The sequence below is a fragment of the Macaca fascicularis genome, chromosome 13 (assembly GCF_037993035.2).
Source record: "Macaca fascicularis isolate 582-1 chromosome 13, T2T-MFA8v1.1".
Taxonomy (NCBI): domain Eukaryota; kingdom Metazoa; phylum Chordata; class Mammalia; order Primates; family Cercopithecidae; genus Macaca; species Macaca fascicularis.
In genome coordinates, this window is record NC_088387.1 from 1,157,471 (window position 1) to 1,397,276 (window position 239,806).

The 239,806-nt window shown below is 51.4% G+C and overlaps 7 protein-coding genes and 3 long non-coding RNA genes across 14 annotated transcripts in view; 3 read left to right on the forward strand and 7 right to left on the reverse strand.

The window, feature by feature from the left end:
- Nucleotides 1–1,284, forward strand: part of LOC141408295 (uncharacterized) — a 1,672-nt gene extending 388 nt beyond the window's left edge. Inside the window, exon 2 of the long non-coding RNA XR_012421861.1 lies at nt 1–1,284. This exon is cut by the window's left edge and continues 44 nt beyond it. This is a non-coding gene — a long non-coding RNA (uncharacterized lncRNA).
- A 47,956-nt stretch (nt 1,285–49,240) lies between these two features.
- Nucleotides 49,241–52,904, reverse strand: ADRA2B (adrenoceptor alpha 2B). Its single transcript, XM_005595601.5, has one exon. It carries the CDS (start codon nt 52,485–52,487, stop codon nt 51,150–51,152), a length of 1,338 nt encoding a protein of 445 aa, XP_005595658.3. The 5' UTR covers nt 52,488–52,904; the 3' UTR covers nt 49,241–51,149.
- A 6,135-nt stretch (nt 52,905–59,039) lies between these two features.
- Nucleotides 59,040–75,119, reverse strand: ASTL (astacin like metalloendopeptidase). 2 transcript variants are annotated; one of them, XM_045368832.2, is made up of 9 exons: nt 74,999–75,119; nt 74,214–74,339; nt 72,060–72,121; nt 70,692–70,785; nt 70,146–70,263; nt 69,295–69,476; nt 66,848–66,929; nt 66,528–66,682; nt 59,040–60,449 (listed from the first exon to the last, which is right to left on the reverse strand). In XM_045368832.2, exons 1-9 carry the CDS (start codon nt 75,051–75,053, stop codon nt 60,028–60,030), a joined length of 1,296 nt encoding a protein of 431 aa, XP_045224767.2. In that variant the 5' UTR covers nt 75,054–75,119; the 3' UTR covers nt 59,040–60,027. The 2 variants fall into 2 exon arrangements, with proteins under 2 accessions (XP_045224767.2, XP_065382658.1); XM_065526586.2 differs by lacking the exon at nt 74,999–75,119 and having other exon boundaries at nt 74,214–74,513.
- A 7,004-nt stretch (nt 75,120–82,123) lies between these two features.
- On the reverse strand, nt 82,124–84,385 carry DUSP2 (dual specificity phosphatase 2). The gene is made up of 4 exons (XM_005574979.5): nt 83,914–84,385; nt 83,706–83,830; nt 83,105–83,324; nt 82,124–82,988 (listed from the first exon to the last, which is right to left on the reverse strand). The coding sequence occupies exons 1-4, from the start codon at nt 84,299–84,301 to the stop codon at nt 82,774–82,776; spliced, it is 948 nt and encodes a 315-aa protein (XP_005575036.2). The 5' UTR covers nt 84,302–84,385; the 3' UTR covers nt 82,124–82,773.
- Nucleotides 84,386–84,568: 183 nt separating this feature from the next.
- On the forward strand, nt 84,569–87,262 carry LOC135966751 (uncharacterized). Its single transcript, XR_010580291.2, has 2 exons — nt 84,569–85,005; nt 85,670–87,262. It is a non-coding gene; the product is annotated as an uncharacterized lncRNA (long non-coding RNA).
- Nucleotides 87,263–111,401: 24,139 nt separating this feature from the next.
- Nucleotides 111,402–117,255, reverse strand: LOC141408297 (uncharacterized). The gene is made up of 2 exons (XR_012421867.1): nt 115,799–117,255; nt 111,402–111,736 (listed from the first exon to the last, which is right to left on the reverse strand). It is a non-coding gene; the product is annotated as an uncharacterized lncRNA (long non-coding RNA).
- A 3,948-nt stretch (nt 117,256–121,203) lies between these two features.
- STARD7 (StAR related lipid transfer domain containing 7) lies at nt 121,204–143,373 on the reverse strand. 2 transcript variants are annotated; one of them, XM_065526591.2, is made up of 9 exons: nt 142,694–143,373; nt 131,491–131,588; nt 129,902–130,110; nt 129,519–129,568; nt 127,796–127,906; nt 127,632–127,714; nt 126,923–127,022; nt 124,353–124,437; nt 121,204–123,245 (listed from the first exon to the last, which is right to left on the reverse strand). In XM_065526591.2, exons 3-9 carry the CDS (start codon nt 130,095–130,097, stop codon nt 123,061–123,063), a joined length of 810 nt encoding a protein of 269 aa, XP_065382663.1. In that variant the 5' UTR covers nt 130,098–130,110; nt 131,491–131,588; nt 142,694–143,373; the 3' UTR covers nt 121,204–123,060. The 2 variants fall into 2 exon arrangements, with proteins under 2 accessions (XP_065382663.1, XP_005575037.2); XM_005574980.4 differs by lacking the exon at nt 131,491–131,588.
- Nucleotides 143,374–179,144: 35,771 nt separating this feature from the next.
- TMEM127 (transmembrane protein 127) lies at nt 179,145–193,175 on the reverse strand. 2 transcript variants are annotated; one of them, XM_015433212.4, is made up of 4 exons: nt 193,031–193,175; nt 192,296–192,670; nt 182,299–182,463; nt 179,145–181,585 (listed from the first exon to the last, which is right to left on the reverse strand). In XM_015433212.4, the coding sequence occupies exons 2-4, from the start codon at nt 192,537–192,539 to the stop codon at nt 181,278–181,280; spliced, it is 717 nt and encodes a 238-aa protein (XP_015288698.1). In that variant the 5' UTR covers nt 192,540–192,670; nt 193,031–193,175; the 3' UTR covers nt 179,145–181,277. The 2 variants fall into 2 exon arrangements, with proteins under 2 accessions (XP_015288698.1, XP_073867079.1); XM_074010978.1 differs by lacking the exon at nt 193,031–193,175 and having other exon boundaries at nt 192,296–192,687.
- A 152-nt stretch (nt 193,176–193,327) lies between these two features.
- Nucleotides 193,328–198,802, forward strand: CIAO1 (cytosolic iron-sulfur assembly component 1). Its single transcript, XM_005574982.5, has 7 exons — nt 193,328–193,651; nt 194,464–194,612; nt 194,768–194,879; nt 194,982–195,070; nt 195,608–195,809; nt 196,395–196,482; nt 198,178–198,802. The coding sequence occupies exons 1-7, from the start codon at nt 193,513–193,515 to the stop codon at nt 198,416–198,418; spliced, it is 1,020 nt and encodes a 339-aa protein (XP_005575039.1). The 5' UTR covers nt 193,328–193,512; the 3' UTR covers nt 198,419–198,802.
- A 3,217-nt stretch (nt 198,803–202,019) lies between these two features.
- Nucleotides 202,020–232,646, reverse strand: SNRNP200 (small nuclear ribonucleoprotein U5 subunit 200). Of its 2 annotated transcripts, XM_005574983.5 has the most exons (45): nt 232,493–232,646; nt 231,808–231,971; nt 229,914–230,085; nt 227,926–228,118; nt 227,398–227,453; nt 226,024–226,122; nt 225,514–225,666; nt 225,302–225,401; nt 224,978–225,114; nt 224,330–224,413; nt 224,056–224,229; nt 223,626–223,763; nt 223,231–223,386; nt 222,177–222,347; nt 220,107–220,300; nt 219,765–219,888; nt 218,553–218,702; nt 218,194–218,304; nt 217,476–217,607; nt 217,120–217,308; nt 216,595–216,792; nt 216,016–216,168; nt 215,827–215,907; nt 215,453–215,536; nt 214,665–214,771; nt 214,240–214,358; nt 213,812–213,966; nt 213,535–213,724; nt 213,163–213,336; nt 212,034–212,194; nt 211,223–211,450; nt 210,682–210,873; nt 210,405–210,583; nt 210,071–210,222; nt 208,398–208,506; nt 206,418–206,526; nt 205,779–205,968; nt 205,517–205,681; nt 205,205–205,326; nt 204,779–204,922; nt 204,512–204,688; nt 204,056–204,216; nt 203,879–203,960; nt 202,544–202,636; nt 202,020–202,442 (listed from the first exon to the last, which is right to left on the reverse strand). In XM_005574983.5, the coding sequence occupies exons 1-45, from the start codon at nt 232,535–232,537 to the stop codon at nt 202,299–202,301; spliced, it is 6,411 nt and encodes a 2,136-aa protein (XP_005575040.1). In that variant the 5' UTR covers nt 232,538–232,646; the 3' UTR covers nt 202,020–202,298. The 2 variants fall into 2 exon arrangements, 1 of the variants encoding a protein (XP_005575040.1); XR_012421863.1 differs by lacking the exons at nt 202,020–202,442; nt 202,544–202,636; nt 203,879–203,960; ... (3 more) ...; nt 205,205–205,326; nt 205,517–205,681 and having other exon boundaries at nt 211,079–211,450; nt 232,493–232,630.
- Nucleotides 232,647–239,806: the final 7,160 nt, after the last annotated feature.

The following is a 239,806-nucleotide window of genomic DNA, read 5'->3' on the forward strand; positions in this document are numbered from 1 at the left end:
ACAACTGCAAACAAGGAGGTGTGGGTTTCCAGGATCGAAGCCAGGAGGAAGCTCAAAGAGCATCCAGCCCCCATGCTGTAAAAGGGATTCAAGACCCAGAAACAGAAGGTGATTAGCCTCGCCGCAGGACACAGGGCAGACAGCACTCAAGCCCAGCTCTGCTCGCTCTGCTGGGAGCACTTGCCAGGCCACTGTGGATCTGGGCCTCGTCCTCAGCTCGGGGTGGCTGCAGGAGCATGCTGAGGAATGAACCCATGCCAGAGCACTGAAGATGTCCCCACCGTCCCTGCCGCAGGCTCTCCACCCAGGTCTCTTCATCTCAAAGGGGTTGTCACAGAGGCCCAGGGCTGTGGCCTGGAGGAACACACTCCATCTTCCTTGACATCTAGCCCATGTATCACTCTGATGGTAGAAAGACGGGTTCCAGAGCCTGCTCAAGTCACAGTGTGCAGAGCAGCGAAGGAGCCTGCTTGGCACAAGGCAGGGGCACCTCTCAAAGCCTCATGCGCTGCCTGGTGCCCTTCACACCCCAAGGCCTTCCAGGATGCTTTGAATTTGGTCTTCTCAGCCCTGCCGCTGCCCCACTTGTGGGAAGAAAGATGGACTGGGAGGTGAGAGGCACTGCCCACCTGACCACCCACCACCCGTTGCCTCTGCCTTTTGAAATCACTTTCATGGGCAGAGAGGCGGGAATGCTGATCGCACCGTGTGGGAGGGACTTGGAGGGTGGGGAGGTGACTCACAGGACAGTGGGAGATAGGAAGCAGCTCCAGGGCCTCCCTGATAGTGGAAGGGAAGGGTGCTGGTGACTCAGGGACAGCTGGGGAGGGGTGCGTGGGGAGGGAGACAGCTGGGGAGGGGTGCGTGGGGAGGGAGCTCGTTCCCCCTGACTCTGTGCCCTGCATGCCTGGGGAGTGACCTCCTGCGGTGGACCCAGCTCTTGCCCCTGTGGGGCCGTCTTCGCCCTCAGCTTGCTTCCCAGCAGTAGCCAGGCACCCAGTAGCTGCATGCTGAGTGAATGCCAATCTCGCCCGCTGCCGCCCAGCTGTGCAGACCTTCAGCAGACTGAGTGCTCCTCTGCCCTCACATCCAGGCCTGTAGATGGAAGCAGAGCCCGACTCTGAGAGCCGATTGCCCATCCTGCAGCTGTGAACGTCGCAGCTTCCAGCAGGTTCTTGCTGCAGACTTGCTGAGAGGACTGAGTGCTGTGGCAGGCCACCCCAGCCTGCTGGGCACCCCTCCGAGATGGCCCCCACAAATAGTAAATAAATGCCCTACTCCCAGGCCCGCTTGCTTCCAGTGCTCCTTTCACCCCTGCCCTGCACTGAGCCCCCTGACTATGGCTCCCTGATTCATTCTCACCAACACCCGGTGTCCCCAGAACGCTACACACTGGGCCCTGGTGGGGCACAAGGGAAACAGCACATCTCAGACTGGGGGTTTTCAAACCCAAAGAGAGTCTCCCACCTGGAAAGAGGCAAAAGAGAGGCAGACTCACAGGGTTGAACTGCGTCTCCTGTGCCCGTAACACTCAGCCCATCCCCTACCACCTCCTCCCAGGCCACCTTCACTGACACCAAGCCCATCCATCACCAGAGTCTCCCCAGAGCCCAACTACTGTCATCCCCAGCCCTGCCTCAGCCAAGCCACTGCCCCCTTCACTTTCTGTCCAGGAGACCCAGTCAGCCAGTCAGCTCTGTCCTGGATGGAAATGCAGCCACAGGGAGGAGAGCAGGGGCTCAGTTTTCTTCCCCTCCTCATCCACCCATCCATCCATTGGTTCATCCATCTGTCCATCTATCCACCTATCCGTCCATCCATCCATCCATCCATCCATTCATCTATCCACCCATCTGTCCATCTACCATCCATCTATTCATCTATCCATTCACTCATCTGTCTGTCCATCTATCCATCCATCCATCTATCCACCAATCCATCCATTCATCTGTCTATCCATCCATGCATCCATCCACCCATTTATTCATTCCTCCATCTATTCATTCATCTGTCCATCCACCTATCTGTCTATCCATCCATCCATTGATCCATTCATTCACTCATCTGCTTGTCCATCTGTCCATCCATTCATCCATCCATCCATCTACCATCCATCCATTCATCCATCCATGTATTCATATGTCTATCCATCTATGCATCCATCCATCTATCTTTCTATCTATTCCTTCATCCATTCATTAATCTGTCCATCCAACTATCCACCTACCATCCATTCATTCATCCATCCATCCATTCATCTGTCTACCCATCTATGCATCTACCCAACTATCTGTCCATTCCTCCATCCATTCATTCATCTGTCCATCCATCTATCCATCTACCATTCATCGATCGTTCATTCATCTATCTGTCCATTTATCCATCCAAACATCTGTGCATCCATACATCCACCCATCTATCCTTCCATCCATCCATCCATCCATCCATCCATCTGTTCATCCATCCATCCATCCATCTGTTCATCCATCCATCCATTCATCTGTTCATCCATCCACACGTCCATCCATCTAATCTCAGAATACTTAATGATGTCACCCTGTGCACATGGGTCTCCTGGAACATCAGCTCTAAAGGGGGAAGGATTACTGCTGCATTTGTTCCCTGTGGTATCCTAGTGCCTAGAAGTTGGTACAAAGTCAGTGTTGAATACATATTTCTTGAATGTCAAATGACTGAATGAATGAATAGATTCTTCACCTGGAGAAGGGGAGTAGAGCCCACCAGCACTCATCTTCAACTCTGGATGATGCAGGCCGAATCTCAGGCCATCCAGAGGTACAGCCCCAAGTCCAGGTAAGGCCATGACTTGTCGAAGGCCACCTGGCCAGGTAAGAGCAGGGCCAGGTGCCCGGCCCAGGGATTCTTCGCCCAGATTAGTGTTTTCCCCCATTAACTACTAAGAGCTTTCTCTGCTGGCAGTCCCTGGGAGCAGAGCAGAAGCCTAGAGCCCGGGGTGGAGCCAGTGGCCAGAGTCAGGAGCCGAGACTGGGAGCCTCTGAGGAGCAAGAACCTGCCTGAGCAGGGTTTGGATATTCCCAGCAGGACGAAGAGTGTGCGCTGGCTGGCAAAGCTGTCCCAGCTGCCCAGAGGAACAGCAAGTGCTCTGCTGGCTTTGCAATCCCAGCCCCAGGGCAGGATGAACAGGCTCTGGCCTGGAATGCACCAGCTGGGCAGCTCTCCAAGCCCAGCCAAGCCCCTAGGCCTTTATACCCCTTCACCTGTAGCTCTGGGGGCCCCAGGAGCCAATGCTCACTTCAACCCCAGCCAACATGGCCTGGGATCCAGTCGGGTCTAGGCTCTGACCTCAGCTCTGCCGCTGGCTGGCTGTGTGGCCTTGGAAAGCTCTCTTTTCCTCTCTGCCTCAGGCAAGCTCAGCTCGTCAGCCTCACTCACGACCTCGGAGAAATGCATGTTCTTGGGCCTGTCACTAGAGATTCTGCTTCAACATGTCTGCAGAGAACTCAGAAATAAGCAGTTTACAAATGCTGCCACTCAAGCATCTGGGGAAACAGGCTGAATGAGGGCAGAGGGCCCCACGGCTGAAGCCACCGCATGGCATCTGGCTCTGGGCCACCTGAACACTGCCCAGCCTCGGTCCTCTTACTTGCTCAATGAGGATGCCCAGGGAATCCTGTGGGTGTTGGGGGGGCCTGTGGGAGACGGTGTGGTGACAGCACTTGGCCATACCGTACAGGACCCCAAAGGGTACGGGGCTCAGGTGTGTTGGGATCCGTTTCTGCTGTGAGTAACAGCACCTGAATACCATGGAAATTGATTTCTTTCTCCTGTCTGTCTGTGGGAAGCCCAGAGCACTCACTGGCTATGCCCTGCAAGGGAAGGGGTCTCAGAGGTGGAGGGAGCCCCCACCCCACAGCCCCAGCCTCCCAGGCAGCCTAGGGTGGGAGCAGGTGCGTGCAGAAGTCCTGCTTTCTCCCTCTGCCTGCACTTTTCAGCTGTGTGTGGAGCCTTGCTGGGCCTCAGTTGCCTCGTCTGTGAAGTGGGTGTAGTGACAGTGTCCGCTCTAGGAGGTGGTCACTTTGAGGATTCGACGAGGTCATCTGTGCAGCGTGTCTGCTCAGGGCCTGCATGTGGCACTCCACAGGGCACAAGGCCAGCTCTGCTCCTCCAGGCTGCTGCAAAGTGCTGCTGGTGCAGGGGCCTCTCCCTGGGGACTGAGGAAAGGCCAGAATCCATGAGGCTGTTGCTCTGGTCCTGCTGCCCGTGTCGCTGATCCATCCTCAGCCTGAACCTCAGGGGCTGCAGCTCAGACACAGCTCTGCTGCTGCCTCCTAGGACCAGAGTGAGGACTCGAAGGGGAGGTGCTGGGAGCAACCACGGACATCAGTGCCTCCTTCTCAACCAGACGCCCTGGGCCCTGAGCCCTAATGGTTCTCCCTCCCACTGTGGCCTAAGTGTCTTGGCATTCAAGGCTCTGGCAGTTACGGGGATTACATCTCAACATTAGATTTGGAGGGACCATCCAAACGATATCACACAGTAAGACATGACGGGTGTTTATACACTTTTTTGGACAATTTGTTTAATGACAGCCAAAAGCACCTTAACAAATACAAAGGCTCAGCACTATCTGGGGAGTCTTTCCAGCCTCATTTTCCACCACTGCCCTTTTGATGCCTCTCTGGGTGAAACATGTGTTGCTTTCTCTTTGCTTTGGCTGCTAACTGCCAGGCCCCTCTAGTCTCCTTGAATTGGTGAACTCCTAGTCATCCTTCAAAGCCCAACTCAAATGCCCCCACCTCGGCAAAGGCTTCTGAGCTCCTCTAGGCAGACTCAAAGCCCTGTCTTGCTGCCTTCAAATGTCTTCACTGTGGAATTTCTCACATCATTCGCCAGCCACTTGTCTGCTGGCCACTCCACTGCACTGTGAGTCCTTGAGTGCTTCAGCCTTTCTCTGTGATCTGTTATCCCCTAGCATTGCACCTGGTATGCTGCAGCGCTGGTCAGTGCTGCATATTGCATTACTGAAAACACTGCTTCGTCCAGGCCTCCTGGAACCTCGGCTCTCCTGATGTTCTTGCCCAGCTGGGCAGGAAGGTGGTGCATCTCTCATGTCCCAGGGGAACGAGCTCTCAGCAAGCGCACGGTATGGGAATAGGCTCCTGCTGCACCACACTGCCCCTGCTCTCTTCAACCCAGGTGGGATCCCTGACCCAGAAGGGAAAAAGGACACCCAAGGTCGCCAGGCTGCTTGGAGCAGAGTGGGGCCTCCAGAATTGGGTAGGGAACACTGGGTGTGTTTCAGAGCTGGCTTGACAGCTGTCCAAATTGACACAACAGTGCAGGAGGCAGGCGCTGTGGGAGTGGAGAGAGCTGTCAGGTGCTGAACAATGCCACCTGCCAGGCACTGAGGAACACAGGAGATGGGGGAATGGGGGGAGAGGGAGGGGAGCTTGGCACCGGGAATAGGTCTGGGACGCCTCCCCCAAGAACCCTCCCCCTACAAGCCCATGTCCCTCAGCCTCAGGAACCAGAGGGGCCCTGGGTGAGGGGGAAGGAGCGAGAGAGCTGAGTCAGAGCTCCCCCTGGGCAAAGGTGTGGACTGCTGGCTCAGGGTCCACCAGGGCTCCTTTGAGAAGCAAACAACGACCCGGACTTAGAGGACTTTGGAGACTACGATGGTGCTTTGTCTGTCTGCAGGGCTGGGACCGGTGCCAGGAGTGTCATGCATTGCTGGGGAGCTGGGCCAGCCTCCTGGGCTCCCACCATGCTCCTCTGACAGCAGACAGCAGGATCAAGTAACCACTGTGTCCCCTGAGCCTTCCTGGAGCCCCACGGAGCTGGGATCCAGGTGCCGAGATGCCCTGGCCGCAGCACACACGCTGAGAAGTCGGGGAAGCCTCCTAGGAAGGCAAGCTGCAGGCCAGAACTTGCCTTCCTAAGACCTGAGCTCCCGGGCAGGGTGTGCAGGGGAAAAAAGGCCACAGGCTGCAGCCAGGAGTTGCTTTGTTTTTCTTTATTATTGGAGTTTAAAGATTTTTTTAATTGTCCCAGAACATCTCTGTTTGTTAGAAAAAAAAAACCCGGAAGTATTACAGGCAGTTCTAATATGTCTCTTAACCACCTAACCCTCCCACAAAACACACTCCTGTTTCTAGAGGTAACGGCTTCAGCTAGTACTGTTTAATAAAAATAATACATGTCACCCTCCCAAAAAAAATACACTTCAAGCCATACCAGATGTCTAAGATAAAATGTTTCCCTTCCCCCAACAATCATGAACAATTTCTCGGGTACTCCTCCGGATCTTTTAAAATTCATAATCCTATTCAGGAATAATAGGTCCTGCTCTGCATCCCCCCCACCTCCTGGGTTCCTGTGACGCTCTGGCTTCTCCTTGCAAACCCAGAGAGACCCCGCCAGGGCCCCGCACTTTCTTCACCCTTTTCCCTGGGGGTGGACGCCTGTGGTCGTTCCTGTTTGTTTCCCAGGCAGCACAGGAGAAGCGCGCATACCCTCAGTGCTGGGTGCATATAGGGTGTCCGCCCCCAAGGTCGCCGCTCAGCAGGTCCTGGGCAGCCTCTGCAGGGACTTGGTCTCCACCAGCTGGGGGGTTGGACTGGATCTAGTCCATTCGCACCTCCCCAAGGACGGAAAGAGGGCACACCCCTCCCACTGTGCCTGTCCTAGCAGATGACGGACCCAGAATGTGGGAGCGCCAGCTGGGTTTGCTCTGGGCCAAACACCCCTGGACACCCCAGTTCCTCTGCCCTCATCTCTCTTTACTTCTTCTTTCCCTCCCAATACCACAAGTCCCCACGCCATGGCAGAGACAGGGGCCTGCATGGCCAGCAAGCCAAGCGAAGGGGATTGGGGCGTCATCCCCACCCCCAACAGAGGAGGGAGGACATCCCCAGCCAGCTTTGCGGCTCCCCCGTTTCTCCCTCTCCCGCTGCTGCTACTGGTTCAAAAGATAAAATAAAAACCCTCTGCATCAACAAATAAAATAAAATCACAATAAAACATTTAATATTCCTGGGATGTAGGTCTTTCTAAACAGGAGCAGCTGCTGCCAGAGCTGAGTTTGGCAGAAGCAGCACTGGGCTTTTTTTTCTACTAGGAGTTTCTTTTTTTTTTCTTTTTTCCCCAAAGAGGCACGTCTAGTTAAAACACATTCCTCATGGGAGCTCCGTGTGCTTTCCTGGTCATCAAAGCCGCCGTTTGTTAGTGTGTCCTTTGCCCGTTAGCTTGTTTGTTTGTGACGATTGCTGGAGTTTCTTTTTTGAGATGGAGTTTCATGCTGTTGCCCAGGCCTGAGTGCAGTGGCACTATCTCACCTCACTGCAACCTCCACCTCCGCGGTTCTGGCAATTCTGCTGACTCAGCCTCCCAAGTAGCTGGGATTACAGGCGCCCGCCACCACACCCAGCTAATTTTTTGTTTTTAGTGCACATGGGGTCGGATTACTGGGATTTCTGAGTGACAGGATGTTGTAGCAGAGGTGGTGAGTGCGGGGAAGGGCAGTATCCACAAAGTCAGGGGAGCTGCCTAGCAACTGGAAGCCAAAGGGGTCAACCCACCAGCCCCCCTGGAGTCAGCTTCCTGCAACTCAGAACCTGGTTGAATACGGCAGCCACTCTATCGGCTAAACATGCGGATGCGTTGAAGACGTTTGCAGACATCTTTTCTTCTATTGCGCCTTTTCTCAGGAACTTTTAGAAGCATTCCGTCAAAACTACAGACTAGAACATGAGTCACCCTCTGTGTGATGCCCAGTCCCGTCACTGGGCAGTTTCCTGAAAGCTGCTACTGTCCCCATCTGAGTTCCACATGCAGTGCCAAGGCTGGGCTGGGGGCACGGGGAAGAGCTGGCCCAGTGAACGGAGCACAACCCAAGACAGCCCAGTGAGGGGTCCCCAGCGAGAGAAAGAGCACAGGGGTGCGTTCAAGATTCAGGTTCCCAAGACCCCTACAACACAGACTGTACCCAGTGTTGGCATGTGGTAAGTGGTCTGTTGCGCAGGTTGGCCACTGCTAAACTAAAGAAAAAGTGGCAGCTGCCAGAGGCTGGCCTTGAACCAGGTTCAAGCTACCCACTCTTTAGCCAGCACTCTGCACTCTGTTATGTTGCCATTATGGAATGAAAGTATAGCCTGAATATTGCCCCAGTCCTGGACCCTGAGAGCTCAGTGCCACTGGCTGCCCGGAGCCCCTCTCTGTCTGTCTCTCCTTGGCCTGGAGTACAGCGGGGCCACAGGTGGTTTCCAAAGCCTTTCCTTAGGGCCTTCTCCTGACTGATCCTGCTTCCTGGGCTCAGGGGACATCTCCTGGAGTTCCAGCCACACGACTGAAGATCCAGCCAGCCTCATGGAAGGGGTTGTGTGGTCTCTTTCCCACGTCCCTTTCTTCTCTCTGTCCCTCTGCCCCTCCCCATGCCTGTGAGAGCTCCAGAGTCACCTTCCTCCATCGCAGAGCAATTGAGCTCCAGGCCAACAACCCTAAGATGGGCAAAGCCAGCCCATCTTTGGCTCCGCCAAATCCTCCAGCTCCCAGCCACCCACCCGCTTGCAGACACAGATACGCCTTCATCCCACAGGTGCCCTGCGCATACTCCTAGGGGTGTTCAAACTCCTGCCCCTGTGCCACTCTATGAAGAAGGGCCGGCTTCCATCCATGGGACTCAAATGGATGAATCCTTCTGCTTTTGAGGCACAGATCAACCAGGAGAGCCACAGCTGCGACAGGAAGAAAGGGGCGTATCACGCTCTGGTTTTCCTGAGTCATGAGCCTGGAGCTCCCGCTGGCAGTGGCATGGGCTTACCTGGGCTTTTGGGGGAATGAGGGGGCAATTCAAACTCCTCTCCTGAGGGAGAGGAAACAGGGCTCAGGAGGAAGATGCTGAGTGTCTGTCCATGCCCCTCAGCCAGGCCTGAATCACTGCTTTCTCCCCACGGACAAGGGAGCTGTGGAAACAGATCCAGCCACGCCAGGGTGCGAGGCCACCGCCATCTGGCCGGGGCTGTTCCTTAGCTCACACCCCTTTGTGGGTCCCAGGGTGGCCTCCATCCAGGGATGAGGGGAAACGGACTCTATAGGGAAGGTACAGCCAGTCTCCACTCCCTGGCCACCCTAGCCTGGCTGTCTGGAGGACTGTTGGAAGAAGAATTCGGATATGGCCTCGGCTCAGTAGGAACAAACGCAGCGTGACGGGCACAGACGTGGTCAGATGGGGCCAAGGATTTGTCAGACCAGCCTAGATGCCTGTGAGATCCCGGCCTGGCACATGTTCATTGCTTCTCTGATCAGACAGCAAGGGCCACAAATGCAGCCACACACCCTCCGAGGCCACTCTGAGAGACCAGACCGGCTCTGGCGGCTCCAGAGGTGAGCCCCATTCCCAGAGGAGCAGCTGCAGCTCAGGGGAAGGGGTGATGCTCCCTCAGGGAACAGCGTCATGACTCTAGACAGTCAGTACTGGCAGCTGTCAGAGCTGTCATTCCCTGAGCGTACCTCTTAATGAAGGCCCATTAAGTCTCCTCTTATGACTGCATAATTATTGCCACAAGGAGGCTTTGTTCTCTTTATTTCGGAAATAAACCAGTTTTACATCCCTAAGGCAAGAGAGGTGCGCACCAGCTGGGGGCTCGCACTGGAGAACACAAAACAGCAGGGCGGGGGCTCCACTGGGTTGGGGCTGTGGTGTCTCCAGGCTACTGCGGACACCGCCCAGAGCCCAGGGAGCAGCAGCTGTTGTTTCTGCAGCAGAGTGGAGGGGCCGGGTCAGTTCCAGCCCTCCTGTGAGCTGTGGGAAGTTGCCACAGGGCCCACCGGCCCTCCTCACTTCTCCTGTAGCTCCCAGCAACTGTCATCACGAACCACCTGCGCCCTGACCACGCCTTAGAGGCTGGGCAGTGCTGGGGCCCTTATTTCCCTTGACCTTGAGAAAACAGAGGATGCTGGGTGGCCTGGCCAGGGTCCCTTGGGTGTCAGAGGAGGATTAACAGGAAGAAGAGGTTGAGCATGTCCTATGTCCCAGGCACATGTGCTCTAAGTCTTCACATACACGACCTCGCCTGCTCACTACCACAGGCTGCAGAGGAAGAGCTGAGCTCCCATGTTAAGGTGAGGCTCAGAGGCATCAGGTGAAGTGTCCAGTTCACCAGCTTCTATGTGACCAGCCGGGCTTTCAGCCCAGATATTTCCACCTCTCCAGCTTCCCATCCTCAAGAATGGGGCTGGGCCAGACCTGGACTCTGAGGGCATTCAGGGACACTGTGCCTCGCCAGCCCGCTGAAGTGCTCAGAATGCGTGTCCTGACCCCACTGCGTGCCAGGAACTGTGCATTGGGAAGTGGGTGGACATGAGAGACAAGACATGCTCCTTCCCCAAGAGGAGTCTGCAGGCAGCAAGAGAAACCCTTAGGTATGCTTGAAACAGCCGTCCACCACTGGGAGCATGAGCTGCATCCTGCCTTGGGGGGCTGCTTTGCTGGGAGTGTGCTGGGCGGAGAAGAAGGGAAGGGCGTGCCGGCAGAGGTGGCACCCGGCCAAAGGCTCAAAGGTGCAGAGGTGAGAGGCATTTGGGAGCTGGTGAAGGCACTGGGGGAGGCCTCCTGTTGGGGAGGAATGAGAGGCAGGGGCCCCGTACTTTCCCTTGGGGACTTGAGTGGGGCTGGCTCTGCACCCCCACCCCTGCCCAGGGAGGGCTCCACTGTCCTAGGCTGCCCAGAGAAGCAGTGGGTTCTGTCAGGAAGGGGAGGCTCCTTTACCCCGTTCATGAGGCAGCCGGGGGAGGGGGAGGAATGCAGGGGCATCCCACAGAGTGGCCCTGGGCCACGGACCTGCCCTCTCTGCCCCATTTCCTCACCTGTGACATGGGGACCCACACACTCCAGCCTCTAATCTGCTTCTAAGAACGTCGTGAGAGCCAGTGATGGTCAGAGGACTGCTGATTGTAAAGCAAAAGCTCCAATAGGCTGTGAGTGAACTGGCCTGGGACACCAGAGCTGAAGGGCCCTGGGCCATCTGAGTGCCCAGCGTTCATTTAACAGCAGAAGAAACAGACCCAAGGAGGTGACAGAATGTGTCCAAGATGAGCCGATGAGTTCGGGCAAAGACAGAGCCCGCCTTCTCTCCTGGACCATGCTAGCTCCAGACTGGCAACCCTTTTCTCAGCTCTGCCTGCTTCATCCCAAAACATTTCTCCTCAGCCTGCATGCTGAATGGGATCACAGCATTAGAATGGTTTCTTGGAGGTGGTTACGATGCATGCCCTTCTTGGGGAGACTTTAACTGGGCATCAGTCACTCACACTTTAGTATGAATTAGTTTTATCAGCAGTTATTTAGCATTGGTGGTATGAGGATTTTAAAGAAAAGAGCAGAGAGAGGAATATTTGTGGACCTAGGAAGGACAAGCTTGAATGCACCCAAGACAGCTGCTACAGTATAAAGAGGAGATCTGGTTTCCAGTCCAGTTTCTAGAATGTATTCACTCTGAGCCCCAGAGCCTATCTCTATAAAATGGCAGCCATCAAGTACTTCCAGGCTGACATTCTGGTTTTCTCCACCATAGGAGAGCATCCCCAGAAGTGGGACCAGGCTCAGGACAGGAAGGCCAGGCCTCTGGGTTCTTCATCTCATGGGCCAAGCCCTGTCGCAGATCTCCACAAAGCCAAGGCTCCAGCAGGAGTCAGTCACAGAGGAGAACACTGCCTCCTTGGCAGTGCAGGAGGTGGGCTGAGCCCCAGCCAACCCCATCTTCAGCTCCCAGCAGCCTCTGCCAAGCAGGAGGTCCTGACTCTCCCGTGACAAACATAAATATCTGCTCCATCCATCCTGCAGAGCTCTGTCCTGTCCGTTCTCTTCTCTTTGGTAACAGTACTTCACTAAAGTGCAGGATAATTAACATCTAGTGAAGGACACAAATCCTAAGCTATGGCTTGATATATTTCTACACCTGCATATACTTGTAGCCATCACTCACATCCAGACAATAAAAGGAACTTGCAATGGTGTAATTGTGTTGATCTCTCTGCCCGTTGCACTAGTGTTTATATATAATTTACTTCCACATGCTTATTATTTTGCTTTAAATGGCCAAAAGCGTTTTCTAAAGTAAAAAACAAAAGATAATCTCTTATATTTTCCATGTATTTACAATTCCTGGTCCTTTCTATTTATTTTGTGTAGTCCAGGCTTCCATCTGAGATTCTCTCCCTTTGGCCTGAGAAATTCCTTTAGTACTATTTATAGTGTCACAATGAATGCCTTAAGCTTTCGTTTGTCTAAAAATGCCTTGATTTGGCCTTTATTTTTGAGTGACATTTTTACTGGATATAGACTTCTAAGCTCACAGAATTTTTTCCTTGAGACCCTTCAAAGTGGTTCTTCAATTGTCTTCTAGCTGCCTTTGTTTCTAGTGAGAAATCAGCTACGATTCTTATTGTGTTTCCCCTAAATGTCATCTGATTGTATTTTCTGGATGATTTTAGGATCTTTTAACCTTTGTTTTCTAGCTTGATGATGGTATCTCTAGGTGTAGCCTTTCTTGTATTTATACAGTTTAGGGTTATTTTTATTCTTGGATCTGTGCGTTGACATCTTTCATGAGTTTTGTGAAGATATGTTCAGTCATTCTCTCTTCAAATATTCTCATTCAAGCCCCATTCCCATTCTCCTCTCCTTCTGAGACTCCAGTTATATGTATAACATGCCATTTAACATATTGTTTCATAGATTTTGAGGGTCTGTTACAAGGGTTGACAAATTGTTTTCTAGAGGGCAAGACTTAATATTTCAGGCTTTGCAGGCCATATGGTCTCTGTCACAACTACTCAGCTATTCTCTAAACAACGTCTGGTATGTCTGGGTTCCTATAAAACTTTATTTACAATAGCAGGCAGCAGGTCAGATTTGGTCCATGGGCCCACAGTTTGCTGACCCTTCCTCTGCTCTGTTGTTGTTGGTTTCTTCCTGTGCTTCAACTTGGAGAACTTAATTTGGCCTGCCTTTGAGTTATTGATCCTTTCTTCTGCTTGTATCCAATCTGTCATCAGCCCTATTAAGTGAATACTTCATTTTAGTTTCTGTATTTTTCAGATCTAGAGTTTGCATTTGCTTATTGTTAATAGACATTTTTTTTAAGTTTAACTTGTTTATAGATTTTATTTTTTGGAGCTGTTTTAGGTTCACGGCAAAATTGAGCAGAAAGTACAGAGTTTCCACACATCCCACACATACACAATTTGCCCTACTATCAACATGGACCACCAGAGTGGTACTTTTCTTACAATTAAGTCACATTCATATCACTGTCAACCAAAGTCAATATTTAACATTAAGGTTCACTCTTGGTGTTTTGCTTTCTATGGGTTTTGATGGAAGTACAATAACATGTAGCCCCCGTTGTAGTGTCATGCAGAGTAGTTTCACTGCCCTAAAAATCTGGGATACTCCATCTGTTCATCTCTCCCTCCCTCCTAACCTCTGTCAACCCCTGAACTCTTTACTGTCTCCACAGTTTTGTCTTTTCCAGAAGATTGCACAGTTGAAATCGTACAGTACATAGCCTTTTCAGACTGGCTTCTTTCATTGAATAATAGGCATTTAAGTTTCCTTCTTGTCTTTGCATGGCTTAAAAGCTCATGTGCTTTCTTTTTAGTGCTAAAGAGACTTTAGCACTAAAGTCTTTTAGTGCTGAATTGTTTTCTTTTTAGTGCTAAATAATATTGTTTGGTGGTGGCTCACACCTGTAATCCCAGCACTTTGGGATGCCGAGGCAGGTGGATTGTTTGAGGCCAGGAGTTGGAGACCAGACTGGCCAACATAATGACACCTTGCCTCTACTAAAAATACAAAAATTAGCCAGGTGTAATGGGGTACATCTGTAATCTCAGCTACTCAGGAGGCTGAGACACGGGAATCACTTGAACCCGGGAGTGGAGGTTGCAGTGGGCAGACAATGCACCACTGCACTCCAGCCTGGGCAACAGAGGAAGACTCTGTCAAATAAAAAAAAAAAAAAAAGCCCTGGAGATTTTTCCCAGTGATTTCTTGTAGTAGTTTCATAGTTAGAGGTTTTGGATTTAAGTCTTTAATCACTTTTGATTTTATATATGGCAAGAGATAGAGGTCTAGGATCTAGTTTCATTCTTCTGCCTATGGATACCTAGTTTTTTCAGCACCGTATATTGAAGAGACTGTCTTTTCCCCAGTGTATGTTCTTGGCACCTTTGTTGAAAATGAGTTCACTGTAGGTGTGTGGATTTGTTTCTGGGTTCTCTATTCTGTTTCATTGGTCTATGTATCTGTTATTATGCCAGTACCATGCTGTTTTAGTTACTATAGCTCTGTAGTATAATTTGAAGTCAAGTAATGTGATTCCTCAAGTTTTGTTCTTTTTGCTTAGGAAAGCTTTGACTATATTGGGTCTTTTAAGGTTCCGTATAAATTTTAGGGTTGTTTTTTCTATTTATGTGAAGAATGTCATTGGTATTTTGATGGTGACTGCATTGAATCTGTAGATTGCTTTGAGTATTATGGACATTTTAATGATATTGATTCTTCCAATCCATGAACCATTCCATTTTTTTATGTCCTCTTCAATTTTATTTTATTTATTTTATTTTATTTTTTTGAGACAGAGCCTCACTCTGTAACCTAGGCCAGAGTGAAGTGGTGAGATCTAGGCTCACTGCAACCTCTGCCTCCCAGGCTCAAGCGATTCTCCCACCTCAGCCTCCCAAGTAGCTGGGATTACAGGCACGCACCACCACGCCCAGCTAATTTTTGTATTTTTGGTAGAGACAGGGTTTTGTCATGTTGCCCAGGCTGGTCTCCGAACTCCTGGGCTCAAGTGATTCACCCACCTTGGCCTCCCAAAGTGCTAGGATTACTGGCATGAGCCACCATACCCAGCCTAGAATTTTTTTTTTTTTTTCAGATTTTCTACATAGACAAACATGTCATCTGCAAACAGAGAGTATAGTTTTTCTTCCTTTCCAATTGGCATACCTTTTATTTATCTTTCTTGTATTATCACATTAGCTAAGACTTTTGTACAATGTTGAAAAAGAGTGGTGAGAGGAGACATCCTTGCTTTGTTCCTGATCTTAGCAGGAAAGCTGTTTCTCACTGTTAAGCGCAATGTTAGCTGTAGGATTTTTGCAGATATTCTTTATCAAGTTGAGGAAGTTCCCCTCTAGTACTAGTTTACTGAGATTTTTTTTTATCATGTGTGTTGTATTTTGTCAAACGTGGTTTCTGCTCTATTGATATAATCATGTGATTTTTCTTCTTTAGCCTGTTGGTGTGATGATTTATATATCTAAATAAGTTTTTAATATTAAGCCAGCTTTGCATACCTGGGATAAATCCCTCTTGGTCTTGGTGTATAGTTCTTTGTTTACATTGTTAGATTCTATTTGCTAATATTTTGTTGACAAATTTTGCATCTATGTTCATGAGAGATATCGGTCCCATAGTTTTCTTTTCTTATAATGGCTTTGTGTGATTTGGTATTAGGGTAATGCTGGCCTTATAGGATGAGTTAGAAAGTATTCTCTCTGCTTCTATTTTCTGAAAGAGACTGTAGAATACTGATATAATTTCTTCCTTGAATGTTTGGTAGAATTCACCAGTGAACCTATCTGGGCTTCATACTTTCTGTTTTTGAAAGGTTATTCATTATTGATTTTTTTCTTTCCACCTTTTATATTAGGTTCAAGGGGTACATGTGAAGGTTTATTATTACATGGGTAAATTGCTTGTCATGGGAGTTTGGTGTACAGAACATTTTGTCACCCAGGCAGAGCCAATAGATAGTTTTTCAATCTTCACCCTCCTCCCAGCCTCCACCCTTAAGTATCCCCCGGATGTCTGTTGTTCCCTTCTTTGTATCCATGTGTACTCAGTGTTTAGCTCCCATTGATAAGTGAGAACATGCAGTATTTGGTTTTCTGTTCCTGTGTTAATTCACTTGGGATGATGGCCTCCAGCTCTATCCATGTTGCTGCAAAGAACATTGATTGCATTCTTTTTTATGGCTCTGTGGTGTTCCATAGTGTATATATAGTCTATCATTGATGGGCATCTAGGTTGAATCCATGTCTTTGCTATTGTGAATAGTTCTGCAATGAACATATGCCTGCATGTGTCTTTATGGTAGAATCGTTTATATCCCTTCAGGTATACACCCAGGAATGGAATTGCTGGGTTGAATGGTAGTTCTGTTTTAAGTTCTTTGATAAATCTCCAGACTACTTTCCACAGTGGCTGAACTAATTTATGATCTGACCAGCAGTGTATAAGCATTCTCTTTTCTTCACAACCTCTACGGCATCTGTTATTTTTTGGCTTTTTAATAATAGCCATTCTGACTAGTGTGAGATGGTATCTCATTGTGGTTTTGATTTGATTATCGATATTGAGCATTTTTCCTATGCTTGTTGCCTGTGCAGATGTCTTTTGAGAAGTGTCTGTTCATGTTCTTTGCCCATTTTTTAATGGGGTTGTTTGTTTTTTGCTTATTGGTTTAAGTTCATTATAGATTCAAGACATTAGATTTTTGTTAGATGCATAAGTTGTAAACATTTTCTTTCATTCTATAGGTTGTCTGTTTACCCTGTTGGTAGTTTCTTCTGCTTTGCAGAATCTCTTAGTTGGTGTATTTACACCATTTGCATTCAAAATTATTATTGACATAGTTAGAGTAATATCTACCATACCTGTTACTGTTTTTCTATTTGTTGCTTTGTTGTTTGTTCCTCTATTTTGTCTCCCACTCTTTTTCTGCCTTTTGTGGTTTTAATTCAGCATTTTATATGACCAAAAAATAAATAGTCAGCATATTTCTGCTATAGTCTGAATATGTTCCCCCAAAATTCATATGTTGAAATGTAACCACCAATATGATAAGAAGTGAGGCCCTTAGGAGGTGATTAAGTCATGAGGGTGGAGCCCTCATTAATGGATTAGTGCTTTAATGAAAGAGGTGAGAGGGGGCTGTTCATCTTTTCCACCACAGGAGGACACAGCAGGAAGGTGCCACCTTGGAAGCAGAGAGTGAGCCCTTATCAGACACCAAACCTGCTCTTGCTTTGATCTTGGACTTCCCAGCCTCCAGAACTATGAAAAATAAATTTCTCTTATTTATAAATTATGCAGTCTGAGGTATTTTGCTATAGTAGCCCAAGCACACTAAGACAATTTCTTTTTTGTAAAAAAAAAAAAAAATACTTTTCTTCTTATTTTTTTCACTTGTTTTAGTGTTTTCCCTAGATTCACAATATATGTCTACAACTAACGCAAGTCCGTTTTCAAATACCATATACTACTTCATGGGTTATACCGGGCACCTTGTAATAACAAAATAATCCCAATTCCTGCCTCCTATCTCTTATATCACTACTGTCATTCATTTCACTTATACATAAGCATACTTAAGTATATGTTTCTGTGGATATCTATATATACACATATATGATTAAATAATTGAATATATTGTTGCTATTATTATTTTGAACAAACTGTTACCTGTTAGATCAATTCAGAATAAAAAAATAACACTTTCTATTTTATTTTCACTCATTCCTTCTTCAGTGCTCTCTTTCTTTATATAGATCCAAGTTTCTGACTTACATGTTTTTCTTTCTCTTTGAAGAACTTCTTTCAATATTTCTTACAAGGCACGTGTACTGACAATAAATTTCCTCAATTTTTGTTTGTCTGAGAAAGTCTGTATTTCTTCTTCCCAGAGAGTTGCGGATGGAGCCCCTGCATTGCAGGGTGAGGCCAGACCAGAGCAAGGCAGAGGATGCCGTGTTCCTTCTCACCAACACATGCCCCTCTCAAGCTGCCAACTGGGTGGCTGCACAACCAGAGTTCCAAATACAAGCATGTTTTCTGGGAGGGGCCACAAGGCAGACAGCCCCCTACCTGAGGCAGCTGCCCAGGCCTTAAGCCCAGGAGTCCTGGCTTGGGCTATTACTGACCATCCCTGCGATCTTGGGCAAGAGGTCTCACTGCAGGGGAGGAGGTGCTGAACTAACACCCTTGTGCATAACTCAGGTGGCCCAGGCGGGCCTGCATCTCCAGGCCTCTCCAAGCAAAAGGTAAGAGTGTCAGCTTGTGCGGCTCCCATGACCCACACAAGGTCTTACCTTAGGGCCTTGCCATGAGCAGGCGGTCCTGCGAGTGCCACACTTCTTCCAAGGCCTGAGGTCTGGAGAGCCTGGGTACTCAGTCGTTGCTGATGACTTCATAAAGCTATCAGATCCATCCAGCCGCGGTAATAGCTCTTCTCTCAAGGATGTCCTTCTAGCCTGCAAAATGCAAAGGCTCCAAGCCTGTGTCCTGACCAGGCCGGGCTCCAGCCTTGGACTCATACTCACCCTAGCCCACAGCTACTCTGCAAAGGGACAAAATGGAGCGAGGGCCAAGATACCTGCCTGTCCCCCGGGACCTCTTTGCTTGGCCAGCTGAGGTCATCAGGTCATCGGCTGGAAGGCCAGCTCTCCTCTCCACCTCCCATTCTGGTAGCACTGCACAGTCTACAAAGGAAGCTTCTCCGCTCCCGGGAGTGTAACTGGCCTCATTACTTCCTTAGACAGGAGGGAAGCTGCTTGCCCAAGGCCGCACCACTCATGAGGAATAGACAGGGACAGGGACTCACATCTCCTGTCTCTCGGTGCCCAGTGTAGCTTACACAGCTGCCCTCCCTCCCACCCCACACATGGGCAGTTCTCAGGCTGCCTTAGGTGGCCAGGAAGCCCACCTGCCTCTTCCCCTAGGCCTGGCAGGGCCACCGCATCCTGGGGTCAACGCCCAATGAATTTGGCAGGCACTGTGCAGTGACACTTTAATCAGGAGGCTGATGAGATGGAGGCTGCCATAGCTTTAGCAGTGGCCCTTTCCTTAGTCCTACAGACCCTCCCTGCTCCAGCTCAGCCCAAGGCAGAGCCTGGTCGGTCAGCCATTGGCCTCCAGCCTGGCAGTGTCGGGAGGAGGGGAAGTCAGGCCTGGCGCCGGGGCTGGCCAGCAAGGGGCCAAGGACCGCAGAGCTGCTCACGTCCGCACATATCTAAGCATCCACATCCCGTGACCTGCTTCCAAGGGCCAAGGCCCCCGCCCCTCCACTGGAGACAGCCGCCTTCTGTGCTCAGCCAGAGGTGGCCCAAAAATTCTGGCTGGCTTAGCCTCATGCCCCGACCTCAGCAGAGAGGCATGCAGAAGGCCACGTCTGCCAAGCCCTCCCAGGCCCTGCCCTGCCCCAGGCGTGCACAGTCAGAGGCCGTGCACGTTCAAATCCTGACCCCCATATGGGCTCCTGCCACCCCCAATCCCTGCAGGACCCTAAGGGGAGAGGCTCACCCTCCCTCTCCAGCCTCAGAGCCATACCCCACTTCCTGCCTCTTCCTTCCTTAGTGCCTGAGTTAGGCGCATGCCTGTCACCACCCACACTGAGCTGCAGGCCCCATGAGGGGCCACTCACATGATTTATGTTCATTTTCTCTTCATCTCCATTCCCATGGATGTCCTTGAATGCACACGCATCCTCGAAACTGTCTAGTGGCCCAAACCGGGGATAAGGGATGAGCGTGAGTTCTATCCCGGCAGTCACAAAGAACTCCAGAAGGCATCGCTCCCAGAAGCCAGGGGATTTGGTGCTCATGGCCGTCGTATCTAGATTCCAGGACAGGAAGCCGCCCTGATACCCAGAGATGCTGCAGCAGGTGCAGGCGCTGTTGGGATATTGCTCACCAAGTCCCAGCCACGGAGTAAGGGAGAAATGCCCTCCGCCCCTGGGTTGTCTGCGCTGTTTCTGAGTCCAGCTCTGGCTTGAACGCATGAATCACACGTCACGTCCCTGACCACGTACCCTGTAGCCACCCTCGAGCAGCCACCTCTCCTGAGAGAGCAGGACGCCCCCTGGGTTCCACTCCATCATCCCACCCTTGCTTCTTGCTTGTGAGAGTTCTCGCCGTGTGTGTGTCTGCCTTTGTTCCGTGCTGTGGGTTTTGTAGACCACCCTGGACGCCCTCCAGCTGGGTTTGATGGATCCTCTCAGCAAGCCTCATGCTTTGCACTGTCCTGGTGGTGACCTTTCCACCAGCGTGAACACGCCAGGGGGCATCCACCATGTCTGAACAAACAAATGAACAAATGAACAGACCACGGTGTGAGCCTGAGAAATGGTGGGGCAGCCTCTGGCCAGCAGGCCCTTCCCAGCGGTCTTGGAGAGTGGGCACCTCCTCCAGGCCCAGGGCCTCCCTCCCTGACAGCCAGGGCCACCTGCACTGCTTTGGCTAATCCGGCAAACCCTAAGGGAGGCCCAGAGGCAGAGCAACCACCAGAGCGGCCTGCCCTGAGGACCTCCCTCTGGTTTGCCGCTGCCTGCAACCAGCCAGGGGTTGCTGGACTGGAGGAGGCGAGGAGGAAAGCAAGCCCAGAGGTACAGTCAGCAGGGGCTTCACGTGGGCCTTGGGGTGTAGGTGGGGTTTAGATGACGGACGTGTGGAGTGGAGGAGAAAGGGGAGAAGCTTCTAGTCACAGGCAACTGTGTGCCCAGGCCCAGCACAGGGGAAGCTCAAGCCACCAGGGAGTGGCCCTGAGTCTGTTTTTGGAGGGTCCAGATGTGGGGAGAGGAGGTGCAGGTGCTGAGGCTGCAAAGGCAGGAAGACCCCTGGGGGCAGTGCCAGGCCCCCAGCTAGGCTGGGCAACCCAGACTCTCCTTTCGGTATGAGGCCAAGTTTCACCCCTGAGCAGCCGGGAAGAGAGTGCAGCCAGGCACTCTCTCAGGAGAGGAGGCGTTGCTGACTGGCAGCAATGCAGGCCTGGGCTGCAGAGGGAAGGCTGGGACTGAGGGGTGGGAGTGGGGGTGGTGATAGCAGAAGCCCCAGAAGAGGGTCTTACTGCCCATGGAGAGAACCAAGTGGATGTGGGAAAGCAACCAAAGAGAGACCCTGGGAACCCGTCATGCAAGGGGCACAAGGTGGGGGAGACCCTGGGAACCCGTCATGCAAGGGGCACAAGGTGGGGGAGACCCTGGGAACCCGTTATGCAAGGGGCACAAGGTGGGGGAGACCCTGGGAACCCGTCATGCAAGGGGCAGAAGGTGGGGGAGACCCTGGGAACCCGTCATGCAAGGGGCAGAAGGTGGGAAAGATGGAGATGTGGTCAGGAGGCCAAAGGAAGAGGCAGGGACGCCCAGTGAAGAGGGGTTCCTGGGAGCAGAAGGCGCAGTGTCTCTGTGGGGGTGCTGAGGGGCCCTCGGGTTTGGAGATTGGAGGTGTCTGTGGGCAGCGGGGGTGGCTGATGCTGCAGACAGGACACACACAGCCACACGCCTCTCTCTGTCAGGATGGACGGGGCAGAGGAAAGGGAAGGGCTCTGTTTGCCTGCCTGGATCAAAGAGGCCAGGTCTGCTTGAGATGAGGAGCAAGGCATCAGAAAGGCAGAGAGGCAGGAGGGACCGAGGACAGTTCACGGGAAGCCCAAGGGCCAGGGCCAGAGGATGGAGGGACGGGCCATTCAGGTGCTGGGCTGCTGGATAGCTGGGCCCTCCCTGCTTTCTCCTCACCCAGCTCCACCTCTGGGGATCCAGGCTTTCCACAGCTGCAGCTGCATAAAGACACCACCCCTCAGGCTTTATGTCCCTGCAAGTAGGTGGGGGGCACAGGCAGAAGGCACCTGGGGGAAGGCGCAAGATCAGGCCTGGGACAGGCTGCAGGGCTCCAGGCCTGAGCTCCAGAGTCGCTGCCCCAGGATGCGCAGAACCCAGCGCGAGCTCAGATCCTGTGGTCGGTCTGTTCCTTCATTCGCCCACTGACTCATTCACTCTTCATTTCCCAGCTCAGCCCGCCCCGTGCACTGGGCTCTATGCTGGGATGGGGCCCTTGAGGAGCCACACTCTGGTGGACACATAGGCCTGTAACCAAATCCTGGCCACACAGGTTGATGATGCTGCAGGAACCCAGGGTGGCTCAGGGCGGAGCAGACAGACCATCCACCAGCGGACAACAAGGGTCTGGAATCTCTGGTGAGCTATGCTCTTGCAATGCCCAAAAATGAAATTTAGAAAACAATTTTATTTACAAACAGCATCAGATAATAAAATATTTAGGAATAAATGTCATAAGAAAAGTGAAAAACTTAAACCCTGACAACCATAAAACACTGTTGAAAGAAATTCAAGAAGATCTAAATAAATGAAAAGATACCCTGTGTTAATCAATTAGAAGACTTAATATTATGAAGATGAAAATACTCCCCAAATTGATCTACAGATTTAATGTAATCCCTATCAAAATTCATCTAGCTTCTTCCAAAAAAATGACAAGCTGATCACAAAGTTCACACAGAAATCTAAGGAACCCAAAGCAGCCAAAATAATATTGAAGAAAATCAAAGTTGGAGGATTTCCAATTTTAAAATTTACTGCTAACCTACATTGATTAAGACTGTGGCACTGACATAAGGATACACATTCCAATCAATGGAACAGAATTGAGAATCTAGGAATCAACTCTTGCATTTATGGTCAAATTGATTTTCAGCAAAGGTGCCAAGACAGTTCAATGAAGGGAAGACTAGTCTTTTCAAGAAATGGTATGGGGTCACTGGATATCCACATGCAAAAGAATGAATTTGGTTCCCTGCCTCACACCATATATAAAACTCAAAATGAACCACAGATTTAAATATAGGAGCTAAAACTATAAAACTCTTACAAGAAAGCATAAACGTAAATCTTCATGATATTGGATTAGGCAATGGTTTCTTCACTATGACATTAAAAGCACAAACAACCAAAAAATTAGATGAAATGGACTTCAAAATTAAAACTTTTGTGCTTCAAAGAAAGTGAAATGACAACCCACTGTATGTGAGAAAATATTTGCAAATCGTATATCTGATAAGGGACAGAGATATAAGATCTGGGATTTATCAGATAAGGGACAGCTCTGATAAGGTACTAGAATGTATGAAGCACTCTTACAATTCAATAACAAAAAGACAAATGGTCCAATTTAAAAATGGGCAAAGTATCTGAAAAGACATTTCTACAAAGAAGATACACAAATGGCCAGTAAGCACTTAAAAAGATATTAGAAATAATTAGTCATCAGGGAAATGCAAATCAAAACCATGATGTGGTACAACTTCACATCCACTAGAATAGCTACAATAAAAAAAGACAGACAAGCCAGGCACTATGGTGTGTGCCTGTAATCCAAGCTACTTGGGAGGCCGAGGCGAGAGGATCGCTTAAGCCCAGGAGTTCAAGTCCAGCCTGGGCAACATAGTGAGACCCCATCTCTAATAATAAAAAATGAAAGACAATAACAAGTGTTGATGAAGATGTGGAGAAATTAGAACCCTCACACGCCACTGGTGGAAATTATAAAATGGCGTGGCAACTTGTAAAACAGTCTGGCAGCTCCTCAGAATGTTAAACATACAGTTCCCACAGGAACCAGCGCTTCCGTTTCTAGGTCCATACCCAAAAGAAATGAAAACACATGTCCCCACTGGAACTGGTATACAGATGTTTATAGCAGCATCATCCCATAAGAGCCCCAAAGTAGAAACAACCCAAATGTCCATCAGCTGATGAATGGACAAATAAAATAAATGTCTAGCCATACCACGGAATATCATTCGGCAATAAAACGGAAACGAAGTACCGATGTGCGCTCCAGCGTGACGGGCCCGGAAAACGTTCTGCTCGGTGAAAGGAGTCAGCCACAAAAGCCCGCATGTGGTCTCACTCCATTTTTAAGGAACATCCAGAGTAAATCGCTCTGCAGAGGCAGCGTGAAGATTCGTGGTTGTCCAGGGCTGGGATGGGGGTGCAGTGGAGGCGGGGGGAGGTGGTGGCTAAAGAGTATGGGGTTTGCCTGTTTAAGTGATGGAAATGGGTTCATATTGATTGTGGTGATGGCACACTCCGCGAATATACTAAAAGCCATCGAAGTGTGTGCTTTAAATGGATGATTACATGGTAAGTGGATTATATCTGAATAAAAATGTTTATTTAAAAATCCTCTTTGGAGAGGCATTTGCAGCTCTGCCCTCTTTTCCAGGGCAAAAGCTTCAAGGAGAGGAAGGATCACCAGCCCCGGGACCAGAGCCCAGCAGTACCGCAGACCTGCTGGGTTACCTTAGCCAGGTCTCCACCCCTCTCTGACCTCAGTCTCATCTCTGATCGTTTCTGAGGGCCTTTGGGCTCTTTGAGCTGGCAGCCCCAGTTCTAGCAGTCTGGACTGAGGAGCCGTCCTCACGAAGGACAAAGCTCTATGCTCAAAAGACATTCAGCGCAGCTTTTTCTGTAATGGTGAAAAACCAGAAGCCACCTGAGTTTCTGACAACAAGAGGAGAGTTACATAAATCAGGAGCTGCAGCTGTGCCATTCTAAGCAGGGCCTGCAGACCCGGTGAGGCGGGGAAGTGCTGCTGCTGGGAGGTTTGCTGAAGGCAGGACAGAAACCCGGTGGCCGGGACAGCCTGGGGCTGGCGGGATGGTGGCAGTGGTGGGCCTGGGAGCATGTGGTCCTCTTCTACTCAGAAGCCCGTCACTGTCGCCTTCATGGTGTCTGTGTGCCTGTAGGCTGGAAGTGGATCCCCGATGTATCCATGTGTACAGGCTGCCTGCAGGCTGCAGCAGCCCCAGGGACAGGCAGACTTGGAGCAAGGAAGCCATTCCTCAGGCGGCCTCTGAAATGGCCCAATGGGCAGAGATACCCTGGGGCAGCTGCCGTGGACCCCAGTGAGGTCCAGCAGGGAGTCCTGCCAGTACAGCCTGTAGAGCGTCCTCGCCCAGCTGGAATGGGGATGCCGTGGATTAGAACGCCCCAGGAGGAACAGGGGCTCCCTCTGGAGGGAGTCACTGCCCCATCCCAGAGGCAAACGCCTCCTAAACAAAGATCACTGTTTGTGACCCTTCTCCACCTTGTCCCTCCACAATGGCACCCCTACACCAGCACTACCTGTGATCCAGAGCATGTTCGAGGGGGTGAGCAAGAACCATGAGAGGGAAATGTGGCCTCATGGTCCAGCCGGGGCTCCCCCTCCCAGACTTACCGGGGCACTGGCAGTGGCCTCGAGCGGCAGGCTGGGTCCTCTTCCCAAGCCATGCCAGGCTTGGCCCCATGCCCAGCTCCCCTCCAGTCCTTTCACAGGCCCAGGTCACAGCTGAGTCGGAACCCTGGGTCCAGGGGTACAAGCTTTCCACACCTGGGCCAGGTGCTACGTCCCTTCCTTCCTCCGCCCCTGCCTCCTGTGAGTGGCTCACTACAAGCCTTCAGGTGTCTTGCTCCCACCCCGTACTGCACAGGGACAAAGGAAGGAGCCCACACACTCGTGACCCCCTGCACCTGGGAGGAAGAAAAGAGGGAGGGTGGAGGACGAGCAGGAGAGAGAGCCGAGCAGGGCTGCTGTCCCCACCGCCCCCAGGCTGGCTTGTGTCCAGCACTGGCCAGGAGAGTCCCTTGCTGTCTGGCGGCCTCTGTTCTCATTCGGCTGTCCTCAGCTGCATCTGGTCAGCAGCTAGCTGCAGCGTGGCAGGTGGAGAACCGCGACGGGCCCTGGTGTGGATTCCAGGCCTCACCTGAGTCCTGCTTGGTGCCATTTGCCTTGACAACAGCTGGCATTGAGTCTCCGAGACAGAAAAACAGGCAGAAAAGGGAACTGTGGCAGAAGGTGCCCCGAGAGAGGGGCTGTGGTGGGGCAGGGGCTGGAGTGTGCTCTGGGCCAGGGAACCTGCTCCTGAGAGTCTGGGAGAGTCTTTTCCATTTTCCAACGCGGTTTCACGTTCAGGGCCTCAGTCCGCCTCACAGCACCAGCCCCGGCCTGAGACCAGCAGGCCCAGCCTTGCTAACAAATGAAAGAGCCACTTACGGGTCCTGTTTTGTGCCGGGCTTTGCAGCTTTGCACTGGCTGCAGGTGGGACCCAGTCCAGGGACAGACAGACAGATAGACAGATAACTGAGAATGGTGCCACAAGGGAAGTGCTCCAGCTGGCGTGTCCCCAGGCCGCAAGTCCCAGGCCCAGGAGGAGCGTGGAAGCTGGGGGCTCAGAAAGGCTTCATACAGCAGTGAGCCTAGAAGGAGGCCCAGAATGGAGCCGGCTGGGAAGAAAAGGCCAGGACAGGGAAGAGACATGCAAAGGCCTAGAAACTGCAAAATAGCTTTAAGTACTGAGGGCTTACTGAGGGCCAGGTGCTTGATGGTCTGTCTTTCCCATCATTCTTCAACGTAGACATTATTATCTCATTCCACAGACAAGAAAAGTGGTCTCGTGTTACACCGCTTGCTCAGTTACTCCTAAGATTTTTGTGAGTCAGAGTAAGCGAACTGCTAGAACAAAGAATCCCAGATCTCCACAGCTGAGCACAAGTTGATTTTCTTGCTCATGTCGCAGTCTAGGGTGAATCCAAGTGGTGACTCAGGGACCCAGGCTCTCTTTATTCTCTAGTGCTACCATCTTTAGCTTGCGGCCTGCATGCTTGCAACAAAAGGGAAACTGAGTAAAGGATCCTGCTTGGGAGACTTTCATGGGCCAAGTGGATGTGGGCGCGTGTCTCTCTTCCCTCCCTTTCCATTGGCCCGACTCACGCCTAGATCAAGGGGGCTGGGAAATGTGGTCTCAGGATGGTCGGGAAGAGGGGGACACCAGGAAGAGGGAGACACCAAGGATGTCAGGGGACTCTGGATGGCCCATCCCTGAGCAGCTGATCTTGGGCCTGTGTCCTTAGCCAGAGGCTACTGCCCTTCATGCACCAGGGAGGAACTGGACACCCTGGGGAATGGCAAGTAACTGGGGTGGCGCCTGGACTTTGTCCTGTGGGCAGCCAGGAGCCACCAACACAGGCTTTCAGGAGGGAAGTGCCCTGGGCAAGCCTGGGTTGCAGAGAGATAAGACTGCCGAGGAGAGAGCGTCAGGGAGGCGGGGGCGAGGTGACCAGGCCTGCAGGTCATGTGAGCAGCCCAGAGTCCTTGAGGACTCCAGGCTGAGTCTCTGGACCCCTGCTCCAGCACTCATCCTCCTTCTTCCCAGCCCATCATGAAATCCTGGCTGCCCGAGCCTCGGCCATGCCTTCCCAACAGGGGCAATAGGCAGGACACCCAGCCCCACCCCAGAGTGCAGCTGAGGGGAAGGCCGCCCTGACTGCAAGAGGCAGCAGGAGGGCGGACGTGAGGCTGTAATTCTATTGCCAGCGTCTGGGAGCCAGCAGGGGCAGAGGGACCGATAACCACATTTGGTTCGTTGCAGGCGCCGGGGACATCACTCAGGCCCGGCGAGGAGCCAGTCACCCAGACTGCATGTGCCCTGCAGGGAAACCGTCTCCCAGCATCCTCGTTAGGGTAGGGGCTTGAACAGGAGACTGAGGGCAGACCTCGGCAGGGCCATTTCAGAGGCTGGGAGGCTGGCAGCTTCTGAGAACCACTGCCAGGAGCTGGTCCCTGACTCTAAACCGCTTCTCCTGGAGCCCTGTGTCGGGCGCACAGGGCAGTGTGAAAGGAGCCAGGTGGTGGGGTGGTGCCCGCCCCAGGGGGAAGCTTGGTGAGGCAGGCAGGAAATCGGGCCCTGGATCTTGGCTTCCTTCGCTGGAGCGGAAAGGTGTTTCCTGTTGTATGGGAACACCTGGTGTGCAGGTACACGCTGGCTCCTGTAAACCGCCTCTCACCCATTCCCACTCAGTGCTGCCTGGTAACAATCCCTCTCCCTCCTCAGTCCCCTCCAGGTTCTTCCAGGCTTTGCAAAAGGAGATGGATGAGGCCCCTGTGGGATTTCCCCAGTGCCCAACCCTGACGGCAGCTGCTTCCTTGTCCTCGTCCTCCCTTCCATCACAGGCCTCCTGCAACAACCACCCCACCTCCTAGTGCTGGCCCCCAGGACACGCCTGTTCTCAGGCTTGGCTTGCACTACCCCACCTCGTCTCATGACCCTTGTGAGCCCTGTGCTCTCCCCAGTCCATGGAGGATGGCTGGCTCCCCAGAGAGGGGAGGGAGCTTGCCTGAGGTCACACAGCAACAGGGGGTAGAGTCAGTCCATGAACTCACAGGGGTGTCCTGCAGGAATTGCTACCACTTCCCTCCTGCCCTGGCCTCTCCTCTCTATCTTCAGACCTTCACCCTTCCCTCCCACGGGAGGATCCCTGGAGCTGAGGACATTATAACCATACCCCGCATACGCACTTCCTCCCCAGTGCCCCAGGAATGGTGGGAAACCGATGCCCGCTTTTACTGACAGAAGCAGCCAGAAAGGATTCCCAAAGGGCAAGAGGGAAGCTGGCAGCAGGGAGGCTCACCTGCAGGTCAGCCCTGGAGACACTCTGTGGCGGCCTGGGGAAGGTGTCAGCTGGGACAGGCTTAGAAGACAGGAGAGGAGGGAAAGGCTAAGGAGGCTCATGGTATTTAGTCTCCTAGTTAAGGATCTTTACTCACTCAGCCATGTAATCCAATGAGGTATCAGCTTCAAGCCGGTGGCTAGGTGAAAATTGTTGATATTCTAATTCCTTCACAAACAGCTTCTGCAGGTGCCCAAAGCTGTTGCTTCATCTCCTCCATATTTGGGCCTTGCCCCGCCTGTCTCGCTGACAGGGTGCCAACTGTGGGCAGAGGTCTGGGGCAGCCCCCTGACAGGAATAACTCCTGTAGCACTAGCCTTTCTAGGGGCAGCACAGGGGAGGAGAGGGACCCTTTGGAGTCAGAGGTCTGGGTCTGCATGTCCAGCCTCTCATTTAAGGGCTGTGTGCCCCTGGGCAAGTGGCTTCGCCTTTCGGGGATTCAGTTTCCTCTTGTGTAAATGGGCTAGTGTAGCCAAACTCGCAGGGTGGTTCTGAGGATCCCACGTGGGCAGTTCCCACCACACCCGGCACTCAGCAACCGGGAGCTCCCACTATGACAGAGTCCCAGCCACCTTGGGACAGTTCTTCTGTCCATTGTCCCATAGACTTTAAGTCAGTTTCTGGAAAACTGAACTCCTTGTCTTAGTCTTCACTCCAGATCCTCCACTTAACTTCCACATTTCTGACTTGAGAATGACATTCCCCTATGCTGAGGCTAAAAGCTATGAAATAATCTTGAACTTTGTCTCTTGGCCTAAGTGGCCACCATGCTTTGATTAAGTCCCTCACTCAAATTTGCTTTCACCCCTTCACCCTTCACTCCATATTCAGACCAGGGTCAGGATCAAAGGCTGCCCATGCCCATTCTGTATGAGCTACAAGGTGTGGGCTAGGGGTGGGGATACAGAGTGGGGGCCCTGCCCTCCGGGAGCTTCCAATCAAATGCAGGAGGACAACTTGCCCAATCTTCACCACAACAGAGGCGAGGGGCCAACAGCGCTGCCAACCAAGAGAGAAAGGCAAGGCCATAGGGAGGAGGGGGCCTTTGGATGGTACTGTGCAGAAGGAGGGAAAAGGCATTCCAGGCTCGGGAACCCTGACTGTTCATTTGATGATATTTAAGTGCCTGTTATGTGCGGGAGGAGACTTACGCCCAGTAACTAGGACAGAAGACTCTGTTCTCAGAGGGCTTACGAATTCAAACACGATTAGAATTATAGAGAAAATAAAACAAGGTCATGTGGCAGAGAGTGACAATGGGAGGCCTCTCTAAGGAGACATTTCCAGAAGATCTCAGTGATAGAAAGGAGCCACGTGAGACTGAAGGGAGGAACATTCCAGGCAAAGGGAACAGCAAGGGCAAAAAAGACACGCCTGGTTTCTTCAGGAGAAAAAAAAATACAATTTGCAATACAAATGATGTGGTATTGGCATATAGACACATAGACTAGTGAAGTAGAATTGAAAGTCCAGAAATAAACGCTGTATGTCTGTAGTCCACTGATTTTCAACAAGAGCAGCCTGAACATTCAATGAGAAAATAATAGTCTTTTTGATAAATGGTACTGGGAAAACTGGATATCCACATGATAAATAATGAAAATGAACCCCAACCTCACACCATCTACAAGAATTAACTCAAAATGGATCCAATATCTTACGTTTAGTAAGTGCTTAAACTATAAAACCCTTGGAAGAAAATATAGGGGTAAATATTCATGACCTTGGATTTGGTGATGAATTCTCAGCTATGACACCAAAAGTATAAACAACAAAATAAAAAAATAGGTAATTAGAATTCATCAAAACTAAAAACTTGTTCCTCAAAGAATACCATCAAGAAAGTCAAAAGACAACCTACAGAATGGGAGAAAGTATTTGAAAATCAAATACTTACATACCTGATAAGGATCTAGTATCCAGAATATGTAAAGAATTCTTTCAACTCAATAACAAAAAGACAAAGAACCCAGCTGAAAAACTGGGCAAAGGATCTGAATAGGCATTTCTCCAAAGACAACATACGAATGGCCAAACAGCACAGGAAAGATGCTGAACAGCATTGTTTGCTAGGGAAATGCAAATGAGAATCACGATGAGATACGACTTCACACTCACTAGACGATCAGAATTTTTAAAAGCAAACAATAAAAAGTGATACTACAGAGGTGGAGGAATTGGAGCCCTCACACATTGTTGTTGGGAACGGAGACTGGTGCAGCTGCTTTGGAAAACACTGGCGGTTCCTCAAAAAGTTCAACATAGAATTAAAAGTTCAACATAGAATTATTGTAGGGGGCCAGGCGCGGTGGCTCATGCCTGTAATCCCAACACTTCGGGAGGTCAAGGCAGGCGGATCACCTGAGGTCAGGAGTTCGAGACCAGCCTGGCCAACATGGTGAAACCCTGTCTCCATTAAAAATATAAACATTAGCCGGGTGTGGTGGCGGGTGCCTGTAACCCCAGCACTTTTGGAGGCTGAGGCGGGTGGATCACCTGAGGTCAGGAGTTCAAGACCAACCTGGCCAACATGGTGAAACCCCATCTCCATTAAAAATATAAAAATTAGCCGGGTGTGGTGGTGAGTGCCTGCAATCCCAGCCACTCAGGAGGCTGAGACAGGAGAGTCACTTGAATCCTGGGGGCAGAGGTTGCAGTGATCTGAGATTGCACCACTGCACTCCAGCCTGGCCAACAGAGCAAAACTCTGTCTCAAAAAGAAAAAAAAAAAAAATTATCGTAGGACCCAGCATTTCCACTCCTAGGTACACACCCAAGAGAATTGAAAACAAGGACACTAATGTTCATAACAGTCCTAGTCACCACAGTTGGATGCAAGCCAAATGTCCCTCGTGTGCTGAACAGATAAACAAAATGTGCTCTGTCCACATTTCGTTGCAAAAAGGAATGAAGTACTGATACCTGCTGCAACGTGGATGAACCTGGAGAAAATATGCTAAGTGAAAAAAGCCAGACACAAAAGGCCACAAATCATGCCATTTCATACATATGAAATATGCAGACTAGGCAAATCCATAGAGACAGAAAATAGATTAATGGTTGCCAGGAGCTGTTGCAAGGCAGAAATGAGAAGTAATGCTTAATGGGAATGAGGTTTTCTTTTACGGTGATGAAAATATTCTGGACTGAGATACGGGTGATGGTTGTACAACATTGTGGATTTACTAAATGCCATTGAATTGTACATTTTTAATGGTTAATTTCACGCATTGGTAATTTTACCTCAAAATAAAAATACATTTTCTACTTCAGGAGGCCAAGAGGGGACAGATTGCTTGAGCCCAGAGTTCAAGACCAGCCTAGGAGACCTGGTGAAACCCCATCGGTACAAAAGATACAAAAATTAGCCAGGCATTGTGCTGCACACCCTTAGTCCCAGCTACTTGGGAGGCTGAGGAGGTGGGAGGATCCCTTGAACTCGGGAGGCAGAGGCTGCAGTGAGCCATGATCGCACCACTGCACTCCAGCCTGGGCAAGAGAGTGAGACCCTGTCTCAAAAAAAAAAAAAAAAAGAAATTCTGACAAAGTACTAATTTTCAGAATACATAAAGAATTTCTATAAGCCAGTAAGAAAAAGACCAAATAAAACAATTTTTAATGGGTTAAAGTGTTGAATAGGCACTTCATCAAAGAGGATATCCAAATAGCCAATAAGCAGATGAAAATATGCTCAACATAACTAGCCACCAGGAAAATGCAAATTAAAACCCATTAGGATAGGATGGCAATTATTTAAAAAGAAAGAAAATAAAATAACAAGTATTGGTGAGGAGGTGGAGAAATTGAAACCCTTTTGTTCTGTTGGTGGAAATGTGAAATGGTGCAGCCACTAGGAAAAACAGTATTGCAGTTCCTTTTTTTTTTTTTTTTTTTGAGACGGAGTCTTGCTCTGTCACCCAGGCTGGAGTGCAGTGGCCGGATCTCAGCTCACTGCAAGCTCCGCCTCCCGGGTTCACGCCATTCTCCTGCCTCAGCCTCCCGAGTAGCTGGGACTACAGGCGCCCGCCACCTCGCCCGGCTAAGTTTTTGTATTTTTAGTAGAGACAGGGTTTCACTGTGTTAGCCAGGATGGTCTCGATCTCCTGACCTCGTGATCCGCCCGTCTCGGCCTCCCAAAGTGCTGGGATTACAGGCTTGAGCCACCGCGCCCGGCCCCTTTTTTTTTTTTTTTTTAAGACAGCATCTCATTCTGTTGCCCAGGCTGGAGTGCAGTGGTGTGATCTCAGCTCACTGCAACCTCTGCCTCCTGGGTTCAAGCGATTCTCCTGCCTCAGCCCCCCGAGTAGCTGGGATTACAGGCACCCGCCACTATGCCTGGCTAATTTTTGTATTTTTAGTAGAGATGGGGTTTAGCCATGTTGGCCAGGCTGTTCTCAAACTCCTGACCTCAGGTGATCCACCTGCCTCAGCCTCCCAAAGTGCTGGGATTACAGGCGTGAGCCACTGCACCCAGCTGAAAGCAAGATCTTGAAGAGATATTTGTACACCCATGTTCACAGAAGCAGGATTCACAACAGCCAAAAGGTAGAAACGACTCAAGTGTCCATGTACAGGCAAACAGAAGCACCAAATGTTTGTACATTTGGTGTTTGTTTGTACATACAATGGAAGATGATTCGGCCTTAAAAAGGAAGAAAATTCTGACGTAGGCTAGAACACAGATGAAACCCGAAGGCATTAGGCTAAGTGAAAGAAGCCAGTCATCAAAAGACAAACACTGCACGATTCCACTTACATAAGGTAGCTGCAGCACAATCACAGAGACGGGAGTAGAACGGTGGGTGCCGGGGGTTTGCGGGAGGGGAAGTGGGGAGCTGCAGTTTTACATGATGAAAAGATTTCTAGGGATGGATGGGGGTGATGACTGCCCAAATTGTGAGTGCGTTTAATACCACTGAACTGCGCACTTAAAGATGGTTAAGGTGGTACATTTTGTTATGTGTATCTGACCACAACTAAGAAAACTGCGGAAGAAAACACTCCCTTCTTTTCCAAAGAAAGTACCACAAGGAGATACTACACACTCGCCAGAATGACCAAAAGCAAGAAGACCAATAACACCAAATGCTGGCGAGGAGGTGGAGCAACCGGAACTCTCCAACGCTGGAGGTGGACGTGTTCATTGTCAGGTTCACTTTGGAAGATTGTTTGAATACCCACAAAAGCGAAATACTTGCTTATCGTATGACCTGGTAACTCCACTTCTAGATATTTACCCGAAAGAAAGGAATGCTTCTGTGCACCAAAAGACCCATGTATGAATATTCCTGTTGGCTTTACTTATAGTTGCCCCAAACTGGAAACAATCCAATGTTCAGCAAAAGGGAATGGATCGACAGTGACACATCCATACACTGGCATACTACTCAGCAACGAACAGGAAGGAACGCACGCTGAAACAACCCGGAGATCAACAGTGACACATCCATACACTGGCATACTACTCAGCAGTGAACAGGAAGGAATGCACGCTGAAACAACCCAGATGACTTTCCTAGACATTATATTAAGCAAAGGGAGCCAGACACAAGAGACTGTTTTGATTACATTTATATGAAAGTTCTAGAACACGCAAAATTAATCCATGCAGTGGAAATCAGGATGGTGCTCCTTCTGGGTGGTGTCGACGGAGAAGGGGCACGGGGGACCTGCTGGGGTGAAGAAAGCACCCTGCCACTTGTTCGGGGTGCCACATGCGTCTGTAAACTGTCTCTGAGCTGTACCGGGAAGGCTGTGCCCTTCGCTGTCTACTCTGGGTTATCATTTGTAAAGGTCTCCCGGAGTGCAGGGTAAAGAGGGGTTTGTAGAGGTCTCAGTCAGAAATGGGGGCCCTGAAAAATTGGCACATTCATCAGCAAGCATCCCCTCGCCCCCAAACCTGGCTGGTCAGGCCTGAACCCCAGGAGCAGACCCAGTGTGGACCCCAAGCAAGAAGAGGTCTCTGGGAGTGTTTTTTGTCCCACCACTGTGGCCTAGATGGCAAGGCCCAGGCCCAGAGAGGAGCAGGGACTCGCCCCACAGTGCAGGATGGCAAGGCCCAGGCCCACAGAGGAGCAGGGACTCGCCCCACAGTGCAGGATGGCAAGGCCCAGGCCCACAGAGGAGCAGGGACTCGCCCCACAGGGCAGGGCAGCAAAGCGGGGCAGAAGCCAGGTCCCTGCCTCCCAGCCCAGGGTTCACTCCCAGCAACAGGCTGTTCTCACAAAGATGCTCTGACGAAGGTGACAGTGTATCTTTTGAAAGTCCTAAAAGCTTCTTTCCCGGTAGGGCAGAGGAAGGCAGGAGAGGGTCACTCTGAGACCAGATGGGGTGGACAAGGCATTTCCACCCCTCCTTGGCAGAGCGAGGAAGGAACAGGGTGGTAAGACCAGCAGTAGCAAGCTCTGAGGTGTCCAAAGAAATTAGGGCCCTGATGGGGCCACCCTCTACCCAGGATCCAATGGGTTCCGGCTCAAATTGAGACGAGTCTGGGAAACTTGGACAATAAGCTACTTCCCTCAGAGAAAGCTGAAAGGCCTGCAGGAGGGGGGTCCAGAACTGGCGGATGCTGGGCAGAGCAGGCCAGGCCTGGACCCGGGCTCCCTATAATCCCAGTGTGGCAGTGAGCCCGATTAGCCCCAAGACCTGCAGCTTCTAGGTGAGGGACGGGGCTCACTTCCGAGGCCCCCACCATTGCCAGGCCCTCCCTCTGGGTTGAGAGCGAGGTGGCAGCCACCCTCCGCCTAAAGATCCCATCAGCCTCAGGGACTGCCACCAAGCCTTCAGGGCTCTCTGGAGCAAGGGGGATGGAGAAGGGAGGGTGGGGAGAGGGTGAGAGGACCTGGAGTTTGTGGTCCCCAGCTCCCTGATATCCTTTACCCTGGTCTGGAAGAGGCTCTGTCGATGAATCCTGGCTGTTAAAAATAACCCACCTCTCCATCATCCCGACAGCCGCGCTCCGGGACAGTGTGTTCCAAGGCCAGGCTGCTCTCCAGGGACAGGAGCTGTGGGGCAGGAAGGGCTGTGGATTCTCCAGGCCAGCCCAGGCTGGGAGAGAGGCCCACAGTCCTGCATCTCAGTCCAGGCATCCCAGTCACATGTGAGTCCACCTGCCTCCCAAGACCCTGGGGTCAGGTCCAGTGACAAGGGCCTCTGGGTTCCAGGGGTGCTGCAGTGACCCCAGAGGCTCATGTTGCTATAGGATCTGCGGGCCTCTCCCGGTGACCTGGAACTCGCTTCCCCCTTACACAGAATTCGTCAAAGAGGACACTGCCACGTGGCTTCCTCCTCTGATTCTCAAAAATGCCTCTGGCTGGGACCACAGGGGGCTTGACAGGAATCAAGGAGACGGAGGGACTCGGGTGTGTGTGAAATCCATGTCCTTGTCCCGCAGATGCTGTCACCTCTCTGCTGCCATCCTCTCTACGTAGCACTCAGGGCTGAGAGCCCAGGCTCTGGAGGTTCAAATCCTGACACAGTCCTCACTATAGCGAGACTTGAGAAAGTTACTTAACCTCTCTGTGCCCTGAGTGCCTCACTGATAAAACAGATAACTGTGGCTCTAACCTTGTAGGGTTGCTGTGAAGCTAGATGAGTTTCCAGTGTTCCTAAATGCAGTGCCTGACACACAGTAAGAAAGAATAAGGAGGAGGAGGAGAAGCAGGAGGAGGAAGCGGAGGGGGACGGGGAGGGGGGAGGTGGAGTGAAGGGGGAGGGAAGGAAAATGGGGAGGGGGAGAGGCAGAAGGAAGAGAACGGGGAGGAGGAGGGGGAGGAGGAGAAATGGGAGGAGGACGGAGGAGTAGGAGGAAGGGGAAGAGGAGAGGGAGGATGAGGGGGAGGGGGAGGAAGAGAAAGGGGACGGGGAGGGGGAGGGGGCGAAGGAGAAAGGGGAAGGGGAGGGGGAGGAAGAAGTCGTCCATCCAGCATCCTGGTTAAGAGCATTGACTGTGGAGTGGAATTTCACATCCCACTTCCTCTACTGACCAGCTGTGTGGCCTTGAGCCAGTTGCTTGACCTTTCTGGTCTCTGATTTCCTGGGCTCTAAAATGGAATGATGACTCCTCCTGGAGCCATTGCACAGCCTCTGTGTGGGTGCCCTTAGGTTGGGGCTAAGCAGAAGTCGGCTCTGGACAAGTGTGTGAGGCCCCAATCAGGACAGCAGGAGAGCTGGAGCCCCAGAGACTGTTGAGCTGAAGGCCCGGTGGGGTGGGGGTGAGGGCAGCTCCCTTGGCCATGCTTCTGCAGAAGCAGTTAGGCCTTCCTGGCCACACACACCACAGAGGCTGGAAGCTCTTGGGCGTGGGCTCACCTCTCCCCAGGCTGGGGAGCCCGAGGGGCTCCCTGAGGCTCCTGCGGAGCAGACCCACCCAAGGCAGCAGGCCCCGCCTGTCCCCACCAGCCACCTTCCCGCAACCCCACTGCACGCAGGGGTGCGGGCAGAAGGAGCGGGGGAGAGCGAGAAGGGACCGAGGGAAACCCAGAGGAGGCTCAGGGTCCAGGAAGAAGGAAGGAGAGAGGAGAGAGTGCGGGAAAGGGAGCGGAGAGAGACCCAGGAAGACAAAGGGAGACAGAGAAGACCATTTGGAAACGCTGGAGTGACCTCTCTAGAAGACTCAAATGGGAGGGAGGAGGACCCGCTGGGGAACCCCAAGGAGGGCTGTGAGGGACAGTGATGGAGCTTGGGGAGCTGGAGACAGCCTGACTCCCCTGCAAACAGGGCTTTTATCTAAGGATGGGTAAGATGTTGTTATGACAACAGATGTAGCATTTAGGGTAATTACTGGTGAATAAGCGAGAGAAGAGGTGACAGCTCTGGTGGGTGCTACAGCCCAAAAACGGGGTCTCAGAGGCAGCCCTAGCCCCCATTCACCCCTGCTTCATCCCAGACCCTTCCCTCCACCTGAGCCTAGCCAGGACCTTCCTAATCCCTGAGGCCAGGCCACCCCAGGGCAGACCTTCTGAGCCATAGCCAAGGGCCCAGGTCCCGCCTCCCCACCCATCCTGCCTAGGGCTGACAGCAGACCCAGGCCCTGTGCACGGACACTGCCTCTGTGACAAGCATCTCAACCTAACTCTCCTCAGGACCCTGAGAGTGAGGTGCAGCAGGAACCTCATTTTACAGAAGATAAGAGTCAGAGAAGTTGAGTAACTTCTCTGAGGTCACACAGCAACTAAACGGCTCTACACGGTCCCACCCCAGATGATTTCCAGGGCCAAGAACTGCTCCTGGGCAGATCTAGAGACAGGCTATTCTTACAAACCTCATCCCCTGACACCTCCTGGAAAACGCTGGAGACAGCATTTGTGGATGAGAAGAAAAGGAGACAGAAAGTGTTCTCTGCACCTGGCTCTCTACAGACTCTACACTACTGTGGCCCTTGACATGATTATTTCTATTGCAACCCACTGGACACTTCCAGTATTTGGGAAACACTGCAGAGTTACTGTGGGACCTGGGCTCTATTTGGTGGAATCTCTTAAGTCTGGGGGACCCTGAAGGCCAAGGCTCGCACCCAGCCCCTCCAGCCTAGGGGAGCTCCAGCCACGAAGCCTGCGGCATCCACAGCTGCCCTTTCTCCTCTGTCCTCTGGGCCACAGGCCTCACACCCACAGAACCTCCTGGACATCCACCCCAGGACTGCCAGGTCCACGGGACGGAGGCACATCCCAGCCCTGGAGAGCTCGGAGGGCAGGGAGAGAGAGTGGCCTGGCCCGGGCAGCCAAGAGCTCAGACGCAGCCTCTGCAGGGGGCCTGCTTGTCCGGATCCCAGGCTCTGGGAGGATGAAGCCCTGACCTTTCACATGCCTCAGGTCTCCTGCCCCAAGCCCAGGTCTCTGCCTGGCTGGCATCACTGGGATGAGAGAGGGCTTTCTTCACGGCCTCCAGGGTCATCGCGAGGGAGCTTCCTCAAGGACGGGACCCAGACCCCAGCACCTCCCTGAAATAGCATCCTGGACCTGGAAAGGCAGGCCAGGGGCGAGGGGTGACCCAGCTGGGATAGAAGAGAACCCACAGGCTGGGGCTTCCAGGGGCTCCAAGCTGACTGCCCCTGAGGAGTGGGGCTGTTGAGTGGGAAGGGATGTGTGTGTGTGTGTGTGTGTGTGTGTGTGTGTGAGAGAGAGAGAGAGAGAGAGAGAGAGAGAGAGAGAGAGAGAGAGAGAGAGAGAGAGAGAGAGAGAGAACTAATGTGATGGAACTGCAGTCCGTGAGGCCATTTTTTTTTTTTTTTTTTTTGAGACAGAGTCTTGCTCTGTCCCCCAGGCTGGAGTGCACTGGTGTGATCTTGGCTCACTGCAACCTCTGCCTCCCAGGTTCAAGCGATTCTCCTGGCTCAGCCTCCTGAGTACCTGGGACTACAGGCTCATGCCACCACACTCAGCTAATTTTTGTGGGTTTTTTTGTTTTTCGAGATGGGGTTTCACTCTTGTTGCCCAGGCTGGAGTGCAATGGCGTGATCTCAGCTCACTGCAACCTCCGCCTCCTGGGTTCAAGCAATTCTCCTGCCTCAGCCTCCCTAGTAGCTGGGATTATAGGTGCCCGCCACCATGTCCAGCTAATTTTTTGTATTTTTAGTAGAGATGGGGTCTCACTGTATTGGCCAGGCTGGTCTCGAACTCCTAACCTCAGGTGATCTCCCTGCCTCCGCCTCCCAAAGTGCTGGGATTACAGGTGTGAGCCATCACACCCAGCCAAGCTGAGGATTTGGAGCCCTTCTAGAGAATTCTTTGACAGAAGATTTGATTTAAACAAAGACAAGGGGAGGAATTGAGAAGAGGGAGTGCAGGGGGCCAAGGCCCTGCAGGACAGCCCTTCATGCAAGCCGCCCCCCTGTGTTGGACTCCCTTGCATGCCCCCGGAAGCAGGTCTGTCCCTGCAGCTGTGGATGGCCCTAGATTGACAGAGGCTGAACATCCTCAAAGAGCTCGCAGTCAGCTGTGATCAGAGGGGCACAGGTAAACCCAACAGGCACTCAGTGGAGTGAGCGGCCTCTCGGCCCTGCACTGAGGCTCCAGGGCAGCGGGTGAACCGCGACCTCGGGCAGTCAGGGTTCACCCCAATGGAGGGAGGTGCAGGGAAAGGGGGTGCACTGGCCACAGGTGGCCCCAGCCCAGGCCTGGGGAGCTGGTGTGCCCAGGGGAGGCGAGGGGCCTGGGCAGAGTGAGAGCAGCCTGCATCTTCTGTGGCTCCACCTAGGCCAGAGTGTGGACACGAGGGGCTGTGTCCGAGCCACCCCGGTGAGGTCTGCAGCCAGGACGGGAAAGGGGCTCCCCACTGGCCATGAAAGGCAGAGGGCTTGGGGCGCCCACACGTTTACCCTTCAGTGGTATCTGGAAGCCTGGCAGGTGGGCCGAGATGGGTGCCACGTGAACCCGATGGCTGCGGGACAGCTAGGGCCCGCCTGCCCCCGGCCCTCCCATCCACACCCGGAGGCCTGTTCTCACCACCGCAGGCCACCCCTTCCCTCCTGCCCCTGCTCCTCACAGGAGTGTGGGCTGAGGCCCCACGCAGACGGCTGTGCCCTGGGTGTGTGGAGACCTGGGCTCCAGAGTGGTTCCACGCATTATCAGACACAGGAGCTGGGATACATCTCTCAACCGCCTGGGCCAGGTTTCTTCGTTTGCAGAATGGAAGGGTTAAAAATCAAATTCAGGCCGGGCGCGGTGGCTCAAGCCTGTAATCCCAGCACTTTGGGAGGCCGAGACGGGCGGATCACGAGGTCAGGAGATCGAAACCATCCTGGCTAACACGGTGAAACCCCGTCTCTATTAAGAAATACAAAAAACTAGCCGGGCGAGGTGGCGGGCGCCTGTAGTCCCAGCTACTCGGGAGGCTGAGGCCGGAGAATGGCGTGAACCCGGGAGGCGGAGCTTGCAGTGAGCTGAGATCCGGCCACTGCACTCCAGCCTGGGCGACAGAGCGAGACTCCGTCTCAAAAAAAAAAAAAAAATCAAATTCAAAGCACCAGGTTGTTCTCTTCCTCCAAACAGCCTCCTGGAAACCTGGTTCCTTTTGCCTGAGCTCACGGGACCCTCTCTCCCACCCTCCACTGCCTGGGATTCTAAGACACTCTCAGGACACAGGGGTGCCAGGTGTGCAGCAGGGCTCCGGAAGACCAGTGCCCTTCCCGGACCCAGGGGGCAACAGCCTGAGACTTCAGGCCAGAGAGAAGAAAACAAGTTTGTTGGACACCTTCAGCTGTGACTGCTGTCTCCTCCCCTTTTCCTCCTCCCTGTCTTGTCCCCCTCCTCCTCTTCCCCCTCCATCTCTGGCTCCCCTTCTTCCTCCTCTCCCCCTTCCTCCTCCTCCTCCTCCTTTTCCTTCCCTTCCTCCTCTCCCCCTCCTCCCCCCTTCTCCTCTCCCCCTCTTTCCCCCTCCTCCCCTCCTCCTTACCCCTCCTCCCCTCCCTCTTCCCCCTCCTCCTTCTTCCTCCCCCTCCTCTCCCCAACTTCCCCGGCTCCTCTGCACTCGAGGCCAGCTCCTGACACTCATCACTCTTCTCCACTTCCTGGAGACAGGAGCCTCTGACATCCCAGCTTATTTTAGTCAGCTGCCTCCTGGAGCCTGGCTGCTGGCCTGGGGCCTCACTGCCCTATCCCTTGCCCCTGAGGGGGCAGCCTGGGGCCAGAAGTCACCTCAGAACATGCGTGAGCCCACACCCAAGCCACAATCTGGATGGCATGCCCCCCACTCCCCTTCTCCTGCCTGTGACGCTGGCCTCCAGCCCTCTAGCCCTCTGCAGGGCGCCACCCTCCCACAGACCCTCCTCCCTACTCTCCACCAAGGCCCACCCACTCGGGTGCCTGCTGATCCTTGCCTTCCCCAAGGGTCACTCACGCCATCCCTCAGTGCTCTGTGCCCTTGGCACTGGTGGCTTGACCCCATCTCATAGCTAGGGTGCAAGGTGGTGTTGGCTCTCTGTGGCCTTTGAGCCTGGCACAGAGCTTAGCACACTGGAGACTAGTGTCAAGGTAGATTTGACACAGGGCGCTGTAAATTGTGTATCCTGGACCAGCGGTCCATCCTGTGACTGCAGCTGAGGTGGGTGCAGTGGCAAAGGGCACGTGCCCACCTCCAAGGTCTCCAGCAGTTCCCTTCCAGCCCCAAACTTGCCACCCCCACTCAGCAACACCAACCCTGTGCTGTAAGGGCACTCAGCCCGGCCGCCCTCCGCAAGGGCCACTTAACAAACAACCAGCATCTGTTGTTGTTCAAGCCTGTCTCTAGAGGCTTCAACTATTCCTCCCTCTCTGGGAGGAGATCTCATAAATATAGTTTTCTCCATCTCACCCCTTTTCCAGGGATATTTTAGCACCCCTGAGAGACTGGTGTCCAGGGCCGCTGACAAGCCAGGCCAGCCCTTCCGTTTTCACTGTTTGCTGGGCATTGTCACACATGGTTCTGGGATACACAGGGAATGAGACACAAATATCTTGACACACATGGATGGGGGCTCCCTGTGTTGTCAGGATGGAAACTGCAGGGTTGGCCCCTTTGCTGTGGAGCACTGTGCTGGTAGAGGGAATTCAACTGCGTGGGCTCAGGTGGTACTTGAACCATCCTTGCCTTGCTTTCCACACTCCTGAGAGAATAGGAGCTCCAAGTGCCCCTGCATCCCTTCATCGCCCTTCCCGCCCATCTCCAGCCTAAGTCAAGGTGTGCTGGCTCAAGAAGCTCCCATCCTCGCCAACACCTACCCTTCTCTCTGCTCACTGGCTATGTTTCTGATGCAGGCTTCTCCGAATACTGGGGTCCTCCTGGGTGCTGACATTTGACTCCTGGATGCCCCTACTGCAGCAGCAGCACGGGAATCCTAGAGGTCTCTGGGGATGGCCCTCTTTATTGCCCTGGATGACACCCCTCACACCGGGGTGGGCAGCCCTTTCCCCTACACCCACCAAGGACAAGGCTGGGGTTCTCCACAGATCCCAGGGACAAACGGTTTCATCTTTCACACCAGCGATTGTTTGCTGCCTGAGACTCCCTGCAACTTTGTCTTAGTCATGGAGAGAGCTCTGGGGCCCATTACTGATGTCTGGAATGGGCACAGCAAGAAGGGCATAAACGCTCACATGTGGCACATTTGACACAGCTGCCTGAGAATGTTCCCCTACTAGCTCCACACTGGAGAGGGCCTGCCAAAGCTCTCCATGGGAGAGTCCTGGAGCCCACAGACACATGGGGTGAGAGCAGGAAGGACACGGGGCAGACACCACCCTCCTTCCATTGAGCCTCTCAGCAGGAGTCAGAGGACAACTGGGGCAGGGAGCTCTGCCCGCTCACTTTGAAGAGAACCTGAGGGTCCAGAGGATTAAATGTATTGGGTCTGCCATTTGCAGGTGCCTGTCTGTACCCTCGCACTCTATAGGAACACCTTACATGTCATCTCTACCTCTCAACACGCTCCCCAATCTTAAAATAGTTGATTTATCCCATTTTATTTATTTATTTTAATTATTTTCCCCCCTTTTTTTTTCTTTTTGATACAGGGTCTTGCTCCATTGCCAGGCTGGAGTGCAGTGGTGCAAGCACAGCTCATTATGGCCTCAAACTCCTGGGCTCAAGCGATCCTCCCACCTCAGCCTCCCAATGGCTGGGACCCCAGGTGCACGGCACCACACCTGGCTAATTTAAAAAAAAATTTGTAGGCCGGGCGCGGTGGCTCAAGCCTGTAATCCCAGCACTTTGGGAGGCCGAGACGGGCGGATCACGAGGTCAGGACATCGAGACCATCCTGGCAAACATGGTGAAACCCCGTCTCTACTAAAAAATACAAAAAAACTAGCCGGGCGAGGTGGCGGGCGCCTGTAGTCCCAGCTACTCCGGAGGCTGAGGCAGGAGAATGGCGTAAACCCGGGAGGCGGAGCTTGCAGTGAGCTGAGATCCGGCCACTGCACTCCAGCCTGGGCGACAGAGCCAGACTCCATCTCAAAAAAAAAAAAAAAAATTTGTAGAGATGGGATTTCACTATGTTGCCCAGGCTGGTTTCCAACTCCTGGGCTCAAGGGATCCTCCTGCCTCGGCCTCCCAAAGTGCTGAGGTTTCAGGCATGAGCCACCATACCTGGCCCATTTTAAATGTGAGCAAGTCAAGGCTCAGAGAGGTTTAGCGGTCTGTCTGAGACCATATATCTGGTAAGGAGTAGAGTCAGCTGTGACTCCAAAGCCAGTGCTCTTTCCATGCTGCTCCAGGAATGGCCCCTCCCATGCCCTCTCTCTGCCTATCCCCTCTCTGTCGGGCCCTGTCTGAGCCTCTGTTCTCTGGGTCTGGCCCCTGCCACCACCTCTCCAGATGCCCTGGTGCGTCCCGGGTGCTGTGGGGACAGTTCTTCTGCCTCTAGCTCAGCCAAGACCAGGATGGAGTTTTCCGACAGAATTTCTCTCGGAAACTATGGAGAAAACAAAACAACAAAACGGAAAAAGAAAACCCCAAATCAGAGACACTCCGAGAGCCCAGGGTCCCCAGCCTTAGATAACCAAGGCTGCCCCAGTTTGCTGGGAAAACTCACTTCCCCAACAAATATTTCCTGGGCACCTGCCGCAGGCCAGGTTCTGCCGGAAGGTGAGGAGCACAGGTACAGACGAGGCAGCCAAGTCCCTGCCCTCTCGGGCTGTCCTCTCAGAGGAAGCCCCTGGGCACAGACCCAGCCCTGCTGGGGTGAAAGCAGGTCTCTGGTTAGGAGCCGCATCTTCTCGTGCACCATCCTGAACCGTGGCCCCGTGGAAGCCTGATTTCCCAGAGCCCACCTCCCCACTTGCCCCTCCCAGAGGACCTCACCCACGGCCTCCTCTGTTGCCCCCAACTCCAGCGCCCCTCCCAGCCTTACTGTAGACACCATGTCCAGCCCAGGCAGATGGCCACTCCCCTCTCCCACCCGCTTCCACCTGCCCTGGGGAATGTCTTTCAAGATGACCCTTCTGGGGCTCAGCCACCTAGATTTCCCTGGGACACAGGTGAGGGGTGTGACTTGAGCCCGGATGGGGTTGGGGGATGGAGGCTCCGTGGGTGCAGGCAGGAGGGCAGAGGAGGAAACCTGGTGAGCAGTGAGGTGAGCCGCTTCCTGAACAATCAACAAGTAGAAAGGTTGGCGGCGGGGGGGGGGGGGGGGGCAGGGGGCAGGATGCCTCGGTTTCCCCTCATCTCTCCAGGGGAAGCGCCCAGGACATCATTAGAACCATGCTCCTCTCTGACCCCCTCACTTGACAAGGAGGCATCTGAAACCCAGAGAGGTGAGCAGACTTGCCCGGGGCCACCCAGCATTTTGGTGGTCCTCCTAGGATCACGCTCTGAGCCTCTGGACCCCGAAACAGCTGAGGAATCCCTCAAAGAGCTGCCAGCTAGGTGCCCACCCAAATCCAGTTGCCAGGCTGGCAGGGGCAGAGGGGCCACAGGCTGAGGGGATTTGCAGCTGGAACAGCTGCATCAAAGCTGAACCTGACGAACAGGGACCAGTGGAGCCTGCTGCTGTGGCTGCTCCACCAGTCCTTCCCGCACCGGGAGGAGGAAGGCTGCGTTTAACCCTCGGCTCCCCGACTGGGGAATCCAAGCGGCGGGCCCAGGTAGCCTCTCACCCTCCCTTTGTGGCTGTGACTGGGCTGGGCTGAGCTGCGACACCAAGACACCTGGGTCCCCCACACCACAGCCCAGCCCTCTTCCCTCTTGAAGCAGCTCCAGTCCCCACGGGTGGGGAGCAAATTCCATCTGAGTCCCAGCTGCTCTGAGATTGGTGGGGTCCACCCCGCAGCTCCAGAAGGGGCCTGCCCTCTCCCCGGGGAAATCAAAGGTCAAGACCCTCCGCAACTCCCCCGCCTGCCCTGCCGGAGAGCGGGGGGCCCCATGGGCTGCCGCAAGGACAGAAATAGCCCTGACTTTCCAGGGAGGGAGGTTCTTTTCTGGTCTCCAGTCTGTTCCGGTCCCCTCGCAGGCACCAGTGCTCCATGGAGCCCGTAAGCTCAGGAAGAGCCAGGACCAACCCCCTGGGCAAGGCAGGGGTCAGGGGATTAGCAGGAGGCAACAGGAGGTTCGGAGGAGGGGGAGGTGCTGAGGACCTGGAAGTGGGAAGGGCCAGGATAGGGTAAGGGAAGAAGGGAGGAGAAGGGAGAGTGGAGGAAGGTGGGAACGTAGAATCCCAGGGGGTAGCGGGTGGGCGGTAAAGGGGCACCTCGTCTCTGAAATCACTGCGGATCAATCGTTGGCCTCAAGGCCACGCCAAGGGCAGGAGCCTTTGGCCAGGGTCAGTCCAGGGTGTGAGAAGATCAGAGCAGACAAGCCCGGGGGAGGGTGCGAGCTGACATCCAGGCCCTTCCAGCACTGGCCTTCTGACAACAGCCTTCCCCAAGCCCAGATGGAAGCGCGGACGGATGCAGGAGCACGAAGAATCCCAGAATCTAAAATTAGCCCAGAGCTCCCCGCCTCCCCTGCTGACAGTGAGCAGAGCCTGGGAGGGTGGTAGTCTTGTACCCCCTGCCAGGGCTCCTGCTCTCGTGGAAGGGCCAGCCAGCAGGGAGAGCTGCCGAGTGTGGCTGGGGTCAGCAGGAGAGGCTCCCAAGCTCACACAGGGCAGGGGCTCTGCTGGACTGGGAAAGACCCAGAGCTTGAGCTCTGGTGCAGGAGGCAGGGCTGGGGAAGAGGCAGAGGTTGGTGCTGGAGGCAGGGCTGTTGAGGAGGCAGAGTGAGGCCAGTGAGTGACACCACTGAAATGAGATTGGGTACGTTTATGTCCTGGTTCTGGATGACCTCAGCCGATTGCCTCTGCCTCAATTTCCTTGCCTGTGAAACAGGCATAGTAATCACATCAATTTCAGATGATGGGTGTCCGGCCCTGGACCCTAATATCTCAGGACTGTCATGATTCCTTTCACCACGGCACATCTCAGAGGGCCCCAAACCGATCCGTTACTCCAGAACCGTTTAACTTTGTGCTGAGGTACAAAGGTGAGGAAACCACCACCGCCATCCTGCCCACGAGCCTGACACTAAGAACAACTGATTAACTCCCGGAACCTTCATGTCTGGACCTCCCAGGGAGCTGGGCAGGGAGTGGCAGTGGGGGGAAGGCAGAGATGGAGCCCTAAGCGGGGAACCCTGGGGACCACAGGAGCAATCCTGCCTGGGCAGACGAGGACACCAAGGCCCAGAGGGGGACCGAGTCCTGCCTAAGGACAGCCCAACAGGTGGTGGCAGGGACAGGACATGACTCCTGCGTTCCCCACCTCTCCCTGCCCTGCCACCCACAGCAACCAGGATCTGGGAGCAGAAAGCCCTACCAGTGCCAGGGAAGCCAAATGCTTCCCAGGTCCGACTGCAGACAGGCCGATGCCTCCTCCCCAGCCAGCGGCAAACCCATTTGCAGGTGGGAGCTGGGCAAGGTCTCACACCCCTTGCCAGTGGCCCCCCACACACAGGGTGGCCATGCAGAGGATGGGGAGAGGGTCCAGGACCTGATGAACCCACAAGCCTCCTCCACCTTGAGTACTGGTGACAGATCAACCGGGCTCTCCTGCCACAGGTCCCTTCTTTAACAAGGGTCAGGAGTCCCTTCAGCCACAGTGCTCCAAAGAGGAGCTCTCAGCAGCCCCAAAGTTCTCAGCAGCCATCCCAAGGTAAAGCTGCCTCTTAAGGCCCTCTCAAGGGTATCCTTGCCATGTAAGGACCCAGGTTCTCAGACAGGAAGTGCGGCTGTGGAATATTCCTCATCCTGCTCTGCCCAGCTCCTCTTACACTGCGTTCTGCAGCAGCAACGTCTTAAGAAAGGGGTGTCTGGAAGGATGATGTGACCGGCTGAGACAGCTCCCATCCACCTGGTGAACTGCCAGGCCTAAGCGCCCCTGCGGACCTCGCACCCGTCCCCCACGCCTGCCACCCTCACCACCAGGTGACTTGCCAGGATTATTCCTGGAGGCAGAGGGCTGCACCTACCCCACTCCCACCTCTGCTGCTCTCAGCCAGTCTCTTCAACCCGTAGCCCTCAGATGGACTCAGGGCGAAATCAAAAGCAGGTCCTACTCACAGAGAGCTGCAGGAATGGAGCGTGAGAGAGAAGGCCTGATAGGAAGCCAGGTCCTGGGCCCAGTTGCACCCCATTAGCTGAGGGGCCTGGGCAGGTGCCTGAGACTCCGCCCCCCAGTTCCTCATCTGAGAACTGAAAGAGATAGCAAAATGGGGACCAGCCAAGCACAGGTCCTGCCACACAGCTGACTGTCAGCAGATGTTTCCTGAATGTGGGCCTGCTATTCCTTGAGTTCGGATGCAATCCCTTCAGTGTGAAAGTGTGGCATGATAGGCAACCTGGGTCTAGATCTAGATCCAGCTCAGCCAGCTGTGTCTGTGTGATGCCCCCTGAGGTAAGTCATCTCCTCTCTCTGGGCCCCAGTCTCTTCCTTCATACAGTTCAGGGGTTGGACTGAGCTGTCAGGAATGGAAAATCTAGGACACACCTGCCATCAATTACATAGTCTGTGGCAGTGGCAGACATGAACAATCAATCACAGCATAGTCACCTGCTGAATCCACCACGTGCAGTTTCAGGATCTTCAGATACCCAGCGCCACCGAATGAGAGCCGGCCGAAGAGATGGAATCACGATTCTTCATCACCTGAATTTCACAGTTTTGTGATTTCAGGACCTAGAGAGGTCTCTTTAAGTCTCAATTTCGTTTTTTGTAAAATGATCACTCTCAGCAGGGTTGTGAGGATTAACGAGATAATGTATTCAAAATGGGCTTGCAAACACTCCTGTTCCAGGAGGGTATATCTTTCTACCACCACTTCCAAAGTCTGGGCGGGGTTCTCTACTCCCAGGCTCAAGGGCCTGCCCCTTGCAGACGCTTAAGCACCGGGGGACAATGTGGTCCAACAGAAAGAGGCTGGGCCTGGATGACCTCGAGCAGGTCACTACAGCTTTCTCGGCCTGTATTTTGCTAGTATAAAATGGGCTGATACTTACCTTACAGTCAGGCATAAGGATTAAATGAGGTCATCAGACAAAGAAGAGCCCGGATCAGTAAAAGGGAGTCAATGAACCATCCTTATCTACGCATATCAGGCCTCTGGGCATCAGCAGTGGGTACTTCGGCAGGTGTGGGGAGCTGAGAGCAGGGCAGGGCATGTCTTTCTTGTTAAGTCCTCAGTGAAGCCCATGTCCCCATGTCCGTCAGTGATGGTGGGTACACTGGAGGTCTTGCTGGTTGTCCCTAGCGGAAGCATGGCCCATGCCAGTACGGAGGTGGTGAGAGTGAAGATTCTGGGCCAATGTGGAAGTAAAGGGATGGCCTCACACTGAGGACCCTGGGGCTTCACGTCTCCTCCTTCCTCCCTCCCCTCCCTGGGCTGGCCACTGGTGTTGGCCCTGCCCATGGCCTCCTGCTGCCAGCCTGCCCTCTGCCCCCCTGCCCGTGGGACCAGGCCCACTTGGTTCAGCCCCGGGACTGCCCACTCTATGGCGACTAAGTAGGGCAGGAAGGCGGTGGCACCAGACCACCTGGGGCTAGCTTGGGGCCGTTTTCAAACGCAGTCACAATTCCACCAGTCACATCCTTTACACATGCCCTTCCCCCACCAAAACACCCTCCCGTCTCGCCTCTTGGTGTACTCCTGCTCTTCCTCCAAGACCCAACCCAAAGGCCACCTCCTCCAGGAAGCTCTCCCTTCTCCTCCCTCCCGGGAGTCAGTCTCAGGCTCCTCCAGCCACCCTCACCCATTGGCTTGTGATGATGAGTAAGGATGCTTCGTGGACAAAGGCGGGTAGGAAGGGCAGGGGCTTGGGGGGACCAGCCAGCCACATCTCAGGGAGGAGAGGACTACTGGCCCTGGGAGGGAGCCCCAGCTCATTGGGCCAACACCCAGAGTCTGCTGTGCCAGCCGCTGAGGAATAACTGCTCCAGGCAGCCCTTGGGCAATAAGGACACCACTTACTTATTACAAAATATCCTTTATTGATAAAATAGCTCAGAGTTTAAAAAAAAAAAAAAAGCAAAACAAAAAAACACCTGCATGTCGCAATAAGAGGTCACGGGGGTCCCATGGGAGCGCACACAAGTCTGGCCAGCAGAGGGTCACAGTCAGTCCCTCCCCTGGCCCAGCTCCCCACCACATCCCGGGGCGATGCTCTGGCCTCATAACAACCCACCGAGGACCGAGCTGGGCGGCCTCCCGCACCCCAGGAAGGACTCTTTTTGGTCCCCTCCATTCTCTCTACACCCAGAAAACTCCCTCGGTGCCCTTCCAAATCTGGCAGGTCCATCTGGCCCGTTGCCCCCACATCTGCCAAGCTAAGATGCCTGCTGGCCCAGCATTGAAGCCAGGCCCTCCCCAAGGGAAGGCTGGGAAACCTCCTTTCCACACTTCCAACTGTCCTGGGTGCCGGGTTTGGGGTGAGACTGAGAACCAGGAAGCGGGGGTCCTCAGTGCACAGCCCCATCAGAGTGGGGGGAGCAGCGTGGCTGTCTGAGGCCGTCCACAAACACCCCCCTGGCGGAATCAGTTGTGGTTCACAAGGACTCATTTGGGGCTTGGAGACCTGGCTGGTCACTCCAGTGGGAGACTCCCCTAGGGGCCCACCAGGCTCTCATGCCAGCACCCCACCTGGGGGCTCTGCCACCTGTCACAGGCTCTCATCTTAGACTGTTCCCAAGGCATGGATATTGTGGGCTGTCCTGGGGAAATTGCCTCCTTGCTGACAAAGGACTTCTCCCCACTGGGGAGGCCCAAGCCGCTAAAAACCCTCTTGGTGCTGCAGGTGAAATGTCGAAACGCTGTCATGTAGCATAATAACTCAGACCTTTGCAGCTCCAAGAACACATTCTCAAAGAGATCTTTAACTTGAAATAGTGATTCTGTCTACCACTCCCTGCTTCCAGTTTGGGGTAGGAACTCACACACCCCAGGGACAGAACAAAAGTCTACAGGAAGACAGGTGGCGGTAAACACAGAGGAAAGGGATTTTTATATCACCGGATAATCACATTTTTGGTTCTCTAGTGCGCTCCCCCACGGAGCTCAAAGCTTTCTGCAAAGCCTTTCATCTCCCTGCAGCAAGTAGGCGGCGAGCTATTGTCGCCCCGATTTTTGCAGGGGGTGAATGCCAGTGATCGGGGATCTCCCGTCGAGGCAGAGACCAGGCCTCCAAGACCGCCCCAGCGAGGCATCCACGTGGCCACCCACCTGCCGGAGGGGTGCTGGGTAAGGAAGCCGATCCATGGTTCTGGCCTTTAAAGGAACCACAGATCCAAAAACAGGTGAAGGGGGAAAGGAGGGCCCGGAGACGGTGCCACCCCATAAGCCCCCATCCCAGCGCCTGCCAGGGACCGCGAGTGCCTAGCGTGGGCAATCAGTCTTCGTTTCTTCCTCCTCCTCAGTAGCAAGCCCCCCTGGGAAAGTGGAAGGCTGGCTGCGTGCTCTTTGTGGGTGGGGGGAGATGAAAAAGAAACAAACACCACAAGCAAGTGACCTGCCAGGAACACAGGGTCCTCAAGAAAGGGAAGCCCAGACAGTGGCCTGGAGAGCTCGGAGCTCTGGGAAGGAAGTGCTCTCTCTTCTCCTGTCTGGGCTATGTTCCGGAGGATGTGAACCACCTCCATCAGCCTGTGCTCAGGGAGAGGGTGGAAAAGGGGTCCCCCACAGCTAAGATGGCAAGGGGAGGCTTCACTGGGACCCTTGCTAACAGCCCCCCCGCCCATCCCTCCCAAGGGGTTCCTAAGACAAGGCCTGAAGGATCTGGGCAGGGAGCAGAAAGCCCAGGGGAGGCAGCCACACACAGCAGGGCAAGAAGCAGGGTGGCCCCGGCACCACCGCACCAACCCCACAGGGGCAGCACAGGCGGGCTCACCAGGCCGTCTGGGTCCATGGGCGGCACAGGATCCTCCGGAATGCACGGCGGAAGTCCTGGTTGAAAATGGTGTAAATGACAGGGTTCAGCGAACTGTTGCAGTAGCCGATCCAGAAGAAGAACTGGAAGAGGCCATGGGGCACCTTGCAGTGCTTCGGGCAAATGGCGCCCAGGCTGTAGCTGAAGAAGAAGGGGAACCAGCAGAGCACAAAAACGCCAATGACCACGGCCAGCACGAAGGTGAAGCGCTTCTCCCGGGTCAGCTGTGCCCGTCGACGCCACCACTGCGCACCTATAGCACCCACGCCCCTGCCCAGGAGCACCTGGCCACGTAGGGTGGCCAGCACCCGGGAGCCCTGTGGCTGCTGCAGCGGGGGGCTGCAAGCTGAGGCCGCAGACACTGGCCCTTCCTGGGGTTCACACTCTTCCTCCTCCTCCTCTTCAGCTTCATCCTCTGGAGATGCCCCACAAACACCTTCCTTCTGGCCCTGGCCTGAGTCGGGAAGGGCAGCCCAACTGGGTGGCAAGGCCCGGGTCACAGTATCTTCAGAGGTCTCCCCCTCCTCCTTCTCCCCAGTGGACTTCGAGTGTCCATTGACCTCTCTGGCAGAAGCCAGAGAAGCCAGGGCTGGCAGCTTGGCTGAGGCCAAAGCCCCAGCACGGTTGGGTCGGGGCTGCTTGGACTCACCCTGCCCAGGCCCCCCCTTGGCCCTGGGACCTCTGCGGTTGCTGCGTTTGGCGATCAGGTAGATGCGCAGGTAGACAAGGATCATGATGAGGCAAGGAGCAAAGAACGATCCGATGCTGGAGGCCAGGATGTACCAGGCCTCCTGGTTGAGCTTGCACTGGGGGCGCCCGCGCGGCTGGGGGCCCTGGTCACCCTTGTAGATGAGGGGCGGCAGCGAGATGACGGCGGCGATGAGCCACACGGTGAGGATGATGCACTTGATGCGGCGCGGGGTGCGCTTGGAGTTGTACTCCAGCGCGCGGCTCACGGCCCAGTAGCGGTCCAGGCTGATGGCGCACAGGTGCACGATGGACGAGGTGCAGAAGAGCACGTCCAGCGCCAGGTACACCTCGCACCACGTGCGCCAGAAGTACCAGTAGCCGAGGAGCTCGTTAGCCAGCGAGAAAGGGATGATGAGCGTGGCCACCAGGATGTCGGCGGCGGCCAGCGACACCAGGAACAGGTTCTGAGGGGCGCGCAGCGAGCGGCTGGTCAACACAGCCAGGATGACCAGCGCGTTGCCGAAGATGGTGAAGAGGATGAGGAAGGTGATGACCGCCGCGATGGCCGCCGTGGCCTGCACGGAGTAGGGGTCCTGGTGGTCCATGGCTGGGCGGGACGTGGGCAGAGGGAGCGCTGCCCGCCCGGTGCACCCCGTGGACGACAGCGCTGCCCGGTTTGGCTAGACGAGAGCGGCGCCCCTCCAGAGGCGCCGAGGGCGCTGGAGCCCCATGGCCTGGACGAGCGGGGCCTAGGAGGTCTGGAACACCCGGGACCGGCCGCCGCCCTCCTACATCCTCCTCCACCGGCGCCCGGGGTCCCTGCCGTCTGCCCCCGAGAAGTTTTCCAAGTTGTCCCGCCGCCGTCCCCGTCCCACGCGAGACCGGAGAAAATCGCGCCCTCCCGCCACGCGGATGCCGGACGCGCTGGACTGGGGCGCGGGCCAGGCTGGGCCGGTTCTCGGAGGAGGTGCGGAGGAGGCGCGGAGGACCCTGCACCCGCTCAGCTCGCGGGCTCTCGCCCCAGCCGCGCCTGCAGGGGAGCGGGGAGCGGGGCGCGCGGCTGGGAGGGCGGAGACTGGAGGCGGGCGCGGGCGCGGGAGGGAGGCGGGGCTGCGGGCGGACCGAGGTGGGCAGAAGGTGCGCTTCGCGGGAGGCGTGAGCCCCGGACCCCCGGACCCCCAGCGCCCGGACCCCGCCCCGCGCCTCTGCCTCCCTCCCTCCCGGCGGCCGCACCACGGGAGAGCGGAGGGGCCGGGCGGCTGGGGTCTCCGGCCCCCGGGCAGGACGCGTGCAGCTCTGGAGGGGTCGGTGGGAGCCGGGAACCGGGAGGCGGAGCTGGCGCGCGGGCCGGTACCGGGACGTGACCCTCCCCCGGGGGAGTCGGGCTGGGCCGGGCGCAGGTGCGCGCTGCTCTCCCTTCCGCCGCCCGGGAGCCAGCAGGGAGGGCGGGGCGGGCGTGGGGCTGGGGGCCGGGTCGTAACACACTGCAGCCCCGCCCGGCCCGGCCGCGGAGACACCCCGCGGAGAGGTGGGGGAGCCGGGAGCCGGCCCGACCTTTCCCGGGCGCTTCCCCTCGCGGACCGGCTCCGTCGGGCCAGCGAGCGCCCCCTGCTGCCGCCCGCGAGCCCAGCCCGGGTCCCGGAGCCACCGCTCGCAGCCTGGGACTTAGGACTTCGGCGTCTTGTGTCTGTGCAGCTGCCTCAGTTTCCTCCATTAAGGGCAAAGGAGGTAAGAGGGAAACTGGCTTGGACTCGAATCACAGCATCAACTGCGACTCAGCCAAGGGTTTGTACCGGGCACGGGGCGAGCTGCCGCCCCTTGACTGATGCGAAGGGAAGGTCCCTTCCTGGGAATAAAGCAAGGAGACCCTGCGGCGGCGGAGCAAAGGGTGGGGCCTTTGTCACACAACTCCAAGAAAAAGCAGGTCTCAGGGGCAGCTGTGAAGGGAGGAGTGAAGGGAGGAGTGTCCCTCCGCTTCTGTAGTGACCCCGGAGGAAGGGGTTGACCCTCCCTCCCTGCTGCGGTCCTGCCTGGCTCGCAGCATATACATATACACTGAAGCTCTTCTGGGGGTGACAGTGGAAAGAGGGTTGGGGTAAAAAAACTTCACACTAAGGCCCCCCACTTGCCTTCAAAGAGCTATGAGCAACTGCTTTCCCTCAGGGCCCCCCCTCACTCTCCCTGCCACCCGCCAACAGCACCAGCCTGGGCAGCCCTGAGGGCATTCCCCCCCCCCCCCCCCCGTTCTGGAGCCCCTAATGTCATAAGCCCCGCCTTGAGCGAGGCCTCTTATTCACAGCCCAACTCTGCAAGGCATCCTCTGTGTAAATAAGCGCCAATCCACCTCTGACAGTGGGGCTCCCCGCAGGCCCCATCCAACCTGCTGGACCTCCTCTCCTCCCTGTCCCCTCCATGGGAGCAGAGCACGGGGCCTCTCAGTGCCCATGGACAATGTCTAGCGCCTCCTCAGGCTCAGGTGGGAGGTGCCCTTCTCAGGTACCCAGACCAGCACCCCAGCCACAGGGGGGTGCTGGGAGTAGGTGCCTCCTTGATCCTCCCATCCCTGTCATTCTGCCAGACTCCCCAGCTCCAGTGAGGTGCAAGTGCCCACAGCCCCTGGTGTGGATGCTGCCAGGGCTGGGTTCGGACAGGGCAGTCAGCCTCCTCCCCACCCCCAACCCCAGGCTTCAGCTGGAAACCGACCACTCTGCTAGACAGTTTCCTGGATGAGTCTTTCCTACCCTCTGGGCTGGGCAGGGCCTGGGCGCCGCCTGGGCATACATCACCAGTGATGGAGAGATGCCAGTAGCCCCTTCCCTGAGGAAGGACAGAGGGTGGCCATGAGAGCCTGGGAGCAGCTACTTAGGCAAGTGCCTGCCCGTCCCGGGGCTCCCAAGGCCTGCACAGTCTGGGCCTGCCAGAGGCCCACGTGGGCATTGGGAGGAACGGCCTTTCTGCCATCTCCAACCACACGTGGGTTGGGGGCCAGTGAGCAGCTCCCCAGACTCTGCAGCCAGCGTCAGCCTTTGTCTTCTGACCCATCTTCCTTCAAGGGGTGCTGCAGGAGCTGAGACTGGGTTGCCCGTGTGCCCTCCCCACCCTGCAAGTCCCCACTGAGGACGCTCACCTGGGCCTTCCTAGAAGTGACAACTTTGGGTCTACTGAGTGTCAAGCCTTGCTAGGCATCTTTCGTTGGGCTAGTTGGGCACGAGGCCAGGTGGGGACAGCCAGGGACAGAGTCTACAGCTGGCAGACCTGGGAGATATGTGCCCTCTGGGCAGCAGGAGCTGCTTTGGCATCCATACCGCTGCCCCAGGCTGTCGCCTTCTACTGCAGCCGTCTCCTCCCAGCTGCATCCCAGTACGGACAAGGGCAGTGTGGGTGCGCTGGCTCTCCAGGGCCGTGCGGGCCATGACATAACACAGCTCCTGCTCCTCTCTGAGGCTCACCGTCTTCCCCCCCCACACACACACCTTCAGGTCTTGCCTGCTCCAACCAGCCCCATGAGGCTGCCAGGTGCAGGAATTGGAGCCTACTAGCCATAGCAAGGCTTCCTTCAGCTCTTCCCAAACTAGACCTGACCTTGCGCCAACATCCTGTTCCACAGGGATAGGCATAGTTCAGTCCCGGACCAGCAACAGCCAGCAGCAGGAGCAGCTGGAGCATTCCCCGATGCATAGCAGGGGAGTGGGCAGGCAGGGCACAACGTGGATCCCAGCCCTCCATCCATGCCCTGCCAGGCCAGTGTTGGACTCTGGAAGTGCCCTGGGTCTCCACTCTCCAGACCTTCCCTGAGGCTGTTTGCTATGATGGAGATACCCTGTCACCCTTCCTTCTGTGCTTGGTGGGCTCCTACTCACACTTTAAGGCCCACTCACCAGTCACCACGCTCTCAGGCAGAGGAGGACCTCCATTTTCCAGGTTCCTTGATCCCAGGCGGCACCACTTCCACACTCAGCACACTGTACCCAGATGGTGTCTGATGGGTTTGTTACATCACCCCTGCCCAGCACAGTGGACATCCCTTCTCTGTCCCCGGTACCTGGCACAAGGTCATTGGCCATGAGGGACAGTGGCAGCAGGCAACAGTGCACACATAACATGAGCATTCTAAGACAGCCCAAATGAGGGTGCCCTGGAGGGATGTCCTTGGGAAGAGGGGCCATGGGGAAAGGACCTAGCTGTGGAAGCGATCCACCTTTTCCAAAGAAGGGCAAGATGGTTGTCCCATCGCTGGCTGTGAGACCTTAGTTGGAAGCCATGGAGCCACTTCTCCAGGCCTGAGAGGTGAGATAGTGCCACCAGATCTCCTGGGCTGGGGCTCCAGCAGCTCACAACGGTGCCTTCCCTCCCCTAAGGGCCCACTGGGACAGACCCCCATGGGCCACACACCTCACCTTTCTCCAGACGCCCCTCCCACCCCCCGCCAACCAGCCTTTCAGTCCGTGGGACTCATCCCCAGACCATCCTGTATGCCCCAACCTCCCCACTTCCCAGATCCTTGGGTCACGTCCTCTAGGACAGAAGTCAGTTGTCCTATCTGCATAAAGATCTTGACAAAACCCCAGCTCTGGTCAAACCTAAATCATCTACCCACTGCCTGCCTTTGACCAAGCAGCTGCTCTTTCCGGAGCAAAACACTCTGCATCGACTGGCCTTGCTCTAAATTCGTGACCACAAATCTCCAAACTTCCCTAGTTCGTTCACTTTCCCACTTGTTAAAATTGGCATCCCTCCCTCCCTCCCTCTCCAACCTCCCAGCCGCTCCTCCGCCCCCCAGGCTGTGACTCCGCCTGGTACTTAGGGGGAAACGGAAGTCCAGGCAGGAACTCACCCCTCTCCTGACGCCCGCCTGCATCTGACCTCAAACTCTCTTTGCTGATTGACGGGCAAGTCCTCAGCCTGTGCCCTGGAGCCCAACCCCTCTCATCTCACCCCAGGGTTCCCCTGCTTCAGTTATCCCCCCTTATGGTCACTGCCTCTATTCTACAAAGCCAGCCCCACCCCTTAGAAGCCCCCCGCCCAGCCCTGTCCCCTTTCTGCTGCCTCTCATAGCCTCCTCACCTTCTCCTTAACCCCCGCAGGGCATCTGCAGACCCTCCACCAGGGTCTTCTGTGGGTGCCCTACTGCACATCACCAAGCACCAGGCTTGTTCTGCCCTCTTTCTCGGCAGCACTTGGCATAGCAGCCCTTACCCCGGAACACTCACAGTGATCGCCTTGAAAACCACTCTGCAGCCTTTTCTTCTCCCAAACTCTGAAATCAGAGGTTCTTGCTAAGAGTGATTCTCTCTCCCCCTCTAAAGGACGTTGGGCAATGTCTGGAATACAGGGAGGGGGGCCGCTACTGGCATCTGTAAGTAGGAGCCAAAGATGCTGTCAAACGTCCTGCAAGGTTCAGGACCGCCCCCACCACAAAGAATTACCAGGTACAAAATGCTGAAACACTAAAATTAAGAAATGCTGCTCTAAATGCAGCACCCTAGCTCGGTCTGGGGATCCTTCCTCTTCTACACCCATGACTCCCCTCCAGATGCGACAGCACTTCCCCAGGCACCTCCTGACCCGCTCTCCCTGCTGAACTCCAGGTTCCTTCAGCTCACCTACTTGCTGACCCCTTTGGACACCTCAGACCTGACATACCCATTTGCCCCAGCCCTGCCTTGCTTGCCCCAAGGTCCTCAGTGCTGGATTCTCAGTGAACGGTGCAGCTCCCCACCCAGAGCCTGTGCCCTCGCCCCACACATGCAATCACAAGTGGGGCCACTGTGACCCCTAAACACTCCAAAAGGACCTGCTCCTGTCCATCGCTGTAGCCCCTCTCCCTTACACAACCGCAGTGGCCTCCCAGCTGTTCTGCTTCCAGCCCATTCTCCAGAATGCATCAAGGACTTTTAAAACCTGAAGTCAGATGTGGCACCATCTTCCTTCAAACCTTCCAGGGGCTGCCGCCTGTTGCTTGTGGACTTGGCTGTGGCCCCCTCCCTGTGTCAGTTACACAGACCCGACACACCTTGCTTTTCCCTGCCTCAGGGCCTTTGCACTGGCTACTCAGTTCCTGAATTTTCACAGGCAGCCTCCTGCCATTTAGGGCTAGACTGAAATGTCACATCCTCAGAGGGGCCCTTCCTAACCAGCAGCCTAATGGGGTGCTCCCCTCTGCCATCATTTGCCAATGCCAGATGTTTTCTGGTTTGCTGACTTATTCTCCAACCCTCCCCACCCTGAATAAGCTCCATGAGAAGAGGAACCCACCTTGCTCACTGCTATTCCCAGCAGAACAGAGACTGCCTAGTATGTTGGATGAGTGAACAAATTGAGCCTATACAGCTACATGGTCGGTGACTGAGGAGGTGAACAGGTCACAGACCCCTGGGAGGGGATGGCTAGCCACCTGGGCTTGGTTAACACCCCGGGGCCCTGTACCCTTCCCACCACTCAGGCTGGGGCTCAAAGGACAACTTTGTCCCCGCCCTCCCCTTAAGCCACCAGGCTCAGACAAGTGGCATCTTTAAGAGAACCCAGGATCAGAGACCAAGAGCCAAATCCTAATCCTGGTGATGGATGACCCGAGAGCCAGAAGCCTCCCCGGGCATGAAGCACAGCACCTCCTTCCACCCAGCAGCAGAGGCCGAGGGAGTGTCAGCCTCTGTCCTTGATAAATGGGGCACTGCATGTACTGCCTCTGTCCTAGGGCTGCCTCAAGGTCTCTGCCTGGGAGCCTCCCAGCAGGGCTGTCCCCTACTCCTAGGGGCATGGCCAGAGTCCCTATCCACTCTACACTCACACAGACCCCACTCCCCCAGCCAGGAACAAGAGGAGGAACAGCACCTCCCTGCAGTCCTTCCCTTGTGCTAATGCCCAGGACTGGGCCGCTGTTCAGTCTCAGGATTCGTGACTCACGACTGAAACCCAAGGCCGACTGAAGGTAGAGGCCACAGTGTCCCCAGTGCAGCCCCAGCATTGACCCTCCAGAAGGCTGGCAAACAGCAACCTCTCCCCAGAGCTTGGGAACTCCAAGCTTCAGCCCTGCACTGCTGCTTCTTGGCCAGGACCCCTGGAGCACTCACTGAAGTCTTTGTCTTCCCTGGAAGGTGGGAGAGCCACCTGGGGCCCCAGAGGGCAAGGGGCGTTAAAGGCACACAAGAGGCAGGAAGGTCAGCACAGCACACTCCACTTTATTATCTCCCTGAACATGTGGGCCTCCTACCCGCTTCCACCCCAAGCAGGCCTTCCTTGACCCTCTGAAAGGCCACCAAAACAGTACCCTTGGGGACTGAGGGGCCTCTGGCCCAGGCCCACTCACTGGCACCCTGGATGCTTTCTTCATGCCTGGGACAAACCTCACGGGGAAAGCCAGGAGCTGGGGCAGAGGAGAAGTGGGGCCTGCCTGGAGGAGGCCAGGCCAGGTAACCCCAGCCCTTTCTCCTTCCTAGGCTGCGCCCGGCTGAGCTCCAGGGAATAGCGGTCTGGGGTAGAGACAACCGAGTTCTCTGTTCAGAGGCCAGCTGGGGTTCCCATTGTGCAATCGGAGGGGGGGGCCCACGTCTTTCTCTTCTCCCCGATGGTGGCAGCCCTTGGCCCAGCACCTTCCTGCTCTGCAGGGCATTGAGTTGGGCTCTCAAAGCCTCCTGGAGAGAAGGGCTGGAGGCCACACCACCGCAGAACGTCCCCCATACTTGGGCATGTTGGGTGGGATGGGAGGCTGTTCCCAGGGTCCCAGCCACAGGGTTACCCCGAGGGAGAGGTAGGGACACCATTAGTCTATGCTGGGGGGCAGGGCCTCAGGCACAGGAGGGATTCCAGGGTTCTACATGACTGGAACCTACTTCTTCCCCACCCCTTCCAGGACCCGTCCCTGGAGAATGTCACCTCCCATTCCCAGCATCTTCCAGGGCTGGGGCAAAAGTCAAGAGCAGGCAGAGCCAGGCCTGCCTTCCCCTATGGCAGAGCTAGAAGAACCCCTGGCCCTAGGAGCCCTTAGGGGAACACGGTGAAGAGAGACGGGAAGAGGCCGGGCCCTCTGAGATGGGGTGGTAGGTTGGGGCTGGAAGATAGCGTGTGGCCCAGGGGAGCCAAGAGGTAGACGACTCAGCTCCACTGGGCAGAGGACGCCCTCCCTACCTGGGGAAAGAAGCCACAGGCTTAATCTTTGGACCTCCCCTTGAAATGATTTCCAGGTACACAGCCCCCTGGCAGAGCTGGGCTTCCCTGGACAGAGACTGGCTGGATTCCCGCTTCTGAAGATGGGGCTGTGGGCTCAGTGGATGCTCCAGCCAGCCAGGACTGCTCCTGAGCAATACCGGGGGCACCTGCTCCAGGCCTTGACCTCGGGGAGGAAGCCAGGGTCTGAGGCTGCCTTGCCGAGGCCTCCGCACTGAGCTTTTTCAGGACAGGGGACTCCCACCCACGTGGGCTCTCCCCAGGCCCCACGGGAACGGGCTGGCCTCCCGCACTGGAACCACTGGGGTCGGGGCTCCTGGATTCCGCTGACAGTGCCTCCAGAAGCTGCTGCAGGGATGGGGAGGCCAGAGCGGGGCTCCTGCCAGTGCTGTGGGCTTGAGACCCTGCAACAGGACAGACAGGAGGTACAGCCTCAGAACTGGAGGATGACATGTGGCCCGGCTGGGCGGAGCCAGAGCTGGCTTTAGCGTGAATCACAGGGACGAGGAGCCTGGCTCACCGGAGTGGTGCCCACCCATGCCACCGCCTAATGCCTCTAATACTGGATTCCCACACTACCAGAGACCAGGACAATGAAGCCATCCCATCTCTTCCCTGCCTAGCCCCCGAAGTCACCATCAGAACGTCAGGCCACTCAGGCTTCTACCACTGCCTCATTCACACCCTAGACTGCCGGGACAGTTAAGTCGCCTGAACCAACACCAAAGCGCCTGCCTTCTGGACCCTTCACCCAGGCTGCTCTGCCCACGGCCATACCCCACCACTTGCCCCGAACCCAACACCTGCCCTAGAACTGTTCCTGCACTTAATGGCCACATCCAAACCCTACACTGTGCCAGGAGGTAGCCTGGGGCTTCCTTCTGCACTGTCATGCCAGACTACGACTGTACCCCACCTCTTTGTGGGCACTCTTCCTCATTTAAGCCCATGCTCCCTGGCTGGCCCCAGCCCCTCAGCACTGCCTCCCATCCCAGTTCCTCCTGCACACGCAGCAAGGGCTTCACCAGGAGCCTCTTCCCTCAGCTGACCCTGACCAAATCCTCATTGTCACGCTTCAGCTGGCGACTCTTCTACCAGGTCCTGTCAGCCTCACAGCCCACACCTCCCTCTGGATCTGGTCAACACCAGGAGCTCCCACCGCTGCAGCCCGTTCCTGGGGGCCACCTTCCACAGTGCCCCCTCCACCTGTGCACACTGAGGTAGCGCAGCTCTGCGGACACTCCGCAGGCCCAGCATCTTCCTACAGCAGCCCTCCGCACTTCAGATCACTCCCACCTATACAGGCTTCACAGCCCCCATGGCCGTCGGCCCCTCGGAGGCAGCCTCAACCCCCTTTCCCCGCCATCAGACCTGCCACCACACCCAGTCCTAGAGCGCTGGCATCCCCCCCTCTACTCTTCAGTCAGCAGAGGCACATCTTCTCCTTTATTTCCATCCCCCTCTCCCTACCTCTGGTGGCCTCACCTCTGTGTAACAGAGGCCCCCGCATCCGTACGTCAAGATCCTCCTGCAGACTTGGGTCTATTCCTGTCTTCTTCCTTCCCGCTAGATCCAAGGAAGTACCTCAGCTCCCATCACAGGCAGCCTTTTTCCAAACATTCTGGGTGTCCTTTCTCCCCGCCGTATCCACCCCTCTCTTCCGGCAGGTCATGGTTCCAGCATCCGAATGCACCTCATGCTCACCATCCTGATAGACCCATCCCTTGACCACAGGCCTTTCCACCACCTCCCAATTCCCTAGTCATGGTAGTCGAACCTCTAGAAAAATTACATACAAGGCTAGGCACAGTGGCTCACATCTAATCCCAGTACTTTGGGAGGCTGAGGGAGGTGGATCACTAGAGGTCGGGAGTTCAAGACCAGCCTGACCAACATGGTAAAACCTTGTCTCTACTAAAAATATAAAACGTAGCCAGCATGGTGGTGCTCACCTGTAATCCTAGCTACTCGGGAGGCTGAGGCACGCAAGATTCCATCTCAACAAAAGAAATTACACACAAATTTCTTATTACATCTATTCTTTAGGGGTTTTTAGAAGATACTTAGTGCAGTAAAAAAAGTATAGGGGAGGCCGGGCACAGTGGCTCAAGCCTGTAATCCCAGCACTTTGGGAGGCCGAGATGGGTGGATCACAAGGTCAGGAGTTCGAGACCAGGCTGGCCAACACGGTGAAACCCCATCTCTACTAAAAAATACAAAAAACTAGCTGGACAAGGTGGCGCGCGCCTGTAGTCCCAGCTACTGGGGAGGCTGAGGCAGGAGGATGTCGTGAACCTGGGAGGCGGAGCTTGCAGTGAGTTGAGATCCGGCCACTGCACTCCAGCCTGGGCGAGAGAGCGAGACTGTCTCAAAAAAAAAAAAAGTATAGGGGAAAGAATGGTGCTGAGCAACTGACTAGTTACATGAAGAATGAAGTCAGACCCCTTCCTTACACCCTGTTCAAGGGTTCACTCCAAATGGGTCATATACCTAAATGTAAAACCTGAAACTAAGACTTACATGAAAACAGGAGCAAATCTCCATGACCTTGGGTTAGGCAAAGGCATCATAGACACCAAAAAGGAATGACAAAATGGGTCAGTTGAACTTTCCACATTTCAGATGTTGGTGTTCAAAGGACATCATCAAAAAGTGGGGAAAACAAGAAACATAGGATGTGATGAAATATTTAAGGGCAACATCTGATGAGGGACATGTGTCTAGATATATAAAGAACTCTTACAACTCAGAAGAGACAACCCAACTGAAGAAAAACAGGATATGAACATTCTCCCAAGATACAGATGACCAAAATGCACATTAAAAGATGTTCAACATTAGTCGCTAGGGAAATGCAACTCAAAACTACAATGAGATACTACTTCATACTCAGTAGGATGGTTCTAATCAGAATGATAGATAACAAATGTCAGCAAGGATGGGAGAAATCGGAACCCTTGTATACCGCTGGTGGGAATAAAAATGGTGCATTCAATTGAGAATATCTTAGCAGTTAAACATGGAGTTATCATAGGACCTAGCAATTCTATTTCTAGCTGTATACTCAAATGACATGTTGACACAAAATCTTGTGCATAAATGTCCATAGTAGCTCTATTCATAATAGCCGCAAAGTAAAAACGCAAGTGTCCCTCAACTGGTGAATATGGCATATCTATCCAACGGAATGTTATTCAGCGATGTTATTGATACATACTACAACAGGGATGAACCTTGAAAACATTAAGAAGCCAGACACAAGAGAATGTGCTATGGTTCCACTTATGCGAAATGTCTAGGATCAGCAAATCCAGAGAGGCAAAGTAGGTTAGCGATTACCTGGGGCTGGGGGCAGAAGCAGGTAGTGAGGGGAGGGAAAGGGCATTTGCATGCAAGATGACCTAGGAGTAGAATCTGGGTCCGGGGTTATGTACACTTCAGTCTTCCTGGATGTCAAGTTCTTTTCCAAAGTGGTTACAGCCACTCATATTCCTGTCAATAGGGTCTAGCATTTTCATTCCTCACTCTATATCCTTACCAGTATTTGGTATCATTGGCCTTTAAAGTGTCCAGTTTAGTGGCTATAGAATGGTATGGTAGTCTTCATTCGCATTTCCTCAATTACTGAGGTTGAGTATCTTTAGTGTGTTTCCCATTTGGTCTCAGATGTCTGCTAAGTCTCTTCCTGTTTTTCTGTTTGATGGGTTTTTTTTGGAGACAGTCTGGCTCTGTTACCCAGACTGGAGTGCAATGGCACGATCTTGGCTCACTGCCACCTCTGCCTCCCGGTTCAAGTAGTTATTCTGCCTCGGCTTCCCTGAGTAGGTGGGACCACAGGTGCACACCACTATCCCCCACTAGTTTTTTCCAGAGATGGTGTCTTACTATGTTGTCCAGGCTGGTCTTGAACTCCTAAGCTCAAGCGATCCACCCACCTCAGCCTCCCAAAGTGTTGAGATTACAGGCATGAGCCATCATGCTCAGCTGGTTTGTTCTTGTATTAATGTGTGTGTGTGTGTATACACAGCACTTTGAGAGGCTGAGGCAGGGGGATCACCTGAGGTCAGGAGCTCAAGACCAGCCTAGCAAACATGGTGAAACCCCGTCTCTACTAAAAATACAAAATCAGCCAGTCATGGTGGCACCTGCCTGTAATCCCAGCTACAAGGGAGGCTGAGGCAGGAGAACCACTTGAACCCAGGAGGCAGAGGTTGCAGTGAGCCAAGATGGCACCATTGCACTCCAGCCTGGGCAAAAAGAAACTGTCTCAAAAAAAAAAAAAAAAAAAAAAAATCTTCACTTGTAACCTGTATTTTCACTTTCTTTTTGGTGCCTTTGGACAAAGTTATAATTAATGTAGTTGAATATATGAATCTTTCTAGTTTTACAGTTAGTGCTGTATCTCATTTAAGCAATCCTTCCCTATCCCAAGGTCATGAAGAGATCTTACTATATATTTTCCTAGACGTGTTAAAGTTTATTTTTTTTTTTTTTTTTTTTTTTTTTTTTTTTTTTTTTGAGACGGAGTCTCACGCTGTTGCCCAGGCTGGAGTGCAGTGGCGCGATCTCGGCTCACTGCAAGCTCCGCCTCCTGGGTTCACGCCATTCTCCTGCCTCCGCCTCCTGAGTAGCTGGGACTACAGGCGCCCGCCACCGCGCCCGGCTAATTTTTTGTATTTTTAGTAGAGACGGGGTTTCACTGTGGTCTCGATCTCCTGACCTTGTGATCCGCCCGCCTCGGCCTCCCAAAGTGCTGGGATTACAGGCTTGAGCCACCGCGCCCGGCCGTGTTAAAGTTTATTACATGTGTCTTTCATGCATCCAGAGTTATTTGCGCATGAGTTAGGAATTTTTAAATAGATGTTAAATGGCTCTAAGACAAGTAACTTAACTGTCCTTCGCTAGTGACCATCAGTGGCCCTTTACCAAAGCTCTGCTTCTGAATGGGATCCGTTTCTGAATTTGGTTCCAGTGGGCAATTGTCTAGCCTTGCCCCAGTGCTGTGCCTTTACATAAAGACGTTTCATGAACTACATGACTGATATCTGCTAGGGCAAGTTTTCTAGTTTTTCCTTCAGGGATGTCTCGGCTATTACTGACCTTCCGTATTTTCATATAAAAACTTTATAATCACCCCATCAATTGGGAGGCCAAGGCAGGCAGATCACTTGCGGTCAGGAGTTTGAGACCAGCCTGGCCAACGTGGTGAAACCCTGTCTCTACTAAAAATACAAAAATTAGCTGGGCGTGGTGGTGGGCACCCGTAAGCCCAGCTACTCAGAAGACTGAGGCACAAAAATCACTTGAACCTCGGAGGCAGAGGCTGCAGTGAGCCGAGATTGTACCACTGCACTCCAGCCTGGGTGACAGAGTGAGACTCCAACTTTTAAAAAAAAAAGAAAAGAGGCCGGGCGCGGTGGCTCAAGCCTGTAATCCCTGCACTTTGGGAGGCCGAGACGGGCGGATCACGAGATCAGGAGATGGAGACCATCCTGGCTAACATGGTGAAACCCCGTCTCTACTAAAAAATACAAAAAACTAGCCGGGCGAGGTGGCAGGCGCCTGTAGTCCCAGCTACTCGGGAGGCTGAGGCAGAATGGCGTAAACCCGGGAGGCGGAGCTTGCAGTGAGCTGAGATCCAGCCACTGCAATCCAGCCTGGGCGACAGAGCAAGACTGTCTCAAGAAAAAAAAAAGAAAAGAAAAGAAAAAATATGTGTCACTCTCTCAAGATCAACATTGATATTTTGAGTGGGAATTTATGGATTAATTTGGGAAGACTGAATTTTTATAACTTTGCCTTCCTTTCAATAACGGGTGTATTTCTCTGTATTTAAGTATTATTTAATGATTTTAATAAAGGTTCATTTTCCCTCAAATGTTTGATACAGCTGTCAGATTTATTCCTTGGGACCTTTATGATTGCTATTATAATGGTGTGTTTACTAACAATTGTGTTTTGACTGAGTGTACAGAAATATAATTTTTATATTAACTGTATTTACCTTTTCTAATTCTTATTAGTTCTAATAAATTGTTTATAGATTGTTGCTTTCAATACAGGTAATCATCTATTATAAGCGATTTTTTTGCTTCCTTTCCAATCTTTGGACCTTTAGTTTCATTGGCTCTACCTCAGTGCCCAGGCCCTCCACTGCCACACAATGTGGGGGAGATGGGACAATAGTGGGAAAACTTCTCTTGGTCCCTGTTTTAATGTTTTACCCTGAACTTTTGCTCTAGGTTTTTGGTAGATGTTTATTATCTAGGCTAAGGGAGTGAGCCCTATTCCTCTTTGGTCAGAGCTGAGTCATAGTGAGTGTTAACTTTCCTCAAGCGCTGGTTCTGCATCCTGTGGTAATCCCCCGTGCTCTCACCCTGCTGTCCCTGCGACCTCATCTCCCTCCGTGTCACCCTCCCTGACACCATTAGAGCACAGGTGCCTTCTCCAGGCTCCAGTCACCTTCCTGCCACGCCACTCACCTCTCCCACGGGGCCTGGGGCCACTTGGGCTGCAGCCGTAGAGTTTGAGGACCCGCGTGATGTCCGAGGCACTCAGGTTCCATCGCTGGCCGATGTGGACGCTGGGAGCCCAAAGCGGTGTGATGGTGGGCAGCCCGCGCCGGCTGAAGGCGAGCCTGGAACCCAGTGGGAGACCCCTGAGTCCGGATCAGGGAGAAGCTGGGGCAGCAGAGGGAGAAGGGGGCAGGGTCCTCACCTCCCATAGTGTATCACAGAGGGAGACCTGAGTCTGGATCAGGGAGAAGCTGGGGCAGCAAAGGGAGAAGGGGCAGGGTCCTCACCTCCCATAGTGCATCACAGAGGAGTAGTCATAGGGCGTCAGCATGTTGCTGCTCCGAGACTTGATGAAGTTGATTTCAAAGCCTAAAAATACAAAAACAATACAACTTACTGACATATAAAGAGGGAGGGCAAGAAAGGGCGGAGGGCGGGCAACGGCTGGGAGGGTCTTCTGGGAGCTCATAACTTACCCAAGCTGAGGGACTGAGCCCGCAGCCACCATTCTCCCCAGCCCCAGGAGGAACCCCAACCTGTACTAGTTGAGTTGGAGGCACAGGGACCCCATGGCTAGCCAATCATCACCTCGTAGCAGTTCTCTCCACCCATCCTTCCTCCTTGCATATTCGCCCTGCACGGGGCTCGTCTCTGCATAACCCACAGCTGCCACGGGTCACACACTGCTCAGGGTCTAGATGCCCCTCCCACCCCAGATGCAATGTCTATTCCTTGACCCAGCTTTGAAAAACTGCCACGCTGACATTGGCAAGTGGTGACCCCCAGTCCTCACACACAGGCCCACCTTCTTCCTGCGTCAGGCCACAACACCTCCCCAGACTTGCAGCCCCTCTCCCCCTCGCTCAGGTCCCCCAGGCCTGGGAGGGGCAAGGTTCCCTCCTGCCTTCAGAGGCAGCCCTTCTATCTTTGCCCCCCTGATTCCCTCAAACCCAGCCAGCCGCCCATACACCCCACCTCGGTACAGCAGCTTCCTCTCCACGGAGCAGACCAGCACCTTCATATCCCAGCACCTGCCTAACAGTTGCCCCTTGAGCTCTTTTTCTTGCTTTTAAAAACTCATTAAACATTTTAAATAAGTAGTATATTCATTTGGTTCAAAAGTCAACTATTGAGATATAGTAAAAGTCTCCAATTCCATCCCCTGCTTCCCGTGTTCCCACTCCCCACCCCACAACAGTTAATTACTGCTATTAATGTGTCTGCCCTAGTAGAGTTTCTGTGCATATTAACCTAATGAGAACATATTAACCTAAATGAAAACGAACAAGTTCTCATTTTTTCCACTGGGGAAGCGCTGTTTTAACCTGTTTTATCATTAGGAATAATTAGTGCTATTTTCCAACTCAGTTTCTGCTTTTACCCTTTTTTTAGTTTCCTCCTGCTTTCATTTAATTTGGGTTGACATGCTCAATTTGTTCTATTTACTGATATGTAAGTCTACACATTTTCTCTGAGCATTGCATTAGCTGTGAACCACTGGGTTTTGTATAGTCTTTCATGATTTTTGTTTTAGAATTGCTGTACTTTAACTCCAGAGCTAAAAAAGTTTTGTTTTCTTTCAATTTCTAAACAGGAGAAGCTTTTTGGTTTTGGTGTATTGGTTTCTACTTCATATCATGATCAGAATGTTTATATTAGTTTACTTTCAGAGTTGCAGGTTTCCATGGCATTTCATGGTATATCATGAAATTATCAGGGTAAACTTTCACAACTGTTCCACGAGCATCGGGAAGGATCAGTCTGTTTTCAGAATACAGAGTCACTTGTCACCCCTCCTCACTACCTCCTCAGCCTGGTCTGATTCAATGTCCATCCTCTCCCTTTGTGAGGTGCTACTCACGTGCCCCAGACACCCCTTTCTCTGTGACTCATGTTTGCTGGGAGCCACTGAGAAAGCAGTGTTTGGGGCTGGGGAAGGTCCCTGGGCCCAGGCAGCTTCCCTGGCTGCCTCACCTGGGTAACATGACAGCAGTGAAAGGTCTTGGGCTGGACGCCCTCCACCTGCAAGAGGCCTTCTTCCCACTCCACTCTCTAAGCCCGATTCCCACCCACATCTCCTCTGCCCCTCCCTCGGGGGGGTCTTCCTGCCTCCTCAACGGAGAAACCCCACCATCACCAGGATCTGATCCCTGGCACCACACAGCTACTGCTGCCAGCACAGGAACCACAGCCCACCTGCCTCTAGCCTCCATTCTCCCACAGCCATACTCTGCATTTCTTCTACCTGCTCACTGGCACATGTCCCAGTCCCACAGCGCTGCCCTCAGCCTGTGACCCAGCACTTGGCTTGTACAGCCTGCTACCTTGGGGTTCCGCTTTGGCTCATCTCCCCAAGCTGGCACACAGCCCCAGCCCACGCTGGTGGTGCCTGGTGCGTAAGACCGCTGCTAGAGTACTCAACAAGCAGGCATCATGGGTACTGCCTGCCCCATCCCCAGGGAGAGGACAGTGTCAGCGATGAAAAGCGAGACAGAGCAGGTGGTGGCACCCTAACTCAGGCACAACTGCAGGTGGGCGGAGGAAGGCCTGGGGCCCAGAGCAGCAGCTGGACCATCTCCAGGTCCCAGAGAAGCGAGACCCCCACCTTCCCCACAGGAAGCAGGCAGGTGGTGGGGAGGATGGACAGCCTCATCCGTGGGAACCAGGCAACTTGGGCCCAAGCCCTGCTGTCTCCTCCCCGGCACCAGCCTGACCTGCGTGTGGCCTGGCTTACCTGGGAGGATCTCGTTCCAGTTGACACGGATATAGCGGTCCCGGTCGGCCCGCGCGTGCTCGTGCCAGAAGCCCAGAACGTGCATGAGCTCGTGCAGGACGATGCCGCGGCCCTTCTGCAGACAGGTGGGTGCCAGGGAGACCACCTGCATCCCTCCGCTGCGCCCCACACTCGAGAAGCACCTGCAGGGCGATGAGAGCAAACAGGGTGAGCGCCAGCCCAGATCCCCCCCAGACACACAGACCTGGGCTCTCCCTCCCCCCACACCACAAGACAGACAAACAGCTAACAGGCAGGCCCCACTCTGGGCGCTAGTCTCAAGTTCGCCGTTCTCCAAGCCCCTTCACTGCCTGGACTTCTGTGAAATGGGCATACCGGACCCCCATCACCAGCCTGGGCCACAGGGAGGCAGCAGGAACTGATATGAACGCAGAGGACAGAAGCAGCTCACTAAGTGAACGCACCCTCCGGGTCAGCCCTGGGCCGAGGCTTTCACACACATTGCCTCAGGCCCTTGACAAGCTAGGAAGCAGGTGTCGCCACCACTCCCGCCCCAGAGGGTGCAGAAGAGGCTCAGAAGTCAGGGAACTTGCCAGGACTCAATGACTCATGCACTGTCTGCCCCACAAAACCTCCCCTCAGCACCCCGTGGAGTCCCCCGGGAGAGGAGGGCTTTGTAAATGAGGGTCTAGCACCGTTCCCATCCCTTTTCCACCTTCCGCCCTGGAGGTCCAGCTCGCATTGGGCAGACCCCTCAGGGTGGGCAGGGAGACTGAGCCCTGGGGGATGGGCCCAGACATAAATGTTAGACAATAGACAGGTTGATTCCGGGCTGAACGCCCAGCACTTACCCATACATGGGGATGATGGAAATGAAATCTTTCTGGCCCTGGTAGGCGACAAACCTGACGCACGTGGAACGTTCAAACTCCGCGAGAGCCTCCAGGATGACCTGGCGGCTGGGCTCATCTGAAAGACACCACCCGGCTGAGCCCCCAGAGCCCTGGTGCTCTTTGAGCTCTACATGGGGATCTGGGAGCAGAGCTCTGAACTCTCTCCCAAAATAGCATCAAGAAAGGGCAGCCTAGTGGTGCCAGGAGGAAGCTGGGCACCAGACAGACCCTGGCTGTGTGGCCTTGGGTAGGTCACTGTCCTCCACACCGCATGGTCTCAAGGGGAACCAGATCCCGCTAGACACACCTTCCCATCAGCCCTCCCAGGATTTTGACCCTCCCGACTCAGGAGACCTTCAGGAACAGAAGGGCTTCTGCGGACGGGTTCTTGGGGTGGGGAGGTGGAGGGGAGGTGGTGGTGTAAGAGGAGAAAGGAAGAGAGGAGCACCTCTGCCGCATTTGGAAGGGGCTGAGGAAGGGAGGGAGCCTGCCGCGCTCACTCACCGTACTTGCTGGAGAGCAGGAAGGGGACCTCCACCACACCGCCACCACCCGTGGGCCACTTGCTGCTGGTTGCTGACAGCAGTCGGAAGGGACTCTGAGGAGAGAGCAGCAGTTCAACCGCTGGGGACAGAGGCCACCCAAGCTTTGTGCCCCAAGGGTACCACACCCCGGGGCACCAGAACCCCAAAGATGTGGGAGTCAGGACCTGTGTGCATGGGAATGGGGGACCATTAGGGACGGGACAGAGGCGTGGAAGGCAAGGGGACAGCTACATGAACCTTGATGCACAAGACAGTCCCTTGGCCTATGACGAAAGAATTTCAGTCTCAAGCAAACAAGAGATTAGTCCCTGAGGATGTTGGCTAGGAGGCCCAGCACCCCAGGGTGACCTGGATCAGAAGGGCTTGGGCCGGCAGCCCCACCCCAGCATGTGGGCAGTGCCCCTTCCAGAGGCGAACAGCCACCAGGCTTCCCTGAACGTGGGATGGTCATGGGGACAGAGCCTATTTGGAGTGAAAGCGAGGCAGCACCCTGGCCTCGGCCGCTCTTCCACTCTCCAGCAACCAGAGCCCTTCAGAGCCCAGGCCCCACAGCACCCCGTGTGCCTGCGCCATCAGCTGGAGGCATTTGATTCTGCTCCTGGTGGTCACATGCCACCTCCCCGAGCACTCACTGGATAACCCAGAGGGGTCTGCCCTGCCCCCGGGGTCCCCTGGGAGCCTTGGGCCAGCCTCTGGCTCTCCTGCCCAGCCAGAGGCTGTGCCATCCGTGGTGGCCTCCAACAAGACAGTCTTGCCTTCCCCTGGGTCACTGTCCTATTCAGGAGCCTTCTGCCATTCCCAGTCGCCTAAAACACAGCGCTGTTGTCCTGGGCACAGTGTTCCCTTTTCTGCTAGCAGGGCACCCCCAATCCCCAGCAGCCCCTCCCTTCAGATGCAGCCGCTCGACCACAGCCAAGATGGTCAGGCTCCACATCACTCCTTGTTCCACCATCCCCAGGTCGCCACTGCCACCAGGCCCTTTATCCCCCACAGGCCACTCTGCCAACCCCTGCTCATGTCTTCTTTTATCTGAGCACCTCCCCTGGGCAGGATACCAAGCTGCGTCAAGTGTTCAAAACCTTCTCCTTCAGGAAGCCCTCTCAGGCCAACTGTGCCAGCACTTCAGATACCAGCCTCCCTTAGCATTCAGGCTGGCTTATTCGTACTTCCTAACAGAAGAGTCGCTCTGACCTTGACAAACAGAGGCAGCTACCACTCTGTGTATGTCCCTCCCACATCAGGCCCCACGTCACCCAGGGTGGGCTCCGAGGGCCTGTCACCAGCTGTGGGCTGATCCGCACCCACACACATCAGAGTGTGCACTCACCGGCCGGACGATGTCCCCCTCGATGAGGAAGCTGCTTTCTGGGGTTTCTTCCGGGATGAGCCCTGGGAAGGGAGGGAAGGACGTGTTGGCCCATGTCCCCCAGCACACTGACTCGAGGGACAGGCCAAGCAAGTCCCTCCTTAAGTCTATTCTTGTGTCTTTCCTAGTGGATCGTTACTATTATAACTTCTTAAATGGCCTGATAAAAGTATAGGTCACTGGCTCTCCGAGCCTGGGTGTTTAGCTAAGTCATTAGTTGATGTTTGAGAATGTCAGCCACCCTGGCAGGACTGTCTGCAGGCGTGAGGGGCTGGGGGGCAAAGACGAAGGAGTCTGAGGCTCAGGGTCTGTCCCTCCCCTGACTGTGGAGTTAGAGGTTCCCTGAGCACTGAGGGAAAGTCGCACAGTCCCTGAATGTGAGAGGCTTTTCGGCTGGACCGCATCCTTCCCCTGCTCAAACACAGCCCACGACCTATCCGGTCCCAAGCCCGGGTCCCTGCAGTCAGGAAGCAGCGGCCTCTTCCAGCCTGAGCCGCACTCCTCAGAACAGGCCCTGGGCTCTCCCGCCCACCTCATCCCCCATCTATTCCTCACCCATCTGTTATACTCAGGCCCCTTGAGGTGGCAAATTCAAATTTGTTCCACCGTCAAAGGTAGGCAAGTACCAGCTCTCGCAAACCCCTCACCCCTCTTAGCCCCTCTGCTTCTCGTCTCTCCCACAAGTGACTCATGGAGTAAGGAAAGCAGGAGAGAAGGCAGGGAAGAATCCAGGCGCAGCCTCAGCTGGATTCCATGGGCGCTCCGGACCACAAATGGCACCTCTGACTTGCACAGCCTTGAGGCAGGGGCCAGACTCCTGGGCCTTAGGAGTCACTGTGGGCCACCTCGGGCAGATGAGGGAGTAGCCCCCGGCACCTCTGGCTGAGGCAACTCCTTTTGGCTGGGGGCCAGTCTTGGGAGGCAGATACAGCTGTACGGCATTAGCCATATTCACAGCGGCAGGTGCTTCTCAGGAAAGCATCAGGTGAGGCACGGACAGCCATTCTGAGATAGCCTCACTGTAGGTGATAGGATAGTTGGGGTCACCAGCATTTGGGAGTTTTCTCCATTGGTTCCAGTTACCTCCAGACCACTCACGGTGATCCAGGGGTGGGGCGGTGCCTGGAGCTCAAGGCTTAGTTGGTGCTGGGCCCCTAAGTCAGCTCTCGGAGGAAGAAGGGGGCAGATCACACAGTGGCTACCACATCTAGTAGGATCTCACCCACCCTTAGGGCAACACTGGCCCCTGCTCCCTGGTGCTTCAGCCCTCATTGCTCCAACATCTGAACTCCAATCTCCATCTCGACTGGCTTTGTTCAGGCTATTTATACACCCTCATTCCTCAGGTGACATCCCCAGACAGCAAGACCCTGAGCCTCAGACTTCCTAATCACACCTGCAGACAGTCCTGCACAGGGTGGCTGACGTTCTCAAACATCAACTCACCGCTTAGCTCCACACCCAGGCTCACAACGATCTATACTTTTATCAGGCCATTTAAGAACTTAGTGTTTCTTATAAAAGTAGCAATCCACTAGGAAAGATACAAAAAGAAAAAGTAGACTTAAGCAATTGCCCATAGAATTTCCACCCGTTCACACCTGTAGTCCCAGCTGCTCGGGAGGCAGAGGCAGCAGGATCACTTAAGACCAGGAGTTCAAGACCAGCCTGGGCAACACAGCAATACTACTCCATCTCTTAAAAACCACGGCTGGGCGCGGTGGCTCACGCCTGTAATTCCAGCACTTTGGGAGGCTGAGGCGGGCAGATCATGAGGTCAGGAGATCGAGACTATCCTGGCTAACACGGTGAAACCCCATCTCCACTTAAAAGAAATAAAAATACAAAAATTTAGCCAGGCATGGTGGTGGGTGCCTGTAGTCCCAGCTACTTGGGAGGCTGAGGCAGGAGAATGGCGTGAACCGAGATTGTACCACTGCACTCCAGCTTGGGCGACAGAGTGAGACTGTCCAAAAAAACCACCACCAACAACAAAAAACACAGCCTAGAGTAAGCTGGTCCATTTCCTCCCAGGCTTTGCATTTCTGAGTGTTCAGTGTGGTTTTCCCACTACATAATGTCATGCCCCTCCAGGCCCTGGGAAGATGCCCTCACCTTGGTTAATTGCAGGAATGTCCTTGTCCCAGGAGGCCTGGGTTCCCTCAGGGGTGAGGCCATCTGGGAAGCTGGTACCACAGGCTCCTGGGCAGCTGGAGGCCAGGGGCGCTCCTAGGATCATACCTGGTCCAGACAGACAGGGGCATACACAAATGCTTGGAGCACCCACCAGTGAGACCGGACAGCAGGACATGGGTTGAGTGTGGGGGATCAGGCTGTAAGACTCAGTCCCTAGGAAGAGTAGGCTCCAGCACAAAGCCAAAGAGCCTTTCCAGCCTCCCTGCTCAACCCCAACTAGCGCCAAGGTCTAGATGACCTCCGGGAAGGAGCTCCCCTAGGGGGACCAAAAGGGCACGTGCCCCACCTATGAGGTAGAGGAGGAACAGGAAGGAAGGAGGCAGGACAGACCTCAGGTTCTGACGCCCGTGGCAAGGGCAGGGCCAGCCTCAGACCTTTCTCTATGACTCTTTCTCAGCCCAGGCTCTTGGACAATGGGCTCAGCCTGGAGTGGGGACTTACAGCCTACCCCCACCCCAAGATAAGTACGCCTGGGGCACAACACCTGCCATCTTCTGCCAGGCAGGCCCTCTGCTTCCAGGGCCTTCAGGAGGCCTCCCCTTGGCCCCCAAGAGCTGACTTCTAGAACAACCCTGGAAAGTTCTGTGCTCTGAGCCACTGAGCTCAGCTACAATCCCTGAAGGTTCCAGCCACAACCTTCTGGCCTCTCCCCAGCTTTACTCCAGACTGGCGCCAGCAGCGGGAGGGACAGGCAGCCAGCTTACCTGGCAAGGAGAGCAGACCCAGCACCCAAGGCCAGAGACCCCCTACACCCTCCATGGTAGAGTCCTGCTGCCCCTTCAGCAAACAAGACTAAGCCCCAGCAGGACGGAGCAGCCTAACTACAGAACCAGCACTACCACCACCACCTCTTAAATAGCAGCTGCTCCAGCTCCCATCTTACTCCCACCAACCACCTCCACCTACAGCCCCGCCCCAACCAGCTCTACCTGCAGCCCCGCCCCAACCACCTCCACCTGCAGCCCCCGCCCCAACCAGCTCCACCTTCAGCCCCGCCCCAACCACCTCCACCTTCAGCCCCGCCCCAACCACCTCCACCTACAGCCCCGCCCCTACCAGCTCCACCTACAGCCCCGCCCCAACCAGCTATACCTGCAGCCCCGCCCCAACCAGCTCCACCTGCAGCCCCGTCCCAACCACCTTCATCTGCAGCCCCGCCCCAACCAGCTCCACCTTCAGCCCCGCCCCAACCACCTCCACCTACAGCCCCGCCCCAACCAGCTCCACCTGCAGCCCCGCCCCAACCAGCTCAACCTGCAGTCCCGCCCCAACCAGCTCAACCTGCAGTCCCGCCCCAACCAGCTCCACCTGCAGCCCCGTCCCAACCACCTTCATCTGCAGCCCCGCCCCAACCAGCTCCACCTTCAGCCCCGCCCCAACCACCTCCACCTACAGCCCCGCCCCAACCAGCTCCACCTACAGCCCCGCCCCAACCAGCTCCACCTGCAGCCCCGTCCCAACCACCTTCATCTGCAGCCCCGCCCCAACCAGCTCAACCTGCAGTCCCGCCCCAACCAGCTCCACCTGCAGCCCCGCCCCAACCACCTTCATCTGCAGCCCCGCCCCAACCAGCTCCACCTTCAGCCCCGCCCCAACCACCTCCACCTACAGCCCCGCCCCAACCAGCTCCACCTTCAGCCCCGCCCCAACCACCTCCACCTGCAGCCCCCGCCCCAACCAGCTCCACCTTCAGCCCCGCCCCAACCACCTCCACCTACAGCCCCGCCCCAACCAGCTCCACCTGCAGCCCCGTCCCAACCACCTTCATCTGCAGCCCCGCCCCAACCAGCTCCACCTTCAGCCCCGCCCCAACCACCTCCACCTACAGCCCCGCCCCAACCAGCTCCACCTACAGCCCCGCCCCAACCAGCTCCACCTACAGCCCCGCCCCAACCTGCTATACCTGCAGCCCCGCCCCAACCACCTCCACCTGCAGCCCCCGCCCCAACCAGCTCCACCTGCAGCCCCGCCCCAACCACCTTCATCTGCAGCCCCGCCCCAACCAGCTCCACCTTCAGCCCCGCCCCAACCACCTTCATCTGCAGCCCCGCCCCAACCAGCTCCACCTTCAGCCCCGCCCCAACCACCTCCACCTGCAGCCCCCGCCCCAACCAGCTCCACCTTCAGCCCCGCCCCAACCACCTCCACCTACAGCCCCGCCCCAACCAGCTCCACCTTCAGCCCCGCCCCAACCACCTCCACCTACAGCCCCGCCCCAACCAGCTCCACCTACAGCCCCGCCCCAACCTGCTATACCTGCAGCCCCGCCCCAACCAGCTCCACCTGCAGCCCCGTCCCAACCACCTTCATCTGCAGCCCTGCCCCAACCAGCTCCACCTTCAGCCCCGCCCCAACCAGCTCCACCTACAGCCCCGCCCCAACCAGCTCCACCTGCAGCCCCGCCCCAACCACCTCCACCTGCAGCCCCGCCCCAACCAGCTCCACCTTCAGCCCCGCCCCAACCTCCTCCACCTACAGCCCCGCCCCAACCAGCTCCACCTGCAGCCCCGCCCCAACCAGCTCCACCTGCAGCCCCGCCCCAACCAGCTCCACCTTCAGCCCCGCCCCAACCACCTCCACCTGCAGCCCCGCCCCAACCAGCTCCACCTGCAGCCCCGCCCCAACCAGCTCCACCTGCAGCCCCGCCCCAACCAGCTCCACCTTCAGCCCCGCCCCTACCACCTCCACCTACAGCCCCGCCCCAACCAGCTCCACCTACAGCCCCGCCCCAACCACCTCCACCTACAGCCCCGCCGCTACCAGCTCCATCTGCAGCCCCGCCCCAACCAGCTCCACCTACAGCCCCGCCCCAACCACCTCCACCTGCGGCCCCGCCCCAACCAGCTGCACCTACGGCCCCGCCCCAACCACCTCCACCTACGGCCCCGCCCCAACCACCTCCACCTACGGCCCCGCCCCAACCAGCTCCACCTGCAGCCCCGCCCCAACCAGCTCCACCTACAGCCCCGCCCCAACCAGCTCCACCTGCAGCCCCCGCCCCAACCACCTCCACCTGCGGCCCCGCCCCAACCACCTCCACCTGCGGCCCCGCGGCAACCAGCTCCACCTGCGGCCCCGCCGCAACCAGCTCCACCTACGGCCCCGCCCCAACCAGCTCCACCTGCAGCCCCGCCCCAACCAGCTCCACCTGCGGCCCCGCCCCAACCAGCTCCACCTACAGCCCCGCCCCAACCAGCTCCACCTGCAGCCCCCGCCCCAACCACCTCCACCTGCGGCCCCGCCCCAACCACCTCCACCTGCGGCCCCGCCCCAACCAGCTCCACCTACGGCCCCGCCCCAACCAGCTCCACCTACGGCCCCGCCCCAACCACCTCCACCTGCGGCCCCGCCCCAACCAGCTCCACCTGCGGCCCCGCCGCAACCAGCTCCACCTGCGGCCCCGCCCCAACCAGGTCTGCTGGCAGCCCCTCCCGTGCCTACCCGTGGTTCCCACCCCAGCCCGGTCCCCTTCCCGGCTGCAGTGTGTGAAAGACACGCGGGACCCGCTTGGAGCGTGGCTCTGCTGAGGTGCCTTCCCGCCACCAGGGGGCAGAGAGACATCGCAGAAAGTTGCTCCAGGCCCAGCGGAGGCCCCAGCCCCGGTGTAGACCTATCCTCCAGCGAGGGAGACCCCCTTTCCTGCCCCGGCCTGTGCTGAGACACGAGGAAAGCTGTCTGAGACCCTGGGGGCACCCCCTGTGTATCTCTGGAAGGAGGTAAAGGTCACTGCACTTTCACAAGCTTTTTAGTACATATGGGAAAGTTCACTATCACAAGCACAGGGCTCCAGGAAATCTCACAAACCGAACAGTGTGCAACCAGCACCCCAGAAAGCCTGCCATGTGGGAAAGGTGAAACCCCCAGATGCCCAGAGCCTCGCAGGGAGTCCACCCCCCTAATCCCACAGCCGCTGGCATGATCAGTCAGTGTCTATTCCCATTTCACAGATTTGGAAATTTAAACTCCTTACCTATATCCCCCCTCCTCCGTACACCTGAGCCCCAGAGCCAGGTCACTCAGGGCCCCACCTGGACTGAAATTCCGGAGGCGGGGCTTGTCAGCACTGGGCAGCATTTGGGGACACGCCCACAGTCACCTGCGGCCAGCGAAGGGAAGCGACAGAGCCAAGAAGACGAGCTATTGTCCACAAGCACCTTTCAGCATTCCTGCTCTGCCTGGAATCCAGAGCTTCTCCAAAGTCAGGAATCAGAATCCCAGGGAGACCGTGATGGAAGCAGATGCCCTGCTGCCAGGGCAAGGTATTGACAGATGTCAGGATACACACCATGGATATGCTACTTAGCTTGTTGTGGTCATCATTTCACAAGGTATGCGTATGTCAAAATATCACGTTGTACACTTAAACATTTACTACTTTTATTTGCCAATTATGCCTCAGTAAAGCTAGAAAAAAATAAGTAAAATAAAGAATAGGACTATCAAAAAACAAATGCATGAGGCTGACCACTTAAGTTGAGTGTTCAGGCAGGCGCAGTGGCTCATGCCTATAATCCCAGCACTTTGGGAGGCCAAGGCAGGTATCACGATGTCAGGAATTCAAGACCAGTCTGGCCAACATGGTGATACCACATTTCTGCTAAAAAAAATACAAAAATTAGCTGGGCACGGTGGTGGGCACCTGTAATCCCAGCTACTCCGGAAGCTGAGGCAGGTGAATCGCTTGAACCCGGAGGCGGAGTTTGCAGTGAGCCGAAATCGCACCACTGCACTCTAGCCCCGGGCACAGAGTGAGACTCCATCTCAAAAAAAAAGATGAGTGTTCAGTAAAAAAAAATTAAAGTAGGCCAGGCGCAGTGGCTCATGCCTGTAATCCCAGCATTTTGAGAGGCCGAGGCGGGCGGATGACTTGAGGTCAGGAGTCTGAGACCAGCCTGGCCAACACGGTGAAACCCCATCTCTACTAAAAATACAAAAATTAGTCGGAAATCCCTTGAACCCGGGAGGCGGAGGTTGTAGTGAGCCGAGATTGTGCCACTTCACTCCAGCCTGGGCAACAGAGTGAGATTCTGTCCCCCCCAAAAAAAAAAAATAAATAAATTAAAATAATGACAAGAAATAATCACCCTGCTTGGGGACAGAAACAGAGTCTTTATGAGGACATGCAGTTGATCTGAGGGTATTTTGCTGAGTGAAACAAGCCAGTCACAAAAAGACAAATCCTGCATGATTCCACCTCCAAGAGGTATCTAGAGTAGCCCAACGCACAGAGACAGAAAGTGGAACAGAGCTTACCAGGGGCTGGGAACTGGGGAGGGGGGTTATCATTTAATAGGTATAGCATTTCAGGTTCGGAAGATGAAAAAGCTCTGGATATCTGTTGCACAACGATGTGAATATACTTGATAATGGTAAAGATGATCAATTTTATGTTGTGTTCTTTACCACAATTAGAAGTTTAAAAACTTAATAGGAAAGAAGGAAAGGAGGGAAAAAGAGAAAGAGAAGGGCAGTTTGCTAGATGACAAGCTATAAAGAGCACGGGGAAGGCAGAAGGGGAATGGGGCTGGGTACTGGGTAGGGTGGGATGAGGTAGGGCCGAGGGTGGGGTGGGCAGAGGCCTCAGCCACCAATGCAGCTTCGTGTGAGATGAGGCTGTGTGGTGTGAAGTCCCCTATGACTTAGAGCCCCAGATGTCCCCGCCCACCCAAGCTGGGCATGGGGGTACAAGTGGGTCCCAACAGATGCCCATTCAGGTCCTAAAGAAGGCAGAATAGCAACCCCAGCTCTGCCCAGTTCACACTGAAGTGGCTCGCCCCACCCCTCAGACAGCAGAGGGAACAAGGATCACCCTTCATTCGGCCCCACAGAGCAAGCGCCCACCTGTGCCAGGCTCCAGGCAAAAGGCTGAGCAGACCCCATGCCCAGCCGTGTTGAGTGTTCATCCTGGTCCAGATGCACACCTCGTACCTGCACACTGAAACTTCGGATCAACCTCACTCCTAGGGCCGTAGTTACCTAACATTTTCTGAGCGCCTACTACGGGCGGGCACTATATGGATTAACTTGTGTAAGTCTACATCCTGAGAGGTGGGGGCTAACAATGAAACTCCATTTTACAGACAAGAAAACTGTATACAGCAAGGTTAAGCAAAACCAGCCCCCACACTGTCAAACTGTGCGGCCCCCCTCCCAGGTACACCCTCCCAGGCATTCAGAATGCCGTAAGACAGCAGTTCCCAACCTTTGTGGCACTAGGGGTTCGTTTTTGTTTGTTCCTCTGTGCAAGATGGAGTTTCACTCTTGGCACCCAGGCTGGGGTGCAATGGTGTGATCTAGGCTCACTGCAACCTCCGCCTCCCAGGTTCCAGCAATTCTCCTGCCTCAGACTCCTGAGTAGCTGGGATTACAGGCACCTGCCACCAAGCCTGGCTAATTTTTGTATTTTTAGTAGAGACGGGGTTTTGCCATGTTGGCCAGGCTGGTCTCGAACTCCTGACCTCAGGTGATCCACCCATCTCGGCCTCCCGAAGTGCTGGGATTACAGGCATGAGCCACCGTGCCTGGCCCAGGATGGTGAGGGGGATGGTTTCTAGGTGATTCAAGTGCATTACACTTACTGTGCACTTTATTTCTACTATTACACTGTAATCTATCATGAAATAATTATACAACTCACCATAATGTAGAATCAGTGGGAGCCCAGAGCTTGTTTTCTTGCAACTGAAGAAAACATCTGGGAGTGATGGGAGACAGTTGACAGATCATCAGGCATTAGAGTTTCATAAGGAGCATACATCTCATATCCCTCCAATGCAGTTCACAACAGGGTTCGAGCTCCTATGAGAATCTAATGCCGCCACTGATCTGATAGGAGGCGGAGCTCAGGCAGTAATGCTAGCAATGGGGTATACGGGGAGCAGCTGTGATACTGATGAAGCTGCTCACCTCCTGCTGTGCAGCCCAGTTCCTAACAGACCACAGACAGTTGGTGCAGAGGCAACCCTTGGCTGGATGACACTCCCAATGGCCGAATGTCCCGGTGAGCCTGAAGTAGGACTGGCTCCCGCACAACCATCCCCAAAGGCCTCAGCAGCCCTGCTCACAGGCAGATCACAGCACCCCCTTCTGGCAGCCTCGACAGGTACCCCTAGGCTTCTGGCATGGGCGCAGCCCTTGTCTCAGGTCTCCACTGAACCTTAGTCCTATGCTGGGCCCGTAACTGGAAGTTCGACCAAGATGTGCCAGTTGGGTGGGTGTGCAGAACAATGAATCCCATCCCTGGTGACAGGTCCTCTGTACCAGACATGGGGCCACATGCCTTTGGGGGACACGAAGGAGCTCTGGAACAGGGGACACCGTGAGCCCCAGCCCTGGGATGTAGGAGAAGAGTAGGGAGGCCGTGCGGGCCTGCTGTGAGGAAGCAGAGACCCACACGGCCTGGGGAGTGCCTCTCGCGTGGGCGTGCACACACGCTCCCACAGGAACGCCACACACAACATGCACGTGTGCACAGGCCAAGACCACCCACCCCGACAGGACCACACCCTCAGGCACACACTTGCATCCTTCCATGTTCCGAAAAGGAAGTGGGGTCTGATCGGGGCAGCACTGGGCCCGGCTCCGAATCACAGACGGGACCCCAGCCTCCCAGAAACAACCCTGTTCAGCTCTGGAGAGAGGTCCCTGTCTGGGAAGACGCCAGCGCAGGGAGAACTGAGGGCAAGAGAGCAGCCTTTGTGAGAAGGGTCAGACCTGCCCCTTCCGGCCACCGGCCCCTCTGCCCCTTCACTTCCAAAACCCTGAGGGCACAAGGAAATGTGAGGTCCAAGCAGGCTCCCAGGCATCAGATGAGACCAGACACTGGGTTGTTGTTTTTTAAACAAAACAATATTTTATTGACACATCCTGAATGATCTGTATAAATATAAAGTGCTAAATTTCCAATCCCTGCCCACAGGGCTAGGAGGAAGCGGGGGAGGGAGTGTTAAATGTCAGCTGAGCACAAATAACTTTCCAGCGCCAGCACAGGCGTGAAAGGCTCACAGACTGACACACACAGCACGACACACCCATCACTTCCCAAGTCCCCAGCTTCCCCAGGAACATAGGGCTTGGGCTCCAGGCCCTGGGCGGACCAACCAACGGACAGGGATCCTGGTTGTCACAGCTTGTTCCTTGGAGCTCTTAGGCTGCCAAGGGCTTCAACATGATGGTGGACCAGGGAGAGTCCACAGTATAGAGTCCAGTTGATTTCCGCCAGAGGATGGGATGGGAAAGAGCAGACACACCCTCGGTTCCCGACCCCGAATGAGGGCCAGCCTCAGTCCCCCGGCAGAAGAGCACCAGGTCAGAAAGGCCAGCATGCCGGCATTGCTAGAGCCCCCCACGGGGCTTCTCAAATTGTAAGGAGGTAGCAGCCCTCCCAGAGGTGAGGGGACTGTGCCGGCCCAGAGAGGAGCCCACCCGTCCAGTCAGCTCCTGCCTGCACAGTTAGGGGGGCAGGCAGAGGGGCACCACCTCAGTGACACAGCACCTGGGTCTCAAACTGCAGCAGCTGCCCCATGAAACTGAAGTTGGGGGAGATGATCCCCCGACGCTGCTTAACGAAGTCAAAGGCCTCGTCCAGCCGCACACGGCGACTCTGCATGAGGTAGGCCAGGCAGATGGTGGCGGAGCGCGAGATGCCGGCCTGGCAGTGCACCAGCACCCGGCCCCCGCTGTTTTTCACCCAGTCTGCAAGGGAGACGGGGGAGTGGTGTCAGACGGCGTGTGCACAGCCCAGGAGACAGGTGCCCCCAGCCCTCTCCTCTGGAGCCCCTCGGGACCTCTGGGCAGAGGCGCCCCCTTACCAATGAAGCCTATGGCCTCCTGGAACCAGGCGCTGATCTCCACCATCTGGTTGTCCTCCACAGGGATACTCTTGTAGCGGAAAAGGCCCTCAAAGTGGTTGGGGCAGCTGGCGGACACGTTGAGGACGGCGGTGATGCCACACGCCTGCAGCCCCTGCAGGTCTGACGAATGACTGCAGCTGCCCAGGAACAGGTAGGGCAAGATCTCCACAGGGCCACCCTGGAGGGGGCAGACGGACGGTGAGGCCTTCGCAGCCCAGCCCCGGAGGGCTGGAGCAGCAGCGGGTGGAGACCCCATGGGCTGGCCGAGACAAGAGGAGTCCTCAGCCAGTCCTCCTGACCTGAGACAGGACTCAGGAATGTGCGGGGGACACACCGGGACACACGTGCCCCTCACACTCCCAACATACACATGCAAACGTACACAGACCCACACAGGCACGTGCGAGCAGCCGTGGCCCCACCGCCCCCAACACACACACGTATACAGGTGTGTACATGGGCAAACTGCTCGCATCCCCAAATGGCAGGCTCTTTCTCTAGAGACGCCCAGTCTGCGGTGGGGAGGGAGGGAGGGTCCGGGGCGGGGGGCAGTACTCACCTGGTCGTAGATGGGAGCCCTCGGGTCGGAGCAGCTGGTTTTGCTCCCTGCCGGCGGCGGCAGCGCAGGGGCGGGGGCCTCAGAGCACAGATCGGGACAGCAGCCCTGGAAGCCGTCGAAGCCTCCTGCAAGGAGGGGAAGGGCACGGTCATCAGGGAAAGCCGGGCTGGAGGCGGGTGGGGCGGGCCAAGGGCGGCCGGCGGCTCACCTCGCAGGAAGAACACGGCGGTGGGCCCCGCGCGGGTCTCGTGCAGCAGCGCGGCCAGCAGCACGTGGGCCGGGCCGTCGGGCCGCAGCTCCGCCACCGAGGCACTGCCCTCGTCCAGCACCACGGCCCGCGCCAGCTCCCCGCGGCCCAGGCGCGTCCTCAGCGCGCGGTCGGGTAACAGACAGGCGAGAACCGCCGCAGGGGGGCCCCGCGCACGGCGCCGGAGCAGCGCGTTCCAAGGCACCGGGCGCGCGGCGCGCACGTGGCGGCGGCAGAAGGCCAGGAAGGGCCGGCAGTCCAGCAGCAGCGTGCGTTCCGCCTCCCGCGGCTCCCGCAGCAGCGTGCCCAGCGCCGCGCACTCCAGCTCGCGCGCCGCCTCCAGCCCCATGGCCGCCGGTGCCTCTTCTTCCTTCCGCTCGTTACCGCGTCCCGGGCTCTCGTGGCGGTGGCGCTGCCCGAGCGGTCGACTCCTGGCGCCCTCCGCTGCGGTCCGGGTTAAATACCCCTGGGCCGGCCTCCGGGACACCATACAAGGGCAGAGCAGGAAGGCGCTGGCGCCCGCCCCCGCCCCTCACGTGGGGCGCAGGCTGGGCTGACCCGGGGACTCCGGAGGCGGGGGGGAGGTTGGCGGGGAAGGCAGGGCGCGGGGATGAACACACGGAGAGGAGGCGGGGACCAGCGACTACGGGAAGGGAAGGTGTTATCCGGAGTCGGAGGGACCAGCACCCCTCCCTTCTTTGCGCCCACCCTTTGATCTGTCCCAAGCGACTCAGTCCTGGGGAACCCAGCTTCACAGATGCAAGTCCCCCCCTTAGGGCCAGCGATGTCCCTTGGAGTACCCCACCCGCCAACCCCACGTTTCCTCTGCCTTTTCCCTTTCCCTCCCAGAATTTTCCTCTTAGAAATTTGTCACCGCAAACATTGACAAATGCCCGCTGCCACGGGTGAGTTCTACACTGGATGATGGGGAGGTCCCTGCTGAGATGTCCTATTGCTCATATATTTGGAGACCTTGGGCCAGAGGGACTTTCTCTCTCCCCCTCCCCACCCCCCATTGCCTGGATGAGACCAGCACTCAGCGTCTTGCAGTAGGTTGGTGGCCAAGCTAGGCCCGAACACAGTCCCCGAGACCCAGGCCCCTGGACTTGGGCCGAAGGAAATGAGGGGGTCCTGGGGCCTTTCGTGGGGAAAGTAGGGGTCTGAGACCGGCTTCCAGTTAAGAGTGGGGCAAAGCTTCTTCCTCCTGGGCGCAGGGAAAGCCCCCAGGCCCCGGAGAGAAGCACTTCCCGCTGTCACAAGCCCGCCCTGGAGGGAAGTCCGCTGACGCTCCTAGCCCTCCCCAGGCCTGCGGGGATTTCAGGACCTTGGCAAGGGGAAGAGGGAGAAGCAGAACAGAACTGGCCTCCCCCATCCTAGGCCTCCCTGTCCAGCCCCCCTGGGCAGCAAAGTCCAGGGCTAGCACTGCACCCGGAGGACTGGGGGCCTGGGTGTCCCCTCCATCCTGCCCTCCCCCAGCCCTGCTGCCGGATGTGGTGAGGCCCAGGTGTGCGTGGGGTGTCTGAGCCACAAGAATTGTTGGCAGTGAACTCCCAAACTCAAGCAGAGAAGTTCAGGTGGGTGGAGACAGTGTTACTGAACTGGAGCTGCCCTCGCCCTGCCCCCAGCTGCGTGGGATTTCAGAACCCACCCTCCAAGCCCCCAGTCTCCTGAGGCCCTCCTCCACCTCCTCTGAAAGATCCTTCCGGTTCTCCGGCAGACCCCTGTGTCCACGCCATCTTGAAGAGTGACAGCTAGGACCTGCGTGGAGCCCCCAGCCCTTCTGGACTCGTCTGCTCTGAGCTCCTCACAGCAGTGTGCTGTGTGCCTGGCTGTGTGCACGGGACCGTGGTACCTGTGCAGTTCCACTACGTGTGAGAAGGACCTGGAGCTTGTGTGTGCTGGGGTCAGAGCAGATGCAGAGGAGAAAACCCCAAGGACTCCAAAGGTCCCTGGGGCCACGTCACCGTCTCAGTGTCTCCATCTGTAAGGGGGAGCACATCGTGGCGCAGGGGCCCTTCCACACTGGTTCCAAGGCTCTAAGGCTACCCCACCGTCTGCGCAATTGGCTGAGGCCCTGCCCTCCCTGGCAAGCCAGTCTGGAGGCTGAGGCGGCAAAGTCCACAACAGAGCCGGGGAGTCTGGGCCACAGATCCCAGAGGCTGATAGGAGCCCTTATCATTGGCATCGGCCTCCAAATGACTTAATGCTGATTCCAGGGGCAAATTACAGAGCGTGCAGGACAATCAGGTCCAGTCTTGCTTCTGGGCTGGGAGCCACAGCCTTCCAGCTCCGTGAGAGGACCCCAGCCAGGTGGGATCCCTGATTCAGAAGTGAACTCAGCTCAGCCGTGTAAGGGGCTCCAGACCCCAACTCCTATGCTGAGCTGGGCCTCTTCCCCTCCTGGAGAACCCGGTATACCTTGCCGGGGAGTTCCGCGTGTGGGGAGAGCATTGCTGAAGGTTTGCTCTGATAGAGCAGTCCCTGGGACCTGGCACTCCTGGCCACGACCAGTGGTCTCTTTTTCTTTTTAAGTGACAGGATCTTGTTATGTTGCCTACACTGGCCTCAAACTTCTGAGCTCAAATGATCCTCCTGCCTCAGCCTCCAGAGTAGCTGGGACTATAGGCACCTGCCACCACCCAGCTCAGGACTGGTGATGGCTGCCTAACGTGGCTGCACCTGTGTCACCCCCTTGAGGCCATTTGCCTTGGGGCTGTCCCCTTTTCAGCTCTGGAACGTGGACTCACGGAGGCCCAGCTTAGCCATGAAGGAGGGCCTTCCTTTGCCTTCTTTCCCTACTCCCAAACTGGGGAAAGCCCCACCCCCAATTACTGGGTGAAAGCCCAGGGCTGGGGTAAGAAGAGGGGGAGAGACTCACAAACCCATGTCCCTCTCCCACTTTTGCTCTGACAAAAGCCCCCCAAGCCTTGGGTGCTGCCGCTGGCGATCATGTGCAGGACGCCTGCTCCTCTCCACCACCCCCTCAGAGTCTCCCCAACCACCGTTCGCCAGAGCCCAGCCTTGGGAGCCACAGCAGAGAGGAGGCAGGGCATTGGGTGTAAGGGTGAGGACGCGGTGAGGAGGGGTCTCTGCTAGGCTGGATGCCCCGCAGCCTGAAGGCTCTGGAAGCAGGACCCGGTCCTCGCCACCGGATGGAAAGGGGCTGACCCAGGTTGGGGGTCCCTGCTCAGAGCTCTCTCTGTTTTTGTTTTTCTCGGCCTGGCTCTTACAGAGCAGACACTGTCAAGTAAGTTTGGACTCAGCACTTTTTTTAAAATTGAAAACCTGTGAGACTCACAGGAACAAATGATGATTCTGCGTGTTATTCTTTTTATAACCATCTATTTTGACGGCTGTTTAAGCGTCACTGGCTCCTGCCTTTGGGATTCCAGGTCTTTCCTGGCCCCAGCAGCACATCCACCCACCTCCCCGCACGGCGAGTCTGCCTTCCACAGCTGCCTCACTCAGCATCACACTGATGCTGCAGAGCCTTCCTTCCTCCTCCCAGCCCCCACCCCCAAGCAGATGCCCCGCACCGGGCGGGAGGTGAGTGGCTTGGCTACAGGCTTGGCTACAGTGCTTGGGCCAGTTTAGGGATGAAGGTGAGAGTGAGGGGCCACCCCAAGCTCCGCCTGAGGGGTGAGTCAGGGATGACGCCGGGTTTCCTGTGCCAGGCCTCTGACGAACACGCCGATGCGGCGGCCACCCCCACAGCCTCCTGCCAGGTGCGGATTCATACCCCACGCGCCAGGCTCCAGGAACAGCCCCTGTGTGAGGAAGGCGTGTCCAGCACAGTGCAGGGTGGGGGCGGGGGGTTCACCTGGGGCACCCAGCCCTTAGCAAGTCCTCCTCCTGGCCAAGATGAGCAGGAAGCCTGCAGCCGAAAGGACTGATGTCTGTTCCCCACTCTGTCATGCGTCATGTCGCATGCGTGTGTGTGAGCAGGACCACCCGGGAGCAGGGCTGCCGGGGAAGCTCTCCTGGACACGCGGAGGCCCCCTCAGGGGAACCGTCGCTCAGGCTAAATGCATGGGGGCCCGCGACACGCCCCAGCCCTGGCCTTGCCTCTCACCCGGGTGCCACCCTGAGCTTCAGGTACCCTGGCGTGCAGCCCCCAGCAGGCGTTCGGGTACTCAGACACTTCGAGGCTGCATCCAGACCAGCACTGAGGAGTCCCCAGCCATGTGCGGAGGACATTCTGCCTTTTTCAAGCCAATCCGTCCTTCTGAGTACATCAAGAAGAAAGTCTCCACGTGGGGCTGGCATGGCTCTAACCCCTAATACCTGCCTTTCCTCATTTTAACCAAGAGGCTTAGTGCTCCTTTCTGCATTTATCACTGACTCAATCCTGCACTCAGAAATACATTTCAAGAACCTATTATGGGCCAGGCGTGGTGGCTCAAGCCTGTAATCCTGGCATTTTGAGAGGCCAAGATGGGCGGATCACGAGGTCAGGAGATCCAGACCATCCTGGCTAACCCGGTGAAACCCCGTCTCTACTAAAAAATACAAAAAACTAGCCGAGAGAGGTGGCGGCGCCTGTAGTCCCAGCTACTCGGGAGGCTGAGGCAGGAGAATGGCGTGAACCCGGGAGGCGGAGCTTGCAGTGAGCTGAGATCCGGCCACTACACTCCAGCCTGGGCGACAGAGCGAGACTCCGTCTCAAAAAAAAAAAGAACCTATTATGTACCAGGTACTGTTCTACGTGCTGGGGATATAGCAGTAAATCCCAAAGCACTGCCCTCAAGGCACTGACCTCGTTGCTTCAACAATATATACTTTTGTGATTTTGTTGTGTTCATGATAAATGATACTAATTATCCACCTAGAGTAATGACATCTTTTCCTTTTAAAGTAAATTTTAGTTTTGTAAAAACTGAGTTCACTTAAGGAAAACTGTTGGGAACAGATGGTACCCAAACATCTTAAAAAGTGAGATGCACGGCCGGGCGTGGTGGCTCACGCCTATAATCCCTGCACTTTGGGAGGCCGAGGCGGGCGGATCACCTGAGGTCAGGAGTTCAAGACCAGCCTGGCCAACATGATGAAACCCCGTCTCTACTGAAAATACAGAGAATTAGTCAGGCATGGTGGCGCATGCCTGTAATCCCAGCTACTCAGGAGACCGAGGCAGGAGAATCACTTGAACCCGGGAGGTGGAGGCTGCAGTGAGCCGAGATCACGCCACTGCATTCCAGCCTGGGCAACAGAGCAAAACTCCGTCTCAAAAAAAAAAAAAAAAGAGGCCGGGTGCGGTGGCTCAAGCCTGTAATCCCAGCACTTTGGGAGGCCGAGACGGGTGGATCACGAGGTCAGGAGATCGAGACCATCCTGGCTAACACGGTGAAACCCCGTCTCTACTAAAAAATACAAAAAAAAACTAGCCGGGCGAGGTGGCGGGCGCCTGTAGTCCCAGCTACTGGGGAGGCTGAGGCAGGAGAATGGCGGGAACCCGGGAGGCGGAGCTTGCAGTGAGCTGAGATCCGGCCACTGCACTCCAGCCTGGGCGGCAGAGCGAGACTCCGCCTCAAAAAAAAAAAAAAAAAGAAAAGAAAAGAAAAGAAAGAAAAAAGAAAAACGTGCGGTGCAGGGAGGAGATGCCAGAATCAGGCCGCGTTGTCCGAGAAAGGATCCTATGGCCCCTTCCAGCTTCGGAAGGTGCAGTACTGTGGAATCTGATTCCCCCTTCTGCCATGGTTTCCCATAAAGAGAGGAGGCCGGCCGGGCACGGTGGCTCAAGCCTGTAATCCCTGCACTTTGGGAGGCCGAGACGGGTGGATCACGAGGTCAGGAGATCGAGACCATCCTGGCTAACACGGTGAAACCCCGTCTCTACTAAAAAATACAAAAAACTAGTCGGGCGTGGTGGCGGGCGCCTGTAGTCCCAGCTACTCTGGAGGCTGAGGCAGGAGAATGGCGTAAACCCGGGAGGCGGAGCTTGCAGTGAGCTGAGATCCGGCCACTGCACTCCAGCCTGGGCGACAGAGCGAGACTCTGTCTCAAAAAAAAAAAAAAAAAAGAGAGGAGGCCACAGCTTGAGGAAGGGACTCTGGGAGAACTCATTGCCAAGGCCCCACTTGCCTGTGGGCCTGTCCAGCAAAGCAACTGTGTGTGTGTGTGTTCCCAGATGGACCTGGGTCTAGGGGTGGAAGGAACCCCTCTCTGGGCTTTTCCCTGGGCACCCACCCCTGGCACACCTGTAGCGCCCAACCCATGGGGTTCCCGGTAGTGAAACTGATTCCCGCCCCGCTAGCCAGAGGCGCTGTGGCTTAGGCCCGGGTTATCCAAGGAGGGAAGAGGAGGTTGTGGCCGTTGGTAAGAGTTGGGCAAGAAATGAAGGAGTCTCAAAATGTGACCGCACTTGAGAGAGGGGACTGAGAAGCAGGACTAGCTGGATTTCCCAGGCCGACTAAGAATCCCTAAGCCTAGCTGGGAAGGTGACAGCAGCTTCCACCTTTAAACACGGGGCTTGCAACTTAGCTCACACCCGGCCGATCAGATAGTCAAGAGCGCTCACTAAAATGCTGATTAGGCAAAAACAGGAGGTAAAGACGTAGCCAATCATCCGATGCCTGAGAGCACAGCGGGAGGGACAATGATCGGGATATAAACCCAGGCATTCCAGCCGGCAGCGGCTCCCCTCTTTGGGTCCCCTCCCTTCGTATGGGAGCTCTGTTTTCACTCTATTAAATCTTGCAACTGCAAAAAAAAAAAAAAGAAAATGACCTCACTGTGGGCACAGGGCAAGTGGCTTTGTGACAAGAGGCCTCCTGGGACTCCCCTGTGACCACAGCTGGGTGCACTGTTGGAGGGGGACTGACAAAGGGACCTCCTTCCCACCTCACCAGCACTGCTGACACCTTAACTACCATCGAAGACCAGGCCAAGCGCTCTGCCACCCCCCAAAACCAGCAATCCCAGCACAGCAGCAGCAGCAGCGGCGGGGGCAGCTCTGGGCATCAGTTAGCTGTGGGGGCTCTGAGGCCACTTGCCTTGGTCAGACACAAGCGGGCTGCTTCCCTACGGTGTGGTATTGGTCTCGTCCTTCATTAAAAAGAGCGATCACTGGCACTGTGTTTGGTGCCTTGGGAGCGTCACTGCGTCTAGCCTCACACCCTGGAGAGCTGCCTCATTACCCTGCTCTGCAAATAGGGAAACCGAGGCCCAAAGGTGTTAGGGGGCAGAACCAAGGCCACACAGTCCCTATGCAAATGAAGAACTGGGATTGGAACCTGGGCTTAACCACTAGGCTGCCCTGCCCCTGGCCAGGGTCCATGTGGGTCCGCCTATGTGGTGTCCCCAGCACACACCCTCCCGCCTGGGTCTCTTGCTTCATGGGACAACCACAACAACTGACACCATTGTGTGCTTGCCACGTGCCCTGACTTATCCCAAGAGCTTAACAGAAATTATCTCATTTAAACCTCAAAGAGCCCCACAGGTGGGAGGGATCGGCACTCCAAATACAAATGGGGGAGCCACGGCTCAGAGAGGCTGAGGAGTTTGCCCGAGCTCTCAGAGCCAAGGCTGAAATTCACAATTTTGTGTCACCTCCTGACTGTCTCCAGAATCCAGGTCCCCATCCTCCAGGCCCCTCCCATCTGCCTCCCACTCTTGCCCACAGCCCTCCTTTCTCTCAGCTGCCATCCTGGAGGACCTTCAGGGCATTAGTGCCACCTCCCCAGCTCTGCTGCAAACCCCTTGAGGATGCACAGTACCCAGGGCACTGCCCCTCTGAGTCCACTGGGAAGCTCAGTGCCCAGCCCTGAGTGGGCCTTGATGCATCTCTGCAGGCATGAGGACTTGCCCCCGTGCCCCCAGGTAGCCCTCGACAGGAAGCTGACACAGGAAGCTGAAATCCACAATGTGGGATGAAGTCATTGTCAGGCTAGGCCTTCATCCCTCACCGTGCCTCAAGCTCCAGGGAAAAAGAGAGGTCCTCAGGTGCCCAGAGCGGACACCCCAGGCATGTCAGTCAAAGAGCCCACCATGAGGCTGGGCATGGCAGCTCATGCCTGTAATCCTAGCACTTTGGGAAGCCCAGACGGGCAGATCACTTGAGGCCAGGAGTTCCAGACCCACCTGGCCAATATGGTGAAACCCCGTCTCTACTAAAAACACAAAAATTAGGCTGAAGTGGTGGCACATGCCCGTAGTCTCAGCTACTCAGGAGGCCGAAGCACGAGAATCACTTGAGCCTGGGAAGCAGGGGTTGCAGTGAGCTGAGATTGCACGACTACACTCCAGCCTGGGCAACAGAGTGAGACTCTGAGACTCTGTCCACTGTGACAGCCCACCGAATGTCTTAGGTTCAAGGACAAGCTCTACCACACACAGCTCTGTGGCTCTGGGCACACCGTGAGCTTCAGTCTTCCTGCAGGTCCCGGCACTCATTCACTCACCAAGTGTTACCGAGTGCCAGGCTGGCTGCTTTCAGGGTGCTAGGGATGCAGCCGTGAACGAGACACACAAGGTTCCTGCCCTCTGGGGCTGGCCTTCCAATGCAAGGCCAGAGATGGGTGGAGTAAGGAAACGAATGAGACCACAGCGGACACTGGGAGATGTTATCAATGACGCTGCAGAGGGGCGTGAGACGGAGCAGGGGCGAGGGCAGCAGGGAGGGTTCTCGAAGGAGACGGCCTTCCACGGCAACTTCAGGAATGACAAGGAGCCTGCCAGGGCTGGGGCAGGGAAGATCGGCAGGAGGCAGAAGTTCTGGCAGGGACAGAGGCCTTGCAGCAGGAGCTCTGCTGGAGCCCGGGGCCCTGGTCAGGGTCTGATTTCATTAAAAGGACAATGAGAACCGTTGGAAGGTCCTGACTCAGGGTGGGCTGGGGAGGGAACCTGTGAGTGGAGAGTGGACTGTGGTGCAGGAGTGGCCGTGGGGAAAGGTCAGGAGTTGATGCAGTGATTCAGGGGACGGGGGCTGACTTGACCCTGGGTGGCAATAAAAATGAGGGAAGCTCCAGGACAGCAGGGGCAGGGCTGGCAGGAATCGTGGGCAGATGGGATGGGGTGGCAATGAGAAAGAGAGGGGCGGGGGTGGCTCCCAGGTCTGCGCTGAGCAGAGGGCAAACAGGTTCCTGAGGAAGGATGAGGTTCCCTCCTCTCCCCCGTCACCCCAGGCCCTGCCACGGCTCCTCCTCCATGAGACGGGGCCCGGGAGCAGCCGAAGGAGACCAGCTGCTGCCCAGTTTTATAATCTGGAAGAGGGGCATCTGTTCGGCATAGGGTGAAGGCCAGAGAAGGGAGGTTGGCCCCGCCACAGCCAGAGAGAGCTGGGGAGGTGCAGCAGGCAGGGGCGAGCGAGGGGCACGGGGAGCTGAGGCTCAGGTTTACAGCACAGATGGCTGGGGTGACGCTGGACAGGAAGAGACTGATCAGGGAGGATCAGGGCCCAAATCCGATGATACCTCCTGGAGAGATAATGACCGCGCCTGGAAAAGCTGAGGCCATCACTGCTCATGGAGCGTCCAGACACCCAGAGAGGGCCATGTGTGCGCACACACATACATGTGTTATGTGCACACAGACTCATACGCACACACCCTGCACTTACAAAGTCACTCACACAGCTGTCCTCCTGCGCGCGGTGCTGCACAGCCAAGCCTAAACATCCTCTCCGTTACCCACGGACACCCAGACACGCCCACGGTGATGTGGCTTCCCTGGCCCCGGGACAGCCCACAGAGCCCTCCCTGATGAGTCCTGCCATGGACCCAGTGGCCCCAGGAACAAGCCCCCAGATCCATGGGGGGCCCACCCCTGGCTCGCATGCCCCAGCTGCACAGTCCATGAACCTGCACTCCTGACCACCAGCCCTGAGACCCACCGCCACCCCCCAGCTCCCTGCCCACATTTCACATGGATACAGCCCTGCCTGATACAAGCCCTGAGTCCTTTTCTCAGACAGCGCAGGTGAGTGGCCCCTTCCTTACTTGACCAGCACCACCCGGAAGGAAGCAGGTTCCTGGACTGCAAGGGCCATTCAAGCAGGGCCATTTCTGGGGCCCTGGCCTCAGCCCTCTCCTCACACATAAACACGGGATGACCACACACCTGCCACACACACACACACAACACACACATACACACCCCAGAACACACACACCACACATTTGTGACTATGAATGAATCTCTCATTGAGTGCTGCAACCCAGAAGAGGTCACCGCCGATGTCCCCTGCTTCCTTCAGGGGTGTAGCTGCTGCCCCGAGAGGTATGTGGCCCTATCCCCAGCTCGACTCACCCACAGCGGGGCCTGGGCAGGAAGTGCCTGCCTCAGTTTCCCCAGGGGCAGGACTCAGGTTTAGTCTGAGAGAGGAAAGGCCCTGGAGCCGTGGCTCCCAGTGGCCACCAAGGGCCTCTCAGGCGGGGCCTGGCAAAGGCAGTAGTGACCTAGGTCCAGCTTCCTAGAGCCTGCAGGGCTCAGGCACACCTAGTGCTTTGCCAGCACGGGGCTGGCCGGCTGTGGCTGTGAGATCACCCAGGAGCAGGGCCGAGTGAGGGCCCCAGGGGACAGCCCCAAAGACAGCAGCCACTGAGCCAGAGCCCCCAAGCCAGGAGGCTCCTCTCTGCTGGCCTGGGTGCTGAGGGCAAGGGAGAGGCACGAGGGACACAGGATGGCCCGCAGGGTGTGCTGCCCTTACCCAGACCCTGTGGGAGGACCCCGGAGAAGGGCAGGAGGGTGGTGCCCAGGGAGGCACCCTGTGTGCCAGCAGGGAAGGCCTGCAGCTGGCGGGCCACCTGCCCTCCTCGCTTCTCTCTCCTGTCTCTCTACCTACCCACTGTCACTTTGTTCTCTTCCTCCTCACCCATCTCTCTCCTCCTCCCCAGCCCCTCACTGCTCCCCATCTTCAGGCCACCCCCCTACCCTCAGTAAATATCCCGCTCAGCCAGAGGAGGCCAAGGGAGGGGAGCTGAGCAGTGGCTGAGGCAGGGATGCTGGTCCTGGCCCACCCTTGCCTGGATGCCCTGGCAAGCCTCTCCCAGGACTCCTGCCCCTCGTGTGGACTTAAAGGACTGAGGCCCCTGATGCCAGTGCCTGGCCCAAGATGAACCAATACAGAGCCTGCCTCTCCCTGCTCAGACCCCGTAGTGGTGACAGCCAATCCCCACTCACGGGCCTGGCGTAGATCACTCGCCACGACCCCCATTCACACTGCAACCCCAACTTCCACACCCCACTCTTGCTGTTCTCTGCCCCTGGATTGCTGGAGCCGCCTCCTCTGTGGAACCTTCTGTGTCCCAGCCCAGTCCTCCTGACTTCTCGTCCATTCCGGGCTCAAGCACGGCTGCCTCTTCAGCCTGCGACGCACTCCTGGAGGCCAGAGGAGGTGCTCCGGGACTGCTCCTGAGCGCCAGGTCTGCAGACAGGCCTGCACGTGCCCAGCCTTGCCCTGGCCAGGCCTGCTGGACCAGAGAAACCCACAGGATAAAGGCCCAAGGTCACAATGTAGGGGAGCTTCCCACGCCCTCCAGGGAAGGTGCCCAGAGCCAAAGTCTTCTCCCTCTGGGGACTGAAGTCCCTCCTTGAGGCGGGAGAACAGCCACATCACCTCAACACAGGTCGCTCACCAGGTACAACAGGATTGTTGGTGGCTTCTGCATGCACCAGGATTTCACCTGCCTCCACCCTTCTCCGCCCACCAGACCTCTCTGCTCAGCCTCAGATCCCAGCCCAGAATGTCTAGTTGCTAATGGCCCCAGTCAGTGAGCTCCCAGAAGCTGCTCCATCCTCCCCAGATCCTGGAGGCCAGAGTAGCCGGGGGCCTGGCTCCAACTGGCCGGGCTCAAGATCCAGAGGGTTTGCTCGGCTCCATTCTAGCAGCACCAGGCACCTGGATGTTGTCTCATTCTGGCTAAAAATAAGATCTACTTGGCAATGTTTTCCAATAACTTCCCATTATTGTGAACCTACCATGAGCTCGCGACATTAAATCACACTTCTCATCAGTTTCACATCATTTCGCGAGACAGGAATTAGTTGCTATTTCCATTTGGTAGATGAGGAATTTTTTCCCCAATGTCAAGGCAGAACTGGGACTCCAGCCCATCATTTCCTCATTAAGACCCCTGGGCTCTGTGCATCGGTCCTGCCTCTCGATGGCGGTGAGGTCCTCCAAGGAAGAGGAGGCCTGACATGCCCCTGCCCACGCTGCCGCCCATGCCCCTGGCACCATCTGATCTTGGTTGGAGCCCAGCAGTCCCCCACCCCCACCCAATGGGAACAGAACAGAAATGCGTCTGTGCCCAGGACCCAGGGCATGGGACCTCCCATGTGGCTACAGATTAGATGTGGGTGAGAACCCCAGATGGGTTTGCCATCTTCCAGGGGCTGGAGAACCCCTCCACCTTGGCCGAGAGGTGAGCCCACTTCAAACACACTTTTCCCTTTTTCTTATTCTCCAGAATTTGTTTGGAATGATGGCAAAAAATATGAGAAGAAGAAACACGCACTGCTTTTTAAACCGGAGAAGGAGAGGCGTGGTTAACTCCACGCTGCAAAGGGATCAGAGACCCGGCATGTCATGTGCCCACACCAGGGCCCACGCTGGGTGACTCCAAGCGGTGTGACAAATTGGTTTGGGGGCCAATGTGAGGTTGCGGCAGAGGTTTCCCAAACCAACCAGCCGGTTTCAGAATCAACCAGGCCCTGTTGTCTCCTAACCAGACTATGACAACAGCCACCCCCCAGGTCCTGGCACCTCTGCCTCTCCCAGCCCTGTCTGCCCATCCCTCCCACACAGCCCAAGTCTTCTTCCCTGAGGGAAATCTCACTGAGTCCCGGCTCCCTGGAGTTGCCTCGGGGATGCATCCACACCCTTCGGTAGGGAGTCAAGGCCCCATCCTTTCTTCCCCTTACCTGGTTCATGTTCTTCAGCAAAGCCCAGCTCAGTTCTTCCCACCGGCCCCCGGCCCCCAAACCACCTTGCTCACTGCAGCCACTCTGTGTGCAGTGCCCTCCTCATGGACTCAGAACGCCCTCGTGCCCGCCTCCCAGGGGCCAGCACCAGTGCTGCCTCCTCCGTGAAGCTTCCCCATCACCCTGGCGGAGCGGGTGGCTCCCTCTCGGGTGGCCTGCAGCATCGTGAAGCCCTCAGGGACTTGCTGTCATGCAGCTGCCTCCACGCACACTCCACCCACTTGGATGTCTCCCTCCGTCCTCACCCCAGGGATTGTCGTCAGCCCTTCTTTACAGATATGGAAACCGAGGCCTGGAGAGGGAAAGTGAGTCACTCTGGGTGAATCCCAAGCAAGAGGCTGGAGGGGCAGAAGACGTGTCCTGTACAGGCTGCCCAGAGCCGCGCTGCCTTCCCCTCCTCAGCAGAGCCTGCCTGTCCCCAGGTCAGCCACGATCCCCCCAGGAAGGCCCCCATATCCGAACACGGGGGTGGCCCCTGCCAGAGCCACACTGGGCGAGTACGGCTGTGGACAGAACCAATGCACAGCCACGGTTCCCACAGGGCAGGAGGAACAGGTCACAGAAGAACCACTGGGCTCATCCTCAGTCATCTCCCACCTCCCCAAGGAGCCCCTGGGGACTGGGGACAGGTCGGTAGCAGAGGAAGGAGGAGGGGCTTACAGACTTCTTGGCCCTGGCACGGAGTAGAAAATGGGTGAGCACGTGGCCACATGGGTTGGGAACCATGGGTCAGGCAGCATCCGGCAGCCCAGAAGCCCTGAGCTGAAGCCAAGTGCGGCTCTCCCTGCACCCCTCCCTGGGTGGAGGAAGTCCCCTGCTGGGTCCAGGGCTGGGACGGTGACAGGCCCCAGCGGGGAGGAGGCCCCACAGTCCCAGTCAGTCAAAGGAAATTGAAACTGCTAACACGCCAGCAGCAGGGCGCACATGCCTTCCCTCATGGCGTGCGAGGAGGGGGAGCCCCTCTGTGTGGGCGGCGGCAGTGCTGAATCATGTCACTCTGCCCCCGCTGCTTCGCTGGGGAAGGGGTCCGGGCAGCGCCACCTCACCCTACTGTTGTGGGAACTGAGTGAGCCACCATCCGGGAAGGTATTTTGGAAGCTGTGAAGGGTCTGCCATATGTAAATAATTAAAATAATGTAGGAACAACAGACTCATGAGTGCAGGCAAGTGGGCTGGCCTCCCAGGACAGGGGGAGCCCCCACCTATAGGGAGACCCCAGAAGAAGCCTTTGTTCTGCCCCGTGGCCCCTCCCCAGGCATAGGGCTCTTCCTGGCCCCTCTGCCCACGTGTAAGCTCCTCTCACAGCCGAGGACAAAGCCTTCCCCAGGACCCTCCTCTGGTACCTCTCAGCCTCCTGGCCCTTGACTCCCCAACTTTGGATCCTGTGGGGCAAGAGAGGGCAGTCAGGGAGGGTAGAGGCCCCGCGGTTGTCAATTCAGGGGCAGCGTCCCAGACAGCGACCCCCTGCCCCACCTAGCTGGGCCCCTTCCTTGGGCATCTCCGGGCTGCTTATGCTAAGAGAACCTTTCTTTTCCTGATCAGCGGCCCTTTCTGTAGGCTCGGTGATCGGCTCCCAGCAGGTGCTGGGACGGAAGAAATCCATGCTGGTGTGCGGCGGCCACTGCTCCCGAGAGGATCGCCTCGGGGCCTGCTGCCCAGCAGTGCTCGGGCAAGGCTTGCTGAGTGGCTCAGGGCACGGGGGATCCAGGAGTCCAAGGTGGACCCAGGGGGCCTGGCCGCCTGCACAGCCCCTTCTTGTCCTAGCTGGGCAGGAGGCCCTCAAACCCTGGCCAGTGAGGTCCAGAGAGGCTGCACTAGGACGGCCCAGTCACGTCAGGGGCAAGAAGAGTCGTGAGAGAGCCAGCAGCTAGGTCACGAGAGGGGGCTGGTCACTGTTTTTGGCCCCAGCCCCTTCTTGCCCCTTCAATAAACTTCTCCTCCACCCTGGAATTTCCCCAGAAGGATCACACACAGAGGGGCGCTGCCCAGAACCAAGACCTCCGTGAGATTCAACATGTGTTTGTGGGGCAGCCTTTATGTGCCAGGCACCGCTCTGGGCTCTGGGAATGCAGTGGCTTTGCTGGTTACTCTCTGTCCCCTTCCTCTTCCCCTTCCCCTTCCCAGACCCGTTCTCCTCCCTGCTACTCTCTGTCCCCTTCCCCTTCCCCTTCCCAGACCGGTTCTCCTCCCTGCTACTCTCTGTCCCCTTCCCCTTCCCCTTCCCAGACCCGTTCTCCTCCCTGCTACTCTCTGTCCCCTTCCCCTTCCCCTTCCCCTTCCCAGACCCGTTCTCCTCCCTGCTCTGGGCCCACAGGCTGCCACGCGTGGACAGTCAGGTGGGTCTGTTGCTCTCTGCTTCCTGACTCCTCAGCCAGAAGGCACCAGGAGGCGAAGCGGGGAAGAGTCTTGGGGACTTCCACCCCTGCTCCCCCTCTGTCCTGACACCAAGGTGTGGGCTGGGCTGGGTCCCTCTGGGACTCCCGCTCCCATAACTTGGCCCCTCTGCACAGCCCTAGCTGTCCCAGGCTCTGATAACGTCTTCCCTCTTCTTGTTCCCCCAGCCCAAAAAAGAGGAATGGCCTTGGGACATAGTGCAAAAATGACTACAACATTTTGACGCTCTTCTGTCAAGAGTTGGAGTCCAATTCTCCACAACACATTGAGGCGAGTCACAGGACAGCCCAGCCTGTGGCACAGGTGCTCTCTCACGCCTCCTGCCCAGACGCCCACGGTTGCTGGCACTGTGTGTTTGCCCTCGCTGCAAATATGCCCGATTTGTTCAACTGCAGTTGTGTTCCTCGTGGTTTTTGGCTGGAGGGGGTTGACAGACCCCACCTCCATTCTGGTTCCAGCCTCGCCCCTCCTCCTGTAGCATCCGGAATGAACTAAGTTTCTAAATTGCTCTGCTGGAAACCTCTCAGTGGCACCCAGGTATGTCGGCAGCAGTTCAATTTGGCTGACAGGACAGTGGCCCGGGTTTAAGTGGGGACTAGGAGCTCAGGCTGGTATGCAGGCTCTCTTCCCCAGAGCTCCCAGGCATATAAAAACTATAAAAACCCTAGAAGAAAACCCAGGAGATACCATTCTGGACACAAGCCCTGGCAGAGGCTCCAAAAGCAATTGTAACAAACCAAAAATTGACAAATGGGACCTAATTAAACTAAACAGCTTCTGCACAGAAAAAGAAACTATCAACAGAGTAAACAGACAACTTACAGAACAAGAGAAAATATTTGCAAACTATGCATCCAACAAAGTTTTAATATCCAGAATCTATAAGGAACTTAACAAGCACAAAACAACCCCAGTTTAAAAAATGGGTAAAGGGCTGGGTGCAATGGCTCATGCCTGTAATCCCAGCACTTTTGGAGGCCAAGGCAGGCAGGTCACTTGAGGACGGGAGTTCAAGAGACCAGCCTGGCCAACATGTGAAACCCTGTCTCAACTAAAAATACAAAAATTAGCCAGGTATGGTGGCTCGCGCCTGTAGCCCCAGCTAGCTACTTGCGAGGGTGAGGCAGGAGAATCACTTCAACCCAGGAGGCAGAGGTTGCAGTGAGCCGAGACCTCACCACTGCACTCTAGCCTGGGTGACAGAGCAAGACTCTGTCTCAGAAAAATAAAAATAAAAATAAAAATAATAAAAATGGGCAAAGGCCATGAACAGACACTTCTCAAAAGAAGACATGCATGTGGCCAACAAGCATATTAGTAAAATGGTCAGTATCACTAATTATTAGAGAAAGGCAAATCAAAACCACAATGAGATAACAATTCACACCAGTCAGAATGGCTACTATTAAAAAGGCAAAAAATAACAGATTCTGAAGAGGTTGCAGAGAAAAGAGAACACTTCTGTGCTGCCAGTGGGAATGTGAATTAGTTCAGCCACTGTAGAAAGCAGTTTGGAGATTTCTCCAAGAACTTAAAGCGGAACTATCATTTGACCCAGCAATTCGTTACTGGGTACGCACCCAAAGGAACATAAGTCATTCTACCACAAAGACACATGCACGCAAATGCTCACTGCAGCACTATGCACGATAGCAAGGAGGAGGAATCAACCTAAATGCTCATCAGCGGTGGACTGGATAAAGAAAATGTGGTGCAAATATACCACGGAAGACTACACAGCCATAAAAAAGGAGATCATGGGCCGGGCGCGGTGGCTCACGCCTGTAATCCCAGCACTTTGGGAGGCCGAGACGGGCGGATCACGAGGTCAGGAGATCGAGACCATCCTGGCTAACACGGTGAAACCCCGTCTCTACTAAAAAATACAAAAAACTAGCCGGGCGAGGTAGTGGCGCCTGTAGTCCCAGCTACTCGGGAGGCTGAGGCAGGAGAATGGCGTAAACCCGGGAGGCGGAGCTTGCAGTGAGCTGAGATCCGGCCACTGCACTCCAGCCTGGGCGACAGCGCGAGACTCCGTCTCGGGAAAAAAAAAAAAAAAAAAGTTGGAGAGAAAAAAAACAAAATAAACTTAAAAATTTTTTTAAGTTTCTGTATGCTCAAACTCACCTCAAACAAAAGTAAAGGGTGAGTGACAAAGATGGAGGAAATATTTAGAAACAGGCTGGGCATGGTGGCTCACGCCTGTAATCCCAGTACTTTGGGAGGCCAAGATGGGTGGCTTGCCTGAGGTCAGGAGTTCGAGAACAGCCTGACCAATGTGGCGAAACCCCGTCTCTTCTTAAAAATACAAAAATTAGCCAGACGTGGTGGCGCGTGCCTGTAATCCCAGTTATTTGGGAGGTTGAGGCAGGAGAATTGCTTGAACCCAGGAGGCAGAGGTTGCAGTGAGTCGAGACTGAGCCATTGCACTCCAGCCTGGGCAACAAAAGCAAACCTCCATCTCAAAAAACAAAAAGAAAGAAAATATTTGAAAGCAAGTGACAGGCAAAATATCATTCATTCATTCAGTCATTCATCCAACAGTTAATTGGAGGGTGCCTATTAGGCACCAGGTGTTGTCTCAAGTGCTGGAAATCTTCACATAGACAAGTGACAAAACCCCTGCCCTCTTGGTTCTCACATTCTAATGGGGTGGGGAGGACAAGCAACAAAGAAATAAACACATCGTACGTCAGATGGTGGTTATGGAGAAAAGCCCAGCAGGAAAAGAGGACAGAGAATGTGAAGAAAGTGAGTAAAGATGCAAGGCGTCCAAAAACAAATAAGAAAAAGTCAAACAACACAACAGGAAAAGGGGCAAAGAATAGCAACACAGAATTCACCGACCAAGAAACGCAAATCTCCAGTAATCCACAAAAGCCATGCTCTACCCACTAAAACAAGGCAGCGCGATGATCCACCCGTCAGGCTGGCAAACATTCAAGAACTGGGGAGGGTGGAGAATGAGTGAACTTGTGCCTTTCTGGTGGGAGTGTAAGTTGCTAACATTTTTTTAAAGAAAGCAATTTGACAGAACCTATCCAAATGTTTAAAGCACATGCTCTTCAACCCTGCAACCTCTCTTCTGGGTAAAGAAACTTGTCCAAAGATTTTCGAGGCAGCATTGTCTGTATCGGGAGGAAAAATGGAATACAAAATTTTTACTCTTCTATCAAGTATCTGTAAAAACAAATGATGAGGTAAATCTACACACGCTGATCCAGAACAAGCTCCTAGATAAAGTGAAGAAAAGTGAGTTGCCAAATAAGTTCGTGTAGTATGATCCCATTTCAATAAAAACAAAAAAGAGAAAGCTCTACATTCTTGTTTGTTTTTTGGTTTGTTTCATTTCAGTTTTGTTTTTGTTTTTTTTTCTTTTTTAGGCAACTCTGTCACCCAGGCTAGAGTGCAGTGGTTGATCACAGCCCACTGCAGCCTCAACCTCCCATACAAAAGCCATCCTCCCACCTCAACCTCCTGGGTAACTGGGACCACAGGCGTACGTGACCACACCCGGCTAATTTTTTATATTTTTGGTAGAGATGGGGTTTCACCGTGTTGCCCAGGCTGGTCTCCTGGGCTCAAGCAATCTGTCTCGGCCTCCCAAAGTGCTGGGATTGCAGGCATGAGCCACCGCACCTGGCCTACGTTCTACATGAACATAAATGTGTATGAAAAGCTCTAAGAGAAAAAGTCCGATTACAAATCAAGGAAAAAGCGTTGAACCACCAGAAGGAGATGGTGACTCAGTAAGCCTCAGGGCACCCCTCAATTGGGGCTGCTGGGGAAGCGGGGGGACAAGGCTGCCACTACGCGGGATTTGACTGTGGTCTGGACTGTGAAGGAGAACCCCAAGGCTGGCTGAAGGTGTGGGGGAGCCATGGACCTGACAAGGAAGGAGAACGATGGGCCAGCACGGAGGCTGCGGACTTCAGAGAGGAGGGGTCTCAGGAAAAGCCCTGAGCAGGCCAAGAGGGGTGGGCTCAGGCTAGGGGGGCACAAAGGCCCCGGTGACATTGATCACACCACTCAGGCTGGGGATTCCCTCTGCACCCTGTGCTGGCCGATCTGCCCGGAATGGCTTCACCCACCCCTCCCCTGCCCATCCTTGAGGCCCCTCAGGCCTCACTTCCTCCAGGAAGGCTTCCCAGATCCCCAGGCTGAATCAAGGGCTTCTCCCAGAGCCTCCCAGAACCTGGGCTCGCCTCTGGCCTTCACAGGCCTCATCAAGGCACCCACCCAACACTGGTGCCTCCCTGAAGCCAGGGAGTGGGCCTTGGCGGGCTCACGTTCCCTGCACCTGGCTCAGGCCTGGCCCGCAGTGTTGGCTGACGGACAGCCGGTGAGCTGTTTGCCCTGTGTCTCCATTGGTGGCCTTGGGTAGGTACCAGGCCTCCCTGGGGGAGCTGGGAGCCCTTATTACGGTTTAATCCCCATCTCTCTGAAAGGCAATATCCTGTCCTCCTCTTGCCCACCATCCCAGTGCAGGGGCCAGATTCTGCCCTGGCCAAGGGCCAGGCCGAACGGGGGAGGCCTGTCTCGGAGCAGGATGTAAGGGCGCCCACGCAGCCCAGGATCTTTTTCCGTGGCTCAGAACTCGCTGTACCAGGTGGCCGCCTCTGCTGGGTGTCACCTTGCTTCTCACAGCCCCCTCTCTGCTCACATCCTGTTTCCACCCCTCCAACACTGCTGGGCCCCCGCGCCCCTGGTCTCCGCCCCCAGCTGCTGGGTTTTCACATGGCCTTTCCTGGGTTGTTCTAGGGGCACAGGCCTCTTATTTTTAGCTCCTTGGGGGCTGAAGGAATTTACATCTGAGTCTGCTCTCCTGAAGACACAGAGGGTTTCAGATGTGTCTAATGTGGTCTCCTGGGCAGCCTCAGCCTAGGCCAGCACCAATGCAGAGGGGAAGGAGTGAGACGGCCAGCCCAGCATCCGGAAGCTCCAAGCCCGCTTCACCACCGGCACACCGTGTGGCCTCAGGCAGGGCCCACAAGCCAGCTGAGCCCCACTTTCCTCAGCTACCAAGTGGGAACCCTGGGGAGGTGACCCCACCGGTGTGAGCCAGGAATAAGGATGCCCATGGGACGGGCAGGGAGGCCCTGGAGATGCCCATGTCAGGGGAAGGAGCCCTCACTCTGGGCAGGAGCCTCATCTACCACATCACCCTGCACACATTTATCACACATTTGTTATTCTCCCTAATTATCCCAGAAATTCCTCCACACTAGGAAATTTGGAACACACAGAAAAGATGGGAGAAGACAGTAATGCGTTGCCCATAACCCATCACAGTTCCTATGTGGAGTTGCCCCTCCCTGAGCCCTTTGCAATGCACTCAGAATGAAAGGCAGGAGAGGAGGTTCCTTACTGAAAACAAAAGCATACTGTTAGCCAATAGGGCCTGGCAGGGAGCCCCAGGCAGTGTCCACCGGCCCTCCTCAGGCAGCATCACGGGACCCAAGCCCCTCTCCCCCTCCCTTCCTCCTTCCTGGCTCATCCCAGCAGCCGCTCCCTGGTGGCAGCGCTCCCAGAGCCCTGCAGTTTCTCCCCTCCCGAGGTGGGTGCCGGGTGGGCTGCAAGGCCAGGCCTGCCCCCAGGGGACGGCAGCAGACATCCTGCGGTGAATATGACTGGTGGTCACTGGTCCCAATCTCCTCCCTACCAGACGCAGAGTCTTGTCCTACTCAGACCTCTCACACTTGGCAGAGCCATGTGACTTACTCCAGCCAATGAAACACCACCTCCAGACTCCGCAATAAAAAGCCCTGTGTGATTTTCCCACTTGCTCATCCTCTGCCATGCTGACGGAGAAGATCTCGAGTTCTCCAGGCACCGCAGCTGCATGACAGCCAGTCGGCCACATCCGAAGGGCTCTGCCTACTTTTCGACTGTTGACAACCCACTCCCTGTGGCCCTGTTCCACCACACCCCCAACTTCCATCCTAATTTTCAGTCTATTAAATGGTGGTGGCCACCCCACCACCACCTAGGTCCTCAGTGCCTCCTCAACCTTCAGACAGTTAGTGGTGTGTACGCTGTTCACTCCACTCCTGTGGACCCTATTTATAATTTCATAAATAAAATAAACTATTATGAAATTATATTTTGGCATATACAAGGAATTTTTACAAATTAAGAAGAAAATCAGGGGAACTATAGGAAAAATATCAACATAAAAATGGTTATAGTCGACCGGACGCAGTGGCTTATGCTTGTAATCCCAGCACTTTGGGAGGCCAAGGCGGGTAGAACACCAGAGGTCAGGAGTTCGAGACCAGCCTGGCCAACATGGTAAAACCCCATCTCTACCAAAAATACAAAAAATAAAAACAAAAAATTAACTGGGCATGGTGGCAGGTCCCTGTAGTCCCTCCCAGCTACTCTGGAGGCTGAGGCAGGAGATCTGCTTGAACCCGGGAGGCGGAGGTTGCAGTGAGCCAAGATGGGGCCACTGCACTCCAGCCTGGGCAACGGAGTGATACTCCGTCTCTAAGAGAAAAAAAAAAAAAAAGGATTATAGTTATAATAGGCAATTCATGTAAGGGAAATCCCAATGGTTAACAAGTATGACAAGAAATGTTTAACTCCCTAGTAATTACAGAAATCAAAATTATAACTGAGATATCCCTTGTATACCATCCAGATTGGAAAAACTAAATAAAAATAAAAAATAAAAGTCAGATAATATTGATCAAGCATGGCGCTCACTCCTGTATTCACAGCACTTTGGGAGGCCAAGGCAGGTGGATCACGTGAGGCCAGGAGTTCAAGACTAGCCTGGCCGACATGGCAAAACCATCTCTTTTAAGAATATGAAAATCAGCTGAGAGTGGTGGCACATGTCTTTAATCCTGTTACTTGGGAGGCTGAGGCAGGAGAATTGCTTGAGCCAGGGAGGCGGAGGTTGCAGTGAGACAAGATCGTGCCACTGCACTCCAGCCTGGGTGACAGAACAAGACTCTATCTAAAAAATTTAAAAAAGTCATGTAGGGAAAGCAACATGACACTATTGAGTAAAAAAAGAGTATACTGGCTACCCCCATATTAGCAAATCTTTCTGTCTTTTTACTCTTAAAAAACAAAAAAAACAAAAACACATTTCCTATAAGGTATATGGAATAAGGCGAGGGAGAAAAAAAATAGGGGAGTGAGACTCCCATTCTGCCTCGTACGAAATAAGAAATAATGTTGGAAACATCCTAAATGTTATCCAAGACCCTTACCTCACACCATATATAAAAATTAACTAACTGGAACAGATCAAAGACCTAAATGTAAAATCTGAAATTATACAATGTATAGAAGAAAAACAGGAGAAAATATTTATATCTTGAACTGGACGAAGTTTTCTTAGAACACAAAAAAGCACAGGCCGGGCGCAGTGGCTCATACCTGTAATCCCAGCACTTTGGGAGGCCGAGGTGGGCAGATCATGAGGTCAGGAGATCGAGACCATCCTGGCCAACATGGTGAAACCCTGTCTCTACTAAAAATATAAAAATTAACTGGGTGTAGTGGCATGTGCCTGTAATCCCAGCTACTCAGGAGGCTGAGGTACGAGAATTGTTTGAACCCAGGAGGTGGAGGTTGCAGTCAGCTGAGATTGTACCACTGCACTCCAGCCTGGCAACAGAGTGAGACTCCATCTCAAAAAAAAACAAAAAACAAAACAACAACAACAAAAAACATCACACACACACAAAACATGAACAATTGATAAGCTGAACTTCATCAAAATTAAAACCTTTTACTCTTTGAAAGATATCATAAAAAAACAAAAGGCCTGCTGGATGCAGTGACTCACACCTATAATCCCAGCACTTTGGGAAACGAAGGCAGCAGATCATGAGGTCAGAAGACCAGACTGGCCAACAGAGTGAAACCCCATCTCTACAAAAAATACAAAAATTAGCCAGGCATGGTGGCGCACGCCTGTAGTCCCAGCTACTCGGGAGGCTGAGGCAGGACAATGTCTTGAACCCAGAAGGTGGAGGTTGTGTTGATTGAAGATCATGCCATTGCACTCCAGCCTGGGCAATGGATCGAGACTCCATCTCAAAAACAAAACAAAACAACAAAAAAAGGCAAGCCAAGACAGGGAAGAAAATATTACCAATACATATATCATACAAAGGACACATATCTACACATCTAAAATATATAAATACATGATTCAACAATAAAAGGACAAATAATCTGATTTTTAACTGAGTGAAGGTTTTCAATAACCATTCCCTCAAAGAAGATATGCAAATGGCCAATAAGCACATGAAAAGATGCTCAACATCATTAGTCATTAGAGAAATGCAATTCAAAACCACAATGAGATAATATTTCACACACACAGGGATGGGTAGAATAAAGAACAAGTGTTGTTGAGGATGTGGAGAAGGTGAAACCCTCATAAATTGCTGGTGTGAATGTCAAATGGTGCAGCTGCTTTGGAAAATAGTTTGGTGATTCCTCAAAAAGTTAAACATCCAGGCCGGGCGCGGTGGCTCACGCCTGTAATCCCAGCACTTTGGGAGGCTGAGACGGGTGGATCACGAGGTCAGGAGATCGAGACCATCCTGGCTGACACGGTGAAACCCCGCCTCTACTAAAAAATACAAAAATCTAGCTGGGCGAGGTGGCGGTGCCTGTAGTCCCAGCTACTCCGGAGGCTGAGGCAGGAGAATGGCGTGAACCCGGGAGGCGGAGCTTGCAGTGAGCTGAGATCCGGCCACTGCACTCCAGCCTGGGCGACAGAGCGAGACTCCGTCTCAAAAAAAAAAAAAAAAGTTAAACATCCAGTAACCATGTTACAGGTAGTCAGACAGGCATGAGCCAGGCAGAGAGGACTCTCCCCCAACCCAGTAGGAATGTCGGGTGGTGGTTCGGCAGTTAGTGCATTGCCTCTCTAACAGTGATAAATTGGCAGCTGGCCCCAGCGAGAGCCCATTTCCTGACGGTCCACACCTACTGCACTAATGTATTAATTAAAAGCAGGTGCCAGGGAGAAGCAACTTCCAAGACATATGCATTAAGAGACAAAATGATGGACCTCCTGGGGGCCCCCCACCAGAAAAGGGAAGAAAGCCTCAGATGGGCACGCGCACAGCTTCCTAAACACACTGCACGTGCTCACTTCCCAAGGGTAAGGAGGGCACTGCGCATGTGGGAAGCCACCTGTGGGAAGAATCATGGGAAAGGGGCACAAGGCACCAGAAGTGGGCGAGCCTATAAAGTCCTCGGATCAAGGTTAAACATCACACTTGTTCTTTGAGTTGCCGGCTTGGGCCTCTTCGAAGCTTACTTTACTTTCTTTCCTGTTCTAAAGCCTTTTAAAATAAACTTCCATTCCTGCTCTGAAAATTTGCCTTGATCTCTTTTTTTGACCTCAGTCGAATTATTTCTTCCGGGGAGGCAAGAACTGAGGTTGCTGCAGACCCATACGGATTCGCCGGTAACTCTGATACCTTCCACCAGTAATAACCATATGACCCAGCAATCCCACTCCTACTTATACCCAAGAGAATTATAAACATATGTCTTTACAAAAGTGTGTACATGAGTGTTCATCAACGGCATTATTCATAATAGCCACAAAGTGGAAAACGACCCAAATGCCCAGCAATGAATGAATGGACAAAATATGGTAATCTACACAGTAGAATATTGTTCGGCCCAGTGGCTCTCGCCTATGATACCATACACACACACACACACACACACACACACACACACACACAGAGAACCCTGGGAGAGTGAGACCCCATCTCAAACATACACACACACACACACACACAGAACCCTGGGAGACAGAGTGACTTCATCACACACACACACACACACACACACACCCAAACCTGGGAGAGTGAGACGCCATCTCAAACATACACACACACACAAACACACACACACAGAGAACCCTGGGAGACAGAGTGACTTCATCACACACACACACATTCACACACACACACCCAAACCTGGGAGAGTGAGACGCCATCTCAAACATACACACACACACAAACACACACACACAGAGAACCCTGGGAGAGTGAGACCCCATCTCATACACACACACACACACACAGAACCCTGGGAGACAGAGTGACTTCATCACACACACACACATATACACACACACACCCAAACCTGGGAGAGTGAGACGCCATCTCAAACATACACACACACACACACACACAGAGAACCCTGGGAGAGTGAGACCCCATCTCATACACACACACACACACACAGAACCCTGGGAGACAGAGTGACTTCATCACACACACACACACACACACACACACACAGAACCCTGGGAGACAGAGTGACTTCATCACACACACACACACACACACACACACCCAAACCTGGGAGAGTGAGACGCCATCTCAAACATACACACACACACACACACACAGAGAACCCTGGGAGACAGAGTGACTTCATCACACACACACACATATACACACACACACACAAACCTGGGAGAGTGAGACGCCATCTCAAACATACACACACACACACACACACACACACAGAGAACCCTGGGAGAGTGAGACCCCATCTCATACACACACACAGAACCCTGGGAGACAGAGTGACTTCATCACACACACACACACACACACACACACAGAGAACCCTGGGAGACAGAGTGAGACTCCATCTCACTCACACACACACAACCATGGGAGAGTGAGACTCCATCTCAAAAACAAAAAAAAGAAACACACACACACACAACCACAACAAGCTAAACAAATGAAAAACCAAGTACCGGCTCTAGGAAAACAACAAGTAGTGCTAGAAAATAGTGTAGTGTCTTGCCTGTGATAATTCCATGCTCATAATACTGTAAATGCTAATTAACGCTGTAACTAAGTCAGTATAATGAAGAACTCTGGGAGAAAGAAGGGATAAGGGGGTGGGGAGGGGAAGGCAGAGCTAAGTCATTGCGAGGGGCGGGGTGGGGAGAAAGGGTCTTCATATAATGCCTAAAATGAAAAAGCAAGGAGGGGCGGTATAAGCACATTATTTAGAGACCTGGAGGTAAATATCAGTATAAAATGCTGGGAGAGGTGAAACAGGCTGTCCCAGGGAGGGGAAATGGTGGGAGGAGTTTTCATAACAAACTTTAAGAACGATTTGATTTTTTTTTTTTTTTTGAGATGGAGTCTCACTCTGTTGCCCAGGCAGAGGGAGTGCAATGGTGCCATCTTGGCTCACTGCAACCTCCGCCTCCCTGGTTCAAGCCTCCGGAGTAGCTGGGGTTACAGGTGCCCACCACCACGCCCAGCTAATTTTTTCTAGTTTTAGTAGAGACGGGTTTCACCGTGTTGACCAGGCTGGTCTCGAACTCCTGACCTCAAGTGATCCACCTGCCCCAGCCTTCCAAAGTGCTGCAATTACAGGCATAAGCCATAGTGCCCGGCCATGACTTTTCAAACTACGCGCACAAATATTTGGATAAAAATGCAAGGAAGGAGAAAAAATGGTTTTTTTAGTTTTTTGGGTTTTTTTTTGAGATGGAGTCTTGCTCTGTTGCCCAGGCTGGAGTGCAATGGTGCGATCTCGGCTCACTACAATCTCTGCCTCCCAGGTTCAAGCGATTCTCGTGCCTCAGCCTCCCAAGTAGCTGGGATTACAGACGTGCACCACCACGCCCAGCTTATTTTTGTATTTTTAGTAGAGAATACTAAGGAGTGCTGAGATGACAGGTGTGAGCCAATGTGCCCAGCCAGAAAAAATGTTACGTACAAATACAAGTGGAGAAAAATACACTGATGCTCTGTAATTTTTCTTTATATTTTTATGTGTAAAAGACATGCATAAGTTAAGCCAGGTGCAGTGGCTCATGCCTGTAATCCCAAGCACTTTGGGAGGCTGAGGTGGGTGGATCACCTGAGGTCAGGAGTTCAAGACCAGTCTGGCCAACATGGTGAAATGTCTGTACTAAAAATACAAAAATTAGCCGGGCCTGGTGGCGTGCACCTGCAGTCCCAGCTACTGGCGGGGGGCTGAGGCATGAGAGTTGCTTGAGTCTGGTAGGTGAAGGTTGCAGTGAGCCGAGATTGTGCCACTGCACTCCAGCCTGGGCGATGGAGTGAAAGTCCGTCTCAAAAAAAAAAAAAGAAAGAAATGCATAAGTGCATTACCTTTTAATCTCTTAATTCATACTGTAGAAAACAAAAGCATATGAAGGCAAGATCCAAAGGAGTATCCAGAACATTCTGGGCGATGAACCAGCAGGCCGCTGGTGTAACTACGTTCGAGACGGTTGGTCTCAGGAACAGAGTCACGGCTCACCCAGTCCTGCTCTGTCCCTGCTACACAGGACCGAGGCTTTGCCGGTTCTCGATGCCGGGCCGTGCAATTCTGTCCAGGCCGGGTCACCTCCCCAGCTGCTTTATAATTCCTTCGAAAGTCCTAAGGCCTTCAGTAAGTCCTTGCTGATTATCACCTCATCACACCTTCTTTCCTAGGCACAGAAATACAGGAAGCAATCATGAGTTGTCATAAGAAGTGGAGGAGTCATAACAGGAGCATTGGAACATGAGGCAGCTGGGTCCTCCGAGTGGCCTGGCAGTCCTGGCTCATTCTGGAGTGACCAACCCACCTTCCTAGGCGGAACACTGGACTGGCCTCCAGGAGCAGGAGGGCGACGAGGGAAAAGGCAGCTCATCCAAGCTGCTGTCTAGTTATGTCCATCTGTCCATCTGTCTCCTCGGCAAACACATTCTTAGTCATCACCCGGAGCCTGTGACTCTCCCAGTTGTCCAAAGGGACAAACCCCTGGCCTCCTCTTCCCACCGGTGCACTGCTACACACACCCGCACCGGCAGTGCCCGTCTGACCCGCTTCCTCCCTTTCATTCATAGGACTTGATGCAAACCAAGGCTCTGAGGGGATGATGGTGCCCATCTGGACCCACACTGAACTGTCAGTTGTCAGGAGCTGTAAAATCCTTCCAGCAGCCACCGGCAGGCTGACTCCTCGTGGGTGGCACAGCCCTGCCCCCTGCTGCTCACCACAGAAGCTGCAGGATAGAGCACCCTGGATGGGCTGGGAGTCTTTCAGGACTCCACTGGGACAGCGGCCTCCAGACACTGATTTTGAAAATTCATCTCTTAAATTGAGTTATCTGCAGATCTCCCCTTGCTCTAGATTGAATTGTATCCCTCTAAAATTCATGTGCTGAAGGCCTAATCCCCAGTATCTTGGAATGTGACCGTATTTGAAGACAGAGCTTTACAGATACAGTTAAGACCAAGTCATAATGAAGGAGTGTGGTCCCTAATGCAATGTGACTGGTGCCCTTATTAAAAGGAATTGTGGGCAAGATGTGCATGCAGGGAACACAAAGGCAGGGACTGCGGTGACGCAGCTCACACGCCAGCAACCACGAGAAGCTAGGACAGAGTCCTAGAACCTTCTCCCTCACTGCCCTCAGAAGGGGCCAGCCCTGCTCACACCTTGCTCTAGGACTTCCAGCCTCCAAAAATGTGAGACAATAAATTTCTGTTGTTTAAGCCACTCAGTTTCTGGTACTTTGTTACAGCACCTCATTATGACCAAACAAATACACTCCTCGTCCGGGGTGTTCTTAGGGTAGTTGGGAGTGGTTTTAAGACTTTACAGCATGTGTATGATCAATTCTAAAGATTTCTCCAAAAACTTTGTCAAGAAATTACACAGTGAAATGGAAAATGCACTGGATCCCAGAAGACCAATGTTTTAGACCAGGGAAGAGCTGTGTGACTTGGAATAAATGCTGGGCTCTGAGCATCACTGATAAATGAAAGATCTGTACGTGATGCCCTCTAAAGTGCCTTTCAGCATTAAACTACATTTGTTTAAATATTGCGTTCAATCCTGCATAGGGAAACGCAAACTGAAATATACACACACACCTTGAACAGTCCCAAGTCCCCAAAAGCACAGAACATTTTAAGAGAAAAAAAAAAAAAAGGGCCAGGCGCGGTGGCTCACACCTGTAATCCCAGCACTTTGGGAGGCTGAGGCAGGCGGATCACCTGAGGTCAGGAGTTCGAGACCAGCCTGGACAACATGGTGAAACCCCATCTCTACCAAAAATATAAACATGAGCTGGGCGTGGTGGCGGGCGCCTGTAATCCCAGCTACTCAGGAGGCCGAGGCAGGCGCATCGCTTGAACCTAGGAGTCAGAACTTGCAGTGAGCCAAGATCATGCCATTGCACTCCAGCCTAGGCGACAGAGCCAGACTCCCTCTCAAAAAACAAAACGAAACACCAGGCTGCCCAGGAGCTTGCTGACGAGCTCAGAAGGTGGCAGTGAGACAAACAGAGCCAAGCGAATGCCCACCTGCCTGCGTGATCACTCGACACCCTGTGAGTGGGCTTCCCGTGTGTTTTGCTTTCAGCGGAGATGACCCTGGTCAGGCTAGCGAGGCCTGACTCATCCTGCTGGCATGTATTTCTTGGAACGCTAAATGTGTCTTTCTCTTGGGAGGCTTGTTAGACACTGAGTTCAACCAACTCTGGTCTCTGACATGGTGGAGTTTCCCAGCCCACAGAACGGAGGTGCAGCTCCTGGGACACAGAAATGCACACAGCTGACCACGCTGGAGTCACCTGGGAACACCCCAACCTGCACCCACATAGTTCCCACTTCTGTATCTTCTTTTTTTTTTGAGATGGAGTCTCACTCTGTCGCCCAGGCTGGAGTGCAGTGACGTGATCTCGGCTCACTGTAACCTCCGCCTCCCGGGTTCAAGCGATTCTCCTGCCTCAGTCTCCCCAGTAGCTGGGACTACAGGTGTGCACCACCAAGCCCAGCTAATTTTTGTATTTTTGGTAGGGACAGGGTTTCACCATGTTGGCCAGGCTTGTTTTGAACTGCTGACCTCAGGTGATCCACCTGCCTCGGCCTTCCAAAGTGCTGGGATTACAGGTGTGAGCACCACGCCTGGCCCACTTCTATATCTCCTGATGGAAAGGGAAGATTGAACACATCGGAACAAAAGGAAACTGGATACCAAAATAGTACTTTCTTCCTCTCCCATCACCTAAACTTTCCAAATGAATCCTGACCTCCAGATGTAGAACCACAGCCCAAGCAACTACAATCACGTGCATATGGGAATGGGAAGTATGCCAGATACTTGTGTTAACCTAGACAACACTTGTGTTCCAAGAGGGAAGCAAGTTAGCCAAGAAAAATATCAGACACAAGATGTTTAGAAAGTAGAAACAGAAAGATATAATGAAAAAAGAAAAAAAAAACCAAAACACACAAATAAGGGCAGGGACAGAAAGTGGATCTAGAAATGAAGCAAAAATACAAGTGCAGCAAGGCGCGGTGGTTCACGCCTGTAATCCCAGCACTTTGGGAGGCCAAGGGGGGCAGATCACGAGGTCAGGAGATCAAGACCATCCTGGCTAACATGGTGAAACCCCGTCTCTACTAAAAATACAAAAATTAGCCGGGTGTGGTGGCACACACCTGTATTCCCAGCTACTTGGGAGGCTGAGGCAGGAGAATCGCTTGAACCCGGGAGGCGGAGGTTGCAGTGCGCCGAGATTGCACCATTGCACTTCCAGCCTGGCAACAGAGCGAGACTGTCTCAAAAAAAAAAAAAAAAAAAAAAAGGCCGGGCGCGGTGGCTCACGCCTGTAATCCCAGCACTTTGGGAGGCCGAGGCGGGCGGATCACAAGGTCAGGAGATCGAGACCACGGTGAAACCCCGTCTCTACTAAAAAAAAATACAAAAAATTAGCCGGGCGCGGTGGCGGGCGCCTGTAGTCCCAGCTACTCAGGAGGCTGAGGCAGGAGAATGGCGTAAACCCAGGAGGCGGAGCTTGCACGTCTGAGAGTCCTATTCTGGACACTGAGGCCAAGCAGATTTCTTCAGAGGGTCCTCAACAAGAACTAAATGTCTAAATTCCTGAGGAGGCCGGGCGCGGTGGCTCAAGCCTGTAATCCCAGCACTTTGGGAGGCCGAGGCGGGCGGATCACAAGGTCAGGAGATCGAGACCACAGTGAAACCCCGTCTCTACTAAAAATACAAAAAATTAGCCCGGCGCGGTGGCGGGCGCCTGTGGTCCCAGCTACTCAGGAGGCTGAGGCAGGAGAATGGCAGGAACCTGGGAGGCGGAGCTTGCAGTGAGCCGAGATCGCGCCACTGCACTCCAGCCTGGGCAACAGCGTGAAACTCCGTCTCAAAAAAAAAAATAAATAAATAAAAAATAAATTCCTAAGAGGCACCACTGATTGGAGATGGGCAAAGATTATTAGGGTTTTCAAAAAGGGGATGAATTACAGACCAATTGGCTTGATGTTGATGCCACGTAAATTCTACATCTACTGAGTTCTAGACTAGTGAAAGTTCTAAAACATCTACTGGCAATTTTTTCCTTTTTAACTGAACTGTTTGGTCCTTTGAAGTGATTCATTTAAAGTTATTTTCATCTGTAATTTGGCTAAGACTCCCAGCTGTCCTCCATTTCCATTCTCCCTATCTTGTCCAGCAAATCACCTCTGAATTTTAACTGGGCACATACCTGCTTAAAATCGAGACTATTTCCCAGCAGCTGGTGTTCTTTCAAAGTGTGGCCATTGGCTATAGGTAGAAATTGAAAGTGTCTTCAAAGGCAGAGGCCATCCTCTTCTCCCCTTGTTCCTTCCCACTGGTGGAACAGACATGATGGCTGGAGGTGAAGCCAGGCCCGCTGGGGCACTGGGAACACAGACACGGTCCCTTCCCCAGGGATGCCTACGTCCCAGGGAACAGAATGGGGTCTAGCCCTGGGCTCTGCATTTTAGGAAGGGCATTGACAAACTCTAGTAATTTCCAGAAACGTAATCAGGAGACCATGAAAATGTACTGAATGCTATGTCTCAGACACCAGTCTAAGTACTTTCCATGTATTATGTAATCTTCACAGTAACCACACAAGGTAGGTACTCATTCTCCTTTTACAGATGAGGAAAAAGGTTCATTAACTTGTCCAAAGTCACACAGCCTTTGACTCTAGCTAGAGTCCTTATTTTGAACCGCTTCACCAGTGCTTCTCAAACGTTACTGCACATTAGGATCCCTGAAAACTTAAAAAAAAAACAGGATGCTTGGGTCCCACCCTCAGATTCTGATGGAACTGTAATTCCACCTTGGTGGAAGCCATATGGAGAAGATAGCAGGAGCCTGGGACCAGGAGGACTGCAGAGCTGTCTATCGTAACAGTCCTGGACTGGCTACACTCACAAGAGTGTTTCAGCCGCATGGTAGCCTCTATTCCTTGAGGCTGAACATAATCCTAAACTCCCATACACAGCAGAATTTTAAGATATGACAAAATGCATTTACTGAAAAACATCTACACATTATACTTTTGCTTTTTTTTTTTTGAGATGGAGTTTCGCTCTTGTTGGCAGGCTGGATGGAGTGCAATGGTGCAATCTCAGCTCCCCACAACCTCCACCCCCCAAGTTCAGGCAATTCTACTGCCTCAGCCTCCCAAGCAGCTGGGACTACTGGCATGCCCCCCCCACGCCTGGCTACATTTTGTATTTTTAATAGAGATAGGGTTTTGCTATGTTGGCCAGGCTGGTCTCAAACTCCTGACCTCAGGTGATCTGCCCGCCTTGGCCTCCCAAAATGCTGGGATTACCACCGCGCCCGGCCCACATATTCAAACACTCAGCCTACCTTTTTTAGGTATGGTTAGGCCAGGTGTGGTGGTTAACGCCTGTAATCTCAGCACTTTGGGAGGCTAAGGCAGGTGGATCATGAGTTCAGGAGTTCAAGACCAGCGTGACCAAGATAATAAAACCCTGTCTCTACTAAAAATACAAAAATCAGCTGGGCGTGGTGGTGGGTGCCTGTAATCCCAGCTACTCGGGAGGCCAAGGCAGAGAATTGCTTGAACCCAGGAGGCAGAGGATGCAGTGAGCTGAGATCCAGCCATTGCACGCCAGCCTGGGAGACAGAGCGAGACTCCGTGTCAAAAAAAAAAAAAAAGAGTGGGTAATACAGTTAAGTCATTTATAAATTGTCTGTTTAAAAATGTTTTAGTGTATTTGTGGGCCACAGTCAACGCTGAGGTTATTAAAGCAGCCGTGACAGTGGACAGCCTGGGGGCTCTATCTGAATGATGCCGTATCAAGTACCCGCTGAGGCCTGTAGGGATAGTACATTTGCATTAAGATGACTTTCATCCACACGTTACTGCTTGATTTTTAAAAGGTTTTCAAGTTTATTCATTAGAAATCATAGTTCTCAGATTTTATTGCTATTTTCACTTTGAGAAGACTTCCGTCCTATCATGGTGGGTTCAGAGACTGGTAACCTTGAAATTAAATACCTTTAGAAAACGTTATTTCAAGAGGCCCCTGCCCCCATCCGTTCATTACACAGTGTGGTGCTGGGAGTGGTGTATATTCTGAAGTTCTCCAGAAAAAAATGATTCCAGATACTCACAGAAACAGAACTCAAACAATTAGTGAAAGAGATAAAGTTCAAGCAACTGGCTATTATATTAGATGGAACTAGAGGGTAAGAAGTGTAAACCACATACAATTTAACACAGAAAGCAAGCCTAGGCCAGGCACAGTGGCTCACGCCTATAATTCCAGTGCTTTGGGAGGCCAAGGTGGGAAGATCGCTTGAGGCCAGGAGTTCTGAGACCAGCCTGGGCAACATGGTGAAAGCCCACCTATACAATAAATAAATAATCCAGGTGTGGTGGCTTGCACCTGTAGTCCCAGCAGAGGCAGAAGGATGGCCTGAGCCCAGGGAGTTCAAGGCTGCAGTAAGCTGCTACCGTGCCACTGCAATCCAGCCTGGGTGACACAGTTGGACTCTCTGAGAAAACAAAAAGCAAGCAAGCCAGACAGCCTAGGCCAGGCACAGTGGCTTATATCTGTAATTCCAATACTTTGGGAGATCTAGGCGGGAGGATCACTTGAGGTCAGGAGTCTGAGACCAGACTGGGCAACGCAGTGAGACCCCATCTCCACAAAAAATTAGATGGGAATGGTGGTGCATGCCTGTGGTTAGTCCCAGCTACTCGGGAGGCTGACGTGGGAGTTCACTTGAGTCCAGGAGTTCAAAGCTGCAGTGAGATCTGATGGCACCACAACACTCCAGCCTGGGCACCAGCGAGACTACCTCAAAAAATAAAATTTTTAAAAAGCAAGCTCATGGGACACATATTCTCAAGATTTCCTGAGGGCTGCGTCACCAGCCAAAAAATAAAAATAATTTTAAAAAATTAAAAACGAAGCAAGCTATGATCCAAGCTTCCAAACAAATCAACTACCCCCAGGGGTAAGAATCTGGCAGTATTTATAAACATTAAGCTTTAGGGGGAAAATAAAAAAGTTTTAAAAACGTAAGTTTTAAGCCACGCTGCCAGCTGTCTCTGGAGATGTTAGAGCTAGGTCTGTATCCTGGCTGTCACTTCCTGTGTGACCCTGAGCAAGAAAATTACTTAACCTCTCATGCCTTCTCCTCATTTTGTAGATGAGGCGCTAGCTACATACTCAGGGCTATAGAATTAGATGAAGGCATGAAGTGTGGTGCCTGGCACAGATGCTCAGTAATGGTGGCTATTATTGGCTAATCTCAAACTCAGCAGAAACCAACGGTACGACAACTTACATCAGTAGTAGCGGATCTAGGGAGACTGTTACCTCTCTAGCCTATTTTGTCTCCCTTTGATCACATTCAACATTTGACGCTTGTTCACGTACACAGAACACTCGCTCGCCCCTAGAGGTTTCAACGGTCCGGAGGGGCGGGGGGCAGAGGCCAAAGCTTCCCAAGTGCAGCCAAGCTTGAAGACCATTCCTCTACTTCCATTATATGAAGCACAGGTGAAGTTACAAAAGGCAGACTGTTCTAGATGAAAAGTGGCCAAAGAAAGCTGGGCACAGTGGCTCATGCCTGTAATCCTGGCAGTTTGGGAGGCCAAGACAGGTGGATCACTTGAGGTCAGGCATTTGAGACCAGCCTGGCCAACATGGTGAAACACTATCTCTATTAAAAATACAAAAATTAGCTGGGCGTGGGGGTGGGAGGTGGTACGCACCTATAATTCCAGCTACTTGGGAGGCTGAGGCAGAATTGCTTGAACCTGGGAGACAGAGGTTGCAGTGAGCTGAGATTGCATCAATGCACGCCAGCCTGGGTGACAGAGCAACACTCTGTCTCAAAAAAAAAAAAAAAAAAAAAAGTGGCCAAAGACAAATGAAACACATGATACTTAATTAATCTTGGGTTGGGGAGGCTATAAAAGTCATTTTGGAAATTTTAATATTATATTATCAGATATTGTGATATTGTTATTTATCTTGTGTGCTCACAGTATTGTGGCTACACAGAACATCTGTATTATAAAAAGCCTGCTCAACTATTTAGGGGTGAAATACCATGATGCTTACATCCTACTTTCAAATGATCGTGACACTGTATATAGTAACAGAAAGCACACACAGCAGATGTTAAACACCAGCAAAGGGTATACAAAATAGTTGCTTACTCTTTTAACTTTTACATATATACACACACACACACACACACATATATATATATTTTTTTAAATAAAAACCTCATACTAACACTCAGCCCACAGTCACCACGCTGTGAATTATGTGACGGCTAAGCCCACATTAGCTATTAAAGCATCACTACTTTCCTATTGTATGGTTCTCCTGTTCACAGAACACTCAGTGCTGCTGTCTCACAACATGTGTCTACACAAAACTACCCAATAAAAACTGCAAGGCCTATAGAAAAATGGGTTTAGGTGTTCAACACTCAAAATCTTTGTGACACATAAAAAGGTAGCAGTTTCATATATGTCAATGGTTAAGAAATAAAGCAGTCTACCTCGACCTGCACTTTGCAGGCAGAAACCCACTGCACAGCCCACCCAGCTCCCACACCTACCACCCTGTGTGAAGAGGAAGAGAACAGAAGACAAAGTGAGAGAAAAGACAGAGAAAATGAAAAAAGATGAGGTTGGGCGCGAGGTTCATGCCTATAATCCCAGCACTTCGGGAGGCTGAGGCAGGCGGATCACTTAAGGTCAGGAGTATGACACCAGCCTGGCTAACATGGTGAGAGCCCATCTCTACTAAAAATCCAAAAATTAGCCAGGCTTGGTGGCACACACCTGTAGTCCCAGATACCAGGGAGGCTGAGACAGGAGAACTGCTTGAACTCGGGAGGTAGAGGTTGCAGTGAGCCAAGGTCCCGTCACTGGACTCCAGCCTGGGCGAGTGAGACTCCTGTCTCAAAGAAGAAAAAAAAAAAAATTAGAGAGGTAAAATACAAATGAGGTTGAAAGAGGAGAATAAAGAACAGAGTGTGAGGCAGAGCCAGGATGGCCAATGGAAGGGCTTCGGCTGGCAACCATGGGATGAGGCGCGCGGTTCTCTGGAATCAAATGGGGGTACACCACACAGGGACGTGTGCCTCGTGTTCCTATGCAGCTCAGTTCAACTGCGGTGCTTCTGTGTTCGCCTAGTGCTTCCCACAGGCAAAATTACACGTAAGTTCACGTTACGCTCAGAGCATGCTAGCAGAACTGCCCCTCTGCCAAGGGCGCTGACTTGGCCCTCTCAACTCTAGACCGCAGGTCTGCTTCTGTCCCGATTTCTACCACCTGCGAAGCTCTAGCACTGCTCCCTCCAAAGTGATCCTTCTTTAAAGGGAAAGGATATGGATCAGTGTATCAAGCTAAGGAAGTAGATACAGGTGGTTTATTTTCAGTTGCCAAGTAGGTCACCTGGAAAGGGCTCATGGTCTAGGCAAACTGTGTCAGCCACTATCTACCAAGAATGAACAAGCCCTGCCACTTCCACCTCCCAAGTCTCAAGAGTAAAAATTCTTTTCGACTTTGTGATCAGAAAGAAGCAAGCCCAATATGCAAGATTTTTCCACCATTTGTCCAAAGACAAACACTTTTGTACCAATCTTTATGTATTATTTATTCACACATTTGATAAAAATGTCACAGTTAGGAGTGAAATCATTACAATGACATGAGTAACTGTACAGACCCCAAGTGCAGAATCAAATTGCCGTAAGTCAGAACATGGAGCAACCACAACTCCTTTGCACCTGTGCATGTGTGCACACACACGGATGGACACACACACACATTCTCTCTCTTATGCACACATCCATCCACATCCCAACAATTGCAGGTGCTAAGTTTGGACACAACCCAGGCACTCTGCCCTGGCTAGTCAGGTCCTGGGGAAAAGACAGAAGTAATGAATGAAAAGCAGCTGGAACTGCTCGATGCATTTCTCTTCTCTTCCAGCAATGAGCAGAGAAGGCAAGACACACACTGGGGCAGCCGCTTCCTTGGCACAAAAATGAACAGTCAACAAGAAGGTCAAGGAAGCGTTTAAGTTAGTCTCAGGTTTAAATCACTTTTCAACACCACAAAACAGTAGCAAGCAGGGGGGAAAAAAAAAAAAAAAAAAAAAAAACTCTGGCCATCAAGACTCCAGAAAAAAGGGAGGAAGGAGGATTTAAAACTTGATCCCTATTATCCTAACAAATTGCAGCATGACCATCAGCGAAACCAGCTCGGTAAAACTGACAGCATCGGACTGTGACCTTATCTGAACAGTGTAGTTCACTTTTATTTTGGCTCTGAAGAGAGAAAAACTTTTTAGAGGAACATAATGGTAACATAAACCAAATCTCCACTGTATTAGTATCTGTGGCAAGATTACATCTGTGCATTCATACAGCTTGTCTATAGATCTGAGAGCTCCAAGGGAGTGGCCCAGCCCCCATTCCTCCGCCTTTAGCCTTCTGAAAAGAACAAGTCAAACCTGAAATGTGAAAAATAATACCTGAATCAAATTCGTGTTTTCTATACAATGGGACTAAGGTAGAATCCTCAATTCCTCAACTGCTTCTGTTTGAAAAAAAAGTTAAAACATTTTTAAACTAAATTTAAATGTGATGTTTTGAGCATCAAAAAGCTACTATGTAAAAGGATTAGTCTCCCAGTGTTCTTGGTAAGTGGGGAAGGTTAGGAAGGAGGCAATGATCCAATGAATACAGAAGAACTGGCCAATTCAAAGGAAACTTGCTCTGGATAAGGTGAATCAATAGGTGCTATTGTGCAGGCAGGGAGGGAAATTTCTTGGTACAAATTTCATGTCCCTGGCCAGGTATGGCCCAGGAGTTCAAGACCAGCCTGGGAAACAGAGTGAAACTCCATCTCTACTTAAAACAAAAAAAAAATTAATAATAACTTCATGTCCCTAGAGATAAAAGCAAGGTGCGGACAAGGCACTTAACACAACCAAGTATCGTTCACACCTATTCACAACATGATTGTTACCAAGAGCACTCCCAGTGGCCCCTCATCTGAGAGACTCAACCGGCCAACTACACTTTCCAGGTGGACCTGCAGAACTGAAGGAAATCCAAAGCGCTGCACAATCGATGGTGGGATTTGGAATGTCAGCAGAGGAAACTACTCAGAGAAGCAAATGGAGGTCATCCCCTTCTGGCCTGAGGTTAGCAGTTTGTTCCAGATTAGCTCAATGAGACACCGAATTTCAAAAGAGTTGGCCTGAGAATATGACAACACTCCCACAAATGTAGCCTTCTTCTGTTTTGATAAGAGCAGTAAGGGCTCTGAATGAAATGGGGTATCAGTTATTGAATTTTCTTGCACTGAAGTTACAGCAGACGCCTTCTAATACATGTGGCATGTCCCCTTTCTGGAGCAGAGTGATAAAGGACTGAGACAGGGCTAGAAGCGCCTGTCCCTTCTTATCCCAAAGCCTGTCAGGCATACTCAATCTGAGCAGGGCCACAGCTGCCCTCGTTCTTTCGCTCAGAGGACTGGCTGGTGGCCTTGGCTTCACTACTCATTTCCAGAGGTTTAGCCGAGATGTAGTCCTTTACTTTAATCTCCATATTCTTGGCTTTCAGAGTGGCCATGTGCAGCTTCTCCAGGAAATCTGGCATGCCTGTCAGGAAACGAGAATCAGGTTAAGCTGACACACAAACCAACAGTAGGCTCGAAATTAGAAGATCCTATTTCTTTGATGGTAGGGAACTACTTCTTCCTTATAAAGATCACAACCTGATTGATAGCCTGTGAACAGCTGCCTCCCAGAATGTGTTCCCAAACCATGATCTTTGCTCCTTCTTTGAAAGGGGGTACTAATCAGCCCACTTACGTCCCAAAAAGGATCTTTTAATCTAAATATCACTCATCAGTGGCATGGCTGAAATACCTGCCAATTTTATTTAGATAAATGTCAAACAGAAATACCTAATCTTCTCTCTATTCTCCCCCTGAAGCATGTAAGGAGCTGCCTATAGAGAACCAGAAGAAAGAAAATCACAAGGATGCTTTCTCAGACAAGAAGGTGGAAAGGAAAGCTGCAGTTACAGCCATGATGTGTAACTTTGTTAAGACAAACGCCCCTTTCCCCAGGTGACTGCCTTATAATCACCATATTTTCTATGTCAGATCTTATGGCCTTCAACTATTGAAGAAGCAAATACAAATACGTCAATCTACACAGTCCATATTTAAGGCATTGAAGCAAATGTTTTTAAAGCTCTCCTCTGGATACAAGTTCCTTTCTGGGACGCTGTAATTCTCATCCCTTCAATCCCCACCTGGAGTCTCTGGTATCTTCATAGTAATTCAAGAAGGAACCAGAAAAGGGTTGGGCGCAGTGGCTCACGCCTGTAATCCCAGCACTTTGGGAGGCTCAGGTGGGTGGATCACTTGAGGTCAGGGGTTCGAGACCAGCTTGGCCAACATGATGAAACCCTCCCTCTACTAAAAATACAAAAATTAGCCAGGCGTGGTTGGGGCACCTGTAATCCCAGCTACTGAGGAGCCCGAGGCAGGAGAATCGCTTGAACCTGGGAGGTGGAGGTTGCAGTGACCCGAGATCATGCTGCTGCACTCCAGCCTAGGCGACAGTGAGAGAGACTGTCTCCGGGGAAAAATTAAAAAAAAAGGAACCAGAAGAGACATTTTATTTCCCCAATAGGAAATAGAGAAAAACAAAATGCTCAACCCAGCTTCCAGGCCCTGTATACTTGCCCTTACTTACCACTGGAAACCATCCAACTAACACAGTAGCGAGGAAACACCGTTTGGGGATTGTCACTGTATGTCAGTAAGTAGTCAAAGCCATTCTGGAAAAGAAAAACAGCAAAAATGAAGATCCCTGAATCACCCACCACGACCTCCATATCCAGTACCACAGAGTAACTGTGATCTGATTCTGGAGCAGGCGGTGTCATTTTCTTTTTTCACCCTGTGCAGTTAACACTGAAGGCCTGAGAGACTATCCACAGAAAGGCCTCCTTGCAATGTTGACCTTGGGCCAACTGGACTCCCACTCAACAGTCAGCTGATAAGGGTGGCTCCCTGTGGGTAGACTACGCTAACAACGTGGTTTATGCTGAACACAGGCTTTGCTTTTAGGGGTTTGGAATTCTGGTATGTGCTAAGCAGACAGCACTAAGTGACCAGCTCCCAAGAAAAACTTTGCGTGTTAGGCTGGCCATGGTGGCTCACGCCTATACTACCAGCACTCTGGGAGGCCGAGGCAGGCGGATCACCTGAGGTCAAGAGTTCAAGACAAGCCTGGCCAACATGGTGAAACCCCGTCTCTACCAAAAATACAAAAAGTAGCCCGCCACAGTGGTACACACCTGTAGTCCCAGCTACTCGGGAGGCTGAGGAACAAGAATTGCTTGAACCTGGGAGGCAGAGGTTGCAGTGAGCCAAGATCAAGCCACTGCACTCCAGCCTGGGCAACAGAGCGAGACTCTTGTCTCAAAAAAAAAAAAAAAAATTGGGTGTTGGCTGGGCATGGTGGCTCATGCCTTATCATTCCAGCACTTTGGGAGCCCAAGGCAGGCAGATTACTTGAGGGAGTTCGAGACCAGCCTGGCCAGCACAGTGAAATCCCATCTCTACTAAAAGTTAAAACAAATTAGCTGGGTGTGGTGGTACGCGCCTGTAACCCCAGTTCCTTGGGAGTCTGAGGCAGGAGAATCGTTTGAACCGGGAGGCAGAGGCTGCACTGAACACAGATGAGGTTGCAGTGAGCACAGATTGAGCCACTGCACTCCAGCCTGGGTGACACAGCAAGACCTTTTTTTTCTTTTTTTTTTTTTGAGATGGAGTTTCGCTCTTGTTGCCCAGGCTGGAGTGCAACGGCGCAATCTCGGCTCACCACAACCTCCACCTCCCGGGTTCAAGCGATTCTCCTGCCTCGGCCTCCCGAGTAGCTGAGATTACAGGCTGAGATAAAACAATTTGGGCCATGAGTTGATAACTGGAGCTGGAGACGGATACATAGGGTTCATTATACTCTTCTACTTCTGTATCTTTTGTATGTATTTCAAATTTTCCATGATAAAAACCCCCTACCTTGGCTCAAAGATCTAATTCCCATTTGGCAAATCCAAACGCAGCTACATGGTTTTTGAGTACCCTCAGTACATAGTCAATGCAATTTATACTTCTCCCTAACTTCTACCTTCCTTTCTAAGCATGTGAGTCTCTGAGTGCATACCTGGCTCATTTCTATCTTTGTTTTTGCTTGAATCATGTCTTCTAACCCCAGTGCCCTTCCTGCTTTCCTCTCTCTATCGCCTCCATTTTTTTTTTTTTTTACAAGGACCAACTCAAGTCCTTGAGTATAAATAAAACAACTTGATGAGAATAAGAAAACTACACTAAAGAACACAGTCTATATAGCTCTAAATCAAACACAAGCAATAGGGAGAAACAAAGCCATTATAAAGTGAAGTGGAACTAAAACCAGAAGCTACTAGCATCAATATCTATACTCTCAATGGAGATTTAGTTTAAAAAGATCAAAAATAAACACAAAACACATCATTAGGCTGAAATAAGTACTCTTTTCAAATAAAGTCACAGAATTTTTTTTTTTTTGAGACGGAGTCTCGCTCTGCTGCCCAGGCTGGAGTGCAGTGGCCGGATCTCAGCTCACTGCAAGCTCCACCTCCCGGGTTCACGCCATTCTCCTGCCTCAGCCTCCCGAGTAGCTGGGACTACAGGCGCCCGCCACCTCGCCCGGCTAGTTTTCTGTATTTTTTAGTAGAGACGGGGTTTCACCGTGTCAGCCAGGATGGTCTCGATCTCCTGACCTCGTGATCCGCCCGTCTCGGCGTCCCAAAGTGCTGGGATTACAGGCTTGAGCCACAGTGCCCGGCCAAAGTCACAGAATTATAAAGAAGGCACACAGCAGAATCCAACCTTCCCATTTCTCTGGCAAGGAAGCAGAAATCCAGAGAAGTTTCCATCCAGTGCTCTGCCCACTGTGGTGAAATGCTGACAGAAGGTACTCACTCTAGTTCCTGAAGAATGCTGCTGATACAGGCTAACGCGTCAGTGGTTATGATTATTTTAACTGTCTCTCAGATACGAGAGAACCAATGGATTGCCACTACCTTGTCCTTGGGGATCTTCCAGGTACATCACCTACATCGGGAGTTCCCAAAAAATGGTTCCCAGACCAGTAGCATCAGACTCCCCTGAGAACTGCTCCTGGGCCACACCCCCTCCTCCCTAGTTCAGATAAGACATCCCTTGAGAATATTCCACAGCCATGACATATTATTTCTGGGATGAGGTAAAACTCACCTCATCAAATGACTTGTGGGGACGGATAACCATTTGGGACTCATATGATCTGACCCTGACGAATTCTGGAGACTCTGGCACACTCGGATGCTCCACAGCACTGGTAAGGAGGAAAGGAGAAGCAAACTCTTAGTAATGTCTATATATAAAACAACAGGGGAGCTGAGTTAAGGGGAAGGCCTAAAAAGCTGGCTCTGATTTTTTTAAATACACAAAACAAAGGAGTCACTAAGACGAATAAATACAAACTAAGTTCTAAAAATGAAGTGAAGGCCAGACGTGGTGGCTCATGCCTATAATCCCAACACTGGGAGGCCAAGACAGGAAGATCACTTGAGGCCAGGAGTCCAAGACCAGCCTGGACCACACTGTGAAACCCTGTCTCTAAAATAAACAAATGAATTAATTAAAAATGAAGTGAGTTCCTTTGGTAATTTATGGCTCACTAGGCTGTGGGTCAAAAACAACAGCACTTCTTTTAATTACCAACATTAAAGAACCCAAAAACAGTTTAACTAAAAGCTTGTATCTCTCCATTCTTCCTAGACAGTCAGAGCCCCCTCATCTTCCAGCTGGATGGAAGGGGCACTGGCTGCAGGGAAGCCTGTGGGAGACTCATCAGGGCACTAAGAATATGCAAACTCAGGTACATAGGAATGAGGGCCACAGCTAAAGGAACTCGGCAAGAGTCACAGGCAGCCATACGTACCGCGACACCAACACCATCATGTTGTTTTCCTGATCCACACTATACCGCCGAACATACACATAATCCCGTGAGTACATTGGATACTAAAGAAATGGAGGGGCAGGATTAGTGTTCTGCATCACACATACCTGGACAGAAATAAAATCAGAAGTAAAAATACTCACAGGAAAATGGGTTACCCAGTGAAGAACCTCGGAACCACTAACCACGTCCCTCTCAATCACCTCCAGCTTGATCACCAGGGCATCCCATTTTTTTCTATACTCTGTGTCCAGCTGTAGAAAGAGAAAAGACCATGAAGACCCAAGAAGACCCAAAACAAAAATGCAGAAAGCTTTCCACATGCTTTGGTTTCTGATCCAGTAACCTTATTACAAGGAGAGGGTAATCTGACCTCACAGAGTGCCAGAGTGTGAGAGACACGGCTGTTTACTACAGATGATTCTTTCAAAATCACTTTATACAGGCTAATGTCATTACACTGAATGTGAATCTTAAAAAGATAAACCAAGGAAAAGTGTAACAAAATATTTTAACAGACACATCTGGGAAAAATAATATATAGTGATATGAATGTATAAGGGTAAGATAATTCTAAAAAGTTTTAAACAACAAAAAGTCCAAAAGTGGTAGTAGACACCTCACACACACAAAAATGCAAGTAGCACATTTTTTTAAACTTCTGGCATCACTAGTAACTGAAGAATTTCAAATTAAGACAGATATACCATATACATAAAACCAACAAAAATTCACTACAAATTAACAAGATCCAGGGCCTCAGGGAAAGTGCACTGGCATGTTAGAGTGAATGTTATAACCAACGAAGTAGTTATCGGAAGTCTGGCAAAACAAATGAAAATTCCAGAAAGAAAAAATTCTTTTAGAACTCTGGGCGATCCCACCTCCCTGCTTCATTTTTAAAAACATCTTCCCCTACAAGGAGGAAAGCAGTCTTTGAACAGATACTCTTCATCTTTATGAAATAAACATTGGGCCAGCACAGTGGCTCACACCTGTAACCCCAGCACTTTGGGAGGCCAAGGCAGGAGGATCACTTGGGCCCAGGAGCTCAAGCTCAGCCTAGGAGACAAAGGGAGACCCTGTCTCCAGGAAAAAAAAGTTTTTAATTAGCTAAGTGTGGTGGCGCATGCCTGTAGGCCTGGAAGCTGAGGCGGGAGGATCACTTAGGTCCAGGAAGCAAAGGCTGCAGCAAGACACGGTCACACCACTGCACTCCAGCCTGGGTGACACAGCAGGACCCCGTCTCAGGGAGAGGAAAGAAAGAAATTTCCACTGTGGAAATGTTCTTGATTTGAGGTTAAAGAGATGCGACAACTAAATATAATCCTGACTATATCTGTACTGAAGCGGAAAATGCTATAAAGGACATTACTGACTCAACTGATAAAACTGGAATACAAACAGAAGACTATGTGAAGTGTTGCATCAGTGTTAAATTTACTGATTTCAATAATGGTGTCATGGTTACTTAAGAAAATATGGCATATGGCTAGTTTTAGGAAACACACACTGGAAGAATTTACGAATAAAGGGCTATGATGTATGTAACTTACTCTCAAGTTGTTTGGGGGAAAAAATAATAAAGCCTCATAAAAATACATTAAAGTATTCATATCCATTCCTCTGTCTGATATTCCCAACAGTCCTGTGAGAGGGTAAAACTGATCTCATCCCCATGGGCCAGATAAAGAAAGTCTAAGTCAAATGTGTACCTAAACGCTATGCAATGTGGGATGACAGGTAGATAGGTAGATAGATGGATGTATTGAAGCCAATGTCACCTGAGTCAGATAAATTACTCATGTAGACAGTAGCAACTGATATGCCAGGAGGCTCCAAATCTGGAGAGAAAAATTAACTCACCTGAACATTGAAGAACTGCCGAGGTGTCACATCTGTGTAAGTTCCAAAAACTAGAATGACAAGAAAGAATAAGAGATGCTTGCCATACTCCAGTCACTTGCCTTGTTTCTATCACCTAGCGGCGTTTCAGTTCTAAAGTACTAAGAGATCTTAAAGGCAGGTTCAGAAACTACAAGTCATAGTGGGGCAACAAAGAAAGACAAGGGTGATCTAAGCAAAGACAACACTGAGACATCTGTCATCTGCGAGAAGAAAAACAATAAACAAAAAACCATGGCAAATTTTCTGAGAAACAACCAGAACAGTTTAGAGAAGTATGAAGAACAGAAGTCCCAGGCACCTGGGCAACTATGGAACCCAAAAGATAGCCAAACTGGGCTCACCTCGGTACTGGTAAAGGTGGGTGCCTGTAATTGGGCGCCGCCACAGCTTAAAGTGTTTCTTATCCATCACCATTTCCCAAGGTTGCTCTTTGCCCTCTGAATCTTCATTCCCTTCTGTTTGGGCTTTTGGTTCTGGAGGGTGGTGCTGGACTCCAGAGCTCTGAAACATATTTGACATTTCTTCTAACCGCTTCATCTCATTAATGGATCTGGAAAGGGGAAAAAGAGCCATGGTGAGGTGGTTAGTCAGCCCTGTGAAATGAAGTGTCCACAAAAAGGCCTGTGAAAGAAGGTTATACAGTAAACCACAGTATGTAGTATATAAACAAGACACAGTATAGTGAATAAAAACTGAGTTCCTGAGTTTGAATCTTAGTCCAATGCTCACTAACTAGATTATTTAACCAGTTCCTATTTCTAAATCTATAAAATGGAAATAGTAATAGTACCTATCTCGAGGTTGGCTATAAAGATTCCAAACAAAGTATCAAGTACTGCAGGGCACGGTGGCTCATGCCTGTAATACTCAGCACTTTGGGAGGCCGAGGAGGGTGAATCATGAGGTCAGGAGCTCGAAACCAGCCTGATCAACATGGTGAAACCCCATCTCTACTAAAAATATAAAAATTAGCCGGGCATGGTGGCGCACACCTGTAATCCCAGCTATTCAGGAGGTTAAGGCAGAAGAATTGCTTGACCCTGGGAAGCAGAGGTTGCAGTGAGCCGAGATCACACTACTGCAGTAAGCTGGGCGACAAAGTGAGACTCTATCTCAAAAAAAAAAAAAAACAATGGAAAAAAAGTAAGTGTCAAGTGCTTAATATCTATGGCCAGGCACACAGGCTCACTCCTGTAGTCCCAGCACTTTGGGAGGCCAAGGCAGAAGGATTGCTTGAGGCCAGGTTCAAGACTAGCCTGGGAAACACAGTGAGACCCTATCTCTCAGAAAAAATTTTAAAAATTAGGCAAGCATAGTGGCACGTGCCTGTACTCGAAGCTATAGGCTGAGGTGGGAAGATCACTTGAGCCCAGGAGTTTGAGGCTATAGTGAGCTACAATTCTGCCACTGTACTCCAGTCTGGGCGATACAGTAAGACTCTGTCTTTTTTTTTTTTTGCTTGATTTTTTGAGACAGAGTCTCACTCTGTGACCCAGGCTGGAGTACAGTGCCGCGATATGGGCTTACTGCAACCTCCACCTCCCGGGTTCAAGCGATTCTCCTGCCTCAGCCTCCCGAGTAGCTGGGATTACAGGCACGCGCTACCACACCCGGCTGATTGTTTGTATTTTTAGTAGAGATGGGGTTTCACTGTGTTAGCCAGGATGGTCTCAATCTTCTGACCTCATGATCCGCCCGCCTAGGCCTCCCAAAGTGCTAGGATTACAGGTGTGAACCACCGCGTCCAGCGACTCTGTCTCTTAAAAACTAAAATAGGCCAGGCGTGGTGGCTCACGCCTGTAATTCCAACACTTTGGGAAGTTGAGGCAGGCGATCATCGGAGGTCGGGAGTTTAAGACCAGCCTAACTAACATGGAGAAACCCTGTCTCTACTAAAAATACAAAATTAGCTGGGCATGGTGGCACATACCTGTAACCCCAGCTACTCAGGAGACTGAGGGAGGAGAATCACTTGAACACAGGAGGCGGAGGTTGCAGTGAGCCAAGATCGTGCCATTGCATTCTAGCCTGGATGACAAGAGCAAAACTCCATCTCAAAATAAAATAAAATTAAGTTAAAATAAAATAAAGCCAGGCATGGTGGCTCATGCCTGTAATCCCAGACTTTGGGAATCCGAGGTGGGTGGATCACCTGAGGTCAGGAGTTCGAGACCAGCCTGGTCAACATGGTGAAACTCCATCTCTACTAAAAATACAAAAATTAGCTGGGCATGGTGGTGGCTGCCTGTAATCCCAGCTACTCGGGAGGCTGAGGCAGGACAATCACTTGAACCCAGGAGGCTGAAGTTGCAGTGAGCCAAGATCGCACCACTGCATTCCAGCCTGGGCAACAGAGTGAGACTCCATCTCTAAAATAAATAAAAAATATAATAAAGTGTTATCTGGCACGTAAGTAGCCCTCAAATGTTAACTATGAAGGTTTATGGTTTTAAAATGTCAATTGATATCTTTTGTCCGTTTTTTATCAGGTTGTCTTATTATAAGTATATATATTTTTCCCCTTTGTTTTTAAATTGATATATTCACATACCATAAGATACATTCTTTTACAGTGTACAATTCTGTACTTGTAGTATATTCACAAGGTTGTACAACCATCACCCCTATCTAATTCCAGACACTTTTATCATCCCCAAAAGAAACCTCTATCCATCATTAGTCGCTTCCCTTTCCTGCCTCCTCCCAGTCCTAGACAGCCATGATCTACTTTCTGTCTCTATGGAGTTGTCAATTCTGGATATTTCAAGTAGATGGAATCATATGATATGTAACTTTTTGTGTCTGGCTTCTTTCACTTCGCATATTTTCAAGTTCAGCCATGCTATACTTTATTCCTTTTAATAGCTGAGTAATATTCCATTGTATGGATAGATCCCATTTTGTTTACCCATTCATCAAATAAAATTTGTTTCCACTTTCTGGCTATTATAATACTGCTGGCCGGATGCAGTGGCTCACGCCTATAATCCTAGCACTTCGGGAGGCCAAGGCAGGTGGATCACTCTGAGGTCAGGAGTTTGAGACCCAGCCTGGGTCTCAAAACCCTGTCTCTACTAAAAATACAAAAATTAGCCAGGTGTGATGGCGGGAGCCTGGAATCCAAGCTACTTGGGAGGCTGAGGCAGGAGAATCGTTTGAACCCAGGAGGCGGAGGTTGCAGTGAGCCAAGATTGTACCACTTCACTCCAGTCCAGGCAAAAAGGCAAAACTGTCAAAAACAAACAAACAAAAAAAAAGAATACTGCTATGGACATTTGTGTACAAATCTTCATATAGACATGTTTTCAATTCTCTTGGGTAGATTCCTAGGAGAAAATTTGCTGCGTCATGGTAATTATGTTTAACTTTTTAAGCAACTGCCAAACTGTTTTCCAAACAACTGCACTATTTTATATTCACATCAGCAATGTTTGAGGATTCCAACTGCTCCACACCCTTGGTTCCAATTGCCCCACTTGTTATTGTCCATCTTTCTTATTCCAGCCATCTTAGTGGGTGTGAAATGGTATCTCATTGCATCTTGACTGGTATTTCCCTAACCTTTTCACGTGCTTATACTATTCTTGATAGTATCCTTTGATGCATAAAAGTTTTTAATTTTGATGTTTTTCTCTTTGATTGCTTATGTTTTTGGTGATATAGCTAAGAGACCATTGCCTAATCCAAGGTCATAAGAACTTATGCCTATATTTTCTTCTAAGAGTTTTATAATTTCAGCTTACATTAGGTCTTTACCCCATTTTGAGTTAATGTTTGTGTATGATAATGACATAGGAGTCTAAACTCATTCTCTTGCATCTGCTTCTCCAGGTGACCCAGTGCCATTTGTCAAAAAGACTATTCCTTCCCCAGTGAACTGTCCTGGCGCCCTTGTTGAAAACTGACCAAAAATGTACAGGTTTATTTCTAGACCCTCAATTTTATTCTAACAATCTAGATGCCTATCCTTATGCCACTACCACAGTGTCATTACTGTAGCTTTGTAGTAAGTTTTGAAATTGGGAACAGTGAGTCCTCCATACTTTATTTTCTTTTTTCAAGACTGTTTTGGCTCTTCTGAGTTCTTTTCATTTCCATAAGAGTATCAGAATTGGCTTGCCAATTTCTGCAAAATTACCTAGGATTTGGATAAGGACTACACTGAATTTGTAGATCACTTTAAGTGGTATTGCCATCTTAGCAATATTAAGTGTTCTAATCCATGAACACAGGATGTCTTTCCATTTATTTATGTCTTTTTAAGTTTCTTCCAATGATGTTTTGTTGTTTTTAGTGTTACAGTTTTAGTCATACACTTTTGTTAAATTTATTCCTATGTACTTATTCCTTTTGACGCTACTGTAAATGAAATTGTTCTTAATTTTATTTTCAGATTGTTCACTGTTAGTGTACATAAATATGACTTCCGTGTATTGATTTTGCATCCTGCAAACTTGCTGAACTCATTTATCAGCTCTAATAGTTTTCTGTGGATTCCTTACTATTTTCTATATATGATCATCAGCTACAAACAGAGATAGTTTTATTTCTTCCTTTCCAATCTAAATGACTTTCATTTCCTTATGTTACCTGATTTCATTGGTTATGACCTCCAGTACAATGTTGAACAGAAGTGGTGAGAGCAGAATCCTCATCTTGTTCCTGATCTTAGGGGAAAAGCACTAAGTCTTTTGCCATTAACTACATTGTTAGCTATGTTTTTTGTAGATGCCTTTTATCAGCTGCAAGAAATTTCCTTCTATCCCCAGTCTGCTGAGTGTTTTCTTTTTTAATCACAAAAGGAGGTTGGAATTCGTCAAATACTTTTTGTGTTTATTCAAATGATCACGTAGTTTTTGTCCTTTTTTCTATTAATATGGTGTAATAAATTGATTTTTGTATGAAGAACCAGCCTTAGGTTCCTTACATATAAATCCTACTTTTCATGGCATATAATCCATTTCATATATTGCTGAGTTCAGTTTGTTAGTATTTTGTTCAGGACTAAGAAAAGTTGTGTGGTTTTGTTTGTTCTGAGCCCAGGCTAGAGTGCAGTGGCATAATCACAGCTCCCTACAGCCATAACTTCCCAAGCTCAGGTGATTCTCCCACGTCAGCTTCCCAAGTAGCTGGGATTACAGACAAGCACCACCATATGCAGCTAATTTGTTTTCTGTATTTTTAATAGAGATGGGGTTGCACCATGTTGCCCAGCTGGTGTTGAACTTCTGGGCTCAAGTGATCCACTAGCCTGGGCCTCCCAAAGTGCTGGGATTACAGGCGGGATTCACCGGCTGCAAAAAGTTTTAAAACATGAAAAACACCACCATATATTGTACTATCACTATGTATCATTCATGGGTATATACATATGTATAAAAACATAGGGAATTATATACAACAAATTGGGATAATGGTGACATCTTGGAGAAAAATAAGAATACAACTGGAAAAGGGTACAGATGAAGCCTAAGTATACTTGTAATGTCTTATTTCTTAAAATAGCTGTATTTGTAACACTCGTGTTATTATTTAAACTTTTTTTATATATCTGAAACATTTTATAATAATTTTTTAAAATTTGGCTTGTATTTTTCTCATAACCTCTTTTTTTTGAGACAAAGTCTCACTATGTTGCCTAAACTGGCCTCAAACTCCTGGGCTTAAGAGATTCTTTCACTTCAGCCTCCCAAGTAGCTGGGACAATAGGCGTGTGCTACCATACCCAGCTTCTCCATGCCCCCCACTTCACCCTACCCCCTGCAACCTTTAAAGAAAGGTTACAGATAAGAAACAAAAATTGCTGGCTGGCTGTCTGTCTTTACACTCTATTGCAATTCAAGACTGAAGAAGACCCAAATTACTGCTACACTGTCTGAAATGCCTTTTCACTCTTCAAGCTTCAAAAAACCACAAGGGTAACTGCTAGGCAGAGTTAACCATATATACTGATTTGTATTCCTTTACACAGGCATATTACACTATAATGGATCTACCTTTATATCTGCTTTCCTTACTAAACTATAAATTCCTTAATAGCCCAGAATCAGTCTTCTTCATATTTGTAGTTCCAGCTCCCAGCATGTCCTGGTAAACATTACATGTCCTGGTAAACATTACATGAATAAATTTAGTAAATTAAAAAAAATAATAAAATGAAAATAGGCTTCAATAATCCAAATTTTAATTACAAGATTGCATTAAGGCCGGGCACAGTGGTTCACACCTCTAAACCCCAGCACTTTGCAAGGCTAAGGTGAGCAGATCACTTGAGCCCAGGACTTCAAGACTAGCCTGGGCAACACGCAAAACTCCACCTCTACAAAAAAAAAAAAAAAAATTACAACAATTAGCTGGGTGTAGTGGCATGCAACTGCAGTCCCAGCTACTGAGGAGGCTAAGGTTGGAGAATCACCTGAGACCAGGAGGTCGGGGCTGTAGTGAGCCAAAATCACATCACTGCACTCCAGCCTGGGCAACAGAGTAAGACTTTTTTTTTTTGTCTTTTTTTTTTTTTCCTTTTTGTGGAGAACGGGGTCTCGCTATATTACCCAGACAGGTCTCGAACTCCTGGGCTCAAGCTATCCTCCCGCCTCTGCCTCCCTGAGAGCTGGGATTACAGGCGTGAGCCACTGCGCCCGGCAACTCTTTAAAAAAAAAAAAAAAAGGTCAGGTGCAATGGCTCACGCCTGTAATCCCAGCTACTCAGCAGGATGAGGCACAAGAATCTCTCGAACCCGGGAGGTGGAGGTTGCAGTGAGTCGAGATCGTGCCACTGCACTCCAGCCTGGGTGAGAGTAAATTGTCTAAAAAATATATATATATATATATATAGCATTAATATATTGCTGCAGAAGCCAAAAATTCAAAGTTATAGTGGCAATCCAAGATTAAAAGTTTAGAGCAATTCAAAATAATGATGAGTCAAAAGATTTGTGCTCTAGTCCTGGCTCTACAGCTGACCAGCTGTGTGATCTTATTTTATTTTACCTTTAAAGTCATTTTACCTTTAAAGTGAGGATGTTATTTCTTGAAGTCCTATTGGTTCTAAAATTGCAATTTGCTGAATTTTAAGCTTTGGACTTAGATGAGAATATTTATATAGGGGAATATTTGTCATTATGACTGCCTGAAATCCCTTTCTATTCGGGGAGAAACCAAATAGGTGAATGCAGCCCCCCTCCCGCCCACTAGCAGTTAAAGCACAGCTCCTAATTTAAGTGAGGTTAGAGACTTCTAGAAGGGGCTTTGAATGTTGAAGGTAACACAAAGGCACAGGATCTTGAGGGAGCTGAGAGTCCAGGAGTACAGTCAATCTGGGGGAAACAATGCCAGCAACACTGTCCTAAGTAGATTACTGCTGTTGCAGGTCTTGGTCAACCTGTATCCTGGCCTTCTTGTCAATACTGAGTGACCTAATACCCTTTTGATTAATTCCTTTTTGGCTTAAATTAACCAAGACCAGTTTCTTTGTTACAACCAAGAACACTGACCAGCTGTAAAACCATACAGAAATAGAGAAGGAACCTTAGGGTAGGCATTTAGATGTTGCAGAAGAGAAAGCAAAGGCAAAACCACAGCTAGATTTGCTGAGAGAACAATCAGGCACCACAGGGCATCAATTACGGCATTTTTGAGGACTATAAAGCATCCTTGAACAATAACTAAGCACAACTCTTTTTTTTTTTTTTTTTGAGACGGAGTCTCGGTCTGTCTCCCAGGCTGGAGTGCAGTGGCCGGATCTCAGCTCACTGCAAGCTCCGCCTCCCGGGTTCACGCCATTCTCCTGCCTCAGCCTCCCGAGTAGCTGGGACTACAGGCGCCCGCCGCCTCGCCCGGCTAGTTTTTTGTATTTTTTAGTAGAGACGGGGTTTCACTGGGTTAGCCAGGATGGTCTCGATCTCCTGACCTCGTGATCCGCCGGTCTCGGCCTCCCAAAGTGCTGGGATTACAGGCTTGAGCCACTGCGCCCGGCCCTAAGCACAACTCTTGAGTGTCATTCTTTTAAAAAAAAAATTTTTTTTTTCACTGCCCAAGCTGGCCTCGAATTCCTGGGCTCAAGTGATCCTCCAGCCTCCCAAGCACAGGCACATGCCACACCACCTGGCCCAAGTATCATTCTTGCCACATAATAAAGGGGAGCATGTTTCCACTGGTGGAATGTCTTACTAAAACATCAGAGGCTCATAAAAGAATTATATAGTTAATAAAGTTTTAAGAAAATTATTAACTACAGGCAACATTTTTTCATGGCCTTCCAAGAATCAAGGTGGTTCCGAGTATCTGATCCACTGCTTAATCAAGCTCTCCTATATAATTAAAGGTTGCTAGGTGGCTTTGACTAAAATTATGAAGAGGGACGGAAATGTCTTATGGAGACACAGTATGAATGCTAGAGCAAGACTGCTTCACAAAAATGTAAACGATCAAGTTATTTTGTCCCAAGGTTTAGGAATCCCTGAAGGGTCTGAACTTAAAAATGCTAACATGACAAGACCCAATTAACATACAGGAGCACAAAGTCACTCAGTATCATACATGTGGAGAAAAGGAAAGCCTCTCATGACACATCTCTTTAGCCTGCTGTGCCAAATCTTGTTTGGATGGGATGGCTGGCTAAACCTTCACATCTTAAGAGACTTAACAGAGGAAAGAAGGACAAAAGAGATTATTCCCAAAATAGTAAAATCAGCAGACTAGAAAAAGGATCAAGAAAAGAGAGACCATGTCTTTCTTTCTCCAAAACGAAAATCATTTCAATATCTGAAAAACGCTAGACTGAAAGCTATAGAAACTGAAGGCATACAACCATGAAAACAAAGTAAGTGCAACAATGGTTCATCTTGGGGTCCTGCCCCCAGCATGGAGTTTGGTATAAAGCTCCAAAATTACTTAAATGAAGCCATCGCTACAATTAGGAATTTCAGTAAGACAACAGCCTCACTTCACATAATCCTCCTCCTCCTCAAATTCCAAGTTATTGTCAAAGGTAGGGTCTACTGATATGGGACACACCTAGAAATAAAAGACATAGGAGTCAGGCGCAGTGGCTTATGCCTGTAATCCCAGCACTTTGGGAGGCCAAGGCAGGCGGATCACTTGAGATCAGGAGTTGGAGATCAGCCTGGCCAACATGGTGAAACCCTGTCTCTTCTAAAAATACACACACACAAAATTAGCTGGGTGTGGTGGGGCACGCCTGTAGTCCCAGCTACTTGGGAGGCAGAGGCAGGAGAACTGCTTGAAACCAGGAGGTGGGTGCTACAGTAGACCGAGATCATGCCACTGCACTCCAGCCTAGGCAACAGAGCAAGACTCCATCCTCCACCAAAAAAAGACATAGGGCCAGGCGCCTGGCTCAGCCCTTTGTAAGGCCAAGGTGTGAGGATTACCTGAGGTCAGGAGTTCAAGACCAGCCTGGCCAACATGGTGAAACCCTGTCTCTACTAAAAATACAAAAATTAAACAGGCGTGGTGGTGCCCCCGCTGTAGACCCAGCTACTGGGGAGGCTGAGACACGAGAATAGCTGGAACCAGGGAGGCGGAGATTGCAGTGAGGCGAGATCACACCACTGCACTCCAGCCTGGGTGACAGAATAAGATTATATCTCAAGAAAAAAAGAAAGAGTCCAGGCGCAGTGTCTCATGCCTGTAATCCTAACTCTGGGAGGCCGAGGCAGGCAGATCACGAGGTCAGGAGTTGGAGACCAGCCTGGCCAACACGGTGAAACCCCATCTCTATTAAAGATACAAAAAATTAGCCGGGTGTGGTGGCAGGCACCTGTAATCCCAGCTACTCGGGAGTCTGAGGCAGGAGAATCGCTTGAACCTGGGAGGTGGAGGTTGCAGTGAGCCGAGATCACACCAATGCACTGCAGCCTGGGTGACAGAGCAAGACTCTGTCTGGGAATGGGGCGGGAGGGGAGCGGAGGGGAGGGCAGGACAGGGCAGGACATCAATTAGCTCACTGCAGTTCTGGGGCAACTAGTTAATGGTAAAATAATGAAGACCACCTCAAAAAACTGAGGTCTAATTTTACGCAGCTCTGAAGATCTAACAAGGGGTTTAAGGGTTTACCAGTAAGATATCCCGAAGTGACAATGGCTAAAAAAAAAAAAAAGTTTCTTTAAGATAAAAGGACTTTATGTTGATCATTTATCTAGTAAATAACACACTGAAGTTTAACGTATCCGGAATGCCCTGAAAGACAGAAAAGAGAAAATGGCCAATTTTCTTTATGCAACTTTAATGGCACTTATTTACTCAAATTTCTGGAGCAATGAACTGTAACTTTTAAAAAACTATGAGGAGGTTAATGGAACATTTTCCCCTAGCCTTTCATTTCTTAACATCCTTCCTTTCTTTGTTCCTGTAACTTTTTTTTTTAACTGTTCCAAAGCAATCAAAAATATGACTACTGTATTTTTCCATTAGATTTGCCCTGGAATCACAGAATGCCAGCTAGCACCAAAAACAGCAATCCCAAGATTTTTTTGTTGATTGTTTAATTTAAAACAACTGGGTACTAGAGCAAGTATTAAAAGATCTGATTTCTACATCTGACCATAGCAGTCAGTCAAAATCACTTCTCAAATTTTCTAGCTGTTGCTTGATTAATAAGACGCTATTTGGTAAGATGCTCTTAAGCACAAAAGACGAGAAGGCAAAGTTATGCTTTGTCATTCTGAATAGGACTCAAATAACATAAGGAAAACACATGCCACTTTAAGGCACACGTTCAAAAAGACACCCTGCACATTCCACCCGCTTAACCAAAACAGCAATGTCAGAATTAATTTGTGCCAGGACAAGTTGGTACAGAATCAGCACAGATAAGCCAAAGGCTGTGATTTAGGGGCCACGTGACAATCATGCTCTTCTTCCATTAACAATGAAGAAATGCACTTGAGACACACTCCAACTGTGCTCCATCATGGAAGCTACCCAAAAATCATCTCACTAGAACAAACGAAATCCAAGATGTTCTAAGCTAGCTATGACAACCGCAGCAGTGCTTACTTTAAAGCAAATAGAATACTTAAACACAAAGCAAATAAATTAACCTGTACCCAGAATATTTTAACAAAATATAAACATGACAAGCTACCAAAACAAAGACCTAAGGAACCACTGTGCAATCAAGATGTAGTTGTTGAATAGCATATTTGCCTTCCTATCACATTAACAAATATTTTAAAAAGAAAAAAATCCTCAAGATGAACAATATGATCAAATTTTAATTATATGAAAAACCAAATTCAAGCATGAACTGAACAATGAAATGTTAAATGAGGGCCTTTACTACAATGACCCTAAGGAGGGTCAAAGTGCAGCTTGAAAGTGTTCTGGAGTTCATCTGAACTCCTGAAATTCCAAAGCTGGTTAACTCAGAGCAGTCCCTCTTTAGCAGCTGGATTAGAACCAAGAGTATTTCAATTGCCTCCAGGTTTCAGGGACAGTCTGACCAGAGGAAAATAGAATGAATACTTCTGGCTCAGTCATGAACTGGTCTGATCTCTCTGCCATGGTAAGTAGCGACTAACTCAAATGCTTACTATGTTCATTTCCTATCTTTTTTCCCCACTAACTCTGTTCAGCACTGCTAAACAGAGGCTCCAGGATCTATTAACACCATCCATAAAAATGCATAAAATAAGCCAAACAGTGTCATCTACTATGTAAGCCCCAACACTATTCAATCCCACCCCCAGACTCTCCTTTCCTCTCTTTCATACCCAGTAGCCTTTTTCTGGTCTTTCTCCTCTCTTACTCCAGCAATTCCAATTGGAGATTTTCCTCTCAAGCTTAACTGTGGAACACAGATATTTCATCATCAAAAATGAAAATTCCAAGTTAATGATAATTTTTCACCTTAAAATTTTTATTCCCATTCTTTTATTTCTCACACCCAAGAGACTTTGATTATAACCAAAAGCCAAGTAGCAAAAGAATACTAATAGAAACTAGGCAAAATACATATCACGCTTTGATAGCTTAACTGTTTTTGCGAATAAGGTCGTTTACGGTTATGATTTTCAGTTGCATTTATAAAAGTTATCTTTCCTGGTAGGAAAAGTATTCCCAGTTCTTAAGATAGACTTCCATTTACCCACAATTCATAGTGTGGCACAAATAGCTGCCTGGCATCTGGGTGTTACACCTCCCACACAGGCCATGGTATAAACTTTATTGCGGTTATTTCCATTTTTAACCTAACAAAAAATGTGGAATAACAGGTTGTTTCCCTGTGGAGGAAATATCAAGAATAAACAGGCGGGTGTGGAATCTGCAGAGGGAGGGGATTGTCTCTGGTTCCCGAAATCACAGCTTGAGTTTAGAGGCAAAGTGCTTTCTGTGCAGGGAGGGCACAGTTTAAGAATATCGGTTGCAAAGAAAATACAGACACAAGGTAAACCAAGAGCCAAAGCAAAGTTTCCCCATGACATTACCTGGAAACTATAGTCTCAGAACTACAGATTAACAAATGTAATCAATGGCACTGGGCTTTTCAGTTCTGATGACGACAGCGTGACTTCAGAGTCTAATGGGACACTATTCCCAAAGTTCTGGTTAACGTCGCAAAACTCTGACCTAATTCTTACAGGTTCAAATGTCTGGGCTGCTGGTTTGTGTAACCTGGACAAAATCCCTTCCAGGCTCTCATTCTGCCACGAGTCACGAATGACAGAGGGCTCTCCTGGCATTTCTCACAGGCCTGAGTCCCATCTGGATCGAAGTCATTTTGCAAACAGCAGCCCACCACCCTCTGGCCAAATTTAAAATCTGTTTTGAATTTGCACCTTTTTGCGTGTGTTAAAGATTACGTGAACAAGGGCCTCCATGCCTTCGGTATCTAATTTATTTCTACAACGTTGTTTCTTTACTGCCTTGCTCGCCCCACTCGGTCTCCCTCCTACACACCAGCCCCCACTTTCAGTTCTATTTTATAACCCGACAAATCAAATTGACACATAGAGGCAAACAACGACGCGGTTCGCTCAAGCAGGTTCCACCGACTGCACCGCCAATTAAAACATCACGGGGTAAACAGGGGCCCCCGACCACAGGGCAGGCCCCGGGGTTCACAAGTCCCCCCATCCCGCGGCCCAGAACCAGCTCGCCGCAGCGCCCACCTCTGCAGCTCCTCCTCCTGGATCCTCTCCTCGTCCCACACGAACACGCTGGCGAACGCCGCCATCAAGGCAGAGGCATGGCCAGGACGGCCGTGCAGCCGGCGCCAGAGGCGGCCGAGAAGGACGCGGCGTGAGCGCTCGGAGTAGAGGCGGCCGTAGAGCTGCGCGATCTGCTGCGCGCGCCGCACGCGCAGGCCCGTGACGAAGCGGCACTGATTGGCCAGAAGCGCCAGCAGGCCCCCGCCCCGCGCCCCCGCCAGCCAGGCGGCCAGCAGCCTCCGCGGGAACATGCCGCCTCCCGCGGGGCCCGCCACGAGTCCTGGGGCCCGAGGAACCAGCCCGGGCGGGCGCAGACGGTGGTCCGCAGCGTCCCCCTAACTGGCCGGCCACGAACCCGTCTCACGGTCCAGCGGCCAGGAGCCGCCGCTCATCTCTCTCTGCGGCCACCGCTGAGGAAGCGTCCCCTCTGAGGGGAGAGTCGGTCATGGCAGCAGACGCCGGGATGGCTCCGCGACCGCTACGCCAGGCCCTCCTGGGCTCGGGCCGCAGACCAGTCGGCCCTCTGGCTCCTCGGCGACCTCCGGCGGGCGCCGGAGGCCGGGATGCGAGGCGCGCGGCAGAGAGGAGACGGACAGCTCAGGCCGGGCAGCAGGCAGACTCCCGCGCGTTCCGCGACTGCCACACGCGCCGCCCGCGCGCACCCTACCCTGTCTCCGCCGCCTGGGCCCTGATTGGGCGCGACCTGGACTCTCGGGTGCTTATTGGCGTCGCCAAGTGCTCGTCACTGCCCTCTCCCGCCCTTGCATGCAACGCGCGGAGTCCGCCTGCTAGCAAGGTAGGTGGCCCGGCAGCCAGAGCCGTCAAGGGCGCCTTGGAGAGTGACCCTCGGACCCCGCCGCCATCTTCCGGTCGTCCCAGTCCCGCCCCGCAGAGAAACCCGGCCGGGTTCCTGTTAGAATCCTGTCAGGTGTTCACTTGTGTTAAGAGGCGGGGGCGCCCGCCCCATTCTCTTAGTAGAGTGCGGGGTGGGGCGGGGCTCCGCGTGTCTCTGCAGGGGCTGGGGGCTCCCGGTGGTTACCGCCATTTCAGAATCACAGCTCAGACGGTGAAGGAGGTCTGACCTAACCAACTCCGTCTTGCTTCTCTCCTTGTTCATTCCTGAGCTTCTGTGAACTAATTTTGGGAGGAACTTAGTTTATAGTTTAAAACAAAGAGGATAACAGTCCTTTCCCAAAACAAATCTCCTTCTTGTCTGGAAACTGGACTGCCGTTGTAGGACTAGTAAATTAGCCATAAGACTAGAAATTTCGGTTTAGGAGACATGCAGCTGGAGGCCACAAGATTATGATCCTCCTTAAACTGCTCTTAACATCAGTGCTTGAGGTATTTTGCTGAACCCGCACTTGATGGATCCTGGCACCACCCAGGTGGATAAACTGACTTATCTGACCTTGTGGCCCCCACCCAGGGACCAACTCAGTACAAGAGAACAGCTTCAATTCCCTATGATTTCATCTCCGACCCAACCAGTCAACACTCTGGACTTACTGGCCTTCCCCCACCCACCAGATTATCCTTAAAAACTCTGATCCCCGAATGCTCAGGGAGACTGATTTGAGTAATGTTGAAACTCCAGTCTCATAGTGGGCTTTACGTGAATTACTCTTTATCGCAGTTCCCCTGTCTTGATAAATCGGCTCTGTCTAGGCAGTGGGCAAAATGAACCCATTGTATGGTTACAAAGTTGGTTCATCTGGGATAGCCCTTGTGGCTACCTGTCCATGATTCGATAGCTCCCCCTCTGGTGACAGATCCAGAGGCCAGCCTAAGCGGCCACATAGTTCTCTTGGACTAGGGGCTGACTCTGGCACTGTCTCTGCCAGTGGGGCGCTGCTAGCCCAATGTGCATGAACTTAATTGCAATGGAGAAATAGTCTTGGGGAGACATCCCATAACTGTAGCCCTATCACAGGATGTCTGTAGCTCCATGGTGGGCGATGTAGCCAGGTCATGGAGTGTCTGTAGTTATAGCCCCATCATGGGGTCTCAGGTTGGTGAGTATCCTAGATGCTGCCAATGCCTCCTTCCTTTTCCAGACTGATTCTGTAGCCGCATGGTGGGGTGTCTGTAGCTCCACCATGGGGTGTCTGTCTCAGTTTGGCTCCTGGGGCATCTCAGTTGGCTCTCCCTAACTAAGTAGGAAGAGTCTTGGTTCAGGAGACTTCTCAATCAGGAAGATTTCAGGGAGATTTATCAGATGGAGAATAGGAGGATAATTTGGAAGGGATACTCTTGGAGTTCTTGGTTAGGGATCTTAATTTGGAAGGCCTTGTATGACTCATCTTTCTGTGTGTGTGTGTACATATGGAGGGGATCTCTGAAGGAATTGCTGATGGAAATCCAGCAGGCCTAACTTGGAGAACACACCTTATTTATCTGGTCACATTCAGTGAGACCTGAAAGAAGTTTAACAGGCCTGATTCAAGGTGACTGCTCAGAGACCACCCATTGAATTCATGATCCGAGGTCACCCCTCCGCACTCTGAGTAGATCAAAGATGGCAGGGACCAACAGGAAAAATTTGAGCCTTGCCAAGTCAATGTTGGGTGCTGAACGAGGTGACTCGTGTTTGTTATGTGTATTTTGCTTCTATTGGGATGGAAAATGTGAATTTGGCTCCCCATGCAGCCTATTGGGCAGCATCTTGCAAAATTGAGAATCTTTAGTGTATGGTTCCATAAAACAGAAAAGGGTGATCTTCTTTTATAAAGTGGCTTGACCCCCACAACTGTGGCACAGTGAGCAGGATCATCTGTTCTGGAAGCTGCAGAGAAAGGGAACCTGGAAACCTAGTATGCTGACAGAAAGAGTAAGAAATTCTTACCACCCAAGTTTCTGCTCTGTGTGTGTGTGTATAAATGGTAAATATCACTGTTTGTCTTCTCTGCTAGGGTTTAATAGAAAAAAGGTATTTGTGAGACTGTTTTTAGGCTGTAGCAAATTTGGTGCACTTTGTGCTAGGAATTTATCTTTCTGCAATGGAGAGAAGGGTACCACAGGATAGAATGTGGGTTTAGGACTTCCATAAGCCCACTTTTCAAGCCAGCCCTGCAGGCTGGTCAGTTCCAAACTTTGCTGCAGGTCCCTGAAACCAATACCAGATGAAATTTCTCTGTCTTGTTTTGTGTCCTTAAGAGCTTAACCTCGTGTCCATGTGGGGATACATTCTCTTGGTCTCCACCATTCAGAGAACAGGAAATTTAGGGTTCATGTCATAGCCTTAAAAATTAACTTGAGCAGCCGGGTGCGGTGGCTCAAGCCTGTAATCCCAGCACTTTGGGAGGCCGAGACGGGCGGATCACAAGGTCAGGAGATCGAGACCACGGTGAAACCCCATCTCTACTAAAAATACAAAAAATTAGCCGGGCGCGGTTGTGGGCGCCTGTAGTCCCAGCTACTCGGGAGGCTGAGGCAGGAGAATGGCGTGAACCCGGGAGGCGGAGCTTGCAGTGAGCCGAGATCGCGCCACTGCACTCCAGCCTGGGCGACAGAGCGAGACTCCGTCTCAAAAAAAAAAAAAAATTAACTTGAGCAGCCGGGTGCGGTGGCTCAAGCCTGTAATCCCAGCACTTTGGGAGGCCGAGACGGGCGGATCACGAGATCAGAAGATCGAGACCTTCCTGGCTAACATGGTGAAACCCCGTCTCTACTAAAAAAATACAAAAAAACTAGCCGGGCGAGGTGGCGGGCGCCTGTAGTCCCAGCTACTCGGGAGGCTGAGGCAGGAGAATGGCGTGAACCCGGGAGGCGGAGCTTGCAGTGAGCCGAGATCCTGCCACTGCACTCCAGCCTGGGTGACAGAGCGAGACTCCGTCTCAAAAAAAAAAAAAAAAAAAATTAACTTGAGCAGTTAAAAGCCTTTGCAAGTTTGAAATTGGCTGCTGTAGACTGCTCCTGGTAAAAGCAGTAGAAACTGCTCAGTGCTGTGTAGCTCAGTTAACTAAGGCTTTATCTTTTGACATTATTGACCTGTGTTCAATTCTTGGCTTCGGGAATGATGCCTTTCTGATTTGTTACTTGTGTAACTTTGCCAGTTATTGAGATTTTACCCGCCATGGCTGGTTTCTGATTTCCTGTCTTGACTGTCTTGAATTTTCCTTTCTCTGAACTACCCTTAGAGAAATTCTAAATCTTGTAAAACAAAACACTGCTCGCCATCTCTTTGAAGCACCTTATGCATCCATGGTTAAATTATAACCTTAGTTAAAACTTACAAATTTCATGTGGAAAGTTACCTGTGGTAGAATTCAAAAGCCAGAAATATTGGCTGTCCTGGCTACAGTCTGGTAATAAGAGATTTTAAAAGATTTTTTTCTTTTTTCTGAAATGGAGTCTTGCTCGGTCGCCAGGCAGGAGTGCAGTGGCACAATATTGTGTCCGAAATTGGTGGGTTCTTGCTCTCACTGATTTAAAGAATGAAGCCACGGACCCTCATGGTGAGTGTTACAGTTCTTAAAGATGGTGTGTCCAGAGTTTGTTCCTTCAGATGTTCAGATGTGTCTGGAGCTTCTTCCTTCTGGTGGGTTCATGGTCTTGCTGTCAGGAGTGAAGCTGCAGACCTCTGTGGTGAGTGTTACAGCTCTTAAAGGTAGCATGTCTGGAGTTGTTCGTTCTTCCCGATGGGTTCGTGGTCTCACCGGCTTCAGGAATGAGGCTGCAGACCTTCATAGTGAGTGTTAACAGCTCATAAAGGCAGCGTGGACCCAAAGAGTGAGCAGCAGCAAGCTTTATTTCAAAGAGCAAAAATATAAAGCTTCCACACTGTGGAAGGGCACCCAAGGGGGTTGCTGCTGGCTGGCTCTGGCAGCCTGCTTTTATTTCCTTATCTGGCCCCACCCACATCCTGCTGATTGGTCCATTTTACAGAGAGCTGATTGGTCCATTTTGGCAGAGTGCTGATTGGTGCGTTTACAATCCTTGAGCTAAACACAGAGTCACAGAGTGCTAGTTAGCTAGATGCAGAGTTAGCTAGCTACAGAGTACCAATTGATGTATTTACAAACCTTGAGCTAGATACAGAGTGCTGATTGGTGTATTTACAAACCCTGAGCTAGACACAGAGTGCTGATTGGTGCATTTACAATCCTTGAGCTAAACACAGAGTCACAGAGTGCTAGTCCTCCAGTTCTCCACTAGGTTAGCTAGATACAGAGTACCAACTGGTGTATTCACAAACTTTGAGCTAGACACAGAGTCCTGATTGGTGCATTTACAATCCTTGAGCTAGACACAGTCACAGAGTGCTAGTCCTCCAAGTCTCCACTAGGTTAGCTAGATACAGAGTACAAATTGATGTATTCACAAACCCTGAGCTAGACACAGAGTGCTGATTGGTATATTTACAAACCCTGAGTTAGACACAGAGTGCTGATTGGTACATATACAATCCTCCTGCTAGATATAAAAGTTCTCCAAGTCCCCATCCAGTTCAGGAGACCAGCTGGCTTCACCCAGTGGATCCTACACCAGGGCTGCAGGCCGAGCTGCCCGCCAGCCCCGAGCCACGCCTGCACTCCTCAGCCCTTGGGCTGTGGATGGGACCGGGCGCCAGGGAGCAGGGGGCGGTGCCCACTGGGGAGGCTCAGGCCGCGCTGGAGCCCACCGCAGTCGGGGAGCTCAGACATGGCCGGCTGTAGGTCCTGAGCCCTGCCCCGCGGGGAGGCAGCTAGGGCCCTACGAGAATTTGAGTGCAGCACTGGCCAGCAGGCACTGCTGAGGGACCGGGCGCAACCTCCGCAGCTGCTGGCCCAGGTGCTAAGCCCCTCACTGCCCTGGGCCCGTGGCACCAGCTGGCGGCTCCGTGTGGGGGGCCTGCTGAGCCTGAGCCCGCTGGAACTCACACTGGCCCGCCAGCGCAGCCCCGGTTTGGCGCCTCTCCCTCCACACCTCCCGGCAAGCAGAGGGAGGCGGCCCCTGCCTCAGCCAGCCCAGAGAGGGGCTCCCACGGTTCCGTGGCAGGCTAAAGGGCTCCTCAAGCGCCACCAGAGTGGACGCTGAGGCCGAGGAGGCGCTGAGAGTGAGGGCTGTTAGCACATTGTCACCTCTCAATATCGGCTCACTGCAACCTCTGCCTCCCAAATTCAAGCGATTCTCCTGCCTCAGCCTCCCAAGTAGCTGGGACTACAGGCATGTGCCACCACCACACCCAGCTAATTTTTATATTTTTAGTTGAGACAGGGTTTCACCATGTTGGCCAGGATGGTCTGGATCTGACCTCGTGATCTGCCCGCCTGAGCCTCCCAAAATGCTGGGATTACAGGTGTGACCCACCGTGCCCAGCCTTAAATAATTTTTTCTTATTAAAAAGAGCTCTATAGTTAAAATCAGCTTAATTTATATCTATCTATCACCCCAACCTATACGTATATTTAAAAGGTCTTTATGTTTTTTCTCTTCTTGGATCTTACTTTTTTGAAGAAAAAGGGTTTTCTTCTTCTCTGTCAACTCAATTGTTTTTCTCCGTTTTATGTTTTTGCCACTCTTGATGTCAGCATGAGAGAACCTAAGATAAATTCTAACAGCCTGGGAATTCTGGGAAAAAGCAGAGGAGGCACCACAAACCCCATTCTGAGAAAAACCTCTGTTTTTTTCATGGAACGCCAGAATTGAAAAAAAAAAAAATAGATTCCTCTCAAAATCTAAGACTCTGTTCTGTTGTGACTTGTGTTATCCGATGGCTTTTACTTTTGGCGGTATCAAAAATTACTTTGCATTATGGGAGAGCTTTTAGCCTTGCTGTGTAATAACTAGGTAGGAAATATACTTTAAGGGATGGCTAATGGCAGTTATGGAGGGATACTGGCTCTTTGAATGCTTGGCTCAGAGAAGCATGCTCTTGGCCGCCTGGAAGATATGGAAGCATCCCCACCCCACCCCGCACTGAGAGATGAGAATCCCATAGAGGATGGGCTGGTTACAAAATGGGCTGATTGGCTTTGGGTTGCCTTGCAGTGAAATGCCTGGTAGGAGCATTGCATGATCTTCTCGCACAGTATTTCCCTCCTTTCGGGGGATCCAGGAACCAGAATAAAATGGCACCCTTAATTTTGGGGATTTGTTTGCCTTCCAGTGTGGGGAAAAGGAAGAGAGATCAGCCTGTTACTGTGTCTATATAGAAAGAAGTAGACATAAGAGACTCCATTTTGTTCTGTATTTGAGATGCTGTTAGTCTGTGACCCTACCCCCAACCTTGTCCTTGCAAGAGACATGTGCTGTGGTAACTCAAGGTTTAATGGATTTTGGGCGTGTAGGGTGTGACTTTGTTCCTAGATAAGCTAGGTATTGTCTAAGGTTTCTCCCCATGTGATAGACTGAAACTATGCTGCCAAAAGGTTTATGGAGATGTTTGCATATGCATCTCAAGGCACAGCTTTGTCCTTTGAACTTATTCATGTCACAGAGGTTTTTGTTCATATGTCTTACTGCCGATTTCCTCTTTTTTCTTTGATCCTATTGTCCTGCCACTCCCCTGTCTTTAAGATGGTAAAGATAATTATCAATAAATACTAAGGGAACTCAGAGACCTGGGCTGGCGTGGGTCCTCTGTAAACTGAGCGCCGGTCCCCTGGGCCCCGCTTTTCTTTCTCTATACTTTGTCTCTGTGTCTTATTTCTTTTCTCAAGTCTCTCGTTCCACCTTACGAGAAACACCCACAGGTGTGGAGGGGCAGGCCACCCCTTCATTCCAGCTGTGCCTGCTTATTAGGCCCTAGAAAGTGCAAGCGTTCCTAGCCCTGTTCCTCCCAGGGCTCCATCCTGAAGCCAGTAATCCAGTTAAAAAACTAGCAAATGAAAAATCTTAACTACTGGATCTTCTGTCTGTCTGTGTACTGATACGTGTTGGGTGTGTAATATTTATGTATAAAAGAGCTCTGATCATTTGGCTTAGAAAAATTGGGGCTTAAATCATATTTTATCAGAAAAATAGAAACTTTAATGCCTTTTGTTCACAAGACTTTAGTAACCTTTTGGAAACAAAGATTTAAAATTATTGGTAAAAGAAAAATGTCTTAAATTTAGGCTGGGTGCAGTGGCTCACGCCTGTAATCCTAGCACTTTGGGAGGCCCAGGCGGGCGGATCATGACGTCAGGAGATTGAGACCATCCTGGCTAACACCATGAAACTCCATCTCTACTAAAAATACATAAATTAGGCCGGGCGTGGTGGCTCATGCCTGTAATCCCAGCACTTTGGGCGACCGAGGCTGGCGGATCACAAGGTCAGGAGATCGAGACCATCCTGGCTAACACGGGGAAACCCCATCTCTACTAAAAATACAAAAAATTAATCCCAGCACTTTGGGAGGCCGAGACGGGCAGATCACGAGGTCAGGAGTTCGAGACCATCGTGGCTAACACGGTGAAAACCCGTCTCTACTAAAAAATACAAAAAACTAGCCGGGCGAGGTGGTGGGCGCCTGTAGTCCCGGCTACTCGGGAGGCTGAGGCAGGAGAATGGCGTAAAAACCCGGGAGGCGGAGCTTGCAGTGAGCTGAGATCCGGCCACTGCACTCCACCCTGGGCGACATAGCGAGACTCTGTCTCAAAAAAAAAAAAAAAAAAATACAAAAAATTAGCTGGGCGTGGTGGCGGGCGCCTGTGGTCCCAGCTGCTCCCAAGACTGAGACAGGAGAATGGCGTGAACCCGGGAGGCGGAGGTTGCCTGAGCCGAGATCACGCCACTGCACTGCAGCCTGGGCGACAGAGCAAGACTCCATCTCGGGGGAAAAAAAAAACAAAAACAGAAAATTAGACAGGCCTGGTGGCGGGCGCCTGTAGTCCCAGCTACTGTGAGGCTGAGGCAGGAGAATGGCATGAACCCGGGAGGCAGAGATTGCAGTGAGCTGAGATTGTGCCACTGCATTCCAGCCTGGGCAACTGAGCAAGACTCCATCTCAATAAAAAAAACTATTGATCCCCAAATGCTCAGGGAGACTGATTTGAGTAATGATGAAACTCTGGTCTCCCGCACAGTGGGCTCTGCGTGAATTACTCTTTCTCTATTGCAATTCTCTTGTCTTGATAAATCAGCTCTGTCTATGCAGCAGGCAAGGTGAACCCACTGGATGGTTACACCAGGATGGGGTAGGGGGCAGTGAAGATACCATTGGTGAATGGGGACTGTTAGGCCTTCAACGCCTGCCATCAGAACCTTCCTCAGCCTCCCCTCCTGGCTGTCCCGGAAGCACCCCAAACACTCTTCTCTGCTAACTCCTCAGTCCAAGAATGGACCCGTGTCACAACCTGAGAGCCCAGGACAGTCCAGAGGGAGTCCCATGGGCAGGTGGCCCATCGCGATCTGCAAATATGTCAATCTTTTGGTAAAAGGGCAACAGAAGAGAGTTTGTTGGGGCAGATGCCCTAGGTCAAGTAGTAACTGTCCCTTTCCTTTTGACCCAAAGGTGACAGTGTCGGAAGGTAAACAGGTTTACTCACCCATAAGCAACCTGGCTAAAATTTTACACTAGATTTCAAAGTGTATTAAATTACTATTCTGTATTCAACCTCATTAAAACAAAACTGCTAAGTTGTTTCCTTACCTTTTTAAATCTTATACTTAAGCACCTTATTGACAGAAAAAAAAAATTATAAACTGTCTTGGTATGAAATGGACTGCTGGTTCCAAGGCATTTAGGAATTTTACTGTAGCTAAAGAGTTATGCGATTTTAGACCTTCTTAATAAAAGTAACTGTTTCTCCAAAGAGAGATTATGCTTTCCTGGGAACCGAAATTTAGGTCTCTCCTATCCAGCCTGTCCGATTTTAGTTTGGATGAATGAGGTTTTATTTCATCTGGAAGGCAATGAAAAAGAAATGTGTATGTAACAGAAAGCAGTATTTGACACCGTGTTGAGCCAGGCTTTTTTTTTTTTTTTTTTTTTTTAAATACAGAATCTCACTCTGTTGCCCAGGCTGGATCTTGGCTCCCTGCAACGTCTGCTTCCCAGGTTCAAGCAATTCCCATACCTCAGCCTCCTAAGTAGCTGGGATTACAAGCATATGCCACCATGCCCAGCAAATTTTTTGTATTTTAGTAGAGATGGAGTTTTACCATGTTGCCCAGGCTGGTCTCGAACTCCTGACCTCAGGCAATCCACCTACCTCAGCCTCCCAAAGTGCTGGGATTGCAGACATGAGCCACTATGCCCTCTCTCTAAAAACATGTTTAGAAGGAGCCAGTGAGGCCTGCGCAAGCCCCAACCCATTGGTGGTTTGGGGTTGCTATCTGCCTCATAAAGTAGAGTGGAGGGTTTGTCTTCTCCTCTAAAAAAGCCTCCTATATAGTTGGCCTTGGCATCTGCCAGGAATAGAAGGGCAGGACTTGAGGCCTCCTGGGTCTGGGTTTTCAGTTGAGGTCGAGAGTGAATACAGTGATTGTAACCAGAAAACCCGGAGTGGGGTGTAGTTGCCTCTGGAACTCATCACTGTTAACTCAGCCTGGACTTTGTGACAGTTAGAGAAGTGGTTTTCTTAATAATAATAATTTTTTAAAAGGAGCACTTTGGCCGGGTGCAGTGGCTCACGCCTGTAACCCCAGCACTTTGGGAGGCTGATGCAGGCAAATCACCTGAGGTCAGGAGTTCAAGACCAGCCTGGCCAACATGGTGAAACCCCATCTCTACTAAAAATACAAAAATTAGCCAGCTGTGATGGTGCATGCCTGTAATCCCAGCTATTCGGGAGGCTGAGGCAGGAGAATTGCATGAACTTGGGAGGCAGAGGTTATAATGAGCCAAGATGGTGCCATTGCGCTCCAGCCTGGGCTACACAGGGAGACTCTGTCTCCAAAACAAACAAACAAACAAAAAAAACCAAAAAAGTACTTTGTGGGTTTGATTTTATATGTATACATAAATTTTCTACCAATAGCCTATAAACCAAATGAATCCTCAGAAACTCCAGCTGAGCCTCTCTAATGCAGCCATTTTCTCCATCTCTGCTGCCTCTTTCCCATCAGTACATAAACACAATTGAGTTCATCTTCAAAAAAGGCTTTGGGGATAAAAGTCTTTAAAAAGAGGCTTTAACTCTTCCCCTTTCTAGATACCACTTCTCTTTTCACAGCTAATACTTTTTTTTTTTCTTTTGAGACGGAGTCTCGCTCTGTCACCCAGGCTGGAGTGCAGTGGCCGGATCTCAGCTCACTGCAAGCTCCGCCTCCCGGATTTATGCCATTCTCCTGCCTCAGCCTCCCGAGTAGCTGGGACTACAGGCGCCCGCCACCTCGCTCGGCTAGTTTTTTTGTATTTTTTAGTAGAGACGGGGTTTCACCGTGTTCGCCAGGATGGTCTGGATCTCCGGACCTCATGGTCCGCCCATCTCGGCCTCCCAAAATGCTGGGATTACAGGCTTGAGCCACAGCGCCCGGCCCACCTTGTCAATTTCTACCCCCAAAAAATGCCTGATGGGATTTTGATTGGGACTGCATTAAATCTTTAAATTAATTTGGGGAGAACTGATGTCTTAGCAATATGGAGTCTTCCCAACTCATGAGCATAGCATACTCTTATTTATTTATTCTTCTATTTAACTTTCTCAGCCTTTTTTTTTTTTTTTTTTTTTTTTTTTTTTAGCTTTAGTGTACAGGTCTTCCATGATTTTGTTTAATTTATCCATAAGTGTTTTTCTGATTTTTGGTCCCGTTGCAAGTGGTGTTTTAAATTTTTCAGTTTCCAATTCTTCAATGCTACTATATAGAAATAAAATAGTTGTTGTTTTTTTTGTTTTGTTTTGTTTTGTTTTTGAGACAGAGTTTTGCTCTTGTTGCCCAGGCTGGAGTGGGCTCACCGCAACCTCTGCCTCCTGGGTTCAAGCAGTTTTCCTCAGCATCCCGAGTAGCTGGAATCACAGGCATGTGCCACCACATCCGGCTAGTTTTGTATTTTTTAGTAGAAACAAGGTTTCTCCATGTTGGTCAGGCTGGTCTCGAACTCCTGACCTCAGGTGATCCGCCCGCCTTGGCCTCTCAAAGTGCTGGGATTATAGACGTGAGCCACCGCACCCGGCTTAAATATAATAGTTTTTATGTTGATTTTGTATTCCACAGTCTTTCTTTTTTTTTATTTTATTTATTATTATTATTATTTTTTTTTTTGAGACAGGGTCACACTCTATCGCCCAGACCGGAGTACAATGGCACGATCTTAGCTCACTGCAAACTCCGCCTCCCAGGCTCAAGTGGTTCTCCTGCCTTAGCCTCCTGAGTAGCTGGCATTACAGGCACGTGCCACCATGCCCAGTTAATTTTTGTATTTTTAGTAGAGACAGAATTTCACCATGTTGTCCAGGCTGGTCTCAAACTCCTGACCTCAAATGATCCACCTGCCTCGGCCTCCCAATGTGCTGGGATTACAGGCGTGAGCCACCACGCCGGGCTGTCCCACAATCTTTCTATTAGTTCTAATAGCTTATTTTGATAAATTCCTTAGGTTTTTTATATACACAGTTATGTTTTCTGCCAATAAAGACAGTTTTGCTTCCTCCTTTCCAGTCTGTATGTATGAGTCCATTTTCTGTTGCTTATAACAGAATACCTGAAGTTGGGTGATTTATAAAGAAAAAGAAGGTGATGGTGACACTAACAGCTTAGACTTCACCACTATGCAGTATATTCATGTGACTTAGCTGCACTTGTACCCCTTACATTTATACACACTTTTAAAGGGAAAAAAAGAAAAAAGATTTGTTTCTTATAGTTATGGAGGCTCAGAAGTCCAAGGTTGAGGGTGTATATCTGGTGAGAGCCTTCTTGCTGATGGAGACTACCGAGTCCTGAGGTGGCCACAGGGTGTCCCATGGCGAGGGAGCTGAACATACTAATGTGCTATGCTCAGGTCTCTCTTCCTCTTGTTAAGCCGCCTATTTCACTCTGATCATAACCCATTACTTCATTAACCCTTTAATATATTGATCTATGAATTAATCTATTCATGGGGATAGAACCCACTTGATCCAACCACCCCCAAAGGCCCCACCTCTCAACACTGCCACATTCGAGATCAAGTTTCAACATGGGTTTTCAAGAGGGCATTCAAGCCATAGCACTGTACTTGTTTCTTTTTCTTGCTTTATTTCACTGACTGGAACCTTCCGTACAATGTTGGATAGAAGTGGTGAGAGCAAACACCCTTCACTTGTCCCCAGTTTTCACGACAAAGCATTCAAACTTTACCCTTTTCCAGCCGTGTTCCTCTAATGTAGAGCCACAGCTCTGACCGTCTCCTTCTACCCTTTTCCAGTCATGTTCCGCTAATGTAGAACTACAGCTCTGACCATCTCCTTCTACCCTTTTCCAGCCATGTTCCTCTAATGTAGAACTACAGCTCTGACCGTCTCCTTCTACGCTTTTCCAGCCTTGTTCCTCTAATGTAGAACTACAGCTCTGACCGTCTCCTTCTACCCTTTTCCAGCCTTGTTCCTCTAATGTAGAGCTACAGCTCTGACCGTCTCCTTCTACCCTTTTCCAGCCTTGTTCCTCTAATGTAGAACCACAGCTCTGACCATCTCCTTCTACCCTTTTCCAGCCTTGTTCCTCTAATGTAGAGCTACAGCTCTGACCGTCTCCTTCTACCCTTTTCCAGCCATGTTCCTCTAATGTAGAGCTACAGCTCTGACCGTCTCCTTCTACCCTTTTCCAGCCTTGTTCCTCTAATGTAGAGCTACAGCTCTGACCGTCTCCTTCTACCCTTTTCCAGCCTTGTTCCTCTAATGTAGAACTACAGCTCTGACCATCTCCTTCTACCCTTTTCCAGCCTTGTTCCTCTAATGTAGAGCTACAGCTCTGACCGTCTCCTTCTACCCTTTTCCAGCCATGTTCCTCTAATGTAGAGCTACAGCTCTGACCATCTCCTTCTAGGTAAAATGAGCAACTGGATGCACCACTCAAAGTTTTGCCCACTCGGAAGATTTCCTTTGATCACTGTTCTCAGGACCACCTTGAGTGGGGTTATAGCAGTATGTGATGCAGAAACATCTGTAACAAGGAACCAGACTTGAATTTCTTTTTTTTTTTTTTTTTTTCTGAGGCAGGGTCTCACTGTCGCCCAGGCTGGAGTGCAGTGGAATAATCACCACTCACTTCAGCCTCAACCTCCCAGGCCCCAGTGGTCCTCCCACTTCAGCCTCCCAGATAGCTGGGATCACAGGTGCATTCCACTGCACCTGGCTATTATTATTATTATTATTATTATTATTATTATTATTATTATAGTTTTGTATAGATGGGGTCTTACGATGTTGCTCAGTCTATTTTCAAACTAGTGGCTCAAGCAATCCTCCCGGCTCGGCCTCCCACAGTGCTGGGATTACAGATGTAAGCCACTGTGCCCAGTCAGACTTGAAATTTTTTTTTTTAATTTTTTCCTCCTTGGTCAAGTGGTGATAGAGGATTCCCTGTGAGGCCATAGATGTGGGCGACAGAGAACAGGCAATGTAGCAGGAGTAGTTACTCAGAGAACTTGGCTTCAGCATTTAGGACCTGTCAGACCCAATCTCATTTATACCATTTCCATTTCATAATGAGTCCATCATTAAGTAGATGGAGTACAACTTTCTGGCTCCATGAGTCATATAATACCCAATTTAATTTATCATTAATAAATAATGATATTTAGGCTCAGCTCAGGACACTTGATAATTTGGTGGCCCACAGCCAAGGGCTTTAGTGTCCACTAAGGCAAGTGACATGCTCGAAGCTGTATCTCAAAAGGAAAGTAGTTACCTGCAGAAGACAGTATTGTGTTTCTTCTGATTTCATCTCGAGGCCTCTTTCTGGATAGTGGCTATAAATTCTAGCCCTGTCCTGACTCCAGGGCCCCAGGAGAGGTGGCCATGGATGTTTGCAGTGCACCACTGACACGATACTTCATCATCTGGCAGATGGCCTGATTCTTAAGTGTCTGACCCATGACCAGGTGTCCGCCTCACAGGAAACTTGTTGATCCTGGCAGACACCTGTGTGGCTCTTGTCTGACTTGTGTCCAGTTTATTCCTACCAAGATAGCCACTCTGCAGGAGAACCTCACTGGAAGGAGAGTTGGGTTCAGGTGTGATGGTCAGGTGAGTTGCAGAGGAGGCAACACAGCAAAACACATGAAGTAACAGAGGCAGTGTATTGCTTACAGATCTTTTACAGTGAAGAGGGCAGTTACTGCCTCTCAGGGCCAGTGGGGAGAGGAGAGCCGGCCAGGACACACGGGCTTAGCTGGGGAGCGGGAAGTGAGAGAGAAAGCAAGGGGCCTGAGGGCTGATGTCTGTATTGGGTCCAGGCCATTACCCAAGCAGGTTTCCTGAGAGGAGGTTTTTGTTTTGTTTTGTTCTGTGGCGGCGGGGGGCGGGGGTTGATTTTGGTTTTGTTTCTTTTTTTTTTGAGACGGATTCTCACCCTGCCACCTAGGCTGGAATGCAGTGGTGCCATCTTGGCTCACTGCAACCTCCACCTTGCGGATTCAAGAGATTCTCATGCCTCAGCCTCCCGAGTAGCTGGGATTACAGGTGCCTGCCACCACACCTGGCTAATTTCTGTATTTTTAGTAGAGATGGGGTTTTGCCATGTTCCCCAGGCTGGTCTCAAACTCCTAACCTCAGGTGATCCTCCTGCCTCAGCCTCCCAAAGTGCTGGGATTCTAGGCATGAGCTGCGGGTTTTTGGTTTTTTGAAACAGGATCTCATTCTGTTGCCCAGGCTGGAGTGCACTGGCACTATCACAGCTCACTGCACCCTCTACCTCTCAGGCTCAAGCAATCCTCCCACCTCAGCCTCCTAAATATCTGGGATCACAGGAGTGTGCCACCATGCCTAGCTAATTTTTTTTTTTTTTTTTTTTTTTTTTGAGACGGAGTCTTGCTCTGTCACGCAGGCTGGAGTGCAGTGGTGCGATCTCGGCTCACTGCAAGCTCCGCCTCCTGGGTTCACGCCATTCTCCTGCCTCAGCCTCCCGAGTAGCTGGGACTACAGGCACCCACCACCTCGCCCGGCTAATTTTTTTGTATTTTTACTAGAGGCCGGGTTTCACCGTGTTAGCCAGGATGGTCTTGATCTCCTGACCTCGTGATCTGCCCGCCTCAGCCTCTCAAAGTGCTGGGATTATAGGCTTGAGCCACCGCGCCCGGCAACCTAGCTAATTTTTAAATTATTTTTGGTAGAGACAGGGTCTCGCTATGTTGCCCAGGCTGTCTCGAACTCCTTGCCTCAAGCAGTCCTCCCATCTTAGCCACTCACACTGTTGGGATTACAGGCGTGAGCCACTGAGTCCACTAGGAGTTCTAATTGGTAAGTTTAGAGCAAGCAGGCACAAGTACCATGGGGTCATGCTGTGACTCAGAGGTGGTCACTGCAGCATGTCCATGTGGGGCGAGGGGGTTGGTGGAGCAAGTCACGTAGGTAGTATCTAGGTGTCCACAGGGAAATGGTCATCAGGAGGTGGTTGTACAAGGCAGGTATCTAGATTGATCACATTGAGGAACCAGGAGGAGGTGGAGAACTGGAAACTGTGTCAAGGGTGACTGAGTCCTGCTTTTTATATGAGAAAGGCTAACGTATATTTAAAATGGATGCTGAGGCAACATACAATTGTAAAAATTTCACCAGGTGCAATGGCTCATGCCTCTAATCCCCACACTTTGGGAGGTCAAAGCTGGAGGATCACTTAAGCCCAGAAGTGTGAGACCAGCCTGGGCAACATAGCAAGACATTGTCTCTACAAAAAAAAAAAAATTTAAGTTAGCCAGTCATGGAGGCACATGCCTGTAGTCCCAGCTACGTGGGAGGCTGAGGTGGGAGAACGGCTTGAGTCCAGGAGATCAAGGGTGCAGAGAGCCGTGCTTGCACCACTGCAGTCCAGCCTGGTGAGACAGACTGAGACCCTACCTCAGAAAAAGAAAAGAAAATATCCTGAGTCACAAATGCCCTGAATACACCTAACTACAGGACATCATAGCTTAGAGTAGCCTACCTTGAACATGCTCAGAACACTTCCACTGGTCTACATCTGGGCAAAGTGATCTGTCCATACCGCCCACCGTACAGTATCGGTCATCCAGCCTAGTGACCCTGTGGCTGGCAGAACTACACTGATCTGTCCATACCGCCCACCGTACAGTATCGGTCATCCAGCCTAGTGACCCTGTGGCTGGCAGAACTACACTGATCTGTCCATACCGCCCACCGTACAGTATCGGTCATCCAGCCTAGTGACCCTGTGGCTGGCAGAACTACACTGATCTGTCCATACCGCCCACCGTACAGCATCGGTCATCCAGCCTAGTGACCCTGTGGCTGGCAGAGCTGCACTCACTGCTGCTGCCCAGCATCATGAGAGAACCTCCCACCACGTATCACTCAGCCAGGGAAAGATTAAAATCCAGCATTCCATATACAGCTGCTACTGAATACACATCTCTTTCACATCATTGGTAAAGTAAAAACATTTAAGTTGAACCTTCATGAGTCAGGGACTGTCATGACAATATCATCTTTTGTTCTGGGCCCCACTCAAAACTAATAGCCTTTTAAGTTATTCAGAAAATGGGTCAGAGAAGAATATTCAAATGAGGTATACATTGCCTCCAAAATCCAAACCCACTGGGCATTGTACCTCTTTCTTAATGGTAGTAAGGCACAGCTTAACATGCCCCAGACAATTAGGCCCCCCAGAAGTTTCACTGAATGTTTGTGGGATTTGTCACCCTCTGGCACACATATGTCTCATCAAGGTGGCTAGAATAGTTACTACTTCTAATCAACATACTATCAACATATTAGATGAGTGTGATGTCCTGTGGAGTAGAGGAGAGGACAAGGTCTCCGCAAACTAGATGATGACAGATGACTGCGAACTGGTACAGTCCTGAGTTTGGATGACAAATAGGTATTGCTAACCCTGTCAGCTCAAAGCAAACTGCTTTTGATGGTCTTTACTAAAAAGTACTGAGGATAAAAGCATTCATCAGATCAACAGCTGCATACTTTGCTCTAAGGGATGCACTGATTTGCTTCATGAATGAAGGCACACCTAGAATAGCAGCTGCAATTGGAGTCACAACCTAACTGAGTTTGTAATAATCCACGCCATTCTCTTGGATCCGTATTGGATCTGCACAGGCTAGAGAGCTAAGCTGAATGGAAATCATCAGCTCTGTGTCTTTCAAATCATTGATTAGTGGTGGCACTAATTTCTGCAATCTCTCCAGGAATGCAATGCTGCTTTTGGCTTACTGCTTTTATAGGTAGAGGCTAATATTTATATGGTTTGTCTTTTTTTTTTTTTTTTTTTTTTTGAGTGGAGTTTCGCTCTTTTTGCCGAGGCTGGAGCGCAATGGCACTATCTCAGCTCATCGCAACCTCTGCCTCCCGGGTTCAAGCGATTCTCCTGCCTCAGCCTCCTGAGTAGCTGGGATTACAGGCATGCACCACCACGCCAGGCTAATTTTGTATTTTTAGTAGAGACGGGGTTTCTCCACATTGGTCAGGCTGGTCTCAAACTCCCGACCTCAGGTGATCCGCTCGCCTCGGCCTCCCAAAATGCTGGGATTACAGACGTGAGCCACTGTGCCCGGCCTCCATTTTTTTTCAATTCACCGTAGTTTGTATTGTCTCTGAAACTTAGCCTCCTCATCTGAAATACAGATAATGATGCCAGCCTTACTTGTGTTCAGAGGTTGCTGTAAGGCTCAAATGAGATTGTGTAAGTTAAAATACATTACAAACTGTAGAACCCTCTACGGGGTATAAGGAATAAGCGCTAGAATTATTATTTCCTGGCCGGGTGCGGTGGCTCAAGCCTGTAATCCCAGCACTTTGGGAGGCTGAGACGGGCGGATCACGAGGTCAGGAGATCGAGACCATCCTGGCTAACACAGTGAAACCCCGTCTCTACTAAAAAATACAAAAAACTAGCTGGGCGAGGTGGCGGCGCCTGTGGTCCCAGCTACTCGGGAGGCTTAGGCAGGAGAATGGCGTGAACCCGAGAGGCAGAGCTTGTAGTGAGCTGAGATCGCACCACTGCACTCCAGCCTGGGCGACACAGCGAGACTCCGTCTCAAAAAAAAAAAAAAAAAGAATTATTATTTCCTCCTTCCATCCCCTCTTCTATAGAAAATTTAGGCCAGGCACAGTGGCTCACGCCTGTAATCCCAGCACTTGGGGAGGCCGAGGTGGGCGGATCACGAGGTCAGGAGATCCACACCATCCTGGCTAACACGGTGAAACCCCGTCTCTACTAAAAAACTACAAAAAATTAGCCGGGCGTGGTGGCGGCGCCTGTAGTCCCAGCTACTCGGGAGGCTGAGGCACAAGAATGGCGTGAACCCGAGAGGCAGAGCTTGCAGTGAGCTGAGATCCGGCCACTGCACTCCAGCCTGGTTGACAGAGCGAGACTCCGTCTCAAAAAGAAAAAAATAAAATGAAAATTAAGATTATAGTCTCCTTGCTACTATTTCAATCTATGTTTTTTGTTGTTGTTTTTGTTACAAGTACTTGGAATCCACTCAAAGTAGTTTAAGCATAAATAGGGAATCAAATTTGAAAGATCCAGGAGTGTCTTGAGAAGCTCAGAATTCACGGGCAGGAAAGGCACTTGTGCGTCATGAGGTGGTAGAAAAAGGAACTGAAAAGGCACTGTAAGCTGTGGCCGTGAGAGCGTGCTGCTCACCTCTCTGCAGGGAGCGTAACGTGGCCCCCTGCTGCCGGGATATGAAATTCTGTCATTGCATTTGCACTGAGACCGCCCTTCCTGTGAGCTGCTCCCACCCAGTGCCTGAGTGCAGCCCTGCCGTGCTAAGGCAGGCCCATTTCTGGGAGATGGGGGACTCCTCTGACAGGTGGCTTTGGCACAAGCACACCTCATCAGCTCTGCCAGAGCTTTCTTAGAACTACATTCCATTCTAAGTTGGGCATGGTTATGCGCGTGTAGTCCCAGCTGCTCAAGAGACTGAGGCAGGAGAATTGCTTGAGCTCAGGAGTTTGAGGCCAGCTTGGACAACAAAGGGAGACTGTCTCTGAAAAAGAAAGAACTATACACTGCATTCTAACACCTCCTCAAGCTAGCCCTCCTCCCTTCCTGTCTCCTCGCAGGGGCTGCACCTGCATCGCAGCTCTCCCAGGCTCTCCTGGCTTCCTCCTATTCCCTTTGCAAGTGTTTTCCTAGCACATCGCTTGCACATTTAGTCCTATCCGGGCATCTTATCAGAGGACTCGAACCTTAGGACAGGAACCTAAGTAACTCCTTTTGCAACCACAAGTCTATGTGGACTCTTATTTTCTTTCTACTTTTCTACTTCCTTTCTGCTTTACTCTTCTTTCACCAAACCCCTACCTGATCTTGTCAGCTTTTCCATTTATATGAAGAAAAATGTCTGCCCCCCAGTTTCTGAATTTACAGATCCTTCCAGTTTGAGCACTAATTGACACTGATGTCTTTGACTCGTCACTTCAAGCTCCCAAAAGAAAGAATCGAATGCCTTCACTTGGATTAGGAGCCCATCCCTGGTCCAGTTGTGGCAATTATGGCCAAGGAGACAGGTCTCATGATACAGACAGTATAGCTGAGATTCACATCTCAGCTGATGACCTGCTTTGTTTAATGAGAAAATGGAAACAATTCAGGCCAGGTGCAGGGGCTCATGCCTGTAATCCCAGCACTTTGGGAGGCCAAGGCAGGAGGATTGCTTGAGCCCAGAAGTCTGAGACCAGCCTAGGCAACATGACAAAACCCTGTCTCTACCAAAAATAATTTAAAAATTAGCCAGGCAGGGTGGAGCACTCCTGTGATCCCAGCTATTTGGGAGGCTGAGGTGGGAGGATCACTTGAACCCAGGAAATTGAGGCAGTAGTGAGTTAGTGAGCCATGATCTCGCCACTGCACTGGGCAACAGACCGAGACCCTGTCTTGGAAAAAAAGAAAATAAAAGAAAAAAAACAATTACAATTAGACCAGAACTGCCTCGTTTTCCCACCACCAAATCTACCAGCCTATACCTGGACACACACTGCCTTTGTTCCTTTTAAGATGAAAGCCCACCAAATGAGTATGCTCCCTGGGGTGGTTTGCTGTTCTGCAGTAGATAACTAATACAACCAGCCAACATAAGAAAGAAAAAGCAGACTGGGTACAGTGGCTCACGCCTGTAATCCTAGCACTTTGGGAGGCCAGGGCAGATGGATCACTTGAGGCCAAGAGTTCGAGACTAGCCTGGCCAACAGGCTAAAAATACAAAAAAATTTAGCCAGGCATGGTGGCACACACCTGTGGTTCCAGCTACTCGGGAGGCTGAGGCACGAGAGTCATTGAACCCGGGAAGTGAAGGTTGCAGTGAGCCGAGAGTGCATCACTGCACTCCAGCCTGGGCAACAGAGCGAGACTCTGTCTCTAAATAAATAAAAATATTGCATCCCAGGCGAATGGCAGAAATTAATGCCACCTTAAAAAACAAAGGATGCAAGGGTAGTGTCCCCCCTCAAATCTCCACTTAATTCGCCCATCCAGATGCTGCGAGATCCAGGTATGTCCCGTAGTGTGAAAGTAGACTACAACAAACGAACCAAATATCCCCAATTACAGCTACTGTGCCCGATGCGTCCATGCTAGAGTGGATTCACATAGTCCACACAGTTATCAATGTCAGATAACTGACCACTGATCTGGCCGATGCACGACTTATCCCCACCAAAAGGAAGATCAGAAACAGTAGATTCACTTGGAATTGATACAAGTGTATATTTATGGTTTTCCTACAGGGCTGTGTTAACTCTGTCAAAATATGGTCTAAAGACATGAGAACTGTCTGGATATTTCTTAGAACTTCATAGTAGTTCCTGTGTTGATGATATCATATGCATCACGCTAATGAGGCCAGATGAGCAAGAAGTATCAAGTACTTTGTGTGAGACACATACACTCTAGAAAGTGGGAGAAACGTCCTGTGATACACAAGAGGTTGCCTCATCAGTGAACTTTTTAGGAGTCCAGTGGTCTAAGCATGCTGGAACATTCTAAAGCAAGGAACACATTACTGCAACTCATACCTACCACAAGGAAGAGGGAAGCACAACTTCTAGTAAATGTATTCATGTTTTAGAGGCAGCATATTCCACAACTGGGAATACTGCTTAACCTAATACCTGGTAACACAGGAGGCTGCCATCTTTGACTGGGAGGCCCAGAATAGGAGAGAGCTCTGCAGCAGGTCCAGTTGCTACAAGTGGCAGACCCTACAGTCTTGATGTTTCAATTGATCATCACTTCTCTTCCTCTACTGTCCATTTTAGATTCCCCTCAACCTCAGGAAGCACCTCTGCTGAGCCTCTGCTCATTCCATTATATTACAGGTATCCAAGGTGGAGTTTCTAGCAAGCCCCAGGAGGACAATCACAATATAGGTCTTCAGGGTTCTGGAGCAAGGCCATACTGTCTGCAGCAGGGAATTAGACACCTTTTGAAAAGTAGCTCCTGGAGGGCTACTAGACCCTGGCAGAGATGGAATACTTCACCAAGGGGCACCAAGTGACCACGTGTCTAGAACCGTTCGTTATTAGTTAGGTTCTGCCTTTCAAACTCACCAAGACCTAAAGTTGAATGGGCCTGGCAATAATCCATAGTAAGATGGAAGTGGTATGTCCAGAACTGGGCATGAACAGAGCTATACAGTCAGGTAGCCCAGACACATGTCACCGCCAGTGTGGCACCAGGGTTTCTTCCTCAGCTCACGCCTGTGGCTGCACAGGGGGCAAAGTCCTTTATGATCCGCTGACAAAAGAGGAAAGCCTTTGCTTTGCCTTGATTCACAGACGGGTCAGACTGGTACGTGGGTGCAAGCCAAAAATGAACTGTGACTACAGTACAGCCCACCACAGGCTGATCTTGACAAACAGTGGCAAGGGAGGTTCCCCCAGTGGATCAATCCTCTCAGGGGTGCATCTGTTCATCCACTTTGTATGGAAAGACATGTAGCCCAAGGGTACACTTTATATTCATACATGGCTACTAGCAGCTGCCTTGATGCATGGATCAGGGGTCTGGAAGGAGAAAGATGAGAAGATCAAGGACAAGGATGCTGGGGACAGAGGCATGTGGATGGACTATTTGAGTAGCTAAGAAGCGTGAAGAGGACCACCAGAGAGCATCTACCATGAAAGAAACACCAAACAACCAGATAGAATGGTTTCGCCAACTGGATGTCAGCCAGATGCCATCAGCCACCCCAGAACTGGCACAGTGGGCATGTGAAGGAGCAGCTATGGTGGCAGGGATGGGGACAAACACACAGACCAAATAGCATGGGCTGTCACTCACAAGGGCTGATGTAGCTACCGCCACTGCTGAATGTCCAGCCTGCCAGCAATGCATCAGTGCTGATCCTCGGAAATGGCAATGGCTCTCAAAGTGAATAAGTAGCCACTTGATGGTAAGTTGACTACAGTGGATCCCTTCCATTCTAGAAATGGCAGAAATTTATTTCGACTAGAATGGACACATGCTTACCTTTTCCGCCGGCAGGGCCTCAGCCAACACCACTATCTGAGGGCTTACTGAGCGTTTTACCCGCTGACATAGGATCCCACATCACATCACATCGGACCCAAGGGCCCATTCATTGCATAGCCAAGGAGGCATGACAACGGCATGTGACCATGGGATCACCGGTCCTGTCACATTCTGCACCACCCAGAAGATGCTGGCTTGAACGAAGAGAAGAAATGGGCTGCTGAAGGCATAGCTGAGATGCCAGCTCAGAGATGATGATACCAAGTAAGGAGGGGACACCACCTTCCAGGGCACAGTGTACACTCTATTCAACAACCAGTAAGGCACTACGTCCCACTGGGAGGAATATATAGGTCCAGGAACCAAGGGGTAGAGATAGGAGTGGCTCCACTTTACATTAATCCCATTGGGGTATTTCTGTTACCACAACTCTAAGCTTTGAGGATTTTAGGTTCTGGTTCCCAGTGAGGAAATGTCTCCATCAAGGGATACAGCGAAAGTACACCAAGGAACCAGTAGGCGAGAAGCAGGAGCCACCGCCCTGGCAGGAGTAGTGGACCCTGCCCCCCAGGCAGTTGCACAGTGGGGGCCAGGAGGAATACGTCCCTGTGCGCTCTTGCCCCTCGTTGATGGGAAATGCACAGGTGCAGCAGCCATGGCCTGAAGAGGGTGTGGTGGCCAGGGGCTCAGCTGAGGTGCCTCCTGCAGGGAGGAGAATCTAAAACGGATAGAAGCCGAGGCAGGCGCAGTGGCTCACGCCTATAATCTCAGCACTTTGGGGGGCCGAGGCGGGAGGATCACTTGAGGTCGGAGTTTGAGACCAGCCTGGCTAACATGGTGAAACCCTGTCTCTACTAAAAAAAAATTACAAAAATTAGCCAGGCGTGGTGGCGCGTGGTTGTAATCCTAGCTACTCAGGAGGCTGAGGCAGGAGAACTGCTTGAACCTGGGAGGCGGAGGTTGCAGTGAGCCGAGATCGTGCCATTGCACTCCAGCCTGGGCAAGAGAGTGAGACTTGGTCTCCAAAAAAAAAAAAGTAAAATAAAATAAAATGGATAGAAGTCCGAGTGCAGTGCTTCACACTTGTAATCCTAGCACTTTGGGAGCCTGAGGCAGGAGGATCACTCAAGCTCAGAAATTCATCAGCCTGGGCAACATAGTGAGACCTCATCTCTTAAAAAAAAAAAAAAAATGTAATTAGTTGAGTCCAGTGGCACACACCTGTAGATCCAGCTACTCAGGTGGCTGAGGCAGGAGGATCACTTGAGCTTGGGAAGTGGAGGCTGCAGTGAGCTGTGATCACACCACTGCACTCCAGCCTGGGCAACAGAACCAGACTGTCTCTAAATAAATAAATAAACAAAGGATAGAAGAGGGAGATGGGGAGTACCACAGACCTCAAGCACAGCTGCAGTGGTGGGGGCTGTGGTCATCTGATGAACCGTTTGTTCGTTCCAGAGAAAGGCGAGCTGCCCCAGAACTTAGCCGGAGGAGTGGATGCCCTGATACACAATCCAGATCCCCCTCAAGACAGAGGCTCTGCGGCAGCTGCCGGGAGGATTGCTGGCTCACCGCCCTCCTCAGGAATTGCCCCCAAGTGAAGAGAGCTTCCCCACCCAGTGTCCCACCTCCTCTCTGAGGACAGTATGCACCCAGTGACTGGCTGAAGCTGGGGTACAAAAGTCTGGCCCCTCAGCTCGGTGGGGATGGGGGCATCTGAAGCTGGGACGGCCATGAGACTTTTCTAAGGCTTCAGAACCCTCCATGGGTTCAGCTGAAGGGACTGCCTTGCAGCCCAGCTTCTCCCTCTGAGCAAGTCTGAGCTTCCTTCCCTTCTCCTGTAGGTGCGCACCTGAGAGCAGCCCCATTACACTCCCTGGCTGCAAATCTCCATCTCAAAGTCAGCCTCCAGGGAGCCGCCCTGAAACAGAGTCTGTGGTGGAGCTCTACAGAGTATCCCTGTGCAGATAACCAGCGCTGGGCGTTAGAGCAGGACTCTCTCCACCCGCACGGCGCCGGGGCTCTGCACACCCCTCTGCAGCCATCCTCGCTGGTGTCCCTCAGCTGACACCCTTGCCCTCGGTGTGTCCTTCCTCATGGCCTGCAGGTTTCACATCCCAAGCTACAGATCATGTCTTCTGGTTTGGGCTCATTATCTTAGCAGCAGCACGTGTGGAAATCGTCTCTCATGACCGCGGAGGGCAGGCATCGTGCAGAGGGTTACGTGGGCCTGCTCGACATTGGTGGTTGTTAGCTCTCATGTCTATGCCTTGGTCCCTTTCCCCGCAGGACTTGGAGAGCAAGCTGTTTGAATCTGATGCAAACCCTGGGCTTCGACTATCATGCCAAAAGGCAGCAAATAAGTGCCTTTTCTTCCCTTCAGAATGCATGGACAATCCAAAGCCCTATTATTCAGAATGAAAAGTGTTTATAATATTCGTCCTCTTACTCCTCAGTACGTGAGCCTGTTCCTCATAGCAGGTAATTTCTTCCTAATTCAAAAACTCCTCATGGAAGCATCTGTTTTTGTCATCAAGGAGGGGACTGTATGTGGAATCGCAAGGCCAAAGACACCGCGGGTCAACTCTTCTCAGGACCAGATCCAAGTCGCCAGTGGGAACACACGTTCAGGCAGCCGCCACCAGCACCCCGCCTCAGGAACAAGGCTCCCTGCTTCATGTGGGCAAGAGGTGCCCCTGTTTTCCCAGCAGGCAGTCGGGGGTCTGGAGCCTAGGGAGCAAAGTGAAGCATACACTCCTGCTTCCTTCCTTCCCTGCACTTGGTGAGTTTCTGGCTCAGCTTAGATCAATGTCATCTCTTCAGCCTGGCCCAGTTTACCACTATGGGAAGGAGCCCAGCAGCAGGGGCTGCCAGACCTGGAAATAGATCCGCTCATTGCAGTATGGCAGGTGCAGAGGAGCAGAGCCAGCCATAGCTGGAAGAGAATCTTGGGGCACAGAGATGCACAAACACATAGGAGCAAGTTGAGACCCAAGTACCAAGCTGTAGAGTTACTGCACCATAGCAACCCAGGCCAGGAGGCAAGGTAAGAGGATGGTTATTACAGAGAGCCACGGGGCAAGAGTGGAGCCACCTTGACAGTGGGGGTGACCAGAAGCCACATCTAGGAGTGTTGACCCAGAGTCTGCATTTCCTCCTGCTCAGGACTGTAGGAGAGGCCCATCTTAAATGCCACTATCTCTGTGAGCTTTTGGAAACCTTACTGGCTTCCTCCCATGTTCAGGGAGCTCCACTAAGGTAACCTTCCTGCCTTCTCTCCATCCCTCTATTACTTTGCCCCAGGGAAAATTAAAGATGACCGCTTGGATAGGTAGGTGGGGAGGGGAAACGGGTCCTGTGTAGGCCAGTGGGCCCCTCCATCACCTTGGGGGTGAGCACATGCAGGGTACAAGATCCCACTGCTCTCGCTGAGGGGGCTGCACCCCTGCAGGACTAAAGGAGCCTCTCCTAGTCCAGGGCTGCCATGGCTGGGTGGGTGAGCCTGCCTCCTAGTGGGATTTGCATTAGCAGCTCACTTAGTTCACAGGTCTAAAGCTGTGTCCTTCAGTCCAGCCCTCTAGCAGTAACAAAGAGGATATTTGGGTTCCTGTTGCCATTCCTTTGTTTTATTTCTCAGGGCCCTCAGAGACACCCCAGAATAGGGTTCCTGTCCCCTTCAATCTTGCCCTTCTTTGAGTCCCCATTGCATTTTGTGGTATGTTCCTAGCATGAACTTTCATTCTTTCAGTAGTTACCTCCTTATTTCCTTCCCCCCTGCATTTAAAAATAATTTTTATAGATGAGGTCTCACTCCGTCACCCAGGCTGGAGTGCAGTGGTGCAATCATAGCTCGCTGGGCTCAAGCACCCTTCCTGCCTCTGCCTCCCAAGTAGCTGGGACCACAGGTGCACATGACTATGCCCAGCTAACTTTTGTTTTTCTTTTTTGTAGAGACGGGAGTCTTACTTTGTTGCCCAGGCTGGTCTCAAACTCCTGGCTTTAAGCAATCCTTCTGCTTCGGCCTTCCAAAGTGCTGGGATTACAGGCATGAGCCACCATGCCCAGCCTCCTTCCCTTACTAGCTGAGAACTAAGAGAAGACACTCTGGAGACAGAGGAGGAAACAATGGCGACACCGCGCGATGAATACATAGTGGAGGATGAAGACAAGGCTCCGTCAGGGGCACCAGCAAGGGAAGCCCAGTTCTGTGGGGAAGGTATGGGGCGGCTTCACAAGCCCAGTGTCTGTCTGCTCTCTTTGTGGGAGATGTGTTGTTTCGGCATCCATTCCTGCTTCTTTTAGGAAAAGTGCTTGAATTTCCTTTTCAGGAACCACCCACCATCCTCTCATCCATGCGTTCTGTTCCCGGCATCAGGGGTAGACAAGTGACTTCAGGCTTGGCCAGTTAGGGTTCTGACTCTTGGTCAAATTGGAGTGAATCCTGAGTCATTTGTAAACTCCAAGCAAAGGGCTTGCTTTGTTTTCTGTTGAATGCAGTGCTGTGAGATAACCAGAAATGAAGCTGCTTTCTTGCCACAGTGAAGGCAAGAAAAGGGCCTGGCCGGCAAATGATGCCAGCGATTGGGGTGGAGCTGGAAGAAGGGGAGCGAGGAGGCCCAGACATCTTGGGAGCCCCGAATTCACCTCAGGATTTAACTTCTCTGCTGCTTAGCCAATTAACTCCTTTCTTCCATGACTAGTTTGAGTTGAGTTTTTAGTTTTTGCAACTAAAACAGCACTGACTAATACACCCTTAGGTAAGATTAGAGCAAGAATTTCCAATATCTGTTTTCTTCATCCTGAAATTTGGTGAGGATATCTAAAGTTCTTTTGTCTTTTAAAAGAATTCTGTTACAATGGAAAGTATCAACCCATATTTTTCCATTTCTCCAAAGTGTTTTAGTGTATATCTACAGGGCACAAACTTCTCTCTGTAGGCCCTCTGTCATGGTTGCTCTGTGCCACCTGTTAAGGGGCTGGTATCTAGAATATATAAAGCACTCTTAAAACTCAGCCGGGCGCAGTGGCTCACGCCTATAATCCCAGGTCTTTGGGAGGCCGAGGCAGGCGGATCACCTGAGGTCAGGAGTTTGAGACCAGCCTGGCCAACACGGCGAAACTCTAGCTCTCTAAAAATACAAAAATTAGCCAGGCGTGGTGGCTCACTCAAGACTGAGGCAGAAGAACTGCTTGAACCCAGGAGTTGGAGGTTTCAGTGAGCCCAGATGGCGCCACAGCACTCCATCGTGCGTGACAGAGTGGCACAGGATGGCAAAAACAAAAGCTCTTAAAACTCAACAATAAAAGACAAATAACCCAATTTAAAAATGAGAAAAGAGCCAAGTGTGGTGGTACTCCCAGCACTTTGGGAAGTTGAGGTGGGCAGATTGCTTGAGCTCAGGAGTTTGAGACCGGCCTGGGCAGCATGGCAAAACCACATCTCTACAAAATATAGAAAAGAAAAAAAAAAATTAGTCAGGTGTGGTGTTGCGCACCTGTAGTCTCAGCAACCTGGAGGCTGAGGTGGGAGGATTGCTTAAACCTAAGGAGATAGAGGCTGCAATGAGCTGTGATTGTGCCTCTGCACTCTACCCTGGGCAACAGAGTGAGACCCTGTCTCAAAAAATAATCATAAAGAAAGAAAGATGAGAAAAGCATTTGTTTCTTTCCTTCTTTTTTTTTTTTTTTTTGAGATAGGGTCTGACTGTGTCCCCCATGCTGGAGTGCAGTGGTGCAATCTTGGCTCACTGCAATCTCTGCCTCCCAGGTTCAAGTGATTCTCCTGCCTCAACCTCCCGAATAGCTGGGACTACAGGAGCAAGCCACCACACCCAGCTAATTTTTGTATTTTTAGTAGAGACGGAGTTTCACCATATCGGCCAGGCTGGTCTCAAACTCCTGACCTCAAGTGATCTGCCCACCTCAGCCTCCCAAAGTGCTGGGATTACAGGGGTGAGCCACTGTGCCTGGCCTTTTTTTGCTGCTGTTGTTTTTGTTTTGTTTTTTGAGACGGAGTCTCGCTCTGTCGCCCAGGCTGGAGTGCAGTGGCTCAATTTTGGCTCACTGCAACCTCTGCCTCCTGGGTTCCAGGGATCCTCCTGCCTCAGCCTGCTGAGTAGCTGAGACTACAGCCGAGGCGCCACCATGCCTGGCTAATTTTTTTTTTTTTTAAGTAGAGATGGGGTTTCACCATGTTGGCCAGGCTGATCGTGAACTCCTAACCTCAAGTGATCTGCCCAGCTCAGCCTCTCAAAGTGCTGGAATTACAAGCATGAGCCACACTGTACCTGACCTTTTTTTTTTTTTTTTTTTTTTTTAAGAGAGATGAGTACAAGGTAGGGACTCAGAGGAAAGGGTGGGAAGTGGGTGAGGGATAAAAGACTACACATTGGGTACAGTGTGCACTGTGTAGGTGGTAGGTGCACCAAAATCTCAGAAATCACCACTAAATGACTTATTCCTATAACCAAACACCACCTGTTCCCCAAAAACCTATTGGGAAAAAAAAAAAAAGAAAACTCACATAAGTAAATAAATGCAGGCTAGGCGCAGTGGCTCATACCTATAATCCCAGCACTTTGGGATGCCAAAGTGGGCGGATCACCTGAGGTCAGGAGTTTGAGACCAGCCTGGCCAACACGGAGAAATCCTGTCTCTACTAATAATACAAAAATTAGGTGGGCGTGGTGGCGGACACCTGTAATCCCAGCTACTTGGGAGGCTGAGGCAGGAGAATCACTTGAACCTGGGAGATGGAGGTTGCAGTGAGCCAAGGTCGTGCCATTGCACTCCAGCCTGGGTGACGAGCAAAGCTCTGTCGGAAGAAGAAAAGAAAGGAAAGAAAAGTGCCGTCTGGCTGTGTTGCCCAGGCTGGAGTGCGGTGGCTATTCATGGTATGATCATAGTGCACTGCAGCCTCAAAACTCTGGGGTTCCAGTGGTCCTCCTGCCTCAGCCTCCTGTGTAGCTGGTACTACAGGCTACAGCTAAACGGCTCAGCTCCTCAGTCCTCCTTCATCTGCCACAGTGGATACACAGCGTGGCAGCCCCTCCCAGGATGTCACAGATCTTTATGGCTGCAGGGACTGTAAAGTCACCCACTTCAGCCCCTCGTTTATATACAAGGAAACAGTCCTACAGAGAAGGCGTGCCTTTTAAAGTCACACATTTGAGCAAATAAATAATTATCTCCTCACACATTTAAGACTGCTATTACATCCTTCTCTCTAGACCTTTTCTTTTAACCTTTCATCCACTCAGAATGCTCGCCTGGACCCTCTCTAATTTCTCAACATCTTTCTTTTGTTTTTGGAGACGGAGGCTTGCTCTGTCACCCAGGCTGGAGTGCAGTGGCATGATCTTGGCTCACTGCAACCTCCACCTCCCGGGTTTAAGCAGTTCTCCTACCTCAGCCTCCCAAGTAGCTGGGATTACAGGTGCCCACCACCACGCCCTGCTAATTTTTGTATTTTTAATGGAGATGGGGTTTCACCATGTTGGCCAGGCTGGTCTCGAACTCCTGACCTCAAGTGATCCACCCACCTCAGCCTCCCAAAGTGCTGGAATTACAGGCGTGAGCCACCGTGCCCAGCTCAACATTTTTCTTAAGTGGGCCCGAGGCTGGGGGGAAAATCTCACCGTAGAGATATTTGTTAGATATTGAGCATGTGTAAAGAAGGCATCTGTGATGGTTAATTTTATGTGTCAGTTGGACTGGGCCGTGGGGTGCCCAGATATCTGCTTGAACATTACTCTGGGTCCATCTGTGAGGGTGTAGGGTAGGATTGGCATTTAGGTTGGTGGAGCAAGTAAAGCAGGCTGCCTCCCTAACACGGGGGTCCTCATCCATCAGCTGAGGGTCCAAATAGAACAAAAGGCTGAGTTGGAGGGCGCCCCTCCTGCATGACCAACTTTCAAGTGGTGACATCAGCTTTCTTCCTGCTTTTGGACTTGAACTGAAACATCACCTCTTCCTGGATCTTGAGCCTGCTGGCCTTCAGACTAGAACTGCACCTTCGGCTTTCCTGGGTCTCGGCTTGCTGACTCACCCTGCAGAACTTAGGACTCGTCAGCCTCTACATTTGTATGAGCCAATTCCTTATAGTGTCTCTTTCTCCATATATACATGTATCTCCACATCTTATTGTTCTGCTTCTCTCGAGAACCCTGAATAATACAGTATCATTCCAAGATCAGCAGAAATGTTAGTGCTTCTGGGGAATTACTGCGAAGGGTACCTGAGTAGCAGCACATGCTCTCAGTACCCCCGCCTTCTGTTGTCTGCTGTGGCCTGCTCCCTCCCCACCCTTTGGGTTGATTTCAGGATAGAGATATGGGGATGGCACTGGGGTTGGGTGTGCAGTTACCCAGAACAGCCAGGATGTGTGCACAGTGTGTCCCAGGAGCAGGAGCATCGAGCACTGCTCAAACTGCTTGGAAAAGAAAACAAAGTCAGGAAAGTGCGGAGCTGGGTGGGCGCTGGAATGGAGCAGGAAGAAAGGGGCAAGGGCAGGAGAGAAGCAGAAGAAACAATCCCTGAGACAGAGCTGGTGTAACCAAGGCTCTGTTTGCCCCACCGTTTGAGAGAGAGGGTGAGCTGACATCAAGGCCCAGCTCTGTTCAAAGGTAGGACACTGATTTTCTTCAAGAAGGCAGAGCTGGGGAGTGGCCTCATGTCTTATCATCATGGAAAGGGGAGGGCTGGGGGAGAGAAGGGGTAGCCAGGGCCTCCGAGTGGTGTAGGCCTCACCCTTGTGCTCACATGTCCCAACCACTGCCAGTGGTGCCACCCCTGAATCCCAGACCCCACGTGTAACCATCTACCTGGACCACAGGAGGAAACGCCACGTTCTTTGCCACGGTTCAGGGTAAAGGCATGATCTAAGTTGAGCAAAAGACAGTCATCCTGGTACCTTAAAAAGGAGTCTAGGGTGAGCCCCAGTCTGCTGGTGGCGTCTTCACCACCTTTGAGGAGAGACGACCTGAGCAGACACACAAAGGAAAGAGGTGGAGAGAAACCGTGTCTTTGTGTCATTGTTTGAGTCCCTGGACCCAGTCAAGCCCCCTGGACTATGCCGAACTTTTCAGCCGTGGAAAGCAATAAAGTCCATTTAGTTAAGAAAGTTTCAGTTCTGTTTCTTGCAGCTGTGAGCATTCCGACAACCTTGATGTTCCAGACCCCTTTGGGCTAGGTCCATGAGCTCATTGCTTGCCACGTGCCTCACAGCATCAACTCAATGTTCCCCAAAGCCACGCCCTTCCTTTCTGCTTTCACATCACTGACTAGACCATGCTCTCATGAAAGCCTGCCCCTTCTCCAAGGCGCAGATCAAGTCTCTCCTTTAGGAAGTGTTCCTTGGCTGTCAGGTTTGGGTGTTATCAGGTTTCCTTTTTCCTGGTGGCTGGATTGGAAGGCTTTAGAGGGCAAGGATCATGTGTTAGGATCTCTGCATCCTCCACAAGGCGCTTGTGTTCAGTGTATTTGCTGAATGAATGTCACATAAAAAAGCATGACCCGGTCAGGCGCAGCGGCTCACCCCTGTAACCCCAGCAATTTGGGAGGCCGAGGCGGGAGGATCACCTGAGGTCAGGAGTTCCAGACCAGCCTGGCCAACATGGCAAAACCCCATCTCTACTAAAAATATAACAATTAGCTGGATGTGGTGGCGGGCACCTGTAATCCTAACTACTTGGGAGGCTGAGGTTGGAGAACTGTTTGAATTGGGGAGGTGGAGGTTGCAGTGAGCCAAGATCTCCCCACTGCACTCTAGCCTAGGCAACAAAGTGAGACGCCGTCTCAAAAAATAAATAAATAAGTAAAAATGAATAAGAGACCTTCTTCCTTTATTAAAATAAAACCCGTCCACCACCCAAAGGTTATTCCAGAAGGAAACTCTCCACCAATAGTGGTGGCACTAGACATATACTGAGAGATCCCCAAGACAGAAGTGAAGCCCTGGGGGCATCTGGGGCTACATGGTCTACCTCGCCATACAGGGAGGCCCTTTACAGGGCTAGCTGCCATCTTCTACCAAGACAGAAGGCAGGAACCTTCCAAACAGGGCAGCCTGCAGGCCCCGCACCCTTCAGGCCCTTCTCAGACACCTGTACAACCCCTTAAGCCAGACGGACTCACAGCTGTCTCTGGAAAGTTCTTCGTTACCTGACTGTAGACTGGAGGGGTCTCTGCCTCACCTCCAACATCTTATGAAGCCCCTTGCCACCCACTGTGTTGCTGTCCCACTCAGCTGAAGGGGCTGGCCAGTCCCACATCAACCCTCCAGCTCTGAGATCAGCCAATCTTCCCTGGACACTGCTCTCTCCCCCAGCAAAAAAGCCAAGAATTTTCCCCAAAGCTTATGGTGAGGAACCGGTTTTGTGTGTGTGTGTGTGTGTTCTGACACGGAGTCTCACTCTGTCACCAGGCTGGAGTGCAGTGGTGCGATTTCAGCTCACTGCAACCTCTGCCTCCCGGGTTCAAGCAATTCTCCTGCCTCAGCCTCCCGAGTAGCTGGGACTCCAGGCGCCCGTCACCACGCCTGGTTAATTTTTGTATTTTTAGTAGAGACGGGGTTTCACCGTGTTGGCCAGACTGGTCTCAATCTCCTGACCTTGTGATCCGCCCACCTTGGCCTCCCTGTGTGCTGGGATTACAGGCGTGAGCCACCGCATCCAGCCAGAACTGATCTTAATTCTCAAACCAGTGACCCTAATAAACTGTCTTCATTTCAGGTGGGCTCATTCAAAATGCCATTTTCAGGCTTGGTGCAGTGGCTCATGCCTGTAATCCCCACACTTTGGGAAGGGAGGCAGAAGGATTGCCTGAAGCCAATAGTTTGAGACCAGCCTGGGCAACATGGCGAGACTCTGTCTCTACTCACCCCCACAAAAAAGACATTTTCTCTTCTCCGCAAACCTCCCGCCTCCCATTAAAATGTCACTCCCCCTAAAAAAACGCAGAGGAAGAGGTAAGATTGCAGGCTATTTGAAAACAGGGGCATGAAGTTTGTCAGTTCCCTTATGTCTCCCCACAGCATCTGTGTTCCATTAGTGTAGTGGCTGAGACTGTGGATACCGCAGGCAAGATGCCAGTTGAAGATTCTCTAGTCATCTTGGGAAGGCCGCCCTGCCCCGAACGCACCACCTCTTCCTGTATCCCAGGGTCCTCTCCTTGTGGCCCTTCACATCCCATGGCTTCCTGTGTGCAGGCCCCTCTTCGCCTGTGTGGCTGATGCCACCTTCCAGCTGCCATGTGACAGGTAGGCAGGGACTGGGGCTCCCGCATTCCCAACTCCAGCACCTGGCTGAGACACTGGGCCCTGGGACCGACTGTGACTGCCCTCTTCCCCTTTAGCAGGGCCTGTTTCCCACTTCTGACACCCTCACTTAAGGCCAGGCAGACCCCTTCCCACTGCCACCAGTCATTAAAATAAGGCTGCATCCCTCCCTTCCCTTCTCAAAATCCTTCCAGGGCTCCTTCTGCTGTTAGTGCCTCAGATGAGCGCCCCTCACCTTTCTAACCTCAGCTCTCACCACGTCCTGGCCACCAGTGTGCTTTCGCTCTTGCCGTTCCCTCAGCAGCAGTGTCCCTACCCCAGTTCACTCCCACGTCAAGTGTGGCTCAAGCTGCGTCCTCCAGGAAGCCTTTCATTATCACTGAGGTCAGAACTGGCTCCCTTCTGGGCACAGCACTTTTCCGAGCCGGCCGCCCACTTCACTCTGCCTTTCTGTGGACAAGTCCATCTCCTGAACTTAGGACATAAAATCCTTGCAGACAGGGTCCTGTCAGTCACTGTATTTTTCATGGTGCCTAATGGTGCTTTGTCTGAATGCACATGAAATAAGAGAACACACTCCCAGCTTCCAAGAAAGATGTGTATTCTCCCTAGCAACAACAAAAGAGACCTAAATGGGTTGCTCCCTGAAGGGAGCCCTCGGCTCTTACCGTGATGCACACGTGGGGCTGTGTGACCGAATGTATGAAGGAAGGAAAGGAGGAATGGAGGGAATGTGGGCAATCAAGGCCTGGCACTGCCCTCCAGGAGGCTTACAGGTCACATCCCAGAACTGTCTCCATCCCCACACCTCTCCTAGTAAGATTCATTGCCTATGATTTCAAAGAAAGTGCAGTTTCTAGGGAGTGAAGGAAAACATGAAACATAGAAAATAAAAAGAGAGAAAAACACACAAATTATTAAATAAAATTTAAAAATAGAGGGAAAAAAAGTGTAGTTTGTTCTGCAAGCCACAGCCCAAAGAAGTCTATTTCCTCCCGCAGGATGGCTAGAGTTTAGGAGCCACGTTCTCTTCTATAGCTCACCAGAGGACGCAACGTGAAGAGCTCAGGTTTGAAGGTTGGGCCTGGGGCAGGAGTCAGCTACTGTTTCTAGCTATTCTAGAAAGACCTAGAAGCTTCCTGTGTGAAAACAGGATTAGAAAGCTCTGGGGGTGAAAATGCCACGCACGGAGCTGGCCCATGCCAAGTCCCTTCTAACCATTTTAAATTACATCTTTGGCCAGGCGCGGTGGCTCATGCTTGTAATCCCAGCACTTTGAGAGGCTGAGGTGGGTGGATAACCTGAGGTCAAGAGTTCGAGACCAGCCTGGCCAACATGGTAAAACCCCTCTCTACTAAAAATACAAAAAAAGTATCCGGGCACAGTGGCACACGCCTGTAATCCCAGCTACTTGGGAGACTGAGGCAGGAGAATCACTTGAACCCAGGAGGCAGAGGTTGCAGTGAGCTGAGATCACGCCACTGCAGTCCAGCCTGGGCGACAGAGCGAGACTCTTGTCTCAAAAAAAAAGAAAAAGAAAAAAAATTACAGCCTCATCAATGTCTCCTGCTTCTCTGAGATGAAGGGAACAAACCAAATCAGGAAAATTGTGACAAAAATGACAGGCAGCCATTGGCATTTCCATTGTTATTTGTGGTTTCTGGTTTTTTGGTTTTGTTTTCCTTTTTAATTTTTTCCTAGAAAAAAAACACAACCGGGGGGATTTATATGACAAACTATCAGTGTCAGGATGGCAGAGGGAAAGAGAAAGAAGAGGAAGGCTCAGAGACATGGGGAGTGAGTAAAAAGTGGGTTCCGGATTGTGCGGAACGGTCCACAGGGTCATGTACAGGTCCGCAGGAGATGACCGGTCCCTTTGGCATGCATGTCCGGTGCCTGGTCTTCTGGTCTGCCTGCTCAGACGCCCACGGGCAGAGCAAGCTGGCCACAAGGAAACCTGCCGACGACGAACTCAGGACTCAACAGAAAGACTCAGTTCAGTTCCTTGGTTCTGTGCTCAGGCAGCCGGCAGCCTTTCTTGCCTGAGAGAAGAGTCCACAAGAGCAGGAGACTCACCTTTGAACACACTCTGGCATCACAGCGAACTGCAAGCAGCTGCCTGCTCGTGTGCAGGTGTGGCCCTCGCCACCCACGCAGGCATCTGTCCGGACATCCCCAGTCAATCTGGCCAAAGGATGGGACGTGACAGTCCCTTTCTAGCCACAGCTTCATAGTGTCGTCCATTCTCCAGTCTTGCTCAAACTATCGATCACCGTACAGGTTCGAAGAGATTTAATCCATTTCCTTTTCAGCTCAGCAGTGGACACTGAGTCCCAAAAAGCAGGTAACTTAACACGGACAGGTTGGCCATCTGGATCTACACTGAAGGTCTTTCAAGTTTCATCCACTTCATGCCCAGATCTCAGGGCAGAAAATTCAGGCAGACCCAGAGCAAACAGGGTGGCCGAGTGATGGCTGAGCAAGGAAGGCCCAGCAGCGCACTGCAAGACCAGAGTACATTCAAGAGGGGGAGGGGGCACGCGGCAGGCTGGAGCCCCAAGTCAGAGTCTAGGGCGGCACTGGTCTGAAGGACACAGCCCGGCCTGCTGGGCTGACAGGGTGGGTCTGACGCCTCACGTGACGGGGCCCCACTGGCTGTATTCCTATGTGGAGGGTGGTGGGTTCCTGCCCTGTTGTGGCCCGTTCCTAAACTGAGGCCAGGTTCCATCTCAGTGCCGCAGTCCTGAGGAGCACCACGCTGGCCCGCCAGCCAGGCCACAGTCCTCAGCCCCTCTGGGTTCCACAAGAAGGCCCCAGGGAGCCAGTCACTGGGAGGGAAGGGCCGGGAAGGGAGGCTGCATTCTACTGGGAGAGACTCGGGAGGGGCTGCCACGGGCTTGGAAGAGCTACAGCCCCAAATACAGAGCCAAAAGGAATGGGATACATGTCTAAAAAGGGACAAAGTCTTGTCCCTATTTTAAAAACAGAATATTGTTGCTGTTGCCTGGTTTCGTTTTTTCCTTTTAAAACCACTCACATTTAAAAGGTGAAGGGCTGGGAGGTGTAGTCCCCTTCACTCTGGTCCTCGATGGGCACCAGGGGCCTCAGTCTCACGCTGGCTCCTGCTCTCTTTGCCTGGGCTCCAGCCACAGGAAGCAAGGGCAGAGAGGGCAGCAACGGCTCTGCCTTCCCAACAGCAATTCCCTCTCCCCATAAAACCAGGGCACATGTGAGGAGAAGTCCAAAGAGTAAAGTGCACAGAACTCTCGGGAGCAGGTGGCCTGGGGGTGGGTCACTCCGAGAAGGAAGGGGTCTGGGGGGCGTCAGCCCAGAGCTGCAGCTGTGGAGCAAACCCTGACCCCTGTGAGGTGAGCCTGCAGGGCACAGTCCCCTTTCCCCTGGGCCCTTTGACACTTCTTTCTGGGACTGTCCACTCTCAGCAGCTCTCCAAGGAAAGTCTCGGTCCCAAAGATACAGCCCACGCAGGAGGAAACTTGGATGACCTTCCCTGGCTGGTAATGACTCGTGAACGTGAAGGGGGCAGGATGCGGCAGGAGGGAAAGAGTACGTTATAGAAAACCAGTGGGCCTCCGCTTCTGAGAGCAGGGACACTTGGATGACCCTAAAGGCAGAGTCTCTCCCGGGGAAGGTTTGGAGAAGATGGTCAGGATCCTACCAGTGAGGCCTGCTGGGGAAAGAAGCTCCTCTGGGCGCGAGAGGAGCTGCAGAGTTGGGGGAGGGGCTACCGAGGAAGAGAGCCCAAGGCTGGCATTAGGGGGTGTAGGCAGGGGGTGGCTGGAACTGGTTGATGACCTCATATTCCGCTGGGTAGGGCTCGTTCTCCTCCATCTCGGAGAGCAGCTCCAGAGCCTGCTCCTCCTCCTCTGTGGGGTAGTGGCGCAGGAGGTTGGCTGCCGTGGCCAGGATTGAGGCTCCACCAGCTCCTGCCACCAGGTAGAAGCTAACAGCAAAGGTGACGTAGACCTGGGATCCATGGTACTTCTTATGCTGCTGCTGCTGGGCCAGGATGAGTTCAGAAGCCCAGTAAGAAAAGCCAATGACGGTGGCACACTGCAGGACTAGGGGACAGAGGGACAGCACAGAAGGGGAATTAGTGAGCACGCCATAGCCAGGATGCTTGAGGACCCAATCACAGCCTCTCTACCCAAACCCCATTCTCAGAGAACCTGCCTGGCCCGACTCTGCAAGGAGGAGCTCTCCTGGCCATGGGATTCCTGGCCTGAGGCTGGGGACAGCAGTCTGACCTGATCTAGGCCAGTCAGATTCTCTCTGTCTTAAGGAGCAAACAGGGTCATGCAGGTTGGGAGCTGGAGTAGGCACACCACACTTCGAACCAGCACAGCAGTGCAGGCATGACGGAGGAGAGCAGCTGCATACAAGAAAAGGCGGGTCTGTGGGGAAGCAGGAAGGTGGAGAGGAGAGAATCTGACCAGGAGCTCCAGGTGAGACACGGGAGATTGCCTGGTTCCTTCTTCACTCGTGTCAGGTCTGAGCTTCAAATGCCATTTGAGAGAGCTGTGAGCTGCTTTGTGGAATTTCTAGCAACATTTCCCCTCTACAGCTGGGCTGAGTGGGTTTGTGATCCTGGCAAGTTAGCAGCTAGACTGGAGCAGGCTGCTGACACCCTGACACTCTGGGAAAGACGAGCTTGGCACATGAGCTCCTGGAAGGGCGTCTGCTCAGAGAAACCAGAGCCCTCACCGGCAACTCACACAGGATGCCCCTGCCCCATAGCAGTTCCTCCCCCGCTACAAGCGGGCCCTCAGCTTACCCGTGAGGATATGGGCGAAGGCGTAGCGACGAGTGATCTTCAGGGCGGGATGCTTGGGCCCAAACACATCCAGAAGGAACGCGGAGAGACTACACAGGATGCCCAGGAAACAGAAGGCGGCGATGACCCGCAGCAGCAGCACTGTCTGGGGATTCATGCAGAAATCTGCAGGGGGAGAACCAAATTTTCAGGGCCCCAAGTAACGCCTGGTGCAGGAAGCCCCCACCTAGAAGGAGTCTGATCCCCTCCACAGTGCTGGGAGCCAGGGCAGTTCCGGAGGACACTGTCTTAGCTCCCGCTCCTGGGTGGTCTGCAGGGAGCTGGAACAAATTCCACAGTAGCGAACAGAAGCCCTCTGGGCCACAGCTCTCCTGTACCTCAAGTCCTTCTCTCTCCAACAAGACTAGCCTGAGCACAGGATTCTGCTTCACTGTCTATGCCACGCCCTTCTAACCATTTTTAAAGACCTGACATGTTAATGCTAGAGGATACTTTGAGCTCGCGGGAAAAGCCTGACTTTGGAGCTGAGACAGCCAGAGAGGCTAAGACCACACAGGTCAATTCATACCGATTCTCCATTTACTCACTCATTCATTCCCTTTTTGTTCCAAAAAGAAGCTGAACTTGAAGACACTATGCTAAGTGAAATCGACCAAATGTAGGACAAATATTTTATAATTCCACTCATATGAGATACTTAGAATAGTCAATTTATAGAGACAGAAAATATAATGGTGGTTGCCAGTGGGTAGGGAGGGGGGAGAATAGGAAGTTATCATGTAATGTGCACAGAGGTTCAGTTTGAAATGATGACAAAGTTTTGGAAGTGGATAGTCGTGATGCTTGCGCAACAATGTTAATGTGCTTCATATCAATGAACTCAACACTTAAAATGGTTAATACTTTGGGTGGCTGAGGCAGGAGGATTGCTCGAGGCCAAGAGTTTGAGATCAGCCTGGGCAACACAGTGAGACCCCCGTCTCTTAGAGAAAAAAAAAAAAAATTAGCTGAGCATCGCGGTCTCAGCTCCTTAGGAGGCTGAGGCAAGAGGACTGCTTGCGCTCAGGAGTTACGGTAAGTTACACCACTGCACTCCAGCTTGGATGACAGAAAGAGACCCTGTCTCTTAAAAAAACAAAATATTGGCCAGGCGCGGTAGCTCACGCCTGTAATCCCAGCACTTTGGGAGGCCGAGACGGGTGATCACGAGGTCAGAAGATCGAGACCATCCTAGCCAACATGGTGAAACCCTGTCTCTACTAAAAATACAAAAAGTAGCCGGGTGAGGTGGCGCGCACCTGTAGTCCCAGCTACTGGGGAGACTGAGGCAGGAGAATCGCTTGCGCCCGGCAGGTGGAGGTTGCAGTGAGCCGAGATCCAGCCTGGTGACAGAGTAAGACTCTGTTTTTTTTTTTTGTTTTTTTTTTTTTTTAAAAAGGTTGGCAGGGCACAGTGGTTCACGCCTGTAATCCCAACACTTTGGGAGGCCAAGGCAGGTGGAACATCTGAGGTCAGGAGTTCGAGACCAGCCTGACCAACATGGTGAAACCCTGTCTCTACTAAAAATACAAAATTAGCCGGGCTTGGTGGCATGTGCCTATAATCCCAGCTACTTGGGAGGCTGAGGCAGGAGAATCGCTTGAACCTGGGAGGTGGAGGTTGTGGTGAGTCAAGATCGCGCCTTCACACTCCAGCCTGAGCAACAAGAGTGAAACCCCATCACAAAAAAAAAAAAAAAAAGGTTAAAATGCTGTTTAATGTTATGTATATTTTACCACAATTAAAAAAAAAAGTAAAATAAAGAAAAGAGGAAGAAAGAAGTTGCAGCAGTTTAGAGAAATGTGCAGCTACAAGAAAGCATTACATAGATTTGTAAAGTTGGTAGACTACATCATCGCATTTAGTTTTGTTCCCTCCCTGAACTCTACGAGAACAAAAGAATTCTTTTAAAGGGCAACCCACACAAAAAGAAAGGGAGGCGTAAAACAAGGTTCCACAAACTGGAAAGTAAAGGGACACAGACCTACCTAAAAGGGACTCAGCAGACTCGGCAGAGCTGGGGACAAGCCGTCAACAGGAAAAGCTAGAAAGCAACCACATGTATGCCACGAAAGCCCCAGAAGGTTTGGACGGTGCCAGTGTACACACATCAAGGGCATAAATGAAGGAAAAGGAAGAGGCTGAAAGAAAAGACGCAGGACTCAAGGGGTTCCTGGGGGTCATGGTGCAGGGAGAGCCCATGACAACAACCACGCACCAGACACACAGTGTGACTTGTACTTCCCTCCAGTACGTCAGCCATCCTTTAAAACACATTTCAACTAGACGACACTGTCTGTCTCCTTTGATAACTATGCAAACTGCAAAAGCTCCCAGAAGCATAGGTAGAATAAACGCTGAACCAAAAAGAAACCAGGCCATGATTAAGTATTTTAAGCTTTAATAAAAAGTAGGAAATGGGGCCGGGCACAGTGGCTCACACCTGTAATCCCAGCACTTTGGAAGGCTAAGGAGTGGATCACCTGAGGTCAAGAGTTTGAGACCAGCCTGACCAATATGGTGAAACCCTGTCTCTACTAAAAATTAAAAAAATTAGCCAGGTATGGTGGCATGCACCTGTAGTCTCAGCGACTCAGGAGGCTGAGACAGGAGAACTGCTTGAACCTGGGAGGTGGAGGTTGCAGTGAGCCAAGATCACATCACTGCACTCCAGCCTTGGTGACAGAGTGACTCTGTCTCAAAAAAAAAAAAAAAAAAACCAGGAAATGGGCCTTAACTTCCTCTCCTTCCTCTGTAATAGTCACTAGCAAGTTCTTCTTTTATTTAGGCCATGGGTCACCAAGTGACTTAGGAAAATTTGGAAAGAGCTGGCAAGACTCAGGCTATACAGCGTCCTTTCCTGAACTTGCCCTCAGGCTGAGAGGGTGTGGGATGTGATCATCAATATCTAGGACACACCCAAATCACTGGGGCACTAGCTGAAAGCGTGTTCCCAGGTCCCCAGAGAATCCGAGTTCTAGGTCTGGAGCAGGGTCTAGAAATCTGCATTTTAACAAGCAGCCTAGGTAATCCCCATGCAGGTGATCCAAGCCCCACACTTCAAGAAACACTGGTTCCAGACCTCAGAGGAAGGTGGACTGATGAGGGAAAGTCCAGGAACCTGGGGACGGGACCTAAACCCAGCAAAGCTGACTTAGCCGAACAGATGCCAGCGTCACAGGCTCTGGGTAGAGGGAAGCCCTGGGCCGTTGGGATTGCGCACGCCCTGCCTCAGGCTCAGAGTTCACCCGGCAGACGCTGGCTGGGCCCAGACAAGGCTCACAGGCCTCTGTCTGGCTTTGCGTCACCCACCAAGAAGCCCTCAGAGCTATCTGTCGTGATCTCTTAGAGAAATGTGCAGCTACAAGGAAGTATTACATAGATTAGGAAAGTCGGTGGACTATATCATCGCATTTAGTTTTGCTCCCTCCCTGAACTCCACGAGAACAAAAGAGTTCTTTTGTCTGCTGACCATCTGTTTTGGGCCCAAGCATCCAGCCTGGGTAGCTGTCTACTGCCAAAAAGCCTGCCTGTGTGTGAGCCCTGCCTGCAACTGGGACCAGCCTTCACTGAACCCGTCCTGCAGTGCCGTAGTGCATGGGGCCTCACTGAAAGAAAAGCTCTAGGAGACAGGGGCTATCTCCTGGCTTTATTTTAAATATTATTAAGAGCTGGGAGAGTTCTTCTTGGGGTCCATGTGGCATGTGGCAGGGATGGGGCAGTGTTCTTACAGTTAACCTGCCAGAGGCCACACGCCGCTCTGCAGCAGGCCGTGTCAGATTCCACTCTCATTACTAGCGAGGCCAGGCACTTAGGAGTAAGAAAAGCAATACGTGGGGGCTTCAAGGAACCTGTATTGTTTCTTTGGCTGGATGGTGAGCACAAGGATGTTCATTTGATTATCCTTAAAAATGTACATCCATGACATATACTCCTATTGCCTTATGTTTCATTATACATGAGTTTTAGGAGTAAGGAGACATGAACATGATAAAAAGCTTTCGAGAGGACGTCCCTTCCCTTGTTGATGTCCACCTGCTCCTCCCCAAAGGCAAATATTGTTGGAGGGGCCTTGTATACCCCTCCTGGAACAGCCTGGGCACACAGAAGGGTCAAGTGCCCCCCTGGGGGATTTACCACACAGCTCAGATGAGGAGGTGGGGGCTCCAGGAGGTGAAGTGGCTTCCTCCAGGCCACACGCTGCAGAGCTAGATTCCAAACCACGGTCAGGCTCCCCTGCACTGTGCTGCTCGGAATCACCAAGTACCAGAGTCAGCCACTGTATTTTTGCCTGGAGATAATCAATCAATTCCTAAAGAGCTGTGCGTGAATGAGGGATCAGAAGCTAACAGGAATGCCGTCGGAGCCATCCTCGGAGCCAGCTGCTAAGCTCACTAGAGGAACAGCTTGAAGCAATGAAATCTCTCAAAGAAGCAAAAAAGGTTTGGGTCATTAAGTCCTCACATGGGGAATTATTGGGCAAAGCCTGCCAGGCATGGTGTCCAAGCTCCTGCAGCTCTGCAACCATCAGCGCAACCATCAGCGCCTGCTCCAGGAAGTGGTCAGGACACCAGGAAGGCTCGGGACCGGCGCCGAATCCTAGCTCTAGCAGAGACTGTGTTACTCTGGGCAAGTCCCTCGAGTGCGCTGGACCCCTGCTCTCCCATCTATCAGTGAAAACAGTAACATCTGCCCCACCCACCACCAGGGCCTGCTGGGTCAGCCCATGGAAGAGCAGCCGCCTGTACTGTTACTAACCAGAGGCTGTTTCAGCTGGGCTAGTGTCCCCTCGGCATGCCTTTCCCTCTTCTACCAAGACCTCCCAGACCACACGTCAGCCCATGTGGACCAAAGCCTACTAAAGCCAGACTAAGGCCTACCCTACAAGTGAGACAATATGATAGCGAGGAGAGACTTCTGACCTCAAACTCCAACAGGTTTTGTTCCAATGTAACTGCCTTTCTCCGCTCCAAAGCTGTGAGTAAACCCTCACGGTCAGTAGAAAACCAAGTGTGAACTTCCCGTTGGGTAACGTTAACAGACACCCCAGGGGCCTGCCCCATGTAACAGGCGGGCTTTCCTCAGAGGGTCTCAGAGCACACCGGAAGAACAGGCAGTTATCCTAGACAGGCTTGGAGCCCAGTTCAGAGGCTCTTCGGGAGTCAGTATCTCAACGTCTTTCTCTCCTCCCTCCCCAGACATTGGTACAGTGGGGAAGGTGACAAGCACCTGCTCCCACGAGGGAATTGCTAAAGAAAACCCCTGAAGGTTATGGATGTAGGATTTTATTTGAGAGAGAAATGGCATGCAAGGCAGCACCCTAACTTGAAATTCAAGCCAGTGGTGTAGTCCACGATGCCCTGGCTAGACACAGAACACCTCCTATCCTCCAGCTGTGCTCTGGCCTGTTGGTTTTGGTAAACACTGCTTGGCGGTGCCCTCTAGTCATCAGGGAAGTAGGCAGCTGTAACAGGATCCCACGGAACTGACTTTGCTCAAGGTCACTGGTGAGTCACCGGGCTAGATTTGTTTTGAAGGTCCTGCCTCTTCCTGTCTATCTGCCCATTGCTCTAACCACTCCTGACCCAAACAGTTTGCAGGCAGAAAGGCTAAAGGGACTCCTGTCCCACCCCGCACCCTCCTTGCTGGAGTCCCTGTGAATTGGAGACACTTCCCCAGTGCCCCAATCCCTGCCCTCTTTATGCATCTGTGCAACCTACTCAGCCTCTCCCTACTGTGACTTTTTTTAGCTTCCAGACAGGCCTGTGCACAGGCCCCTAACAGAGCCCTCTGGTGCCCAGCCAGGTTATCCCACAGAAACCAACAGGCCCCGCGGGGCCTGGCAGTGTCCGCTGCCCGGTCACCACCTGTCAGGCACACAGGCCCTCCCTGGAAGGCCCTTGAGCTCCCACTGGCTGCTGCCAATTGAGATGCACCTGACTTCTACTCCCCAACTTCCTCGTTCTCCAAAGATGCTTCCTGGGGCTGCTGCCAGTGCTCTTTGGCGGCCACACTTGAGAGGCAGAAAGTCTCAGAAGAAAGGACTATCTGGGGCGCCTCTTTCTGGAGCCATTAGAGGTCTGAGTCTGTCTCCACCCAGGGCCGGGTTGAGAGCTGTGTGAGAAGCAGGCACCGCTTGCTGGAGCACTGGAGAAAACCCAGGATGAGGTCTTTTTTTTATTTTTTTTTTTTAAGAAAAAGGGTCTCGCTCTGTCACCCAGGCTGGAGTGCGAGCCACAATGATAGCTCACTGCGGCCTCGAACTCCTGGACTCAATAGATCCTCCTGGCCTCCTGCTTCAGCCTCCCAAAGTGCTGAGATGACAGGAGTGAGCCACCACAGCTGGCCCAGGATGGGGTCTTTGGAGCCAGCTTTCATTGGCTAAAGCCTCTGAAGCTTTGTGAATGACAATGGGAGAGTGGCTTTGCCCTGGGATCACCAACTAGAGCCTCAACACTGAAGTGATGAAGTTATGACAAAAAGCACAGCTTTGGCTGGGCTTGTGATAAAACTCAACTAGAACAGGAAGGTGATAAGCCTCAGGCAGCTTTGATGGGAAGTAAACTCGGAGGTCACTGAGGTGTTGCGGTAAGAGTATGGACTTCGGACACCACCCAGCCTCCCGGAACTGGGAGCTTTGTGAAGTGGGGCTGATGACAGTACCAAACAGAGATGCTGTATAGGAGGAAAACGCGGGCCTGGCGTGTGCTTAGCGTAATGTCAAAGTGTGGCACTCAGGCAGGGGCTGAGAAAGGGTAATGCTGCTCCAGGGCCTGCTGGCTGCCTGACTCCCATCACCTGCAGAGACCTGCAGGGCCTGTTCTCCCTCTGGAAGTATCTATACGCGTCCGGGAGCGATGGCTCACGCCTGTAATCTCAGCACTTTAGGAAGCCAAGGCGGGTGGATCACTTGAGGTCAGGAGTTTAAGATCAGCCGGGTCAACAAGATGAAACCTTATCTCTACTAAAAATACAAAAATTAGCCGGGTGTGGTGGAGCACCTGTAATTCCAGCTACTCGTGAGGCTGAGACAGGAGAATCGCTTGAACCCAGGAGGCAGAGGTTGTAGTGAGCCGAGATGGCACCACTGCACTCCAGCCTGGGTGACAGAGCAAGACTCTTGTCTCAAAAAAAAAAAATCTATATGCACCACATCTGTGCTTGACAGCTCTGCTCCCTCCTGAGATGTGGAATACTCCAGGCTCCCAGGTCAGGACATCTGTTAGGCCCTGAAGATCACACAGGATACTACATGTCTGAAGACCCACTGGGTATCAAAAAACCAGTAGGTACAAAGAAAAGGGAGAGAAGATGCAATCAGGGGCCTCCGTGATTCTTCTGTGATAGCTCGTGAGGTGCCACTGCCAACTCTCCTATTCATGGGCACAAAGTGCTCCTAGGAGACAGCCACAGGCAAGCGAGTGGAAACGACACACGGTTCCGATCTCTAAATATGTGAGTAAACGTAACGAAAAGGTTAAGAAAACATGCTTTGCAAAAGACAAAACGGAGCCTGAATAATTTCTTTCTTTTTTCTTTTTTTTTGAGATGGAGTCTCATTCTGTAGCCCAGGCTGGAGTGCAGTAGTATGATCTGGGCTCACTGCAACATCACGTCCCAGGTTCAAGCGATTCTCTTGCCACAGCCTCCTGAGTAGTTGAGGCACCAGCCACCAGGCCTAGCTAATTTTTGTATTTTTAGTTGTGATGGGGTTTCACCATGTTGGCCAAGCTGATCTTGAACTCCTGACCTCAGGCGATCTGTCCGCCTCGGCCTCCCAAAGTAGTGGGATTCCAGATGTGAGCCATCATGCCTGGCCTGGCCTGAATAATTTCTTAGAAAGGGTAAATACACATGTGAACAAAGAAGAACCTGCATCAAGAATTTACTTTTTTTTTTTTTTTTTTTTTTTTGAGATGGAGTCTTGCTCTGCTCTGTTGCCCAGGCTGGAGCGCAGTGGTATGATCTCGGGCTCATTGCAACTCCTCTGCTTCCGGGGTTCAAGCGATTCTAGTGCCTCAGCCTTCAGAGTATCTGGGACTATAGGCGTGCGCCACCACACCCGGCTCATTTTTGTATTTTTAGTAGAGACAGGGTTTCTTTCACCATGTTAGCCAAGCTGGCTCAAACTCTTGACCTCAGGCAATCTACCCACCTCGGCCTCCCAAAGTGCTGGGATCAGAAACACGAGCCACCGCACCTGGCCCTTTTTTTTTTTTTTTTTTTTTGAGATGGAGTTTTGCTCTTGTTGCCCAGGCTGGAGTGCAGTGGCGCGATCTCAGCTCACTGCAACCTCTGACTCCCGAGTTCAAGTGATTCTCCTGCTTCAGCCTCCCGAGCAGCTGGGATTACAGATGCCTGCCACCACGCCCGGCTCAAAAATTTACTTTTATTTTTAACATGCCTTCGACAAGGATGCACACCAAAGTGAAATAATTATGAGATTGTTTCTTATGACAGCTGAAGTAAAACAAAGGATAAAAACTATAAATGACACAGCATCATTTTATATTGGCATCAACAGATGTGGGGTAGTCCCAGCTCTGCCACCCCCAACTGGGTAGCCTTGGGGAGATCATTCATTTTTCTGAGCCACAGCTAAGCACACTCCATGCGGTGCTAGATTTCAGAGATCTAGCTTTCTAGATCCGATGGGTCTAGTGGTGGGAAGGTGGTATGTGTGCTTCAAAGAAAGCAAGTACAGGGCAATGTGCTAAAAGAAAAACCACCAAGACTCAGTCAAGCTTAACGCTCTTTGTACCATTAGCAACATGACACAGAAAAGGCTGCATATAAGGCCTCTGTCGTGTGCATAACTTTGGCTTTAATGAGCCACCCCAGCAAAGAGTACCATGAAGGTGAAATCTGGAAACAAGCAGGAGCCCCCAACCTTCTACAAAATCACCCTACAGCTTCTCAAACTCAAGAGAGATGGAAAACAGTAAGAGAACACTCAGAGAAAGGCAACATTTGGCCACAAGGATGAGGCTTTTCAGCCTAGACCTGCAGTAGCAGAGTATGGTCCAATGCACAGGGGGGAACTTGGACCTTTTCACCGAATCCCGGTGCCTGAATCCTTCAGGAGGGAGCATGGAGATATCTAACAGGAGGTGCTTCTGATAGGCGGTGCAATGAACATCTGGAATGCATCACAGCCAGGGAATAGCACAGAGAGGATATAAGACCTTCAAGATGGCTCAAAAGACCTTGGGGTTGATGAACTATGCTGTTACTAAGCACTGTTTGGGGTACACTGATCATTGTTAGGGTAAAAAGCAGGTGATACAGTCCAGTCCTGTCCTCAGACTACACAATTTTTACTGGAGACAAGACTGGGCAGGATAAACTACGGGGGCCATAGGACCCTCCCATAGTCTGCTGTCTATCTGGCCGGAAAGCACGATGATGCACAAAGCAACCTTGCCTTTGTCAGGCACACTTATAATGGCTCCAAGAGCCAAATTCCAACTGTTGTACTGAGGGTGGCAATGGGACGGTCTTCCGATTACCTAAAATCCCCTTCTTCTCTGATACACATCCGATTACCATACAACTCTAAAATACCTTTTAAATCCTAGTCATATGAAAAGTTCCTTTTTTTCTCCATTAATCAGTCTGCCCCAAAGAAGCTTTCCGTCTCTCACAGACTCTCAGAAGGGGCCAGCTAACTGTGATACCTAGCACCCTTATCTTTTCTCCATACACAGCGTCCTTCCTCCAGCAGAATCCGAAAATAGCAGCAGTCCGGATTAACATGGCTGTGAGGAGTAGGTGCTTAGCTGAATAACATCAGAATTAATGAGGGGCCGGACCCCAAACAGAGCCACCTGGTGGGCATGAACACCAGGCAGCTATGGGGCCGCTTCCTTCAACCAAGTGTCTGGTCCCTGGCTCTCTCTGCTTCAGCACACATTCTGCCCCCACCGAGGCCTGAAGGGCCAGCGCGCAGCGCCCTCACCTTTCAGCAGGTCCGGGTGCACATAGCCCAACACGTCCGAGACCCCCAGCTCCTGGCGCGAACAGGTGCCTCCGTGGATGTGCAACCAGGCGGGCTCGGCGAGGGCAGTGCACAGCGCCGTGATGGACAAGGCGCCAGGCAAGGCCGAGGCCAGGCTACGCTCCGGCTGCTTGGGCAGAGCGCTGCCTCCCGGACTCCTCCGCCGGCGCCCGCCGGGCAGCCCTGCGCCTCCGGGGGCGTACATGCCCGGGGCCGCCCGCCGTCGCTCCGCAGTCGCTGCTGGTCGCCACCGACCTCCGCGGGGCGCGCAGAGCCTGACAGTCCGGTGGAGGAGAGCAACGCTCCGGGCTCGCTGCAGGTGAGGCCGGCACTGGGCTGTCAGGGTTGACACCAGAGGATAGGGGGGTGGGACCCGGTGCTGACGGAGACGGGGAGGGCTGCGGGGATTCGGGGGGCGGAGACAGGAGACTCCGGAATGGGACTGCGGGACGAAAACCGGACAGGGCCAGGGGCCAGATGGGGTCTGGGCAGACTCGAGGTCCCGGGGGGCGGAGGGATCGGGGATTGGCTACCGCGGGAGCAAAGACCCGGACTCAGGGTCTCGGCCAGAGGGTGCCGAGGGGCGGAGGACCGGGCTGGGCCGCGGGGATCGGGGAACGGTGATCTGGGACCGGCGGTTTGCGATGCGACCTGTGCGGAGAAAAGACCCTCCCCACGCCGCCCATTGTTCCTCACCAGTCAGCAGGCCACAGGGCTGGGATGGCGCCGCTCAGCCCAGTCACGGGCTTCTCGGCTGCCGGGGGCCGAGCGTTCCCAGGCCCCAATCCCGCAACGCCCGGACAGACCCGGGTTCGATGCACTTCCGGCTTCCTCCTCCTCTGCCTCCGCCTCCTCCGGCTCCCCGCCCCGTCCCCCGCGCGCGTCACAGCCTGGGCGCGCCGCCGGCTCTGCGCAGGGCCTCACGGGACTGGTAGTTCGAGGCGGTCCCGCGATGCTTTCCCCGCCGAAGTGAGGTGAGCGACTACAACTCCCAGAGGGTATCGCGGCCGCAGCAGCGGGCAGCTGAGTTCCCGGGGCGACCCCGGTCCTCCGGCGGAAGCGGGAGCCTCAGTCGGCCGCGGAAGCCTGGAGTGGGCGGTACGCAGACGCGCGCCGTGAGACCCGCTGTGGGCGCCGCGGACCCTGCCCGTCCCCACCTCCCCGTGCGTCCGGCCGCCATGAAGGACTCGCTGGTGCTGCTGGGCCGTGTCCCGGCGCACCCGGACTCCCGCTGCTGGTTCCTGGCTTGGAACCCCGCGGGGACCCTGCTGGCCTCGTGCGGCGGCGACCGGAGAATCCGCATCTGGGGCACGGAGGGTAAGGCCCAGCCTGGCTGCGCGGCCCTGGGCGCTGAGGGCTCCGCTTGCGCGTAGTGCGGGCGCGCAGCTTGCAGGGGAGGCTGACCCTGTTCCTGGCGGAGGGAGAGTCGGATGTTAGCCACCCCGAGAAGGGCTTTATAGGCAAAGAAGTCTGCGACTGCTGGGAGGAGAAATGTCAGCAGACAAGCTGAAATGTGGAGGGAATTGTGGTAGCTGCGGAGGCAGGAAAATGGGAAAAGAAAGGTGTTAGGAAAGTGGCTTTCAGAGTAACTTGCAACTGGATTGTCACATTTTATCCCGAGGGCATTGGGGAACCAGTAGCAATTTTAGATCAGATTTGTTTTAGAAAGATGCCTCCAGAGGCTGGGCGCGGTGGCTCACGCCTGTAATCCTAGCAGTTTGGGAAGCAGAGGCGGGTAGATCACCTGAGGTCAAGAGGTCGAGACCAGCCTGGGCAACATGGTGAAACCCCGTCTCTACTACAAATACAAAATTAGCTGGGCGTGGTGGCGGGCACCTGTAACCCCAGCTACTCTAGAGGCTGAGGCAGGAGAATCCCTTGAACCCAGGAGGCGAAGGTTGCAGTGAGCCAGGATTGTGCCATCGCACTCCAGCCTGGGCATCAGCGCAAAAACTCGGTCTCAAAAAAAAAAAAAAAAAAAAAGCCTCCCGAGGAAGTAGAGTCAGTTGCATCTTTGTAAAAGCTGTGAGCTTTCCCCCACTAGCTTGACTCCAGTGCTAGCCCCCAGTATCGAATGGCTTCATGGTGCTGCACCCAGCTCCAGAGCCTGGCCTGCGCTCCGCCTTTAGGTGACAGCTGGATCTGCAAGTCTGTCCTTTCTGAAGGCCACCAGCGCACCGTGCGGAAGGTGGCCTGGTCCCCCTGCGGTAATTACCTGGCCTCTGCCAGCTTTGATGCTACCACTTGCATTTGGAAGAAGAACCAGGATGACTTTGAGGTACCCAGGCTGGTTGGGACCAGAATTATTGCCTGTTTCCTCCCCAGGGCTGGTTCAGGAACCTGAGCCAACCTGCGCCAATTGGGCTGTACCCATGGGAAGGGCCTTAGCGGTGTTAGCTGCTGTTAATTCTCATTTTCCTTCTCCTTTCACAGTGTGTAACCACTCTCGAGGGCCATGAAAATGAGGTCAAGTCAGTGGCTTGGGCCCCATCTGGCAACCTCCTGGCCACTTGCAGCCGAGATAAGAGTGTTTGGGTCTGGGAAGGTGCGTCCAGGTCCCTCCAGGTGGATTGGGAACCACCTGACACCCCCCTCCGTGTCCGTGACAGGGTTGGCTCTTGGGTTCCCTTCTTTTTCTCTCCCACAGTTGATGAAGAGGATGAGTATGAATGTGTCAGTGTTCTCAACTCCCACACACAGGATGTCAAGCATGTGGTGTGGCACCCAAGTCAGGAGGTAAGAGTCAGGCAGGGTCTCCTGTGGGAAGGGCTCTGATGTGCAGGCTTGTGCCCAGCCTTCCTCTGCTTTTCAGCCTTAAGCTAGCTTTTACAGGGACCTCTATCTGTGAACAAAAAACATTAGTCCCTTTATAAAAACAGATCCGGCTGGGCGTGATGGCTCACACCTATAATCTCAGCACTTTGGGAGGCCACAGTGGGTGGATCATCTGAGGTCAGGAATTCAAGACTAGCCTGGCCAACTTGGTGAAACTCCGTCTCTACAAAAAATACAAAATTAGCTGGGCGTGGTGGTGCATGCCTGTAATCCCAGCTACTTAGGAGGCTGAGGCAGGAGAATTGCTTGAACCTGGGAGACGGGGGTTACGGTGAGCCGAGATTGTGCTATTGCACTCCAGCCTGGGCAACAAGAGCGAAACTTCATCTCAAATAAATAATAAAATAAAAACATAAAAGCAGATCCCTGGGACTGACCTGTCCTGCACTTCCTGGGCCACACAGACACAAATTGGGTCTCCTTTCCCTCTTCCCCCAGCTCTTAGCTTCTGCCAGCTACGATGACACAGTGAAGCTATACCGGGAGGAAGAGGATGACTGGGTATGCTGTGCCACCCTTGAGGGCCATGAATCCACTGTGTGGAGCTTGGCCTTTGACCCGAGTGGCCAGCGCCTGGCGTCTTGTAGTGATGACCGCACTGTGCGCATCTGGCGTCAGTATCTACCGGACAATGAACAAGGTGAGGGTCCGTTAGTAGAGCTAAAGAAGACCCCGCTTTCAAGGGGTTCACAGTCTGCTAAGACACATACATGAGTCGGAGCAAATGGGGGTAAAAGGTAAGATGTGCCACAAGAGGGCTCGGGGTAGAGTACTAGAACAATCAGGAAAGCTTTGTGCAACAGGGGCTGTTTCATCTGAATTTGAAAGGGTATGTAGGATTTTAACATGAGAATTTCACGTGAGAATTCCAAGTGAAAACTCAACAGCGTGAGTCAAGATAACAATGGTGGGAACGCTGAGACTTAGTGAGGCGTGGTAATTCATTTAAATGGGGCATAGGACATCTAGGGTTTGGAGAGGAATAAAGTGGGTTGGGTTGGCTGGTGGGTGGCAACAGAACAGGGACGTTTCCTTCTCGGAATTCTGCTTGAGGAAGGCCAGTCTGGCCGGAGTGTGTAAGGCAGATCAGCGGGGATGGGTACAGGAATGGAGACGGGGACTCATAATCAGTTGAAGATGAGGGTGAGGGAAGGTAAGTTAGGTTCTCCTTTGAGGCGCCCAGGACATAGGAACGTCTTAAGTGTAAGAGGGGTCTGTCTTGCAGGCGTGGCATGCAGCGGCTCTGACCCCAGTTGGAAATGTATCTGTACTTTGTCGGGCTTCCACTCAAGGACCATTTATGACATTGCTTGGTAAGACTCCATCCCCCACCCCCATCCCATCCCCATAAAGGAGGGATTTTAGAGAAGGCATGCCCCATGCAGTCCTCGGCAACCCTGGGGGAGTGCTTAGGAATCGAGGGCAGCCACCCCTATTCCTTATCAGGCCTGACTCCAGCATGCTGCTCTACAGCTGGCTGGGCTGGCGTTCACAGGAGCAGGGAACAGTCCCAGGCTGTGAGGGCAGCACCAGCACTCGGGGTTCACGCAGCTTGTGCCGTCCAGAAGTGATCGAATCTGTGCATTCATGACTGGGTTGTTATTTATTTATTTATTTATTTATTTTGAGACAGAGTCTCAGTCTGCAGCCCGGGCTGGAGGGCAGTGGCGTGATCTCGGCTCACTGCAAGCTCCGCCTCCCGGGTTCCCGCCATTCTCCTGCCTCAGCCTCCCGAGTAGCTGGGACTACAGGCGCCCGTCACCACGCCCGGCTAATTTTTTGTATTTTTAGTAGAGACGGGGTTTCACCGTGTTAGCCAGGATGGTCTCGATCTCCTGACCTCGTGATCCGCCCGCCTCGGCCTCCCAAAGTGCTGGGATTACAGGCGTGAGCCACTGCACCACGCAGTGGCTGGGGTTTTTATGGGTAACGCTGACTCTGCCCTTGCAGAAGCTGGAAAAGCTGCACCATTCATATAGGAGAGTAGGTCAGAGGGTAGTTCTGGCCCTGAGAGTTGATCCCTAGGACCAGAGAGTGAAAAAAAACTGAGTACTCAAGCTTGCTTTATATTAGCAAACATTTGGGAATCACCTATTCAACAAAAGTGAACTTAAGTAAATTATGGTAGAACTTAGCTTGTTACATCACTGTTTAAAGAAAGGGGTTAAGAATACTTTATGATGGGGCGGGGAGCGGTGGCTCACGCCTGTAATCCCAACACTTTGGGAGGCCGAAGTGGGCGAATCATGATGTCAGGAGTTCAAGACCAGCCTGACCAATGTGGTGAAACCCTGTCTCTACTAAAAATACAAAAATTAGCTGGGCGTGGTGGTGCACGCCTGTAATCCCAGCTACTCGGAGGCTGAGGCAGGAGAATCGCTTGAACCTGGGAGGCAGAGGTTGCAGTGAGCCGAGATTGCGCCACTGCACTCCAGCCTGGTGATAGAGCAAGACTCCATCTAAAAAAAATAAATAAATACTTTATGATGGCTGGGCCCAGTGACTCATGCCTGTCATCCCAGCACTTTGGGAGGCGGAGGTGGGTGGATCACTTGAGGTCAGGAGTTTGAGACCAGCCTGGCCAACATGATGAAACCCTGTCTCTACTGAAAATACAAAACTTAGCCGAACATGGTGGCACATGCCTGTAGTCCCAGCTACTTGGGAGGCTGAGACAGGAGAATCGCTTGAACCTGGGAGGCGGAGGTTGCAGTGAGCCATCTCAAAAAAAAACTTAATGACATGGGAAACTGCTTATGCCAGGTGAGAAAAGTGCAGTTCATAATTCCATGTTGTTTTTTAGGGTAATCATAGTAGGGGAAAGAACTAGATTGCAGCATCTGCGGTTGTAAGTGGGTGATATTTGTGACTCCTTAGTAGTTAAGGAAACATTTTAATAAGAGGTTTTTAGCTGTGGCCTAAAGTTAGGGAAGAGAACAGGCGAGGAACCATGGACCAAGTCTGGCCTAATCAGTCAGGTATACCCACTGATGTCACTTTCCTCCCAGGTGTCAGCTGACAGGGGCTCTGGCTACAGCTTGTGGGGACGACGCAATCCGCGTGTTTCAGGAGGATCCCAACTCGGATCCACAACAGCCCACCTTCTCCCTGACAGCCCACTTGCATCAGGCCCATTCCCAGGATGTCAACTGTGTGGCCTGGAACCCCAAGGAGCCAGGGCTGCTGGCCTCCTGCAGTGATGATGGGGAGGTGGCCTTCTGGAAGTACCAGCGGCCTGAAGGCCTCTGAGCTACCTTGACTTCGGACAGAGTAATGACTCCCCAGAAAACGCCGTAAGACTTTCCCAGCCCTTGAGAGGACCAGGAAAGAGGCTCACTTCTCTTCAGACTTGGGTAGAAGTATGGAGCCACAGAATTGCTCTCCTTCCCCTCCCTTGACGTGAGGCCTTCAGTAAAGAGCTATAGATCATCAGTACCTTGTTATACCACAGATTTTTCTTGCATTAGGGCACAGTGTTAAATTTTTTGGAGGTAAATATACTATTTATAATTGTTATATATAGTAGGAGGGGGTGTGTGTCTCAGGCCTTTCTGAAGTTGTAAGACTTAAATAATCCATCTGCATCCCAAGTCCTATTTTATAAGGATATTCATAAAAGAATTCCATGGTGAATCCTTGTCTGAAATAGGTCCTGCCTTCCCGGTTTCTGTAAATCTTTGCATTTAAGACATTCAATCAATACTGAAGGAAATTTTTTTTCTGAATGTAGGTTTGAGTGAGAGGCACCTCTGCTTTCCCTTAGAAACCCTCATATACTCCTGCACCGTTAAGCTGTGATGGCAACGGGTGATAGAAAAAAAAAAAAATGGGGAGCCGGGCGTGGTGGCTCACGCCTGTAATCCCAGCACTTTGGGAGGCCGAGGCGGGTAGATCACAAGGTCAGGAGACCGAGACCACGGTGAAACCCCATCTCTACTAAAAATACAAAAAATTAGCCGGGCGAGGTGGCGGCGCCTGTAGTCCCAGCTACTTGGGAGGCTGAGGCAGGAGAATGGCGTGAACCCGGGAGGCGGAGCTTGCAGTGAGTCGAGATCGCGCCACTGAACTCCAGCCTGGGCGACAGAGCGAGACTCCGTCTCAAAAAAAAAAAAAAAAAAAAAAAAAATTGGGGAAAGACAAGGGAGAGTTATTATTGGCCACGAGCCCTATATTCTCAAGGGATGCAAATTGGTTCTTCAGTAGGGATACAATAAAATCAGTTTGTGGCCCTCCTGAGGCCCACAGCACATATAGTGTGGCTGAGACATTCCATTTTCACGGCAGGGAGTGATCAGGAAGAAGCTCCCTAGGGGACTGGCGATGAAGACCCGTTGGGAAACACTGCCATGGACAGGCAGTTTTCAGGCTCACTCGAGTTGTCTCTTGACAGTTCTAAATGGGTTCTAACGTGACAGTGGTCTCCAGAGCTACAGCCTTCCCCTAAGTTTAAACCGTGACCTTAGATTTTAGAAAGACAGTGGGGCGATACCCAGAGTAGTGGTTCTCGAAGAATGTGGTCTGCAGATCCTGGGAGTCCCAAGACCCTTTCAGGGAGGATCTGGGAGGTCAACTGTTGGCACTGCGGCGTGAATCAAGGTGGTGGCAGTAAACTAATAGTTTTGACATGTCCTTGTTAGAACAAATAACAGTGATTAACTATACTAAATGTTGACCTAGCCAGCGCTGTGGCTCACGCCTGTAATCCCAGCACTTCGGGAGGCCAAGGCGGGCAGATCACCTGAGGTCGGGAGTTCGAGACCAGCCTGACCAACATGGAGAAACCCCGTCTCTACTAAAAATACAAAATTATAGCTGGGTGTGGTGGTGCATGTCTGTGATTCCAGCTACTTAGGAGGCTGAGGCAAGAGAATCACTTGAAGCCAGTAGGTGGAGGTTGCAGTGAGCCTGGATCACACCACTGCACTCCAGCCTGCGCAACGAGCGAAACCCTGTCTCAGGAAAAAAAAAAAAAAAAAGTTGACCTTGAGAACACTTACTCTGAGACAACTGAAAGCATGCATGAAGCCCCTCTGCTGTGCACTGAAGTGTGGATGCCTTGAGGAAAAGCAGTGGTACCATTGAGTTGCAAGCTGAATTGGCTGTGTTCAAGGCATGCCCTTTAGAGTTGAAAGAACTAGCAGATTATGGTATTTAGACTTTGGCTGACATTTTCTGGAAAATGAATGGAATGAGCCTCTCACTTCAAGGGAAACAACTGATAGTGTTGCCAATGATAAAAGAAAGCTTTCAAGCAAAAATTAGAATTTCTGAAAATCTGTACTCCACCATGAGCTTTATTGTTGGGGATATTAACACATGTGATTTGTATAATGAAATGCATTTCATTTGGAAGAATTCAATGAACCAGTTTTCCAAAACCAGTACGTGATGTTACAAAATCATGCATGGCTCGGAGATTCATTCAAAAGTGTAAAGCCAGTGGATTTTAATGTATTAACAATCTAAGAGTGCATTAAGTTTTCAGAGTCCACATTGCCTTTAAGAAACTATCACTTGTAGTAAGCCAGGCGTGGTGGCTCACGCCTGTAATCCCAGCACTTTGGTAGGCTGAGGTGGGTGGGTCACAAAGTCAGGAGTTCAAGACCAGCCTGGCCAGTATGGTGAAAGCCCATCTCTACTAAAATTACAAAAATTAGCTGGGCGTGGTGGCAGACCCCTTGTAGTCCCAGCTGCTCGGGAGGCTGAGGCAGGAGAATCGCGTGAACCCAGGAGGTGGAGGCTGCAGTGAGCCCAGATCGTGCCACTGCACTCCAGCCTGGGTGGCACCGTGAGACTCCATTTCAAAAAAAAAAAGTATCACTTGTCTTGGCATCAGAGAACAGCCACAGTTCGCTGAAGGGGCTGTTTAGAACCTGTCTTCCACCTGCGCGTCTGTGTGGAGTCAGCTTACTGCAACGAAAACCAGTTTGGATGTAGAAGCAGCTGTAAGAATTCAACTGTTTCTTGTTATAACAAGAGACTAAAGATACTGTAAAACTGCCACTCTTCTCCTTGGATTGTTTTGGAAGTTATTCTTCACAAAAAATGTTAACATGGACTGGGCATGGTGGCTCATGCCTGTAATCCCAGCACTTCTGGGAGGCTGAGGTGGGCAGATCACTTGAGCTCAGGAATTCAAGATCAGCCTGGGCAACATGGCTAAACCCTGTCTGTATTTAAAAAAAAAAAAAAAGTTAACATGATGATTTAAAAGTGCATTAACCTAGAAGAAAAGCTTTTTGGGGCAACCTCCAGAACTGTGAAAAATAAATTTGTTATTTAAAAAGAAAAAAGCTCTTTGAGGTTCTTAGTTTTTAGTAGCGTAAAGAGGTCCTACCACCAAATCATTTGAAAACTGCTACCCTGAGGAAACTGCCCCTCAGAATCGTCTTTCAGTTTTGTGTGCATTTAGTCTAAAGAATAGAAGGTAAGAATTTGGAGACAATCAGAAGATCTGGATTAGAAAACCTGTTTATTAAGACTGGGGCACATCCAGCTGGTACATTTCAGTGCCCTTTCTGGTGCTGCCTGCCAGGAGCAGACACTGCACATTTCAGAACCCCCATCTAGAGAAACGCCTAACCTGTGATCTAGCTTCCGAGGCTCAGTGTTGGTTCCTGTGGTCGTGCTGATGTGTGGGCACCACTGGGGCCAGGCCACAGTCGGATGTTCCCTCCTCCAGGCTGACTCACAAGGCTACAGGGGACAGCACGCCTAATGAGCAGGTCTGTCCTCCAGAAGTACTCATTACAAGCACGTTTCTGGCTAAAAAATAACCAGATCTTTTTGGCCATGCCCTTAGATTGGAGAAAGAAAACGTTTAATTTGGAATCACTGCAAAGACAAATGGTTTCTACAAATTATTTTATTAGAATATCAAACTCAAAAGAACTACCAGGAACATGCCTGAAAATGCTATATATGATTTATGCTTCACCCGTGACACCTGCTGTCACTGGATCCAGAGTGAGCAAGGGAAAAGGAAGTGGAGGTGGGCAGGGACAGCACCAGCCCTGGCTGGCCAGACCTCAGGCCCACAGACCTGGTCCCCACAACCAGGATCCCTACAAGGTACACATTGCTAATTCAGGCTCGACTCTCCTTTACCCAAGAGTAAATGCCTCAGGACTCAATCTGAATCACTGTCCGTCTCAGCTTCTTTCACATCCACGCTGAATTTGTACTCCTGGTCACATCCCATGTAAGCGTCACTCATGAAGTACAGAGTGTAGTTGTGGGCGCCAGTGGCTGGGGCCACAAAGTCCAACTTCACCTAGAAAGAGCAGGCAGAAATCATTATGAGCACGGACACGGTAAGCATTCTCACCCTTCCCCCACGCCGGAACAAATGCTGGCGCCAGTGGACACACTCACCTTGGCCTTCTGCTGGAGGGTCAGCCTCTTGATGGAGATGAGACTATTGGACTTGGCGTCTCCAATCACCACCCACCAGCCCTCTTCACGCTTCTGCAGTGATCCAAAACCAAGAATTTCAGCATGTAAAACTTGATGGCCATAGGCAGCCATGAAAATGGTTACGGTTACAAAAGAAATAACAAAAATCAGATAGCTTTCCAAAGTTTCTTCCCGAAATACAATTAGATACAACATTTTAATACTGTCAAAAGTTCTCTCAAACAGGCTTAATTATTTAAGTAGATGAACTCATTTGTTGGTTCTGGCTCATTTCCTTGTGCCAAGGTACCTTCTCCCGCTTAGAACCTGCTGCTAAGTCCAAGGTACTACTGTTAGAGGTCTAGTCTTTGGGGCCTGGTAGCTTTGAGTTCCTTAGAGATACTTTTAAGTCCAGGGCATATCTGCCAGATGAGAAAAAGCTTAACCCAGAGCTGAATGTGCACAGAGATGATCCCCAGCAGGCCTTGCAGCCCTGTCTACTGGCCGCCCCACTGTCACAAAGACCAGGAGTCCTAGTTAAAAGCACTCGTTACTCAGAGCCTGTGAATTACATATGACAGGATCTGGTTTCTGCTGTCAACCTTCAATTCTTCTCCCATATAAAGAGAACCAGAATTTCTTTCTGCTGGTAAAAAACCAAGCACCCAGAAGCACAGTGAGTGGCAGTGAGAAAAAAGAAGAAACCACCAGGAAAGCCCAAGTGTCCTGGAGCCACGGGAGTTAAAGACAAACGCATCTTAAACAGCCAGAGAGATGGAAATGCTGCACGACTGACGGGTTTCACAATGACCAGTCATCTACTTTTTTTTTTTTTTTTTGAGACGAAGTCTCACATTGTTGCCTAGGCTGGTGTGCAGTGGGGCAATCTCAGCTTGCTGCAGCCTCCACCTCCCGGTTCAAGTGATTCTCCTGCCTCAGCCTCCCAAGTAGCTGGGACTACAGGTGCCCACCATCAGGTGCGGCTAATTTTTGTATTTTTAGTAGAGATGAGGTTTCACAATGTTGGCCAGGCTGGTCTCGAACTCCTGCCCTCGTGATCTGCCCGCCTTGGCCTCCCAAAGTGCTGGGATTACAGGCGTGAGCCACTGTGCCCGGCCCTAAATTGTTTAAGCAGAAACAAACACGAAAGGAAAAAAAAAAAAAAAAAACCCATAGCCTCAAGATTAATTCTCAGCCTTGTGAGCTCATTATCAGTCTAAAGTTTCCCTCCCTCAGGGACAGTGCCCTTGCACCATGCACCTAGCCAGTGGATAGGGGAGTTGACACCTGGCCAAGCCAGTTACCAGGACGCACCTGCGGGAAGAGGGGCGCAATGACAGGGCCTGTGACTTCCTCCTCTCGCTCCAGCTGCACCAGCACCACAACTGGCCCGCCACTGCAGGGGGAGAGGAGGGGCGCACGTCAGTGATGTGGCAGTGGGCTCACAGCATACTGTCGTGCTGTGCCCAACAGGTACCACCTCTGGCTCACCTGCGGATGCTGTCCTTATCCACCACCTCATAAGACAGTTCGATATTAGGGTAGCGGTTACAAAAGCGAGCCACATCTGCAATCTGGCTGTCGGTCAGCTGAAGCAATGCGTTCCGTTCTTCATCCTCCATCTCCATGATGTCGAAAACACTCTCCACGCCCTGCAGTGAGGATTCGGACGTCAGGAAAGACAGAACACAGGCCACAGCAAATGACACAGGCGCCAAGAGCTGCTACTTTTACCTCCTACACCATCAAGTCGTCTAGAGAAAACAGCTGCAGAAAGAACACGGCCCACCGTTGGCAGCCTCTCTAGCATCTCAACAGGGAGCCCCTTCGGAGGAACCACAACTACAAGTTTCACTCACTGAGACCCACCTCCCGCAACCCACCCTCGGTCCACAACACTGGGCTCTCAGGCTCACCCACCTGACCCTCTGGGCTGACCCGGCTCACCTTGTCTGTGCAACGTTTGATGTGCTCAGAGGTGAAGTGTGGCAGCTGCTTCAGGTAGGAGTCCTTGGACCACATGGCTTGGGTGACCATCTGGGCCAGTTCCATGGCTGCCAGAGCAGGGCTGAGCCACCCATTGCTGGAGAGGACATCCACACAGGCCTGGATAAGCCGGATTGCCTACCACGAAAAGGCGTACCAAAGTGGGCGGGGTTGCAGCTGAGATGTCTAGAGCACCACTGGCCCCTGTGCCCCACACCCACACCCTACCTTACTAAGGATTTCCTCCGTATCTGACTGCAACTCAGCACTCAGCTGCATGCGGGACAGGTGAGCCTGCAGGAGCAGGTTGGTCTTGACGTGCGGATCATTGAACTTAGGGTTATTCAGCTTGTGGGGGACCTTCTGAGCCAACTACAAAGTGGAAGAAAAATAGTTGGTGATGAACAGGTGACCCTGCCTGAGACTGGCTCAGGCCAAAGCACCACATGGCCCAGGCTCACAGCCCTTCAACACCCCGAGGCACGTGGGTGGCAGTGGGATGGAGATGAGTGTGAGGGAGGTATGGAGGGGAGGACATATGGTGGGGGTCGGGGGATGCATAAGGGGGTGTTGGTGGCAGGGACGCCATGTGCTCTGGGCACACAGGCAGAGTTCGTTGTTCCCAGGACGTTCTCCTGAAGCTGCCGTCCTCACCTGCCTCAGCAGGTTGTCTTCATGGTGCCGGATGGGAATGTTCTCGTACTCTGCCGCATTGGAGATGATCTCGATGAGCCCTCGCACCTTGGTCTTGGCATTGAGGGACATGCTGAAGAGCTCTGACAGAAAAAGGACATTTGAGAGAAGCCGAAAGCAAGCGGAGAAGGAGCAGAACTGCCTGGGCTGCCCTGCTCTCCCCTGCAGTGTCATCCCGCTGACGGACACGGGCAGACCTCTCATCCCAGTGGGCTCCTGACCCCTGTGTGAGAAGGCTCCTACAGACAGGACCCGGGCCGTGCCGGGCCTCACCAATGGTGGTGTAGTTGATGTAATAGTAGGCAGCGATCATGCCCAGGTTCAGAGGTGCCACATCCATCTCGTCCTCGATGCTGATGCACTTGGACTGCTCCAGGTCACTCAGGGTCTGCTCCACCAGCTCTGACAAGTGGTCGGACAAGTGACGATGGGAGATGCCTATGGAGGTGAGAGGTGAGTGGGGAGCCTTGAGAAAACGCCCAGCAAAGGCTGTGGGAAGCACCAAAGAATCACGTGTGCTCCCAAGCCCACTGACCCTGCAGGTTGTAGTAATTGGGGTTCTGTGTCATGCGGCGGTACAGAAAGGTCCAGGTGAGGTAGTCCACAGCGTCCTGCTTGTTCTCAATGGTCTTGGTGACGATCTCAGCATTGAAGTGGTCATGCATACAGTGGTCCAGATGAGACTCCACTGGCAATGGCTCATATAAGAACTTCTTGAAGAAATCCTGTGGGTTGGAGAAGCAGCAGCATTAATCAAGAATTAGTGACAACATGGTCACAAAGGGCCAAGGGCAAATCAACAGGGCATGGTCCCCGTGCAAGACCTAACTAATACCAAAATGGAAGAAGCTACAGGTTTAGAAAGTGCGTCACTGGCGACAATACGCAGTGGGAACAGAGGCACAGCAAGTCACAAGGGCAGAGCAGCGGGCAGCCCAGTGAGGAAGGAGGGAACCAACTAGCGGGCAAAGCCCTCAACACGTGGAGCCAACGGCAGCAGCAAAAGCAAAAGGCAGCAAAATTCCAAACGGGTGGCAGGCTCGTTACAAAAGAATTGTGTAAATAAGAGAGACAGAAGTTAAGAGACTAAAATTACTGAAGACGTCTATCAAAAGGATTAAAGAATCCATTCTGAGGCTCTGGATCCAAGAGGCTGCATGAATCCAGGACTGACCTTCTTGGAGCCCTGACACATGATGACGCAGCGTCCCTCATCATCCTGCAAAGGGCGGTTGGCGTGACCCACCATCTGAAGCACGTCATAGATGGGGTAATCCACATAGCTGGTGACAGATGCGGGGAAAGAAGGAAAAGCCGCCTCAACACGGAGACCACGCTCAGGAGGCCCGACTCCCTTCGCCAATTAACAGTAAAATGTAAATACGGGGAGGCATGGTCAAATCACAGCACGACTCTGTTTATGAATCTCTGCACTTAGAACTGGCTTCACTGGCTGGCCTCTACATCATTTTAGCATTCAGTGTAAGGGCCATGAATTTGCTGCTCAAGTGCCATGAACCAAGCTACAAAACTATCTAATGCCAAAACCAAAATAACTTCCTATTCGAGGATCAAATATGTAAGTCAAACTTCCCAAACTTTTCTCCTTTAATTAAAAAAATTATTTATTTGTTTGTTTGTTTTTTGATAGAGCATCTTGCTCTACTGTCCATGCTGGAGTGCAGTGGCACAGCCACGGCTCACTGCAGCCTTGACCTCCTAGGCTCAAGGGATCCTCGCACTTCAGCCACCACAGGTGCGCACCGCCGCACTTTCCAAACTTCACAGCTGTGCATTTCATGAGTCATCAAGTCACCTGACTTTAACCCAACCTAGAAGCAGCCTCAAACATTAAAAATGAACCCGTAAATAAAATTCACTTCAAACTAATCCGCATTTCGGGAAAAAGTTATTAAGCATTGGGCCAGGCACCATAACTCACGCCTGTAATCCCGGCACTTTGGGTGGGTGAATCATTTGAGCTCAGGAGTTCAAGACCAGCCTGGGCAACACGGTGAAAACCCATCTATACAAAAAAAAAAAAAAAAAAAAAAAAAGCAAAAGTTAGCTGAGAGTGGCAGCACATGCTGGTAGTCCCAGCTACTTGGGAGACTGAGGCAGGATGATTGCTTGAGCCTGGGAGGCAGAGGCTGTAGTGGGCCGAGATCATACCACTGCATTCCAGCCTAAATGACAGAACAAGATTGTCTCAAAAAAAAAAAAAAAAAAAAAAAAAAAAAAGCAGATGTTTTTCTGAGAATGATTGACTCTTCTAACTTTTTTTTTTTTTTTTTTGAGATGAAGTCTCGCTCTGTTGCTCAGACTGGAGTGCAGTGGCGCGAGCTCGGCTCACTGCAACCTCCCCCTCCCGGGTTCAAGCGATTCTCCTGCTCAGCCTCCCAAGTAGCTGGGATTACAGGCGCGTGTCACCACACCTGGCCTTTTTTTTTTTTTGAGATGGAATCTCACTCTGTTGCCCAGGCTAGAATGCAATGGCACAATCTTGGCTCACTGCAACCTCTGCCTCCCAGGTTCAACTGATTCTCCTGCCTCAGCCTCCTGAGTAGCTGGAAGCACAAGCACGTGCCACCACGCTCAGCTAATTTTTATACTTTTAGTAGAGACGGGGTTTCACCGTGTTGGCCAGGCTGGTCTGGAACTCCTGACCTCAAGTGATCCGCCTGCCTCAGCCTCCCAAAGTGCTGGGATTACAGGCATGAGCCACCGCGCTCAGCACTCTTCTAGCTTCTTGTCAATCCGCCTGCCTCAGCCTCCCAAAGTGCTGGGATTACAGGCATGAGCCACCGCGCTCAGCACTCTTCTAGCTTCTTGTCACTATATAGGTGTATGACCTTGACCAAGTCGCTTTTCCTAATCTACAAGATGTTTGAGGTTAATGACCTAATGTCAAACATTCCTCCTGGCGCTAACTGCCTACCTCTCCCAACTGCGGAATGTGGAAGCACAATGACTAAAAAACAAATGTGAGCCTAGGTATTGAGACACAAAACTCCTAAATACTTGGCTCTGGTGGCATCTCAGCTGTTAACTTCCCTAACACCTTTCCTTCATCCTAGCTTGCTTTCTGTGTGTCTGCAGATTCACACTCATTTTAGGAAGATCTGGGCTAACACAGACCACCAGCTGTACTCACGCGTGGATCTTGCCATTGTAGTACTGGGTGTCCATGATGATTACCAGGTGGGCAGCCACGTTCATGCCCCAGCAGAGACTCCGAGAAGCCACCACCACCTGGATAGCCCCTGAGCAGAAAAGGGGAGAGAAGGCTGAGGACAGGGGTCTCTGGGTGAAGCAGGTTCACTACCTCATGGGCAGGCCGTGGCTTACCCTGTGTTACGTTTCAGAACTCACAGCAAGGCGGGCTAGGAACAAGGTCTAACATGAATGAGAGGTAACACATTGCTATGAGATAGCTCCACGCTGCTGGTGCCTTGCTCTGGGACTATCCAGGAGAAAACAAGTCATCATAGAACAGAACCCAAAGCCCAGGAACACCAAGGCATAACTACTGCTGATGGACTGCTCCTCTGACCGGAAAGTGCTAACACTCACGCAGCCATGGGCTGGCTCAGCCACGCCAGCAAACCGGAGGTCACTCTAAGCATGCCCCAAACAGGCAGATTCAAGGGCCAAAGAGTAACAGGAAGTGATTCTGGCAGGAGGATCTCCAATGAGGCTCCATTAAGCAGTGTTAAAAGGTAAATCTTTGCACAAAATGCCACAGGTCAACAAGGGACAGTGGCCAGCAAGAGTGTGCCCAAGGGAGAATCAGAGCTCTCCTGTGTGCTAATCTCTAAAGTCTAACGATCTTGGTGAGATGGTTTGGATCTGTGTCTCCACCAAATCTCATCGAACTGTAGTCCCCAGTGTTGGAGGAGGGACCTGGTGGGAGATAACTGGCCCACGGGGGCGGAGTTCTCATGAATGGTTTAGCACAACCCGCCCTTGGTACTGTCTAGCGAGTGAGTTCTCACAAGATCTGGTTGTTCAAGTGTGTAGCACCTCCCCACCCACTCTCTCGGTCCTGGCTCCTGCCATGTAAGATGCCTGCTTCCCGTTGGCCTTCCCTGAGGCATTCCCAGAAGCAGATGCCACCATGCTTCATGTACAGCCTCCAGAACTGTGGGTCAATTAAACCTCCTTTCTTTATAAATGACCCAGTCTCAAGTATTTCTTTATAGCAATGCAAGAATGAACTAATCCATGGAGAATCAGCAGTCTAGTGGCCAAAGGTCCTGGACTCTAGAAAACCAGGTTCTGAAATAGCACAACCCGACATGTCTGCCTGTTTTCTCACCTGTCTGAGATAGCACAGCCCGACGTGTCTGCCTGTTTTCTCACCTGTCTGTAATAGCACAACCCGACGTGTCTGCCTGTTTTCTCACCTGTCTGTAATAGCACAACCCGACGTGTCTGCCTGTTTTCTCACCTGTCTGTAATAGCACAGCCCGACGTGTCTGACTGTTTTCTCACCTGTCTGTAATAGCACAGCCCGACGTGTCTGCCTGTTTTCTCACCTGTCTGTAATAGCACAGCCCGACGTGTCTGACTGTTTTCTCACCTGTCTGTAATAGCACAGCCCGACGTGTCTGCCTGTTTTCTCACCTGGCAAGTAGGGACAGTGTTTGTCTCACCTGTCTCACGAGGCTCTCGGGAGGATCAAATGAGTTAACAGCTAAGAGTCCTAAACAGTATTCTGAAAAGGTCTAGTATGCTGTAGAGAAATACTGCCATCCGCACCCCTCAGGTTTACCACCACCATTTGGTGATGCCCTTGCTGTGCTCCCCTTCTGTGGCCTGACTCACCTGAACTAAAGAGCTGCTCCACTAGGCGCCGCTCCATGGGACTGAGCCCCTCATGCAGGTAGCCCACCCCATTCAGCAGCGTTTCCTTGAGCGTGCTGTCACTCAGCTTCTCCAGGTACGGAATCAGATCCTTCTCGGTGCAGTGCAAGAACCTGTGAGGCACAGGCAATGGCTCAGCTCAGAGTGGTCCAATTCCTGGCAGACATCCTGCCAGCTGTACAGAACCTGGCCCCGAGCCACATGGGCTAACCCCACCCTCATAAAGAGGGCACCCTTGGAGTGGGCCAGCCTCACTTAACCTAACCCCAGCCCCCAGACACCAGGCCCCGCCCACCTCTGCCGTTGGATGTCTGCCGCACACGTGGTGAGGATGTCAATGGCAGTGAGGCGGGTCTGCTTGCGAGACGGGACAAAGACAATGACAGGCTTCTTGGGCGAGTGCTTGGTGACAGCATGGTACACAGGCTTGGCCATGGACAGCAGGCGGGTTTGTGTATGGCTGATGTTGAAGCCCTGGCGACCGGGGAGAAGAAAACACACCAAGGTTATCAGACCTGGGCACTCAGGATCTACGTAGGACCCCACAGACGGATGAGGAGAGTGGGTCCTACCTGGATGTGCAGCTCCAAAGGGACGGGACGCACATTGGGGTGGAAGTTGAAGGTGGAGGTGGCGCTGCAGCCCAGCCAGTGGGCCACATCCTTGGCATTGGAGAGCGAAGAGCTGAGTGCCACAATGCGAATGGGCCGCTCAATCTGGGAGGAGATGTAGCGCATTCGGGAGCAGATCACTTCTAAGACAGGCTGGAAAGAGGGAGGGAGGGTCACTGCAGGCCGAGGCTCCCATCCTCTGCCTGGAGGTCCCCTTTGTGAACAGCCCAGCAGCCTCAAAATGACCTCGTTCTTCCTTCTAACTAGGAGCTCTCATGTTTTTGGTTCTACCTCCTCCACAGCAGCCAACCTCCACTAAACAATACTGTTTTCCTAAAGTACTACCAAAAAAGCTGACCTTGTCCCTTTGGAATAGGGCAGCAGGCAGAATCCTCCGGGGAGAAGCCCCAAGCCTCCGTCCTCAGACCCAAATGCAAGGCCCAATGCCAAGGTCACTCGGTCAGTCCCAGTCCCTCATCTGTGCTGCAAGGTCGCGCCATACCCCATTCTCGCCCCCGATAAGGTGGACCTCATCCACCACGAAGAGGTTGATGTTCTGCACGTTCTTGCGCTGCTTCCACCGCCGGGAAAGTATGTCCCACTTCTCGGGGGTGCTGATGATAATGTTCCCTTTGCCTAGCAGCTTCAGGTCTGTGCTGGTCTCTCCCGTCAGGAGTACCACCTTCTTGTTGAGCCTGTCCTGGAACTTCTCATACCAGTCCATGTATACCTGGCAGGCAGAGGAGGGAGGCCGAACAACATGAGGTCATACCAGGCATCTTTCACTTACCTGAGGAAAACCTGAGATGCCAGAGACCTGCTGATCTCAAGCTACGTTCTAATCCCACAGCAGCCTTTATGTGATGGGGCAGCTTTTCTTTCTTTTTTTTTTTTTTTTTTGAGATGAAGTCTCACTCTCGTTGCCCAGGCTGGAGTGCAGTGGTGCAATCTTGGCTCACTGCAACCTCCGCCTCCCGGGTTCAAGCAATTCTCCTGCCTCAGCCTCCCGAGTAGCTGGGATTACAGGCGCGTGCCAGCACACCCAGCTAGTTTTTGTATTTTTAGTAGAGACGGGGTTTCACCATGTTGGCCAGGCTGGTCTCGAACTCCTGATCTCAGGAGATCTGCCCGCCTCGGCCTCCCAAAGTGCTGGGATTACAGGCGTGAGCCACCACGCCTCGCTGGGGCGGCTTTTCTTTAATACACAAACTGAAGAAATGACCCTGCAAATTTCCGGCCTAAAAAAGCCTTCATATGGAATCACAGATGAAATGCTTCTGGGCAAATTCACGTGATACAGCGCCATGTCATACCTGCTCTGCCAGGGCCTCCATGGGGGTGATGTACACACAGCGCCCCTCTGAGCTCTGCAGCAGCATCCGCAGGATGGCAAACTCTGCACAAATGGTCTTCCCACTGCCCGTGGGGGCCCCCACAAACACGTTGTCGTCACTGTTGTACACGGTGTTAAACACTGGAAACCAACAGAAAGAAGCAGTGTGAGTACCAAGAGGGAAGAAGAGACGGACTGGGACGTGGACCACTTGTCAAAACAAAGGACAACATAAGAAATGAAGTCAGGCAGTTCTGGAGTGCAGACAGAGGAGCAGTGGCATCCGAGCCTCTAACTCCAGGCCGGCCCTGCTGTACCCCCTCACCTGCTACCACTTAACAGGTAAAGGGGAAGAGGCCAAGATCAAGAGCCCAGGTCCCCTGGAGATGTGTGGGATGACAACAAAAGCAAAGCAAAAGAAGCCACACATTGTTCTTTGCTTCTCAGGGACTAGGATGCAGGACAGAAAGGAACTGGATCCCTTTCTCTGCCCCTTCAACACTCTCCTACATTTCCTAGAAACAGCCTAAGGTAGAAAGTAAGAGCCTTAGCCCTGGCATCAACACTGAATTAAAATACAAGTTCTATTTACCAGTTGGTTCAACTGGGGCACCCCCTATGCCTCAGTTCCTCACCTATAAAATGGAACGCTAATGGCAGTATCTCCAACAGTGACTCCTTTTAGGCTTGGTGGGAGGAGTAAGAGACAAAACACTGGTGATGTACTCAGCCAAGGACTGAGACCACAGTGCCTGCTCTGTGAATGTCCCTGTTATTTATCATGATGTGGGGGAGGAGGCCTCAGTGCCACGCCATGGTTCTGATTCAATACTTGAGTGCCAGGGGCAGGCCTCTAAGCCCCCTGGGCCTGAGAAATAACCATGCCATGTAAGGCCTTGCTCTACTGCCCCTCCACAGTGACACATGCAGAGCAGCAAAGAAACCAAGGCTTCTGACAAAGGAAAAAGTCCCGGTAGGCCCCAGGGGTCACGCTGAGGAGCTCCCAGGCCTACCAAGTGCCTGAGCGCCCCCACTCCCCTGCCTGCCACAGAACACATCTGTCTCCTGGTGACTTCAAAAGCCTCCAGAGGAGGGATGGAAACACTTACCCTGGGTTTGGATGGGATTGAAGAAAGGAAATTTATCTTGGTAAAGACTCTCAAAGGCGCTGTTTCTCAGAGCAGACACGGGCAAGGGCTGCAGGTCCAAAAGCTCGGTTGGAGGTGGGTACTTCTCCGGCAAGATCAGGTGCCGGAAGGAGACAGGCAGCTGGGTCTCACAAGCTACCAGAAAAGAAGCAGGAAGGAGATAAGCTCTCTTTACCTCACTGGCCTCTAGATCCCCTCCATGGACACTGGAAACCTAGGCAGCATATGTATCACTCTGTCCCCAGCAAAGGCAAGCCCGGGACAAAGTGCAAGACATTCTTCTACTGTCCTTGGAGGGACTGTTCCTGGGGACTCGAGAGAGGAGACACTCACAGAGCCAGCGGTCAGACACCACTCGGATGAAGTACTGAGGGGGCAACGGCTCAAAGACCGGCACGAAGAACGTAATGAGGTGCTCATCCTGGGCGTACTTGGCCTTGAGGAGAAAATACTCATGGTGCAGAATCACCTCGCTGTCCACGTCCTCCACCAGAATCCAGAAAGCCTCGGATGAACCATGCACCTGCCAACAGAAGCAAGGGTGAAAGGAACGCGAGTCAACGTAGACAGCGCGCCACCAATCCAGCTCCTCTGCCCAGCAGAGCCTCACCTTCTCATCCCACTGGAAGTCCGGCGTGATGGTCAGCTCCACCTTCAGGGTGGAGCGTGTGATAGGCTGCAGGTGCACCGACAACTCCAACTTGGGAAACAGATGGACGTATTTGTGGATGGTCTTCCCCATCTTTGGCATGCGGATAAGCTCCCCTACGAGGAAATGCGAGTACTAAGGCTACAGCCCAGCCTGCCCACTATCCGGCAAACTGGGCCTGAGGGCCACTGCAGGAAAGGAGTAGGGCCTTCCCTTTATGGTCAGTGGAGCCCAGGATTCCAAGTCCCCAGACCAAGGGCCAGCCCTTCAATGGGACCTGGGGAGGGAACACAGGATACTAACGCACAGGGCTAGGAACGGAAGACTGCGTAGGCAGACTGGGAGAGACACCCAGGCAGTGAAGACAAGGGCAAGAGCATCTCACACACCGATCTCATTATGATTCAGGTCGTACAGACGCTCAAAGGGGAAATTCTTCTTCTCAATCTTCTTCACTACTTCCTCAGGGAGTTTCCGGAACTGGCGCAGAGGACACATGGACTGCCACCTATCCAGGAAGGAGGCAAAGCTGTTGGTCCCTTCTGCAGGGATGTGACAAACCGTCCACATCATGGCTTCCGAAAGTTCAGCAGTGACCACACAAGACACAGTGATTAAAGGCAGACACTGACGCTGTGCCAGCCCTGGCCTCCACCTTTCTCCTACCCCCCGGCCCGACCACAGAGGGCCTTCCCTCTTCTCAACATGCAACAAGGTTCAGATCAGACTTCAGACGTCGGGTCTGGAGATCAGACGACCCTTGGGCTGGGGACCCCACTCATGGGCACCAGCATCCGGATCACTGGGTCCTTACATGCGTTTGTCGATCATCTTGCAGAGATTCAGCGTCTTGTCTGTAAGCTGTGCCCAACCTCGGTTCAGGACAATTTCAAATATCGCTCGCATCAACCGGCCAGCCGACTAGGCAAAGAAGCATCATTCCCACTGTTAAGTCTTGACTATCCCCAAGCCTGTGAGCCACTCTGCACACGGTTTCATTACCTCCAGCTCTGACACAACCACCCACCCCAACTCAAAGGCAAAGTCCCCCGTCTTTACGCCTTTCTCCCTCCTATACAGTAGATGTCTGCCGAATGGGGAACAATTAGAAAAGTGCGGCTCAAGGTCACCGCACAACATTTTAACCTAACATTCACTGCATGATTTTAAAGCTTTTGACTCATTTAGCATTTAGAGTTCTAGGAAGAGTTGAGGGTACAGTGACCTGTCCTTAGAGGTAAAGATGAAGAGCAGCTAATAAAACCCCGCGCCGTTTTTGGATTTATTTATGAGCTGTGCAGCAACAGTGGGACATCACTTCGCTGCCGGGAAGCAGACACCGTGTGCTGTGGCTCTTCCTGTCTGAGGGCCTGTGGAGCCTTGAAGCCTTCCCTCTTAAGGTCTTACCTTTCCCACGTGCTCAAGATGTGTACTACAGAGTGGCTGTACCACACATGCACCAACCAATGACCCCGCAAGAGCAGAACTGAACACTCCTTCCATCTCACTAGCATCAGGCCTCCTTTTCCCAGCAGGCACACAGAACACAGGGACTGAACTGTTCAGCCCCTTCTCACAGCTCCCATACAACTCCACCCTCACCTGTGTGACATACACCATGTCAGCCATCAGGGCAAAGCCCTCCAATTTCAGCTGCGAGATGAAGGCTTGCAGAAGAACATTGATCTGTAAAGAAGCAAAATCAGCCAGCAGGAGACCAACCACTGAACAGTCCAAGAAAGGGAATTACATTTCTGCTCTGAGCATCCAGGCCAGGTGAGATCTTCTACAGGTCTTGATTTACAAATACTAAATAATTGTTATTTCATATAAAAAGAACATGCGAGAAGGCTGCAAAAACTAGGAGAACTGAGCAGGCTACCACACATGAACCCAAATTCAAGGTTCATCTTTTAGAAGATTATGAAAACCACTTAATCCTCATCCTGACCAAAGCAAAGAGGAGCGGCGCTCACCTTGGCGCTGGGTTCCTCGATGCTCTCTTTTACAGGGATGGGCACCCTCTCCAGCAACTTCTGCAGCTCCAGCTTCTCCTCCTGCCACAAGCAGGAAAAGGTCAAGGGAAAGCCTTGTGGCCGAGGAGGGAAACCATTCAGCAACTCGCTGAGCACCAACTCCCCGCCCCAGCACACTGCATAGCTCACCTCTCTCACTGTGATGTTCTTGAACTCAGAGGATAACGAGAAGACTCGGAAGAGCTCAATCTCACTCAGGGTGGGCTTCAGCAGCTGGTTGTAAGTCTGCACAGTGTCATTGGTGATGTAGTAGTGGCTGGCTATACGGCCCAGTTCTGTCACCTGGAGAGAAGGTTGGCTCAATCCAGTGCTGACTACTAATGAGCTCCCGCCTCTAACTGTGGACCGTAAGTTATTGTCTTATAGGTTTTTTTGTGCGATTTTTGGTAAAGTATATGACTCAATGTCCTATAAGTTATTGTCCTAATAGGACAACTGGATGAAGTCACAGCAGTGCAAGTGCCAGGCCAGGCCCAGGCACATGAAGAAAAATGGCACAATAAGCTGACCCATAGTGAAATGATGCCTGCACAGACAAGACAGCTAAATTATCCACTTCGAGTTACAGGAAAAGCAACCACTTTTCTGCTGTTCTAAGCAACGGGTGATTAGACAGGCAGTGCTCACGTCGAGAGCAATCTGGAAAATCTTCTCCTGGGCCAGTAACTTTTGCTGAGACCTTTGCCTCAAAACCCTCACCCCACGCACCTGGAAGTTGCCCGTCTTCTTGTCGTACTTGACCAGATTGTTCTTGTCCAGCATCAGGGCAGCCGTGTGAACCAGATCTAGTCGGCGCTGGTCCAGCAGGGGATCTCCCTTGAGGTCATCATGAGAGATGCCATAGAGGGTTGGGGACCGCAGCATTCGGATATACAGGTAGGCATAGCCCAGCCAGTTCACTGCGTCCTACAAGACACAGCTCATGGTTCTTAGTATGAAGAAACTCTTGATGTCCAAATGAAAGGCTACCATGAATTGCTTAGAAATTCCCAGCTACAACGATGCATATTACATCATATTCTCAATGTGTTCAGCATTTCATTAGTAAAAACATCTAAGCATCTTCTAAGATCTTGGTAACAAGGGGAACTATCTGCCAGACCCAAGATGTGGGTGCAGGGACGGAAAGCCTCGGACGCTGCTGTCCCGCGGCACAATAGGGACCGACCCACACCTGGTGCCTTGGTGTCTGTGGGGAAGGCATGAAGCACAACAGGCAGAGTCCTCCCATACCTTGGCATTCTGGACATTCCCCAGCACGATTTCTGCGTTGAGCATGTCAGGAAGCTTTGAAACCATCTGGCTCTCAATAGGAAGCTGTTGGTTGAGGAGGGACAGGTAGTACTGCAGCTCCCCATGAGACGTGATGAGGATGCCTTCGCCCTTGGTGTCATACTGGGGTCTTCCAGCACGTCCCAGCATCTAGATCAGGGACAGCGAACCAAGAATGCTATAGCAAGAGAATGTGTGATTTTGATGCAGGGATCTACATTACAGAACTAGGCCTCTGATCTGCCAGCTTTACAGCATCTCTGCATTTCAGGCGAGGATATCGATCCCCACTGAGGATAAACTCAAAGGCTCTGTACCTGCAGAATGTCCAGTGCTCCCAGTTCTGTCCAACGTCCCTTCTCTGGACTGTACACCTGGGTGCCTTTGATGATGACCGTATGTGCAGGGAGATTCACACCCCAAGCTAGAGTTGCTGTGGAAACTAAAACCTACAGAGGCAAAGCAAGGCAATGAGAAGAGATGCCACCATCAGGGGTTAATATCCCCGGCTTCTCTAGGCAGTTGGCCTCAGAGCTTCTATCAGACTAGCCAGTGGGGTGTGGGGGGTCCCCGTACTTGTCAATGTGACACTAGAATAAAGAGGAAAGGTTTCTTTGGGTTCTTCATCTATTCAGGAACGAACATTTCAAGGTTCCGGAGGCACAAGTGCAGACCTGTATTAAACCACCTTAAAGTTACTAGAAAAGGTCAAGCAGAGGCTATCCGGAAAGAGGGAATGACAAGGCCACGTACGCCCCCATGAAGCACTGTTTGGAGCTATCTGAAGTCACCAAAGTGCTTGCTTCACTATGCTTCTCAGACCGTCCGAAACTCACTCATCTTCCCTCACACAAGGTGTGAAGAGTTGGGAGAGTGGCATAAGGTTCTATTTATTGTATCCACCACAACCCTCCGACCTGGGCTAGCTGGGCCAGAAGCAATAAAGTACCAGGAGCAAACATGGCACAACCTTGACACTGCCAGTCTTCTGAAGTACGTCCCACCTGCTCCTCCAAAAGCTTTGCACTCCCTCACCTGAATATGTTTATCAGCAAAAAGATCCTCCACGAGTGTTCGGTCAACCCTGGTCATGCCTGCATGATGAATAGCAAAGCCATAAGGCAGAAGATCCTTCAGCTCTAGGTTCTGTGGAACAAACGACCAGGGATGAGGTGAGCCTTCCTGTAGGACTCACCCAAGGACTAAGGAAATCTCTTCCCATGAGACCCTGCCCCTTAACTACTATGTGGAATAGTAATAATCACATCCAGACAATCAACCTTAACCCATGGGAAACAACAGTACCATAGTCTAGTCCTAGAGGAGCTGTCTGAGGCCTCAGATGGACACGGCTGCCAGATAGGCATGAGGGAACCCAGCCGGCCCCTCCTCACCTTGCACTGCTCCGCTTCTGTTCGCAGGACTTCCGTGGAGGCTGAGCCCTCCCTCAGAAACAGACCCAGAGTGTCCTTCTCTAGGCACATGTCCCGGATGGCCCTGGCCGTCTTTCCAGTCTCCTTCCGGGAGTGGACAAACACCAGCACCTAAGGAGAAGCCACAGTTTGCCACAGTCACGAGACACTAACAGCCCCAGGGCACCTGTGGCAGGAAGCAGAAGTTGCACCATCACCACCAGAAGCCAAGGTCCTGGAGAGGGGAAAGGGCAGGAATGTGGGCAGGCTCAGAGGAAGCCTCAACAGGGCTGGAAAGACTTCAAGGGAATGCACCCACCAAGTTCACAGTTCTGGAACTGAGAAATTAACTAACTTCAACATCCTACCTTGCACAGCAAGTTTAAATAGACTATGACTACAAATTCAGGCCTCTCAACTCAGAATTTATGTTCAAGCACCTAACAAGAGTCAAAGATGCATGAAAATGTGTCTGCAAAATAACAGCTAAAACATTCTACTACTCAAAAAAGGATTTAGGAAATAAGTCTGAGACTAGTACAGTGTTGTAGGAAATGAAGTCTTCCTAGCATTTAGTGCCAAGAAAAGATCTGTCTCTTCATATAAATTCATATGCTTCATTTCATCAGACAAAAAAAAATATAAAACCAGTCACTTTCCCTTTTTTGTCTTAGTTAACACTGCTCGACTTTCAATTTTAAAATTCTATCATACTGTCTAGTAAAATGCCCTCTTCACTAGTTTTTCATTTTCCTCTTATTGTCTTGTATTTTTAGTGTAAGCGATCCCAAACCTTTTATGGAGGGACCCTGGATAATGTGAATGGACAAAACAATTATCTGGGACTGGGGATTGCTTGATGGGGGGATTTTTAATTCTCCAAACTCTCTAATGGTTGTAAGGCTATTCAGGTTATCCATTTCATCTGGGCTGAGTTTTGCTAGTTAACTAGTAGTTGTTGGAGAACTGGTTCATTTCTTCTGAATTTTTAAAGTTATGAGCATAAAGCTACTCATAGTATTACCTTATTATCTTTCCAGTGGCTATAGGTTCTGTAGTAATATCCCATTTCATAGCTGATATTGGTGATTTATGTTGTGTCTTCTTTTAATTTCTGTCAATCTTCCCAAATTATTGGTAAATCAAACATTTGAAAGAACAGGGTTCAAGAGTAACCACAAACCATGGGCAAACCTGATTTTTCCCAGCATGTTCCATGATTTTTTCATAGACGATTTCATTCATGATCTGGAAACGCTTGATAGCTTTTTTCTCTGTGATACCCACATACGTCTGTTCCAGAGGCACTGGACGGAAGCTAGAAGTTCAACAGTTAGACAAATGAGGCTTTGGCGGAAAACACTGAGGGAATAAACAGTCTTTTTCCCGCCCCAAGAGCAATATTCCTCCTTCTTGATTCACAGCACATCAAACCCAAAGGCCCTTCTAAAACCCAACACAGCAGCACTCCTTGGAAAAGGGGAAGGAGAGCAGGATGGTCACCTTGGCAGAACTTTGCCCAGTCTTTTCTGATACCTGTTGTCAAAGTAAAAGAGACCCTTGGCAGGGTCAACACGTAGAAAGGTGGCTACGTCTTCATAGTTGGGTAGGGTGGCACTGAGGCCAATGAGTCGGACATCCTCCTGGGTCATCTCAATGTTTCGGATGGCCCTGGCCACCAAAGCTTCTAAGACAGGACCTCTGTCATCGTGGAGAAGATGGATCTCATCCTGTGGAATTGGAGGATAGCAATTACCTCTAGCACTAGAGATATGTAGTTCCTTTTCCCGGACTTGTCCCATATTGTAGGCACATAACCTAATATGCCTAAGGAAAAACACACGGGATCCCAAGCCAGAGATGCCCAAAGGATGGAGACAATATTTACCACGAAATACTCCAGAAAGCAACAGACTCTGACCATGAGTTGCTTTGGTACAGTTCAGTGACATACTTTGTAATAAGAAATTCTGAAACTCAGATAAATGAGTTTACAACTTTACTTAAAGGTAAACTTCTTTACGAAAAAGGATATAAATATGATCTGATCAGAAACTTCACCTCTGGCAGTTATAGTTCCCAAGAACAAAAGCTATCATGCATCAAATGATGCGTTCTCACCGTCTAAAGCAGTGCTTCTCAAATTTTATTAAGTATCCCAAAGCCGGGGATGTTGTTAAAATGCAGATTGCATTCAGCAGGTGTGGGGTGAGGCCACAAATCCTGCATTTCTAACAAGCTCCTATTTCATGCTGCTGCTTCTACGACGCCCACCATGGATTAGGCTTCAAGCAGCAAAGCTCTAAAGCAGGGGCCAGAAACTTTTTTTTTTTTAAAGTCAGATGCTCCATCTCAAAGAAAAAAAAGCCAGGTGCAGTGGCTCACGCCTGTAATCCCAGCACTTTGGGAGACCGAGGTAGGTGGATCACCCAAGGCCAGGAGTTTGAGACCAGCCCGGCCATTATGGCGAAACCCCGTCTCTACTGAAAATACAAAAATTTAACTGGGCGTGGTGGCGGGCGACTGTAATCCCAGCTACTCAGGAGGCTGCGGCAGGAGAATTGCTGGAACCCGGGCGGTGGAGGCTGTAGTGAGCTGAGATCATACCACTGCACTCCAGCCTGGGCAACAAGAGCAAAACTCTGCCTAAAAAAAAAAAAAGCCAGATAGTCAGTATTTCAGGCTTTGGGCCATGCAGCCCCTATTGCAAATACTCAGCTCTGCCATTGCAGCACAAAAGCCGCTGTAAATAATACATAAACAAATGGATATAATTATGTTCCAACAGAACAAAGCCAGTAGCCACAGACTGCCAACCCCTGCTCCAGAACACTGAAAACCGACATGCGAAGTCTCTCTTCTCGCTTTTCCCAGACAACTGAAACTACACTCAGACTTAGTCACTAATCTCTGGAAGCTTCTGTGTATACGGAATACAATATCCCGATTCCTCATTCATTCCCTCAGAGAATGGATTCTTTTCCTTATAAAGCCCTTCATGATGTTGCATATGATGGTTTTTTGTCTATCTGTTTACATTTGTTTCAAAATATTTCAGATATCGTTTCTCGGCCTTTTGGCTAAGATCAAGTGTAGTAAAATATTTCAGACATAAAAAATATATACAAAGAATAACGTGGCAAGCTGGACGGAGTGGCTCACGCTTGTAATCTCAGCACTTTGGGAGGCTGAAGTGCGCAGATCACGAGGTCAGGAGTTCGAGGCCAGCCTGGCCAACACAGTGAAACCCAGTCTCTACTAAAAATACAAAAATCAGCTTGGCCTGCTGGCAGACACCTGTAATCCCAGCTACTGGGGAGGCTGAGGCAGGGGAATCACTTGAACTTGGGAGGCAGAGACTGCAGTGAGCCGAGGTTGTGCCACTGTACTCAGCCTGGGCAACAGAGCTACACTCCATCTCAAAACATAAATAAATAAATAAATAATAAAAATAAATAAATAACATGGCAAACATAAGCTGACAATAACTGTCATTACAAGGGCTAGTGCTACAGAAAAGGCAGCAAAGAAACATTTTGCATGAAAACCCAGCACACCCTCCTTGACACAACTGGACTCTATGTTCTATGAGCGCTCCCAACTCACCAGAATGATGAGCCGCACCAGTTGGGTGTAGGTGCGCTCGCCACCCTTGCGGGTGATGATGTCCCACTTCTCGGGGGTGCAGACGATGATCTGAGTGGCACTGATCTCTTCTTTGCACAACTGGTGGTCCCCAGTCAGCTCAGCAACAGTGATGCCGTAAGTGGCCAGACGCTGTGGGAGGAAAACTACATCAGGCAGGAGTGCTTGAAGGGGCCTGGACACCACGCTTTCTGTTTGGGCGGTTGGAGTGTAGGGCCTTGGGAGCAGGCATCAACCCATCAGGTGAACACAAGGCGAATCAGATCTTATGAGCATATCTTCCTCAAACAAACAGAAACTTAACTCAGGCAAATAAAGCAGACAAAAGATCTCTCGGGGCCAGGCACGGTGGCTCACGCCTGTAATCCTAGCACTTTCAGAGGCCAGTGAGGGTAGAATGCTTGAGCCCAGGAATTCTAGACCATGGTGAAACCCTGTCCCTACAAAACACATAAAAATTAGCTAATCTGGTAGCACATGTCTATAATCCCAGCTACTAGGAAGGCTGAAGTGGCAGGATCACTTGAGCCTGGGAGGTCAAGGCTGCAGTGAGCCATGATTGTACCACTGCACTCTAGCTTGGGTGACAGCAAGACCCTGTCTCAAAAAAAAAAAAAAGATCTCTGGGAACTCTGTACACAAGAGGAAGAAATGGCAACTTGTAGATAACAAGACCTAGAGTAACACCACTAGGTCTATTATTATCCACATCCATTTGATGTTTCATAAATACGTCAATAACACAAATGATACCAACTGCAGGAAATTGCCATGGAGAGGATGAAAGAAAGATGCTAACCCTTGTAAAAGATGGCTCAGGACAGTCTTACTTCAGAAACTCTGTACCTGGGTTCAGTTCCATCTTAGAAATGGGGAGAGAAAAATAAAAAATAAAAACAATCCCAGGAGGCATTCCAGAGATGCCCCAATACAAAAAGCGGTGAGGTCCAGGCCCGGCCACAACACTTTGACAGCTGCGCCCCGTATCCTCTGGAGGAAAGTTCTACTCCCTCACCTTTCCAAAGCTGCCCACCATCTCCTGCACCAAGGAGCGCATGGGGGCAATGTAGATAATCTTGAAGTCATCCACATTGATGGTGCCGTCCATGTTGATGTGTTTCCCAATCTCTCGGAGCATGCACATCAGGGCCACGTTGGTCTTCCCAGCACCCTACGGGAGAGGTCAGGGATGAGAACGCCTGTTCACCTGGTTATTCTCACTGCCCTAACTTCCACGGGCTTATTTCCCAAACAGAGAATAGAATTTTTCCTGGGTACTTTATCCTACCATTTAACCTCTTTTCCATCAAAGGACAAAGAATTAGGGGGTGGGGTGGAAATAAAAAACAATCTTCCAACAGAAACTCCACCCATATTCCCCAAGAAAAAAGCAGGCAGGGTGGCGCTTACAGTAGGAGCACACAGCAGCAGATTCTCATCCGTCTCGAGGGCAGCACGGTAGAGCTTACTCTGGATCCGATTCAGTGTTTTGAAGCCCTCAAACCCAGCCTGGGCATACTTTGGAAGCTTTTCCACCGGAAGCAGTTGCTAGAAGAAAAGAAGCGCCATCGGTATCATGTTGGCAGCATCCCTGAGCAGACTGGTTTTGTGGGATTGCCAGGATTTTGTTCCCTGGCAATCTCTTTGCATAACTCTCCATTAAAGGTCAGTCCAGAGATCAATATTGTCCCCTGGGCTCAAAATCAGAATGGGAAAATTCTGTTGCAGCTTTCAGCCCTAAAATAAACTATATATGAAACAAAGCTACATTCTGGTCAATGGTTGAAATACAAACCAGGAGGCGAACTAAGCAGAGAACTGAGGAAAGCAATTCACTTACTTCTTCTGAGCCAAAGGGCTTGGGCTTCAGAGCAGGCACATGCACCTCTTCGTAGCCCTTACGCTGGCGACGGAAGGATCCATCAGGAAGCTGACAGCGTTTATTGGCCATAAAGTGGCTCCCTTGGGTAAATACCAGGTCCTCCAAGTCCAGAACCTGCCGTGGAGCCAGTGCCTGGGAATGTGAAAGACAAAAACCCCAAGGAAGTGAGCAAGCCGAGCAAGCGCGTTTTCCACCCAACAAGGCCTGGGACGTAAATCGCCCTGGATCCTACCTCTCCACCCTGGTCGAGATCCATGGTTTCCAGATCTGTGTCCATTCGAGACTGACGCACTCGCTCTCTCCGGGATCTCTCCTCCTGTAGCGGACGAAGATGAAAATCACAAAAACAATTCATCAGTATCACAGGTTCTTGTCCTTTTCTGTCCCTGCTTAGCTAATACTTCAGTCACAGGTGCTCACTAATAAGTCACCAAACAGAAAGACAACGCTTTACATGGGGACCACCAGAATGATCAGAGCAAACACACAGCTTTAAAGGGGCAATGCGCAGTACAGGGATGCCGGAAATAGACATTCTGTAATTAAGTACCAAGGGCTACCCCTGAGGGGTAAAAGTGTGGGTTCTGTTAAGCAAGCACATGTGTTCTGTTACTCTATTTTAGTAAACACCATGTATTTACTGTGCAATTAAACAATAAAGATCCCCATAGTGCTGGTGAAAGACAGCAGCAGGTCACTGGTCTAACGACCAAACCAATGTGGATGTGTTGATTCTAACCTGTATGCACTGACAAATCCCGAAAAATTTAGAGAAATTACTTTTTCAACTTCCACTTTTAATATGAATTTAGCTTCATGCTGCAATCTTCTAGCCACTGTTAGCTCAGAAATCTGACAGATAAACCAACGCAGTCCTTACTCGGATCAGATCCTCCTTCTCGGTTTCGTGGAGCTGGTAGAGGAACTTGGATAGCTCTGGGTCAGCTTCCATCTTTCCCATAATCCTTTCCTTTTCAGCTTCACTTTGTGCACTGGCCAGCAAGGTACAGTATAAAACTACCCACAACAAAAGGAACAAAGGAAAAGTGAAGAGGAGGAAGTAAGGCAAAAAACCTTCATCCTTAGAGTAGAAAGAAGAAAAATAAAAGAAACAAGCACTTAGGTTGTGAAAACAACAGAATCTCCATCTCACACACGCACACATATGTACTCACTCTGCAAGAAGAGCCCACCATATACTCACTCATCATCCTGTGCTGCCGCAACACTTTAATGAAATCAAAGGTGTTGAAACCAAGCAGCAGAACCAGCTGGTTCTCACACTCCCGATCGTCACTGGCCGTCTGCAGAGAGAAGGCAACACCACCACTAAGGACAAAGCCATCTGCCACTTCATACGCTGTCCCCATGTGCCAAGATACACTACACATACAACTATTGTTATCTTGGCCATACCTTCAAAATCTCCAATACTTCATCTGCCTTCTTCTGCGACACGATGGCATCATCATAGAAACGACTGAGCTGCCGCTGTAGCCAAAATGCATCAATATCCCGAGGGTGCAAATCCTTCTTCTTGGAACTCATCAGTTCACCTGAGGCCACGAGCTACAAAAGTAACCAGGCATTTAGCTCACCAGGTCTCTGCCAGCCTAGAGCACTTTGCCACCACCCTGCAACCAAGTTCTACTTGCCACCCCACAGGCCACCTTCTGTGAGGACTTCCCAGAGGGAAAAACTCTGGAATACTGAGTTCAGAATACCAGACTAAGACTTCATCAACATACATCTTTGGGAAGGAAGAAAACCGACTGAAATCTTAAGAAACTCTAGACACTAAGTGTTTATTATGGTTCACTCTAGCAAAAGGCGGCTCAATAAATGTAACAGGACCTAGGCATGGGGAAGAAGCACTAACACCCAGAAGTAACCTTGCAGCAATGAGAAAAAGCAAACTGAACTTACATTAGCCGAGAGGGTGCAGCGCACAACAGCCTCATCCCCTTCCATGTCATCATCAGATGCCTCTTCTCGAACCTCCCCGTACACATCTTCATCACCTTCCTGTGGAAATGGCCCCAACTCAACCATTATCTGGAGCTGATCCTGCATCACCACAGAACCTCTCCCTCAAGTCACCCTAAATTAGCTCAATGGTTAGAGAAATGGCTTTGGGGTGAAACCGAGAGCCTACTGGAACCAAGGTCAGCCTTATTCCAGTGGACATGTAATAGAAAGACTGCTTGGCACAGACTTATTAGATGCACCTACTTTCTGTTTCTTACCTTAGGCTGCCACAATGGCAATCAACTGGACCATAGCCTTTTTCTAATACACAAACAATCAACACTCAAAAACAGTGATCAGCTAACAGAAGAGAAGAGCTATGCAGAGGCACGTCTGGGAAAGCAGATGGTGACTCGGGAATGAAGAGATCACACTAAGCTTGCTCACCACTCCATTTACTCATACACTGCACATTAGGCATACTTGGCACAGTGTCATAGTCAAAGCAGGTGCTTCAGTAACGAGCACTGCTAAATGAATGAACTGCTACAAGCAAAGCAGTTTGTTGCTACTTAAAATCATCAAATCCTATTAACTATACTGTAGGAAGTGGCTTAGCAAACACCTATTGAAATCGCCTCATTTTATAGAAAGAGAAACTGAGGCAAAATGACCTGCCAAGATACAGGACTCAAATTCAGAAGTCTTGGCTCCTAGTCCTCTAACTCTCCCCATGCAACCCCTTCTTCCAGCCCTGGTATATATACCAGGGATCCATTTTCCCTTTCAGGAGCCAAATCTACTCACTGAGAACTCTAAGGCACTCTGTAATTTTTTCAAAGTACCCCACTTATTCCTATTTATATTCAAGGAATTCTATTAGACGGTAAACATTAACTCCAGTGACTTAACCATGTACGAACTACAGCCATGCTCTAAGGCAAATGTGCAATCTTTTGAAACAGGCAGTGGGGACACAGTAATGAAAAAAGGGAAAATATTGTAATACGTTTAAAATGCAGTAAAACATAGCAGATACATTCTCAAAGTATTCACTGTACTTTATCTTTTGTCTTTCTTTTTGCTGATCCACTTGGTATATTTTAAATAATTACGTTGCTTTACATTTGTTAGTTTAAATTTGCTGTAGAAAAGTTAAAAGATAACTGCATTTTTTTTAAGCAAAAGAACATATAATGCCTAAGTCTGAAACCCACACACCACCATAAAATGTATCTGGTTTAAACTAGGGAGCTTCTTTACACTACAAGGGGTCCCTTTACCTTCATCAACTTCAAAAACAAGAATGGACTGGGCCTGTTTATCACTCACCTCCTCATCAGACTCAAACTGCACATTCACACCATATGTCTCATCAATGTTGTCATCTGAAACGACGAAGGATTAGAAAAAGAGGGCAGTGAATGGCTAGTAAAACAAGCCACTCTGGAGCCAATGTCCTCCCCAACTACCTCTCCTCAGGAAAGATCTAAGTGCTAAGGACACACACAGGCACTTAGATGATCAACACGAGAGAGCCACCTATGCTGCCACTGCCAAGACCTTCTCCACCTGCCAGCCCTGGAGTCAGCCCAGCTCTGCTTGCTCAACCACTTGAGCCCCCAAGGCTCTGCCCACATTTTCTCCCATATTCTACACAACAAAAGGGTCTCAGAGTAAGGAACAGCTGCTGAAATCTAGGGATTCTGGTGTCTATCAATTATAACTCTTCAAAAAACACACAACAAATTATGGGAACTCACTGACACTAAGGTTTTTAAATGAATGATGCTAGAAGATGCATACTTAGGGGTCAACAACAACCAGTTAACATGATCAGGACATAAAGAGCTCACTTACCCATATTTTGGATTTCCTTGTCTCCACCATAGTCGGTGATCTTTTTTCCCAAGTTCACTAGCACGTGGTATCTGGTATCATCTGTTTGACCCAGCAGCAGGTCAATCTCCTTTCGCCTTTCCTTGTCCCGCAGCTTTTCATTCTTTAGAACAGCTAGAACCTCATCAGCTGCCCCACAAAGGATATCACGTGGCTGGTAGCAAGAAACAACCAATCAATATTGAGAATGATGACAGACAGAACATCACCAACCAGGTTTATGTGGCGGCAGGATGCAAACAGCCACACTTTCTCAAAACCTGTTGCATACTAGGCTCTGATCTTTCTCATTAATGCTGATTTAAAATGCCACAACTAAAGGAAGACTCATCTGTTTTTAAAAAGATTAGCTAGGTGGCCTCAAGCAGCAGGACACAGCTTCCACAACAGCTTGCCACATCTCCAGGTGGCAGTCACTTGGCAGATCTCCTCTAGCCTGCCACACTTTTGTAATTCTTTGTCCTCACTTCCTCTAGCACCCACATCAACAGAGCTCCTCAGACTCATAATGGTCCCCAATCTAATCACACATGTGTAACGGTTAGGAACACAGATTCTAGATATAAACTATCTGGATCGTATCTTGGCTCTGCCAAATACTACTTCTGTGACTTGGGAAAATTACTTAATTATTCTTGCCTCACATCTCTCTTCTATAAAATGGAAAATGAGTATTAACAGCACCTATTCACGGAGTTACATGAGGGGGTGAGAGAAAGACACGTGCTGTTCCACACAAATCGAGTGCTCAGTAAATACAAGCCCCTTCTGCAGACCAGTACATCCCACAAGGGGATCCAGAGGCAAGGTTCATCTGGAGCCTCCCAGTTGTGACCCTCTCCTTTTCTGACACACGGTCTCATCCTCTGGCCGCCTCGCTCTGAGAATATAGAAATAAAGCAAACTTGGCCGGCTGTGGTGGCTTGCAACTGTAACCCCGGCACTTTGGGAGGCCGAGGCGGGTGGATCACGAGGTCAGGAGATCGAGACCATCCTGGCTAACACGGTGAAACCCCATCTCTACCAAAAATACAAAAAATTAGCCGGATGTGGTGGCAGGCGCCTGTAGTCCCAGCTACTCGGGAGGCTGAGGCAGGAGAATGGCACGAACCTGGGAGGCAGAGCCTGCAGTGAGCCGAGATCGCGCCACTGCACTCCAGCCTGGGCAGCAGAGCGAGACTCCAACTCAAAAAAAAAAAAAGAAATAAAGCAAATTTGTTTTTTCTATACTTTTACAACAATTAACACAGAAGGCTTCTGTGACAATTCCTCCCCACCAGCAACCAATCCAAAAATTGTGCAGTGGACACAAGCTGGTGTCCTCAAATTCAATTCCGTTCCAACACTAACTACCTGGAGATAAGAGTCAGATCCCACAGGCTGAGGACTCAGTCCCACAAGCCTGCCTTCCACTCCATGATGCCAATCACAAGCACAGGTTGTGTGACCTGTGCTTCTCACTGTACAGCTACAAATCGAGCTTTCCACAATCCCCTTTTGGGATTCAACTACTGTGCTAGAACAGATCGGGACACACTTACTTTTACTGTAAGGCATATTACAAAAGATGCCTACCAACAGACAACAGACGGAAGAGGTGCACAGGGCAGGCATGTGGCAAAGGGTATCATGTGGGAAAGGGTATGGCGCTGCCAGGCCCTCTCAGGCGCACCACCCTCCGGAAACCTCCATGTGTGCAGCTATCCGCAAACTCTCTAAACCTAGTCCTTTTGGGGTTTTTATGGGGGCTTCATTACATAGGCAGATTGATTAAATGACCAGCCTCCATTCTGAAGCTATCTAGGTGCTGCCTAGATAGCTTAACTCATCAGTTAACTCATCAGCAGACAAAAAGACGCTTATCACTTCGAAGATTCCAAGGATCATAGAAGCTGTATGCCGGGAAATGAAACAAAGACCGAATATATATTTCACAATATCACACTCACCTGGTCCCCAAGAGCAGCCTGGATGAAGCTGAGCAGCACCTCATAGGTCTCCCGGGTCTCCTTAGTTTTGGGTTTGTAGATGATACCCACCATCTCATCAATGCCCTCCGACAGCAGAGTGTAACCCTTCATCTTGTTGATGTCATGCCGGTCCTCATCACGCTTTCTTCGCCTGGTGGACACGTGACGGTGAATGGCAGAACCTTTCCTCCCCGAGGGAAGACTGGATCAAGCCCACCCTCCTCTCCTCAGCTTCATGGCAGGAAGTTAATATCTGAAAACCGGTACCTGAGCCTCAGCAAATGATTCCTATTGGACCTTGATCACTTGCAGGAGTATTTCTTTATGGGACCCAGTGACAGAAAGAAAAATTCCCCATCGTCTTCTCACTAGATACACTACACATTACAGTGAGATATGTTTCTCATTTAAAACATGCAACCCTGGCCGGGCGCGGTGGCTCAAGCCTGTAATCCCAGCACTTTGGGAGGCCGAGACGGGCGGATCACGAGGTCAGGAGATCGAGACCATCCTGGATAACACGGTGAAACCCCGTCTCTACTAAAAAATACAAAAAACTAGCCAGGCGAGGTGGCGGGCGCCTGTAGTCCCAGCTACTCGGGAGGCTGAGACAGGAGAATGGTGTAAACCCGAGAGGCGGAGCTTGCAGTGAGCCGAGATCGCAGCCACTGCACTCCAGCCTGGGTGACAGAGCCAGACTCCGTCTCAAAAAAAAAAAAAAAAAAAAAAAAAAACATGCAACCCTTTGGTCAGGTGCAGTGCTTGACGCCTGTAATCCCAGCACTTTGGGAGGCCGAGGTGGGCGGATCACCTGAGGTCAGGAGTTCAAGACCAGCCTGGCCAACATGGCGAAACCCTGTCTCTACTAAAAATACAAAAATTAGCCGGGCACGGTGGCGAGCACCTGTAATCCCAGCTACTCAGGAGGCGGAGGCAGGAGAATCACTGGAACCCGGGAGGTGGAGGTTGCAGTGAGCAGACATCACGCCACTGCACTCCAGCCTGGGTGACAGAACGAGACACCATCTCCAAAAAAAAAAAAAAGAAGTATAACCCTTCTCAAAAAAAAAAAAGGACAACCCTTCATACATTGTATGAGACTATTATATAATAGGATTTTGACTAGTTTTTCATCTCTCAAATGCATTTTCCTTTTCTAACTAGAGAAACAAGCTCTAACAGAATCTACTGCCGTTGACTATCAACCAATTATAACAAAACTGGAAAAGAAGATATAGCACAAAGTGGAGATAATGTATTAACTCATTTCAAACATACTTTAATCAAACTAAGCCCATGAATTTTGGAAACATCATCATAGGAAAGCGAGCAAGACACCAAGATATTCAAGATCAAAAGATAATGGTGAGGTAAAGGTAAGTTTTGAAATGCGTCCCCAAGAAATATTTAAGAAAAGAAAAAAAGAAAAAAAATGCAAAATAAGAAAAAAAACTGTCTTTCATACCATGGATGCTTAAATTAGTTTGTAACAACAAAATAGGTAAGAAGTGGACAAGAGTAAAGGGAAAAAATAGGGGTAGAAAGTTAGTAATGGAAAAAAAAAAAAAAAGAAAAAGAATTACTGGGACATAGGAATAGCAAGGGTCTTGAAAATACCCTGAAGAAAAGTAAGATCTGTCTATGGACTAGAAACACACATGTAAGAAAAAGGTACCAATAAGTTATTTTCCACTTCAGGTACACTTTTTAAGGCCAAAAAAATCTTTAAACTCTCCTGTTCTGTTTTTACCTTCACTAAACCGTTTTAATGCCACTGATCTTACACCAAGCATTCCGGCCAAAATGCTGCTCGAATGTTAAAGAGAAGAGACTTTGGATCTGAAGGAAAAAATAGTATTCCCTTAGCACTCACTTGGCTCTTCTTTCCTCCTGCATCTGCGGTTTGGTCCGTTGAGCCTTGTCTCCCATACGTGTGCCCTCCAGCTTCCCAACAAGGGACAGCACCTCTCCTGTGGGTTCATCCCGGCGGGTCCGGTCAATGAGAGAGCGGTCAGCTTGGAGCACAAGATTTGAGTTCTGAAAAGATCAAAACATTATTGAAGCTTTGACATGAGCAGGGCCAGTTCCTACTATCACAGTTACCCCAGCTGATGGAAGAATCGTAGTAGCTAGTTGCTTATAATCGCTAATCGTAATAATGATATTTTCCTTAAGAACTGCATGGTATGACGCTGTGCAGAAGCATAGAGCTGAATAAGTCTTACGGCCTGTCGAATCAGCTAAGCAATTCTTGTTCCTAACAGTGCCCATCATAACCCACATCTGGGAAAAGTGGTGAGTGGGTTGGGAGTGAAGTGTGGAAGGGGGCGGGCTTAGCGTTGAAGGGACTCGAGAAACTCCTCCTAGAGAGATCTTAGCACTCCCCAGACCCCCGTAGGTTACTCACGTCATCAAATAACCCCCACCTTCACCGCGATTCCACTTCCCCTCCGTTTTCGTGGCTCTCCTGGAGGCCTTCAGACTGAAACTCTCTTTTTCAGCCTCCCCCTCCCCACTGGACTCCTGAGCCTGGAATCCTCCCACGAGCCCAAACGTACCGCCTTGTACTCGTACTGCAGACTACGGGCGGTTACATCCGCCATGGCCGCGGCTGCTTGGAGACTTCAGGCCTCCACGCCCCCCAGCCGCACGCTGCAAACGGCCGTGGACCTCCGCTCCCGCCGCGCCGGTACGACGCAGGAAAGACGCACTGGGGGAAGGAAAAGAAACGGGCTCCCTTCCGCTTCCGGGTCGCGCCCCGGAAGTGTGGGCGGGGCGTGTCCCTGGCGTATGCGCGGGGCTTCCCGCAGCCCTCTGAGTGGGATGTGTGGGCCTGGTGCATTTGGGTCCCCGAATCCCTAGACCCGCGCACTCTGGTTCCGGCCGCCCGCAGGCCCCAAGGACCCAGGGCCCGTGCTCTCCCCGACCTCAGTCTCCAGCCCCCCGGCACCCCTCACATCGTAACGAACGTACGGCCGCTTAGCCCCTGTCCCGTCCCAAGACCTTTCCTTCCGCTTCCTTCCTCTTTGGCAACAGTCCCATGAGGTAGGCAGGAAAAGAGGGCCTGAAAAGTCCCGTTTCCGTTTGAGGTAACGAAAGCACCCAGCGAGCGAGGTCACGTGCGCGTGTGTCTGTGTCTGCGTGTTTTAATGATTGGCGTCTTGCTTTGGGTTTCTCTTCTGTGTTGAACAATTGAAAAAGAAAGCTGCTGTCCCCCACCCGTCCCAGCTAAACCGGTGGCCCCAAGACCCTCGTTCTCACCCAGCGGAACGAACAGGGCCGGGGCCCCCGTCCGCTCCCAGTTGTCGGTGACATTCTATGGTAGGGCCCTGTCTGCCGCCCGGGGAAACCGGTGCAGGCAGGGCCAGAGAACAACAGGCTGGATGTGGTGGCTCATGCTTGTAATCCCAGCACTTTAGGAGGCTGAGGAAAGAGGATTGCTTGAGGCCGGGAGTTTGAGACCAGCTTGGGTAACATAGTGAGGCCCTGTTTCTTCAAACAATAAAAAAGTAGCCAGGCCTGGTAGTGTGTGCCTGTAGTCCCAACAACTTGGAAGGCTGAGGCAGGAGGATTGCTTGAGCCCAGGACTTCAAGGCTGCAGCAAGCTAGGATTGTGCCAGTGTACTCCAGCCTGACCCACATAGCAAGACTCTTCCCCCACAAAATGAAAACAATTTTTTAATTAAAAAGATAGAAAAGAAAAATGACAGCCATGCTTCCTCACTCTGGGGAAGGGGCTCGGGGAAACTTCCTGGGCCAACTTGTTGAAAATGGGGGAAGGGGTCTAGTCCCAGCACTTTGGGAGGCCAAGGCGGGCGGATCACAAGGTCAGGAGATCGAGACCATCCTGGCCAACATAGTGAAACCCCATCTCCACTAAAAATAGAAAAAAATAAGCTGGATGTGGTGGCACGGGCCTGTAATCCCAGCTACTCGGGAGGCTGAGGCAGGAGAATCACTTGAACCAGGGAGTCAGAGGTTGCAGTGAGCTGAGATCGTGCCATTGCACTCCAGCCTGGCGACAGAGCCAGATTATATCTCAAAAATAAATAAATAAATAAAGAATTTTATAGTGTATAGTTTTTGTCTCTCTAAAGTTGTTTTTAGACAATTTTTTTGGAAACAGGGTCTGGCTGTGTTGCCCAGGCTGTAATGCAGTGACACAGTTTCAGCTCACTGTAGCCTCGACTTCTCCTGGGCTCAAACCATCCTCCCGCCTCAGCCTTCCCAGTAGCTGGGACTACAGGTGTGCACCACCACACCCAGCTAATTTTTGTATTTTTGGTAGAGATGGGGTTTCGCTGTGTTGCGCAGGCTGGTCTTGAACTCCTGGCCTCAAGCAATCTTCCCACCTCGGCCTCCCAGAGTGCTGGATTACAGGTGTGAGCCACCATGCCCGGTCTGTTTTTAGACAATTTTTAATAGAGGATTATCCTCAGGAAGCTAAAGGACTGGGGGCACCCTGGCAGGTACAGACCCCCGGGATGACATTAGTTACCAAGATGGGCTCAGAGCAAGGGAATTTAGCTTTGTTTCAGTCCACGTGCTGTCTCTCTCCAAAGATGAACTGAATTCGCTACTCCCCAACCCCAGGCCTGCACAGGTTACCCAGACTTTTGCCTCAGTCCTGCATTTCTGTATCTAAAGACCTGTCACTTCATTTAATTATGTCTCAAATATTTGTATGTGCTCTGTGAGCACTTTCAGGGACTCAGAGAAAGACAAGGCATAGATAAGACCCTTGAGGAGTTCAAGTCTCACAGGAGAAGTAAAACTACAAATATGGTGGTACCCACCTGTGAGGCAGAGGCAGGAGGATTGCTTGAGCCCGGGAGTTCCAGACCATAGTGCGGTATGATCATGCCTGTGAGTAGCAACTGTGCTCCAGCCTGGGCAACAGAACAAGAACTGCATCTCTGAAAAAGGAAAAAAGAAGAAAAAGAAAAAGAAAAGGCAGAATGCAGTCAGTGCCACAAGGGGGCACTGTGGGAAATCACTTCTGACTTAGGAGCGCCTGTGAGGCTTTATAGCTGTGATGCAAAGGGTGGCTGAGGATTTCCGTGGAGGCAGGAGGTGGGGGATTTCACAGGGACAGAGAAAAAGAAAAAGCATGAAGGCGGGAAGACACAGGTGTATCTTGGGTACTGTTAAGAACTCCAGGCCGGGCGCGGTGGCTCAAGCCTGTAATCCTAGCACTTTGGGAGGCCGAGGCGGGCGGATCACAAGGTCAGGAGATCGAGACCACAGTGAAACCCCGTCTCTACTAAAAATACAAAAAATTAGCCGGGCGCGGTTGTGGGCGCCTGTAGTCCCAGCTACTCAGGAGGCTGAGGCAGGAGAATGGCGGGAACCCAGGAGGCGGAGCTTGCAGTGAGCCGAGATCGCACCACTGCACTCCAGCCTGGGCAACAGCGTGAGACTCCGTCTCAAAAAAAAAAAAAAAAAAAAAAAAGAACTCCATTAAGCTGACTGCAGGGCAAATGTAAAGAATGAAACAATGTGATGAGAGAGAGTCTAATCTTAATCTCTCCATTCAAAAAATGCCATTGTGAAGAGTTTTTACTTTATTTAGGAGACAACAGGAAGCCATAGCATGTTTCTTGCCTGAGGAGTTTTATTTGTTTTTCACATCTTCATAGCATGTATTTGATTAGAACACTTAGATTAAGCAAAAATTGAGTGTATATGTGACAAGCATTTGTAAAGTTCCACTTTATCATACATTATCATTGAATCCCCATCAAGCCCTGGGAAATATATTGAGGGCCCCCATTTTACCAATGAAGAAATCAAGGCCCCAAGAAGATACTTGACTTGTCTGGCCTCATCTGCCGCAAAGCCAGGCCTCCTGTTTTCACCCCCTATGCACAGGGGCGTCCTCACAGAGCTGAGCTTCAGGAAGGTGATTCTCACGGTGCTAGATGTGGAGTCCTAATTAAGGAACAGGAGTCAGGCTGGCAGGACCAAGGGAAAGCAAAAAGAAAGCGGATAAGCCATGAGTCTGCCACCGCACCCGGCCCGTCTGCTGTGTTTCCAAACAGGCTTGTTCCCTTCCAGGTCTTCACTTTAGGAGGCATTCGTCTTTTTTAACCAAGAGGCAGTTTCATGAGGCGGTTGAACATATAGACTCTTCTGTTATACCATCTGGGTTCAAATCTGAGCTTTACCCCTTCCTACCTGTGTGATCTTAGGCCTGTTTTTAGCTACTCTGGGCCCAACAGGGATAATTTTACCTACACCATAGGGTTGCCTGGCACCTAGAACTATACCAGGAAATAGCAAGTGTCAGGTTTTATCCAGCAGCCCGTGCTTCCTAAAAACATTCCTAAACACTCTGTGTTTGGAGGCAATTTTATGACTCACAAAGGAAAACTGCCCCATTCTTGGTCATATCTATCCCTTCTTATCCCGGATGATCTTACCCAACCTGATGGCCCTTCCACCCAATAAACTTGGTTCTGAGTGACTGCTGTTTCCCAGACTCCAGGCCTCATGCAGAGGTAACAGGTTGCCGGCACTGGGCATATTCAATGACGTGACTGTTCCCAGAATGCTGTCAGCTGGCCTCAAGTGATCCACCTGCCTCAGCTCCCAAAGTGCTGGGATTATAGGTGTGAGCCACCACGCCCAGCCACCACCAACTTTTTAATAAGCCAGTAAGGCTGGGCATAGTGGCTCATGCCTGTAATTTTAGAACTTTGGGAGGCTGAGACAGGAGGATTGCTTGAGCCCAGAAATTTTGAGACCATCCTGGGCAACACAGTGAGACCCTGCCTCTACAAAACAGTTTTTAAAAAATAAGCCAACAGACGTGGATACAGTGCCCTCCATGCACTGGTGACTGTGTCTGTCGTGAGGAGGGTCACCAAGCATCAGCTCTTCTTGGGGGCAGACACAGGCAACTGAAGGGCAGCCTCAGTGAAAGCCTTAAGTGCCAATTCCTGCCAGAGCCCAACACAGGATGGGCAATCTTTGAGCTGCTGGTGTTATCCTCAGTTCTCCATGCATTGTGCCTGGCACCCCACAGTTGCCTCTCATAATGGACATCTGCACTCTCCAGACAGGTGACAAGTTACCCGCCCTTCCAACAGCAGCACAGTCTAGTGGCATTGCTTCTGGCCTTAGCCAGTGCTGCCGCATTGGAGCAATTAATATTTTGTTGCATTTCACCCTGAGTATTAAATGAGTGGAATTCTTTTTGAGATGGGATCTGGCTCTGTTGTCCAGGCTGGAGTGCAGCGGTGCAGTCATAGCTCACTGTAACCTCAAACTCCTGGGCTCCAGTGATCTTCCCACCTTCCTAAGTAGCTGAGACTACAGGCACATGCCACCATGCCAGGCTAATTTGTTGATTTGTTTTTGTTTGTTTGTTTATAGAGATAGGGTCTTGCTGTGCTGCCCAGGCTGGTCTTGAACTCCTGGCTTCAAGCGATCCTCCAACCTTGGCCTCCCAAAGCACTGGGGTTACAGGCCTGAGCCACCATGCCCGGCCTGAATGGGTATTTTTTAAAATGAAAATTGGTGGCTGGGCGTGGTGGCTCAAGCCTGTAATCCCAGCACTTTGGGAGGCCGAGACGGGCGGATCACGAGGTCAGGAGATCGAGACCATCCTGGCTAACACGGTGAAACCCCGTCTCTACTAAAAAATACAAAAAACTAGCCGGGCGAGGTGGCGGGCGCCTGTAGTCCCAGCTACTCGGGAGGCTGAGGCAGGAGAATGGCGTAAACCCGGGAGGCAGAGCTTGCAGTGAGCCAAGATCGCGCCACTGCACTCCAGCCTGGGTGACAGAGCCAGACTCCGTCTCAAAAAAAAAAATGAAAATTGGTGATATTAGTGAAAAAGCAAAGGTTTTATAATTTACTACAGTTGGAAGTCAATAATTATGCAGGCCAAAAGTAACAAACCTTTGCCACACTAGTTGAGGCTCATTGGACTTAAGCCAATCCCTAATGTGTTGGGTTGGAGAGTAAAATAAGAGTGTGAACAAATGATTTGGAAATGTCATTGAAGAAAATATCTAAAAGGCAAGATGTAATTAGATATTCTGTATATTTTTTGTCTCAAGACAAAAGAAACTTAAGGGATCCCTTCCCTTTATAGTGTTTAAGTTCTTTTTTTTTTTTTTTTTTGAGACAGAGTCTGGCTCTGGCGCCCCAGGCTGGAGTGCAGTGGCGTGATCTCAGCTCACTGCAATCTCTGCTTCCTGGGTTCAAGCAATTCTCCTGCCTCAGCCTCCCGAGTAGCTGGGATTACAGGCATAGGCCACCATGCCCAGCTGATTTTTGTATTTTTAGTAGAGATGGGGTTTCACCATATTGGCCAGGCTGGTCTCGAACTCCTGACTTTCAAGTGATCTGCCCGCCTCAGCCTCCCAAAGTACTGGGATTACAGGCGTGAGCCACCATGCCCAGCTGTGTTTAAGTTCTTATTTAACTAGTACATGTCACTTTTTGTACATGTTCAGGAGTGTGATATAGTCAGAACTGCCTTAATTTCTTTGACCAACTCGAATGATTATATAAGTATTGGCATTGGTTGAGTTTATTATGTGCCCGGCATTTATCCTATTTTATTCTTCAGCACCGTCTGAGGCCAGGGTTGGGAAAGGCAGACTGCGTGGTCCAGAGCATGCCTGCGTGTTCATGCTGGGTGTGCCAGGAATGCAAGGCCCTGGCCACACTTTCCTAGGCCCTTTCCCAGAGCTGTGTGTGTAGTGGGCAGCCTTGAGGAATAAGGTAATGTCTTCCACCAGGACAGAGAGAAGGATGGCCATGAAATAGGTAGTTTCCCTGAAATCAGAATTCCTTTTCTGCAATGCAAACCATTCCATGCATAGCATCCACCTGGGCCTCTCCATGTTGCCCCTGTGGGGCTTGAGAGAGCAAGAATTGACACAAGCAGGATGCTAGTGCTGATTGTTGTGCCATGAGCCATACATTATTCTGTCTCTGACCCAGGCGTCTTGTGTCTTCTGCCAGCATCCATGAAACAGCAACCGTAACTATCTTTTACGTAGGGTAAAATTCCAGACTTTTGACAGTTTGGATGGAGGGGATTTAATGTTGTCATGACTATGGAGCTGCAAGCCTTGCAGCCACAGCCAAGAGGCAACATGATTGTGGGTGCTGAGTCACTGGGTCCCTAAAACCGAGACAAACGGCATCAGCAATGAGGATATAGAGCTTCCAGTGGACCGAAAGCACTGGAACGTGCAAAATCTCGTTTATTGGAACAGAGCTGCTCTCTCCCTTTGTGCGACTGATTCTTTGGACCCCTCCCCAACCTCAGCTATGTTAAGGAAAAAGCTGAGTATGTTGGGGAACTTCACGGAAGGGGCTTTGTTACCGGAACCCAAGTCACCATCCTCCCCGGTCTTGTGGCAGGAAGCGGTGCTGGGCGCAGCTGGAGTGGTTTTAGAGCAGCCTGAAATAAAAAACACTCAGTCCCTCAGGGCCAGAATCAGAGGAGGCTGTGGCCAGAAAAATCCCAGCTACTGGATGAGCCTGAGGACAAAGCCTAGGCGGGCAGACACAGAAACTAAAGGGCATCACAAACAGGAAATCTGACGCCGGCAACACAAAGGGGTCACCACCTCAGTAGAAGCAGGGACCAGAGCCCCTCAAGAGTGAATGGACGGACACACAGAACCCCCACCCCCTCCTCATCCACATGGAGGGATCTCCACTCCCTCTACAGCTCACAGCCCCAAATTCTATATGGTTTCTGTGGAAGCAAGTCCTCATGCGTCTAGTTTTAGTCCCTGGAGAGCTGGCTTCTTGGCCCCTGGATAAGGTGAAAACCTGGTGGGCACCAGAAGAGACTGCCCTTCCCTTGTTCCCTGCTATCTGTCCTTCCCATTCCCACTTAGTTC

Bases quoted from the DNA above. Each gene is read 5' to 3' on its own strand.
- ASTL (XM_065526586.2), bottom strand. From the start codon at position 74,409: ATGTCCTGCTGTCCGGTCTCACTGGTGGGTGCTCCAAGCATTTGTGTA. The intron at 72,122-74,213 runs GTGAGGGCATCT...CTCCCTTCCCAG, and splicing joins CATTCCTGCAATTAACCAAG to GGCTCATCCCGGAAGAAACC. The intron at 70,264-70,691 runs GTGAGTGAGCGC...GGTGTCTTTCAG, and splicing joins CCTGCTCTCCAGCAAGTACG to ATGAGCCCAGCCGCCAGGTC.
- SNRNP200 (XM_005574983.5), bottom strand. From the start codon at position 232,537: ATGGCGGATGTAACCGCCCGTAGTCTGCAGTACGAGTACAAGGCG. The intron at 213,725-213,811 runs GTGAGGCTCTGC...TTCTGTTGGCAG, and splicing joins ACTTCCAGTGGGATGAGAAG to GTGCATGGTTCATCCGAGGC. The intron at 202,637-203,878 runs GTGCGTCCTGGT...GGATCACTGCAG, and splicing joins TTGCGCCCCTCTTCCCGCAG to AAGCGTGAAGAGGGCTGGTG.
- CIAO1 (XM_005574982.5), top strand. From the start codon at position 193,513: ATGAAGGACTCGCTGGTGCTGCTGGGCCGTGTCCCGGCGCACCCGGAC. The intron at 193,652-194,463 runs GTAAGGCCCAGC...CTCCGCCTTTAG, and splicing joins CCGCATCTGGGGCACGGAGG to GTGACAGCTGGATCTGCAAG. The intron at 196,483-198,177 runs GTAAGACTCCAT...CTTTCCTCCCAG, and splicing joins ACCATTTATGACATTGCTTG to GTGTCAGCTGACAGGGGCTC.
- DUSP2 (XM_005574979.5), bottom strand. From the start codon at position 84,301: ATGGGGCTGGAGGCGGCGCGCGAGCTGGAGTGCGCGGCGCTGGGCACG. The intron at 83,325-83,705 runs GTGAGTACTGCC...TGCCCCCTCCAG, and splicing joins GGGCTCCCATCTACGACCAG to GGTGGCCCTGTGGAGATCTT. The intron at 82,989-83,104 runs GTAAGGGGGCGC...TCTCCCTTGCAG, and splicing joins GGAGGCCATAGGCTTCATTG to ACTGGGTGAAAAACAGCGGG.
- TMEM127 (XM_015433212.4), bottom strand. From the start codon at position 192,539: ATGTACGCCCCCGGAGGCGCAGGGCTGCCCGGCGGGCGCCGGCGGAGG. The intron at 182,464-192,295 runs GTGAGGGCGCTG...CTCCCCCTGCAG, and splicing joins GCACCCGGACCTGCTGAAAG to ATTTCTGCATGAATCCCCAG. The intron at 181,586-182,298 runs GTAAGCTGAGGG...TCTGTCCCCTAG, and splicing joins CTTCGCCCATATCCTCACGG to TCCTGCAGTGTGCCACCGTC.
- STARD7 (XM_005574980.4), bottom strand. From the start codon at position 142,983: ATGTTCCCGCGGAGGCTGCTGGCCGCCTGGCTGGCGGGGGCGCGGGGC. The intron at 129,569-129,901 runs GTGAGCCCAGTT...TTGTCATTCTAG, and splicing joins CCACCTTTACCAGTACCGAG to TTTTTGGAACTTACACAGAT. The intron at 124,438-126,922 runs GTGAGTTTTACC...TTTCTTTTCCAG, and splicing joins CCCACAAGTCATTTGATGAG to AATGGCTTTGACTACTTACT.
- ADRA2B (XM_005595601.5), bottom strand. From the start codon at position 52,487: ATGGACCACCAGGACCCCTACTCCGTGCAGGCCACGGCGGCCATCGCG.